At 42.5% G+C, this 288,358-nt stretch overlaps 6 protein-coding genes across 27 annotated transcripts; 2 read left to right on the top strand and 4 right to left on the bottom strand.

Annotated features, from left to right (window-relative positions):
* Window positions 1-7,426: 7,426 nt before the first annotated feature.
* LOC139334502 (RNA-binding protein, mRNA-processing factor 2a) lies at window positions 7,427-19,122 on the top strand. Of its 4 annotated transcripts, none has more exons than XM_070967438.1 (8): window positions 7,427-7,870; window positions 10,435-10,512; window positions 11,924-11,962; window positions 12,278-12,340; window positions 13,409-13,559; window positions 14,633-14,781; window positions 16,608-16,680; window positions 18,039-19,122. In XM_070967438.1, the coding sequence occupies exons 1-7, from the start codon at window positions 7,604-7,606 to the stop codon at window positions 16,671-16,673; spliced, it is 813 nt and encodes a 270-aa protein (XP_070823539.1). In that variant the 5' UTR covers window positions 7,427-7,603; the 3' UTR covers window positions 16,674-16,680; window positions 18,039-19,122. The 4 variants fall into 4 exon arrangements, with proteins under 4 accessions (XP_070823539.1, XP_070823520.1, XP_070823528.1 ...); XM_070967419.1 differs by having other exon boundaries at window positions 7,475-7,870; window positions 14,633-14,796; XM_070967427.1 differs by lacking the exon at window positions 16,608-16,680 and having other exon boundaries at window positions 7,475-7,870; window positions 14,633-14,796; window positions 18,039-18,198.
* Window positions 19,123-25,782: 6,660 nt separating this feature from the next.
* On the top strand, window positions 25,783-35,767 carry cpeb1b (cytoplasmic polyadenylation element binding protein 1b). Of its 2 annotated transcripts, none has more exons than XM_070965442.1 (11): window positions 25,783-26,081; window positions 26,309-26,530; window positions 27,870-28,099; window positions 29,342-29,597; window positions 29,727-29,840; window positions 30,650-30,739; window positions 31,292-31,428; window positions 32,315-32,513; window positions 32,824-32,918; window positions 33,253-33,333; window positions 34,322-35,767. In XM_070965442.1, the coding sequence occupies exons 1-11, from the start codon at window positions 26,051-26,053 to the stop codon at window positions 34,430-34,432; spliced, it is 1,566 nt and encodes a 521-aa protein (XP_070821543.1). In that variant the 5' UTR covers window positions 25,783-26,050; the 3' UTR covers window positions 34,433-35,767. The 2 variants fall into 2 exon arrangements, with proteins under 2 accessions (XP_070821543.1, XP_070821534.1); XM_070965433.1 differs by having other exon boundaries at window positions 25,866-26,103.
* A 1,798-nt stretch (window positions 35,768-37,565) lies between these two features.
* On the bottom strand, window positions 37,566-41,507 carry LOC139332499 (small ribosomal subunit protein eS17-like). The gene is made up of 5 exons (XM_070964490.1): window positions 41,424-41,507; window positions 40,431-40,582; window positions 38,374-38,479; window positions 38,159-38,224; window positions 37,566-37,844 (listed from the first exon to the last, which is right to left on the bottom strand). The coding sequence occupies exons 1-5, from the start codon at window positions 41,424-41,426 to the stop codon at window positions 37,767-37,769; spliced, it is 405 nt and encodes a 134-aa protein (XP_070820591.1). The 5' UTR covers window positions 41,427-41,507; the 3' UTR covers window positions 37,566-37,766.
* Window positions 41,508-42,552: 1,045 nt separating this feature from the next.
* On the bottom strand, window positions 42,553-77,515 carry csnk1g1 (casein kinase 1, gamma 1). Of its 4 annotated transcripts, XM_070967352.1 has the most exons (14): window positions 77,319-77,515; window positions 70,270-70,700; window positions 69,690-69,730; window positions 68,269-68,338; window positions 58,609-58,760; window positions 55,901-56,135; window positions 55,715-55,800; window positions 55,464-55,548; window positions 55,136-55,284; window positions 54,943-55,050; window positions 53,757-53,867; window positions 51,464-51,570; window positions 47,840-47,863; window positions 42,553-46,936 (listed from the first exon to the last, which is right to left on the bottom strand). In XM_070967352.1, exons 2-14 carry the CDS (start codon window positions 70,454-70,456, stop codon window positions 46,882-46,884), a joined length of 1,410 nt encoding a protein of 469 aa, XP_070823453.1. In that variant the 5' UTR covers window positions 70,457-70,700; window positions 77,319-77,515; the 3' UTR covers window positions 42,553-46,881. The 4 variants fall into 4 exon arrangements, with proteins under 4 accessions (XP_070823453.1, XP_070823471.1, XP_070823462.1 ...); XM_070967370.1 differs by lacking the exon at window positions 53,757-53,867; XM_070967361.1 differs by lacking the exon at window positions 47,840-47,863.
* Window positions 77,516-78,661: 1,146 nt separating this feature from the next.
* On the bottom strand, window positions 78,662-87,630 carry LOC139335204 (sorting nexin-1-like). The gene is made up of 15 exons (XM_070968705.1): window positions 87,480-87,630; window positions 86,900-87,047; window positions 85,444-85,583; window positions 85,234-85,300; window positions 85,063-85,106; window positions 84,794-84,935; window positions 84,620-84,698; window positions 84,126-84,201; window positions 83,850-83,963; window positions 82,282-82,375; window positions 81,918-82,123; window positions 81,300-81,443; window positions 80,825-80,905; window positions 80,072-80,143; window positions 78,662-79,905 (listed from the first exon to the last, which is right to left on the bottom strand). Exons 1-15 carry the CDS (start codon window positions 87,597-87,599, stop codon window positions 79,855-79,857), a joined length of 1,578 nt encoding a protein of 525 aa, XP_070824806.1. The 5' UTR covers window positions 87,600-87,630; the 3' UTR covers window positions 78,662-79,854.
* Window positions 87,631-91,087: 3,457 nt separating this feature from the next.
* neo1a (neogenin 1a) lies at window positions 91,088-242,794 on the bottom strand. 15 transcript variants are annotated; one of them, XM_070960196.1, is made up of 29 exons: window positions 242,248-242,787; window positions 190,088-190,411; window positions 162,669-162,944; window positions 161,333-161,483; window positions 150,174-150,310; window positions 138,899-139,053; window positions 138,585-138,705; window positions 122,244-122,478; window positions 120,820-120,974; window positions 118,485-118,633; window positions 116,743-116,881; window positions 116,222-116,271; window positions 113,596-113,740; window positions 110,843-110,953; window positions 110,568-110,762; window positions 109,385-109,480; window positions 105,404-105,579; window positions 101,622-101,760; window positions 100,137-100,244; window positions 99,533-99,727; window positions 98,302-98,334; window positions 97,991-98,059; window positions 97,591-97,729; window positions 97,258-97,502; window positions 96,599-96,691; window positions 96,051-96,221; window positions 94,865-95,152; window positions 93,936-94,072; window positions 91,088-93,292 (listed from the first exon to the last, which is right to left on the bottom strand). In XM_070960196.1, the coding sequence occupies exons 1-29, from the start codon at window positions 242,336-242,338 to the stop codon at window positions 93,206-93,208; spliced, it is 4,410 nt and encodes a 1,469-aa protein (XP_070816297.1). In that variant the 5' UTR covers window positions 242,339-242,787; the 3' UTR covers window positions 91,088-93,205. The 15 variants fall into 15 exon arrangements, with proteins under 15 accessions (XP_070816297.1, XP_070816216.1, XP_070816232.1 ...); XM_070960115.1 differs by having other exon boundaries at window positions 91,091-93,292; window positions 105,404-105,636; XM_070960122.1 differs by having other exon boundaries at window positions 92,076-93,358; window positions 105,404-105,636; window positions 122,244-122,412; window positions 242,248-242,794.
* Between the last annotated feature and the right edge of the window lie 45,564 nt (window positions 242,795-288,358).

Genomic DNA, 288,358 nt, shown 5'->3' on the forward strand with positions numbered 1-288,358 from the left:
CATCTTGAATAAGATCAAAACCAGGAGTGTTAGCCTCCACCGTTCAAACAAATCTACATGCCAGCAGCTCTAAAACTCACTAATTAACATGTTGTGTCTTCTTGTTTAATCTGTGCACAAACAGGAATGTATAAACGAATTTGTGGTTAGAGGGAGTTACGACTTCTGTGCTGTCCGCTGCCCAACAACATAGAGTGATGCTAATGTTAGCATGTAGGTTTTGAATCATGTTTAGCTGTTTCCAGTCTTTATGCTAAGCTAATCGCCTGCTGTCTATACCTTTAGATTTAACTGAACATTATTTATTATTATACATGTCATTTTACCTTAAAATAACAGCTTCAAAGTCATTGTTACAGTGACTTGTAACAGGGACAGTGACGCCTCTTTTATTCCCGCTCTGCTCCCTGAACGCCTGTTCTTGCACTATGAATCTTGTGTGGGCGGATACCATCTCCTATAAGAAGTGCATAATTCACACACCATCATGATTTCAGTGAAACTGGATTATGTTTTTATTGAGAAAGTGTCGTCTGTTTTCCCTGTGATGTTCTCTGGCTGCTCAGCCTCAGCTCTCGATGATTTATGGAGTTTCCTGAGGGACAGATTACTCATTACTAAAGTAACCGCTAACTGCTGCTAACTGTAGCTGCTAGTTAGCTCTGTCAGCCTTGCAGCTAGCTGACTCTGCCTGGAAGCTGTCCACTCACTAGTGTTTAATAATGTAATCAGAACAAATGCACAGTTGTCCATATTAACGACAGCAGTGTTTAAGCAGATTGCAACTAAAACTGTAGATGCACCAAATCACAAAAAAATACCAGTTATTGCATAATGTTGCTTGAATGAACAGACATGAGAATGGTAGACCTGTCGCTCTACTAGCCTAACTCTAGGCAAGGAAGTGAATAAGTGCATTGATATGGAGAAGATGACAACCAGAACCACAAAATATTTGGACACTTCAATGACATTTGACATTTTAAAGGCTCAGAAACAATGATGATGATGATGATTCAGCATGTTAGCATATTGTTTTGGTTTTATGGCATATATACGTAGACGCTGTACACTTCAGTCTCATCGCTCACATGAACCACATTTAGTCTTTTACAGCAAGCAAGCGTTGATAAGGCCACACTGCTCTTCCTGCTTAGCATCAAACAGCACCCAAACGAAAAAATTAGTGACTAGCTAGTGAAAAAACTTCATCATTTGGCAGCTCAGGAGCCACATACCTTTCAGAAGTGGGTGGAGACCAAAACAGAGCTAAAAGGAGACTGAATATTGGACTTTTACTGGCCATAAACACACCTGCAGATGAATGCTAACTTTGCTCTGTGTCTTCAGGATGCATACGTATGAAATAATTGCTATTGCAAATTTACAGTGATACAAAGCCTGTCAGTTTAGTTTGGACTTTTTTGGCCCTCTAGTTGCACAAAATGCAATTTTAAATTTGCTAGCCAATAAGCAGCTAGCTATTGATGTTGTGTTGGTTAATTTAGTGATAGCACACAATTGATAAAACAACATCTCTCTGGTTAGTGTAATGTTATAGCAGCTAATGAAACAACTTGCCTGCTTCATCCATTTTCTTAACAATCTATTGAAATGTGCCTCCTTTGAAAATTCCTTCTACATCTGCAACAAAGATCTGATGGAAAACAGCAGCTGCGACCTGAAAGCAAAGCATTAAACTGTCATTTATGTCGTCTGCAGGAACAACTGTCTTCGTCTGCAGTTCTTATCAACTCTGTCGTGAAAGTGGAAATTCACTTAGTGCTGTGATAGCAAATGATAGCAGCTTTACATTTAAATACACTTAATACCAATAAAACGCACCAAAAACAGGGGGATGTCTGATGCATGTTTCAGTTGTGTAGTATATGAGGGCTGATTGATTTCCAGCAGACATTGGAGCTTCCCCGCCCTCCTTCTGTCCTTGCTGGCTTTCACAGCAGGTGTGACAATGTCTGACAAGTGTTAGGAAAAAAAAGGGCATCAGATAAAAAGTGGCAACCAAATGGATAACCGGTGCTATCGCTCGCTAATAGGGCAATTCAGACATTATTGGTTTAAACTCCAATAAAATCCTTGACTATGAGAAATCCAATTTCATGCCCATCATCCTGTTTGGGCTGAAAAGCACAGCCACACATGTCCTTGATTAGCTTTAATGTATTCGTGAACGGGGCTATTTATTGGACAAACTATTCACGAAACGTCACAAATGCGCCCTGCGCGTCCCTCGCTCAGTGTGTGGGTGAAAAAGCTTCAAAGTTTCCTCGGACCACCAAATGGATGTTTGGCTGTACCACAGAGGACACGGAGAACACAAGCTAAGTGCTTTAGCAGCGGGTGACGCTAACGCGGTAGGACAGGCTCAGTGTGGCGTGAAGCAGAAGAGTGCTGTGCGAGGTGACTTATGGGACAATGGGGCCGCTTTTCGCAAATAAAACATGAGGCTTATCCAGAGCCTCTGAGCTATACAGTCTCGGTTTCTGTCAGGTGTTTGTGGGTAGAAAGAGAGGGGGGAGTGGGGGGGGGGGGGGGGTCTGATTTAATGCTCCTGAACTGTTTGGATTATCTGGTGGATACAATGAGGAGTAATTCAATGAAATTTATTGTTTATTTGGTAACGTGAAGAATCCCTTTAACTCCTTGAAATCCAGTTTTCCACTTTCATTACTTCTTAAGTAGCTTTAACCTTGTCAAAACCATCTTGTTCCAGTCTGTCTGACAGCATCATACACTGCATGTACACTCTGCTCAAGCTTCCACATGATTTTTAGATCATTTTTTTATGATTGTTCTATTTCATCAAATGGAAATATTCTGTATCCCCCAAACTTTGGTCTAACATATTTATATCTTTGCAAACTTAAATTTGAGATGTTGTTTGAACAGTGTTTGGCAGACCCACCCAGGGGTGTGTCCAGGGGGTGGCACTAGCCACTCCTTAAATCTGATTGGCCTAAAGTATGATTGGCTATCTGCTGAGTGAGAGGCGGGATCTTAGTTTGAACAGTTTTTGATTTGAAGTAGCCGACTTCTGGAGGTACAGTTTCTTTTTGAGGAAGAATAAAGTGTAGAAGTTTTATGGTTTGGTGGGACTATCTTTAAAATAAAACATTTAAACTCAGGAATGTAAGAAACAAAGGTACTTTATTGTTAGTAATTAAAGTAGATATGAGGAGCGTGTGTGCACTGGACACGCCCCAGGACCGACCATCGAGACCATAGAGTTTAACAGGTTCAGCTTTCAGGAACCACAAAATAAGACGTCTGGCAAAATGTCAAAGGAAATTGTTTAGATTTTCTTAAAATCTGTAACATGATGCAGGAGGGATAAAAGGAAAAAATCACTAGAGAGGACACTGGTTAAGCAAAGAAATACTGCAGGTATTTGATGGTATTTGGTATTTTAGAGAAGAATCATACATTAAAATATATGTACAACCTGGGGGTTGGGACGCCTCAAGGGGGTCACAAGATGAACCTAAGGGGTCATGAGCAAATTATGAGGGAAGGAAACAAGAAAAAACAACATTCTGCTACACAAAATGATGTTTATCTTTTAAACTTTCATCTCAACTACAGTATTTTACCTCTTCAAGCCTTTGAAATGATTACAACCAAGCAATCTTAGAAGAGGAAATCACTGTTTGGTTCAGATCAGGCACAAATGCAACCTGTGACAAGGGATCACAAGAGATATTTTTTTGCATTATGGGGTCATAAGTCAAAGATGTTGGGGATCAACAACAAAGTTATCTTATACTCATAATCCATCGAATGAGAGCCTGCAAAAGAATATTTCTCATGCAGTTTTGTGGACATGAGCTTCCTGTAGTGACATCATTTAGTCCTAACAATCTACCGTGCATCTCCAGTGTTTCCAAACTGGCAGCAGCGAAGTTTGAGACATGTGGGATTAGTTGTGATGTAAGAGCAGAAGACATCCACCCCGCAGGTCCATGAAAGAAGACAAGTCTCCCATTTCTTCAATTAATAAGAAGCAGCAGCCTAAAAGGCCCCGACGTTCTGAAGCAATCCATTTAGTCTAAAAAAAAAATAAATAAACATCTCTTGATAATTTCAGCTAGAAAAGTCTGAATTATGTAAAGGCTCTATGCCAACACCGAGACGGAAGAGGTCTGTGAATTTAGCTCCAAACAACGTCAAGCGTTCCTTTAAATCCAACCAAAGAGACGTATGAATAAGACATAGTTCAGCAGTGCATCTATACAGCGCTATCTTTAGCAGTGAAGAAGGCAGTGACATCTTTGGGCATAAAAGGTTCAAAGATCCAGTGACTCATTTTTGCTTTTTAACCCTTTCCCAGTGTTACAACACTGACTATTTTTTGGCATTGTTAGACAGTTGCATTAAAGAATTGTGGGAAGGAGTAGAGACGACATGACACGAAACAAAAGCATCCAAAAAGATATTTCAGACTGCCAAGTTTAGAGCGAGAGCTTGAAATGACTGCTTTAATAAATCTCATTCAGCAATAAGAGATTATTCAAAAATGTCAATTTCTTTACAATTTTGTTCTCAAATGATGGAAATAATCTGCCTGTGTTTCAAGCAAACCTTTCTTTAAAGGTTTAGATAAGTCTCATAATACTAAGCTCGACAAAATCATTATCTCGATATATATAACAATATTTACTGATATCAATATATGGCAAATATGCAGCTTTTGAATAATCAAACTAGTATTTAAAGTAAACTGTATTTTAACTATGTTTTTCAGTCTCATTTATTGCTTTGTGTAATAGTACAAAACTCCAATTTTCTCAGGTTTTAATGGCTCCAACTGGGACAACAAAAATGTGGATAACACAATAAGATTATATCATTAAGAAATAATGACGATAATACTGAATTATCACCCATCCCTAAAAAACAGAGAGAGATGCAGCTTTATGATCATATTAGGTGCATAACTGTGAGTCTGTTCAGTAGATTGTAACAAGAGTGGATGAGGTTTTGATGTAATAGTCCTAAATCTGTGGAAGAAGTACATGAAAACCTAATGGCACAGACTGTACCAACTGTATGTGCTGAATAAATTAATGAACACTCAGCAGCATAGTCAATATTTCATAGGCAGAGAGTGTTGCTAAAATGATAAACAGAGCGTAATAGAGCGAACTTCCTTAACATCCTCAAAAGTGTAATACAGCTTGTGACTGAAGGCAGTGCTGCACCAAATCTCTGCTTATGTCCCGGTTTATTAGTGAGTTACTGTTCAGCTTTATCGCCTCAAAGGGGAAATGTGTCAGCCAGGTGAAACACGCCACACACACAGAACATAACACATAACAAAATACATAAATCATCTCAGAAAAATATGTAAAATGTGCTAAAAGCTGCAACACAAGCTCAAAAACTGGATCCAGCCATTATCGTCCAACCCAGTTATCACCATGACCTGCATGACCTTTATTTCAGCCGATGGAACAGATTATAATTAATTCAGATCTGTAAAAAACGATGAGGAGCAGACTTCTTAAACACCAGCGGCTCTTACGAGAGGCCTTCAGCTTCATCACACGGAGCTCAGAGAGTCGTGTATCACTGTAAAACTGGTAAAATCAATCAGGACGAGCCGCAATTTCCCATGATTTCATGCAGGGCTGCAACTAAACATTATTTCTATTATGGATTCATCCATTAATCGATTGGTTGCTTTATAAAACGGTCTTGTGGTAAAAATGTCTTGTTCTGTCCGACCAGCAGTCCAAATCTCAGGTATTCAGTTTACGATATGAAACAGAGAAAAGCAGCAAATCTGTTCATTAGAGAAGCTGGAACCAGTGAATGTTTGAGATTTCCTCTTGAAAAATGACTGCGAAGAATTTTGACAGCATGCACTCAATGCTTTAATGTGCGAGCTATGAAATTACTGCTGCGCTGAAATACAATTACAGGCCACAAACACTGAGGTGTTATTGTTCACTGTCACTGAAGCTTTGCCCTCATATTTGTTAGCGCGTCTCCTCTCATACTGGACTCCTCTGTCTCTCCATAGGCATGCACTGTGTATATATTTACCACTTTTGTTCAGTGTGTACAGAAACAAGCTTCACTATTTTTAGATCAAATCACTGAAGAAATACAGCAGGAATACGTCCCTCTGCCCCCCCTCCTCACCCTGCAGGCCTGATTGTGTTCCTATACAAAGTCAGGAAACTGTCTGGCCTTTGAGAGCTGCCTTGTTGTGAGGAAACGCACTGCATGCTGGGCTCACGTCCAGGGCCGAGCCTCAATACACAACACAGGCCGATTCTCCGCCCACGCCGCTCTTACCTCAGCCTGGGCCCAAATGATCAAAACACACACACAGGATGATTAAACATGATTTATTAGTATTAGTATTAGCAGTAGTATTAGTAGAATTTAATGTGCTGAGTTACAGTTATTGTGATTTTATGATTTTAAAAGATTTTATATCTAAATAAGGTTTATCAGCTTATTCATTTATTAATCCAGTAACTAAATGCAAATCAAATCATAGTCACATCAAAGAAATTATATGTTCTTTGCATTATCTGTGTGTTTGTGTGTGTGTCGCTGCAACACAATGACTAGCTGTCAGTCATCAAGGTGAATTCAAATGGCTGTACATTATATTCAGCTAGTAATCACATGAGCAAAATACAAAGTGTCAGGTTTTTTTATTTGCTTGGATATAATTTAGCCCAAATGTAAATAAGTTAGACATGACTATACCTCTGCATTTAATTCATGTCATCAGTAGTAAAACCTTAAATCTTTGCTGTTGTTTGATGCAAAGCACAAACGCCTCTAATGAAACGTGCCACGTAAATAAAAATCGCCTTAAGCTGTCCTTAAAATGGCCCTTAAAATCTTGGTTATTTAGGATGAAATGAAATGAAAACAAAGATCAATTAAAATAAGTAGAGATGAATTAAACGTGTTGTCAGTATAAAGGCACGCATGACAGCATGAGCTCTAATATTATGGGAAAGTTATTGATTACTTCTTTCTTTTTCCTTCTGGAGTTGTCCTACAGACACGGTCGTACAGACAGATAAAAAAAAAATACAACAGTACCGTAAAATAGCAATAATAATACTAACATTTGTTTTTCTCCTGTCTGATTCTAGTATAAATTGTAGAGTTTTGGGAGAAATTACCATTGGCTGTCCGGGTCCCATAGAAACGGTGATGTAGCGGCGGAGGGGCCGGGTCCCCCTGCAACAGCTGAGCCTGATCTGCAGCTTGATTACGGCTCACAGTGGACTCCAACATAATTGATGACCTAATTGAAAAGCAGGAGGAGGAGGAGGTGGGTGAGAGCGGGTGGGGGGGTGGGGGAGGCGGGGGTGCTCACTCACGGACAGGAGGAGAGAGAGAGACGCGCTCCAATGAGAAAAGTTTACTTGTTCTTCCCCCGCACGATCCCACAGCTGAGGGCATTGATGTGAGCGCAGAGGCTTTCTGTTTTTACGCGCACTTCTTTCCCCCCCATCTTTCACCCTCACACACGGAGCACACATCCACCTTCTCACCTTTAGTTTTGCGCGTGTCTGTGTTTCTTTTTCCTCCCTTTTCCTCCCTTTTATGAATGATTCTCTCTCGCAGTACTCCTCCTGCTGCGAACATATCCTGGGATACCTCGCCGCCCTCGGCCGCACGACCTCACCTTGGCACGTCTTCTGTCCTAAAGTTCAAACGCCACCAGGACTTCCACTGCAGCTTCAGACGCACTTGGGGGAAATATCACTCGACGAAGAAAGGTCTGATACTCCGTGCAGCAGCCGCTCAGGCCACCGCCGACATGAGTCTCAAAGCTGAGGCAGAGCCGAATAACAACGTCTCCATCGAGGAGGAGGTGAGTTTGGCTAAAGTTTGCTCTCTCCGCCGCGCCGCGTTTTCACCCGGCCGTGTCCATGTTCAGCGGCACAGCAATAAAACACTGCTCCGGCCACAAATCCAGACTTTTCCAAGCTGACGTGCGTGTTGTGCGTTGTGTGAAATGCCTTTAGCTCATAGTGGCTTTTTCGCTCTCCAGTGAAGTCCTGAAGCAGTTAAAAGGAAGCGATGAAGGCGCAGTTTAAACCTCCTCCAGCGGACAGTTTAAAGCACAGGAGACATTAACAGTTCAGGAAAATCCTCCAAAATGTTAGTTCAACATGCATTTACTTGCGGTGTCGTCTCACTTTTTATCAAATGTGTGTCAGCAGGTGTGGAATAATTACCGCTAATAACCACTAAAATGAATCAAGCAAGAGGCTTTTTAATATTTTATTCTCAGACCTGAGCGTCTTCACTTCGTGTTTGTGACTGTAGCCTCCTGAAAAAGTCATTACTTCAGGCTTTATGTTACCTTCAAGTGTAGTTTGAAAACCAGCAATCTATTTTAAAACAACACGCTTTAAATGGACTGAAAAGAGAAAAATGTCCTATAAATGAAATATCTTGTGCGTCTCTTAATTGTGTAAGAGTCACTGATTTTTATTTATTTATTTTTTCCTCAGCATCCACAGTTCATTGTCGTGGCTTTAGCTGCGTTTGTTTGCATTCAGGTGCCAAACAAACAAAACGCATCTATTAATCTCAGTGTCCCATTTTGATTTGTGAGCAGTTTGAGCTGAAACCTGAAATAAACGCCTGTCACGTGATATCCTCGTTTGCAATTTGTGGGTCCAAATATTTAGATTTTTTTTTAAATGTAATGCTAATAATCATATTTAAATGAATTGAATTCCCTCCACTGGTCCGTGTGGACTTGTCAGAGCTGCCGCCCTTCGGCTCTGTGTGGCCCGCTATATTTCCTCCTTAATGGCTCCTTATGGAGCCACACTGAGGGGAGCGCTGGGCCTTTTGTTGGTCCTCCTTTGTTCCCATTATCTTTCAACAAAGCCGTACGAGGCCACTTGACTTCTCTCAGCCTAATTTGCTCTTGTATTTTGTTCTCCTTGTAATTAAGGGCAAAGATTAAGCAAACGGGACAGAAACGTGTTTAGAAGCAGAAAAGTCTGTTTAGAGACTTGTTAAATCAAGATGCAGTGTCTTGTTAGTCATTAATATTTTTTTTCTAGAAATCCAGCTAAATATTTCAAGTGTATTTTATTAAACCGATACATCGTGGCTGGACTTCACCACACTGGCAGTCCTGGAGCTGCTCAGCCATCGAGAAGCCGGTGGACAGATTAAAACATCTCCACTGAGTTTGTCTCCAGCTGAGCCGGCGTGGAATATCTATATGTGCTGACTTGTAAAGGGATGAGGATTGCTGCTGTGCAGCACCTGAAAAATGCCGGCGGGCCGGCAGGGTTGGGGCCTCGGGTCAGAGGAAGGAAATGGTGTCACGCTGTGCGCTGTTGTCCACTGCTGTTCGTCTGGCAGCCCCATTGTACTGAGGGCCTCCACACTAGCTGGGAACTAATGGGCCTCGCACTGCACACTTTATTTCCCCGGCCACGCTGATCTGTAAGTCCACTGATCAGGGCAAGTCCAGGGGTCTGCAGCGGGATGAAGACCATCTTATGTTCACATTCAGCTTGTAACATGCTGGAGGAAGGACAGGATGCAGCGACTTTACTGTTTGTAGTCATTCATGGAAGATTATTCAGATCTGATAATGAGACAAATGTTAAATCCTGAGGGATTATTTGAAGTAGATTTCATCAGGTGGTCATCTGCTCAGGTCTTGTCTGGGTCAGGACCCCACCAAGGGGGCACTTGATAAAACATTTCTGCTCTGCAAAATTCAGTTTATTTTACAGACTTTCATCAGATCTTTGCTTCATTAGTTACAGGATAATTTTACCTCTTTTCAGGCTTCTGACTTCAAACAAAACGATCTTGGAGGGAGTAATTGCTCCTTCATTGAACTGCTCATAACCTGTAAACATGCAGACTGATGAGGGGGTGGCGAGAGCTGTGCACCAGCCTGGTTTGAGGAGTAAATGAAGGAAACAAATGGCTTAAAAGGTCGAATCTCCAGCAACACTTGTAGTTTTTAACGACTTTAATGTGTGACCAGTTTTTGAGCTTCATCAGTCGACAAAAAGTTTGGCAACATCCGAGTGAATGAGACTCAACTCAATTCAGACATCTAATTGTCTTTTTGACACTTTTTATTTTAAGCTTTCAGGAATAAAACCTGTTTTTGTTTATTCCCTTTCTCTTATTCCAGGACTCGGTATTGTGAACGTATCCTGCACGAACAGTTTTGTGGAAGCTCCCTTAAATTCATAAGTGTGTTGGTTATTAAGGGGGAATGAGAGATGTTGGGACCATGGCCAAGCATTTATAGATTTTTTTTTTTTTTGTGAAGCTCTCGGTTCTTATTCCACATGCTGCCATTCGTGGAGAATTAAGGCGAGATGCAAAATGAAATGACTCTTTATATTGCTCACCTCCAGCTGACCAAATGCTTTTTGTTTGCAGGTACGAACCCTGTTTGTCAGTGGCCTACCAGTCGACATCAAACCGCGGGAACTTTACCTTCTCTTCAGACCTTTTAAAGTAAGTCACAAGCTATTTCTAAGAGAAGAGGGTTCTGCATGTTGTACAATTGTGAGGCACATTTTGTGATTTGGGGTATGTAAATAAGACATATTTGACCTTTCACCCATCTTAGAAGTGAAGCAAAGGTAGCTGCTGTGTGCCAGGTGCTGGAAAAGAGTCATGGAAGGTGTTTGGAGAATAATTATCTGCACACAGGACGACCTTTAAACATTATATTGAAGTATTGAACTGTAATCCTGTGTGCAGCTGATCTATCAGTAATATTCCTGCTTGAAGCATTTGATGCTTCAGCTCACGCAGGAAGTTTCAGTGCTCATTTTTTGGTAGTTGGATCAAACAATCCTCCTGTTAATGGAAGTCCAGATATTTGCATATATGGAAATGAGGCCACATCATTGTTTGTCCATCGCTCTGTTTTTTGACCGGACTCCAGTTCCATAAACACCCCTCCCACCCGTGTCCTAACTAACCAAATTGGAAGTGGTATCCCTCGCACATGGATGATCTTGTGGAATGTGTAAATGAGTAGCCCTCGCGATTGGCCAACCAACCCTCTCCGTGACCCAGCTCGCCCACCGTGTAGGGAAATTTTTATTTCCTCCCGTAAAGTTACGGAGATTGTGAAACCACTGAAATGCTTTGTTTTCATAAGGCATTGTTACACTTTTTGCCTTGAGCTTGTGCAGTAGGCAAACACTGCACAGTGTGTGGAAATGGGGTCAAATCTGATTTCATTCAAGGTTTACATTCAGGCTTGATCCAAATTAAAACCTTTTTTTTTTTCCTCTATCAGGATTTTTCATGAGAAACCTTTTAATATTAACGTACTCTGTCTCGTTTTTCAGGTCTGAATTACTGAGGATAAATCTGGTTTGGATTGTTGCTATGGATTTATCACAGCCAGTGAAAGTTGTTTAATTTTCCGTGGTTGTAAATCAGGATCAGGAGAGATCCCATTTATCAATAGTCTGGTCAGGCAAAATTCCCCTTTCTTTTCTGAGGAATTTGCTCATGCTTTAACCAACCCTTGTGCTGTTTTTAACTTGGTTTACAACCAGTGGTCTTATTGGAAAGTCATGTTTAATCTGTGCTTAAACCCTCACATACAGATCTGATAACATGTGCTTCCCTTTAAACTAACCATGGCTTCATTGTCTTATTTTCATCTTCGAGGATAACTGTTTTTTATCTTCACTGAAGCTGCATTTGTCGTAAATGTGCATGTTTTGCCTTATTTTTACTCTGACAAATGTAAATACTGTAAGAGCAGGACCTGCGATGGCCTGCTCTCCAGCTCAGAGTGAAGGTGCACACAAGCAGGTTCCTCTTGATATGGCGAGAAGTGTTCATGCCTGACTTCCTGCATGTGACTCCTGGGTGGATAATTGGCTATCTTTCTTCCCTGCAGGGTTATGAAGGGTCACTGATTAAGTTAACATCAAAACAGGTGAGATGGCTTCCATCAGTGGAAGGAACTGCTTTAATGCTACACTGAAATACTAAACAAGTGGCCAGGCAGTGTTGGCTCTCTTTGTAACTCGAACTTTGGCTAAAGACTCTTAAAAAATGATACATTTTCCTCTTTTCTTGGTGATTTGAATGGCACTTTTTTTTTTTTTTTTTTTTAACCACAGCATGACTTTTGTAATATTAAGACAAATAATCAAAGTGATATTTGACAGACATGCAGGCTATTGTTGCTAAGATGGTCTGCCATTGGGGGTCGGTTGTCACAGCATGTTTTTCCCTTTTTACCTTCCAGCCTGTCGGGTTTGTAACCTTTGACAGTCGGTCTGGAGCAGAAGCTGCGAAAAATGCACTAAATGTAAGCATTGCCTTGTTTTTTTTTATTTTTATTACTGATTTTTTTCCCACTCTTTGAGTCTGTTGCTGTTTGATTCCTCCCTTTCTTTTAATCTCTTTTTATTAAATGTGTTTTGTATTTGTTAGATTTGTTCTAACCTTTGCTTAAACCTGGAAAAAAAAGAGTAATTGGGAGTTTAAAAGATTCTTCTTTCCCATTAAATTTCTCAAAGCCAATCCATTTTGTCTTTTATAATTCAATGGCAGGGCCATTTTTGGAAAGAGGCCAGAATCCCGTAGCCTTACGGTAGTTTACTTTGACCTTGATACACATCCCTTCTTAGTCTGGTATAGCTTTCCTTATTTTGCATATCACTGCTTTACTGTAATACTTGTTCTATAGCCACATGTTGTAGTGTTATTTGGACACATCTTCAGTAGTGTAACCTCTTATTTTGTCACCCAGTAGCCCACATTGGCAGTGTCTAACACTTCTCTCTCATAGCTAGCCTTCCTTATGAGCATCACCTCTTAGACACACCAGCAGTCACACACACAGACACACACATACACCAAAATACTACTCACCTGCATGTGGGCACAACGCTTAGGGCACAAGAACACAAGCAGGGTTAAACCACCTGAGAGGATTTAAACTCAAAGTCTCGCCATCGGCCCTTCTCCTCGTCTCCCTCTCCTCCTGGCCTGGCCGACGGGGTGAACTCCTCCTCCAGTCGCCTGTGCTCTTATTTTGTCATGAGGAGAAAGAGACGCAAGCATGTTGAAATATTTCAGGAGTGTATCCTTCAGTCTTACCTTTTTTTTTATTTTTGTCTTTTTTTTTTTTTGAAGATGTCACTTTTTTATGAGCAGTTCAAGTTCAGGTGGAGGCGGGTGCATTTAAACATCCCACAGGAGGACAGAGCAGTTTTTAGCTGAAGGGAAGCTTGAAGGATACATCCTGAGTATTGAAGCATGGCTTTAGGAAAGGAGGCCATGTGAGACTACTGAGCTACAGCCCCCTCAAACTCAGCCCACCTCCCTTACGATACTATGTCCCCCTCCTCCCCTCCTCCGTCTCTCCCCCCAGGGTATCCGTTTTGACCCCGAAAGTCCCCAGACCCTGCGCTTAGAGTTTGCTAAAGCCAACACGAAGATGGCAAAGAGTAAGCTGATGGCCACACCGAACCCCACAAATATCCACCCTGCTCTAGGAGCACACTTCATTGCACGGGACCCATGTAAGTTGTACGGCTGCACCACTCTAGGCTCTCTCATCCACTCTCACCTTGGCAATGCCAGTTCTCGATTGCCCTTGTTACCCTTTTTTTAAAGCTGTCTTTGGATATTGTGGCATTAAAAACAAACGGGCAGGGGTTAAAAACAGTAGCTAACAAATGAAGGACTAACTCACCTCCACATGCATGTGTCATCTCGACTCTTGAGACAGCCGCTTTGCTTCTGTCCAGCTGGGAAATTCCACTCTCGCAAGGTTTAGTCAGCAGTTATGTCTCTGCTCTCTTTGCCTAAACACCTGCTGGATGCATTAGTTTTCGACAGGTGATGGTTGACAACAGGGCTGATCTGCGTTCAGGCCAGATTTCACCCGGTGATGTAGCAAAAGCAGGAGGGGACAGGAAACGAGAAGAGTTGGAAACCTTTATGCTGTTAGTGTTAAGGTAGAGTTACTACGTCCTGACAGCAGGTACCATACGAGCTCCCACAGGTTATAAACTGAAGGCTTAAAAACAGTAGTTTGTTCAGAAAAGTTATAAATTATACAGCGTTTTATTCAACATTTTACTGTCATTAACGTCTGCTCTTATGCCAAACGTCATCATTTCTGCTCTGCTTATATTCAGCCATGCAGTTATAAGACAAAGGGTATAACAAATATATCCTAATTTACAGTCAGTTCATCAGCTCTCCAACTGAGTGGAGATCAGGAAGTCCTACAGTTTGAAGTCCAATCTAATTGAACTCTGTATGAAGGGAAAGAGGCTCTGAATTGACCCGAGCTCGTTCACATAGAAATGAATGCGAAAGGAAATCTGGTCTGACTGCGCCTTCAAGATTGTAAAAGTTATTTATATTTTAGTGAGTTATTACTACAATGAGACTCGTCCATGGTCAGGAGTAAACCTAAGCCACATTCTGACGACACAAAACGGAACCAAAACCTTCTGTTTGCAGCATGTTTTGAGGACACTCTTTCTTATTTAAAATGTTTAGCCTGTATACGGGTACATGATGCTCGCATGTTCAAGGGTGGGTCAGTCAGCCTATTGTTTCCTCCGACCCTGTACTTCCCCAGATGACCTGACAGGGGCAGCATTGATCCCAGCATCTCCGGATGCCTGGACTCCTTACCCCCTGTACACCACGGAGCTGACCCCAGGCCTCCCTCACGCAGCCTTCACTTACCCGGCGGCCGCTGCCGCTGCTGCAGCCCTCCACGCCCAGGTGAGGGACCAACCGGTGTGTTTCTCTTCTCTTCTATTTTTATAGCACACTATCCTTTAGTACATTCTCAGCTCTCACAACACAGGGAAGCTTTATAGACACACAAAATGAATGCCTGCACCCAGGTACGCTGCTGATGTTCATGCACGGCTGCCATTAAATGCATGATCTGTGTAAAAGTGTGCACGTGTTTCATCTCGCTCAGTTTGTCTATCGCATCTACAAAGCAGTTGATTCTTGAGGGGGAGAAAGTGTAATCCTAAAACTTAACCGAAGGAGACGCCTGATGATGCCTCACTGCCACCTGAATAATATGGTGCACTGTTAAAAGCAGAGGTTCAGATTCTTGAATCAAGCCCAGTGGTCCTCTGAGGTATTACAATAACAGCACAAAGATCTGCAGAAGCCAACACAGATATCAAGTCTTCAAGTTGTTGTTGGCAGCACAACCTGTGCCCAGTCTTAATGTTACGGAACAGGGGGTGAGTGGAAGTTAAGCCATGAGTTATATTGCAATAAAAAGATGTGTCATTTTGAAATGGAAAATATCTTGACTCCTGCTCTGACATCAGTGCAAGTCATGTGTACATTCTTTGAAGTAGTGTAACCTTACAGTACACTTACCTTAAATCCCTCATTGTGGTCGTCATCTGGCTGCTTTTGGCTCTCGGCTTCCTTCTCGTGGATGAGTCTCAGACATGGAGGTATAAATCTTTCCTTTTAATGGAGCTCCATGTGTCTTAGTGCGCTGGAGGATAAAAGCTTCTCTCGCTGTTATAATACCCATGTTTTGATCTGCAGCGTAAACTAAAGGAGAAGAAATCATTACAGAAAAATACAAATTTGCACCATAAGATGGAGTTTAATCCAAACTAAGACTTTGAAAACCACAGCTGCACTTTCAGTGATAGCAATCTTTAACATTAAGTCCGTGAAATCAATTTAGAAAACGTATTGGTTTTGGATCTGGTTTGCAGATATTCATCTAAAGCTTTGTAACAGGAGTTCCATCGTGTCCTGAAAATTTGAATACACAAGACGGGGGAGAAATGGGTGTGCAAAGTGTTTACACTGTAAGCTAACAGCAGCCTAAATGCTACAGCTCTAGTGCAGTGGGCAGGGCCTTTGGTAACAATAGCAATGGAAAATATTTCTCTTGTTGGGTCATTTAAAGTTCATTGTGATCCAACTTCTTCCTGCAATGTAAGAGCACAGGGGAGTGCTACACGGCAAAGTAGGCAGCTATTACACAGGCCATTTTGTCGGGCACAGGAGGCAGAGGAATGTGAGGTATTTGCTTGGAGAAATTGTCAGACCTGACGGCCTTCTCTGGAGGTGCCAACTTACTGTCCACGTTCCTGTTGGAACATAAGATGACTGTGTAGCCACACAAAGGGGGGAAAAGCCTTTTTAATGGCAATCTGATGATTGATCCCTAAAATTCCCAGAGTTCTCTTCCCGCTGACTCTCGGCCTTGTCAGTTTGAGTGTATGACACAGCCAGAAACGCCACGGGTTTTAGTCACAGGTGTGGAAAAGGTGGAGGCGCACCAGCCCTCACCCTGTGGAAATGTTTAACTCAGTGAGGTTCAGCTCTCCACATTTCCATGCCTGATAATTACTCGAGGACTATTGTCCTCAATGAGCAGCTACGTGACCCACATTCCCATGGCTTCACTGACCAGGGCTTAAAGGGACAGTCCTCCTAAACCTGTTTGTCGAGTAAATTTCAAAGTGTGTTAGTTGAAGAAATCTGCAGGATTGGGGGTTGAAGGACTGAAGCCTGCTTTTGGTCTGGTGTACATGACTATGTTTGTGTTTCTTTAGATGCGCTGGTACCCTACTCCCTCTGAGACTTCCCAGCCTGGATGGAAGTCCCGGCAGTTTTGTTAGATATTTAGTGAGTAACCTTTGGTCCAACAGTGTTTTTAGATTTGCCAACCCCCACCCACTCTCCTCAAACTGAAACCTGCATAATGACACTAACACAGTGTTTGACTGGAAACTGCAGAATGTGTCAGCATAAATGAAAATACCCCAAAACTGATTTGGTGTTAAAATATACGGCTGGTGAGATTCTATATAATCTTCTTGTGAACAAATCCCGTGAACAGATCCAGACCAACAGTGCGTTAGTCCGTCTCACAGTACTTTCCAACTTCCACAACCTGTCTGTGGCCCTCAAATCCATTTGTTCCTACGACCCTGATTCCAAAAACATGGGACGCTGTAAAACATGAATAAAAACAGAATTCAGCCCTTTGCAAACAAACTGTGTTTTACGAGGTGTCGCTCGCTTGTGACCGACTGAGCCTTTCCAGGATGCCTCTTTCATACCCAATCATGATACATCTTTCTCATCAACTTGTTTGAAACATGTTGCTGCATCCAGTTCAGAAAAAGCAGATATTTACAAAAATAAATGGAGCTGATGAGGTCAAACGTGAAATATATTATCTTTGTACTGTTTTCAATTAAGTATACGTCAAAAAGATAAACACATTTTTTTGTCTTACACAGCGTCCCAACTTTCTTGGAATCTAAAGACATAAATCTTTGAAAATGGGCCATGAATACAGCACATACTCTTTTTTTTTTATATATATTAAATTGATCCTTAAAACAGCTGGTCACTAATTGTGCATTTGTTGGAGATGTGGATGGATATTAATTTGGTGCTCAGGTGTGTATTTACAGCAGCAGGATGGTGTGTGTGGGACTGGTGCAAAATAAACTTAAGTACTCATTTTCAGTGAGGTGAAGGAACCCGTCACCAACAAATGACATCAAATGAATAAACAGTACGATCAGTTCATTGTCTCGTGCAGCGTCTTCGTCACTGTGATGTGGACTTCCACTGTTGTTCGAAAGTTAGTAGAAACACATCTGCGTCACAGTATTGCACTCGGTGATATTTTCCTTCAATATAATGAAGCTGGGACCTGTAGTCACCATCCTGCTGCCATGAAATACGACCAAATATGTATTCATCCGCAGCTGAAAATAGTCCGCAAAAAACGCACTATTTGCTTCTGAAACTATATTTGTAGCCTTTTTCATCTTCAGTAGGAACAAATAGGTTCGGCAGTGGTATTGTGGGACAGACTAACACATTGTTTTTGGGCTTTTCGTGGATTTCTTTGACAGAAGACAATAGAATAAAACCTTTTTTTCCAAGTGTTTTGTTTGTTTGTTTTTTTGAAGTGAAGGCTTTACCAGCATGTTTGGACTAACTCCTGTTCTCCCTGTCTTCTTCAGGCCTCTGGAAACCACACCTTTGTCCAGCTGAAGTGAGGTTTGCCAAGCTCTTCATTATTTTATTCAGGTTTATTTAATGGACAAATGTGCATTACTATAAACAAACAGTATTTATATCTCCTCCCGATTGTCTCTGGGGGGAGTGTGAGTTGAAACCATCTTGCTGTCGACAATCTGAGCTTATCCTTGGCAACTATTGCGGTACCATCGTAGCACTTCAAAAAAAAAAAAAAAAACCCCTCATGCAAAGCCTAGTCTAACTCCGTGGATCGTAATTGCTGAGGAAAATTTACAAATTGAAGTTACCGTTGTTAAGCTAGTCCTTCCATGGGTTACCGCTGCTCCTGGGAGGTTTAGAAGCGTTAAGAGTCATTGCATGTTAGTCTTTTTGGCATGAATTTAGAACGCAGACTTCTGTGTATCCTAATTTTCTTAGTGTTTGTGTTGCCTCTTTACCTTGGCCTAGACAGCGAAATGTTTTGTTTTCCTGTAGAACCTTGGTCTTACCTCTGTGAAAGCTAGGCTGTTATGTAAATGGCTTATCTCGCATGGACCTTGTGAATGCATCCCTACGTTCTATGACAACCCCAGTCCCTAAGATCATATCAATGTCTGTCATTATTTGAGCAAAGGAAAGTACAAATATTTTTGTACTTTTTGCGTAATGTATATTTATGCATTTTTGTGCAACTAAATAATGAACCTGTATAAGTTGGATGTTTAGTCGTCTCTTGTGTTTTTGGTGTTACTTTTTGATCCTATAATCCTGTTGACGTAGTTTTAAAGAGGAAAAAAGTGCAATTTGTTTAAAGGGGAAGTGGGTATCTGTCAAAAAAAATGCGATTCTGGACGTGGCTTGTGCCATTCTGCTCAAATGAGATTGCTGTAAAACGATCTGTCAGAATGTGAAACTGGACTACAAACGTAAAGGGTTGCTTTTTGGGGGGGGGCCGTTTTGAAATGGGGAGCAGGATTAGAGAGATGGAGGAATTTAGTTTGTGGTTTAGAACATGTTTGTCTTTGTATCTGCTGTGCATAAGATGTAAAAAATATTCCCATCTTATGAATAAAGGAAGTGAATGCACCTGTGTTCGGGCATCTGTCACTTATCGCTGCGGCGAGCCGGCAGCCAATCAGAGCTAACAACTGATACAATTCAAAGAATTGAAGTCTGTGGACATCGGACGGTGACATCAATAATTCATGCCAACTTTTCATTTGTAATGCACCATTGCATTAGTGTCTCTTTGCATCATGCGTGGGGCTGACCTCCACTCTCTGCCCTCTTAAGCTGGTAAGATGTGCTGCTCAGCCGACCGTGACGGCTCCTCCAGGGACTCTTAAATGACTCCTCAATATGACCAGCTGCTTAACTGTAGTGGTGACGGTGCCGGTGGTTAACTGTAAACATTCGTCCGTATTGTGCCAATTAAGTTACGGCATACACAGGATCGGTGCTGCATCAAATGTCGTCTTTTACAACACTTGATGTAACAGCCAGTGACAGATTCACTGTGTGGCACATTTATACAGCGTCCACTGAGCGACAGCTCGAAGTTCAAGATTTGATATTATGTTATTATGAGCTGGAATTATTTGTGCTTCTACTGTTTGATATTTAATTAAAAAAAGATTGGAGAACAAAGGAGACAGAAACATTTGACTTATAAGTTAATTATAAAGCAAAATTGTCACATTTGCTGTTTCCAGTTTCTCAAATGTGAGAATTTACTGCTTTACTGCTTGCATATATAAATATGGTATGTGTGGCACTGATTTTCACTGTTTTTGGACATTTTCTAAACCAAACACTTAGAAAAATCATCCGCATTAATTGATAATGAAAGTAATAATTAGTTGCTGCCATAGGAGACTCTGTACTCCATCAATGGATGTTGACCAACAGAGAACGGATCATTTAAATGTTGAGACTTAAAACCTAAACGAACAGCACGGTTCAGGAGAAGGAAATATCTGTCAAGAATGAGCCACTTGCCCTTGATGGAAAAACGGGTCATTTAACTTCACTTTCTCACAGAATATTTGGATTGACATGAAATCAATAGAGAGTGTGAAGATGGGGAAAGCTGCGGATTGGACGGCAGAACGTTTGCTTTTCTGTTTTCCCCTTTTCTTCTCTTGTTAATGGCCCCATTCTGTATAAAACACAATTTCAATATACTTTGTGTATTTATCCCAGTGTCATCTTCCCAGGCTGCAGCAGGTCAGCGAGGTTCACGGATCAACATTTTCCTTTAGGAACCAAAACAGTCACATCAAGTAAATCAACAGTTAATTTAAGGGTTAGAGCAAAATCAGACAACAGCAGAGTCTTTGTTTATGTAATGACTGTTGGCATTTCTGTGTTCCTAAATGAGTCTAAATGGATGAAGCCCTCTGTCTCGTAGAAACAAGATGGCTGAACGACACCTTCCAAGAAGAGGGTCCCAGTGTAACACACAATAAAATCTTAAGCATCTCTATTTTGTAGACTGTTAAAATAAAAAATATGATCATTGTTTATCCATTAGTTTCAGGGAAATATGGGAGGAAAAAAGCATTTTCTTTTGTATTTCTCATATTTTGAACAAATAATTCTGGGGGACACATCTTTGAGCAGTACATGTACATGCACATAACTGCTTCTTAAGTCAACAATACAATCTAAATTCACTACTATTCATGTTATAATAAAAAAAATCGGTATTTACAGTATGAATATGTAGAAAATAAAAAGAAAACACTGTTTCTTTGGTTCAGCAGTCAAACTGAAGAGGCCTGGAGATTTTTTTTAATTGCAGGACTTTGTCGCCCTCTACTGACCAAACGTCCACATGAGCAGCTGGAGAAAGCAAAGTGAGCCGTCCTGGAGATTTCGGGCCTCTACTGCACAGATAAAGGAGTCTTTCTGTTGGCTGTGCTCTCAAAAACATCAAGATTCACCCAGAAAAATACGCCTTTTAACATATCCATCAAACTGGTCCTCACACAGCAATAAAAGCCTAAATGAAATGTCGCAACCATATTCTGTTTCATCTTTTAACAGCACACTATTCTAAATGCTCAATCTGCTGATATGTGTGTATATCTCACAGTGACATGTTTGTAATCTTACAATAACAAAGTGAACGAGGTCAGAAGTTGTCACAGTTGATCTGTGCTCATCAGCATAAAGCACTCACTTTATTCTATACCATCAATAACCATCAATAACTCCTGTTCACTGAGTGTCGAAGGCTGGACGGGAGCTAGCTTCCTACAGTTTAAGAGCAAATTAACAGAGGTTTTAATCTTTGGTCTCGTTTACTGCCAACGTTTAGTCTGTAGCAAAGAACTTTTTGGTAACTTCTGATAGTTGTTTATCCTTTCAGGAGCGTATCAGAAATATCTCGCAAACTTGTATTTATCAGATAAGAAACCAGGATGAGACACGTTACAGAAGTTTAGCATCGTCATTGTTGCCCTTTAAGCTCAGAATACATTTTAAAATGTTATTAATGACCCACAAGGCCATCCAAGGTCTGGCTCCAGATTATGTCAAAGCACCTTTAACCCCCCACAGCTCAGCCAGGCTCCTAAAACCAGCTGATCACGGAGGGCGACCGTCAGCGGACTCCTTTTAGAAGATGGACCGCAATTAACAATGTTCTCCGTCTCCATCATCACCTTCATATTTCCTCCTTATGCTACTATTTTATGGCGTTATATTTTAACTTTGTCATCATTATACATTTAAATTGTGCTTGTTTTATTATCACTGTTTAATTATTCTTACATGCACTTCCACATATTTTACACTTCCACCTGTTTTATATGAATCAGTATTTATCTGCCTTATATTAGATCATCTTTTTTAATATATGTGATTATTTCCCTTTACTTAAGGTTCACCAGCTTATAGCTTATTTTGTCTACCCACATTTTACTTCTCTACACATGGACTTAATTTTTTTATTTGCTCTTGCCCTCCATCTGTTTATGTAGCGGCTCAGTGCTGCTTATGTGTCCTCATGTTTTTAATGTTTGTATGTGATTCTTTTTTTCCCTTTAATCCTTTAATCTGGAAATCAGTTTGAGTTTTAAGCTTGAAAACTGCTGAAGAAATCAAATTATTATCATTATTTCCAGTTTTCCAGCCAATGCTGTGTGCGTTATCAGTTTAAAGTGGAACCAGCGTGGTTTTATCAGACCACATCACTCTCCATAACTGCATTTATGTCTGATTTGATATGTTTTCTTTGTGTGCTCGTGTTGTAATATTCTTTGTCATCACTGGACTGACTCTGCTGCTGCTGCATTGACTTCATTTTCCATGTGGATCAATAACTTTTCGTCTTAAATTCAGGTCATAACACAGTTAGCTGGAAAGTTTAAATCCTCTCACATTTTACCTGCGCTGTTTTCTGCTGTGTGTCTCCGTTATAGAGTGACAGTCAAAGATCATTTTCCACGTTGTATATTAAAATTCTGAAGACATGAAATAACACACCTGGAATTATGAGGTAAAAAGCAAAATATGTTATTGTTATTGTAATTTAGATTCTTCAAAATAGCCACTCTGGAAAATTCAAGACCTTTGAATGTATCATCAAATGCAAAAACCATCAAACACAATGATGAAACTGGCTCTCATGAAGAGCACCACAGGAAAAGAAGACCAACAGTTCCCTCTGCTGCAGAGGATCAGTTCATTACAGCTACCAGCCTCAGAAATCACCAGTTAACAGCACCTCAGATAAGAGCCCACATAAATGCTTCACAGAGTTGGGCTGCAGAGTGAAGAAATATTGGCAATAGTACTTTAATGGGCAGGAGGATTTTTATGGCATTTAGTATTTTTAGAATCTGTACTTAAAGTGCATTTACATAGTAGTTTTTCTATCCTGCATCCTTTTTTTTTTTTTTTTTTTTTACCTTGACCCTTCTGTGCCCCTGTTTTTTGCTTCTTTTAATATGTGCTGCCCATAACAACTTAATTTCCCCAGTGTGGGATCAATAGTCTTATATTTTATATTCAATACAAAATTGCTATATTTTAGCTGTTGCATTACTTTCCAAATGTCATTTACTTATGTGACTTTACATTTTGCAATAGGTGGGTCACAAATGTGGATGGAAATGTCATTTAGTTATTTATTTTGCCAAGATTTGATGTCGGAGGTTTCATTGTCTGTCTGTTGTGGAGTTTTAAATATGTTCTGTGTTGTTCTGGTGCAGATACAAAGGTGCTGTTTGAGAAGTCAGAGGAGTCTGGGTGAAGGAAGTGAAAGAGCAGCACCACCAAGATCCCCTGTGAAGGCCTGGATCCCCAGCTGCTCAGAGGCTGACAGGCCAGACTGGGGTTGTACTGGGCAGCATCCAGTTTGATGTTTACCTTCATGAAACCAGGTCGTTTCAGAGATGTCAAGATCGAAGGGCCTGAGAGAAGAAATATGAAGAGAGAGAAGACACAAACAAATACATACAAACAGCATCAAAAACAATCCAAACATCTCTGAAAAGATATCCCAGAATGCATTGGGCAGGAAATATTTGGATCCCCCCCCCCCCCCCCCATAATAACCTACAGTGACCACAGGTATAGAAATGGAAAGCACAAAATAGAAAGTAGTATTTAACAAGTTCAGAACTTAAAACAATGACTGTCCAGTTTCTAAAAAAAATAGAAACCCTTTCAAATTAAAAGCCACGTTTGCACGTGATTCGTATTCCTGCTCTCTGATGTGGGGCACGTGAACACGCCGCGGCCCTCGAGCCGGTGAGGCCTTCATTCGCGCAGCGCACGTTCACCAAATTGAGACTAATTAGCGGGCTAGCAGACTCCATTAAAATGACCTCTTAACGCAGACAGCGCGTTGTTATTGTGGCATTTATCACAGGCTGTTCGTGCACATCATGGCGTTTTCCCTGGTGAGTGAAAAACCAAATTAAAAGAAGCGACTTAAATGAGTTTGGGTCTCATTAACCGTCAGTTCACCCTGTGTGTCACGAAACTACCGCTGACCTCTCCTCTGGACGTTAATTCCTACCCAAAACAAGCCAACAGAGGTGTTTAATATCGGTCGCTTTTCATGCTACCTAACCCTGAGCTTCACTCTCAGCCTGACTTCTTTTCTCCTCCTGCAGAGAAACGACCCCCGCAGGCCGGAAAGCCCTGACTCCGAGTCTCCGGCCCTGTCCACCTGCAGCAACGCGGACATCTTCCGCAGGATGAACACCATGCTGGGCAACGCTCTGGACTTCACCGGTGTGTGCACCACACCCAACAACATCAAGGAGAGGCCAGACATGCTGAGCGGTAAAGTCTCAGTTCACAGACGACGCAGTGAGGCTTCAGCTAAAAGATTTTAGAAATGCAGACATGAAACCGAGAGAAAACCCTCCACTAAAGCCAGTCCGTCTGCAAAGTTAGTTCATCCCTACACATTAAGGACCGCTGCTGGCCACGCTGCCAGGGACAGTTTTGGTTGGAAAACACTCAAATCTAAGTCCTGCTTTTGCTTGTTGTTGGTCCAAAGGTCCTTTCATTACCGCTAAACTGATGAATATTTTAATCTGTTAATCATTTAGGCCTTTGAGGAGCTGAAAATGGAGAATATGTGCCTTTATTTTCTTGATAAAGGTCTGAATCAAGGACTCATCAGTATTGCTAGCAATTAATTTTCTGGCATTTGACTAGTTGATGAATTGGCTAAACTTTTCAGCTCAATTGACAGCACAAAATGTGAACGTTGAGTCCAAAAAAAATGCACAAATCAGCCTGAGTTTCAGTTGTATGAGAATAAATTCTTGACGTGTCTGCAGTTGGCTGCTGCTCTGTGGTGGACGTTTTTATTGCAGCTACAAATTCAGACCAGAAAACCATGAAATGACCCCGACTGCAAGGTACAACAGCACTAGTTAGTTATTAACCGGTTGGAGTTTTTGCTTTAAGGTGAAAAGCGTCCCTGTCAAAGGAGGAGCCCCCCTCACCTCAGGTGGAGACTCCACCAGCAGCAGTTAAACCTGCTTCACCTTGTCTTTATCATTCTGATGCCAGCAGCTGATTCATGCTGCATCGCTGCTCTGCAGCATTGCAGCACTTCTAAGTGTTTTTTTTTTTTTACCTCGAGGGTGAGATTTGCCAAGATTTAAGCTCAGCACACTGCCCGTGTCCTCTGCTGAATTAATTTGCTGAAGGCCTGTCTGCGCTTGTGACTTGCAGTCTTGATCCGTGTGATTAAATGCTAGAATACAAAGGTTTTACCGGGCTTCACACGAACAGCAGCACGACATTAATGTTCTGAGTTTCTAAGTGATACTGAAGTGAACTGTGTCTTGATGCAAACTGAGCTAAACTTCTGCTGTGGCCTCTGCCCCATCACCCCGGCTTGGTGTTGCTGAATCAGGGCTGTAGCTGGCAGCTGGATGCTTTCCAGGCCTGGAGAGGGAAGGGAGGAGCTGGCAGTGCAAATCGCTCCGTCCTTAACATCTGATCAGTCAGCTGCTTCTGCTACAGCGAGGCTCTGCATGCCTGATTCTTCACTGTGTGCAACAAATCAGGAGAATAGACCAAAGTGTGCGATAGCTATTTAAATCCAGTTTTCTCTTTGCTTATTGAGCATCCTCGAGTCTGATTTCTTTTTTTAAATCAAGTCTGCTGAGTCACTCGCACTCGTCTCCCATGCTGCCTCCCACCATGCCGCTGTAGCTCTGCCCCTCGCCTCCCCCTCCCTCCCTCCCTCCTGCCTCTGTCAGCTCGCTCAGGAAACAAGGCTAGACACAGAGTAAGCAGCAGCAACAGTGGCAGCGGCGGCTGTCTTCCCACCGGCTCGGAGACGTGCTGTGCCTACCAGAGAGGGGAGTACTTCTATCAACAAGCCAATAGCTCTGACAGGAATTTTTCATTACACAGTTGTTAGGCAAGGAAGCAGGGAGGTGGGGGAAAGCTGATGTCATTAGCAGGGGTGTGCGAGTGCATCAGCAGCCATGTCACATGCTGCTAGGTGGGTCAGTGATGCGGACGGAGATGCATGGCAGTTTCACCGAGCACAGAGGCAGCAGGTTAGCTCCCCCGTCAGCCAGGGTAGGGGGAGATGTGGTGCTGAGGGAAGTTTTTTGTCTTTGTGTTTTCTTTAAATGAGATTTCTAAACAGAAACTGTTTCGTGTGACGACTCTCTTCGTGCCCTTTTCTATGTAACGCAGACTGAAACAACAGTTATTTTTAGCTGTCTAACACTTCCTCTCCACTCTTCTTCCACGTCTCTGAACTGGATCTTGGACCGAAAAGAGTCGGAGCTGGCTGCGGTGGGCAGCAGGAGGATGCTCTTCCCCAACTGTGGTGGCATGCCCGGCTCCCAGGAGATGCCGTCATCCAGGGGCCCACCGGGTGTCACAGACCTGGGCCTGGGCCTCCAGTCTCTCCGGCTGTCCGGGTGGGACAGACCCTGGAGTAGCCAGGAGACAGACAAACACACCTCCCCCTCCCAGGTTCAGACCAGCTCACCCTCCAGTAAGTACCAGATTTTATTGCTTACTTCAATTAATTTAGGAATAACAGTAAATCCTGCAGATTAGTCTTGGTTTTATGCCACATAATGTCCTGGAGTGAGCTGGGTGGTGGTATGTTTTCCCAAGAGTGTATTAGCTCTGTCCATGACTCCTTTTCATTTGGACACTGCTGTAGATATTGTAACATCTGTGAGGTTTCGTGCCTTGACTTGTGTAGCCTTCATTTCTGTGGAAATGTGTGGTGCTTGCTCATTAACAGCAGTCTGTGTGGGAACAGGCTGTAGCGTCACCAGGGAGGATGATGTAGCAGTTTTGCTTTGCTGCATCTCTAGCAGCCTAGTAGGCACAAAACAGTCCAGTGAAGCTACTTTTCTTTTACCCAAACCTGTAAGCGTTTTTTGCTAATTGTAACTAAGAAGTCATTTTCTAAACACTTGAGTCTGCGACCTGTTGATCGAACTGATGCCAGGATGTTATTTTTCAGGCAGAGGTTTTCTTACCGTCCCACTTAAGCTGATTAATATGCGTGAACATAGAAGATGTAAATGCTGACATTTGGGCTGTCAGACAGTCCTGTGATGAGCGTCAGTCCTTGGACAGGTACCACTGACTATAACTATGCCCCACTTGTCATGACCCATTTGTAGAGCTGTAGTTTTATTGCCGCATGTCCAAACCGACCAGGCATAACTTCATTGAGAGCTTTCTAAACTGGGCCTGCAACAAAGTGGGACAGAGCTTTGAATGCGGCCCACGGCTGAATAATCCCCTCGGAGCCGCATGTTCACGGTTACAGGCCACGCAGTATGTATCTGTCGGTTGCCAGCTGACTTGCGTTGTTATCAAGAGGAAGGCGTGTAGCTTCTGTGACAAGGTTGTGTTCCAGATTATTAGCGGCCAAGTTGCAAAACATTGAATGTAAAATTGAAAATGCTTCAAGCATCGATTCCTCGGGCATTTTGGCTTGCTGTTGGCAGCCAGCTCGCTCATCAGGTATCTTCCTCTACATGCAAATATTGGAAACTTGAGTTTGCGTTGCGGCCTTTCAGTCAGGTCTGCAGCTTCAGCACACAAAGCCAATTTTCTGTAGTTTGCTCATCCAGATTCCCTAAAATAGCAAAATAATACAAATTTTAGAAAGCAATTCACCACCGAACAAATCGATATCGCTTTGTAGATTCAGCACACGCATCACGTTTTCTTCAGTTTGCTCTTCCTCTTGGAAAACAGACATAAGACCAGCTAAAGTAATGTCACCATGGCTGCTTGTGCAGATTTCTCTGAAAAGCTTGAGTCATCTCACGAACACTGTAAATGGTGTAATTGTCCTGTTTTTCCAGTGCTAGGTTTACTGAACAGTCCCTTCAGTAGCATCCTTGGGAAGCCCCCAGGCTACCTGCCCGCTGAGTCCATGAGCATGACTGCTGACTTCTTGGAGAAGTTCCCCAGCATGGCTCGCATGGCAAGCCGTCTGGACTCGAGCTCCTTTTTGGACTCTCGCTCCAGCAGCCCTGAAGACTCAGAGACCAGCGGCTTCAGCTCTGGCTCAGACCACCTCTGTGACATGCTGGTAAGCCCCTTATACTTATTCTGTAACTCCTGTTTTCTGTGTTTGATTCTTAGGGGCCAGGTGGGGAGAATTTGTTTTGTGTGTGTGTGGGTGTGTGTAGGTGTGCGTGTCATTAAGGATCAGATGGTAGCTTGGACCTTTTATTTGAATCGGGCTTGTATTAGAGACAGGCCCTTGTAACAGAACTAATTCTGTTACTACAGTACACATATGAGATACAGCCATGCCATATTGTTCAAACTGACCACTTCTGTTTGATTCATTTTGTATGTTAAGCTACTGATAATTGCCCTTCTGGGGTTGTGCGATATGTAAAAAAAAAAAAAAAAAATGCGATGCCAATATATTTGCACAGGAGTGTGCACGGGTTTCCGTAGTTTCAGGAAATATTCGTACACTTGTTTTCCTCAACAAACAGGAAAATACAACTGCACACTCTTTGAATACAAGTTTGTACAACTTTCCCCCTGCTGCATCTCTGCTGTCGCTGGGTTATGGTCTCACTTCCTCTTCAGATGCAGACTGTCAAATTAGCAAAATGATGATAATCAGGTGGGTGATGGACTAGGTGGAGGTGGGCCTTTATAAAGTGCAGCAGCATAGGTTTCAGGTGAGCAGTGAGGCAGCAGGAGAGCAAACAGAGCAGCGATGGCTTCAGTACACCTCTGTGATCATAAAGTTGTGTTTAATATTCTGCAGTGAGGAGTGTGAGAGCAAGAGCAGACTCAAACTGGCCTGAGACCACCTCACAGGTTTCGCTTCATTAGTGTATAAAATCTATTTGTGTTGATTAGCAGATTGCAAAGGGGCTGTGGAAATGTAGATTTGCTGAACTTAAGCCATTGAGGAACAGGTTCCTACTCTGTGTTTCACACCTGGTCTTCACGAGCAGCTGATCTTTTCCTGTTCTTGCTGTCTTCATTTGAGAATTTGTAGTAATTATTATCATCATTGGAAATGAATTGTTTTTTTGTTTTTTTTGTCCATCTGTCACTGTGGCTGGTGGCAGACTCGTGATTCAGTCTGCATTGTGGAATATCACAATTCGCCCTGTTATGCTGCTTTTTACCTGCCTCTGTGGTTGTTCAACACTTCACAAATTCACCTGCATTTGTTGGGTGGTGGGTGCTAATTTCCAACTTCCTGATTTTGATTCAAACTGTACACACTGACGTGATTTGGGCATTTGAAATGTGAGCAGTTGGCAGCGAGGTACAACTGTCTGGACGTGTTTCCCTGCAGTCGACTCTGCGGATTTCCCCTCCCCTGCCTTATCTCGCATCCAACATGCAGAAGGATCTGCTGCGACTGGGCTCCCGTCTGGACCCCCAGGACTCCAGCTCTCCTCTGACCCCACCATCCAGTGCCAGCCCCGCCTCCTCAGCCATTTCCCGCCGCTGGCATAGCGGCTCTCCGTGGCCAGGTGCAGACGTGCTCGACCAGTCGGATGATGCGTTCAGTATCGAGAGGGAGGCCCGCCTGCACAGACAGGCTGCAGGTAAAACCAGAACCTTCAAATCTGACTCATCACTGTTCTGCCCTTTTTGATTGTCTCATAGCTCAGATTTAATGGTGTGCATGGTGGCTTTGTGGGTGACTTTTGCTCTCCTTTTTGTGGACTCCTCAGCTGTGAATGAGGCCACGTTCACCTGGAGCGGTCAGCTGCCTCCCAGAAACAACAAAGATGCTCTGTACTCCTGCAAGGTCTTTCTTGGCGGTGTGCCCTGGGACATCACAGAAGGTAACTGCAGCCTTCGTTTGAGTCTTGATTTTATAGATGCTTAGTAGTGTTGATGTACAATGAGTGAGCAGCCTTTAAGGGGCTACTTCCATTATTGTAGTTTAGACTTAGACTAGCGTAAGGACAGAAATGGTACAGATGGAGAACTTAGAAAATAAATGACTAAAAAGTGTTTAAAATAATATAAACTACGCAGTGCAATTAAACCTGCAGTGCAATATCAGTTGACTTACAAATTTGTACTGTACTTATTGTATATACATGTGTAATGTAGTGCAGTGATAGCCAACTTAAACCTGCTGAGGTGGACAAAGTGCAAAATTAAATCAAAGTATACAGTGAAGTTGTAGCTATAGTTTCAGCAACTGCATTTTTATACTCATTTTGTATATAATGTACATAGATATAGTTTATTTTGTATTCCTTTTTATTGTGCTTTTTTCTACATCTCCTTTCTTTATTCTTGCTATCGCTGTTGTCTACAACAACATAATTTCCCTGTCAGGGATCAATAAAGTTATATCTTATGGATCAGATGAGTGTATTAGTCCTGCAGAGGGGAGTGTGAGGCTTTACCTCCTGATGCAGAGGGGACTGGTTGCACAGCTGTAACTGTCCTTGTCACAGCAGAGCTGCACCGTTTGGAGGACGTGAGGCGTTTTCTATAATGCACAACAGTTGGTGCAGCGTCCTCTCCTCCCAGAGCAGAGCCGGCCCAACAGCAGACTGAAACTGATGATGTTGCATTGGTAATGTTCACGCTAAATGTACATTTTATCATCCTCTCTCACCTTCTTCCTTCGTTTCAGTCGGCCTGATCAACACCTTCAGCGGCTACGGCCCTCTGACTGTGGAGTGGCCGGGTAAGGATGGAAAGCACCCTCGCTGTCCTCCCAAAGGTAATGTGGCCAAAGGTAACAACAGGCTGGTAGGCTATTTTTCTTCTTTGTGGTTTTAGGGTGGCACTGTGGTGAGCACATGGCATGCTGGTGAGTTTGACTTGGGGCCTCTGAGGCGTTTGGGTGGTGATACTGGAGCTTAATGTGGTGTAAAACATGGTGGTAGATGAAGGGAGTGGATTAAACAAAAATGCCTCATATGTTAGACTCTAGTGTTTGAGCTTCTGCTTGGGACTGTTTGTGTTTCCTGATGCAGGTTTCAAAGCAAATGTCTTCATAATGTGAGACGTTTCTGAATGGTCTAATTTTCATTAGTCACTTTTGCTTGACTGCACAAACAAACCCATTAACTGATAATCAAGCGTTGATTATATTCTGTTAGATGCCTTTAAAACTTGTGATTGACACGTTGCAAACTGTTGCATGATGTGACTTAATGACTGTTAGTGTCTTCTTTATTAATTGATCTTTACGTTAGTCGCTGCCTCTGTCAAAGTCATTGTGTCAGACTCTGCTTTCACACCGTAACACTGCGTTTTTCTCTGTTTTCAGGGTACGTTTATCTGGTGTTTGAGAGCGACAAGTCTGTGCGGGCGCTGCTTCACGCCTGCTCCCAGGACCCGTTTCACCCCGAGGACAACCGAGAGTACTACTTCAAGATGTCGAGCCGCAGGATGCGATGCAAAGACGTGAGTTCAAGTAGATGCAAGTGTACACCAGTCAGGGCTGGAAGGTAACTCGTATTGAAGTACTTGTACTAAGGAAAAATTCTGGGTACTTGAGTCATTTCATGTGACTTTGTGCTTCTGCTCCACTTCATCATTGAAGTAATTTTTCCATGCAAAAACATTTCATGGTTCATGTTGAGGATTTGCTAATCGATCGTTTTTTGTTTTTTTTTTAACTTTGTACTGTTACTGTGGACAAAACGAGCACTGTGAAGGTGTCCTTTTTGGTAATTGTGGTGATATTTCTCAGTATTTTCAGATTTTTTTATTTTTTTTTTCCAAAACAACCAGCTGAGCAACAGACTAATATTCAGCAGATTAATCTGCACTAAAAATGAGTTTGCAGTCCTAAACAAAACAGTTTAAAAATGCTCCATCAAAACCAGCAACAATAAAATCCTTCTTTTACATTAATGCCTGAATAATAATGATACAACATCAGGCACAGTGGCCATTTTTCTGCACTGAGTCCATTTTCCTGATTACACTTTGGTACCTTTACATTAGTAACATTTTCAATGCAGCGCTTTCATTGCATGGTATTTTTTCATTGTTAAGTGCTGAACAGCATCTACAGTGATGCAGTCCAGTGTGCAGCCTTGCAGTTTACGCACGTTTTGGACTGTTGGTTTGAGCAAACAAGCAGTCTTTTTGATTTTAGTCGAAGAAATTGGCGATTAAATATTCAGGCGAAGTGTAGTGCATCTTTTTGTGTTTAGGCTAAATATCGTTTTTGGACTTTGTCTTTTGTTAAATGAAAAGTTTGTAGATTTATTAAGTTGAGGTGTCACATGTCTGCAGTAACCTGCAGAGGACTCCTGTGACTCGGGTCCCTTTTCTCTTACAGGTGCAGGTGATCCCCTGGGTGATCTCCGACAGTAACTACGTGCGCTGCCCCGCCCAGCGTTTGGACCCCAGTAAGACGGTGTTTGTGGGTGCGCTGCATGGCATGCTGAACGCCGAGGCGCTGGCCAGCATCATGAACGACCTGTTCGGAGGCGTCATGTACGCTGGCATCGACACGGACAAGCACAAGTATCCCATAGGTGAGACGGACTGTCTGCTCTTCATTTAAGAAACATGCTGAAGGCAGAACTGCAGTTTGTAGACGTCTTGTAAAGAAGGAATACTGGAGTTCATCCACCTTCAGTGTATCTGACAGCATGTGCTGGAGGGTTGACTGATAGTCATAGTATCAAACCAGAATCTGTTTCCATCAGCGTATTCTGCTCATGGAGGCAAACTCTGTCGATTACACTTTGACACGAGGATTTGAGCCACAGATGAAAATAATTTCAGGTGCTGATCGTTGAAACCTTTTTGAAAACTGAATGATTGAACTCTTCTTGCGTGCAGGCTCTGGACGTGTCACTTTTAACAATCAGCGCAGTTACCTGAAGGCTGTGTGCGCAGCGTTTGTGGAGATCAAAACCCCCAAGTTTACAAAGAAGGTAAGAGAAAACCGTGAATGAATCTTTGCACTTTCTGTGATCAGTCATTAGTATCTGTGCAGTGCTGAGTGACCGATTAAATGTCTTAAACTGGAAACTATCCATGAGGCTTAAATCCTTTTTAAATAATAAAAAAATCATTCTACAAATCTGCTTGTGAAGCACAAATGCTCTAAAATGAATCATTTGCTGAAAGGCTTTGATGCTTAATCAGCAGGTTCTCACTTCATGCTGTCAGCTTTGTTTTTTTGTTTTTGTTTTTATATAAATAAACTGCTTGTGTCCCTCCTTCACTGCTGTGAACTGAGCAGCATGGCTTTGTCTTTTCCCTCAGGTCCAGATTGACCCGTACCTGGAAGACTCCATGTGTCAAGTTTGCCTTCGCCAACCTGGACCTTTCTTCTGCAGAGACCAGGTCAGTGGAAAGTTGCTTCATTAAATCCTGCTCCCTGTGGGGCTTGATGGTGGATGGTGATGGATCAGGATGAATATCGCTTCCTTAATATTTCCAAAAAATCAGAAAGTGTCAAAACAGACAAAAAAAATGTGGTGAGGGCACGATGATTTGCACAGCATTAAACAATCAAGAATCCAGTAAAATTAAATAAAAGGGCAACTTGTTTACTGTTTATTATGTTAAAAAATGCAGTGATTGGCCTGAAAATGTGGCTGGGCAATATGATCACAATGATTTTTATCGATCAATATTGATATTTATCACAGTGTATAGTCTAACGCTGGCAGAGTAGCAAGAGTAACTCAGTGATGACAGAGGGTTCATTAAACTTGAGACAGTTTCACAAAAAATAGAATAATAAACATTTAACTGTGTAAACACGACTGATTTAGAATATATTTTGTGATAAAAACACATTGAATAACTAATTAAACATGTTTCATCAACCGGAACAAAGCGAACAAAGCGCATAACTTATTAAAGTTTATGTTGTGTTTCCATCTTGGTTACCACCGACCAGCGGTTTATTCTGCAGACCGCCTTTGCCCTTTGATGCTTTTGAGATATCCAAACCGCTTCCGTATAACTTGCATCGTTTTACCTTTCATGCCAACAATTTCCTCGGCTGCGGAGATAACGTCAGGTCACTTGGAGCACTTCAGCATAAAGCTGTTAAAGAAAGTGGGTGAGGATGAAGAGGCAGCAGGTCACTGCATCACTGTCTGTTCTGCTGGTTCAAAAGGTGTTTGATAACTCGATCGATCTGTCTCTTTAGTTGCATGTGTGGATAATGAGCGTTGAAGTAGATGCTGAAGTGTGTTTCATCCCCTCGGCTGTGGGCTCTGCTCTGAAGTTCACGCTGCTGTCCGCTCTGCGAGCAGCTCAGCCTGCAGAGAGGCTGTTAGATCTGTCCCCATCGAGTAAATCGCTGTCTGTTGACACCCAGGCCTGCTTCAAGTACTACTGCCGCTCCTGCTGGCACTGGCAGCACTCCATGGACATCCTGAGCAACCACCGGCCCCTCATGCGCAACCAGAAGAACCGGGACTCCAGCTAGAGCAGATGGATGCCGACGCTCTGAAGGGCCAGAGGAAGAGCCCCTCTCGACGGGTCCAGGCTGCCCGCCAAGGAGAGCACGTGTGCGAGACGTCCCTCGGTACGAGGGCGCCGTGGCACTCCACCAGGCACTGGGGATATCACTGTAGAAAATGTTCACTTTTGCACTTGCTACATTTTTGCTGTCGTTCACAGTGGCACTATGCACAGTGACTTTGTTGGGAGAGACCAGGGGCCCTTCACACTTATGCATTTTCCCAGACTTGCGGCCAGACAGGAAGACGGTCAGCCTAAGGTTAAGACGTGGATGAAAATGCCATTTGTTTTTCTTTTTGTTTACATGTGTTGCATAGTAAAGAGCAATCACGTAAGTTTCATTGCCGTTCATTGGCAAATGCCATACAGTGCCTTTAAATTTTTATTTTTCCCCCTCCTCCCTCCCTCCTCTACCCCCAGTTGGCGTCTGTTTTTCCTGTGCAAGCCAACTGGTGATTCTTACTTTTGGGAGTTTAATGTTGGGCTTCATTTAACCAATTGCATTTCAGACATTTTTACGCAGTTTTTTACTAATTTGTACACAAACGGTTTTAAGTCATGACATGAAAATTTCGAACAGAATTCTACCAGGCGGCTGTTTATCGGAGAACCCCCTTTTATTTTCCTTTCTCATACATTTTTCTGTGGCCATCCCCCCCCCCCTTTTTTTTTTTTTAATTTGCCCTCCCAGATTTCAATTGAATGGGCACAAACCGTCGGACGTACTACTTTAAACTTGCTTTGTTGGTCCAGTTATATTAAATGTATGTGACCGTAGTGCTGCATACACCTCAGCTGGCAGTCCATCATTTCTCACGCATGGTGATGGACCCCGTTGAGACCAGAGTGGAACGTTTGATTGTACATAGTTTGATTTTTGCACTTTTTAATTTGCACGTTTGGAGCGGTGGCAGTGGTTTTTAATCACTTTTGTACATCAGCAGGGGGACACGCCTATGTTAGAACAGCTGCTTGTTTCCTGTTGAATGTAAGAACTTCCACTTAGCTGATGATAAATTCAATCTATCCAGAGCTTGAGTAGACCCCAGTAAATGATGCCACGCTTTCTTATCCCATTTTGCCTTCTTGTTCCGGTTGGACATAAATGCATAATAAGCTGTGTGCCAAAGACAAAGTGTCTTTTCTTTATCCATTAGGTTTGTCGTGCTGAGCTTGTCCCTTTAGCCCAGCTGCTTTTTAGAGTTTTGAAAGTCTACCTCATTGTGGTCTGCCAAGTTTGCTGCTACTTACAGTTGTGGAGTATGTTCAGATTGGGCACAATAAAGGTGTTTAAGCATTACCTGCCACGTCTGGACTCTTCATTCATATGACTGCTGTTTTTTTTTTGGAGAAATGTTGGCCTTATGAACACCTGCAGGTCATCCTTAATCACTAATTGTATGTGAAGGAGTTTGTAACGTTTGCAGTCATTTACTGATCTGCTGAAACACAAATTTTTCCATGTAAAGAGACTCATGAGGAACACTGCATGTGCCAGGTTACTCATCGGTGGGTTGATTTGAAGTCGTTTTCCTGTTTATGGAGACTTTCTAAAGTCTGGAAAAAAGAGCCTGGGTTCATTTTTTAACAGAGGTTGTGTTAAAAGGGACTAAAAGTAAGAAAACTAAACTTCTCACGCGACTCAGTTTGAAAGACTTTTTGGGCTTTTGATTTCATTTGTAGCCTCCAAATTCGTTGATTAGTGGCGTCTCAAATTGGCATTTATGAACAACCCAGTGATGGAGAAACTCGTGCATGTAAAAGATCATTTTAACCTTCAGGTGGTTTTTGGTCGGTTAATGTTTGTTCTGTTTGAATTCATCCTCAAAATGTTTTAATGCTGTTCAGTCTGTTAAAGCAGCGACGTCGATGCAATCTGACCTGAATATTCCTGAAACCAGTCAGCCTCCACCTGCATGGCTGATGCTGGTGGAGGCTTCTTCTTCGACATTTGTCATTCAGTGGTTCACTGAAGATGATGCTTCAACGCTGAACAGAACGCGCTGAGGGTGAGCTCGAACAGTAAGACACCATCAGGGTTCATGGTGGTCAAACGTGGTCCTGAACAGGGTTTTTATTTGAGTGTTTTAAAGGCAGGAAAGGTAAACTCTAAAATGCAGACGTCCACAAGCAAATGAAGAACCGCATGCAGCACTTAAACTCAAAGATTAGTTTTTGTTTTTACGCCAGCTGTGGAGTCTGGAGTGTGCTGCTGGAATAATCAACAGCTGAACTGATTAAAATGCTAATTGAATTTTTTCAATTTATTTATTAACTGAACTCATTACATTTGCTTTGAACTACTTCTTTGTGCTTATTTTTCTTAGAACTAAATTTTAAAATTGAATAAAACTGACGCTAAAAAGGCTTTATCTGTATTTGTAGTTCCATTTACTAACGTGTCTGTTAATGTTTGCAGTTTTTTATCAATTCACAGCACCGATCCCAGAAGATGTTTCATGAAGTAAAGTTTGACTAAAAACCGCACTGACCAGCTGTTCAACAGAACAATTTAACATACGATAATTAAAGGTTTTACTGTATTCATGACCCGTTTTCAAAGATTTGACTTTAGATTCCAAGAAAGTTTGGACGTTCTGCAAAACACCAGATTGTGATAACTTGCTGATGCTTTTTTGACATAATCAATGTTTTACCTGATCAGCGTGATTGATTTTAATAAATATCTGCTTAATGGTGTAATGGTTAGTACTCTGAACTTTGAATCCAGCGATCTGAGTTCATATCTTGGTGACACAGTGGTAACAGTCGCCTCACAGCTAGAAGGTCCTGGGTTCGATTCCCGCCTGGGGTGCTGTGGGCGTTTTCACTTTCAACAAAAAGCGTGGCATGTGCATGTTGTGTGGCGATTAATAAAGTATGTCTTCTTATTCTGAATTTAATGCAGCAACGTTTCGAACAAGTTTGAACAGGAGCAACAAAAGAGATGAAAGGCTTCACGTGTGTTTGTGAACACATGAGCGCAGGGACACTTTGTAAAACTGTTTGTATGCCGTCCAAACTCTTTTGGAATCTGCGTTTAAAATCACGTCGAACCCACAGAGCAGCAATAAACTAAAAACAGAAGGAAACTGGCTAAATTAATCGTTGCCTTTTTATTAAAGCATGATTTGAATTGACTTTCACTGAAACTGATCAATGAAACAGCTCAACAGCTTCCTGTCAGCGATGAAAAGCCGAGCTCAGTGTCGAGTCCTAAACCCACTTTCTGGATAACAAAGGACAGGAGGGACAAGTCTTAATAATTCTGTCTTTATTAAGAGGACTCTGACACGAGCCTACAGTCCTCGTGGTGTCTTGAAGTTCATTCCAATTGTTGGCTGAGTGACTTGAAGGTTGGAAAGGCCACCGAAATCCTACAAGAGGAAGACGTTTGCACAGTTCAGGTAGATGAAGATGGATCTGCAGATGCATTGTGTTTTTAAAAAGAGCTTGGTCTGTACCAGCTCTATATGGAAAGTGTCCTGAGACAATTTCTGTTGTGATTTGGCGCTATACAAATAAAATTGAATTGAATTGAATTAAATGTCCTTGAGAAATTGTCTTGACTTGGTATTACAAGTCAGAAAGAGAAATGTCTACAGGTGTGAATTCAGAAAGGATTTTAATGACTATGTCTCCAAAGTGAGACTCAAAGGCTCACAAAGCAGCTAAATGTGTTCACACTTACCAGCATCTTGAGCATCTCCTTTGTGTCTGGGTCCACCTCGATGAGCTCCTGGTCCAGAGCAGAAATCTAAAGGATGAGATGGAAAAAAAAAAGATGTCTGAACTCCTCCACCTTTCAGAAGTTAAAGTTTGATGGCAACAACCAGCAAGTGAACCGATTTACGGCCCTTTAAACCATTTTCTGTCTCACAGAGGACACAAAGACACTGGACAGACCTCTGGGACGTAGTTGTCCCTCCTCTCTCTCTCCTCCTCCTGCAGCTTGATGGAGATTCCTCTGACTGGACCGCGCTGGATACGCTTCATCAGGTGCGTCACGTACCTGAGAGGCGAAGGGGAACACGTGGTTACGACCAGGACGAGAGACGTTTGATGGATTCCAGTTTTTTGATTTACTGCAGTGAGGACAAAAACAGGCTGGTGACATGTTAGTAATTTAAATGACCATTTTTCTAAGTCATAACTGATTAAACATTTCTTTGGTAACTTGTGCTGAACATTTCTGACAATTCAAAGTCTAAACGAACACAAAAAAACATTCAGCAACATTGAAAACATTTGTTAGATGGAATTTGAGCCTAATTGTGAGCAGTTAAAAAACACAGATCAGTCAAAAAAAACAAACACAGAAAGGAGACCTTCCCTGAGACGATGAACATAACGGGAAAACTTTCAATTAGTAACCACAAGCCGTTATTTTGGGTCGCTGAGCCGCCCAGTTTCTTCTACATTTCACATCAACATACAGCAAAGACAAGCAATCAACTCAGCAGCCACGACGTCTGTGGTGCACAAAAACAACCTCAACAGTTTAATCTGCACTGAAGTGCTCGGCGTTCACACCGCTGACCTGCAGCTGACTGCACGGAGCACAATGTGCTAATAAAGTTTGGTCCACACAAAGGGAGGGAGCTTCAAGAACGCTTCAATTAAAAGACATAAATAACTGCAGCACGTCTGTTTCTTCTGCGCCAATTAGACGCAGTTCCTCAAGAAAAAGCCGAGAATAACTCTGTTAAAGTGGGGTAAAATGTTTAATTTAGATGAACAGCTGCAGGACTCCACCTCAGCCTGGTCTCTGGGGGAAAGTGCTGCCTGCTGACTCACTGTGAAACTTCTCTGCACCGACTTCAAACATACCAGCAGGAGACAGGGAGGCTTCGCTCTGACGTCAAGCCCCGAAGGCTCGCAGCTACAGAGCAGGAAACGCTGCTGAGGCCTGACGGACTACCTTAAACCGAGGTCACTGTCAGACTGAGCGGAGCACAGTGGTCGTGATGTTCACATGGACGCCTTTTCAACGAGCATCAGTGTCAGACTCCATGTTGCAGAACAGATGCCAAGAATAAGAAGCGACTTATAGGGATTACAAATTAAAAGGCTCGCAGAGCCAAAAACGCACAACAGCCAGTGTGCACCAAAATAAAAGACACGTCTGCACCAACCAGCTGATGAGAACCAGGCCAAACATTAACAAAACCAGAGCTCTTCACTCCATGAGACTGTCAAACCAGGAAAAGACTCTGATATTTCTCATCACTGTGAGGGACATAAGTCTTTTCTAAAAGATATTTGCATAATTAACATGTCAGGAGGCCATAAAACCATGCAGAAAAATCAGTGAAGGTACAACAAATATGACCAGAACCAGGAACATGCTGCAGCCATGATTGATTTTTACAGTCTATTTGTTATGAGACAATTTAACTATTGATTTTTCAGGATAATTAAGGAGTCAAGGGATCCATATAAAACTGCTCGGTACAACATGTTCATAGGCATCCTGTCACCAGAGGTTCTCCAAAACAAGGCTGCAACTAACGATTATTCTCAATCAAATGTCATAAAACTGTGAATGCTTATCATGACTGCAAACTCTTCAAATCACCTCTTCAGTCAAACCAACACAAACCCGATCATAAATCAGAAACGACAAAGAAACGCAGTTAATCCTTCCACTGAAGGCTGAGACCAGCAGATGTTTGACAAATGACTGAAGCTATCAATCAACTGTCAAAATAGCTGGCTATCGATTTCCTTTTGATCGACTAATCGATTAATCGTTGCAGCTCTACTCCACAACGACACACTGCCTCCTCTGCTTAGCCTGCTTCATGCTCAACACTTTAATGTCACGTTTGCTGTCATAAACAATAACTTTTGCTGGACAAATTACATGTAGATGATAAAACCGTCTCAAGGAGCGACCGCCAGCCTGCAGGAGTGTGCGTCTCTGCACAAACACGCTCAAAACAGCAGCAAATCCCTCTTACCCCGCAATTTTGTTGCGCAGAGGTTTGCTGGGGATGATGGCGATCTCCTCGCACACCCTCTTGTTGGTGTGGAAGTCACTGCCCAGGCGGGTGTAGTATTTCTCGATGATGACCCTGGCGGCCTTCTTGACCGTCTTGGTCCTGACTCGTCCCTGAAGAGAAAGCGATCAGAGACACGAGTGACAAAGAAAACACTGAGCCAATAAACAGAAGGAGGGACAAGTGTGGAGGTCACTAGTTGATGTTTAACACTGGACTGCATATTAATGGTCAAACTAAATATTTTGAGCTGGGATATTATTCTTACAAATTAGATTTGCCACTATATCTTTGGTAAATATCGACAGCCTGAAATCAAGATGGCAAATTTCCACTTGTTCTTAGTAAATCTATGAATTTCCACAGACGAATTCAATGCAAACACACAGCAGAGGGCTTCTTCCTGCAGCCAAGCTTCCTCAGCTCACATATGAGTTTAAACCCGTTTTAAGCCAAAATAGAAAGCAAATTAAGAGCAATTTAAACTCAGAATATTAGAAAATAAAATATAGTTTTGATGTGATAATCGTAGTTTTAAAATCCTGAAATAAATTGGATCTGTATTGGACTTGTAACGTTAGACCCGTCAACATTTAGCTCTGAAGCTACTTTCTTCTGCTACTACGTTAACAACATCAAAAGAACAACATTTAAAAGCTGATAAAAATACAAAGCGACCACAGCTGCACTGTTACACTTATAAAACATGGTGTTAATACGTGTGTGCCGGTGATGCTCGGACTGTTTGGTGGACGGTTAGCTAATAACACAGGAACAATTAGCCTGTTTTCATATTTTCAACTCCGCTGAAATGCTTCGAAATCCATCGTTTACAAATCTTTATGCTGTTTGAGTGGAGGGTGATGTTTGAAACCGCTTGCTGAGCAAACAGACAACAAGGATTGAAAGTGATTGTGACGACTGCTCAACTGAAGTGTTTTGCTGCGTACCCACCATGTTGACTCGGACCGGTGGAAGAGAGGCACCGGAAGTTCAGACAGGAAGTTTATAGTTTACAAACGCCGCTCACACCCCACGTGGACGACAGCGGCCACTAGCGGTGGAGGTATAAAGTGCAGGAGAGAGAGGCCATAAATAACACGTTGTCTCACCTCTCATTTATTATTGACGTTTAAAAAGAACATATATATAATTTCTTGACCTTCCTGTTGCATCAATAACGAATTTTATAATTATTGAGTTATCAAATGTGGCTGTTCAAAAAAGTGTTTTTTTTTTTTTTAAATCATTAATACGAATTATTAAGGTGTATTTATGAAGGTGCATTTTTTTTTTTTTAAAGGTGGCAATATTTTAATAGGGCAATAACTTTCCAATCTACAAAGAAACTATTTAGAACAACTGTTCATGCTGCAGGAAATGACATAAGTTTATGTAGTGGGTCCATTCTTCTGGACACCAGAAATACAGAAACTAATGGTGATCTTTCATATCAATCTTACCTCTTTTGACCACAGCCGTGTGTGTCCAAGTATCTCCAGCAAAGCCTTTCACTGCAAAATCTATAATGACAGGAGGTTTATTTCTAACAATATAATAGATTTTTACTTGTGAAATGCAAATCAATGAGACAAAGGTTGACTGAGCATTTTAGGAAACAGGGTTCAGCAATTTTAGCTCATTCACCAACATTTAATTTTACTTACTGAGTCAGCAGCTGTTAAACTGGTAGAGTGTGTCAGTAATTTAAAGGCTTGATTTTTGAGAGCTCTTAACATCAAGTTCTTCACAAGATGATCTCTTCTACACTCTGACATGAAACATTTATTGAAGCACTTTGTGTATTATGTTCATATTAACTGTCATGATGGTATGTTAGGTTGTTAAATCCCTGATGAAAGGGAGGAGAGAAAAATCTGAGTATAATCAACATTTAAAAAGAGACAAAAAGTCCCCTCTAAAGCCCCCTCCTCTCCCCAACTCACATACTGCGCCCACACAGTGAGAATCAGTGTTTTCATTCCCTCTGAAAACACACAAGAATCAGTGTAGATCTCATTAAAGTCAGAAAACAGAATCTGAAGCAGCTTGTACAAAAATCACCTCACAGAAGACATTCCCACAAGGTGGAGAGATCTTTTATTTTACATAAAAAAGGGTGCAAACTGGAGTTTCCCTTTAGGTGTGGAGGGAATAAAAAGTGATTTTATAAGGTTCATGTGTGAAACATTGTATTATATGAATCCAAGGAAGAGAAAAAAAAAAACATAGGCATCTCAGATAAAAAGGACCTTTACCTTTCTGTAAATTAAAAATAACCAAAAACCATAAAAAGAAGAAATGTGGGTCCTTCATTCTTGAAGCCCTTGACTAACTCATTCAAATACATTTTTGAAGTGACATTCATATTTCAACACAATAATATTTATTTACAGTTTTAAGATTTCTCTTAATCATAGCTCTGGGAAAAAAAAAAACAAAAAAAAAAAAAAAACAATGCTGAGGGGAGGATAAACTCTTGGAGCTGTACAATTTGATTTTCCACAGTCTGAGAGGGGAAAAAAAATAAAATAAAAAATCAAAGAATACACTTTATATGGAATCCCAACAGAAAGAACAAAGAGTATAATTGTGAACTCTGTACAATTTACAATTTTCAAATAATCATCACAATATTGCAGTAAATGTCACCCTAAACCTCTCCCTCAAAGAAAAATATACAGTAAATCCAAGACAATTCTACAGTACAGCAACAAGGAAAAAGTGCCAGAGAACCCAAAAAGACCTAAGCCATTCATTCACACTTTAACTGTCCTTTGCTTTGATTTACACAGCTTTGACACACAGGAATGTGAGTTACACACAACCAAAGCCGTAAACACAAGTCTGACTGAAGTGAAGTATATCGGAAATAATGGGAACTGAAATGGAATGTGCTGTGAGAAGACGTGAAAAAGTTATTTATTTTACATGAGGACTGGAAGCCATAACGTCTCACTGACCCGACAGTATATGAGCCCTACAGGTGAGAAAATACACTGGAGAGAGGCCGCTCGCCGTCGCCTCCAGATAAGCCATGCAGATACAAAGCATACAGAGTTCTCCTATATGGCTCTGTATGAGGCCCAGAGAGTACAAAGTAAATACATCCGAGTAATATATCTATATCTACCATTTCAGCCGTGAGCTAAAGAGCCTGGTGACCCAAAGTTTAAGGAAGAAGCCGATGTTGCAAAGATGACCAGTCACAAATCCAACTCTGAAACAATAAACCCGGTCGATAAAATGGTTGGTTTCTCTCCATTCACGACATAAAAGAAAGAAACCAACAGAAAGGACTCGTGAAACACTTTTTCCTTTCCAACACTTCCTGGTACTGAACTGAGCCGTGTTGCTCTGCGATTTTTTTCCAAATGATAATGGACACGTCAAGGACACAAGGTGGAACGCAATGGTCGAAAAACATTCAACTTCATATTTTCCTGGCACAGGTAAAAGGCATGGGCTAGTAGTAGTCTCAGGAATGGCACTGGGGGAATTCAGGGGAACACTGAAGGCTATATAGTCTGGATATCCATCTCACTACGCAGAAATACTTTCAACTTTTCTCAGGTAGCTGGAATGAAACAGTCCAGGTGCTGCCGGCGCTTTGCGGGGAGGGTCACAGGCAGCAGATGTCGCAGGTTTGGTGTCTGACACCAGATCAAAATACATAACGGTGAATGTTTCACAGAGACGAAACAAGAAAGTGATTTTTAACCTCCAAACCAGCATCGAACTGCGCCTCTTTCTGGGTAAAAACAATGCAACCCTCACCCGGCCATTTCCACCAGCTAGCACAGGACTCCACAGGTGAGTCTGACGCACTTCACCTGTCCAACACACTCAAGAGGCACTAAGACGTCTCCACAAATGAATACCTGTCATTCAAATAGCCTGCTTTCCCACCATTCCCCTCAAATCCTATGTGTGGAATTACGATGACCAAGAAAACAAAAAACAAACAGAAAAGGTCCCGTAGACTTTCATATTCAAGTACTTTCAATAACACAATAACTTAGACCCCGGAGTAACTGACATGTCAGGGGCAAGAAGAAACCGAAAGCTATACAGTGTAAATACACGCAACAAGCAGGTTTACATACTGATTCATCGAGATAGTTTGCAACATCTACAACATTGTATTTCCAAAGATGATGGAGCAGGTCCACAAAACGCCAAATCTAACACTCCACTGAGAGTTGATTCATCGAGGACTTGCGTGTGTGTGTTTGTGTGTGTGTGTGTGTGTGTGTGTGTGTGCAGAGAGGAAGGGGGTGGGGGGGTGTCATGGCACAAAAAAAAATGAGCGGGTGGGGATCAAAATCAATTTAAAGTGTATTCCCTGCACCCTATAGGGAAGGCCTAGCGTATGAGGCAGCTACAATTAAAGTAATAAGCACGTTTAAAGTACAGTATTAAGAAGGCAGGGTCTTGTCAGGGAAAGCCGGGGTCAACAAATGTAGTGCAGTCATGGTCTCAAGCTTTTTTTGTTACCCTCTCTTTCCCCATAAAACCATGGCTATTTGGAATGGAAAAAAAATGCATTTAAAAAAAATTCACATTAGCAAGATATAAAATAAAAAAATAAAACACCTATGTACGTTAATTCACTCTCTGTTAGGAGGATAGGCAAGGTGACATATCGAGGATATTGTTTCAAGGCAGTCCTCCATGACACTAAATGAAAATAAAAAATGGTGTGGACACGTTCACTTAGCCGCCCTGGCTCACGCCGACGTTAAGGTTGTCTCTCTCGCCGTCGAGGAGAGAGCCGTCCAAACATAAAACATGGCTTTGCAGCACAGGGGTCTTCAGACAAGACACGCAGGGGCAGGGACGCCTTAACACCATCAGAGTATTACACCAAACCCTCCATTTGGCATCGCTCTCTTGGGAATACGTCATCAGCGTTACGAGGGAAGTCATTAACTGCTCTGATACTAGCTGGGAACAGTCTGCAACTTTGGGCTTTATTATACAGGTGACCCCAGAAAATTGCGCTGCAAACCTCGCGACCGTCATGCTGCCAACTTGTTTCTTCAACTGGTGATGGGATGTGGTGTTCGACTGGTCGGCTGGTTGGGGGTTAAGGCATTGGACAGTAGCGTCGAGAGGCTGTGATTCGGTCTCCAAAGCACATCACGCCAGTTCCTCTTGTCACTCCAAAGCAACATCCCCCAGTGTCCACTGGTGTAGAGTCCGTCGTTAACCATCACATTATTGAGATCAAGAACATTTAAGACCCTCCCACCCTCGAATCCACTTAGTTTTGGTCTCACTTTTTCCTTTTTTTTAAACATTGGTCTGAACTCCTTAACTGCAATTTCCTTCCCATGCACATGACAGATTATATAAATGCTCCAAAGTCATTTACTTTTCTGTCCATACATTCAGTGTGTATGTTTAAGATTTAGTAAGAAAAACTGGTGGCAACCAAGAGATAAATAGCATAAATAGCATTTTTTTTCAGCCCCATCTATAAGTGTCAGGTTGCTGCTCATCATCACAAAGCCAACAGGAGCAAAACTGCATGAGAGTCAGAAGAGACTGTAGTGTGTTTGACAGCGGCGTGGTTAAGGGGAGTGCTTTAACCAAGCAGCGTGAGCAGAAATCATCCTCAGAGAACACAGTGCAGGAGGCGTCGCCGGTCTCCTGTTCTCTTAGGCCCGGGTCCCGGTGCCAGGGTTGACCTCTTTGGAGGAAAAAAAGTGCAGGGGCCAAATGGCAGACTGATGCTCTTTGTGCCTGTACGTGAAGATAGGCAGTTACACTCTCGGCTCCTCGTGTGTTCACGTTTACATTCAGTCCCACGTCAGGAAAGACCAAAGGGGCTTTGTGTCTAAATGAGTTAGCAAACTAACCGGGGGCAAGCTGCTCTGAACTGGGACTTGACAGAGGGGGGGGGTGAAAACATGATTCTAGGAGTCAAACGAGGAAATCGTACTATGAAACAGGTCGAAGGTGGCAAGAGTCCACAGGAAGATCCCTCTCTTCCCTTCAACACCACAGAGGAGAAACAGGAGCAAAGAATATGGCAAAAATGAGGAGGGAAAAATACAAATGCTGGATGTCTTGAGGAGGAGTGGGAAATTAAAAAAAGCAAGATTATCCTCTGCATAATTCCAACAAAAAGGCTCCCATTTGGACGACTGGCCTGCAAAACATTCCCACACAGGAGGAGGAAAAAAAGAAAAACTGGAAAAAAAAAGAAAAAAACAGGACTCCCATCAAAAGACACAGCATCTTGCACGTCTCAACAATCCATTTTTAACTGGTCCCTCCAGAGAACAATTCAATCAAGATCTTTCAGTCGTCTCCCTCTTTTATTCTGAACGGGACCTTACTGATTTCTGAAATCACAATCCACTGAGCCGGACACTTGCGAGCGTTTCAGGCCGGCGGTGGATGATCATTTGTGCCTCGGCGTGTTCTTCTTCCGTTTTCGCTTGAAGAAACAGCAGCACCTGCAGACAGAGACGGACATTAAACCCACACGGAGATGAGATGCTTCAGACGCAGCGGAAGAAAGAACAAACACGAGCGGGCTGCTTAAATTAGTGTGGGAAATATCACAGGAGCTTAATTTGAGTCTTGCAAATCTGGGCATGTTTTTGGGATCGTAATAGTGAGAACTGCAGCTGGCAAAAGGTCTGATTCTTATAACGTTAGCATCAAGGACAAGATGGATGCATTCCCATCCACCAAGTGTTTGCATGCTTCTTCACCTCCCACCATTTTTACAAACAGAAAAAATGGCAGAGGGGACTCGACTACAAACGGCTGCAGTGACTCTGGAGGAAGGATTTCTCCGATGCAAAAAAATACAAATAAACAAAAATGGAGCAGTGCACACAAAGAGCACAAGACACGGTGAGCCTGGATGGTCAATAAAAACATACAAAAGACAAGAAAAAAAGCAGTGGATCAAGACATAGGACAGTGACTGGGTACTCTTCGATTAATTCAGTAATAACGAATAATGGTGCACCATGCAACAAGAGTTTAAAGACCTTTAACCTGGAGCCAAATGTGCTGCTAAAAAGGACCGATACGCTTTTGCTTCTAAACATCACAAAGCTGAATTAGCTTTAAGTGCTTCTTGTTTTCTGCCCCGGTTAAAGTTAGTATGGCCGCTCACACGGCAGCAGTTTACTGTATTCTTCACCCGTCTGTCACTTATTGATCAGGCGCTGGTGAAAAAACGGGCAGAGACTTGATCGTACACATAGTTGACAGTTTTAAATGGCACTGCTGCACCAGTGAGAGTCTAGTTCAGGTTGGTACAATAACAACTCCACTGGGCCCAGCCTAGGCCGGTCCACTCCCTGTCCCATGAGTCTGATGTGGACTAGCAGAGAGGGACTCACCACAGGTTGAGCATTTTCACGCAGCTACAGAAGAAGAGAGAGGAAAGAGTGTAAAGAGAAAGGTAAGATAGATTAATACAGCAAGACCAAGATGATGGGACCGGGCACATGCCACACAAACATGCACGCAAACACACCAACAGGACGCAGGTGGACACAGGGAGGGGACGCTCGAGAGGTTACAGGAGAAAATGTGGCTGAAAAGGTCACAGAACATCTACCCTGCAGCTATTTCGTCCGGTGTCACGTCACGTGTCGGCTGGGAGTTCGCTTCATTTTCCCTCCCAGAATTCTTGGCGATGAGGATGTTACAGCGTTAAAATAAGTGGTGCTGCGTTTGAACGAAGAATGCGCACTCAAGACCCAACTGCTCATGATTCAACTGTCTAGTTTTTAGCAGCTTTTTCTGATATTTATTGGTGTGAGACATTGAATGCCTCACCAAACCCATGACTAAATAGTGTGTTATGTCCTTTCTAAGCTCTGAGTAAATACTTTTTAAACTATCTAAGCCAGTAAACCTTAAAATCCGTAGCTAATGAAGCATTTAGTAATGTGAACATCTGTTGCTACGAAACATCTGTAGCGGTGCCCAATCGAGAGCAATCACGTATGCAATCAGGAAGTGACTGTAGCATCATAAGCTGTTTTAGTTTTAGGAGGCAAAGATCTAAGAAACATAAGTGTCAGACTTCTGTAAATTGTTACTCATATAGTAATTGGTACAACGTTTTGTAATTTAATGTATATGGCATTATTTTTGTTCGATGATAATTAAAATTCTCCCAGTTTTGTCAACCGCATTAAATTTTAGCTCTTCGTCTCCTTGATCTAAACAGCTCACGTGTTAGCAGGCTAACATTAGCTCAGGCAGTCACTTCAGTTAGCGACATAACAATTACACTTAGGTGTGAATATTTAGTTACAATTCGTCTTCATGTAAGAGCTGGATCATATGATGCAGACTGTTCTATTATGGCTCTATGAGCCATGCGTTGTGACACCCCTCCCGCTGTCCTGGCGGCTGTCCTGGGCACCTCAGTGGACATCTGGCCGGCATGGGGAGGTGGGGGGGTGGGGTGTCATCAGCTGATTCGGCTCACCTGGGCCCTGAGGCTATAAAGGCCGGGCCATGTGTTCACTGTGCCTCTCTCCCCTTCTTACAGCTGGCATCCACCCGCCACCACCCCCACAGCACATGAACGCCACACATCCGTGTGTTGTACTGTTGGTATCACTGCCTCACATCGCTGTTCATTCATGTTGACTTTGGTTTTATCAACTACTCTTGTTTTATGTGTAATCGCTTGTGTGGACTCCCTCCTTGTCATATTCCCAAATCTCTACTTCATTAGGCTAAATTTAAACTCAGGAACAGGACTTCATTGTTCTATCACTGCAAATGTTTCATTAGTTACAATGATGCATAAGCGTATATTATGATTTTCATAACTGTACATTATAGCACCACTGAGGGAAACCAAAATCAGTAAGTTTAATCTGATCCTGCACAGACTGAAAATAATTTGTCGTTGTTCAACCATCAGAAGCAGATTTCAGCCCACGAATGTGAAGAAAAAGATGAAATGTGGCGATAATTCAACCTGTTCGTGCATTCATTGCTTCACGGTCTTGTATCAAACACCAAGTTGTCTGACGTGGTTTCAAAGAGGCTGGCAGCAAACACACCAATCATCATATCAAACAATTGTGTGAGCGGAGACAACAGGAGGGAGGCCTGTCGTCTGGGCAGGAATAGAAACGAGAGCGGATTAAAGTGAACCAACCTCTGGGAGATTCATGAGCAGGCTGGCAGAGGGGAATCTTTTCTTTTTAGAGTGGATTTGTTGGACTGTAAATATATATCACAACACTTTAAAGAGAGCCAGACTGAAAAGAAATACATTGTGATATATTGTGATATAAAGTGTAATAAACGCAAGCATTTATCACAGCGCTGCAGGATGAAGTCAATGGGTTCATTTCGCTTCACGTCTCATATCCTGCTTTGACTAACTTCTCCTTTTAAATGGTCGGCTGGCTCGATGATGATTTATCTGACATTACCTGCTCAATGGACCACTTACTCAGCACTGACTTTCAGTTTAAAGTCGGCAACATTATTTTCTGGAAACCATTTAATCGAACACAGAATGGAACAAAAACACATTTGTTAGAATTAAAGAAATGATTCACTGTTTTAATCATTTATGTGCTAATCCTGGCATTTAAAACTCAGTATTTACTGAGAGACAAGCTATTTATCTGCTCAAACTTTAGCATTATTCATACTATTCATACCCGTAATCGTTCAGATGTAACACCACCACCAGTGATGCCTACCAGCTACACGCCCACAACTGCAATTCTAACAACACTTACCTAATACTTTACAGCCTAATACTTTCATCAGCAGTGTTGTTCAGCAGGCCTGGCAGAGTCAGTCTGAGCTGTAATCACAAATGTTCCCACCGCTGCCTCACAACAGGGAATGCCGAGGCTGACCTGCACGACTGAGGTTCTGCTGTAACAAAGTCGACTGGGGGCCAAATCAGGACGGTCTCCTCCCTCAATCAAAGCTGAGTCTTGGAATAAAACATGAGTGTGTTTAGGGACATTTTTAAATGTCTCAGAGTCTCAGCATGTGCAGCTCTCAGTACTTCAGTAACTTGCAACTAAATCTCTGTATTATGGAGTCAAGGTTCACTCCCTGTTTCTGTTCATGCTGTTACCAAACAAAAATAACTGACTGTAATATCCAACAACTTCAGCTGCAAAGCACCTTTTTTCTCCATTAACGTTTTTGTTTTAGTCGTGTGTCTCAGAAGAGCTCCACTCAGTTCTTCTCAGTCAGCTGAATCATGTGACATTCAGCTAGCAGCGCAGTTTTTACACAGTGGGCGGCCAGCCATGCAGCATGGCAAGAGTCCAGCTAGTGGTGCTGAAGACGAGCACCAGTAGCTGTTTAGCTACTGCTACCAGCTCTAACATGAACTGAGCAGAAGCAATGCTAATAATCTTGCTAACAACTGCCATGTTTGAGAGAGAGGAGTGACACGTCAGAAGCGAATCGCATGACGATGAGAGCATGTGCATAAACTTTACATGTGACCAAGTTTACCACATGGAAAATCTGGTGTGATCTCAACTGGCTGCTACCACCAGACTCTGACAGGATCTCCACTGTAACCATCATTACTGGTGCTGTTAAAGACACAATCAGCAGGCTGATGAACAGTGGAGTATTTCTTTGAAATGACATCCCCAGTGTAGCTTATGTTAGAGGCTGGCTGCTCAGGCTGCAGGTATGTGACACTGCATCAGCTCCGACTGAGGCGTTAATCTGCGTCGGCTTTTCTTTCTTTTTTAAAAAAAACATGTTATTGAGAGAACAGCATGGAGACAGGCAGCGGTAAGGATCAAAAACCCACACAGTCAGACAGAAGATGAGAGGGACAGGAGCGGGATGACAGCTGGGGGGGGTGGGGGGGGCTGTCACAATTCCACAGCATAGCAAAAAGTGAGAGAGAGAGAGAGACAGAGAGAGGTAGAGAGGAAGAGCGGCGAGGAGAGGAAGCGACAGATGGACACGGAGGAGTGGTGTGGCGGGTGTGTGACACATACTTGGCCTCGTCGACCACTTCCACCTCTGCCTGAGCTGTAATCGGAGCGTTGGAATGAGCCGCCAGCGGATCGTCAGCGTTCAGCTCCCCGTTGGTCGAGCTGACCACCTGCGGCACAGACGGGCGTTACTTCAAAAAACAGCGAGGATGTCGCCCAGAATCAACGTGAAAAACGGGCCGTGCTGTGATGGAGAGCTTCTCCGCTTCAAAACCAAACCACTTCACTTCCTCTGTCTCCTCTGTGGAGCCACGTCTCACAGCAGCAAAGAACAGCAATACATCCACAGCACAAAAGACCTGAGCGTGTTTGTTCTTCACTCTGACTGTTATCACGTGTACTGATGCATGTCTGGGTGTCTTTCTTTGACAATGTTGGACCTGTATCTTCACCCTTTAATTTCTGCTCTTAAACCGTGACCGGGGTGTTTCAGTCACAGTGGATGCAGGTTTGCTGCAGCTCCACCAGCCGAAATCACACAGCACAAAACTTCAAGCTCATTTCTGTTTAAAGGTGTAATCAGTGATGCTTTCATTTACAGTATGTTTAAAATGTTTACATGTGCAGGGAGCTGATAGGGCTGCTGATCTGTATGGATCCAAACAGTTTTCATTGGCAGCGCATATGACAGTGTAGAGGAGACCTTTGTGAGAAATTAAACCTTTTTCAAATCAGAAAGACGCAGATGAACAATCACACACAAACAGAGCAAAAAGACATGGCTGCCGACAGACACAGATTGATTGACTGATTGATTGTCACATTAACCTGCAGAAGAAATTGCGTCATAATTATGAATGTGTTTTCTGTTCATAGGTGCATACAGTGTACACCTTTGTCAATCTCGGCCAACGTAACGCCATTCACTTCCATTCATGTTGAGACGGTGTAGATGAAGATGCAGGAGACACACTGCTGCTGAAATTACTTGCTTACAACCCAAGTGATGTGAATGAAAATGACTTTTGCTTTCAACGGATTTCCACAGCACTGTGGCACTGCGTTTTGGACTGCTTTCTTCATTAACATCTATTTCTCCAGCGAGATATTCTCAGCAGTGTTGGTGTTTGAGTCTTTCTCTGAGTCAACCCACACATTAAAGAATTCAGGGGAAATTATGTGATAGCAGAACAGTCACTGCATAGCTTTCAGAAGTTACATAGGAAGGCTATGTTTGCATGAATATCCAAAGAGGGATCGATAAACATTGAAAACAGAAACTAAGTGTTTGAACCATTTTTATATAAACTCATGAAAAAGAGTCAAAACCAACTAATGCTGTTTTGTAAGCTAACAGCCAACCTTGCTGGCATTGCCAGTGTCCAATCAGAGCTGGAGAGACATGTCTGTGCTGACGGAAAACAACCAGGACAAAGTGAATGATGGTGACAACAGTTTTTACATGGGTGAAATACCTACTGTGTGCCTGGCAGCTTCACGCCGTTTCAACATGAATGGCAGTGAATGGCATTTAGCAGAATAACCAGAGATCTACTGCAGCCAACACTGTACACACCTATGCAAACAGAGCTCGTCACAGCCCGGGACAACCTGAGGTAATGGCAAGTTGTCAAAGTTACACCAGGATGTTCCTTTAAGCATAATGACCCTTTACGACTTAAGAGCATGCACTTAGTTGGCTAAGCCAGGTCACCCTGCCATGCAAGAGGCTTCTTCATCTTGCACGGAACATCCGAACGCCATGAAGAGTTTTAGGAACTGAGATCAAAATGCCACAACCAGGGCTGCTGTTTATAAAGCTAAACCACAGTTTCACCATCTGGGGTGGGTGGCACCAGATGACATGCATATGGTGGTGCAGAAAAATAACATTTCCCAGCCAGGGGTAAAAGGGTGGGGGAGGTATATGGTTGTAGATCTGTCTCACACACAAGGCTAAAGTACAAGACGAATATCACTTCCTGGTAAAATGTCTGTTTTCTACTACTGTACATTAACTTGTGAACCAGATTTTACAGGAATTAGAAATACCATTAATTTCTGATCAATAATGATATTTTCTTAACATGAATGATAAAGTTTGAAGGTTTGTGCATTTTTATCTCTTCTGTGTGACCTGGAAAGTACGTAAGCAAAATCTGCTTTAAAAAAGCAGAATCAGCATTTTTAGACGATAAAATTTCTTTAAGAACTGTTTTGTTCATGATGCATCTGAGTATGGTGAAGTCTTTATCGTGAAATATTATGTATTAGTCTGGATTTGAACATATGAGACAGATCTGACTCCATAGAGATCGGGTGGGGGCTGTTGGTTGATCAGGTGAGGGGTGTATACCTGCACTGAGCCCCCGTGCCTGTCCGCTGCCAGGTGGGAGGTCAGGTAGGAGGAGTTTGCTTGGCGTGTGGGCTGCACCTCCCATGCTCCTCGTCGATCTGAGACCGCTGTCTGCTCAGGAGTCGGGGGCGTCGGTGATGGGAAGGGAAGAGGGTTTGGGGGGTGCGATGGGAGGGGGAGTGATGGAATAATCGTGTTAGGAAAGATGGGTAATTGGGTGTGCGAGGCCAGGTACCATGCAAAGCAGCATGAGAAATGGAGAAGAAAATAAATAAATAAATAAAAAAGTGAATCAAAATCAAAGCAAGGCTTCAGCCAGAGAACTGAACCAGAACCTAATGAGCCTGAAGCCAAACGGAGGTAAGCTGTCACATCTCAAACTTCGGCCTCACTCTCATTACACTTCAAAAACACGAATTAATCCAAATGTACTGAACAGCTTTTTAACCTTTTAAAAGCTTTTTTATGAAACAAGCCCTTTGTTTGATGAGTTGTCTCTGTTACAGCAATTAGTGATCAAATGCACGTTCAGCAGAGTCACTGAAAAACAGTTACTAAAATCCTTAACTGGCAGAAACATTTGACTGTTTGCATTCAGCCAAACCGGATATGGAGAAGAACATTTGCACCAGCGCTCTGAAACCACAAAAACACGCTGGGATGACCTGCAGTCCTACAGAAATGCCCTTAATGAAACAACTTGGGCACATCTTCTGGGCGCATCTGTCTCACTTCAGTGTCATTCTACATCACATGAATGATTAGAGCCTTATTCTTAGTCATCTTTATCTTAGCAGGCTGCTGTCAATCAGCAGAATCCATTTCAATTTCTGCTCTGACATTCTTGTCAACAATCAGCAGTCCACCCACAATAATTAATCTGCTCACTAACTGTCACAAATATAAATATGGGGATAATGGTCTGAAAACCACTGAAACTCTTCATGCACATTAGCTTTGTTTGATGATAACGATCCTGATAACTAAAGAATCCTGAGCTTCTCAACATGGTGTGTTCAGTTTACAGAGACCGACTCTTGGTGGAAGCAGGGGAGTGTTACTCATACATGTGTGTGCCTCATTAGGCTGTAATGCACTATTTCTCTTGCTTTCACTGCGACAAAGGCCTGAGGAAACGCACACACTCACACATTTGCCCACGACGGAAAAACAAAAGCTGGCCTACCTGATTTCTAATTGGTGGATGCTGTGAGGGTCGGTCTCTGTGAGGATGGCTCTCTCTCGTGACTGCAGACGCTCCAGAGTCTATATGGACAGACCCCACTGGTGTGGGCTGAGGGGCATAATGATCAGTTAAATGCTTCAAAATGTTAAAAGTCTGAGAATGCATCTGTTCACAGTTCATGTGCATTACTTACTATCTGCCTGCCAACCCAGTCGTAAGTGTAGTCAAAGGTGTATCCTTTTCGCTCAAACAGTTCAGTGAACAGAGTCCTCAGATATTCATAGTCGGGCTTTTCAAAGAAGTCCAACCGTCTCACATATCGCAGGTAGGTGGCCATCTCCTCTGAACGTCACAGACAGAAAAAGAAAGAATGATATAACCTCTAATGCTGACGCCATCATTCTAATTATGAAATATGATGAGATTTTAAAACATCTATGTGGAAAAACATTGCAGAAAACAGGTTGGCGAACAGCTTTGCAGCCAGACCCATCAGCAAAACACAGCCATCAACAGTGTACCTGGGAAGTTCTCACAGAGGACCTCGATGGGAGTGTTTCGTTTCGTGTCTCCGATCTTCTGGTATCGTTCTTTCAACGTGTCGGCCTTCAGGAGAATCAAAACAGAAAGACGTGGGAACCAATTCTGATGTTGGATGTCAGAAATCACGTCAGCTCTCGTGTTTTAGGTTTTCTTTTGATTAACGCTCCTCTTCATCGGATAAAACTGATTTTGGAACAGATTTTTGAACACTTCGATGTACTCAGCATACCTTTAGTCCTTGCCACGGTAGACTCCCACGGAGGAAATACATGAACATGTGGCCTAAGGCCTCCAGGTCATCTCGCCGGCTTTGTTCTGTATCAACAGATTTGACAATGTTTCACTGAGGAAGTGCTAAACCACCTCTGAACCACGCATCATCAGAACAAAAACAAAGCTCGGGAACGACTCCTACCTTTGCCTAAATGCGTGTTGATGGACATGTATCGAGCAGTGCCAGTCAAGCTCTTATGCTCCCGGTATGGAATGTGTTTTTTGGTCTCGGGGTCGATGTATTCTTTGGCCAAGCCAAAGTCAATGATGTGGATGATGTGTTCCTTTTTATTCCCTTGCCGTCCGATGAGAAAGTTTTCAGGTTTTACATCTCTGTAGATGAGGTTTTTAGAGTGCACGTACTCCATTCGAGAAATCTGGTGAGAAAGAATACAGCCGAGTCAGCAAAAATGAGCATGAACAAAAATCCAATCCGATCACAAAGCAGGCGACAAAGTCAGCAAAATGGGGATCAAATTAGCAAAATTACTGTCACACTGTCAAAAGTGACAGTTCACTGCTGCAGCATGTCAGCCTGTACTGTAATACAGAACGTCCTGCGTAACTGATTGTTATTATTATACATTAAAAGGGCATTCCACAGATTTTACCCAGGAAGATCAGCTTACTCGTCACAGTTAGCCTTCGCAGCCTGTGAAGACAGTTGCTTTGACAGGTCTGAGAAAATGGCTTATGCAACATCACCTGAGTCATTTCAGCTTGAAGACTATACACGTGTAACAGAAACCCTGCAATGCAAACTGGGTACGTCAGGTTTGAAAGATGTGGGTATATACCTTCATGGCAGGTTCAATGAAAGATACAACTGTCTCTATTATCAGTTTCTTGCAAGTCCCCCAACTTTATGAAAGTACAAAACTTAAATGCTGGAGTATGCTTTTAAAGACATAATAGGATTAAAGACGTCAACAAAACAGGGAGCCAATTAGTGCTATGAAATCCATCATTATAATACACTGAGGCTGCAACTAATATAATCAATCAATACTGATGACTACAACATATTAAGTACTCTTAACTGATAAATGATGAATCATTTATCAGTCATCAATTAAAATTACGCTGATTGGCCGATGATGAATTCGCTCTGCTGCACAGTCACCACAGTGGCCCATTAAGATCACGCAACAAAAGCCTCAGTTTGAAAATTGGTTTGAAATTCTGGCTCGACACCAACAGAGACGCAAACTACCCTGCAGGGATTTAGGACGACAAAAGCACCAGCGATTGGGATCAGAATGACAATGTGTTTATCAATGAGTAATTTTAACCAACTGCTCATGTAGCTGCTACCGTCCAAGAGGAGATTTGGAACTGACAAGAAAAACAGCGACACGATGGGAAATGAAGTAATGCTGTGAGTAATACGACCCTTTACTTAGGTTTGATCTCGAGGGATCCTGATCGTTTGAAACACTCTTTCTTTTACCAAACCAAAAAAAGAGAGAGAGCATGAGTAGTAGGAGTATAAGCTCACAGCTCTTATTGCAGGATCGCTCATTTGTGCCAAAAAGTAAGGAGGAGGACCTACGTGATGAATGCAGAGGAGAGACAGGCTGAGACGCAGGCTTTAGCACCTCTGTTCTGCAACACCATGCTTACGTTGTGCTGTTTTGTAGGTTTCCTCACAAATTTGCAGAGGCTATCTGCATTACAAGAGCACTGCACATTTTATGCTGACAAAATGAAATGCTAGAAATTTTGAGATGTCTGAGGTGCCTAAAAGACTGGGTCAAACCACCCTCTGAGCTGTTCAAACTTAATGAGATTCAGTGATGGCTCTGCTCTTTCTGACAGCTTCCAGCCTACCTGCCTAATAGTGTGTATGTACTGACTGATTGCTAATTTGCAGACTGGGTAATGGGAGACTCTGCACTGACACGCTGCTCTATGGGACTACAGCCTGTTGGCAGGACTTGTGGTGCATTTAGCTTATAACATCATGCATTATTTTATTCATACAGACACGATGAAACAGCTATACAGGCAGTTAATTCAATATCATGAGTTTTGTGCTTTCTGAGACAAAAATAGTGTCAAATCTCAAATCATTTTTGGTGCTGAAAGAAGGGCAGAAAAGGCAGAACCAGGCCTTTATTTGAGACATGTGAATTTGTAATTTCCCATTTTATGTCTCATATTTTGCCATTTCTCTTTTGCCTTGTTAATTATCTGCTTGTGCTCTTTGCTGTTAATGGAAACACAACATCTCTCCACACTGGTGGCAAAGGTTTATTCTTAACACTCAAAACAGTTTAACTCTAGGTCCTCTTGTTAGCCTTTCCCAGATCTTGATATGCATCTCACAGTTTGCTCTGTTTGTCAACTGAGCAAAATTGAATTGTCAACTGAGCAAACTCCATCTGCTGATGGAGAAAAAAGACGGAGATGTGCTTGCAAAGATTTTTTGTCAAGGTTCCTCCATCTGTTTCACATTAAACCCTTTCAGTGATTCCGGGGGCAGAGTCCCTTCAAAAACTGCTTTTAATTGTGAAACATCTGCAGGAAGTGTTGAGCTTTAACAGCGCCTTTGCATCATGCCAGCACAGCAATGCAGTTGATCAAAATGAATGAGAGACTGAGATGGCCATTTCTGTTCAAAGCGGAGGCTTATACCAACAGAGTGTGGAGAATAGCATGATTGCGTCCCTGCACTGATCACTTTTTTTAAATAGTGCAGCAGACAGCATCCACAGCTATTTTAAGTGGCCATTACTTTAGAGTGTGCAATAATCTGCTTGGTTGTTTGGTCTGTTACCTGTTTTTTCCACACATATTATAAATAGTAACATTTCATCAGACATAATAACTTAGTCTGTAATAACTCACCAGCTGAATTGCTATCATTAAGACAGTCTTCAGTGAAAAGGTCCTGTCACAAAGGTCAAAGAGGTCCTCTAGACTTGGGCCCAGCAGCTCCAGGACCATGGCGTTGTATTTCCCACAGGGCCCGAAGTAAAACACCTGGGGCACGCCTTCAGCTGAAACACAAGAAAGAAATTAGATTCATCAGAAACAAAAAATCCCAGCCCAGTGGACACAGCTGTGCATCTGTCTAAGTAACTCAAAGTCTTAATTATTTATGTGTCTATGCATTTGCAAGTGCAACAAAGATGATTACTATTAATAGCTTAGATTGTAAATATCAAACAGTAGGAAGAAAAGCAAATTCTAGTTAGTAGATAATAAAAATTAGAATATGCCTTCAATGAGTTGTATAAACTAGTGGGAGTTCTGAGAGGGCTGGGTGGCAAAAGTGTTTATTAGTCCTGTCTCCCTTGACTAATGATATTTCTAAGTTAGGTCCAAGGTGAACATTAAGAGGACTCAAACTGGTCAGATAGGAGGAGGGGCACCACAAGGTTACTGAGGACACAGAGCAGCAAGGTAAACATTAACCCTAAAGTAAAATACAACACAGAGCCTACAAACTGAAGTGTGTCACTCCTCTACTGCAGGCTGAAAACTAATCTTTTCACTGCCTCATATCACATCCTCCCAACTGAATCATATCCTCTCTGCTCTACTCACTCTAATTGCTCTAAAATCCCTTCCATCTGTCACCTTGGCTCTTATTTTACTTCTTGTCACAGTGCAGTTTAGTGTTGTGAGGTCTGTGCATTGCAACAGTAATAACGGTAGGGCTGGTGCGCCGATCCTTGTAGTCCGTCTTATGGTGATGTTTGTAATACTGGCGATTTGGGAGTTAAGCTCCTTCTCCAGTCACATTTCTCACAAAGTGTGAGTGAGAGCTTAATGCCTAAAATTGTGAAGGGATGGCAGAGTGTGTTACACAGAGGGGTGGTTTTAAGTTTGCAACAAAATCCTCATCATCCTGCACACACAGAATGAAATTCAGCATTTCAAGCTTTATGCACATACAACTCCCATCAATTTCTAATCATCTGTAATTGGTGATATCCTCTTCTTTGTTGTCTTCCTGACCACATCCTGAACTTTAGTTTCAAGAAAGAGGAAATCAGGTCAAACTGCTAATTGCCTTTAGTGGAGCATGATTCAGAGTTTGCCCCGCTTACTGCTCGTCAGCGTCCTATTAAAAAAAGCCCCTCCAGAAACTTCAAAGAAACTCTGGCGCTTCAGTCATACAGACCTTGCTTTATCAGACTGCTTAAGCTGCGCTCAGTCCTTGGAAACATTATAATTGCATGGAAACTGAGGGACATCCTGATTGCTTTTCATGTCCCCGATCTGAAAGCCACTTCTTTAATATCGAGTATCTAGACTGAAACATTAAAAAACTCTTCGGGAGATGGTATTACGATATGTACCGTGGCGTTAGTCTTGTGCCTATAGTAGGAGATATGTGTATGTGGGACACATTTATGTATGTATATGTAGCGGCAGCTATGTATGTTGTTATTTGTTCTTTTTCTACTTTGTTCCTCTCCTCTGAACGGATGTTTTCATTGTAAATTCAAAGATTTAAACGTGCATTAATTGATTTTTTTGGCCATTTGGTGACAGCACAACAAACTATAAACACAACACTGACATATTATCACTTTATAAAGTTTGTATGGTGCACAAAGAGGTGCCTGCACACAGCTTTACACATCCGGCAGGCACAGAGCAACATCAGCATCCACTGGAGTCATATTTCACCTGGTAAACGTAAGTCTGAAATATACTTTCTTTGTAGCTTTGTTTTGGTCTCCACCAACTCCTGAGAAAAAAATATCTCTAACTGCTAAATACTCTGCTCCATTGTGTACAGCGGATTGCCTGCCACGCCAGCTAAAGTCAACGAAAGTGGTGAGAGTCAACCAATACAGTTCAGATTCTGGCAGTAAAACCAAAACAGTGAGTTGACATTAAAGACATTAAAATGCTCCATAGAGCTGATGAGGACCGCAGGTTTGAGGGATAACATTCTTTGGTTTCGTCACTGTCAGTAACACCTTCCACATTACCCACAGTCATTTGATCCTTACTTAACATGAAAATATTGATCAGAGCAGCTTTAAAGTCCAGATGAAACTGGCATTTCGAGAGCATCTAGCTTCCGTACAGTATTGATGTATTTCCAGGGGAAGCAGGCTGGACGGCACGTTTGGAGCAATTTGATTTGAACATTGAAAATGTTCAATGGATGGTTAGTTATTCCTCGACATCCTGACAGTGTACCCCTCACATAAAGTTTAAGGTGGTCAACCCCCGAAGACACACAGACGTAGCATGCTGTTGCTAGCTAGCTAACTAATGAATCTTACCTCTGTGCCACTAAAAGTTGAAGATTGATTGATTGATGAGTGGATGTCATGATTTTATTGGGTGAAACTGGTTGGTTTAAGCTTACATTGGCACATACATGTTTGTATACATTGTTAAACAGGTGCACAACATGAACAGAGATGTGATCTAAATGGGTTAAAAGTAGGGATGGGAATTGATAAGATTTTAACGATTCCGAATCCATTATCGATTTTGCTTATCGATCCAATTCCTTATCGATTCTCTTATCAATTCTCATTGGGTGAGGAAATAAAAGAGTACAAATGGGTTTGTTTGCATTACCTGTCTTTTATATTTTCATCTCTGCAGAAAAAATATAACATATACAGAATGCACAAATGATGTGTGACGTAACCTCAGAACAAACCTAAAAAGTAGGTGAGCTACTTCTCAGAGGCACTGGTTAAAATAACTACATGCAACTCAAATTTCTGATTTTCATTTGAACAGATATGCCAGATAAAATGCAACGAATGAACCTACCGAAATTCAGGGGCATCTACAGTGTCAAAAAGGTGCAAACCTTTCACCACAAATCTAGGGACCGCTCTGTGACATTCCTTTATCCTCGTCTCGGTCATTTTACTCTTCCCTGCCTCAGTGAAAGGAGTGGATAGAGGTGTGCGAGACCTGCCGGTGCCCGCTGCAGCCTCTGAACCAGCCTGACTCTGACAGTCATTGTCATCTAAATTTGATGGAAGGACATGGAGATGATTCATATGGCGAAAGCAGTTTACACAGTGAAATGGCGCTAACCTTAACACAACAGACACAGCTTGTAAGAGTTCAACATTACCTTCGGCACTAATAACAGACGACGCCCTGGTGTTTGCTCTGCCGCTAGGTTCGCAAGCGTCGCTAAGTAGCGTATCAAACACGTGACATTCCTGCAAATGAATTGCATGCTGTGTGGACAAATGTTTTAACATGTTGGAGGTATTTCCCCCCTTTGAAGAAATGGAAACTTTGCACATGTTGCAAGTGGCCCTGGTGTCATCTCGAGCGTTTCTGCCTCGATGCCATATCGGCTACGTTCTAAACCAAAACACTGCAGCGTGCGTGACATTATCACGCATGTGCAAGACAGGCAGAATCAATAAGCAGAATCGTTAACCAGGCAGGCAAACGATTCCAAGGAATTGAGCTACTGGGATTCTCGATTCCCATCCCTAGTTAAAAGGTATTTTCGACTTCCTCGAACACGCTTCCAGCCTACAATATAGTGGTTGTGTGCTCATTTTGATGTTTTGTGTGGTTAGTTCGCAGAATAAAGTTTAGTGAAGGCACCAAACTGCCATCACTGACTTATCATTCTGCTCCAGTAACTTAAGCAGAGGCTAATAATCACAAAGCTAAATAACAATACTAATCTTAACGTTGAGCGTCAACATATTCGCATGAAAACGCTGCTGAGGACATTTGACTTGCCAGCTGGGTAATGGGAAAAAACGCTGCCGCATGAAAGGTGGCGTAAATGCTGTCAGCTAGCATATGGGCATGTAGGAGTCATGCTGTGCTCCATCCTGTGTTTCTGGACACCATTATGCAGTTCTGTGGGTTGCTAATTGCACCATAGGAATGAGTGCCTTGAAACCCCGGGTGCCTGTGGGAGGCCTAAAAATGTGTCAGATTGGAGATGTGCTGTAAATAAGTGGATAAACGGTTGTTCAATTCAAAACAAGGTTGGTCAAGCTTTTTACTCGCAAAACCGTCATTACCTATAGCAAAACAGTCCTGATCAGAGGCCGAACGTGTGTGTCCTGTACTGCAAAGTATACTCTAATTGTGCAGGAAGACTCAAACTTTGATGGAAGCTAACAATTTTAGAGGCACCGCTTTGACTTCTCTCATCCAATTTTCTTCACAATAAATAAATAAATAAAAAATAAATCATGGCAGTACTGCCTGGGGTGTAGTACAGACTTGGTCTAGAAGACGATTCCACAGTGTTGCAAGCAAGTGAACGGTGTGTGGCGTCAACAAACAAACAAACAAACAGCAGTTTCAACAAGACATCCACGCTAACAGCATGCATCAGTGAGCAAAAGAGCAGGACGACAGCGGGTGAGGAAAGGTTGCTTTGCTTCTCTTAGAGCAACATTTTGCAGGCAACATGCTTCTAAAAAGGCTTCTGACTGTTAAATAAGCTTTTGAATTTCAGTATTTAGTTCATGCTGGGGATGAAGTCTGCTCAAACCTCACAGACTGACACTCCAGCCCCCACAGGCACAAAAAAATGTGAAAGGAGTTTATTAACTGGCTCAGAACATATACCATGCAGTTGTATTATGTAGTAAAATGAAAATACTGGCTAAAGATATATCATGTACTGTATACTCATATAACTACTCAGAGCAGCTTCTGTAAAACAGATGAAAAGCAAAGTAAACATCAGTAACAAGAAAGGTTTCATGCCACTGAATGGAGCAGCCAGTCCTGTGTCAAGGCACAAAAGAATACATTTTCTGATACATTACTGTACTCTAATAGAGGTGCTGGCTGCAGTCTGCAGCCAACAAAAGGGGAACAAGATGAATGTGAAGAATGAGTGATGAATGAATGCGACCGAAAGGCACTCGGCCAAATCTCCCTGCACACTACTTTGTATGTTTTCAATGTGCCATCCAAGACCTGATCTTTCCCTGGACTGTGATGAGACCAGTCCTGGGCTTGGGTGTTTTGCTTTGACCATCTGGTAGTAGTTTTTCTGTCATTAATAATTCATCCATCGCTGTGAAGAAGCTGGTTGCAGAAATACTCTATTTTTACATGTCATATTTGTACCAATACCTGCAGAGCTGTGATTCTGTATTATTATAACGTGCTAAACACCAGAGCAACACTACGCCACCTCACGAGGGCCGGGCTCAACAAAAACGTTAACGTTACACAAAGATTTCTTCATGCTCGGCAACACTGAGCGAGTTTCTGAAATAACGGCAGAAGACATTGTCTGTTTCAGAAATAATTACGTCAAGATCACTGTGCTCTGCCTTTCTGTGTGGAGTTTGCATGTTCTCCTCGTGCCTGTGTGGGTTTCCTCCTACAGCCCAAAGAAATTTGGTGAATTCGTGACTCTAAATTGACTGTAGGTGTGAGAGCGAACGTGTTTTTCTTGCTATATATATATGTGTGTGTGTGTGTGTGTGTGTGTGTGTGTGTGTGTGTGTGTGTGTGTGTGTGAGCCGGCCCTGTGATAGACCAGTCACCTCTCCGTGGTGTCCCCTACTGTGCCGCATAGTAAATGTATGACAGGTGTGTTTTCCTGCAAATTCAGTGGGATGGAAGTGGAGACGCAGAATAAGGAGAGATGGGCGACTCGTGTTGGTTCTGCGTTGGCTCGACAGAATATTTTATGGCTCTTGTGGAACGCAGCCAGCTCCTGCCTCACAGCGAGTGTTATGCACGGTGTTGATCCACGTCTGACTGCACGACGGCTGCACAATCACTCCAGCCTGTGATTGGCCGCTCAAATTAAATTTCTGACAGACATATTTGTTGACTCGCTTCAGTTCAGCTGCTGCTTTCCTCAAACCTGCGCTGCTGATTGTCAATCTGCTCATTTGTTGGATCATTTATTCGACTCCTGCTGCACCGTTCATTTATATTCTATGCTTTACAGAGCTGCAGGACCAGGAAGCTGTTTTTATGGTTCCAAAATTCATTTGGAATTAGCAATGAATTCTTTTAAATTTCATTAAAGGATGGAACATTTCCAACCACCAACCACTTGATTAACAAATTTAATGCAACACTGCGCTGCAAAACTGTGTTGAAAACGTAGCTGTAAGAGCTGTTCTATTTGAAAACTAAGGTGAAAAGAAATCAACATTTGTAACTATACATTATTATCACACACACACACACATATATATATATATATATATATATATATATACACACACATGCAGGAAAGCAGCTACAGGAAAATTCTCTTTTTTTATTTTCAAGTGTCCAAGCACGTTCAATGTTTTCTGAATATTAAAGATTCACGGGATAAATCCATTTCTTCACGGAACAGGAGAATCATTAAATTTCAAAGTATTCCTGTTTCAGAGTTCAGTCAATTAACAGCACGACCTGCTTTCTGTAATTATTAAACGTAAGCCTTCATGTTGTAAAGTGACTGTGACGCCTGATCATGTTTCACGAGGGCATGTGCATGACAGACTGTTTAGTCATGATGACTGGACTGCAGTCACAATGATCTGCTGTCAATCCTGCGACCACAGTGGAGATTATTTTCCATTTTTTAACTGAAATAGTGGAATTTTCACGCGTGCAGTATTTTTGAAATCTCTCCCTTAAGGACTGAAAAGACAAAAACAAACTGTAAAATTTCCAAAACACTGCTCACCACGCTGTATTTTTTCCACTTGAAGCAACACGGCACACTGAGAGAAGCTCTATTCTTAACAATGATCCATGTTTTCGCATTAGTTGGGGCAGATATCCCGGATAAGACCCCTCAGGCTTTCCTTTACATGCTTGTAAAATCTCGTAAGCTCTATCACTGTGGGAAATGTTTAGTCCTCTGGATTGCAGTGGTCACAGAGCTGGTGTAGTGTTTCATGATGAGGTCTGGCTGCCAATACCTTGGACAGCTCGATAGTGCGCTCCCACCCTTGAACAAACCCTCTTCATCTTCAAAACCATCTTGTCCTCAGCACAATGATGCCTCAGAGTCTGCTGTCTTGTAAAATCAAAGCGGCAGAGAAACTATTATTGACTGCGCTGACAAACATTCTCACATAAGATCTGGAAAGAGATGCTTAACCCCTAATTGAATCATTCTCATTAATATTCAGTGACAGTTGGTTATGCACCAGATACAACACCTGATTGAGCATCTGAGTCAAACCACATTAATTCATAAAGACCCTGTCGCACAGGCACAGTGACAACCACATTGGCTGCGAGGAATGTGGCATAGCACAGAGCCAAGAAGAAATGAGGTCACGTTATCCCATCTGGAGGAGAGGACAGAGGCAGGTTAGTACTAAGAGAGGCAGACCCACTCTCTAAATATTTAATGAGTTTCCGCACAGTTGGCCTTTTCCAGCCCTTGCCTTTGCAAAACAATAGCCATTATATTCCCAGTCTGGTTATCGTATATGCAGAGCTCCAAAAAGCACATCAAGGGCCATACATCACAAAAAAAACGTGGCTTTTATTTTCCATGTCAAACTGTGAGTGAGGCCAGCCCTGAACTGACAGATTTAACCTGAATTAATACATTCGAAAGCAGCATGATCCAGGTGACCTCTAATCAACCATTAGCTCCAGTTTAGGTGTACAGATGTGACTACCGGCGCAACATATACATTACTATTTTAACCATTTGTCCAGAAGAGCGACGAACAACGATTAAAAAAGATTTTTCTATTGTTCCATTGTTCCTAGCGCTCCCACCCATTTCCTCTGGTACCAAGACTAAAAAAGTTTGCCCCTAATTCATTTCTCCGTTGTAGTCATTTAATCCTCACAAGATCCTTGTCACTGGTTGCTGTAACAGGGACGTGTCAGCAGACCTTGACTAATCTTTTATGACAAACTGAGAAATCGTCAAGGGAGCCGAGTGGAGGGAAGAGAAGTTGAGAAGCGACTACTATTCCATTGTCTTTCATTCTGAACACAAAATAATAAAGTTTAAAGGGCGTGATGAAAAAATATGAGGAGCTGGAAAAAGACTAAAACAGACATGTCACCGTTTGTGTCTTTAGTGCTGACATCGCTATTCAACACCGTGAATCAGACCACGGACGGGAGAAACTGTCGCTATTGGACATGTGTGAACAAAGTTAAAATAAAAATTAGAACAAGGCTAAAAATAATCATTTAATGAACTGCAGGATACGCAGCCACAGGTCAGGTACCAGGAGAAACCACATTTCTGACATTTGGGTTGAACTCGTTGGAGCTCGACGGACTGCAGACACTTTGAACTGAACACCAGAAATTCTAAATGAGTACTGAAGACACACTACAAATGCACTAAAATGTTCAGCAGTGACACTGGCTGAAGCGACTGTGAGGTTAATGGATGCCTGACATCCTGTAAAAGTGTTGTAGTATGCATATTAAACATATGAAAAAATTAAAGACCATCTGGTGATGTGGATTAGTGCTAACCTTTGACCACACGATCCAGCCTCATGCAGTGACAGTAGCTTTGATTCAGTATCGTGGATGAAAACTAATCAGATAAATGAATTCCTTCACTCGACACGACACAACACAACAGTGCACAAGCCTGCTTCATACTGGAGATATGTGGGCAAACTAAAACGCATTTCTTGTCAGATAACCCTGCAGACTTAGGTCAAACCTCACAGGTGCATTTCCTTAATGCGACTATATTCAATATTTTTAGAATAAGATGGGTCAAATGGCTGTGTGTGACGTGCATGCAGAGAATCACCACCCAACAAAAAAGTAAAAACAGGACGCAGTCAGTGGCAAATGATCTGTGTTTACCGACAACAGTTTTACAAAGTGTTCCTGAGCTCATGTAGTAATATGCTTTGTGCGATCATGTGTTCACAACATGGTGAACCTCACTCCATCCTTGCTTGTGAACGGCTGAGCCTTTCCACTGCCACCAAGCGACCAAAAAATTATTGCAAGTTAAAAAAAAAAAAGATGGTTTGTCGCAGCAATGAACTGTCATACATTTGAAAAGCCACTTATTCAGTTTGTTCACAGAAAAATGTTCCAGCACATCCAGACTGGACCCGTGGAGACGCACACAGAGTGGGCCAGTGTGACACACTGAATGATGCAGAAGATTTCTAAGTTATTATTGGCTGAATAACAACTGGACCTGTGTGTTAAAGCTGCTGCTCATAGGACAGCACTGAGCCTGGAGACAGACAGCCCTGAACAGAAGTCACATCCTCACACTTCGTCTCCTGCATACTCTGCTTTTCAACTGCTGCATCTGCTTTGTGGGTGCGTACGAAGCTTCCACACTGAACTGCACCCCTGGTTAGTCTACGGTCAGGCAAGGTGACCGTTGAGCACACTCTCTCAAGCCATTCATGCACTCCCGTACACAAAGTCGTGGAGATTAAAAGTTGCTGACGCAGCTTAATATCAATACGTAACCGGAGGGGAGTAATCACTTGTTGTGGAAATGATGCAATCTTCTGGCCTGATCTTCCAAAACAGTCAAATCACTGTCATACAGTCACACAAAAACACCACGAGGACAGACAAACAAATCTGGGACCTCACCTGTAGTCCCCAGTGTCTTGTAGAACCGGTACTCTAAATGCAGCTGTGGCGCCCTCGACTTCACTGGTTCCTGCAGAGTGACAGACACGTCCAAACCAGCGGTCAGTTAATGACAATAACCTCACACACTGGGATAAAACAGTGAAAAGGAAAAACCAAAAAAAACACCTAAAGCTGAATTTGACTGATGTGTGAAATCATTAAAGAGAAACACCGAATGGACTCTCTTTAAGAAATGAAACATCTTTCCTGTGTGTCAACAATTTTTTGATGACTCATCTTGCTCTTAAGGGCATATACAAACATGCCACTGAATGAAATGCGATCGCAGAATGTGGGATGAAGCAGGAAAACCCTCCCATCGTGTAAAACTAGTAGGTCTGCCAAACTAACTGGCACGACGTGTATTTTGGTGTCAGCTTCCACAAACATCACCAGAGGCTCTTTTCTTCTATCAAACGCTCAAACATATGAATGATGCCCTGTCAGCTGGGATTAAAAACGTGTGCCTTTTTGTCCTCCATTATCTGAGTTATCCTGGAAAATTAAAAACTTAGGTCTTTCCTCGAAGTAACACTCAACTCATTTATTGTGGGGAAAAAGAGCCAAATCTCCCCAAAAACAACTCATTTTCTGATCAAATGTTTGGGAAACTAAGCTGAATATTAACTTCAGATACACTCCCAGATTTCTCCAATAATGCCCAAAAAAAGTCTTCCCAGTTCACTCGTGTTTTGAAACCGAACACATACTTCAGGCAAACATGTCTCGACTGTGTAAAAGCACTACATCAGTGTCAGCACAGCGTACAGTAGTGTGAGCGGCTGAAAACCGTTTGCCTTGCTAACCTTAATACTTTGATACTGCTCCACTGTATTTACTACTCTCTGGTGAGCAATAATAAAAGCATGAGTCAGGAGTCATGATTTCCAGTCCAGCAGACACTGGAAAGACACACCTAGCCAAGCATCTACACCTCATTCACATTTCCCTCCAAGACCAGATCAGGCCAGTATAGCACAACCCAGGAGTCAGATTTCTGGAAATCAACAGCAGATGAGTCTTACTGATGCTTATTAACGTTCAAAAATCCTACACTTGATCATTTTGGATTTGCCACACACAGCAGCTTCCCCGCCTGCACTGACTTTAAAGAACTTCAGGAAAATTTCAGATGCGTCTCTAATATCAAGTACACTATATGCTTCATTATGTATTCATTTTCTCTTTTTACATGCTAATGAACTATTTCACTTTCTTTTCAACCCACCCTTTCTTATACAGCGATGCTGTGATGAATGCCAAACGTCTACACCAACATTACTGATCCACTGAATGCACTGGACAGATTTTAACCATCATTTTGTGACTGATTCTGATATGTGCAGAGGTGAGGAATCAAGCAGAACGTGTGCACTTACCAGTTTTATAGCTACATACTCGTTGGTGTACAGGTTTTTACCTGAAATAAGACAGAACAAATGCATACATTAAATGGCTTTTAAGGGAATAAGTGAGATTTTTCTTATTTCAATTTTCTGCACATTTTGCAAGTTTCATATACAAAAGGCAAAAAATGATCCAATAGTGTTGCCTTTCCTCTTTTTTTAAATCATGAGTGTTCCAATGTTCAGTTTTTATTTAACTTTTTGACAGGTTTTGGTTTAATTTATGGTCATTTTGGAGGTTGTAAGTTAAATTGAGATGTTTCCAGAAGTGCGTCTACTCCGAATCACATACATGGGATAGACAAAATTTTGGAAAAGTCTCTCAGTCTCAGGCAACAAAACTGAAAAATACCACAAACTGCAGCCTTCAATCACGAAGATACCATCAGCTGCAGGCCTCTTCTGTCAGACTGCACTACTTTTGGTCAGGTGTACGTAGCAAACTGAAAACTGAGTGTGGTCACACACAGGACCACGAAGAGCTGCTAGAAAAACTTTCACATTCATTTGGTCGACTATTATGTTGTGCCTTGAACCATTTAACTCAACTTACCAAGCTTCAATTCGCCAAAGTTCCCACAGCCGATCTTCTTGCCCACGCGAAAATTTGGCCCCACCATGAGAACCCCAGAGGAGCTGGAGGAGCCAGATGGTCGGGACGAGTGTCCGCTGCGGCTGCCCTGGGAAACTTTGGCGGCCCTCGTGGGCCGCTCTCCATATTTATCTCTCTGTTGATCCATGGTGTGAGCAGCTCAGGTCAGCGGGAGCCAGGAGTGATGTACGAAAAGGCCTCCTGGGCTGGGCCCACCACAGCCACAGCCCTGGTCACTGGCAGTGCCTGGACGGCACAGCCACTCTCATGAGACAAAACCTGGTTCAGCTAACCGACACCCCTCCCCGTCCTCACCCTGTCACCTCTACCAGCTGCTGAACAGGCCGATCTCTGTTCTCAACATTTGTCACAGGAAGGAGAAGGTGGAAGACCTGCAGCCAACACAATAAAACATATGACAAAGAGAAGAGACATTAACTTTCCACAGAGACAGCACATGAACACAGCAGGGTGGTTCTAAAGAGTTGTTCCCATGCTATCCTGATAAAGTCTGGCTTCACTTCAACATTTGGGCTGATCTTTTTCAGTGAGCCTCTTCTTCAACAAAAAGCAGAAAGTGGACAAACATCTGAGTTGCTCTTACAAGCATTTCTACAATTCTACTTAAAGGATGTGATATTAAAACTCTGAAAACACATGACTACAGCCTCATGAAATAACTGCCACTGCGGACCAATTCAAGGTTGTTCCTCATTTTTAGCCACTTTAATTTTTTATAAACATGCCTCTCTGCCTCAAAAAGTGAATAGACGCAACACAATGAAGTAAAATAAGCCAGAAATTGACACTGATTTGAGCTGAAAATATTCAATAATAACCAAGGGCTTTGGCTGGGCACATATTTTGTCATTTAGGTTCCACATCTGTTATATTATGTTTAAAAAGGTGCAGTAAAATCTGTCTTTAAAAAAAAGGAAAACCTGCAGATCTCAGCAGAGTTCAGTTGGGGGGCAGGTCATGTGCTGCACAGACAGTGAGGCGCAGTGGGGCGGCTTCGTTGCCCTTTGGCAAGACATTTCATTCTAAGAAATGTGAAAAGGCTCCATGTGCTTGTCTTTACTCTCACAAAAGGTTTCCGATGTTAAAATGAATAATCAGGACCACATATCAAGCCACCAGTAATTACTAGAACTCCTCAATCACATTTTAGCTGTTGAATATTTTCTAAATTTAACACCATACCGTAGCGAGTTTAACTCCTTTTTGAAGCTCATGAGTCATATAAACGCTTCAAATGACTGTTTACAAGCAGGCGCTGCTAAATGAGTACAGGACTGGTTTACTGTAACAGCGCTGCTGGGCTGAAGAGATAGTCATCGAGTCAGAGCGGTCACAGAAAACACAGCAAACAGTCTGAGCATCAACACAAACCTTAAGTCGTAGTTTGTGATGGTGAAGGCATCTAAGACTCTGTGCCGCCCACAGCTATAGCCTGGCAGACAATGTCAGCGGCGAAGATTATGTAAACAATTACATAAAGCTACGTCTGCTCGCAAGGACACCAAAGCTTAACTAGACTGACACTGGTCGCTTTTAGCTCAATCTAATTCAACCTCTTTGACTACAGGCTGGAATTATGCAAATATCAAATGATGTGATGATAAAACTTAGAGGCAGTTTGGTGTGTGATGCAGCAATCGCTACGACATATGATATTTTTCAACTGCGGGCCTCTTTGGGGACTTCCTATTCCCAGTCTACTGAGGCTGCAAACAAAACACTGACTGTAAATGAGTCAATTACCTGCACCGCTGGTTATTTAGTCAAAAATATCTCAATTAAAAAAGTACCGTTTTCCATTGAAAAACAACTTTTTTTTTTGGCTTTCAACAAAAAAGCATCAGCTCCTAATGTTTTCATGACAATGCTGTAATTCCTGAGCGTGGAAAGGCTGCTGCTGTAAAGTATTTGTGTGTGGGCTTCCGGATGACTCATGCACAGATCTCAGCATCAAAGACAGCTAGTTTGCTCTCAAGGGCAACTGCGCACTGTTGCTATTACATAAAACCAGGAACAGAACAACATGGCGATAAAACACGTTTGCGGCAAAGACCAATGGTGAGCTCGAACAGTTTCCATTGTGCAAATAATCATTTGTAGGCCACTCTAATCCAGCGTGCACCAGTGTTTGGATTATCTCAGATAGGTGTTTCTCCTGACTGAAGACAGTGGACGCAGCATAAACACACACTCTGCCTGTGGTCAGCCCATTCTCACCAGACGATCACTGACTTCCTGCTTGCTGCTGTTCACCTGAGAGCGCAGGCTGCAACTGCAGTTGTATACACACACTCCTAAACTGCAGAATGACACCCGACCTTGTAATACTGCTGAACAGAGCTTTGAACTTCCAGTTTATTCAAGCTGTTACTCCAATATTATGGTTACACTGAAGAGCCAGTAAGATTGTAATGTGTAACTATATTTGAGTAGGGACATTTGTTCAATTAAGAGAGACATTTGGTCGGCACATTGTTGGCCATTTGTTGTTTCTGCTCTGTGCTTTTTCACTGTGACTGCCTGCGAATTATGACACAACTTCATTTGCACAATAATCACAACTAAAATCTACTTTATATTAAAAAGGTGCTTTTGTTTTTGTTTTGTCATCAAAGATGACAATGCTCTGCACAAGGCTGACACCAGGCCAGTTTTAAGTTCTTCCCGTTTAGGTTTGTTTGTGGGCTTTAAAGAGGTTTTCACATTACACTCAGAGAGCTGATGTGCACAAAAACACTTCAGGTAGACGTGCTGCCGTGTTTGAAAGGGAGTGTTGACCGACTTTGTACATGGTGTAAACTGAAAGGACGTTTTTTTAACACTAAAATGAACGTACAGCCGGCCAATCTTCTGCGTTTGTCGTTTGCTTTACTATGAAGATAACATTAGCACAGCCACACTGTATCTTAAACATGTTCAGACAGGCCTGACCTGAGGATTAGGATAGAAAAATAAACATTAAAGTCAGACAAGAACTTAATTCACATAAGGCAGCAAAACTACATGAAGGGTAACGAAACATCTGCAACCTTTAATTACGACGGTGCATCACTATGTGCTGTGATGAGCCCCTGGGGTTTCCTCTGGTGTTGTTATGTGCCCCTTCTTAAATGTACGTTAATCTCCTGAAAAAGCCAAAACTAAACATAAAGAAGGCCTTGCCACTCCATTTCCAGCTTGCATTTTAGGACAAGCGAGTTGCAGCGTAATCTTCTTTCACTGATCTTATCTATCGTCTACAGCTGCAGAAAGCAATCGAATGGAACAGCCCCACAATAACTTTGCATATGTATAATATATATTCAATTTCAGCTGATTGGTGTTCCAGGTGTCGAGCTAACTCTAAAGTCATTTTTCAGGATGTACTGCCAGTGTTTTGGTGGGTTGCATTATTGTGGAAGGTGTCCCTGGGGGTTTGTTCACCTTGAGTGTGTATAAAGGATTTCCAGAATAAACATTGTGGAGGAAGTGCGTAAACTTGCAATTCACTATAAAGCACAGACGTTCAGGTTTGTGTAAATTCACCTCAGTTAACCACCTACTTAATAATGTGAAGAACAAATTCAAGCACTCCACTGGACGGCTGCGGTGGATGAAAAGCGCTCTGCGGTCTGTGCAAACGCTCCTTCAGTTTCGATGGAACGTGGGGAATCCCCGGCCTTTATCCCCGTGGAGCTGCCATGTGTCCTGATAAATGACTTTGAGGATACACACCTTTTGGCATTATATAAAAGCAATTACGCTTCTCAGAAGGAGAAGACATGAAAGGATTTTCTAAAGTCAAATCCCATTAAAGATTTAGTTTATTGGCCCCTCTTACTGACCTGTTCCAACGATTCTTTTTTTTTCTGACAGCAACTGAAAATGTTGTGCATTGCGAACAAACATTCAGGTTTATGCTGGTTTTGCATTAAATATTGCATTTTGTTCTCATGCAGTTTGGTAACGTGTAGGTCTGTATACATTAAAAGAACCTTTTCTTTCTGCTGCGGTTAAGGTCTCATTACAACACTCTGGTGTGAACAATGTACAGGCATTAATAAAAGGAATTGATAGTGTCAGAGCTGCAAGACTACCAGGAATCAGAGCATTCAGAGACAGTCGTAGCCGAGAACTGATCCTTGATTCCCACTCTCACTTCTCCACGTGAGAGAATTTGGGTTGATGAGCATGTTGAAGAAATGCTGAGGCAGAGTCCAGCTCATGTTACTGTGTCCATGCTCTGTGTTTTTAATGTCACAGTAGAGCTTCAAAGCGGATCCTTTAGTTTGTTGAACTACAGTAGATAAGCAGTAAATGTGTAGATTTATGAAGGCACAGTCTGATGGTTGATATAGTGCTAATTTGCATAAGGCCATTTAATTTGACTCTGGCTTGGTCTGCATGAGTGCTTCAGAATATTAACATCCTTAAGTGCATTGATTAGTCAACCTATTTAAGATTAAATGCAAGAAATCCACAAACGGTTTACATTCCTATAATTTTTACATTAGATTCACAGTCGTTTAGCTTCCTAAAAAATTGCAGTCATAATTTAATACATACATAATTTAATTAATACATTTAATACATGATAACCTCACGGCATACATGTGGGCATGAACAAAAATACAATACTATTAGATATTTTGAATATTTGCACTCATGTAATTGAGCTGCCTTTGTCTTCAGCTAGGATAGCCCATTGTTTTACACTTTGAATGAAGCTCATCCTGCATGAGAAGAAGAAATGCATCATATTACCGAAGATGCTCTCAAAATTGCAACTGTAGACAGTAACTTCTGCTGATCTCACATCTGTGTCATCGCCGATATTCTCTCAGCTGAAACTATGCAACAGCCTATTTTATTTCAGGTCTAGTCTGACTGGAAATGATGAAGCAGGAATATGGCGTTTGTAGAAATACAGAATCAAGGTCTTATGACTGTATAATTTTCACAATGCTGTTATATCTGACTAAAGTGTGGAGAAATTATCAAAACACACAGAAAATTTAAACGCAATTGCTTTCTGTCAAATCTCAGGCACAAACCATAGCAGCAAGTCTGACTGACAAGAATGTGGCAAACAGGTTTGTTTGGTGATGCTGGAAATCAAACGCTAAACATTTCAGGAAAGCTGCTGTAATTGGTTAATAGCGAGTTTTAAAATCCGGCACTATTGACTGTTATATCTCCTTCAGAAACACACTGAGTTGGCATAGAAAATGTATTCAAGACTCCAAAAACCTTGATTACAGTCCACAGGCTCGCCTGTCAAAATATCTGGAGAAAGTGAGATGCTTCTAGCTGATTAGCATCTATTAAAAATGACTAATCTGTTGACATTTTTTCATTTTTATAGAAACATAAAGGCTCTGAGTGGAGTGATTAACCTTCAGTGGAAAGATCAGCCTGAGAGGGGGCCTGCCAACAGTGCAGACTCCTACTGTGGCAGTGCCAGCTAGCAGCTGCCTCTCTCCTTAAAGCCGGCTCTTATGAACTGTAACTGGAGGGAATTTAGATTAGCCAGTTTTCCTTCTCCATCAGTACGTAAAGAACAACATGTGGCTGTTTGTGTGCACCCATGTCCATAACAGTGATCAAATTTTTTCCACCTGAGGGGCATTCAAAAAATATTGCAGGAGCAACAGAAATATATTTTCCATTTTTGTAAAGAAAATGTAGAACTGATGTACTCTCCATTCTGTAGTAATTAGTTGCACAAATGGCGAAGGACAAGCCTTTGACAACACCTTTGTAAAGTCAAAAATTACCAAGCAAAATCTGCAATGACTGAAAATTATCTAAATATGCCTGAATGAAATGTAAACGCATTTCCACATCTTTTCACTTCAGTGTGGATTTTCCTAAACTGAGGCCAGTAAGCAGGCTTGCATTTAGTGAACTGTCCACTGTGACCTTTTGAATAAATGCAAAACAGAAACTCCTTTAAACTGGCCTTTCCTGCAGGAGGACTCCTTTAAAAGAGTGTCAGCAATAATCTAACAGATCCAAACAGCCCTCGTTTGGGGAAATGTCCAGCTGGTAACATATAGATCAATAACATGTCAATGTCAGAACTGGTTTTCACAGCTCTCCTACAGCATGCCACTGTGTTATTTAGTGGAAAATAGGGTAATCAATTATTTTACTTGATGGAGGGTAACTGAATACGAGTCATACTCTATTGAATACAGTAAGCCGCCCATGCAGTTGAGCAAGGGAAATCTATAGTGACACATATCGTATTTATGCGTGTTTAACCATGAGAAGAGGAAATCTGTTCATAACATCTGCACCTGGCAAAATCAAACTTGCAACAGTTAGCAAAACGCTCCATTACACCTCTGCCCACAGAGAGCAGGCTCAGGAGGGGCCTTGGTTACATTCGTCATATTCTGGGCCATTCTGTCTTTGCCTCCCTTACCTTGCTCTGAGATAATACTTTATATGTGAGGAAGTGCTGACTAGAGGCAGCTGTGGCTCATGTAAAGATGATCGATCGTTTGTAAGAAGGCCTCCGGATGAATCAAAACAAGGAAGCGAGCTGGCAATCGTACGCCAGCGGTTCATGGACAAAGCCTGCCCTGGCAGTGTTAACATTTGAGATGGTCACAACGATTAGTGGGCGAACTAACCGTTAGCCATGGTAGCTTCCCACCTTACCAACATAAAACCTGATTTACCAGCAGAAAGCTAACATTAGCCAAACATTATTTAGCCCCGGTAACTGCTCTGTCTCAAAATATATTCTGCGAAAAATCGCGATAAAAACACTTCCTTGTCAATCACAACACTGGGTTTGTTACTGGACAGCAAATGAAGCATCCGCACTCATTTCTTGAAATTAACGCCTCGGCTAACACCTACTGATTGCTAGTTGACAGCTGGAGCGAGCGCAACAAGGAAATTAGCTCCGTTAGCAACGAAAATATTAGCTAACATGCAAGCGCCTACTATCAAATGTTGGTTTGCTAGCTCATCGCAAACAAACACAACAGACTCACCTTCGCTGTGGTAAATCCGGCCGATAGGGACGCAGCTTGTGTGTTTGTCACACCAAATGTGCGCCAACGCCTGGAGTTTAATATAAGGTTGACGGCGTTACTTGTTGTCACTGATGTTTCACGCTAGCAGCGGAGCGTCGCTAGCAGCTCTATCCATTCTTCGCTGTTCGTCCGTCTTCGCCGCTCGTGAAAGGCTCGAGCACACCGGATGTAGAAAAACGGCACCGCCCGCTCCACGGCGCACACTTCCGGGTCAGACCAATACGCGATAATTAACGATTAAACCGAAAGACATAAAACCGTGTAGTTAAACAGCTCAAAAAACAAAAATTTAACGTTGTTTTACCACCTTTATGCACCAAGAATTTACCTATTTTTATGAAAATTGCTCAGAAACACAATTCTGAACTTATGTACCCTTATGAATATTACTTTTTTTTTTTTTTTTTTTTTTTTTTTTTACTGGCACACCACTACCCCTCTCAAATCACAAATACATATATTTATTTTTTATTTTTTTCAGTTATTGGAGTTTAGTTTGGTCATAAGAGGTCAAAACAGGAAGTCGAAATTACAAGTAATTAACAATGTAGGATAAAATACTGTACATCTTTTACTCTGTGAATGTTTTTTTGGTAAATAAAATATCTTAATTAGATCAGAAAAGGAGAAAAAAAACTGTTTTTTGTTTGCTCCTCATCCCTTTGAGCACTGAGCTTAAAAGTTAATTCTCCATTTTGGAAACAGCCACTGAGAAAACAATCTAATCTTGAAGCTCATTTAGTAGCTGTTCCGAAGCCTTCAATCATATCACATGAACCTTGTCGGCAGGTGGAGTCATGGAATTGTACATGTCCAAATTAAAACAAGAGAGATGTTTAATGACTTTAATGACTTGTTTAATGATTTAATTTAATGAAAAAGAGGCTCGAAAGTGCATTTACAGACAATTCCCAAATAAATCTCAGTTCATGTTAAACTGAGTTTTCTAATTTTTGACTCTCTTCTACTGCTTGTGCTTAACCAACATCTGAGGATGTTTGACACCAGAATAGCTCAGCTTTAAGAAAATATACCCTGTGTCACAAGGCCTCCATTATTGCACATAGTGTCCAAGAGTTTGGGTCTAACAAAAAACTTAAGTTCAAGTCTAGTTTTCAACCAACAGCAGCAATTTAAAGTTGACTGTCATGTTTCTGAAAAACACAAAACATGATTGCAATCCCATTTCTAAGCCCAGAGGCCTGCTGCTCATAATTCATCCATGAAATGAACTGAAACAGGAAATCCCATCAAACACACAACAAATAAACATGACAAAAACACAACAAAGAAAGATGAAAATATAGCCCAAAGCTTAACCAATCATATTTATTTTGTACATCTACCTGTATAGCATCTCCAGGAAAATGTGTGTACTAATGCAAAGTGGTTACAAAAATAAAGCACATTCTTACGTAAATATGACATGACAGTAAACCTACACTTACAAATGCTGAATAAGAAAATAAGGACCTTATTACTTGAATGTCTGTGCCTTTCTGTCATTGTTAAACCAATTTATCCAAAAAAAGATGGTTACTCATAACATCTGACAGTCGTATAATTCAGTTCAAGTTCTGTACATGTGTACATATATGTCAATATTTGTTTATATGGGCAGTAAATAATCGCTGCAGCACTTCCAAATGAGTTCCTTTGGGCCTCAATCTCTGACACAAGAAATCTAAGTGCTTAAAACTGTCATGGAAGAAATGGATTAATATAATAAAAATGTTTCTAGCAAATATTTCACTGTAGAAAATACCAAGAAAGCAGTGAATGCATTTTCTCAGCTTGCACTCACTGTGACCTTATGTATCTGTTATCATTGTGTAACAGCTCCGACAAGCATGTAACCTTGTCAAATCTGAGTGTTAATATGATTTCTGTGATCTAGTATTCATTGTGTGATACACTGTAACAACGTACTAATACTCCTGGTAAATGACCTCAGTCATCAATAGTGGTATTTCAGTTAAAAAAAAAACAGATTTTCCAACTGCACAATGCATTTTAGTGCATAAAAACATCATCTGACATGCATCCATCAACATAAGCTGTTAGAGACTGGAATGACTGACATACGCCTATCTTCTAATGTAAACTATAGACAATGTTATTGTAGGGCAGTACCTCAGTGTTAACGCTTTCATACACTGGCTTAAGCAAGAAACATAAATATACGTATATCCCGCTGACAGACAGCGGGATTTACAAATACTACGGCCAGGTTAATCTCTGCTAGATCCCTGCTTCATACCATCTTTGAAGTCAAGAACATAAACAAGGACTTATGCCAAAGAAATGTTGTGTAAATGCGGCATCTTATCATATCAAAAAAACTGTACAAGATAAGAGAATACACTATGATTAAAAAGAGAAAAAAAATGGATGGAAGGTTCGTGTGTGTTTCAAAATCGTCCTCTCAGTTCCTGGTCAAGAGGTAAAGTGTTCAGAAAAGGCAGTTGGGGTCTTTAAAAAGTCTCCCTCCTCATTAAGCTATTGCCTTTGCTTCAGGCAGGAACGCCTCCCAAAACTTTATAAGCTGAAAAACAATTAGCATGAGAGGGATAAAAAACACGTTAATATAAGTTACTACAGAGCAAACATTCCAATATATATCTATTATAACCGATACATCATGCTGTTAAAGGGACACTTTGCTCAAGTGCACTGACTTTACAATCATACTGAAAAGGTTGAATGATTACCCGTTGTTGAGACTGCAGCATTGCCTCCAAATATTTGACTATCTGGCTCTTGAAGTCCTTGGCTTTTTCTTTCTGAAAAGACAAAAGTCTTGTCACGTCTTAAGCTCTTTGCCAAAGGAAAAGACGTCTGAGGGATTTCTGGCACATACTTCAAGGTGCACAGAGAAGAGGAACAACCTTATTGAGAGGCCAACCCATTTTGCCTGGTGGCCTTCGACGGGGTCATCGTACAACTTATTTAAGCTTTAACTTTATTCACTCATGTGGTTGAAGGTCGGTCATACTCCTAAAGAGGGGCTTCTAATGACAGATACAGGTGACACTGTATTTGGTCAATAAACAGGAGACTTTTCTTAATATCAATGGAACCAAAACAGACTACAGGTGCTATTTTCGAGGCGGCGCAGCAGCCAGCTTTGGAGACTCTGGTGTTTTCTTGCCTGTCTGTGTGGTGTGTTGGCGCTCGGTGCACAGGGTGGAGGACAGGCACAAACAAGTGGGAGGCTCATTCAAATGAGGCAGCGCAAAGCAAGTTGTTGGTATTTTGGCAGAAAACGGGTCTAGACTGTTCTATTTTCACCCTTATATGTCTAAATACACAGATCTGTAAATTAACCAGACTGATTCTTATTGTTCCTGCTGTACACATGCAGCTGCTGCGTAGGAAAAAAAGTCACCTTAAATCGACTTTGATCCAAAGTTGTAGCCTGAACACTTTTGACTTTTAATTGTCTGTGGAACTCATAAACATACCTCAAACCTGAGAACCTCCTTGCGAACAGTCATTCCAATCCTGTCGAAATCTCTCTCGTACTGAGTAACTTTCGCCTCCCACTGAGGACACACAAGGAGGAAAACGAAAACAATAAACAAAGCATTCATATCTAGATAGAAAATACACATCAGCTGCTTGTTTTGGACACCTGAAACTGCTGTTGGAGACGGTAAATCATACAGATTTAATATTTTGCAGTTTTTAAGAGACGGTTTCCATGTCAGGCTGCGACTAATGACTATTCTTTGATAATCTTTTCATTATTTTGCTGTTTAATCAATTGATTATTTAGTCTATAAAATATTAGAAAAAACTGAAAAGTGACTTCTTCAATGTCAACTGTGTAAAGCATAAGTAAAGGAAAATGTGATAATTTGCTAATCCTTTCTGATATGACCTCATCTCATCAGGCCTCGGTTCGGTGCTGCAGCAGCTGTGCGCTCACTGTGTTACCTCGGTGATCTCCTCTTTGGCCTGCTGCAGCTTGTCCGGCTTGTTGGCCCACAGCAGCTTGGCCTCGGCCTCTCGCTTCTTCTGGAGTGTGCTCTGAGCCTCCTGCCATCGCTGCCACGCCCGCATGCGCTGGTCAAAACAGCCCTGTGGACGTCCATTGAAAGGACCAGTGTGCAGGATTTAGTGGCATCTAGTGCTGAGGTTGCAGACAGCAATCAAGTGAACACCCCTCGCCTCACCCTCCCCTACAGTGGCACCGAAAATGTGGAAAAAGGCTCTGTCTTAAGTCGGTGCTTGGTTTGTCCAGTCTGGGCTACTGTAGAAACACGGTGGTGCAAAATGGACTCTGTGGAAGACAACCTGCTGGCTCAGTTACTTTTGTACAAGCGATCCCGTCCTGTGCTTTACTACTTTGTGCCGTTTTATACATAAAAATCAATTTAAGTGAAGCGGCTTTACAACATAACAGTGGCTGAAAACCCTTCAGAGTTGTTTGTGTCTTTACTTCAGCCCTGGCATCAGGACCTACTCAAGCTTTAGATTCATCTGCCTCCCTGCTTCTCACGAATCTGTACGTCTTCCTCCTGCATGTCTACTGTTCTGCAGCTGTGAGCTCACCCGCATGGCACCCAGCAGGCGGATGTAGTCGGCCAGCAGCTCTTCAAAGATGAAGAAGTCACTGGCTGCCTGCTCCTGATGCAGCTGCTCCATCTTGTCCTCCACCTCTGCCAGCTGGGACAGGGCCCGGGACAGCGCTGTGTTGTCCTCAGAGTTTCCTAACATGGCCATACTTTTGGCAAATACTGCGGTGTTCCCACACAGCTCTGGTTTTGAAGACAGAAAACAAAAAACCTATTCAGTCCACGTGTTTGGACGTAACAGAGTAGGCAGCTGAACTGTACTCGTCTGTTTCCTCAGCTGAAACAATCTGACACAGAAAAAACTGGGCAAAGATGAGTCAAGAAAGTCACATGTAGCTCACCCTTCCTGTGATTGACAAGGGAGTCGACCAATGAGTGAAGCTTCCTCAGCTGCTGCTCCTCGTTCTCCACCTCCTGGAACTTGTCCTCAAACCACTGAGAGCCACAGCAACAGAAGAACATCAAGAAAAACAGTCAAACCTCTTCAAGTCTGGCGCTGAAGGCCTGTTTGTCTCGACAGAATTTCAAACAAGGTGGTAACCACACCACAACAGATACTAAAATATGATCAATCCATCAATAGTTAAAATAATTTCAGCTCTGACTGTAACATGCCTTCTTTATTTGCTTCTGGTTATATTATAAGCTGGATCAGCCTGATAACGTCCCGGCCCTGATGCACTTAATTCTTCCACATCTGAGACTCTGAAAGGCCACAGAGGATCAGAAAACTACAGTTAAAGGCCCCAATTCAACACGAGAAGAAGCACTACTCGATTTGAGGAGCCCAGAGTCAGATGGGTCTGGATCTGAGTTTGATGAGGAGTTTAACGACATTATCTTAAACCCTGTGCTGGCTACGTTTAACCAGATCCTGTCTCAATCAGTCCAGCACGCAGGCCGACATCACCCTCATCCTCCCCAAAAAAAGGACCATGCTTTGATAGTTGTGCCTCCTATAGGCCAAGAATCCTACGTTCCTACTCGAAAACAGTGGCTGTGCGTTTGGAGAAAGTGCTTCTGATTAAAGAGGACCAAACTGTTGTTTCAGAACGGGTCGGGATTCCTCTGATAATAAGAGAAGGCTCTTTAATATCAAGAATCCTTTGTCGGTTGGGTCAGGGTTCCCCTTCTCCGTGGGAACAGACAGGGGACCCTCTCTGGCTGGAGCCCTAATGCTCTAATATCTGGTATTCTGCATGGAGAGAGGGAGCATAAAACTGCCCTTTAAGCAGACATGTTGATATTTTATCAGGACCTCCATCCTCTGCCTGTGTCTGAGGCCATGCTGCTGGGGTCTCTAATGTTTGCCCCTGCCTGTCAGAGTCCTGTCTTCTCTGTTGCTCACGCTCTGGATTTGTTTACTTGGTGGTGTATATAACACGGACATATGGCCAGATGTTTCAAACCCATTTCCCTCCTCTTCTGGACGCCATAAAGGCGGGTTTAGATGGCTGCAGCCCCTCGTCGCTTTCCTAGCTGGGAGTGACTGCGCTCATCAAAATGAACATCCTATCCACTGCAAATGACGCTGTTTTGTGATCAAATAAGGTTATCAAGGTGCTTGAAGGCTGGCTGAGTCCCTTCATCTGGAGCAAAAGGAAGCCTGAAATTGGCAAACATCCAAATGGCTGACTGGGGATTAGACGTCCCAAATGTGAGACTCAATCAGCGGGCAGCACAGAGCGGCTCAGATGTGACACAGCCTCAGTGAGGTCCGACGGTGAATCCTCTAGTTCGTGAATAACCTGGTGTCTATCACGGGCCTTTGTGCTAACCCTTTCACTCTAAGCCTGGAGGTCCATCTGAGCGATGGGCATCCCCCATCAGGGTTGATCCAAAAATGGATTTTTCCAGTTCTATGACAGGATTCTAACACGGATCTCCACGTGCGGCGCAGCCTCCTTACAGTGTCAGACTCATTCATCTTGATGGTCATCTTGTTGACAGCATCCGATGCCTTATTGATCATTTTGAGGAAGCCGGCTCCACTCAGCGCCTGTGTGCTCACTGCTCGGGGTAGCTGAACACACACACACACACACACACACACACACACACACACACACACACACACACACACAAACACACAAACACACAAACACACACACACAGAGCACAAAAGTAAAAAACCAGCTGCTATAATCAGGAATCAGGAATCGGGCTCATATCTTTAAATACTCACGTCTTCTCTCTCCAAGAACTCACGGACGTCGGGATCTTGTAGTAACAAAGGGTGACAGACGACTCTCTGAAGATACCTACAGAAAAACACGGCGGCAGCAAGATGAAGTGAGTGAGAAGGTTAACTTATACATAAAACATGCACACTGGCAGGAGTAGGAACAGAGTTAAAAAGGACCACAAACATCTGCACTGTAATAAAAAAACAGGCCTGGTATTAACAGGGATGCTAGCTTGTAATAATGAGAACTGGCAAACTGACATTTTTGGGTTGAGTGGGATATTTATTCTTTTTTTCCCCTTCAAAATGACCAATTCTATGAAATTCTCTCCAGATGTTCGTTCGTTGCAGCACAGTGGACTGTAATGGGACAGAGCGTGTGGATCTAAGACAGATGTTTAGCTCTTGTGGCCTCTGTGTGTTTGTCTTCAACACAAACATCACTCCTCGTCTTATTGCTGATGTCACTGTCCGAAACATGCATGGATCCTTGCCTCTCCAAAGCTGCTCGTCTTCTCTCTACAAACTCTACCGATGACGGGTCGTCCATTCCCACCTTGACTTTGGTCATTCCTGTTGGTCCAAATGACAGAGAAAAACAAAATCACACTGACTTAAACGCACAGATTTAACTAAAGAAAGACCCGGGCGGGCGGGCGAGCGCGCACCTACGACACTTTTCTCGGGCGGTGGTGGAATGATGAAGCCGTGGAGCGACTGCTTGACCGACAGCTTCTCGTAAAGACCCAGGAAGTCACTATAACGCCTCCTCACAGTGAAAGCTTTACTCCTGAACATGGGCAAGGACGTCTGAAAGCAGAGACAGGGACAACACACTGATGAGACACAGAACTGCAGACACATCACACGTATAAGCAGCATGAGGAGCCGAGTAAAAATACTAAATATAAGTGTTAACACAAGCTTTGCTACAGACCCTGGTGGAGACTTTGTAGGCCACATATGCATTCATGCCGTCTCCTGGGAGGACAGAAACAATGGAGACACATTAAACAACTTAAACTAATGTCTCAGTGCATTTAAATCTCCAGCCACAAGATTGGAAATGTCAAAACTGTGTCACAGTTTTACGAATAAAGACACTGACCAACTTTCTCTGGATTGGTGACTGCGACGTCCACATCGAAGCTGTCCTTGGCCTCGTCCTCCTCCAGCTGCAGTCAACAAGAAAACACCTGTGAATGTTTGACTGTAACACAGAGAACTTGCCAATGACAGAGCAGGCGTTACAGAAGCATGCGTGCAATTGACTGTTCCTCAACGTTCCTGGCGAGCTCGGCTCAGACGTGGCCCGTACCTGCTCCAAGGAAGTGGGCTGCAAGGCCGCAGGGCTCTGAGCAAAGGAGGAGGCAGGACGGAGGCCAGAGGAGGAGGAGGAGGAGAGCTGCTTCCGATCAGAGCTGCCGGGCTTGTCTGTGCTCAGCTCCACATGTGCCTCTGGGGAAAGAGGAGACTTTTGATTAATGCTCGTCTCTCCTGATCCACACACACACACACACACACACACACACACACACACACACACACACACACACACACACACACACACACACACACACACACACACACACACACACACACACACACACACACACACACACACACACACACACACACACACACACACACACACACACACACGTCTTACAACCGCTGCACACCTGATCTGTGCTGACAGGCACTGGTGCTCACTCATTTACATGTACATGACTACTGCATTTTGACATTACAGCTTTATTATTGATAAATGATGCACATGAGACTTTTCAGTTCACCAACTATAAGCAGATTTATGCACAACGCCTATCCACAAAACTTTATTTAACCTTTTTAATCCTCTGGGAATGTCGTTAACCGTGACTGCTTCATCCCCTTTAAACTCCCACTGGCTGTCGACAGATGACCACATGATACTTTTCAGGTCCAGACAGTACTGTATGTCTGCTCTGGAAATTTACACCGATTTCTTTGTCAGACGAATGTTTTGTCGACTAAACATCAACTTTTATTACTGGTTTATTATTACTGGTTTAATCAATGATCACAGCACTCTGTAGTCGCAGCCACACTCAGAATTCAAGCTGAGATGACATCATCTGTTTAGTGTTTTGTTTGCCCAGTGCTGCTGGAAGCAGTCAGATCTTTTACTTTAGAACAAGTAGCAATACCGATGTTACAAATAAAGATCCTGCATTCAAATTCTTACTTAAGAACAAGTGTTGGCATCAATGAATGCTTCACGTAAAGTTGCAGTACTCATCATATGGCTGTAGATTGATGTATATTACACCACTGGATTCATTAGTGATGCATTATTGTGTAAACAACAGCACTAGTGTGGCAGCTGGCAAAGGTGGGGCGAACTACAAGTACTTACACAGCCTGCCAGGTAGTTTCATCCGTAATAATATTTAATAATTTGAGTTGATTTATCTTTTGCATGAATAATCTGAATCTGCAGAATAACTAGTAACTAACTGTGTCAAACAAATGTCATAGAAATTAGCATAAAATGGAAATTTTCAAGTACCTGAACACTGTACTGAAGTGCAGTACTTTGGTAAATATACTTAGTTACATTACTTAGTACTCCTCATGACCCGTAAACTGAACTTGATGCGTTAAATGCGGCGGAATGACCCTTTAAGATCATTAAAACTGAGGAGGATGATGGCGGCTGTCAGCGCTGCACAGTGAACATTTAGCGGGATCATAAAACAGAGAGAAAGTGTGGAAAGAAAACGTCTTCTGACCGGCAAACAGGTCGCCGTCATCGTCGGAGTGAACTCCGTTGGATTTGGCCGGTGTGCCGCCGGCCTCCTCCTCACTGAACAGGTCTGGAGGCTCCTCACGGACCCGGTCCGGCTGAGAAACTCCTCGGCTCACGGCCGCAGGGTGACTCTGCAGAGAGGGGGGGAGGGACACGGGTGGAGTGGTGACTTCTGGAGTCTCATGACAGTTAAAACGTTTTCACAGATAAGAGAGAAGGAGGAGGAGGCGGGGAGGGTCCTGTGAGCTGGACATTCAATATAAAGTACGAGCCGCTCAGCCGGACATCTTTAAATTATCTATTAAGCAGGAGGACAGGCCGACAACTTAAGTACAGTTCAATTTCAACACACTTTACTTGAGTCGAACTAACTTCGGCTGAGGTTATGAATCAATTTCGTCGCTTTTACTCAAAACCTGACAACATTTCTCGCCTGCCACTTCATTTGGATGCCGTGAATGCAGGTCAGAGCACATAGAGGCAGACTTACTGGCTCGTTCACTTCGTGCAGATAAAACCGACACAAACAGCTTAGAATTGGTCAAAATGAGCGGTGGACATACGTTGCTGACGAAGATGTCCTCGCCCTCGTCGCTGTCTCCGTCTGCCATGTCAGACAGCCCCGCTCCGGGCTCCTCTGTCGCTGGGAAAGGAGGAGGATTCCGATCTGAGCTGGCCGCCATATTCCGTGTTGTGAGAGGGACTGACGTAGGCGGAAGTAGAGCGCGAGGAACGTAAGGGCCAACGGCTGCAGCGACACCTGCTGGTTAGCAGGCAACACGACAAACGAGGACGAAGGTACTTAGATTATTTTACAGAGTCCAACGTTTAAAACATACTTAAAAAAAAAAGACAGATTTTTTATTTTTTTTTTATTTTTTATTTTTTTTAAAGGCTTGTTATTAACGCTAGCACATTGTTATCTCCAACATGTCTTATCTGTATTGTTGTTGTTGGAGGATATTTTATTCCATTTTTTGTTTGCATATTTTTGATTGTCATTATTGCAGCACTGGAATTTAACTTCGGTTATATATATACATTTTATTATCATTATCATATAATTAGACTCATGGCCTCAGTGTTTCTATAACCCTATGTCAGGGTTTTGTTAACAACATCTAAGCATATTTACTCAAAGTACAATTCTGAGATACTTGTATTTTATGATTGTTTCAGTTTTATGCTGCTTTTTACTTATTCACCACTACAGTCTATAAGAAAATACTGAACTCTTTTCACAGAATTGAATTAATGACTTTTTAAAGCTCAAGCCCAGGTTCATTTTTTGGCAGTTCTGGTCATTTTTAATCAGCTAATTGAACATTTGTTTAGTAACACGTTAGTTCACATCTCAGACTTGTTCAGTGATACAAATGAATGAGTAAAAGAAATATGGGTAACACTTTATATTAAGGTACACATATGGATCATTAACTAGTTGCTTATTAGTGTGCATATTAGTCGCATATTGGCTCTTTATTAGTCATTATAAAGCACTTATTAATGCTTAATTAACTAGGAGTTTTCCCTCAATAACCTCCTAATTCCAGTTTATCGATTGTAAATAAGGAAGTTGTTGGACATTGTCCACATCTCAGTTTTTCTCAAATAGAATTACTGATGACAATAAAGGGAGACAAAATGGCAATTCAGTCTCATTACCAGGCAAAGCGTGTTACACTATTCAGTTCAATAATCCATCACAAAGGTCCTGTGTTTGGGAGCTTAAGGCCAGTGTTTGTGGTGGTGTTGTGTTGAATCTCATCACACCGAGAAACGCTTCTAATGTTCTGCTCTCTCGTTCGTAAAAAGACAGAACATTTGATGCATCTTAATGCAGTCCAACACAAAACCACCAAAATCTGCAGCCTCACGTGACCACAGATGTGCTACATACAGACAGGAGTGACTGCTGATTGGATTAAATTGCTTTGCAGCAGCTAAAATAGGTAATTTAGTGTCTATTACTCTTCAATATATCTATTTACTCCCTTTTCTCAACTTAGAAACAGTGGTGGAAAGCAAGTAAGTACATTTACTCAATCTAATCTCCAGATTTATCTGGTGGCCCTTTAGAGGGGCCCGACCCACCAGACTTAAAACTGGCTCCAGCTCCACGCACGCATCCATGATGGTGCACATAATTTATCAGTCTTATGGTGCAATATTTCAACAGAAAAGTACATTTAATTACATTTTATTTGTAGTATTTCTCCCACTAGTGTTTATAAATTTCTCTGTAGCTTCACCTTTTTATTCTTGTTATATTTACTGCATACAAAGCACATTTACACAAACTGGCCTGCAAGGAGTGTAGCTTTACTCTCGTTACTATCTCTTATTCTCTTTTTTAGTATTCAATGTTATATTTTTAATTTAAGTGCGTGGATCTACTCATTTATTTCCTTTATATCATTTATTAGGTCTGTTTCTTCTGCTGCTGTAACACCTTTTACCAACCTGAAGATCAGCAAACTGCACCCTCAGAAAAATCTCTAAATTTGAGATAATCAGTTTTCCAGGTGAGCTTATATGCTCTTATCTGTTTATTAGTTGAGTAATGCAGGTACAGCACATTTACAGGTGTTTAATGTAGAAGTTTAGAGGGAAAAGGGAAATAACTTTGCAATGTTTGACTGTTTCTCTGAACTTGCAGCTAATTTAAAACAAGGACTGAGCTGTAAGACCAAACTATTGTTAATCCAAGTCTTTAAAACAGAGAATAAATTATATTCAGTTCTGCAGCAAATGATAAAATGCACGTTATTGAGTTGAAGGACAGACTCAGCTTCTCTGTGGCTTACCTGAAGAGACGGGGACGCTCGGAGGAGACTTCTCTGAATCTACAAAAGCTTTCTCACATCTCATCTGGACGACTTACGGTTTACTCTAGTCCTTGATGATAACTCACTGCTGAACATGGAGTCAGATTCACGTTTTATACGCAGACGTTTGCAGTTGTGGAGCTCAAAACGCAGCACGAGTCTTCAGCGGCAGTGGAGTCAGGGCGGTGGTGAGACTGTTCGAGCTGTGGATGAAAGCCTGATATTTACTTTCATGGATGCTCTCAGTGTGTGGAGTTGAAGCTGAGTCACTATCACATGCTTTTTAACTTGCTGACATGGAGCCGCTGGTTATTTTGCACAGTAACACACTGATGTTCAGGGTGATAATCAATCACACGACACTTTGAGGGTTTTTTTCAGCCATTCTGGATCAACAGTAAAAGCACTAAAGCCCAAAAACATGAAACAACAGGACAGCAAATGAGTCCAAGCTTTTCAAATTGTCTTAATCTGAACTGACACGTTGGGACTGACTCATTCTTAAACCATTTGTCTAAATGTGTACATGTCAAGCATTTCTAAATGTCACAGTTTATTCAAATGTGTTTCCAGATCCACCAACAGAACTTGAAATTAACACCAACCAGCAGCCAAACGCTGAGTGGGTCTGTTCCATCAGCTGCTCAGGCACAAATCCAGCTTTTATCCAGTCTCACATCATGACTGTGATGAGAACATATCAGCTACAAACCTGATCCAACACTGACTGGTTGACATGCTACCGTGCTTATAAACCTATGACGAGTTTATTTAATATGAAGAGATGATTTAAGATGGAGGAACGCTGTAAACTAGCAAAATGAATTGAATAAAGTCTTCATCAGCGTAAAGAAGAGCCTTTAAATGGCAGCTGTCCTCCTGTTTCACATTCAAGGCAGGTGACTGTTGAGATCGCAGGAAGCGATCCTTCACTTCAGGGCTTGACGGACGATTATTTTCCCACAGAATTATGTGGAGCTGCCACAGCAGCGAGGGACAGCACGGCTCCGCGGGACATCCGCGGGGAGCCGAGTCACCTCTGCAAACACGCTGGTAATCTATTTTCTCAATCACTGAATCAATCATTTGATGTATAAAACGTCAGAAAATAATGAAAGTTTGAAAGGTGAAAAGTTTGAATTGCTTGTTCTGTCTTACATTCAGTCCAGTGTCACAGATGGCCGAGAAAACCAGCAAACACTCACGTAAACAGCTGCAAGTGCTGAAATTCTGACTCTGTTATGAACGCTGCTGATTAGTTTTCCATTGGTTGACTACTTCCAGCTCTATTTGACTCCCGACAGCCACCCCGATCACGGTGGATGAAAAGAAGACGAGCAGAAACATTTACTTTGTTAGTATTCATAATAGTTTGTATACACAATGTATAGGAGCACCAATAAAAAAACATGTTTTTTTCCAAACTTTTTTCGACATTTTTTAAAAAGCCACAGATTTTTTTTTTCCTACAGAAAGCAAAGAAAGCTCTGTACATGAACAAGCAACAACAGAATTCCTCATCGTGAGCTGCGAAGTGAGCAACTCGGCTGCTCAAATTCATATCATCTCTGAAGCAAAAAAAACAAACATAAAAAACAAGACCAGCTGCCTGCTGCTTACCTAAGACACTACGTTACACAAACAGCTTTGATATTTAAAACACAAGATATGTAAGAAATGTACTTTTCAAAAATTGTGAAAAAGTGCAATACAGGTTCAACTGTTTACAACTCAATAGATTATTTCCCAAATGGAATTCGGCCCTTTTCTCTCCCCTCCCCCCAACCCCCCACCTTTGTTTTCAGCCCCAAACTTGTTCCTTGTTTGTATCCATAGTTAAAATCTCTTACAGTTATATTGACATTCATGACGATGTACATTTATGAGAAACAAGATATTCACAAAAGTAGAGCAAATTACTATGATTGCAAATGACAAATTTCTTTGGGTAAGAGGGTAATGAAAAACTAGCTTCTTAGATGAACTTTTTTTTCCTTTGAACGTCGGATTTGTGTATAGAACAAGCTTCTTTTTTTCTTCTTCATACAAAAACTACCATGTAAAAAAAAATCTGGGAGTCCCATTCAAAAGGCCAACATCTCTGCGTCTGTAAAAGGACCAGGGCATCTGATGAAGCACAGCAAACACGCTCCGCTGTGGGGAAATGCACACGTGGTTCGGCTGTACGGACGTCTGAAACCAAATATTGGTTTTTGGAAACGACACACACACATTCGACCTTCTCGTATAAAAGATAACTCGTCTGTTGCAGGTGATTGATGGACTGACTGGGTGCCATGTGAGGTTTTTTTTCCTTTTTTTTTTGTTTTTAAGAGGGGTGGGGGTCAGCGCCCTGAGTCCTAGGTACCCCTGACCTGTGAGGAGATATTGTCAAGTCCCACAGAACTATAAAGAAACTGCCATGGCAGTGAGCGCCAGCACGACTCCGAGCGAGAGAGCCGAGTCGTCTCGACCGTCCAACATACAAACACGTTGGTAAGGCTTTTAAAACGGAGCTCCCACAACAAACAGAAGACTGAAAAAAGAAGACGTTTAATGTACAAAGCGGGCAACACAATGCCGGAGAAGAATGTACTGTAAAAACACACCAGGCTTCTCTCCCCTTGATATGAAAACTGAGCTTCAGGACTCATCTGTAATCCCACTTTCATCCCAAATAATAACAATGAAACCTGGGAAACATCAAAAGAATGAGGCAGTTTAAAAAAAACAAAAACAAAAACAACACAACGTATGTACATGTTTATAAGGATATGTGTGTAAAAAAATAATACAATAACATAGAAATAATAAAAAGTCATGGCACAATATATGACACAAGGGGGTAAAAACAAAAAATGACCACGTTTATGAATAATGTAGGCTTGTAAAGGGGGGGCTGATCTCCAATGTTCACTTCACTGAAACGGCCCAATAGATATACAAAATGCACAAAGAAAACACGGATCAAACAAACACTGTGTGTAGACTGCGCCGCATGAGCACCAACATCAAAACCAGCATATTTTTGGACTTTCTCCTTTTGACTTGACATTGAATCAACAGCCGTCTCGCAACGAGGAAAAAACCTACCGCACGTATTTTTGCTGAGGAAAAAATTCACAATCTTCTGGTTGAAAGCGACCAATGTTTTAAAGTTCATTGTCTCTGAGAACGGTTCTTCATAAAAAGATGAAGCGCGTCACTTTTTCTTCCCTCTCATGGCAATCTCCTTCCTGAGACTGAGCAAGGTAAGCCGAAAAAAGTTCCTAAGTTTCAGTCTGGAGTTTTTTTTTTTCTTGCAGGGGGACGTGAGAGTTTCTCTTGGGCACAAGAAGCCGTTTCGTGTCCACCAGCTCCCAAGCTTTGTGATTGGGTGTGTTTGACATTAGAGTGTGTGTGTGTGTGTGTGTTGATGACAGAGAAAGTGTGTCTGCGCGTGTGAAGGTGTGTGTGCGTGCTCATGGCGCTGTGGTGATGGCGTTCAGGTCCTTCATCAGGCCCTCAAGGTGGGCCATCTCCTCGGTCAGCTCGTCGGGCTCGTAGCTCTGAGGGAGAGGAACAGGGTTACTGCGGGGGGCGGGGGAGGGGCAGGGGGGGAGGGAGGCAAGCACCTGGAGGGGGGGAGGGAGGGAGGGAGGGAGGAGAAGAGAGGAGAGGAAAGGAGAGGAGGAGAGGGTCAGTCAGGGATCTTCCACAGAGGACGGGGGAGTCGAATGGGTGGGGTGAGGCGAGCGGGGGGATGGGTCAATGGGACTGAAGCGTCAAAAACGAGGCAGCAGACAAAGAGCAAAACATCCAGAACCAAAGAGAAGCCGACGTCAACACATGGCCAACAGCCAATCAAGGATGAGGACACGGAGAGAAGATTGAATGGTAAAGATGAAATCATTCCAGTGGGGGGGGGGTTTGTTAAGATCAGTTGTTAAATGAATTGATCGAAAGGCAGCCGACAAAAAATGGTGAGATTGAAGTTGGAAAGAATAAAAAGAGAGAAAGAACAAACAGAAAATGTGGTTAAAACCAATCCTGTTATAAGTGGCTGTATAACCCAGTGCCCAAAGAAAACCCGACATGGAACTGGAAGGAACGTGTGGTCGGTCTCAGTAAGTATCACATGTTCATCTCCATCAGGCCTGGCAGAAACAGGCTGCTCTGCTGCAAGCAGCCAGTGTGGGGCGCTATACTCACGCTGTCTACGTCTTCCAGCATCTTACTGGTCTCTGGCACATCAGGGGCGTTGGGCACGGTGACTATCATCGGTGTTCGTGTCCTTCCTAGTGTTCCGATCGAAGCTGTTTTAACAACGTGGGGGTGAGTGGGGGGCCCTGAGTGTGACACGCACACACAAACACGCACACACACACGTACACATACACAACAGTCAGCGCAGGCAACAAATGAGATTGCTTTAATAAAACTTTTCCTAACTGGACTTTCCTAACGGGCCACACTGAGGGACACGTTTCATCATCACCACGAACACACAGCCTGTAGGTTGTTTTAAATGAGTACCACACACACCATCACACACCATCATACACCATCATACACCATCACACACCATCACACACCCTCATACACCATCACACACCATCACACACCATCATACACCATCATACACCATCACACACCATCACACACCATCCTGCTGCTGCAAATACTAACACACCAACTTTGCATTAATCCACAGCAGGTGAGAAAGTGTCAGCAGGAAATTCACTGTTTACTCCCGCCTGAGACCCTCACAGACTCTGTTTCTAAAGGTTTACATCTTCATTATGAACCCGACAGGCTCAAGAGTCTGAACACACTCAGAGACAGAACAAGGCATCGTTGGTTTTGGTCTTTTTTCACAATTTGTGGACAAAAACACAGACTAAATCGTCCTTTCGCTCAAGCGTAAAGAGGACGAGGAGGCATTGTGGGAAAGATTTAGAACTGAGACTTCCAATATCACAATCTTTGCTCATCAGAAACACTGTTTGCAACATTTAAGTTGACTTCTAACTTTACATCAAAGTAATCATCATTAGACGATCAGTGATTAACTGAAGCATAAACATGTGCGTGTGTGTGTGTGTGTGTGTGTGTGTGTGTGTGTGTGTGTTTCCCCTCACCGGTCTGAGCCAGCAGAGGAGTGCTGGGCAGGGCAGGCGACTCGTACGTTGGGTGGGCGGTGGGTGGGATTGCAGGTACGGCAAAGCTCTTGAGCGGGTGGGCGTGGGCGTGCGGGTGGGCCGGGCGGTGGGGGGGCAGGTTGCTGGAATAGCTGGGCTCCTCCTCAGTGGTGGTGGAGCCGTGGTAGCTGCCCTCTGGGTCGGCCAGGATCTCCGAGGGGCAGGAGGCCTGGGAGGAGGCTGTGGCTGGAGGGAGGGGCTCTGAACTGGGGGTGTTCCTCACCGACTCTGGAGAGGGGGCAGAGGGGAGTTCAGCAGACCATGAGTGGATGAGTTTAAAGGGGTTTCCAGCCGGCTTCATACAGTCTTCATACATATTTACTTCTCATGTAATAGACTCTTCTACAGATTATGTTAATCTATCTGACACTGGAAACCTTCCAATATCAACTTTATAATAAGTGAAGCGGCTTCTCTCTTTTTTGCAGGTTAATTACACTCTAAGTAATGACAGTACAACACGCATTAGAGCTGAAACGGTTAGCTGATCAACAGGTTTCAGCTTCTCCAGTGCAAATGTTTGTGTGTTCTCTTAAAAGTTCTGTGATAGTAAACTGGATCTCTGTGACTTTTGGACAAAATGAATCATTTGAATACATCAACTTGGGCATTTTTCACCTATTTTGGACATTATAGAGACACACATACTCTGCCTTTCTGGCCCCTCGAACAAGCTTAGCAGAAATGAACACTATCACTGTCAATCATTCTTATACAATTTAAAAAGCAAGCAAATCTTAACATTTTTGAAACTGCAGTATTTGCTTGTTTACTTTATAAACTACAAGACTATCAGGCAACAATCCAGATTTTTTCTCCATGGAACTACCTGGACTGCAATTCAACGACCAGACTGCTAAAAGTATAAATCATTGGTACGTCTGGCTGCGTTCCTCAAGTTCGGTTAATTTCGGTAAAAGTTGAGGTGAGTAGAAGAGAGCACAAAAAAATGCTTTCAGAAAGCAGGAAGGTCAGAGAGAAGTGATTAGTAACACTTAAAAAATTAAAATATGAATGTAGAAAGATGGCAGCTGCAGGTGAATGAATGAGTAAAAGACAACTCGATGAATGAATATGACTCCATCTCTGTACTTCTCCTGCTGTCCAGCAGGTGGCAGCATCTCACCTGTAGAGTCCACCCTGTCTAGATGGGAGATGGGGGTGGCGCAGGCGTGCGGGCGTGGGTGCCCGCTGCCCTGGTGGTAGAGGTAGCTGCGTGTCGGCGACGCCAGGCTGCCCATGTGATAATGGTGGTGATGGTTATCAAGGGAATGGATGGGGTGAGCACTAATCACAGCTGTGAATGGAAATGGATACACACAGACACACACACACACACACACACACACACACACACACAGGATGAGATGTTAAACCAGCTGTAACGATGAAGGACGTGGAAGTTTTGTTTGTGAGATACACACACATGCAGTTTAAATATTCTCTGTCAGTCACCAAATTCAGGGAAGAAGAAACTCAGAAGACAAACAATAAATATTTTGTGGGAAGAACGAAATGGACTTTAGCAGGAGACATATTTGGAAATTGGTAGTTTGTTAAAAAAGTCTGCGCTCCGATTTTAAAATGTTCAATGTGGCCTGCTCATATCTGTAAACCATCAAGTTCTACTCATCACTCACACACACACACACACACATACACAGACACACTTACGCTGAGGCGGCTGTGCGTCAAAAGGCATCATCATTTTAGGCCTCATCCCTCGTCGGCCTGCTAGTGTAGACATGCTGTCCTCTGATTCGTGGCCTAAAAGGTATGGTGCAAACCAGCCAATCAGAAAGAGCTGCTACTCTGTTGTTCTTTTTTGTGAATGATTCAGGATCCCCCATCAGTTTTCTAATGTTGGGTTTTGATTGCATTCCTAAACATCACACTCTGCTTTCTTTTCTTCATTCTTCAGCTAATTATATCGAGTGGATTTCCTGTGTTTGCAGAAAGCTGCAGTGTTGGCACTGTGTGCCTGCAGCACTGCAATCATGACAAGTAATGGGCATAATGTATGACAAGCATGAAATGTTTTGCATGATAATCAAAGAAAAACCAACAGCAAACACAGGTGCTGACTTGTGAAACAAAAGCGCCAGCGGACTCTCCACGACTCCTCCACAGTCATGCTCCTGGAAGCCAACCTGCGGGTATTAACACATTTCCTGCCAAAAAAACCCGACTGTACTTTCCTGTCTGGCGGCCAAACTGCAGAAGTTTGCTCAGTGTCATTATGCATGTGAGCTCAGGCAGTAACCGTGACATTTCTCTTTGATCTCTGTCCTATAATATCAAGTTTAAAGTCGCTCCCCTTCGGCGAGACTGACCACGGTAGGAGTTGCGCCGCTGCTGCAGATGGGGGTTGCTGTCCAGGCCGCTGTCAGCCGGCGTGATGTCCTGTGAGGTGCGGGGGATGGGCGTTTCGGTCATGACTGGGTTGGGGTCTGGTGACTTGTCCATAGGCTTGAGCTCCAGCCTCTCGTGGTGAATCCAAAGGTCGGGTGGCTTCAGGTCTTTGGAGTTTCCCTTGTACTTGTGGGAGCCGTTCGAGGACTTCGAAGCAGCCCGCTTTCTGTAGGAGAGAACATGGAGGTAATGATGAAACACTGGTCTCATTTATGGAGAGAAGGGACCCAAGAGGGAGTGACTGAGCGTCTTACTTCTTCTGGTGGGACGTGGTGCGCCGTGTGCACAGGAAGGCCCCCACCACCACCACGATGATGGTGAAGGCTCCCACTGAGATGATGATGACAATGACCAGGATGTGATTTTCACTGTTGCCTCCCACCCCTGATTTACCTCGAGAGGAGAAAGATTGGATTAGACGAGATGCATTATAAATACCTCTTTAAAGGCGCCGGTGAGTCACCAACAGAAGAGCATGTCACATCTAACTACAACAAAAATATGGAGCCAAAGTCCCAGATTTCAAACGCAGTCAGAGAAAAGAGGCATTGTTTTCGTCTTTTTTTTTTTAAATTCCAAATATGTGGACACAATCTGATCCTGATTTTAGTTCCTGAGCAGGACTGTTAAAGAAGGTGGGAGGGAAAATCTTACCAACTGCAGTTCCAGGGTCCTGTGGATGCTGGTTTCCTGGAGGCCCCGGCTTCGGTGGAAGATTTGAGGCTGGTTCAAAATGGAAAAAACATGTTCTACTGAAACTCCCCTTAAGTGCTTTTGTGATGTCTTCTACTGTCACATTTGTCAAACGTTTACGAGACACATCATACTCTGAAACTTCCTACAAGCACAAATAGACTCATGCAGCCCAAGTTTTCATCAGAACAGAAGATGGAAATCTTTAGAAAGAGAGATACACGAGGTGCAGAGTCAGCAGTGAAAGATAAAAGTGTGGAGGGGGAGTTTACCTTGGTCATTAGCCATTTTGTCAGAGGACTCAGCTTAACAGGCCAAAGGAGAGCAGGGAGGGAGAGACAATAAAAAGCAAAAAACAGGTTAGCTGAAAAGAGCAGCGAGGGAGATGGAGTGAGGTGAGAGATGGGGATAGTCAGGAGGAGGAGGAGGAGGAGGAGGAGGAGGAGGAGGAAGAGGAGAGGGACAAATCTAGAAGAATGAGGAAAAAGTGAGAAACCAAACAGCAACAGTGTTCTACAGACACAGCCAAGTTGACACTAAAAGCAAAGCATCAAAATACAATGCTTCCTCCAAACAGCACAATAAAGCACATACTGATTTTAAGTAAAATGCTTCACTAAACGTCCCGTGGGTAAAGATTTCCTGAAAAACGATGCAGCCCTGTCAAAACATTCAGACAAAAACAGAATAAAGTGCGTGCAGCGCATTCAAACTGAAGCTAAAATGGATTTTTAACAGTTGGAGCTGGGTGCAAATGTGCTGACCGAACTCTGCAGTAATTCGATCAGCCCCAACCAATCAACAAGGCCTGGGAAACGTCTCTCAAGACACTTCCTCACAGCAGCATTACCAGGAGTTTGTATACCGTGTTAACTGGAAAACTGATTCAAATCAGGACTGGCACATCGCGCTGGACGTTTAGGGGAAAATCCAACCTTGGAGAGCAGCACTTTGGGAGACATCATCAATTTGGGATTTTGATTTGTGGTGGGATTTAATAAAAGGATTTCTATGCGATGAAATATTTAAACTGTGCAAACCATTTAGCAGATCACAATTGTTGCAATATGAGGACCGGTCTGCTTGAAAAAACAGCTGTCATGTTGTGCAGCGTGTGGCGTCTGTTACTCAAACTGGACTTCCTGGATTGCGTCTCAATGTCTCACCTGTACCCTAAACGACTCACTCCCATCACTGCACTGTGTTTTTAAGGTGAGGCTGCTTTGGGTCCGAATGCTTGCTAATGATGCTGTTATGGTAGGTATTTCCACATCCAGCAGACATCAAATTTAGCATTCATTTGAAGTCATGTTTGTGGCGACTTGACTAATGTAAATCCGACATTAATTCTTCTCCACTTAGCTTCTCAAGCTGCTGAGAAAAATATATGGCTTTCACAAATATACGACTCTGGAATCATACTCAAACTGGCAAAAGGGTGGATGTAATTTCATGGTACCACAGGTCCTTATCGTGTTCCCATGCGTCGTTTTTCAGACTTACTCTTTGGAGTGCGGAAATGCACGGCTTCAGACATGGGGCCCATGCCTTTTGAGTTCCGGGCCTGGATCTTGAAGTAGTAGGTGGTGTCCAGCGTCAGCTCCTGGATCTGGTGGGTCAGGCGGTTGCCCACCACTGGCTCAATAACCCAGTCGTGGACCTCAGCGTTTACATCTGTGCTGTAGTAGATGATGTAGCCTACAACAGGGAAGGTTCAGCAGTTTTAATGTTGTGCAAAATAAGATCAACAACAGTGTTTTTGTGCTACTCGGTTTTATTCTTCCAAGTCAAACTGCACAATCAGACTCATCTATCACAGCCTTTATTAGATTTCTAGAATTCACTGCATTGCATCTCCTTTGAATAAAAGGCCTGCAGTGCAGGATGGAGATGGAGGTTCCTCTCTGACCACTACTGCATTAAAAAGTGCAACTAAAACACATTTTACCCGGACATTTTACATACGTAAACATTTTGAGTTGATCAATTCTCCACCGACATGTGATTTCATTAGTCAACGTTTAAAGGAGAGCTGCTACAAACAGCTCTAACACCAGATTATGTTTAATGTCTTTTTTAAACACACAAGAGAGACTCTGAGACTCACCAGTGATCTTTCCATTGGCCTCAGAGGGAGGCTGCCAGTTGACAATTATGGTGCGAGGTTTGTTCTCTTTGCTCACCACGGTCACGTCTTTCGGGGAGGAGCTGGGAACTGTGGTGGGGTTGAAACAGGACATCTGTTGTGCTGCTGAACACTGTTTGGTGCACTCACTCGTAACATTTACTACAACACATGAGCAAACTGTGTGTCTTTGCATATGTGTGCCTGTTAGTGTCCATGCGTTGCGTGAATCCTGTCTGCCCTAAAAACTGCAGACCTGACGGTTATTACTTGTTTATACATGTGTGGTTTTATGACCTTGTAGATAGCTTTCACTTGCACGCACACGCACACACAAACCCCTGGCTGGGCAAAAATGGCTGTTCTCCTTCATGAGAAGCATTGTGCATGTAATTTCTGTACTGTAAAGCACTTTGAGCTCCATGCTCTTGTATGAAAGGTGCTATAGAAAATGATTATTATTAACCAAAAATTCCACTTCTTGTCTAGTAAGTCTCAATTGAATAATGCATATAAAAATGACATTTCAAAGAAAATGAGTGTTCGTTTTTAATGTCTGGTTTATTGTCGGGCAACTTTTAGCTCAGCATAGCAACTTAAAATGAAGAATGGGACCTGCATATTTTTGGTATGTTCACTTTAAGGCAAACAGCACTGCAGGAATCTACAGATACTCAGGAGGTCGTATATTTTCAGTACAGAATCCATCTAAAAGGACCATATGTTGCAACAGCACTATGAGTAACCTTAACAGGGATGCAGTCTTTTTTTTTCTTTGTCCAGCTGACTCAGGATCAGTAATCATTTACTGCCATCCCTCAGATATTGTGCCAAGCGAAAAGCAGCATGAAGTTGTGCCCGACCATGTTTAACAGTGATGGAATAATGAACCAAAACCAAAACAAGATGCATCTCATTTTATAAGCTTGAACCCATAAAAGGTCTTGGTTTGTGGCTCTATTGCTCCTCAAGCCGAGACACCAGGCCAAGGTTCTGCAAATTAAGAGAAAAATGTAAACAAATCATTTGTTTTAATACAAAACTGTATTTTTAATATTATTATTATTATCATTTTTCTTATTATTATTATTTCATGATTAGTCCAATTGCCTATTTCGCATGGAAGCAGGGTTAGTCCAACGTATTCTCACGGAGCAGCAGAGCAGTGCTGAAATTATGTTCCGCAATCACAGGATTTCCTGCAGGTTTCCTCAATTTCACTTGCAGTTAATGCGAGATCTATTGATAAATACCTTTTCTATTATTTCGATTATATTATAGTGTGAAGTGACAGCTTGACTTTCCTCAGGCGTGTCCGCTCCTTCCCTTTGGGCTGCAAAAAGTGAAATGTTACTCCCGGCCAGCCAGGGGCTCCTCACACTGGACATGCTGCTTTTTGTCTTTGTGATCGTCTACATTTTGTGTTTCTGTACAAATATTTGTGTGTGTCTTTGTGTGAGCTCCTACTGGTCTCAAAGGTGGTGCCCTGAGCGGTCATGCTCCATGTGCTGGTGCGGCGGCCTTTGGTCACCATGACGGAGAACTCGTACAGTGTGTTGGGCTTCAGACCCGTCACCATGTGGTTCAGGCTGGTGGTGTTGGCCATCTGAGGAGAGACAGACAAACGCACAAAGACAGACACACACACGCAAATTCAGCATGTTTGATGGCAGATTGCATTCACTGAACACTGATGAGGCCTCCAGGGAGTCGACAGTATTTTTCAGCCATGAGAACAAACTCATTTTATCATCTTTTAACACACTACGGATTATTTGTACCATCCATTAGTTCACTGATTACTTTCTTGATTAATCAAATGACATTTCAGTCTATGAAATGGCAGAAAAATGTGAGAACACCCATTGCAATTTCCTAAAGCTCGAGGTGACATCACTCAAAAAGCCAAACATGTTAAATTCACGATCAGATAAGACAAAAAAGCAGCATATTAGAGAGACGCTGGAACAAGTGAATGATAACACTAGTAAACGATTATTCCATGAACACTCATTTTTTTCTCGATCAATTAATCATTTCAGCTCTGATCAGAATCAAGAGGCTGAATACTGTGAAGAGTTTAGGACGCATTACACACCCTGAACGCTGACTGGAACTAAAACCTTTTACGTTCGGTGACGCTCCGCATGCTGTGAAATTTAGCGCCACACAAAGACAAGTGCGGCCATGATGAAAAAGCTGCAAAACCAAATTCAGGAGGTTACCACATCAAGAAAACCATAACGGTTACACACGTGTGCATTTCACATTTCTACGGCTTCACAAATAAATAGTCGGCAATTTTAAAAAGCTTGAGTTATGTAACCGTTTATCGTTGATCTTTGCTGGCCTGAGCCGGCAGGAGAGAAGGAGGGCGCAGCTCTAGCTTGCTGGGGGTCGTGGCAGCGGTGAGTCAGGCTCGCCGGGTCTCTAACAGCCCTATCTATAATGTTGCGTGCTATGACAAAAGTGCAGTTCTCCTTTGGGGGCTGTCAAACAGAGGGCAGTGGGATAGGAAAAGAAAACACTCTGTCCTTTAGAAACACGCTGCCAGTTTGCGAGCAGCCTTCTCTTCAATAATGTACAAGCTCGTCCGGCTAGACGCCCACTAAGAGAAGTGAGGACATGAAGAAGAGCAGCATTAAGGTGAAGGCATCACTGCTGGTTAGACTGGCCTTTATCAAAGCCAGGCCTGTACTTCATACAGGATGTACAAAATGTAGTTTCAGGTCGGCACTCCGCTGATACATAAACACAAAGACCTCTCTAACAGACTTGTTAATATATTGAATTTGGTTAATAGGACAGAAACATAATGGGCGCGTGGAACTCTTTAATTACCGCCACAGCGTGAGAATCAAACCAATTTAAGCATCCACTCATGGAAGCAAGACTCGAGTGTGTGTGTGTGTGTGTGTGTGTGTGTGTGTGTGTGGGTTGTATGGAGAATGCACTGTCAGATCTACACCCTCTTTTTCTAGTTCTCAGTTTGTCTCGTCCTTATTGAATAATTTATCAGGAAACGCTGGCCTTTATCTGAGCCCTGCTCGGTCACAGGTTTGCACACATGCATACAACCACGAACACACACACACACACACGCAGGCACACACCCACTGTGATCCAGTATTCAGAGGTAAGTAATCATCATAATTGAGCTGCAGGTCAAGAATCAGAAGCTGAATCTCAAAGACCGTGTTTCACGCGCATGACTGGACTCTGTAAGCATTCTGCATCTGTATGACGCCGATCCCCAGCAAATGAATGTAATATTCCAGAGCTGCACTACATCACTTCACCGAGCATGAAGTCTAGAAATGAGCTTGTTTAGGGCTATAATTTCTTTACTGATGAACATGAATTAATCTGCTGCTAATCAAATTTTAGCATTAAGTCTGCCAAGTAAAAACATGCTTGTTTGAGGGAACAATTTTCTGACATTTTATGGGCTAAACTATTAATCAATCAATGAAAAATACAATAGTGATATTTAAGTTATATTCCTTAATGTTCTCTTGAGATCAGACTCCATTCTTGATGCTATTTATAATCCGCCTTTCAGTAATTCTCAGTAATTATCTCCCTGTATAGCAGTGTTCTTTGTTAGTGTCATGGTGCGTTATTACCATTGCTGGATTCAAACTGCCTACTTAAGCATGAGGGATTCACAGGAAACGATGCATGTTTGTAATCCAGTGCTCCTGTTTTTGACACCAGCCTCGATGTTAACTGCTCACTCTCCTGCAGCCGCGTTAACTTACTGCTAATGCAAACTGAACATTTCCTAATGCTGATCGCGTTCAACTGGAAAAGTACGTTGCCTTTTATTGTGAAGCAGCCACAGGAAACGTTGCAGCATGTTTGCCGTGACTGTTAATCAAAAACGTGACAGCAAAACAAGACAACTGAGATTTCTTTGACGGTAGTTTTAAAATATTGCAGGGAGTGATGGAGCTGCACACCTCTGGCTTCTCAGCCAGGTGCGATGTGGCCTGCTGCTGCAGGGAAAACCACCTGCATCGTACGCAGCATGAAATCAGATCATGGTGGCCAATCATTGACTTCGTTAGTGAATCAACATGAGTTTGTTTGGCTGTGCTGTAAACAGATACAGCAGCTGCTCTTCTCTTGTGTTTCTTTTGGTCATTCTTCGCCTTTACTGGACAGTCAGCAGTGAAGAGTCAGACAGGAAACACAGGCTCTCAGCTGGAAGTGGGCTGTGAACATTGCGGTTATGTGGCTGTAAGCGTTTGGCTACCAAGATGCATTTCTGACAAAGTAGCTGCTCAACGAGTGTCTGCTCTGGTATTAAACAGTTATCACTGTTACCATGGACGCTGGCAAACCCAGCAGGATATAAATCTTCAGGATTTCAACCTAAATAGATAATGAAGATAATCCTCAGTTGCAGCTCTGCTACTGTACAGTCATTACAAAAAACTTTAACATAATAAACCATAGTGAGGCCTTCACACTTTAATTAAACCACTATATCTACACATACAGAGAGCCATTAGCTGAGCCAGCCTCTGAGCTCTGCAGTCAACCTTTAACATAAATGGAGAACAAAGAGAGTCTTATTAAACCTACATCATCATGATCACCTCCAGAAAAAGTCTTGTTAATATCCTGCTGTTAAGTGTTTGAACCACAGCTGAAGTATTTGACTGAAGGTCTGTTGACTTGACCCTGTGAACCATTTCTAACTCGATCTAAAACAACACTGAGAGGAAGATTATTGCTATAACACTAAAGTCTGAGGAAGAATTTCTCCGTCTCGAGTAACGATTTCTCTTTATGGTGCTTCAAACGGATTACTGCAAATATCAGCATTATTCTGCCACTGTGCCTGGAAGCTGCTGTGGGAATGCTTTGTTATATATCATCGTATGACATTGCTTTTTATTTTCTGCACATCAATACATCTCTCTGATAAGTGGAAGGGATGCCCAAAGTCCCACTGCACTGTGGTACACAGGAATTGTGCTGCATTAAACGAAGGCGTATCACCAAAGTTTGATCAGACTGGAATGATTTGAGTTGTTCTTCACTGAATTACACCAAGCTGTAAGAGTTACTTGAGCTTGAAAGTGCTGAGCTAAACCAGAAAAAGGAGAGTGCTTCTTTTGTTGGAGGACTCTTACTGTCAATTAAATTAACAGTGAGGATTTCAGAGCAATAGTTTCATGACATCTATTTCCTGATTTGCACAAACACACACATTTAATCAGGAAGTAAGAACCTCTTACCTTCACTTTAGTGTTGGCAGGGATGTTGGTCTTCCAGCGCACCGTGTAGAAGCGGTTATCTGTGATCTTTTGGTTCTTGGGCAGCGAGTTGTCGGCCCAGGTCACCTTGATGGTGTCATGGCTCAGCACGGAGGCCTGAACACCCACGGGTGGCATCATGGGAGAGGGGTCTGGTACTGGGGTGTATGGAGCATGGAAGAGTTCGTAGAAATCAACATCAGGGTCTATGGGGTCTGCACATCAGGCAGAAAACCCGCATGCATGCACATAAATTAAAATGACCAAAATTAAAACACGAAGAGAAGCGTGGCGTGATGGACCAGACAGTGGAGTAAAAACAGCATGCAGGGAGGAACGAACAGGAGAAAATAAGGTTAATGAGTTAAAATGAAGGACGACGACGTGGGAGGAAGAAAAAGATAAGGTAAGTGCAACAAGGATGGGATTGGGAAGGGTGAAGAGAAAGAGAGAGAAGATTCTATTAGAAAAACAGACACTGACCTCTACAATAAGACGGAGCTACAGACTCAGTTGCTATATAGAAGCTACTGCACAGTGTGTGGTGTTTTATCAACACCTACTGTGGCACTACAGAGAGAGAGAGGAGATACTCTATTCATAAGAAAAGATTACAGTAAATGGAAACCAGAGTGCAAGCAGATGCCCACAATCCTACAGGCAACTTTTCAGACCTGCACATTAAGGTATTGACAGTCTTTTTAGAGAGAGACAATACTGAAATGTCTACAAAGCGGATAAACAGACGGACACTGAATGCCATGGAACAGTTCCCTTTTTTCAGAGTAACGCTGATGCATTATGTCCTTGAAAACCGCAGAGAGGATACGGAGGCTTTAAGTATCAGAGCCGGCAGGAGGGTCATGAACAAGTGGTGGCTGCGGTTCGTCGTGTCTCTGCGGAGTGCTGCCTCTGCTCTGAGGCTCAGAGACGATCGGTGAAAGGCTTGTGGTGAAAGGTAGAGCTCTGGTCTCTCCCACCTTTCACACAGGGCTGCAACCCAAATCCTGTCTGCCTGTTTATCACTTTGCATGTGTCTGTGTTACATGTTCTAATTAGCAGGATGGCTTCCTCTATGATATCTGCACTAATATTAAGATTATCTTCCTGTTATTGCAGTGCATGTTTCTGAACAAGTTTTTTCAAAATTTTAATCTTATATTCTACATTCTACGCCACGCATGATGCAAATGAGATGAAGCCTGCTGGCTAACTGTAGCACAACTACAAAAATGTTTATTAATGTGCTTTATCCTCCTTCAATTAAACATGCTGCTCATTTTTACATGGAGACATTTTAAGTATAATTATTGTTCTCATGTCCTGATTCTAGTTGTGTAAATGTAAACGCAGACAAAACCTTCTTCCAGCATGTGTCACTAGTTATTCTGTTATCAATACACCGTCGACTGTGATGCAGTTTCCTGGAGATTTAATTGAGAATTAATTGACCGTAGATAAAATCACCAGATGAAAATACACGATTTAGCTAATGCAGTAAAAAAGATACCTGAAGAAACAACATAATAACAAATTAATAACAAAATGTTTATAACAATCTATTCGGCGAATTAAATTCTGAAATCCAGTGGTCTTCACCTTTAAGAGCCCCATACGAAGCGCAGTCCACCACTTGAAAAAGATAAATGGTATTTAGTATGTTGCTAACGACAACCTGTTGTTTGGTTTTCTGTTTATGTAACAGTGAGAGTGTGTATACGTGCTTGCACGAAGAACACTTGAGTGTGTTTGTGTGTGAGGTGCCTGCCCATTACACTCCATAAAGCCCAATGAGTGAGTGTGTGTGTCTATGAAAGGGAAAGAGGGGCCGAAACGAGCCAGCATGCTGACGGATAAACGCTTCAAGATGGCCTTCTGGCCGCTACTTTCTGTCCTTGGTTTAGTTGAGACGGAGGAAAAAAGCTTTGGTCAGTCACCCGCGGTGACACTCCTCCTCGACCACTTGTTGGTCCTCTCCTCTCCGCCTCGCTCCATTTGACACCTCTTTGTGCAGAGCTAACCTCATTATATTCTCAAGACTGAGTCAGAGTGTGTGAGTGTGTGTATGATGAAGATCCAAGCATTCATGTGGTTGTGGAGAGGCACTGAGGTTTTTGGGGTGGCATGCAAGCTGCATTTCTACTACCCAGCTTGGAGGAATCGTCTCCAGCGTTCGTAGAACACATTGTAGGAGAGAGGCTGACTTGCCCTTGTAGGGGTTTATTACAGATGGGGTGCAATCCCTCATTTCCTGCTTTTCAGTTTAGACGTCATGTTACTATAACACATTCAACCGAGCACTCTCTCAGCCTAAGTTCACCAAGTTTTTCCTCAGTTTTTTTTTTTTTTCCAAAAGTAAAAGTACTATGTAGGTCAGCTCGTCTTTTTAATGCCGACTTGAACAAACTGGCAGGAACGGAACGCGCCCCAGAGGATTCAGCAGCAGAAGATGGTGGTGGGCTTTGGTTCTGCTTTGAGAGGAAACGTTTGGATCTGACGAAGGGTTGCCAAAGCCACCACAGGGGGTCTGAGCGTGTGTAGTGCTGTGTGTGTGTGTGTGTGTGTGTGTGTGTGTGTGTGTGAGTGTGAGGAAGCAGGGGCTTCATGGAGAGAAGTGTACAGTATGACAGTGCGCGGGTGTGTGCGCACTTAGACTGCCACCCCCCCTCGAAGCGTGTTGACGTGACTCGTGTCATCCAGCATCCCGCCTCTCCAGCTCAGCGGTGCAATCGTGCTGCGGCAGAGACAAACTGGAGTGATCAAGGCTGAGAGGGGAGGTGGGAGGCTGGATGGGAGAGGAGGCGGGAGCAGCCCACATTCTGAGACACCCCAGGGAGCAGGGGCTGGTTGTCTTCTGACACTGTCACATAAACTGTGTGAACTCCGCCAACACGCAGTCTAACTGGCAGTGCGTCGCACGTTAAGATCATTTGTCAAGCACTGAGACTGAAGTTCGACTTCTAATTGTTAACGGGGTTGTGATCTAACGCTTGAAGAATTACGGCTCGTCTGCTGGCAGTTAAACTGGGTTGTCTGTATTCTTTATCTGATGTAATCAAGTTGATTTTTTATAATAATGTAAACAGATGCGGAAAGATAACAGGCTACAGAGTATTTTAGGGCCAATATCGATATACAATAAAGCCATATTTCAGCTGATACTTGCAACACATAACATCAACAACCCGTTCAATATGGATCTCTTAAACTTGGTTATGGAAGAACTATGACCGAAATATGTAAGCCAGATATTTGACAATGGAACAATAAACTTGACACTCTCAGGAGGACAAACTGGAAGGACGACTGCGTCTAAATGACAGTATCTTTGACATGTGTGGCAGCTGATCCTATTGCTATGTGTTGTGTCTCTGACAGGCCAAAACTGACTGATAACATCTGCTATGCCACAGCATGTGCTGGGCTCTACTACAAGGACGGAAAATAATGTTCAGGCCCAGTAGGGTTAAACTGGTGCCTGATCAGACCAACGAAGATGGTGAGCGTGTCGAAACTGTTACTGTGTACATGTAAGATTGGATGAGCACAAAAACACTCTTCTCTGCTTGTCTCAGGGGTTAAGATTCTGTGGGAATCTCAATATCGGGACAGCTGGTAATTTAAGGGCAAAATTTGAGGGTTTTGAACACTGATTAAAAAGAGACTCAAGCATACTGGGGGCCATTAAGAAGAGAGTTAATTATAGCAGCGAGACACCCTGATGACCCGTTACCTTCTTGGTAATTTGGAGTCCAGACACATTCTGCCTGATAATGATCTCAGGTTAGAGAGAGCAAAGATAAATGACAGTCGCAGTGACTACAGCCATCCAGTGCGATCACATCCCATAATACCGCATGCGGTTTCTGTCGCGTATGAGATTCTACCGCAGACCAACAGTAAATATATACAGAGAGAGATGGAACCAGGTGAGCAGGGAGCAGCTTTTTGTGAGGACCATACCTGACTGTGGTCTGGTGATGGCGCTCTCATACACAGGAATCCCCTCGCCCACGTTGTTGAAGGCCTTCAGCGTGATCACGTAGTGGGAGCTGGGGTCTGAGAGAGAGAGAGAGAGAGAGAGTGTGTGTGAAAGAGAGAGGTTAAGGCAGAGTGTAGCGAGAGAGACGGGACGAGCGAGATAAACTGATGCAGCCATCTAATCAAGCCAAAACTCTCGAGACTCTCGACTCATAATTGCGATATTAGCCCGAATGAGAATTTGAATACAATCATTCCTCTTACTGTGATTGTAATGAAGGCTTCAATTATGCATATATAGATATTTTGCAACAATTCCTCCCCCAAACCTCTTGATTTTAGAAGACTATTTTTCAACATAATCCACTTTCAGACCCTTTCCTGAGGCTTTGATCACTGTAATATTACTGGTGGTGATTAATTATGCCAATAATAAAAAACATGACCTACATAATGGATGCAGCGGGACAAAAGGGTATTTTCCCGTGAAACAAAATCTGTAATTGTGTGTCTGCTTTTCAAATCACTGCTTCTTCCTGAAATAAGAACATGATCACCTCAAAGGTTGGACTGATCCTTTGCAGAAAAAAAACTGGCACTCATGCAGCATTTTTGTGAGTTCGGCCTTCATGTTGATGTTTCGCTTTAATGACGGCAAGAATTAAAATCACCAAAACAAGTTTTATTTAAACATTTTTGACCTTTAATTATTGTGTCCCCATTAGGCTAATCTGTATAATTAGCAGCTCAGGCGTGTGGTGGAGAAGAGCTCATTAATTCTCTAAATACTCACTATGAGGTACAGATGAATGGCTTCATCTGTGTGTGTGTGTGTGTGTGTGTGTGTGTGTGTGTGTGTGTGTGTGTGTGTGTGTGTGTGTGTGTGTGTGTTGTGTGTCTGTGTTTGCTCATTAAAATACTTTCAGTGTCAGATATATCGCATTTATATCTTGAGTCGGAAAATCACTAATGTTCTAAATGCTGACATTTGGGCTTAGACTAATTTGTCCTCATGCTCCCATCAGTTTTATGATGATTCTTCAGTGCATTTGTGTGGGTCACAAATATCTGAGAGATCAAATCAATATCGGTAAAAACAGAAGAAACAAAACGATAAACATGTACCGATACAGAATGGACGACAGCGCTTTTTTTTTGTTCTTACCGAGGTTCTCGATGGTGTAGTAGCGCTGCTTGTAGTCCACTTTGATGGTCTGAGCGTGAGGACTGCCGATGCCATAGCCGATGGTGTACCCGCGCACCACAATGTCCTGGTTCTCGGGCGGCGTCCAGCTCACCACGATGCTGTTGACCAGTGGCCGGACGTGAAGGGAGCTGGGCTGGTCTGGTACACGTGATTCTGGAGATGGAAATGCAGGAAAAACTTGTCATATCTGTTCAGAAACTCAAAGCTGAATTCAGCAAAGCAGGTGTTTTTACCATCCAGGTCGCTCTCAAATGTCTCTGCTGTGGTCCACTCGGTGGCCGGGCCCGTGCCGTTGACCGTCATGGCCGACACCCGGAAGGAGTACTCTGTCCCTCGCTCGAGACCTGGACAGGCAACACAAACAGGTCAATGCACGGTGTTTAACCTGAGCTGAGGCTGAGCTGAATTTCAAACAGAAAAAAAACCCTCTTTCATTAAAACATAATTTACTGGAGCCCTCCACTCAGCTGGTCAGCTGAGGTTTCGAGTTGCAGTAACAATAAATATTTTGAAAGCACAAAAATCTTTAACGGACGCCTGATACTCCTCTACACAATTTTAGGAGAAAATCTATAAGCCTGCACGGGGAAGGATCAAGTGAAGCTTTCTGTGGTGCGATTCGCTTTCTTTTCCGCTCAGTAACGTGGAAGTGACTGAGATTCATTCTTCACCTTTGATTAATATATATTTGGTGGGTAAAGGTTTGTTTCCCTTTAAGATGTGTTCAAAGAAAAGTGCGTAATTGCAGCCAGCACAAAAAGTACAGCACTAAGGGACTACAAAGAAAAAAAACTTTGGGAGTCTGGATTCGTTCATATTTAAAGCCACGTCTCCTTCAGAAAGAGCCGTTTCACCGCTGGGTGCTGGCTTTGGTATTCAGAAAAGAGGGGAACGCCTGCTGATAAATGATGTGTTGCTGTATTAATTTGCTGTAAAATTTTTCATCATCGTCATATTGTCCCATTTGCACGCTACATGCTAATCCTGTAGTCTTTTCTCTCTGTACCCACTATTCTGGGCCACCCTTGGGGGTAGCTTCTGAAGACTGCCTAACTATCCGTGCCTCCAAGGCTACAACATCTCCTTCTAAACGCTTTTGAACCAACAAACACCCCTCTGTTTCACCCCCCAGAATGTTCTCAAAAATCAACTTTTAAGTGTATATTCTCTTTGATGCAGCACACAGCGTGAGGCCGGGCCACTTGAAAGTTGCTGAGACAACATCTAATATTAATCACCATTGCTGTGTGTCTCTGGTGATACTGTGCATATCTTGGTGGTAGCAGCGGGTGACGTTAGGGTACAGTAAGAAATGTACCTCCAGTGCTAAATATTTAGATAAAATTCACATACTGACTAAATAAATAGATCAACAGCAACACTGACTCTGGCAACTCAAGACACGTCTTCAGTCTCAAGATCAAGATTCTAAATATTGCAGCATGTCAGAAAGAGCTGACAGTATCCAAGATACATCCAACAGAGATAAAATGGAGTGTGATAACATAAAAGTTTTAATATAGGACCAATCTGAAGCATCGAAGAGGAACAGTGGTCTCTAAGAAGGGAAAAAAAAAGTTTTCTTACATGAAGAGTTGGACCGTCTATGGACTTAATGCTGCAGAAGACAAGCTGTGTTTTGAGTGAGGGGCACAAATCACTCACAGAGCTGTCATTATTTCGATGGCCCTGTTCACACACACCCTCCGTGATCAAGAGGACAGCTCAAAAACACAAGTGTTAACACACCCCAGGACATATTGAGGACACAGTGGGACGCACTCAGCCATGTTTGGAAGGGATCCAGGATGCACTTGTTCATAATTGCAGTGTAAATATCCCCAACATAACGAGGTTTGCCTGTTCAACATTTCAGCACACTTACACTACATAAAGAAAGCGCTTCTAAGCATCTGAATCAGATAAGAGTTGACTAACAGCCTCTTTCTCTGCATTTCTCTGCTCTGTCACTTCTTGCATTTATCTGAGGATTTCTGGTTCAAAGTGCTGGAAAAATGGGTGAAATTCCACTCAAATATTATCTGTTTATTGAGCTTAAAACAGCTGGTATGAAGGCTACTTGAAGAATGACATCATGGTTTCAGAAAATACTTGTTATGGTTTGCCGTGCGGCCGTGTCTGATCTCTCTCGCTCGTCGTGTTTGCTGTTACGGTGGTTAGACGACGGCGTTCAATCTGAGCGCAGGCTTTCAGAGAGAGGCAACAAAACAAATGTAACAGTTGTTTTGTTCACCGCATAGGCGAGCCTACAGCCGACACACTCATTCATTCACTCATACACATTCATTTTGTAAATAGAATATGGGGCCATTTAATTTTAGCCCGTTTTAATAACATTCAAATAATGTCTGGAGGGAATCATTTTCACCGGAGAGATTTAAATATGTTGGACTTCGACAGATTTTCCTGCTAAAAAACAAAACAAAACAGTAATTACTGGATCAAGGAAACCCAGTTTTATGCATCCACAACAGTGACAATATTCTTTTCCCGTAGTGAAATGCTGAATATATCATGCATGTTTTGTGCTCTATTTAACAGCAGTGAAGGTTTACCATCCACCCTTCATCCGTCATCTTTACCCACTTATCCAGTGCAGGGTTGTGGAGGCTGCGGCATATCCCAAGCCCATATTAGGTACCATCCACAAATAAAACCAAATATGAGTAGCAAAGTGAACCTTGAAGTGTGTGAACTGCTGTGCATGGATGTAAAAAGTCCTGAACCCCTCTCCACTTATATGTACATGTGCAGCAATATCCTGTATAAACACCTTCATGGGATGATTGAGAAGTCTTTCTGAGGAACTGCTATGGAAGACAACAAAGCCGGCTGGTCGGATACTCAAAATCTGTGTCACAGAATTAGTCAGGGTGTACATCTGAAACTGGTGATGCAGCAGGTTCAGTTTCATTCTGACATCCACCATCGTAGCTGAGCTAACTGCTGAGTCAGTTTCCATTACCATCGATGAGCTTGAAAAGCTGGGTTCCTCCGGTGGTCTCGGCGGCTTCACTCCTCCGGGATCCTTTCCGGTATCGGATCTTGTAGCCGGTGATCTCCCCGTTCTGACCGCTAAGGGGTGGGGGCTGCCACCGAAGCATGATGCTCTGAGGAAGGAAAATGAAGGTAGGTGAAACAAACTTATATTTAACACGTGGGGCTGCTTCTGGGTCTGCAGCTGTAAAGGTGACCTCACGATTTAGCAGGTAGCATCACACCTTCCCACGCACCTTGGCTTAGATGTTGGTGTGAACGTAACTCTGCAGGGTCACTGTTCTGCTCACCAGAAACACGGTCTCACCTGCCCCTCCCTTCCTCCTGATAGCAGGGCGAATGGGAGGGCCCCCGCGAAAACAAACGCACCTCTGAGCGTGAGTGACGCATTTAGGCGGAAAAAACCCCCCACACGAACAACAGAAGGAGATGTCCTGATGAGTGGAGTGTGCACGTGTTTGTGTGTGGACAGGTGAACCCTGCGGAGACGCTGAGGCACACAGATGAATGCAGGACTCTTTTGCTGGCGGGCCCACGCTGCACTGTTGTGGGATTCATGCATCAGAGTTTTTGTGTGTGTGTTTAAAGAGATAGGTGGGTGGGGGAGAGCCCAGCGTGGGAGAAGAGTTAATTAACGCTTCCCCACTGTCACACTGATGCACAAAAGCCAGAATACATGTTGAGGGCACACACGCGCTCCTCCCCAGCCGCGTCAAGGGAGCTGCAGAAATTAAATTTGTGTTAAGTGTGTTCAATTATTCCATTTTTCTTATTACACTATCTGTCCCGACTCGCTGTGTGTGTTGTTCTTCTTACTTCTCCTTCCTAATCATGAAAACCTGTTTGATTGGCTTTGGGAAAATCACAGGGGAAGGTGAGATGGCTGAAGCCAAAAGGAAAAAAAAGGTGCAAAATAAGATCACAAAAACATGATTTCCAGGTTGCCTTGCAGGTAATAGATGTGAGGTTCTGCTTGACAAGGCCCAAAGAGGCGGCTGAACATGAAAAGCATGCTAATTAGGTTTCTTCTTTTTTTTCCCTTGTTCCATTTGGCTGGGCGTATCAAACAGCTAATTGCATAAATGCTTTGTATCTATATACGTGTACTAGAATTATGGACTTAATAACTGTTTACATTCAGAATTAAATACAATGACAGCAAAGGAAAAATAAAGAGACGACTAATTTCAATAATGTTTCGGAATAAAGGAGGCCAGATGTTTGTTTTACAGCTTTAAATTTGTTTTGTCTGGTTCTAATTGGGGAGGGACAGCTGGATGTACGCTATCCATTAAAAAAAAAAAAAAAATTCTGCTACAATTTCTGTCCTTTGCACAGAGCGCCTCCTCCTCATTTCACTCTTAATATTAGCATGAGAGTGTTTTCTCTCCACAAATCTCAGCTGAGTGTCCCTCAGCATGGGTGGCCAGTTCTCACTCAAGCTGGGAGTGTGTGATAGGATTGTCTACCAGTTTTTTTTTTCCCCTAGTTTGCTTTGACAGTGCTCTCTCTCTCCGGCTCTGCATCGACCAGCAAAGGGCTAAAAGCGCTGGCTGCTGCTTTTGTAGTCAATGCACGCACCCTGAGGTTTTCCGTATCTTCTTCTCTTTGCTGCTCTCTGTTTGCACTTGCTGTCTCACGTGTCATGAGTGAGGAACATCTTTTATCAAATTTAATCCATCACTAGGGTGGAAATATACAATAAACAGGCCTACAGCTCTCTGTTTGAAGATAAAATGGCTAAACAGATAGGCAGCCGGGGCCAGTTTCCTGTTTTAATCAGGAGCCTGTTGTGAAGCCTGCAGCCAACTCAGCAGCCTTATCTAATCAAGGATGTCGTGCAACAACCAGACTGAACAACTTTAACTGTAATAAATCTGATTTAACAATGAAAGTTAAAAAGTGGGTGAGACACCGGGAGTTGTTGTCTGAGCTGTAAGAAATCTGACACAGTTATCTCTGATCCAAAGAGAGATTCAGTCAATGAAATCTATTGTGAATTTATTCCATGTGAAGCAGAACTCTACGTTCATGTTGATATATGGCAGTATAAACACTGTCTACACTTCTCTTGACCTGTCCATCATCAAATCAATCCTTCCTTGGATACTTTGACCGCTATCTTACCTTCCTACGTATTATTTTTAGTGTGCCTTCATCTCCCAGGCTAATGTTTTTCCGCATCCTTTTATATCTGAGCTGCAGGCTTCTTCGCCAGATAGTGTACAGAGGGAGAGTGATACAGAGGATAAAACCTTCTGACAGGCGAGTCTCCTGCCGAAGAGAGGATCGATGAGGGTTCGTACACCCTCTTAAGCAGCTGGGGCTACAGGCCTCTGACGCAGCTAATCACACAGAGAAACAACAGTGCTCTGGACTGCAGGCTACGTATTTGTTCAACAGCTTCTGTGTGTAAGTAAGTGAAGGCTTGTGGATTTGCCGAAGCAGACGCTTACTCTACACAACAAACAGTCAAGCTGCAAGCAGTTCAGAAGCATTTGACGTTCGTATGCGCGCCTGAGAAAGTGAGTGTAACAAACACGAAGTCCTAAATAAGAGTGAAACCTCGTTCAGTCAAGGCCAACAAGTCTTACCTTTGAGTTCTGGACCTCCAGAGTGAGGTTTTGAGGAGGAGCACTTGGTACTGTGAAGAAAAGAAAATGGGTCATTTATATATATATAAAAAAACCTGGAAAAAATCTACTGTAGAGCTGAAAAGATTAACTGGTTAATCATTTGGTTGACTGACAGAAACATAATTGGCAACAATTTTTGAAGTGATTAACAAGCAAAAATGCCAACGACTCCCCAGTTCCAGGGTATCTGCTGCTTCTCTTTGTGACAGTAAACTGAATATTTTAGGGTTTGGAGTGTCAGTCTGAGAAAACAAGCTATCTGACATCATCAGCCTTTTCACGTTTCTAGCATTTTATGGACCAATCAAACAACAATCGATTAATGGAGAAAATAACCGGCAGCTTAATGACTAGTTAGTCGCTGATGGAAATGTGTCTTGCTGGCTCTATCTTTACAGCACACTACAGTTTACATTACATACAATTAAGGAATGTAACAGACTAAAACTGGTGGATTTTCTCTTCATGGGTCAACTGACCGTCAGACAAGGTGCGAACTACGACGTCCTCAGTGGAGACACCTGGACCGTGTTTGTTGTTGGCCACCACACGGAAACTGTACTCTGTGTTCTTCTTCAGCCCAGTCATGGTGTACGACTGACTGTCAATGTCGATGTCCTGAAAGGGAGGGAGGGAAGAAGAAAAACAACATTTGCATGTGACAGTGGAAAATAATGTGAACGTGCTCACTGACGATTCAACATGTAGAGACAAGACGGAAATAGAGCAAATAATGCGAAGCTCGTATGAAAGGAAAATGTTCAATTCTCGAAAAGATCACCTGCAAAGGCAGATAAAGAATACATTTGAACATTCACTACTGGCAGCGTGTTGATAAATGCAGAAATGGCCTCAGTTTTAGCATGTAATTTAAGCATTCAAGTTGGATACTGGCTCCAACATGCTGTAAATAAGACAGCTCCAATAGATTTACAAGCCCAGCAGTCTCTCAAATATGGCAAAGCTGCAAAATGTGATGCCTGCTTTCATCATTTCATCACACTAACATTTCTGTTTGTAAATCTGTGTAAAACTGTCATCTTCCACTGAGACACAAATTATGCTTTCTGTGATTACAATGTTTTGCTTTACAAATTGGGCACGCCGGCACATGTCCAATTACTTCAAGGCAATTTGTATTCAGCTCTTTGCTTGTAACATTTTGAGAAAAAAAAAAAAAGACTTCTATCTATTCGTGCTTCCAGAGCGGTCCAATCACAACCTCTGAACTCGGGTCAGATCTTCGCCTGTCACCACATCGCCATTGAAGATGCATCATAGTTAGTCCCTGAATTCCCTCTGTCCGTTAATATTTCATGTCCCTTCAGCACCGTGTCGTTCTAACTTCATCTCCACTCTGTCCCTTACCTTCACCTCTTCTTTCTTTCTTCTCATCCCTCGCCTTTCTCACCTCATCTCTGGCTCTCGTCTCCAGGGAGCTGAGGCATCATTACTCAGTGAGCTGGCTGAAGTTTCATCCATTATCATATTAAAGGCTTTTTAATGCCTCACTGGCTTGCACACTGCTACTGCTGGGGCTGACTCAATATCTAACCAGCTCCATTCCACTCTTGTGACAGAGTTAGACCTGCAGTGCAGAACTGGGTGAATCATATCTGCCTTCTTTTTGCACAATATGTGTTTTTGTGTGAGAGGCCTAATCAAGAGTGTGGCAAAAGGCAGCACAAAGAGGCGTTTAGCAAATGATTAGGAACTCCTTAGCTCATCACAATTTGCACTTGGCTATGCGGACATATTCTTTTCACTGCATCTAATGAAGCCTCTAAAATCAAGCGTCAGCTACATACAAGACTTCTCCTCTTACAAGGCGGAGTGTGAATAGTACTAGCAGTAGAATAATTCATTTGAAGTGAATTAAATAATACATCATCAGTATAAGGAAGGCAAACCGCACAAGGAAGTACTGAAATGCAGGAAAGACTAAACGGTGCTGTTTGATGGCTGAGTCAGCATCATGAATGTGAAAGCATATCCAGATTTTACTCAATTTTTAATTTCTGTGTAATTCAATTTTATCTTTGTCCAGAAAGTCCAAAAATTGTGCTGGATCATAATTGTTAAATTGGAAATAAAAGTGCCCTTTCACTCTGGAGCAACTGACCTGACTACCTGAAATCCTAAATTCAAAGTGCTCGTGTATCGTGTACATTTGGTGAGCTTTTAAACAGAGTGAGCTGAGTGAAGACTATGAACATCCCACCTCTTCATTGCCAACGCTTTTGTCTGTGTAGTACAACTTGTAGGTGAGGATCTCGCCGTTGCCAGTGAGGGGTTTGTCCCAGCTCAGGGAGACAGACGTTGGCGTGTTCGACACCGCCTGCAGGTTAGGAGCAGGGCCCGGCACTTGGACTGCAGAAAAAAATTAAGCAGGAGAGCAGAGGTTAGAAAACCACCTTATTATCTTGAACCCTCACCACTACTGATTCATTCTGTTACACCTGAAAGACAGGAACTTAATTTAGCAATATCCATTGATAGCTGCCAGACACACGTTCTTGGCTACTTCAAAGACACATTTCCGATGTGTTAGCCAGAGCTCAGACCACACGACGGCTTGGTCCCTGCAGCTCTGTGGAGAACAATCTGTTCCCCCTGGACTGGGCTGCCAGCCATGTTGATTTTCTTGTTATTCCCATGACAAACAAACGGAGGGTGTGCCTCAACAACAACATCAATGTACACCTTGCATTCCGCCAACACTTGCCTCTAGCTTATGCTCAGTGTGGCCGACAGTTTATTTCATTGTGTCTGGTCAGTCAAGATAGGGAGCAGGATGCATTACAATGCGTCTGTGTATCAGCCTGATACGATGATTGTCAGGCGCCGCTATTTTTTGTATGAGAAATAGAAAAATGCAGAAATGTTTATCTTGAATGATTCGTGATGTGGTGTAACGGCTTAAATTAAATGCTTACACCAGCATGCAAAGCTGGCACTGTGTTAAGATTAATCCTTTTAAACTTTGAGTAAGATCTGACAGCTTATAAAAAATTAACATATTAGAACGTAAAGATAAAACATAGTGAGTGGAAATCATATACACACATACACAGTTTATATGATCACGTCCGATTACTTTATGTCCACTGGCGCCTATGCATAAATAATAATTCCACACTTTTCATCCGATGCAAATGTAAATGCATTTAAATTAAAGTTGACAGTCAGCACATTAACCTCTAAGTAAACATTTCATAGGTGTTTGCTAGAAGATGGAGCTAGAGCTGCCCTTATAACTGTATACAGGGGGCTCTATGTCCATAAGTATATGGACAGTGACATTTCTTGCCGTCTCTGTGGACACACACACTGGACAAAGTCTGTGAGGTTAAAGTGCTGGCTGTCAGACACAGATATATGTCTGTGCTCTATATATCTTTTAAGCTTTAGCTGCAGGTGTTCCTGACAGGAAAGAGAGGCTCTCATTTGTCAGTGTGCTCTGAAGTTGGATCTATGGGCTTCAGTGTGTGTGTGTGCATGTGCAGGTGTATTAAGTCACTCTCTGAGGAGAGGCGATATGGGGGAAGCTCCGTGTGCACACGCCTGGCGCTCAGACGTAGGTCAACAGTTTAAGCTCCAATTCATAGCATGTTCTTACACTAAAAGTGCACACACACGACAGAGATATACTGCACAGGTACAGCCCGCCCTCACTGCTATCCCCATGGGTGGCTCGGCGCCTGCTGGCAGACATTAAGGTGCAGTGTGTGTATTTATGTGTGCGTGTCATCTGTCCGACCTCCAGCCAAGGACACAGGTAGAGAAACATGGGCTGACCTACAAAGCGACAGTGACTGAGCTGTAGCCGAGGCTGGAGGTGAGGGACGTCCACCCTGACAGTGTGCTGGGAAATCCCCTTCACAGCACTTTCAAATATGGGTGAAACTGAGTGATTTGGAGCAGCAGCCATGGGGAGTCTTACACAGCCAAACACAAAAGGAAAAGAAGAAGAGAACACTTTGTCGCCTCAATAATTCTTATGTAGCTTCTTTATAGCAGCTCTGTACAAACTGGATAAGGGGAAAAATCTGGAATACTAATTTCAGATATTCCTTACTCAGGTAAGCAACACATACAGAGGGCGTATAGTAAATGTCGGCGAGTAAACAAGAGGTGGCTTATAAGAAGAAAACGCTGAATTTCTCTGGTCTGCTGTTGGGTGGTCTGACTGAACGCACAGCCCCAAACAGCCTCCTCTGTGTGTGTGTGTGTGTGTGTGTGTGTGTGTGTGTGTGTGTGTGTGTGTGTGTGTGTGTGTGTGTGTGTGTGTGTGTGTGTAGGGAAGAGGGGCTGTCTCTGTTTGAAGTGAGCGTACGCTGTATGTGAGTGAATATTTGTTTGTGTGAATGTTTATTTGCACATTTGTGTGCTCCTTTTGAGTGCATCCTGTTTGCCTCAGTGTGCCAGTGCGAGCATGTTTCCAACAAACTGGCTGGAGTTCGCCTTTATGTTTATGTGTCCTGTTTACTCAGCACGTATAAATGAACGTTTGTGTGTGTGTGTGTGTGTGTGTGTGTGTGTGTGTGTGTCTTCACCTTCAGCCTGGGTGGCCACTTTGAGCGCTGCAGAGCTCTCTCCCTGGCCGTTGCTGTTGTGGGCCACAACCCTGAAGCGATATTTGGTGTCTGGCATGAGGTTCTGGATGGTGACCTGCATCTCTCCCGGACGGCTGGTGTTCAGCACTCGCTCCCTGATGTGGACGTGGACACAAACACACACGGAGAACATTTTATTAATTCTAAGGTGGTCTAATTACATACCAAAAACATGTTGCGTTTGAAACGTGTCACAAAACAGTGGTCCACAATCACCAGCGAAGCCCAGAAGAGGGTCACTTTAAAGCGTCATCACACGGTTTGTGCAGCCTTTCAGATGGAATATTTTGGTGTTCATGTTGTCCCCCATCTTCACCGTCATTGTCACATGGACCTCTCAAGAGTACATCAGTTTGCCTTTTTGAATTTAGCACAGGGTCTGCGGCGTAGACTCATCCATCCCATGATGGTAACTTTGGATTCTGAACTTCAGTTAAGTAGTTCTGTAATAGCTAAATTCTTATCCGAAGGCAAGTTTTTTCCAAAATGCCGTATGTTTTGGTAATGCCAGAAATCCTAAATGTCATCCTAAACTGAGATAAGATTTCAGACAAGAAGATTCTGAAATGAGGTCCGTGACATTTCGCTTGATTTGTCGAAGCATTGGATCAAAACTCAAAGATATTCAATCAACAATAATACAAAACTGAGAAAAGAAGGAAAACTTCACATTTGAGAAGCTCGAACCAGTTAATTTCTCTTTTTGCTTGATAAATTACTCATTTTCTATCTATCAGCTAATCAGTTAATGCAGTAATTGACTAACAATGAGCATATGAGCACTCATCAGTGAACGGTGGTAAAGTTACAGCTAGTTTCAGACAAAATAAGGCACGTACAACCACACTGGTTTGTGGAAACAGTATTTGTCCAATCCACGCATTTGCACATACAGTAAAATATGCTGTTGCATCTTTAGCTCCAGCACAGAGTATTTTCCGTATTGGGACACAACTGAAAATAACTTGAAGCTATTTTACAGGGAAAACATAAAAAGTAGCCAAAGCGCTTGAGGGGAAATGTGGAATATCCTCTCAGCCTCTGAAGTTTCTTTCTCAATCATACACAGAAGATCCTCCACACAACAAGCTGAGGAAAATTTATGACAGGGCTACTTGAAAAAAATGAAATTACTGTTTGAACTAATGTTAAAAGGCAATCCTTTGAGGAGGGAAGTTTGTTTTTAATTAATGAACACTTACTGCTACAATAAGTGCTTTAACTGCTTTAATTAGATATATTCAGAGTGGTCTGAGACTCTTGCACAGGAATAAATGCATATTAGCACCCTGCTGAATCCAGCGGTAATATGTGTATTAGCACCCTCCTGGCAGTACTACAGTACCGCTTAGCGTGTGTACTACCTGCTAGTGCCCTCCTGGCTGTAGAAAACGGAGTAGGTTAACTCATCTCCGTGGGGTTCGGCCGGCGGGCGCCAGGTCAGCTTGATGAAGCGGGTGGAAACCAGTGAAGCCACGACATCCCTGGGGGCAGAGGGGGTGGGCCCTGCTGGACTGGCTACACCTCCGGAGCCTGGTGTTACATGGTCAGTAGTGTTAGGAGTCAGTGAAGGGGGAGGGAAAGAGGGCAGGGCTACGTCTTTGGGTTGGGAAGGAAGGAGGAGGCAGGGAGGGAGGGATGGCGGGACGGGTGCAGGGACACGGGGGAGGGGGGAGGAGACAGTGGCAGCGTGGGAGGGGTTGAGAGGAGTATCACGCAGAGGCGTCCGAAAGGAACAGGTCGAGGAGAGGAAAGGAGTGGAAATGGAAATGACAGTGAAACGAAGGAAAGGAAGGAAACAAAAAAAAGAAGAAAAAACAAAATAACAACAACGTAACAAAAAAAGACTGTTGGCGTGACAAGGAACCACAGAAATAAAACACTTCTACTACATTCACGAAGCTGACAAATAAAAGCACAATACAGGGGGACTACACATGCAAGTCTACACACAGCTCTCTAACGTCAGGGCAGTGGGAGCAGAACACAGTGTCACACATTTCATTTTCATAGACGGTCTTCCTGCCAATCATCTGGGATTAAAAATGATTGGTTTGCATTTTTGGTGACGTTTTTACTGACTAAAAACTGGCCAGCATTCGATGGAAAACGGAGGCAGACTTTGCTTTGACAGGGACAAAGCCACCTCGTAGCCTCTCAAATGCACACAAGAAAACCGTCTATGTGTTCAGGGAGTCAAAAGCTTTTATTTCAGACACAGTAACACAACTGTAGACGACCCCAACCCCTACCCCCACCCCGTAAACTGATTCTGAAGTCCAGATTCTCTCAACTAACACACCAGATGATGTTTTTTAAACACTTTTGCCGTCACATTCCACAGCCCAGCCACAGAAATGTTGGTGATTTCATTTGGTGGGTTTTTTTTGTTTTTGGAGGAACAATCTGCGGTCAGACTCAGTGAGATCTGCTTTCCATTTGCCTGGCAAGAGGGCAAAACGAAACCATACGGAAAGAATGTCAGCCTGTATGACATTTCCATTTGTTTGCAGGTCAGGGAAATTGACTGGAGGGCAAAACTGAAATACAGAAAAGGAGCATGGCAAAGTGTAGTGTGCTAACAGCGTATTATTACTGGGGATATTGTTTTGAAATGCAAAGCGGCTGCTGGCATATTTGTCTGTCATGGCATGCGGATTGACCGCTAACTCGGCTTTCGGTGTTTGTTTACATTTCGACTTTTGTGATTGGAGTGATATGAAGGTTGCTGTTTTTTCTTGCAAAGAACTAGAAGGTACACACACACTTTTCTGTGTATTGACACTCACTCTTTCACTCACACACACTGTGATCAAAACCTCTGAAGGAGCTTGAGCTGTTGTTGGCTAGAGTACACGCATGACTCCAATTGATCACGTCTTACCTCAAGCTGGCAATTGGCTGGCCGCTACAAAATCGGGTTAGATTCATGTAGTCTGAAGCAGGCTTAGAACATACTCAGGTGAACTGACGTCTGGTGACTGCTGTGGCCAGTCAAGATCGTTTCGCTGGTTGCTCCTGAAAACGGTTCCCTTTTCTGTGTGCTTAGGAGGAAAAAATGTGGGCCTAATGTCTAATAAGTGCTGGGATTACTACACTTTATTATAAATACTGACAAGCTCAAACAACTTAAACATGTAAGTCAGCACTCAAACCTCCAAGCAGCATTTCATTTCAAATCCAGTTTGCTGGAACTGGGCCAGAAACAAAGGAAAACATATCATCGTCCTGACACTTTCTGACTGCAGTGTAAATGACCAGATGCTGAACAATTATCCTCATTCATAAAGCAATGCACGCACGCACGCACGCACGCACGCACGCACGCACGCACGCACGCACGCACGCACGCACGCACGCAAGCACGCACGCACACACGCACACACGCACGCACACACACACACTCGCACAAAGTCTGGTGTCTCACATGGCACTGGTGATGGGGTTATCACAACACAAGCATAAGCAGGCTTACAGGAGAAACAAAAGCTTGACTGCTGATGAGGAAGCACTTCTAACATTACTCAAATGTGAACACACAAGAGAACACAAGCCGAGGAACATAGCGGATTGTACGCTGTAAAAATACACAGCAAATACTGGAAGTCACCTTGGCTGTGGTCCACTCATTTGGTCATATATAAAAACCTTCATTAGATGCAACAGTGTCAAAACAAAGACAAAGCAAACAAAGACAGAAATACTAAATCTAAATACCTAGAAAGGTTTACAGACAGGAGACACAAGGGGAAGATCAAGGAAGGAAACAGAGATATTCATAAGTGCAATCAAAATGTCTGAAGGGCTGCAACTTCTTCAACTTGGATTAGCAGACATGAACCTTCAAGCAGAAAGTGTCTAATCTCAAAAGGCTTGCATGGAGGCTGTACTGTATGTAAATGCGAGAGGAGAGAGAATCCAAGGTGAGAAGCCCTGAAAATGGACAAAAGTGACTTAACGGACAGCTGCTGTAACAGAACTAAACAAACTGACAAGACCTGAATAATGAATCACTTGACAAATTTTCTAAACGATTTATTTCAATAGTGAACGCTGCGACCATCTGCTGCTGCTTTATTGGAGGTTCCATTAATTTTCTATCCCTGCTTTTATGTTCATTCTGGGTGTTTTTTATGTGAAGCACTTGGAGAATGTAATTTATTTGTCGTAAAGCACTTTGAGCTGCACTTCTTGTGTGAAAGGTGCTAGTGTCACCACTACTCTATATAATATAATCTATACTTAGACGGCTTGACAGTAATAAGCAAATAGCCAGATTTCCCTTTAACTTCCGATTCAATGTGCAAACAGCTCTAAAACTAGGAAAGAAGGACGAGATCCCATGTGTCCAAAATATGTTATGTTAGTCAGTCTTGAATCACCTGGAGCTGAGCCACTGCTTGTTGTCTGAGACAGAAGAATAAGTCACGACAGAGGTTGAGCCAAGCTTTTAGACATGTACGCGTAGACATAAACTGATCGTATCTCTGGTTGTTACAGGCGTGTTGTGCTGCAGTGGAGGAATCATTTTAGTGCACCGTTCAGAGAGGAAAAGAAAACAGATAAGGCTTGAGTGCTGCTATAGAATGAATGGTTCCTCGAGGTCAGAGGGGGTTAGTGGAAACGGGTCACGCCGCCTTGCAGACACTTCGGTCACTGCCTTAAGTCTTTGAGTAAATTTCTCCATCAGTACGCTTCCCCAGCGTGACTCTCACAGCAAAGGAACTGCGATAAGAGGCTGGATGTGTCACCTTCTTTGAAGCAAACACAATAAGGAATACACCACTTTAGTGAAGATAATCTTGAAATCAGTGTCAGGTCAGACAAAGAGATATGGCAAAGCCTGGTGAGAAATGCATTCTGGGGAAGGCAAAGGGGAGGAAATAAAACCATTACATGTAATTTCCATCTTCAGACCACTTGTCAGCTGTAGGTAATTGACATGCTGAGCAGTTTTCAGTGTCCTTCTGACAATCTGTCTTGTACATGCATGCCTAGAATTGTTACAGTAAGGAGGTGTCAGCCTCCCACTTCCGCTGCCAAGCTCTATTCATAGCTGATTAATAGTGTCATTAGTCTCTGTGCCAGAGGTAATGAATGGCTGGCATTAAGGCTTAACGAGGAAGGTTACTCTAGATCTGCATAATAAATCTGGGTAACCAATACACAAAACAGTCAGGACAAAGACGTGCATAGCAAAGCATTCATCTTAATATTCAACGGAAGAAAAAGTCGTTTCTGAAATTAAAACAATCGGAGTAGCGTTAAAGGTCTGATTAAAGCCTCGTAACTTAAACTTTATCTTCTGCTGCTAACTCCGTAATCCTTTGCTATGTTTCCCAGTGAGCGTCGCTGTGAAGTTACGCCAAGTAGTTTTTTCATCATCTGGTCTGAGTACACAGATAAGAGAGCCCACCTCACCGGCTCAGACCGTGCACCTCCACCAAGAGAGCATAAATCTACTGAATGCAGAGATCTGCCAGAAGCACCCACAGCACTGTAACTACAGATAGCCTTTTGAGGGGGAATTCAGCAGGCCATGCCAGGCTCTTGCAAAATGGATTTTCTCAGAGCCAGTTTCCGTGTCTAATGTGGTTCAGTAATGATGACTGTGTAAGAGACACATCCAGCACAATGCTAATGGTCCATTACTGAGTCACTACTTTTATCTGCCATAGAATGAACGGAGCAAGAATGAACAATGTACTCAGAAAGCATGGTCCAGAGCCTTCAAAAAAAAAGAAACACGACAAAGCCGACTGTCAATTAAAACCGACAGGCTTTGTCATGTTTCATGCGAACATGCAAAAGTGGCATGATGGGAAAAATGTAGGACTATAAACCGAACAGCACATATCTGGGCTTGTAGCTGAAGTGCATGAAGGTGATTAAAGAGAACTCAGATTCCTTCCGAACAAAGACAAAAATTCATGACAGATCCTTTCATAAAAACGTAAAGATAATGTAAGCAAACTCAGTTCTTAGAGCAGCCGGAGATAACTCTTTCTCTCTGTCAAGATAAGGCTGGAAAGACGAGCAAGTCTGACAGCTCATGACATTTGAGCAGCTCCTTATTGCGCTGACAAAGGAAACTGAGTCAGAAGGAGAAGACAAATGTTTCAGGGGGAGACAAAGTCCGGGGTGAAGAGAGAAATGGCAAGAAAAAGGCTGACCGAGCACTGGTGTTTCGTTGTTCTCTGTGTTTCCTCTTAGGTAGCTTGTCAACAGCAATAACAAACTCCATTTTTAACACAATTTTCAAGACTTACAAAGTGCTTACAAGCAATACAGCAATAAATGAAAAGCAATTATAAACAATAAAAATGCGAGACATTCACCAACAAAGGATAAAAACGCAGCCTGTATTGTGTACCACCTTATCGCTGGCCGAGGGGAAGCTGACAGAGATACAGTATCAGATCACTGGAGCGTATCAGTTACTGCACACATTCCCTCCCGCTGTGATAATCAGAGACAGTCAAGATTAAAGTGCAGCTCAAACCTCACAAAGGCTTAAACTGACGAGGTGTTCCAACTCACTGACATAATCCGAAAAGGAGAAAAAGTCTTTGTGTCTCAAACTGACTCTCCCAAAAAATTTCAGACAGCAGCTCCTCCACATGTCTCCCTGTCGTTTTCTAGGGCATGTTCACGACGAACGCAAAAGGTTTCAAATATGCCACGTTCCCCAGGAGAGAAATAAGCTCTAATTAAATTTAAAAGATACATGTCAATCCCGAAAATGAATCAATTTTCTCCTCATGAAGTCTCGAGTGATTTGAAATACTTCTCTGGAACAATCTTTATGCGTTGGAGACGCTGATGGTGGGACACATCAAAGTCATGCATGAGAAGAGAAATAACTGAGAGGTGAGCACTCAGATACAGAACACTGCAAAATAGGACTTCACTACGAGCGTCACTACTGCATCACAATGCAGACGGAGGTCAATATTCTGACAAACGTTTTGGACAAAGCACATCACAGCGTCTCTGCCTCAATAAGCGCAGACCGTAAATGCAGCTGTAAAAGGCTCTGAGTGGGTCACAGATGTATTTATGTCTCCACACTCCGTAAACACTCCTGTGGCGGCACAGACAAAGTGGGATGCGAGAGGACCCATCTGATGGATCCGTGGGACTCCCGGATGCCATGTGGTGATACAGCTAATACATTACGAGGGAGGTGTTTGTACTTCTAAGGATGGTCTCTTTATCAGACAGCTAAAACCTCCATAAGCCTGTGCATGTTCTTGTTTATCAAACAGAAAAGCTGTCCTTTTGAAACCCTGCAGCCGTTTTCTCTTAAATGGCACAGTTCGTTCAGTTTTACATTTATCTTGCTTTTCACATCCAAAATCAACATTCTCACATTCCCTGGGGGCTTACATAAACAAGTAGAAGGCATTTGTAGGGGGCATGTTTTGGATGGGATGATGGTATGTCTGTGTTTGCATCCACTCTCGGCCCTCCAGCAATTTACTTTCTGATCATTTTTTTTTTTCATGAGAAAGTGACAGTCCCTGCTCTTGGTCTTCAAAATAAACACGCAGCTTCACGTTTAATGTGTGGGAATGAATAAAATGCTATATACATTCTACAGAGACTTAACAAACCCAGAGGATCCACAGATCCCAACACGCAGGGGAAAACAAACTCTCCTATGTGGAGATGACGACGGTAATTGAATGGGTACATCAATAATTAAGCATCCACTGTGTGTACATACCGCGTTCCTTCACCATCAAACACATGTACCCCCTTGATCCGTGAGCCACTGGTGAGTTAATTTGGGTGTGATTGCTTTGTTCCTTTGAATGCCTTGCTTCAACACACACACACACACACACACACACACACACACACACACACACACACACACACACACACACACACACACACACACACACACTCTCGCAGAAACATGCACGATCATGAGGGCAACAGCTGCCTGCCCAGACTCGGTATGCAAATGAAGATGTGCGACTACAGTATACAATGTAAAACCCCCCTCCCCTCCACCTCCGTTCCCACTTTGACAAATCTGCATCATATGCATCACGTGCTCCACATGCTGGCTGGGAGAGGAACGCGAGGCCTCTTGGGCTCGCCTTTCAAGCAGATCAAAACAGCCAGTGATGCTGCACATCTCCAGAGCATTCCACCACCGATGCCCAGGACTGAAAACAAGCTTTTCTTTCTGCACCGCCTGCCTTTGTATCTTATTACATTGGAGGTACAAGAATACAATTCAACCTTTACAGGGGAACAGAGCAAGGCTAGAATAAAGTAATTGATTTCAGGTTACCAGTGTGTATGTGTGTATACACGCACTTGCAACATTTCATGTATAAAGTGAGTGGAGCTGAACAACCAGGAACAGGCTGAAAAGGTCAAACAGTATGCTTGCAGAAGTGAGAGCAGCTGCAACTCCCCCTTGGGAGACTCCCTAACAAACAGTCCAGCTAATCAGACTCCTACCAATAAAGCGGCCTCCCAGGGTCAGACCCACTGAGAAGCGGCTACCGCACTGCGCGAGCAGGCAGCGGGGTGCCCACAACCCACTGTGATGTTACTCACTAGTCTACTTTTAGCTTATGGAAACTGGGAGGCTCAGTGGAGAGAAGGGGGGTGGGTGCTAACAGGAAAAATAAAAGCTCCAGCTTTGTTGGTGCCGCTCACAGGGGTCAGCTGCCTGCAGCTCAGGGAAGGGTGTGAAGGGAAAGTGATGTTTTTGTGCCATGTGGTACTTCCAATTACTGCACCCAGAAGACCGTCCACGTCCAAAAACATCAGATCGACATCCTGGATGAGTGTGTGTTGGAGGTGGATGGCATTATATCCTAACTAAGGGCACGCGTTAGTGAGGTGTGTAAAACAGACTGTCAGGAACGAGCAGATCTCTCACACATACTTGCGCAGTCAGGCCTAAAACTGGCACTGATAACAAGACCGACCTTCAAAAAAACAGCACTGACGCAAGTACTGAAAGCTATTTTAATCCTTTTTGCACTTTTCTGTGCAAAACAAGAGCAAGATGGGTAGGTACCCATAATATTTTGCAGTTAGCACTTAGACGAGAGACCATTTATAAATGAGGCAAAGCCTTTCAGCACGGTTGAGTAAATACAACCCATAGAAAAGTTCAGCCCGCGCTGTGAGAGCCTCCGCTTGTAAACACACAGATACACATTTAACACCATCCCTGAGAGACAGAGCCGCAACACAAACACTCTGCCATCAGCATCCGTACAAACAGCAAATTGGTGGAGGCTGATTTCAGCTCTTCACAATCAATTTAGTCTACAATCCCTCTGATCAGCTCCCTACAGCATCCAGTGAGGGAACACACTCACTAATCACGATCACTAACATGGTGTGTGTGCATGCCAAAGATATTTTGTGCGTGTCTTCTAGTTGAGACGCTGTGTGCACATTTTAGGGCTTCATCCCCAAATTTGAATTTCAATATATTTTGCTATGAGGCAAAATTTAGTGGACATATTCACATTAACATATGATTAATATTCTCCAACAAATGCCCCGGATATGTTTTTATATTGCCTTTTCATGATCACAGGCATTAATAAATATAACAATAATGCTCTAAATAAAACAATATTATCATATTTGTTTAATCAACCACAACCCACCATAGGCAAATGATACTCAACACTCTAAGTTAAGATAAGGCACTTATTATAATAGCACCCGCAGCGCATAATAGCACAAGCAGCTGCATGAGGTGAATAGAAAATTCAGCTGTTGGAGAACAGGTAAATTTGGTGCTCATTGCAAGGGACTCACCATTTTTTTGGAGGCAATTTTATCCCCCAGTTGCACTTAATTAGCTTGTGCTTAGTGCCAACAAGACACTACTCCCTCTGTTCGGGCTTCTTATCTGGGCTTCTACTGCATCACTCGAATGTTCATTATAATTTAATGTTGACTTACGGAAAGTGCAATTGTGAAAATAAACAGCACCACAAACTGCAGCCTCAAAACATTACCATACAGTTAAATCAACGCCTCTCTAACGAACTTCATGAATGTAGTAACTGTTGCACAATGCTTGTCGTGGACTTTTTTTTTCTTTATTTAATCAGGAGAAAGTCTCATTGAGATTCAAAAGCTCCTTTTCAAGAGCGTCCTGGTAGCATAAAACAAACAATTTTAGACGGAAACAAAGAAGAAATGAAAGAAACATAAAAAAAAGCATACAAACATCTACAGTCAGATGTCCTCGCTTCCAAGCCTGGACTGCATTGTGCTGTCACGTATTTCATGTCAGACACTTCATCCGCCCACCACTGTATATATGTGTGCAGTCACTAGTGTACGTTTAGCATATGACAGAGATGAAGCAGGGAACAAAGAGGGTCAAGGCAAGCGAGAGCAGCCTACACAATGATTGCAGGCTCGAACGAACAATGGGAGACTGTTTAGTTGGATCGACCAGCAACCACAATTAGTTTGTGCCTCTCTGACCTCACGAAGGCAGTCACCATACAGTAAAAGACGCGTGACCATACGTGTGCGTGCACGTGTATCCCAGCAGTACACGACGTGCTGTTCAACTGTCATACTTTCACGCTGCTGCCTGGTGCTGAAGGTAAACTCCCGATACAAACCGTGCCAACAGAAGGCATGGAGCGCAGCCCTGCGCTGTGCTGACACATTCACATGCTCACAACGTAACACATTCACTCGTGCTGGCCTGGCCATGACCCCGCTAGTGGATGATGGAGCGCACTGTATTCCCTGAAGTGTGCCCGGGCTTTTATTCAGTACTGGTGGAGTCTGACTGGAGGAAAGGGTCTTTTAGCAGCCTATTCTCACTTCTTGATTTGAACAGGGAATAAGGGTGGTGCTCCGATGTAGTGGATGTGGTGATCCCCCATATGTGGCTTGTCTGCTACAAATGTGTTCGGGGGGTTTTTTTTTTTTTTTTTTTAAGCGATTTTTTACAGCTCCCCCTACAAACTGAAACACGGTCTGTTTCTTGGTTGTTTAATCGTGATCCAGTTACATTTTACATTACATGGATTCATAATAAAGTGAATTTCTCTCCCCAGCATCAGCTAGAGCCGCCACTGCAGTACATCACACTGACAGCTGAGACCTCCTTTGAAGTATCGCTCTTCATCTTTCCCTTTACTTTCAGTTCAATATCAATTCAAGCACTTCTTGATTTGTATTAGAAAAGGACAACAATAAAGTTTTAGCATCAAGATATATTTGTACATAAAACCCTTCCTGCTTGCATGTCATCACACAGCCACAACAGCAGATCCAGGCCCCTCATGTGTATCCGTCGTGGAAATTATTACCGCTTGTCTTGAAACAATTCAGCTTCAATATTTGAGTGTCTGTTTGTGTTACAAATGTGCAGCAACTATCAGTTTTGTTTGGAAAATTCATTTCTCTTCAGGCTCAGTACAATGTTTTGAACATAAGGTGGAAGAGTTTGGAGCTTTCTCTGCTTTTTGTTGTTTACAGTGTGAGCAGAATTACTTCTGGCAACCCGATCGGCCCACGACAGCTTTCTTTGGCCGGGTTATGTTCAGCTTACAATTGGCTACAATAGCTTTGCTCTATTACTCTGTACCTCTTATGTTTTGGTTGTTTTCTTGCCAATAGTGGTCTCAAGGTTTAATATTTCTAAGTCGGATTTTCTGGCTCCAGACAAATGTAACTGCTTTCATTTATTTTCAGCAAGAGGAGGAGTTGGGCAACATTGTCCCGCATGCATTGTTTGGTATCTTTGCTCAAGCTTAATGCCTTTACTAAAAGAGATTAATTTTGTCTCACTGTTATTAAAATAGCACAGAAGTCTTCACTTTGCCTCAAATTGGTTTGTCCTTAGGTGCTTCACAGGCAAGCTTAAACTTCCACTTGATTTGGTTTCATGCGCTGTAAATTAGCAGCATCTAAATAAAACTCGCGTGGGTTTTCTCGACGTCTGGATACCTTCAGAGGTGTAATGTTTATTAGGTGCTAAGTGTCTTGGCCCAGATGAGAATGCATGACATCCAGTGGTTGTTAACAGCGGTGCCAAGTCATCTGCAAATACAGTGGGAGACTCTCAGTTTCTGTGTCATTTCACAGGGACGTCTGGTTCTCAAGTCTGCCATAATTAATCGATTTACTAATGAAGTTATGGTATGTGCAACTCTCGACATATCCCTTCCAGTTTCTCCCTGTGCCTGTCAGTTTGTCAAGCTACAGCTTCTGGGACAGCACACATGTCAGTTTATCATGCCAGCTCTCCTGATGCCTGCACTCATAAATACACAGAGTGATGGAGGGAGAGGAAAACCAGGAGGCACAGTGAGCACTCAGACAGTGATGAGGCATCTCCATCTCTCAGTGGGGGTCTGGTACCTCTGACGGGAGGGGAGGACAGGACTCTTCTGTTAGCTGCCACAGGTCTAAGGGGAGGGAGGGAAAACTAATGGCAGCATGGCTAGATAAAGGGGAAGATGAAGGGAGAGGCAGAGGGATAGAGGTAGAAAGAGAGAAGCGGAGAGAAAGAGGGAGGCATGGAGAAGGACTGCTTTGGCTTCAACAAACGCATTTGCATCAGAAATAGTGCATCACCTTTGTTTTGTCATAAACCGACCTGAATAAAAGCCGGGAACACAAGCCTACAGGATAAAGAAGCAAAAAATTAGGCTGCTACGTTGCACAGCGTCAAGCGACTGATGTTTTAAAATATGTTATCTATTACCCGGAGCTGGCTAAGGCCTCAGTGAAAGGTCTACCTTTCAGTCATCATGAAATTCACTTGCAAAGTCGTGGCTAAAACAGCATCAGAGCTGGGAGCTCGTGGATCCAAACAAGCTTTCAGGCTCTCTAGTGAAGTACTTGGCTTGGGCACTAGGAGGCAAAATGTCAAAACATTACTCTGTGAGTGGTGGGAATGGAGAGGAGAAGAGAAGAGAGGAGAGACAGACAGCTCAGACAGGAGGCATACTGACGCCAGCATATGGAAGGAGTTAAAATAAGTATTCACATGGAAATGGAAATGCATCTATCTTGAATTTATGCAAATACAAAAAAGCATAAAAAAAACATACTGAAGAGCACAAAGCAAAGTGAGTGCATCCACTTCTCTTTTGTTTGCCTATGTTATATGCAGATCTGTCTGCATTTGTCATATTAAGCTTTTAGGTGCTTGAATCTTAAACTTGCCTATTTCAACAAGCGGGCATCCAGTAAGTGAGTGCTTTTGCTTTGCAATTGTTGAAATAGGAATACATAATGGTGAAGAACATGCAGGGGCTTTTCTGCTCTCTTATGAATGTCTCTTTCTAAATGTAAATGTTATATATACCGCTTTCCACCTCTGGAAGGCAACAACGGCAGCTATCTGAAAAACAAACTATTTCTTTCAGCTCTACTCTGCATCTTAAAGAACTACACAAAAAGCACATACACTGCAAGCACCACCCTATCAAACTTCAGTCACTCTCAGTCTTTGTAGTGTGTATGGAAAGATGACAATCACATAAATGGGTGCTTGGTCCAGGCATAGGTTACAGATGTCAACTTCAAAGTCGAAAAACACAAACCGTTTCCTCTCCAAGCCGTAATTGCCGCCTACTACCATATCACGCATAAATACGTCAGATAATCATGCGCCTGGAAAGGACTGCTAACTGTTGCAGCACATTGTCTATAGATGACATGTGACGATAATCCCTGAAATAGCATATCTGCTGCAGCTGACTGACCTCCCTCATGATCACTCTGACAACAAGGTCTACACGTGGGCATCGAAACTGCCAGCAGGGAAACGTTCATGATGGCCTTTAGCGGGCGCATTTGTAGCCTAGAGAGGAAAGAACGGGCCAATCTGCTGGGAATTTAATAAAACCTCATACACAGTACACATAAATTTAAATCAAATTTGTTAGTGAGAACATTTAATACAATGAACTAAATTAAATTTAAAATCGTTTTCTGGGAAAAAAAAATCCACCATATAAGCGGTCATACATCCATCATCTATAAACGCTTATCCTTTGGAGGGTCGTGAGGGATCAAGCCAATCGTAGCTGACGTTGGGTGAGAGGCTGGGCAAACCGCGGACAGGCCGCCAGTTTCCATATAATTATATGTGAGAAATTATTTTACAGTTGTCACAGGGGAAAGTCACATCAAATTAAATTTTTGCTTTGCTTTTGCAAACTTCCAGCACTTCCAAATGACGACAAGTCTGAATGTGGCAGTTTTACATGGCACATTAAGAGGCACTTACTCGGCCTGCATTACACTGCATAATTAGGTCCCCATGAGGTCCACTTGTGGCATTTGTGCTCCTATTTACCCACATCTGTTTGCAACTAGTTGACCCATATTGCACATGGCTGTGGAATGTCCAGGAAAGTTGTTCGAGACTGCAATCTGCGGTCCTATTTTTAACCTCCACTCGCCAGGAAATCTGTTTTTCAGGGTTTTAAGACTGCTGAAGCAAAGTGAAATGATGTGTTTTCTCTTCTGCAGCAGTTTGTCTATGAACTACCCCTTGCTACCTACTGCCGAGTGTATTGATACAAAGCACATATCACTATAAATAACTGTCAAGATATTGTACATATGCTAACAGCTGACCTTTTTCCATTCCAAACACCCACAAGTGGGAATCATCAGTGGAGCCACATTTAACCGCAGCTGGCAGTGTCAAGATGCAAAGATTATGAGCACTAATGAATATTAGCCAACTTGCAGCTGGCTGGGTGTTTAGATGCAGTTCACCCCCATTGATTTCCCTGTTGGGCGAAGACAACTTTATCCCTGTGGCAAGTCCCTGGCTTATCTCCCTCGACTGCAAGGCAGCCGGCAGACAGGGGTGCTGTCCTGGCCCCGTTTCAGGATGATTCAAGCCTGGCAGGTGTGAGCGGGATACCTGACTGAGGCGAAATACACAGGGGCAGCAAAGAGCAGGAGGGGCGTTTGTGTAAAGACTGGGTTAAGAAGTGGACAAAGATGCCCAGCTGTGAGGGGGCAGCCATATAGGGGGAATACTGAAGCCAGCACAATTGACATAAAGCCCAGTGCGCTGGATTATCACAAAGAGCAGGTGGCTGTGAAAGACAAAGAAAGAGAAAGTGAGAGGAAGTAGCAGAGAGGTGGCAGATGGCTGTGGAAATGACTGTGTCCACACTGAGCAGCAGAGGAGGAAAATACAACAGAGGAGAGACTCCAAGGAGAGAGATGCATTTCATCTTTACATCACAGAGCCATACCCACAAAACACTAATAGCTGTAGAAAATGAGCTGATTTCAAAAATGTTCTCATTGATTTGCCAATGCACCTTTGAGAGAGGAAATTACTTTGACACAGTGAAGCAAGCAAGAATAAACAGCATCACTGCGACTTGGGTTATTTTCTAGATCAAGCATCTGAGAGTGGGATGATGACCGGATAATGAGCTGATGAATAAAGAGGAAACTGGAAACTTTCTGGTGGCAAGCGTGTTTGTATTGGCGTTACTGTGACCAAGACAGACACACTCAGAAAAGTCAGAAAGAAAAAGATTCTATGTGATATTTATGGATTAAACAGAGATTAATGTCTTCAAAGCCTCACTCAGGGCAGTGCCTGTATACGAGGCCATCTGCCTCAGTAATTCATCCCATTCATCAACTTAAAAAAAAAAAAAAGACTTGGGGCCATGTAAAGTGGCAAAAGCCTCACCAATGGTGTCAAACACAAACACACAATGAGCTGCAGGTCATCATTATTTCTGACTTCAAGTCCTCCAATCAGAGGGGGTTGACACAGCTGGGGGGCCAGCGGTTGGACACTTCTATGCTAATCCATTAACCACCTGCTTCAAGGGGGGGGGGGGGTTCACGCTTGATTAGATTTTGCTGTCTTCCCCAATAAAATGGGAGCGTCTGAGGCTTCATCCACACTGACACATTTTCCTTTTAAAACTCATAACTTTTGCTCTGTTTACACCAAAACGGAGCGCCGCTGACCCCGTTTTGGTTTGAAAACTCCGGCACTGCATGACTGTCTGGACAGGTGTAAACAGAGGATTTTGGAAATGATGACACTGACACCCACGTTCGCTTCCTGATTGGATCTTATCAGTCACAGCATCCCTTTTCTGACAGAACTCAAACAGCAGCCTGTATATTTCTGTGAGCCTTGACTACCAGCAGTTAATTCAGCAAGGATAATAAATGACAGGTGCTGCTGACCTTGCTGTCTATGCTAGCTTAAATTCTGCATTTTATCATACTACCACTGCCTTCATGCGCAGGAGGCAAACACAAACACAAACACAAACACAAACACGTGCATGTCCAGTGTATGTGAGCGTTCATGTGACGTGTTTTCAGGCACGTCGTCTGGGTGGAGACTATTTCTGATTGGGCACTGACACGGTTGTCTGGATGGAGACTGTTTTTCATTCTAAAATGAAAAACAATGAAAGAAAAATGGGGATGAAGCCTAACTCAATTGTACAATTCTGCCATATTAGGATTGTTTTACCTTCATTGCCCTTGTCGTTTTATTGTTCCTCCATTTCCCACCTCCCTCTTTTATTCAGTGTGTCTTGTTCATCATTTGAATTCCTTGTTGCTCACTTGTTTTGTGCAGAGGGTTTTTACTTGCCCCCTGGGTGGGACTATGATTATTATGACTGTGCAAATGATCTCAAATTTAAGTTGGATTACATTTTCTCTAATGATCAGAGGTAATGAAACAAAATTACCTCAAGAACCGGGATGTTAACTGTATTTTCCACATTTTCTTCTATTTTTGGGCACTTGAGATTTTTTGGCACTCCAAGCCACTGTCCTTGGTGTCTGCTTTTGCTGTACACTGCACTCAGCAGCTCCACTCTGGGAATTAGCATTCAAACCTCTCCCTTGGCTTTACAGGGAAATGTACAACACGAAAGGCTCTGCTGCAGCTATCCAGGCACTCGCACTTTACAAGCACATGTGTTCATGTTTAGGTGAAGCTTCCTGCTAAAAGACGGAATTTACATATCCAAGAGTGCTGCATCAAAGCAAAGGCATTGTGTGAAGCAACTTTCCAAAAGTCCTCACAACATTTCTGTAGCACAAGATGTGGAATGGACTGTGTGCAAACTAAGCACCGTTTGCCCCAGATACAGCTCTGTTCCCTTTGAGTCACCTCTGGTTTAACAAGATCCCAGTGGTTTCATTTCACTGTTCACTACACACTCTCAAGCACTCCTCACACCCTCACAGATGTGCACAGCCTCGAGGATCCATCAGGGTGTTTATAAATAAGGCAAACTGTATAGAGAGCAGAGGACCCACCCTGTTACCAAGCTAACTCGTGTTTTTCAAGCCTTTGTTGAAAGAGCATTTTTGCAGCGTTCGCTTCTTTTATTGCTCTTTCTAAAAAGCCCCACCATTCCACCAGTATTTTCTGAGCTACACGTATCTGCTTCTGTTCTGTGTTTTGTTAGCATTCAACAACCCCGGCTCCCTTAACTGTGATCCATATGAGGCTGTTAAAAGCTACGGAATAATCCCAAGGAGCACTGTGCTGTTGATATGCACAGACGCTTACGCATTTCCAACTGCAGTGCTCGGATGGCTGAGCAAAACTGATCACACGGGGTTAATTTCTGAGTCGCAGAATGAGTTTTATCTAGTTCACTAACTCATCTGATCTGCACACAAGTGGGTGGTCCTGCTGAGTGGCGTACCGTGATCTAGGATGATGAGCTGGGCGCTGGACTGGATGTTGCCTGCATCGTTTTCTGCAAGGCACTGGTAGAAACCCTCATCTGACTTGACCAGACCCAGAACCTGCAGGTTGTGCTCCTTCTACAGATCAGGAAAGAGGGAGAAAAAAAGGAGGACAAACAAAGACAAGCTGTTACAAGTGGCTTTGGAACCAATCTCAAACTCTTGACCATGAAAGTGTGATGATGCAAAACCATGCAAGTGCTGCTGATAGTAAAATGTCCTCAGTGCAGAAAAGCTAGAAAGGCAATACTTCAGTGATAAATCAACGTACAATTATTTTGAAGTAATCACTGGGGATCACAGCATCTCCATTCTTGACCCATTTGACAGTGGGAGCCGGTGATCCTGAAACCTCACACTCAAACACGATGTCCATGGACTCATGGGCGTAAATGTTGGCTGGCTGCTTGACAAACTGGGGAGGAACTGTGGAATGCAGATAGAAAACACGAGTCAAAGAATGTTGAAAAACAAAACATTACATTTAAGATCAACATACAGTGGAAAATGCTAAAAAGGAGCCAATAAGACACAACTGGAAAACATCTGTAGGAGTCATCTTTTCCCTGTGAATTTCAGTAACCAATTTGTGAAAACTAACCAGGCACATCACAGTGATCACTGCCAGGAAATGAACAAGACCAAATGATGCTTTGCTTCCACTTAAACTGCCAAATTGCCAGTTAAGGGAGGGTGGAAACAACAACAATCAGTATCATCTGACAACAACTTATCCAATTATCTTCTTTGCCATTCACACAGACGTGACCTGTTCAACAGATGGTGACACTGAATTATTTGATAAAAAAGTTCAATAACCTCCGTTCTTATTTATTAAGGAATCGGTCCAAAACAACAGCCGCTTTGGTAGCGGTACAGTGTGTAAGCATGCTACACTAGCAGAGCCGAGCACTTGCAGATCTCCCCTAGTCCTGGTAATGAGAGCCAGAAAGGAGTTATTTGATCTGCTGGGGCGATACAGCGCCTCATCAATCTGTCCTGGAACAAGGTCACTGGGAGCGCAGGGCCCAGGCCTCGTCCTCTCTCTATAATTGGACTGTATGTGCATGTGAGGAGAGACAGAGTAAGACAGACGTGTGTGTGTGTGGGTGGAAGTGTGTGTTTCTGTGCATTCCCTGATAAACGGCGACCTCGCTGACCACAGTTTAACTGACTGTATTGTTAGTGTGTCTCAGTGTGTCAGGCTACGCCATCAGCCTCATGGGCTCTCTCACAGCTAGTTATTAGCATCTATTTTGTGGCTATTCACTTGGGCTGATTGGATATTAGGAGCAGTAGATGGATTAGGTTCTTCTCCAGCTTTATTCAGCAGAGTATAGTAGCAGGTTGTGAGGTCAAGTCCCCCTCATCTGCTTGATGTAGCTGTGGCTAATTTACTCTAACATGAAATTGCTAGTTAACACATTAGGCCTCTTTCTGTCAGGACATGCTGTTAGCAACAGCATGTCTCCCAAATTATAGTTATTCGTAATTACAACCGCTAAAGGAAATATCCACTGTATACACATTTCTCCACCAATAACAGACCTAATACACCCAGTAGCTGTGGGCACCACAACATGTTTGTATTTTTCTGACCTTAAAATGCACTTTGCCCATCTGTTTGGTATTTCCGTGCCCTACACAGAGCAAAGGTGGGAGGAGAGGCACAACTCGACAGAAGTTGCACACAAAGGGAGAGCACAAAGCCATTCCCACAAACTGCTTTCTCTCTATCCTCATCTAAAAAGCCAGGGGCAGCACCTGTGTGTGTCCTCGCTGAGGATGTGCTACAGCAGGATTACGCATGTCAAATGTTTTGTTGCATTTCACACATCTCACAAGACATTTCCACATCACCCTCAGGACAGTCTTGTTAACAGGATAATTGCGGGGAATTACCAGTGTACACAATTACATAAACAGCTTAAGATTTGGCAGCAATATTGGTTGTGATCATGTGAATGAAGACAAAAACCTGAATGCTACTTTATAAATAACTTCAGCTAAATACACAGCTTTCAGACTGTGTGTCCCAATTTTTTAAAAAGCCTGGGAGTGTTTTGTCATGAATGCTTTGTGACTATTGTGCAGTCAAAATACAGACTTGTACTTTAAGTTGGAGATTTCATGTCACACACATGGCCCACTGCTCACATCATCGTTTCTTAATGACAGCTACAAATTCATGTCAGTCACACTGTCAAAAGGTATTCTTCAGCAAAATTCAGAATTCTCTAACTTCACAAAAACATTGGTGTTTCAAAGAAAAGCCAGCTATACAATATCTTGTTTTATTCTGTGATTTCCAAATGCCAGTTTTCCAACCAAAACAACCGGATTATCTGGAATCCGGAATATTGAAACCTTCCCTCGTCTTACTGAATGAGTGTCTAGACTTTTCTGTGAGCCACTGTGCAAATATTGACGACTATGACAGGATGGAAATAGGGACGGTGATGCTTTTAGACTGGATCACTGACTGACTGTCAAGACAACCATCACCCTTGCTCTGTCTATGTATATGTATCTGTGTGTGTGCACGCACATGCATGTGTATCATGTGTGTAGCAGTCCCTGTAGGAGGTTGTGTGAGCTGTGAATAATGGGTTTCACAGTGTGGTGTCCCCTGGATATTTGCCTGTAGTAGCTGTGCAGCAGAGGCAGGTGGAATCTTTGGTTTACTTTGGTGTGTCAGGGACACAGTGTTCACACACCATTCTGTGTGTGTGTGTGTGTGTGTGTGTGTGTGTGTGTGTGAGAGAGAGAGAGAATTGTGAGCCATGTGCGAATATGAATAATTTTATGTGTCTGGAAACATGTTTCATCCCATTATTACTGGTGCTATATGCTGAACATAATTGTGTGTGCTTCCTTCCCTGCAGGCAATATGTGTTTGGGCGGATTTTGTTTGCATAATACTCGTCTGTGTGTGTGTGTGTGTGTGTGTGTGTGTGTGTGTGTGTGTGTGTGTGTGTGTGTGTGTGTGTGTGTCTGTGCAAGTGTATGTGAACATATGTTTCTATACATCCATGCTGTCTCAGTCTGTGCACGTTCATTGTATTCGTTTGGGGTTTTGCATCACATTGCATTGCAGTGTCTTTCCATCATTCATACTTTATGTGCATGTGGGCGTGTTCATGGTGTGTATGTGAGTGTGTGTGCGCAGGGCCCCCTGGTGAGGTTTGCTGGTGACAGGATTTGACGGTGACTGGTACCCTGCAGCTCTCTTTATCTCTCTCTCTCTGCATTACACCACTCAGTCTCCTATTTCCCTGCCCAACTCTTAATCTTCCTATAACTCCCTGTCTATCTCTCCATCTTCAGCCTCCACCTCGCTCTCCATCTGAGCAGACATGCACCATTTTCTTTAAATGGAGTTCAGACATTTGGAACCTATTGGACTGGGCAATGAGAAGAAACGCCTAAATATACCAATAACGCTTGGGCGGTGGGAATGGAGGAAGCTTTCAGGACTCAACAGAGCATGACATGCGTGGGGGGCTGTGTGTGTGTGTGTGTGTGTGTGTGTGTGTGTGTGTGTGTGTGTGTGTGTGTGTGTGTGTGTGTGTGTGTGTGTGTGTGTGTGTGTGTGTGTGTGTGTGTGTGTGTGTGTGTGTGTGTGTGGGCAGCTCTAAATGACACAAGTCTGATGAACTTCCTTAATTGGCTGTTCGCAGCCTGACACATGCATATGCAAAGGTGAATTTAGCCACATTTGCAAAAGCACACGAGTGCTACTAGATGTCAGCAGTCGGTCAGCACTGAAGTCACTGTGAGTCTGACTTCTCCCTCAAAAACAAGTGGTTCACAACCAGGAAATTGACACTGGCAGTGTTTCTGACCACTGCTACTGCAGTTAAGTAATGCTTTGATTGGCAGGCTCCTGCATTTTCTTTTAGATTTTGGTGTAAATGCATAACAACGTACATGGACGCCTTGAGTACAGGGGTTGCCAGGATAAGTCTTTGTGCCCACTGCAGAGGGCAATAGCAGTGACAATAATGCAATGTACATGCAATAAAAAACAATATGCAGACCAAAGGAACTCAGGGACCTGAATGCTTGCTTGATTGACAGGTGTCTTAGTCTATCGCACTCTGCAAAGCTCCTGCTGTTTACTCATTTGTGATCAACTAAACTGGAGCCCTCACCCAAATTTAGATTTTCTGGATCCGGTAAGTGACGAAGAGGATGAGTGATCAATCCTAAAGCAGAACTGATCATGCCCTGTCATTAACATATGGATGATCAACTTACAAGAAACCCTGAAAGTCTATGTTTTCCTATAGTTTACAGTTCACAGACAGACAGATGCACAAGTCCACCAGCTGGGACTGACTTGTGTTTGAACATAAATACCACTCTAATGAAAGAGAAATCCAACAGAGACACAAAAACAACTAACGAAATGCAAAAAAAAAAGGGAGGAAAAAGGAGGGAGAACAGCCGAAAGAACTCAGATGCCAGTTCTTTGGTCTGGTATCATCTCTCTAGCCTGTAGCTTAGTAAAAGAAGCTTTAATGCAGATTTACACCGACTCCAGTGAACTACTAAAAGAGGGCCATGAAAAGGTCATGCGTGTGTCTTACTGCGAGCTTGTTAAAACAAAACCTAGGATTCCTAGAGGGAGTCTGGGCAGATTACTTTACTTAAAGCTTCACTGGCAGCCTGGAATAAACTGAATAGAGACATACTGAGAAGAAATAAGTCCAGTCTCCACGTCTTGATACCGATAAAAACGGTGAAACATCAAAGTCAAAAAGCTGAAGAGAGCAGCTGTTACAGTTTTTGTACCTTTGACTTGCAGTGACGAGTCAAAAGACAAAATAAATTACTTTTGGACATACAGCAGTCATTTATTAAGGCCTAAAATAAGACCATTGAAGCTCAGGGATTCAAATATGAAAGACATTTTCTTGCTTTGTTAGCTTGGCCAGAGTCCAGTTAGCTTCATACAGTCAAACAATAGCTCTTGGGCAGTCAGGGTTTACTCTGCGGGCAAGTGGAGCTCGAACTGTACTAATTACCCATCCTGCTGTTCCAAAGATAACAGCTTTACTCTTAATCCTGGCCAAAACAAACAGCTTCAGCAGTGAGGCAAGAGGGATGCTCGGTGCTCGCCTTCCTTGTCATTGAGGAGGACATAATGTCCTGTTAGAGGCAGCGTCATAGAGGGAGAGTTCAATCACTGGATGTTTGCGTGGACTCCCTCTGATGGTTCTGAAATTACTAGAATTGAGTAAAAGCAGAGGCCTGACATTGTCCATGAAATGATGAAACAAACCTTGCTTGATGGTTTTGTTACGGCAGATAGAGGATTTCAAGAGGCTTCCTCGGCACAGTGCTTTTATTTTGGAGAGCAATTGTCAGTGGAGTGGAGCTCTAAAACAGATACTACTCAACATCCTATTGGAATTGTATTGAAAACATAACGCACTGTGTACTGTACTATTTCACTTTAAGAAAAATGATCTGTTAATGTAAGTGAATTCCTGTCAATCTGGTGAATCAATCAGCAGGTGTCATGTTTCATGTAAACTGAATCATTGTCATGGAAATGTTCTTGTTAAATGAAAGCTGCATTTTAAAAAATGCTAACCCAGTGATGATAGTAAGATAACTTAGCTGATAACTGATAGTAAGTCTTAAATGTAAAATGTTTTGCTGGGATTACTTCAGTAATGTTGGAGTAGAAGCAGGTTCATTTGTCTTGAGTCTCAGTAAAACCTTGGATTTCTATACACTTCATAAACAAAAATGAGTGAATGTATTTTTACTGAACGAGCTACATGATGATATAACATTCCCCTTAAGATTATCAACAATCCCAGGAATAATGGGTATATTCAAGACCACTAAGGAGTTTCAGTCAGACAGGAAGTCACAAAACACATAGCCAGAATCAACCTTTCCTGAGGAGTGACACCAAAGTGGTAATGTGGTGATGAATGAGTGTGTGCGTGTGTCGTTACTTTATAGATCAGAGAAGTGGGAATGTGAGTTAAACAGTCGGACAGGATGAGAGATGCCTGTCAGAAGCTGCTGCCCACTCAGACACCTGATGAAGTGGGCCGAGCTGGGCCGGGTTCCCCACAGCAGATGCAGCAAGATGAGACAGGCTAACACAACGGCTCGAGCAAAACAAAGCACTTAGACTCGATGTAACACAGCAGAGACGCACACAGTGCTTATATGTTCCTGACGCAAATGTGTCTATCTGGAATAAATAGCAGACTTTGCCTTCTCTTGTGTCTGCATTCGTCTGTCGGGAATCAGACAGAGACGCCTCCAAACAACTCACCCAACCGGTTGAGATAACACCCCCTATGAAAAAGGGAAAAAGGTGTGTGCCTGAGGGTGTTGTGTTCTTTTAATAGCTAAATGGAAAGTTTCTTTTTATTTCGACCAGAAAATAACTGCTTTGTGCCACTGGAGGGAGGGCAGGAAGATGGCGTGCTGAAGTAAAAACAGACTAAAATATCCACCAGATCTTATCAAATCTGTAATTCTTCCACGAGTCATTTACAACTATTCCTGTCCCCAGCTGGAAAAATACATTGAGCACAGTTCAGAAAAAGATCTCTCTATAGCAGATTCCACTGATATGTTAATGGATGCTGCACATGCTTTGACTTTTGTTAAGTTACAGTCTTTTTTTCTGGTGGAACAACGTGAGCTGCACAATGTCAATGTCTTATTTTTCTTGCTATGAAAGAGCAAAGGTGCAACTGCAAGCTGAAATCCAGCACATAATGAGTTTTTTTTTTTTATGTTATTGTCTATTTTTGCCCATTTCTATAACAGGGTAAAATCACTCCTGCTGTCTGTGGTTATAAATCTCCTCAGCCCATAGGAAAGACATGGAACTTTTACAGGGGGCAGGGATTTCCTGCAGGCAAGTGCAGCACATGGAAAGAACAATTAAGTTGACGACATGATAGCATGAGGGCACGATAGATGGGCCACTGACTCGGAGCCCTATAAAACTGGAGACATACATGTTTGTGGAGAAACTATTTCTGTCCTGCAAACACGCATGCACGCACACACACACGCACGCACGCACACACACAGAGTTCAGGTCTGGGTGGTGCCCCTGTTGCACAAGACCATAATCAAAAGCTGCTGCCTCCTCTGGCCTCATTTATCCTCTTGCCAGCTCTAATAGAGGGTGAGATGTCACAGAAAAGTCACAGTGCACAAAACACACACACTCACACAAACACACACTGTGCCTGTGCTCCTGGATGTGATGTGAGTGGAAGGGTGAGCTAAGCGTTACTGTCCACGCTATTGTTTAGAGTCGGACATCTTCAAAACTACTTGTCACAAGTCCTACTGCAGAGGAACAAGTTTGCCATTAGCCAGACTGTACTTGTGTTGCACAAATAATGGCTCAAATCCTCTTTATCTCACTGGCACTTTGATTACGTTTAATAAAAAGACACAGCACACACACTGCTTACCAATTGCTCGATTTTGACAGTCGCTGACATTATCTCCTCTAAAGCTGTTTGTACATCATTTCACACTGCAAAGACATATTCTTGTTTGTTCAGTTGTTAAGTTTGTTAAGATTTGCGGCCAGCACAACAACCATTTAACTGTTTTGATAGTATGGAGCAGCGTCACTCTCTGTCCAGAGTTTAGTTGTTAATTCTCAGGGATTAAAAAATCTCTGCTGTAAAAAGTGGTATTAGGTTCTGATCAGTAGGGTTCACTGCTAAGTTACCTTGAAAGTGAATGTTCCTCAAGTGTAAATGCCTTTGTAAATTCCAGGAAATGGTTTTCCCTTAAAAACTGCATTTCGGGACTATTATGGCTGAACTCTGGTGAGATTCTTTAAGAGGTGTGACTGGATTGCAGCTTACTGGTTCTTCACAGAATCACATATCATACCATGAAACATGATTTCAACCACAGAGACTTAAGTTAACTGAAGAGTCACCAAGGCAGTCTGAAAAACAGCTGAATCTAAAGGAATGTACGATTATATCGGATCATCATCTGCATCAGCCGACAAAGGCTTTAAAATGAAATATGTAGTATGTGCTGTGGAGGTTTTCGGAAGTGTCCGAAACAGAGAGCAAAGTTGCTATTTGCAGTGAATGCTCAGCGCCAGTCATGCGAGGGGGACCCAAAACGCATTCCTTTAACACTACAAATTTAATCGCCCAACTTAAGAGCTGTCATCCAGATCATTACAACAAATTTGTGAAGAACAACGATAAAAAACAAAAACAAAACGTCAACAGTAGTTTTCTTATTTTGTCCAGCGAACATGTCCATTTAGAAAAGTACTGTATTCGGCGTCTGCCTGTAGGCCATCACAGTAAGAGCATAATAATATGTTAATTTCACTACAGCACAGACTCAGTGCTCTCTGGAATGAAGGGGGAAGAAATATGTGCATATATCGACATCAGCAATCAGCCCAAATGAGTTCGGATATCGGCAAAAATCCAATATTGTGCATCCCTACACATTTGCTAATGAATGCATACAGGCGTATAGAGTAAGTGCATAATTGACCTTGTGTGGCATCATTATGTATGCATGGCTGTGTGTCAGTGTGTGTGCACACACCTGCTGCAGCCCCAATGCATCTTTCCTTCCAGTGTGCTCCAGCTGATCACAAAGCCCCGAGCTATCTCCAGGCGAAACCTAACTATGCTTTACCATATCAAATCCCTGCTGACTCTCTGCATCCTTTCCCAAGCACAAACTGTCCGGTGCTTAATAAAAGCCACTAGCCGTAAACACACATTTTCTCCTTGTTACTGCAGCAAAAGAGGCCCTGAAGTGTTTTAGAAGGAGTCACTCATCAGAAAAATTGTTTTGTTGTTAGTATAGATTCACACCACACTGATTTGTATGAGTGTCTTTCATAAGCATAACGACTTCTTGAGGGAATCAATTGGCCTTTTGAGTGTCACTTCTGTTGTCAAGGGAGTAAATCAATGCCACAATCTGGTTTCTTCATGAATCTGAATGAAGCAAATACAATTAGACCCAGGAGTCTATGGCATGGGATCTAATCAAACAGTTTTATCGTATTACAATGACGGATGTCTTTCAACAATATTTCAAGAGTGCCGATCAATCCTCTACAGTCCTGTCACTCTGGAGGTGGAGGCTGGCAGGGGTCAGGTCAGAGACATAAGGGGTTTCAATGGGACAGACCTGAGGACCGAAAAGGAGCAAAGTCAGATGTCCTCCTGTGACCTGATCAGATTTTCCATTACTGTCTCCTTTAATCACAGTGAGCGATGGGAAATGATGAAAGGGCGGTGAAGAGATGAAGGGATTTGGGAAGAAAGGGATGGAGTCATAGCATGATGTGGCTGCGTGTGAAATGCAACGAAGCCGGGAATGAGCCTCAGGGTGTTTCCCCATTCTCAAGTTATTTCACAGCAAATCCTGTTGACGTGCTTCACCTGGGAAAAGCATACAAGTACACATGACACGTTCGCGTTCATGTGTATTTTTCTCAACAAGACAAAATCTGACAACAGTAATTACAAAGCAATTACTGTGGGTGTGTCTGATAAGTGCAAGAGGGATTTCACTTGAATCCGTGTGGCTTTCTCACAATTTTCCAGTGACAAGATGTTTACATTGATGCGGTTGTTGTCATTATTTCTTGCTTACAACCAGTTTCTCAAAAGCATTTGATCATCTCTGATTGTTAACAGTCAGGAAAACATGGTTTTGCACTTTTGGAGTTGGGAGATGAGATGATGATTTCCATTAATTACAGAACCTTTAACTACTGTACCACCAACATCATGACCATATGGTCTGGGTTTAAAATAAATCTTTCCTTTCCTTTCTGTACTTAAATTTGTTTTTCATAGTTTTGGTAGAGGAAAGCACATCTCTTGAATAAGGACATAAAGAAAGGAATAATTAGTGATGCAATTTTCCTTTCTGCATAACAGAAAATAAACAATGTGGTGCAGCATTTATGGCTGTTGTTCATTTATTGCCATGACATCAGGCAGCAATGGATCCAGTGTCTGAAATAAATCTGTGTGTGAAGTAATGAGAACGTTTTCAAAGGCCAGCTACTCCTGTTTGGGAAGCGAGAAGCAGACAAAAAGAATATAAAATCATATGTGGGGAAAAAATGAACAGCAGACGATGAGTAAAGTTCATCCAAGAGCTCCAAGTTCTGATTATTGACAACTCAGGATGATTCCTGGTGCTGGTCATTTGTATTGACCTTTACAGGACAGAATATTAATAATCTTGGTGTGATTTCTGTGGGACTTCCATCACTGGTCACACCATACATTCTAGTTGGGTTTCTAAACATCTTTTATGCATGAATTTTTGTATCTTCTGTCACGACTCGAGCACTGAGTTTATTTATGTATATATTATAGACCAGTCTGGCACAAATTAGAGTCTTACTTTCAAAGTAGGAGTCTGAAAGTGAAGATTAGTCAGCATTCACTTGAGAAATAGCAGCTGTTGCTTGTGAAACTGTGAAGATTAATACTCATTAAAAAATGTGTCTCAAATCCAGTGTGACTAAAATTCAAATCTGCTCATCAGCGTTGAACTGCTACAGCATCAGCAGTCCAGTTCCTTCACAGAATCGACTCAAATTAGATGAAGACTGATCATCATTTCAATCCAAGGCCCATAAACTGCAGGTAGTTCAAATTTAAGACAAGAAAAACTTTACAGTATATAGACAGGAATGTGTTTAAATGAGTTAAAGAGGAAGCAAAACTATACTAACACTGCTGACTCTTTTGTCCACTATTTACTTCATGTTCAATACTACCCGTGATTAGTCTGAATAAACGTATTTGAACACATGACTGGGAGGACACACTGTGTGCTGCTCGACTGCAGTGGTGGACTACATGTGCGTCTCCTCACTATGTTTTCTGGCACCTAAAAAGCTGTCAGCCACTCAGTTTCAGTCTTTCGTAATTCTTGCACTTGACTTTCTGCTACCAGCGATATGTATAGATCTTTGTATTACTCCTGCGTGGGGTGGAGAATTGTGAAACAGCAGATACAAACAAACGCTCAACATGCTGCCCACTTACGCTGAATACATTGTTCACTGTATATCTACAGCATATCTGCATAAAAACCTTTTTCATTGTGTAACCCAGTGCAGCAGATCTGACTTCTACATAGTGAGCGTGCTAGAAATACACTAGAAATACACCTTGTTCATTTCATTTCAAAGTTAGTCTGTCAGCGGTTTTGTTTCAGGTGTGATATGTGGGTCCTGACTCATTCCAAGACAATATCAGATGAAATGAGACTGTTTTCAGGGACACAAGGATGATGTGAGAGTTCAGTTGAACCTGGAGTGACTCAGCTCTCCACCGTGTACCTAATGCATCCTTACTCATCTCCAAGGTCTCAGTGTTACCCTATACGGTCACTGTGTTCCTAAAATAAAGCCATGAACTATGAAGGCCTGATTTGAATCTGCTTCCATAAACTGCTTACACTACAAACCCCAGTTTGTATCTTTGATCTGACAAAAAAAGTGTGGGTTGAGATGAGGGTACCTTGTAAGGTGAGTTGGGCCTGCGCTTCAATGGTTGCGTTGCCATTGTCTGCCATGCAGGTGTAGATGCCAGCATCCTCCTCTGTGAGATTGGAGATCTGGAGACCGCCTCCTCCCAGCACCTCCATACGTCCCTCACTGGAGACAGAGACAAAGTTGTGGGAAAGGAAGAAGGAACATGAGTTAGATCTGTGAATAAGTCTTTGCTCCTGATTCCTTTTCTATAAGTAGTACTCATGACCTTTGGCGTTTCCTACATGCAACACTGCCAGCATTACATGCAGGAGACCTGAGAGGCTGCTGACCACAGTTGAGGTGGATAAGAGTTGTACTGAGCCTTGACATCTTGTTTTTTTTTTTTTTTTTTTTCTTAAACAGACTTGTAAAATATGTAAAAACTCATCACATTTCATTTCCATTCAGTTCACTGAGTGGTTAAAGGCTGCAGCCTCTGGAGCTCCATGTTCCCCTACTGGCCTGAAGTTGACTCCACATCTCTTCCTGGCCTCCCTCACTCTGTCACCTTTAACAACTCTGAATAAATAAAATATGCTAAAAGCCGAGTCAGCTGCTCTGAACAGAATGCAATTTCCACTTCTTAATTAATATTTTAGATATAAACTTAACGACAGTTGGAGAATTTGGAAATCTGGTCAAACATACTCGAGTACACACTATTTAAGACCTATTTATGATCCCACTCACAGCATAGACTGATCCTTTTAAAGAATATATGAACCATTTCATAGTGAAGACACAGCTGGGGCTTATAGTTTGTACAGTGTCACTGCTGCAGCTGTTACACCACATTAGAAAATGTTTTCGTTTTCTTTCATCAGCTGTTAATTAACTGGGGGCACACGCATCTGCAGAATAACAACACAGCGATCTGATATCACAGAGAAGTGATCACGACTTCAACAACTATTTCTGCTTGTCAATCAGTCTGGACAGAGGTGATACAGATCCAGTATCCAATATTTTGAGTATTTTCCTTTTCTCACACAGACTATTCACTCTGTGCTGTGCTCAAACTTACAATTAAATATTTTAGCCATCAGCTAAAACATTATGAATATGAACCTTTTCATGTAGAAAATATGGATTTACACACTGCTACACACAGTGGCAGGAGATGTGAAAAACTGAAAAACAAGAGTTAAAATGGAATATCTGAGTCACCCTTTTCAGCAGGCCTTTCAGACTGAGCAACCTTAAATATTTATTATTCTAAACTATTTACGCCTGACCCAAAAATATAGCCATCCATCTATTTGTATAGCCCCTCTTTGAACCAGTGACCCTCCTCCATTTTAAACAGTCCCAACTTTGATTTTCCCAATAGGCCCAGGGGGAAGCAGTCTGTGGCCAAGCTCTGGCTTGATTCAACAACCATTGGAGCATGGGAGGAGGAGGCTGAGAGGAAAGAAAACAGAAATCAATAGTTGACAGAGAGAGCTCTGCATTGAGAAGGAGAGAAACAGAGAGGCAGGGAGAAAAGTAAGAGCAGCAGGTCGCCTGAGGAAGATAAAAATCCAAAGAGGGCCACAGCGAGTGTGATGCAACTGAGGATCGCGAGATCGGTGCATAATGGTTTTTGCACAGAGGAGTTAGGATACATGCAGAGGTAAAGAGCGCGCTGAGGAAAACAACCCCTCCGCTGCAGGCTGATGTAGTTTTAAACAAACTGCTGACTAGCTAGAGCTTCCACATGAGCTCCTGTTTCTCTCTCCCTCTCTACTTTTGGGTTTTGGCAGCGTTGGCCTTGGAGACCATCTGCCTGTCTGTCTGTACTGAAGTGGAGCGTTCGAGTGGCACTCGGCCTGCTGTCACCAAAATGACATCACCGTTTCACTCATACTGTAGGGATAAAATAGACGATTAACTCCAGCATTAACCACAATCACATAATGGTACATAATAGTCAGCCAACACTTCAGAGTTCCTGTCTTATGGGAGAGTGAAAATTAAGTGCTTGAAAAAACTCATGTTGAAGATTTCAATGTAATTACAGATAGCTGCTTTGTACTGTTTTGGTACGTTTTCCTCACTGATGGTAGCCGGTAGCTGCACTGTGCCTCATACCACTTTCACAGAAAAGCCTGTATGAACATGCTGTTGACCAGATTTGACCCTTCGGTAACAGACTGTTATTACAGATAATTTTGGTTTGGATGATTGGTTAACTGTTTACCGATCTTTTGATCCTTACCAGCTATTAACCGTGACTTCATCAGTGCAGACTGACACAGTCCGGTTTGCTGCTCAGCTCAAACTTATCTGGTTAGTTACCAGGTTTGCATCAGCATTTCAAAATGACTTTATTTGTTTACCTCATATTTATACAACAACAACATTCAACAATAATGATGATGTAATCTGAATCGAGATTATTTGGTTGCGATAGTTTGAAGTTGTCACCAATTTCTGTAGTAGTTAAGTTAGAGTAGTACTTAAGAAATTCTACAGAGATCACAGCAAAATTGTAATTACTGCAAACCAGTGTTCACCCATTTACAAGAAACCTGAGCAGTGTAAGATTGTGACCCATTCAGACAGGAAACACAAGTAACCACAGAACACCACATCAGTCTAAAAGGAGTATCAAACAGCACACTGGGCCATTCTGACAGCAACAGATTGTAGAGTACATAAAAAACACTATAATGTACCCAGCAGAGAGTCTTCAAAGTGTGAAAAAAGGGGAAACAAAGTAGGTAGCTGCCTTTTCTTTTGGTCCTGAGACTGCATAACATAACACAGCCCCACTGAAAATGCCAAATGTCTTGCTGTACATTGACTATTTCACTGTGCACATTAGAGAACATGTTCTGCTGTGAGGCTCCGCATGTGAAATCCCCGCTGAATGAAAAATTCCTCTGAAAGACATCCTGAGTTCGTTGTGCCAGGCATTCCCGCAGTTAGCCTCACCAGGACAACTATTCAGGCTCTTGGCCTTTAGTGCTGCTTGCACCATAAAGGGCACTGACAGCTTCCACTTGCACATGAAAGAGAAACATGCAGCCCATATCAAACCACAAGGCAATCTCCTATTCTGTTTAGAGCAAGTCAGTCTTAGCTCCAACTGCGGCGGCTAAAGTGCTGTGTGGAACGAGGAATGTGCTACTGTTTATAGTCCATGAGAGAGGGAGACGGAGTAAATTGGCTCGAGCTGAATGGGCTGAAGACACCTCGCGCTATTGTGAGAAGGCTCTCTCCACTTGTGTTCATTTAAATTAAGACGAGGTGTCTGCTGCAAGGATATGGAGGATATCTTGTGTCTTAGCTGCAGGTCCTTGGTGGGAGATGCTGGGAAGTGAGGCTCTAATTAAAACTGCACTATCTGTATTCACCTATAAAGAGCTGTTAAATTAGCATGCTTTCTACTGTCACTTTTCATCTTGTAACAGAACAGCAGACGCACACATGCGTACACACATACAGTTCAAGGACAGTAAAGATTACAGGGAAAATGTGTCAGGCTGAGTAGGTGCAATGATGCTAACAGGCCGTGCTTTCTTTGTCTCGTTTTGTGTCGGTGTTTTCCATAATTCACCACCGACCTTCTGATTGGTGGACAACCCGCTGTACCTCCTGAGCCACAGCCATTGCCATTTCTCTAAATAAATATGATTGCTTGTTGTTCCCCATAAAACCAAGTACATTTCCTTCCTTTTGTCACGGCCTTAAGAGCTAGGTCGTGATAGCTGTTACATCCGACTAAAATCTGAGAAACACTCATATGTAAATCAAGCATAGTTTACCTCTCACATGCCCAGATTTTGACTATCAGTTTCAAAATGCTGGAAAGAACAACAACATCCTCCTCCTTTTGATCCTCTCTGGTGTGTAGCTGGTCCAGAAAAGCTGTTGAAAATGGTCTGTCAACATGTAGAGGTCTCTAACACAGCCTTGTCCCCTGCTCTGCCATTCAGCTTTGAAGACAGTGGCAGCCACAGAGACTTCAGAGAAGGGCTTGAAGGGGGAAGAACACATTTGGTATGTGTGATTGGTGACTCAGCCTTGCGTAACACAGACTAGTGGCAAGGTCAGTACACCTGGGCGAGGGGAAGCTGCAGATCGCTGAAGAGCTGTGGGTGTGTGTGTTGATGGAGGCAGTGCGGTGCGCTGTCACAGAGCAATCAGTGGTGCTGTGACAGTAGTTGGGCATGGGTCACACTACATGCAGCACAAGGGAGAGACAGGTGGAATCACAACTGTCACAACAAAAAAGGGGATTCGTTATTAAGGGATAGAGTGGGAATCTCTAAACTTTTCTCTGGCCTCTCTTTTCCTCTTGCTTCTCTGTTCAGATTACATTTCTTTTCATTCCCTATGTTCCTCCTCTCTCTCTGTGACTACTGACCCCTCCACCGTCTCAATCATCTCTCTCCAGCCGTCACGCACTGTGAAAGTCAACTATTGTGCCGTTCGCGGCGTTGTGATTCAAAGTGAACGCAAATTGAACTTCCCCCTTTTGACCAGAACGTAACAATAACAGCTCCACGAATGTGAAACCTGTTCAAGGTGTGAATAAAGCTGTGGGATTTCATTTTACAGCCAAGGAAGGCAGACAGCAGATTGGAGTGATTTTTCCCACTTCCAAAAAAAACCAGCATGTTGCTCTTTACCTATTCAAGACAAGTCATTGCTTAGCTTGATTTACCTACTTGTGTTCAGATATGAGCGATGGTATATGGAGCAACAAATGTGAGAAAAGTAGAGATGCCAGCTTGGCTAATGAAATAAATGAAAGAACAAACAAATAGAGATTAATGTGAGAAACGACCTGGTGCCATAGCACAGGCTGGGGCTTCTCAAGTGACTCAGCCATGAAAACCTTTTTGTTTTCCTCTAGCTCGTAATGGAAAGCCGTGGGGCCCTCGAGACAAAAACAGCTCTCGCATACCTGACTTTATTTGCTTTTTTTTTAATCCTGCCAGGGTCCCCAAGAATAAACTGATCGTTTGATTAGTGCACATTACAATGAAGTTTGCAGCCCATAACTCGCATAATATACTTCTAGATGGCTCCGGTGGGCCCTCTGGGGTGCTTAAAGGCACGTCAACACTGTGTGCCCCATGCTGTGTCACCTCTACAAAACTACAGGACTCCATCGGATGATAAAGCCCTTAAACAGGACATGTACCTGCGTCATGTTTGGTGAAGAGGCTCAGTAAAGCACTGCAGGTGAGCTGTTTTATGCTGTGAAAGACAACATACGCATCCAGGATAATGGTGAATAAAGACCCATACTGACAGTTCTATTTCAACTAATGATGCTGCAAAGTTATAGCATTTATAGGTAAGTTAGTGTGTGCATAAGGAGATTTCTTGCTACCTATTCTGGTGTTTTTAGGACAATCAAAACATGCAACTAACTGTGGATTAAACCAATGGCCAAAAGCCAATGTATTCCTTATGCTCAATTCCTACTTCACAGCTACAGTAACATTATGACCAAAACGCAAAGAAAAACAGATGCCATGACAGGAGACATGCTTTGTAGAGAGCCAGTGAGATTGTGTTTGTGACGTGCCAGAGGCTGAGAGACATCCTAAAAGGAGCTTTCTGATGCCTCACTGCCAGAAAACCATGTTGCTTGTCTTGTCTTCTCAGCCCCACATGCCAGCAAAACCACTCCATTACTGTACCTTAACCCACTCTGCTGCTGCCATTTATCTTTTTTTTTAATACACAAAACTCTAACCATGTGGGCCTCCTGTGCATCTGGAAGAATGTGGTATGGAGGACACCTACAGTATCAACCTCTGTCGACGAGGGAAACATGTGCAACAGGAGAGTTGAAGTTTCTATTCACACTGACACAGATCTGAATTCTTTCCTTGATTTGGTTTGTTTTCTTCATTTGAAATATTAGAATATTTCAGGATCATGCAGTTCAGACCAGTACAGCACCACCACTAACGACAAACTCAGTAATACTTAACACCAGAATTAACACCTCTTTTTAGCTTTTAAGCTTCGGAAAGGAAGAATATGTGCAGAGCTGTTGTGCTGGATTGCATTAGAGTGTAATGGTGTACCCTAAGAAAGTGGCCAGGGGTGTACTTCCATACCCACAGTCTGACAAATGGTTGATAAGAAACTGCTATTCTCCATTTGTCCTCCTTAACAATGAGAGAGGCAGAAGTGCTCTGAGTATCTGTTGTGTTTGCCAGCTGAATCTATGCTTTCCAGTGACAGGTGAAAGACCGCTAACAACTTTATCATCTGTTGTAGGATGTCTAAGAGCTCAGCACGAAGTGGACATTTGCCATTAACCTCACTAACAGTTACTCTGAAGAATGGAGCAAGTGCAAATCATAGACCATTAACATCGATAGTCCGTATATCTGACGGGCTGAAAGGTTCAGTTGCAATACCCGTGTTTTTATTGCAGTGGCTATTCTCGGAGCTCTTTGAAACGACATGTAAAGAGTTGAATTGTGCTGAATGTCTTGAATTTGGCTTGAAAACCGAAACTGAGAATTTAAAAAATCAATGACAACAGTTGATGGTGTGGGTGTTAACAATGTAACTGCACTTAAAAGGATGTGGAGAACAAAGCAGGTTAAAGTTGTGAGTGCCACTTTGTGGCTTCACTCAAAAATAAATACAATTACAGATGATTGCATCTGAACGATTGTTAGCTTAAATGAACATTTAAATGGCAGTGGCATTTGCTCAGCCATGCTGTCTTTCCAAGAGCAGCAGAACCAATTCTTCTGTCTGTGCATGCACCATTGTCAGACCTATCAATCTTCAAACTATTACATAAACGTACTGGTTGTTTGAATTCCACATCGTTACAAATTCATCTAGAGTTCCTACAGTAAGTTTTCACTTCTGAATTGTCAATTTCATGATATTTCATGATGAATGGTGATATGACAATACAGTTGTAATCCTTTAGATTTTGATAACATCCAACCACATTTTCAGTATGACCTATGCCTGTCATTGCTTGCTGCTGCTGATAGTCGATAAACAGCGTGTCATTTCAAAAGCAGCTCTGAAACCTGTATCAAAGCACCTTTGACGTTCCCACCAGAAACCACAGGTGTTTCCAAATCAACTGGGGCTGGGATTCTAAGGATGACACCCTCAGATTAACAAGGATACAGCAATTTGGGATCACCTCTATTCTTTCACTTAAGTAGTTTCTTTTGAAAAGGAAATTAGGACATGTGACCAAGGCTGACTGTTATGAGTATAAACTAAATGAACACCAGTTCGGATGGGAAAAGTAGTTTGGAATTGATATGAGGGTAGAATAGGGGATTCTCAAAATTCTGTTTTGAAGTGATAGTGATAAAGCAGGAAGTTTGATATATAGCAGGATTTCGATTTAAACCCCCAGCACTAACATTTCTGGGCTCTTACTGTTAAACAGTACTATACTGTATTGTGGCATGGAAAATATAGTTAAACCCCATTTTAAATGTCCTTCATGTGGTTCTGGCTCCCAGTAGCTCACTAAAGACTTTCCATGGCCACATGTGTGCTTATGCATTTATACGTGTGTGTGTGTGTGTGTGTGTGTGTGTGTGTGTGCGTGTGTGTGTGTGTGTGTGTGTGTGTGTGTGTGTGTGTGCGCGCTAGCATGCCTTTTCTTCTCTCAGCCAGAAACCAGCCAAGTGAATAAGGTTGATGTGCATGTGTTTGTACGTGAGACGTGTGTGAGAGGGTTACACTGCAGTCCAAATGCAAACAAATTCCCCACACCATGCTTCTGTCTTCATACACAAGTAAACGCAATATACACAATCCTATTTAAATGAAGGCGAGAAGACAGGGAGGAGAGGAGACGGGGGGCTTGGAGGCTTTGGAAGGGGGTTGATTTACATGCCCTGTCAATTCCCTGTTGCTGGCCGACATGCATAATTCATCCATTTTATTGACTGCTGGGGAATTCTATTAGGTGATAGAGTGATACTTCCAAGAACAAAAGATGACTGTCCTTTGAGTGTCATCAGGACCGGCATGAGTGAGAAATCCACGGCCTGTTTCTCTGTCCACACTGGGACCTGGGGATGCTATCGATGACACACAGGACGTATTTTCAACATGCTGACTGAACAGCTTGAAGTGTTCCATATTCTGTCATGGTGGTGAGCTTGAGGTCCTTGGAAATAGATTTTCTCTGAGCCTAAATGAATCTGAAGCTAGGATGTGGACACTGGTGAACACAGGATGTGGACACTGGTGAACACAGAAACAACATGTTAGAGTTGGATAAGCTCTAGTGTAATTGAGACAGCCTTATCAACCTTCATTTGAGATGCTGTGAGGAGACACCTCAGTTAAATAATTTCACACAAGCAGAACAGATTAGAATCCCCTCTACGAAAAACTATATACAACACATCTGATGACTGAAAATCCGCTTAGTCAAACAAAACATATGTCAATTTCAATCACTTCAAATTGGGTTTCATTGTCAATATATAGATGAAATGCTGAGATCAGATTACACAATATCAACACGATCGATGCTGTCTGACTGAAAAAAAAAAGAGGCAACAGGAATGAAAATGAGTGTCGGCGCAACAACTGCTTGTTTCATCCTGTAAAAAGCGCCAACGCAGCAACTGAGCTTCAAGATGTCCCGACAAAAAGACTAGCACGTCAGATTTTTTGTATTGCCGTCCATGATGTTGACTCACAACCGGCATACTCTTGCACTCTTCCGTGCGCACCTGTAAACATGGCAAAGCCAATTTTGTTTCATTTCATGTCAGTGAACTATCTTTCACTATCACTATCTTTCTCGACTCAGTAGCTCTGTACCAAATTAAGTGTTCCTGAGGGTGAAATGTCTCTCTCTCTGCAAACTGTATGCACGCTGTGCACCCACACAATCAAATGAAAAGACAGTCCTCCCTCTCAGCTGAGTGACGATGAAGGCTCCAGCTTAACCTTCATTCAGAAAATTGTGCTTGTGTACATTACTGTTACTTGTTGGTGGTGTCAGCTGGAAAAGTGACGTCGTCCCTTCAGCTCCTATCCATTTACCTTCATGTGTGCAGCAGACTGTTGATAACCAACATGTGTCTGCCAAGTCACACGGAGACATTATTACTGTGACTGCCTAATCTGGAACAAAAACATCGTGTGGTATGATCCCAGAACACTGGACCTTTAAGAGATGGACGCAGCAACGCGACAGAGAAATCAACTTCTCAACCACTCAGAGTTAGACAACCACCTGTTTCAAATTTCCAGGTCTTCACTCTGTCCCCATCTGTCATCACAGACATGAAAGACTTTTATAACAGCCGTTAAGTCCAACATGGCAGGATGGACAGGTAATACAAAAGAAACAGCAGTGTGAGTCTTCTGACGGCTATGAATAACATACTAATGAGGCTGCTCAAAGAAATCCAACAGACATCCTTTATATGGCACATTTTGAAAAGACTTTTGAAGGATTCCACTGTGTCTTAAAAAGTATCCTTAAGTACTTCAAAGGAGTCCGTCCAGAGCTTGTAGAGCGACAAGCAAGAATTACTGAGAAGAATTATACTTGCAAGAATTAACATTGTCTAAAATTACCATACATGGTTTCATGCTGCACTCGGTTTGAATCACCTACATTATCTGTGGCTCAGGATAAAATTGTCTTTCTGCTATTGTGAACACATACTGAGCAAGAGACAGAGAGAAAACAAGGGACATGACCGCATTGAAGCATCAGCGGCAGAAGCTTAATGTGATAATCCCCGCTGTCAGTGAGTCGCCCTGCCTTCAATTGCTAGCTTTGACACATCTTCATAAACTTTCATCTCATGTCTGCAGTTTCAGCATCGCCACTTTCAAGGCCCCGTTTGTGCTGTGCACCAAAGACCAATTAAACACTCTTGTGCAGATTCCCCTTTCTCCCTGCTTTACACGGCATGCCACACCAACTTTTAATTGACGGCAGCTCTTCTGTCTCTCATGTAATGCCTGAGAGGGACAGGAGACTCTCAAGGAGAAAAAAGAAAGCTCCACTGCTATTCTTTTTAATTGTCAATGTCGTATTAAAATCAAAAGAACGGTCTCGGTAATGTATTCGCCACACAATCCATTTCTGCTCTGAAGGCAGGAGCATGGGGGTCCACTTCAATATCGCAAAGACTTCCCTGGTTGTTCAGTGTGCTTGCTAATTACCAACAGAGACACCCTCGGGGGTGGCCATGCACACTGGATAGTGTTTTGTAATTAATACAAGGTAGATTAATAAGTACCTTTTTAGCCAGCTCCCATTGGAGGTCAGAGGTACTCACTGACAATTCCATAGGTGTTTAAGACACTTAGCTTGAGATGTGGTGCTGCACTTGGAACTAAAGGTTGGCAAGTTTAATGATATTCTAGGCCAAGCCACACTGGAGCCTTGTGGTTAGCAATGTGATAACCTTACATTTAATTTCACAGAAGGTAGAAATCCCATTCTCGGGCTGGCTTGAGACAAATGAGCCCTATTTCAGCTATTTTCTGTTGACCCCACAAGTAGCAAAGTTATTATTCTCCAGGACTTGTACACAGGGGTTAGGCAAACAAAGCGCTTTCTTAATTGGTGAGAATCAAACTTCCCATGTCCAGTGCAATTCTCTCCAAGGGATTTGAGCTGCTCTGGCTGAGCTAATGAGAGCCAGAGGAGTGAGAGCACAGGCGCTGTGACACTCTCTCTTGGCTCTTAATTTGTGAACTTCCCCTCAGCTGGCAACCCTGCAGCCTTGTCTCCCAGCTGAAGTGGCTCCATTGGCACTTCCAGGTCCTCCCCCGGGGCTCTCTGGGTAGCAGTGGCAGAGTAGCATTAACACCTTGGGGGGCAGGCGCCAGCACTAACAGGTTAGCTTTTGGAGGCCAGAGGCATGGGGTACAAAGGAGGAGTACATTATGGTCTGTGTTGCTTTTCAAAGGCTAGGAATGCGTGAGAGCAGAGGGATGCTGTGCACAGCGATGTAATGCATTAGAGTAACTGCTTGTGACACTGATGGGTAAAGGTGATTTTGAAAGGTGAGTTTGAATAAGGTACAGCACAGCAGTTTGTACACGAGTCAGCGCAGAAACAAACCCACAGAAAACAAGCTGCCTTTTAAGGCATCTGAAATTTCTGGGACGGATCAAAAAGGTATTGTAAATCCAACTTACAGCCAGAGTTCATGTTCATACCTTTCTTCCAGCAGCTTGTCTCCAAACATCCAACGGATATGCGAAGCAGGGTAGCCAGTGACCACGCAGGGCAGCAGCACGCTGGCGCCCACCACCTTGGTCACAGACACAGGCTGCACCAGGAATTCCAGCTTCCTCTCTTCTCCAGTTTCTAAGATGGGAGAAAAAAGGTCAGGGTTCAGGCTGAGGTTAAGGCTTGGGGGAGTTAGTGAAGCAGAGCAGTGACCTTCTTCACATCGGGTGTCATCTGTCTTAAAAACTTCAAAAGAACTTATGTCTGATGGGACACCCAAACCAAGAATGGTCCGATGAATAATGTCCATGATGATGTCTGAGACAGCTGAGGTCCCGGCTCTTTAGCAGTAAAGAGTGATCCTATATAATTCCAGCTGCTACTAACTGCCTGAGTATCATCCTGCAATAACCAGAGGGTCATGTGACACCCCGGCACATACGCAGGACTTTAGCAATGTGACTACAAAGCTCCATTTCTTTAATAGCGAGTTTAGCTTAGATAACAATTCTATAAAGCTCACACCAGGATTTTAATTAAAAAAATAGAAATGCATGAACTCATTTACTCAAGTAACTCAAGTTACTTAATTATCAAGCTGACTTGTTGTGACTTCAAAGAAATCAATGTATTTTGGTTGCTTCGACATCTGGTGGCATTGAAACAAAATTTCTTTCGGTTTCCTCATTCAGCTTCATGGGTTTTCCTTCTGTATGCATCCAGCCTTTTGCCACTCCGCCACACATCCTTGGAGGAGACATACAGAGATAAAGACCCCCACTTGGGTCTTGTTGAAGTCTGATTTATGACCTCTAATATCTTCTCTGTGCTGCCAGGAGCCTGGTGCTTAACAACTCAGTAAATAAAACTTCTAGAGGGGCACGGCGAGACGCTGCCACAAAGGAATTCAGCCCCCTTTTGAGCTACAGCTGAGTTACTGTTAGCATCACTGATAAGCCAAGTGGGAGTTACACCACTCCTTTTGTCATTCAACCATCTCACACTACACTACAGATTTCCTCATGCTCAAGGTAATGAGCAACCCTGAGAGGACACCATGTACAACTGTAATCAAATGATGCACTGAACTACATTTTAATTTTAATTTACTGCACAAGAGCTTCTACAATAGAAACATAATTGCATTGCACTCAAGGATGTGAACATGTTTACCACATACAAATATGGACAAGCAGGAAAAATGCTCTGACTGTTGGATAACAAAGGATGTGTAGTGTCCAACACATAAGCATCATATGTTTGTGAACAATAAAATGCAATATCTAGCAATAAAAAACTAACATTTTTATTTCCTCAAATTACCTGGCACTATCTGGAGCTGGGCCTCGTCGCTGGACTTGGATGACCCCACATTTTCCACCAGACAGCGGTAAAGGCCAGCGTCAGCCTCTGAGGTGTTGCTGATCACCAGGGCTCCGCTGGGCAGCTGGACCAGCCTGGTGCTCAGCTCCAGCGGCTGGCGGTCTTTCTCCCACCGGGTGAAGGGCACCAGATCTGAGTTGACCTCACATGCCATCACCTGGCTGCTTCCTACATGCGCAGTGGCCGGCGATGGCTGGCTGGCGAACCTGGGCATCCCTGAAAGACAAGATAAGGATGTAAAACCAGCACTCACTTCCAACATCAACAGAATAACAAACTCTTCAGAGGTCACACACGATGTGAATTATAATGTTCTTACATATGCATACACTTTCAGGTGTTTCAAACCTTAATCTAGACCTTTAACACAGAAGTGAGGGCAGTTATTCAGAAAACCTTTAAAACCTTAGAAAAACAATGACAAGATGTATACTTGGTCTAATCTTTAGAGCTGAAAAACATAGCAGTATATTGGACACGACATCTTGCAATCCATATTCAGGGTAGATTCTCAGGAGTGGAGAGGGCCAAAAAAAATGTAACCGCCCCATCCACCCCCGACCTTCGTGTGTGCAAATCCTCATGCACACATACAACCACCCACACACAGTTGTGTAGCACAATCACTTATCCTCGATGGTGGATGCTAATTTGCCATGCAGAGCAGGAGACACACGGCACTAATTAAAAAAGGCTGGATCCACAGGCTGTTTGCGCTGCTGTACCCCGACTTTCATCTCGACGCAAAATAATTATTTCCTGCGTTTGAAGCCATTGATCTGAAACCAACACTCGCGGGCCGCGTTCGAAACAATCGCACACAATGGCTTCAATTAAAAAGAACTTACAATGTGTAAACTGCAAATGGTATTCTTGGGTTTATTAGTGAAGAAGGAAGAGTTGTTTTTAAAAAGTAAGAAGGCCACTCCATCCACAATAAAAAGAACACCATGCTGTGTTATTACCATGGAGGGCCTCTTGAGTTTTTGGGCTGACTGTGTTTGTCCCCCTGGCAATGTGTGTGTCTGCGTGAGGAAGAAATGACTGGATAAAAATATGTGTGACTAAGGATGAGAAAGAGAGGCTTGTTTCAGTCTCTGTGTTTATCTATTTATGAATGCAAGTTTGCCTGCTGTAACTGCGCTCTTACGCAGGAAGTGCTGCTGAAGACTTGCCGAGTGACAATTTGGTGTCTCTGCCCTCTCTCACCTACAGACAGCCATTCAAATCCCCTGCCAAGAGCAGCTCTAGGGTAAATCACACTTTAAGATAAGGCCCCACCAGCTAGATAGTCTCCTCTGGCCCAGGCCAACGCGCACAGCTTCTCTGAGTACATATCTCAGCACTATAGTTCAGCTAATATGGGCTTAGCCGATTCCAGTACTGATATTTTTGTATCAAAGCTGCCAATCACCTCCTGTATAATCACGCCAGCGTCGAAAAAAAAAGCCTCAGCTGAATCATTTAGATTAGACTCAATGAATCAAATACTTTTTGTAATGATTAGCAGCTGTAGCGCAGGGTGAATAATCAGTCTAACCAACCTTAAGGGGAATTTGGGGATATACATCAGGCTCAGTGAAGATTTAATTTTTGCTAGAAAAACTGAATAAATGCTTAGAAAAAATAGAAATTTCATTGTGGATTATGCAGTTTAGGAGGTTATACTGGTACTTATATGGTGGTGGTGTTGACTGTGAGAGTGAGTGTCAGGTTCTTTTACAGTATGTGCTTGCAGATAGTCTTCTATCTTTCCAGTTATGCTGATCAACATCATTGTCTGGACGATATAAACAAAAATGTGCAATATTGTATCTGGTAGGTATTGTACTGTACTGACAAATGTCCCAAAGCTTTACTAAAAGGAGGCAAAGCTTTGGTGTTATTACAGTGAATAACTGACTTTATTTTTATTTTATTTTTATTATGTGCATGTGTCTCTCAGCTTTTGCTTGGTATTATGAGGGTTTTATACTAAGGAGTGATACAAGAATACACTTCATTCATTTCTCATAGTGAACATTAAGGGGTATATCTGCCTGCTGAATCTACAGACAAGCAGATATGTTTGCCTAATCTTACTTGACCAACGTGGACACAAAAAAATGAAATTAGCACTTGAGATACTGAACAATTCAAACTGCACAAAACAATACTCACAAAGCAGAATAAGCACTTTCACTCGAGCAAAGATCAAACAACGTAGCTGTCTCGGCTCATTGCCTAACCGCACCAATCTGATGAAGGAATGGCCATAACTGAAATGTTAAACTCTAGACAGTGCCCTCGACACAGGGACGGCAATCCTTTGAACCGATGGAGCAATGACATTTCAAAAGATGAGGCTGAAGATGATGCCCTGTGTTAATGTGCCCCTGGCCGAATAGCGAGAGATATACCCACGACTTTGTGTAACAGCTTGAGACTTGACATTTGGCCCAAAGAGGACACAGGAGAGAGGCCTGAAAGTCACGCAGACATGACAAGAAATTATGCTTACACAAAGACTGAACCTTTGCAGAGAGGAGAGAAAACACAATAACCTGACAACGCCAGCTCGGACTTTGTTCGCTTTCTGACTCACTCTGCAGTCACTCTGCTGTGCTTTCAGCTCTCCATCGACTAATCCTTCGTTCCTCCTGCCTCATCACATCTCTCCAGGCTGAGTTCATCAGCCTGCTGTGTCTTAAGGGCGTGCGTTTGTGTGTGAGAGAGAGCGTGTGTAGATTCTAACTCACACAGGCATAACATAACATGATGCCATGCCGTTTTGTAACAGCCGCTGTTAATGAAGTGGATGCTTCACGTAATGATGTCTTGAATATGTATGTGTGTCTACGTATGTACGTGTGCGTGTGTATTTTGTGGTCGAGTGTTCACAAGCGAATTACGTGTGGGTCGAGGCAGGGCATTATAGATGGGGAGTGGTGTGTCCATGCTAATACTATCGATTCCAATTAATCACAATTCTCCATTGAAATCGACTGGGTGGGAGATTCATTGTCTGCACCCTCGCTCAGCACCATATACTGAAGTGCTGTAGTGCCAATCTCAACACTTATTACCAGAGTGTGATGAGACCAAATGATTCCAAGTGAGCAGTAATGTCCCAGCAGTCAAAACACAAGAAAGGATACAGTTTTATGCTCATGGAAAGTAGTTTCTTTGTTTATTTCATAAAACATAAATGAGAGCAAAATGTGACTCGGCTGATTTTACTGCATCTCGAACAACATTTTCCAAGAAAATAAAGCGGTTAACCAAGCGGTGGCACCAAATGCGTCATCCGTGAAGAGTGGTTAGTTAGATTCACCAAACCTACATCATGTGCTTGGCTTTGCCAGCAGAGCTCCTAATCATATGAATGCTAATGAATGAATGTGTCCATCATTGGATGGAGATTAGCAGAAAAGAATTGTGCTGCACAGAGCTGCGAACAGGCGTAACGACTGTCTGCCCCACCTCAGAGCAAAACCGAGTGTGCTCGCATGCACATACGCAGACATACGCTTAAATCACACAGTTGGGTTCCTACTATTTTTAATTAAAATCAGGTATAGAATAACAATGAGCAGCTTAATGAAATATGCAGAAGGCTTTAAGGATCTCCCTCTAGATTCAGCTGAATTTGTAACTGACTGCAGAATGGCTGTCGTTAACCTTGGATCAAATATACAACAGTGCACTATGTTACATATTTTCAAGCGGAGTCAGTTTAAGTAATCAAGGGGGGAAAATGGCTTACATTTTGGAGTCACCCAGGGGGCTTATAGTTCCTTATATGGCTCTGGCCTGACAAATTGCTGTTTTGTTGGACTGGTAACATAAAATAACAAATTTTTCATTGAAATTTGGAACGTAAAATAAATTAATTTAAAAAAAAAAAAACACTGAAAAAAGCGGACACGTCATTGCATTCGAGCATGCTCATATTTTCCAAACCATTTAAACTGGAACTATAAGAAAGGATACCGAACAGATGAGATATAGAACAGTTAGAATGCAATTAATGTAAATATCTACTGTTCCACATACCTCTACCAACTCCGACTCTAAGAGTCAGAGGCATGTACAAAATAACAACCCAAATCTGCTCATATTTATCTCCGAAATAACATCTGTATTCACAAAGAAGGATGGAAAATTACATACTGGCTCTGCTGCTCGAGGAACCGGCTATATGGCATTTCTTCAAATACAAAAATCTTTATTCTGGCAACTGCTGAAAAGGACAATTTCTAAAATTCCTAGTGCTAAACAAGATAATCACTTAAAACTGAGCTGCACAACAACAGTTTTCTTAAAACCACCAATTTGGCAGTCAGCACTTAAGAGAAAACACCAAACTTTATGCTTGGCTAATGCTGTCAAAAGACTGGTGGAAACAAAGCAACACGTCGTGTCTTTACTGGAATAGTCATTGCTGCAGGCATTATGGGATGCTGGCTAAACCATGCATGTACAACACACGCTGCAAGTGACTCGACTCGGAGCCAACTTGTTTCCTTGTACAAGACTGCGCTGACCAGTCACTTGGGCTGTTTTCCAGCTCTGGCTTATGCCCCCTGCTGGCACAGGAAATGAGATGAGATATGAAATGAAATGAAATGAAATGAAATGAAATGAAATGAAATGAAATATGAAGGGAATGCATGACGGGAGATAAACATACAGGATGTAATTTGAATTACAGTTCAACTTAGATGTAATACTTCAAACATAAAGTAATCTATTATCAGGGTTTTATTTTGTATTTCTGGGTCAGATTTGCAATTTTTCTTTTGGTGTACTTATTGGTGATTACTGACACATAAGCCACCTTGCATCATGTAAAGATCCTTCCAGCACATCTACAATGGAGCTTAATAGCAGGAGACTGGGAGATCAGCAGTAGATGTTTGGTTTTGGTGTCAAACAGCAGGGTCCTTTCTCTAGATCTGACACTGTGCAATCGTGAACAATGAAAAGGAAGAAATACATCACAAAAGAGACAGGTATCCTCATTTCTACACAGATAGCAGAGCCAGCAGACCAGAATGTAACACAGCCATGACTGGAACTCTCATTCTTATCACACTATTATTTCCACTACTTCTCTTTCTCCCACTCTGAATTCAACAAGTTCATGTCCATTCTCTCGGGTTTTGTGAAAGTCATTCTGGGAAATGCAGGAAATCAATACATGAAATTGAAGTACACAAGTCAGGCTGAAGGAAAGTGGGTACACTAAAAAAGTAAATTAAGCCCCTTTATGTCAGAATAATTCATACAATGCACTGACTGTTACAAATTGATATCTACTGGCGGAGTGACTATTTTTCCTTTAAATCACAATGATGCATTTGCCAGCTCCACCTTTCCCTGCAGCATTGTCCTCCTTTATCTCTTACAGTTTTGCAATCCATGCACATGAATACAGACCAACCACAATCCTACTGCTGGCACATTTAAGAACTTCACAAAACCAGACACAGCCAAATTGAGGCTGCTGAGCCCAAAAGGACCAAATTCAGGAAGCGATGTGATAGATCTAATCCTGGACGAAGAGTAAATTAGACAGTGTGAAGAGATCCAATCAATGGCAATGAAAATCTGAGACTCAGGGTGAATGGAGGAGTGGCAGGGTAATCAAGTGGTCAAAGGACAAAAAAAAAAAAAAAAAAGGACGATAATGTCTATTAGGTATACTCGCTTTGAGAAGTGCGTGTTAAGGCAAGGTCTATATGTATCTCTGAGCTGTAAAATCTCCCTGTACAATATGCACTTTGCTTTGCTCACCTCCTTCTGTTCAGGCTCTCTTTAAGGCCAGCTGTATTGCAAGTGATAATTAATTCCCTAATTGAAGCTTTCAGAGTTTCAGGGGAGAATATTTCTAAGGGCGTCCTCCATTAAAGCAAATCACGCCATTCAACCTCACAACACTTACATTATACTCTTACAGGAAAGTATTCATGCCTTACTGCTATTTTCTACTTTCAGATGACTTCAAATGCACAATTTAAAGAGAACTCCACTCAGTCAAACACAAAGGGAAACTTATATAGATATCACTGTGAGTTCCCAGTTTATTAGGTACACCTGCACAATCTAAAACAAGCCAACTGCAGCACACCCCACTTTGTAACACTGAAACGTGTGTTGGCTCTGTGTAAGAGACCCCTTCACTTAATTCTCTTTTTTCATTATAATGTAGTCAAATACAACAATATCAAAAAGTAGACCACAGAGCTAGATCAAGGCCTCTCTGAACATTAAAAACTCTACAGCAGCAGAATTCATGGGGATGCTGTATTTTGTTGTGTTAGCTTGTACACTTGTATATTATGAATTTGGAAGTCAGTGTAATTTGAAAAATACAGAAAAATCTCACACAACTTGTTCTGTTTAGGATTTGTTCTGCTCAAGCTGGATTTCACGTGACTCTTTTCTTCAGAATTTCTCTATTGATTGAAGCTTTTAGAAAACTAGGCGTTTCACTTATTTGAGTGTTCCGCATCCAATTTCAGGGATTACATTTTACTTTTAAGTTTGGATTAAAAAGACAGCGGGCCGATTCCTTCTGGGTTCCTGAGAAAACACTGTTGGCCCAAAATGTTCACAGGCTTCAGTCTGAGAAAATCAACCTCCCATTGGTAAAGCATTGGGTATGTGTGATTATTAAAACATTAACACATTTTGTATGTGCATGCAAGTTTGTGTGCATAAGCACAGTCAACACCATGGAGGCTGACGGGCAGTCAAAGTGCTTATATTTCTTCTTTGCTTTATCTGTTTTCAAACTTTATTTGCATTGTACTGCAAAACCCACTCATACACATTCCCTTCAGCAGCACAAAGACAACCCCTTCCCCCCCCGTTATCACTCTCAATAAAGGCACTTCAGGGTTTATGGTACACAGACAAAAAAAAAAAAAAAAAGAAAAAAAAAAAGATTATCTCTCTAATGCACCCAAGATCATTGTAAAATTTAGCTTTGAAGAGTGGCGCTTCAGTGATGTTCTTAAGTGGCTGTGCATGTTACATGAAAACCACAACATGAATTCTTTATATCCTTCGCCAAGAGAGAGTTTGCTTTTGCTTCTTTTGGTTAATACGAATATGGGATGTGGTCAGAAATGGAGTTGATTCAAGTATTAAGTAGAAAACCTCATTGTTTAATTAAGTTACTAAGTTAGTATGGCCTGATAGGGGAACATAAAATCGACATATAAGCACCAATTTATGAGAAAGACTGCGACTAAAAATACATTTAAACTTTCAAGTTTAAATCTGTACAAAATAGAGTTTACTGCTTCCATACTAAACAAACAAAGAGAGGCGAAGGAACATGAACTTTGAAGGTCCTGTCAGCTTTGGAAAACATGTTTGCTGATGTTTTTCACTCGCTCTACCGTAAAAGGTAACCGCAACCTTCATCCTGACAGAGGGTGACAGGTGGGAGGTCTCCCAAGATTGACAAGAATGAAAACAGGATTAATTAATGACTGTGTGCTGGAATCTAATAAAGAAGTCACAGAGGCACTTCATCATGTATGAAGCCTGACAAGCCTGACATACTGTGCAAATGATGAAATGCACAGTCTGTCTGTGTCATCGCAACATATTTGTCTTTTTCACCAACAGGGAGAGGTGACTGGGAGACACCGCCAAAACAGAAATGACGCTGGACCGTAAAAACGGTCTAAATCTTCATTCATCAAATGCGTCCAGTTTTAACCTGATCCAAACAGCTGTCTGTTAACATAAACGGGTAACAATGACACCAGTTTACAACCGAGCTAAACATAGAGCAGCTTACGCCAGAAACCCTTGGCAGACTGAAACACGTAATGAACAATCAGTTAATCAGTGGACAGACTGTGGCTTGAAGATGAACCAGTACTTTTGAACTCTGTGATATGTGCACAGAACAATGGCAACCACAAAGACATACACACTCCCTGACACAGAAATGCTTGTGTTGTGTACACACATCAGAAGGACAGACAGAAGATGGATGGGTGGTGTTCCACAGGAGTCAACCTCAGACGGGGGTTCTTATTTTATCTACTGGGCTGTAAAAATGCCTCTTGGGTGCAGGAGATGACAGAAAGAGCATATCCGGACCTCGTAACCAGTCACTGCCTGCAGAGAGTACGGCAAAACCCTTAACAACATCTGGTGTCCAAGAATGACACATCAGCCTATTGTTAAATTTCCAATATGACAACCTCAAGACAGGGATGGCAGGAGGTCAGTATAAAATACACCATTACAAATACAAAGCTACACACAGACGCCTACTGGAGTAGTAGTAGCGTATTGAAGGCATTGATCCTCAGCCAGCAGACACCTCATGTTAAGCTAACTCTGCAGGGCTTAACATCTCAGATAGCTCTTAGCCAGGGGAGGGATATTTTTAACTGCTAAACCACTCTGGGTGTAGACCAGATGTTGTACAAAGAACGCCCTTCTAAACATTTATGACTATCAGTGGATGGGCCCTGGGGCGCAGCTGCTGTTTAGAGTACAACTGAGGCGAGGAGAAGTCACCTCCTCCGCCTGATGACTACATTTCTCTCTCTTCACAGAAGTGATTTCTTGCTTTGATTTTACAACAGCGATCAGGAAGATAGGCAATATAATGCACTTCACAGCACAGCCACTGTAAAAGGTCTGCTCTAAACAAATGACAGTAACCTGCCTGCTAGTGCAACAAGTTTCTTGTTTGATTTCCGAATTTCCGAATCTCTTTATAAAAAAAGAGATCAGGCTGCAATGAAATCTCGGGCAATTAATTGTGTCTAGATGGGAAATGACACATCAGGATGAGGCACAGTTGGCACCCTGACAGCTTCTGATTGCCTGTTGTGGGAACAGACAGAGGAGAGCTACAAGGCTCATGGATGGTGACGGATGGAGACTGACACATGACAGGCCCAGGTCAGCCGCGATGGGAACAACAGTGGGATGGAAATGAAGATTTTCTTTTCAAAAATGTTCATCCCCAACAAGTCCCAAGTCTTTAGAAAGCAAGTGACTTGGACATCATACAGCAACCTTTTCTGGGTCATCAGTGCTAGTATGAAAATTGTAATAGCAAAATGGACCACATCACACCAAATACTTATTTTTCAATAGAAAGAGGGCAGGAGCAAGTAATGAATCAAGCATCTATACGCGGTTTAATGAGAACAGTCCAGTTCATTGATTTGGATTATCACCACATTATTAATGGGGCCAAAAGGAAAAAGAAAAAACAGCTAACATGTCACGGTACATATCTTCCAAAACTAATTATTATTTACTAAACGGTTTTACTACAACAATAATAATATGTGCCTGCTTTATGAACCAAAACCATGACACCTGAAGTGCACAGTGTCTGTGCAATCCTTCTCCACACAGACGAAAACTGTCAATAGTCGTTATGAGCCATCCGGCCAGCCACCGCACCCACACAGCAGGGGTCATTTGTCAGCCTCTGAGATGTCATTGCACATGGACTTGCAGATCCAAAAAAAAAAAGCAAATGGGGTGTAACTGATCAATTCGTCTATGGAATATAATATCCCAATTCCTAATATGCTGTCTCTGAATTTAAAAACCTAGAAATACTTAACAAACAAATGATGATCAAGATATTTGCTGCTAAATTTCCTGTCTATAAAAAATTAGCCTACTAATTGTTGGCATCGGCTCCAATCAGCTCCAGGACAATATTTATTGTATGTAGTTCTTTTTAACTGTGAGGCAGCTGAGGGGTCTATGTTGGACTTAGTCGTTCTCCATGATTGTCACTTGGTGAGTCAGCATGTGAGCACTTAATCTCTCTTTTTCCAGGGTACCACCTGTCTGCTTCCCGTGTACGTTTCACCTGTTCACAGTCAGACCTCCAGCCAGGGTAACACCCCACGGTGATGAGGGGAAAAGAGCCCTTTTTCATTACAGGTAATTGAGTTGTAGCTGAAACAATTCTGATTGCATTAGGGCCCTTAATCATGTTAAGGTGTCTTGTTTTATCACTGGGAATTTAGCTCATTCTTGGCCCATTTTGAAGCTAACCTTCCACAGAGGTCGTTGCCACAGGAGACCGTGGCTGCTCCCATTACCGGAGCGCAGATAAATGTGTTGGCACTACGACCGTACATCCCTTTGCTCTCTCTGTCTCACCTCCCTCCTTTCCCTCGCTCCCTTATCAGAAAGAAGAGGGGAGGAGGAGGTGAGAGGTAAGAGAGGATGCAGACAGAAGCTCAACAGGGCCGCCTCCAACGTCAGAGGAGAGTATGAAGGGGATGCCAATCAAATCCAACACAGGTGGCACAAAGAGCAGCTATCAGTGGCCCGTCCTCACATCTTTCGTCAAGTGCTTGTTACCTTAAGGCCCACAGCAACACCCCCCTCCACTGGAATGAAGGGCCCCTCCACCCTCTACTAGCTCAATGGGCCATCCAGATAAAGGAGCCAAAAACACCGCTGTCCTGCTGTTGATGGACACATAGATAGGAACTGAAGGGACAACCTCTCCATATTCACCTCTCTCCCCTTCATTCGCCCCACTCCCTCCCTCCCTCCCTACAGCACCATCCACCTCTCCTTCCAATTTTTCAGCCTCTTCTCTGCAACTGCGCTGCCTCCTCCTCACTCCCCGCATTACTCAGTGAGTCGCATTCATTCAGCCTCCACCCATTCCTATCACCCCTCCCCTTTCCTCTCCATCTTCCCACCACACATTTCAGTGGGAGCTCTATTGTTTGCTAGAGAGGGGCATGCTGCTACTGGTTCTTATCTGGGGATGCTGGCGGCACATCTGTAGATGCTATCGCGGCTCTGTTGCTCTGTTTATGCTCCAACCCTGCAAGAGCAGCTAGTGGGGGAAATGAGATGGATGGAGCATGAGGCCAGGAGAAAATGGAGCATCTTCCTTAGCAGAAATAATGGAGTAAGGGGCAGAGAGGGGAGAGCACAGAGACTGTGCTGGAGACAAGTAAAACTAAGGCCTAGTAAAGTCCACAGAAAAACCAGGACCTCAGCAGGACTCCTCAATGCTCCACAGAAAAGCATGTTCTTTTACTAACAGTAAAAATATTAGGGATATCTACTTTTCCGAAAAAAAAAAAAAAAAAAAAAAAAGGCTGACAACTAGTTTAACACCGTAGCACAACGATGAAAAGCAGCACCCCGTTTTTCACAGAACTCTCTTCTTTTGCACTGATCTATGGGAGCTAAATGCAAAAGTGTCAAACACCGCATATAAGCACGGAGCAGACGTATTCTTCAGCATAATTTAGCACTTTGCTTTAAAACTGTGTGTGGGTGAGTGCTTCAAATTATAGCCCAATGACGCTAAGGTAGAGCAAAAACATTTCCTGCATGAGTGAGATTACAGGAGAGCTGTGTTTCAAGAGGATTGTTAACATACACATGTGCACATATAGGAACATTATGGAGACACATGTTGCCGTGAAGTATCTGCATGGGTTTTGGGGTATTGTTGATGAAGAAATGCACTGCAGACAGAGTGAGGCAGCTCAGGTAGTCAACCATTCAAAGCATCAGCTTGACTCCTGAACTTAAAGGTAGTTGTCTTTCAGGGTGTATGTTACAGAGGCAGGCTGAATGGCTGCTGGCAATCTATCATGAGATGGATGGGTTTCTCTAAGAAACACTTCTCGCAAATTAGGACTACACCTGTCTTTGTGTGAGTATGTATACATGTGTATGAGTATGGGGCTGGCGGCCTGGGAGCAGCAGATGTTTCTGAAAACACAGATGTAGTGCAGGGTGATGATGTCACTCAACATGGTCGGGAGCATTCATCATCGTTTACCTCGTCAATAGGTGTGATGATGTGGCAAATTAATGTCAGTTAGCAGTCCTCCATTCCCCGTGACCATCATACAAACACAACATCTCCAGCACTAATATTAGATTCCAGATCAAAAGATTACGCTGTGTTTGTGTGCAAATAATAAGCATTTAAATTTGGGATCAACATAATGGTGACAGTTTCAAGTTTCATGACAAAAACAGGAAATAGACTTGGACGCCTGAGAGACAGAATGATAGAGCTTGATCAAGTCTGAGGAGTTGGAAGTGGAGAGCTGAAATTAAACCGAAAACATCGGTGAAAATGTGGAAAGATTAAAAAGTTGTATTATGTTCTGGCAAACCAGCACACCTGTCAAGAACTGAAAGACATGTATCTTGTAAACACGTTTCTGAGATGCTCCAGTGAGCCCCAATAACAGGCCAAGCAGAGGTGCTCATATTTCAGGATGGGATCAGATATGATGAGACGACCAATCACTCCACACAGACATAAAACACACACGGTTTCAAAGTTCATTAGCCATGTCTGGTAAGATGCAGATGCCATGTATAATACAGATTAAACAAACGACAGCAGACACAGACATCAGATACTGTGAAAACATACTGAGCAGGCTGCAGGAGGGCAAGATTTGTATTTGAATAAGGATCGTAGTTTGCAGCATTTATACCCTCAGTGATGAACTCTTTACACATATGGATAGATAAACCATTCATTGTGGTTAATTAAATCTGCAAATATGAACAGGATATGTTTACTGATGTGCAGTAGTGGCTTTTCTCCTAACAGTAAACAGAGGAAACCAAAGCGGAGGCATTGAAATAATCACATCAGGAACGGTGAGGAGGACAAAGTAACAATGAAGGCAATCTAATCAATCATTCAATCCTAATGGAAAAGGATGCGACAGATCTCCAGAACACCTGGACGGTCTGACAGTGTGGCATTAGCAATTACTCCAGTCCATCTGCAGTGCACTGCCTTCAAATGGAGCAGATGCTACGCTGAATGCCTCTGCACAGAATCAACCTCTGATGAGTCTTAATTGTATATTGTATATCTGAGCGTTTGTGTATGTGCACATTGTGTTGTCCAACATGGAAATAAAGCCTAAACTAAGATAACAGGCGTGTCTGTGCTTGTGTAATCCATGTTTCACTGATACAAACTGGTCGGCATATTTTTGTGCTTGAAGCGCAAAGTTGCGCGATCCCCTCGCCTCAAGAAAGATTTAATACATATATTCCCAACATCAAAGACAAATACTTTGATGCAATACCTGTATCCAGGCTTGCTTTATGTTCCCATGGCTGTAAATGTAACAGGAATTGAGACCTGAGTGTTAAAATGCAGCACTGAGGTGCAAGGAAGCTGACAGGTGAAGTAGAGGAAGGATAAAAGCAAAAGCGTTGCCAGTGTGTAGAATAGAAGAAATGGTGTGGTAGTGTTGTTTTGCCTTGTCTACCTCTGTGCGTGTGTGTGTGTTTGTGTGTGAATAAACAATAGGCAAGATACTCATCACTGACCTTGGAGCACAAGTTATTCTACAGCTTGGAAGAATGCACACGCACATCCTGATAGTGAGGAGACCCTGTGGAGGATGAGCGTGTTCTCTGACTGGTAAACTCTCATCTTCCACAGGATCTCTTCAGGGCTGCGGCTTTTCCCCACTTCTATCTGTCCTGTACACAAACGACAATCAGACTTTTCAGAAAGACAGGTACGTTCTTCTGTTTGCAGATGAGGCTCACCTTGTAGAGAGCGCACCTCATGTATTAATGCTGTGTCCTTGTGGCAGCAGCCCTGGTTTGATTCCAACCCAGAGCCCTTTGCTGCCTGTTATCCACTCTCTCCCTCTCCTGGTGCACTATTAAATGAAGGCAAAAAGCCAAAAAATCTGATGATCAGAGTCATGGCCCTGCAGCAGTTGATTTTGTCGGTCGGTGTGAACAATCTTTCCTTTAGCTGAATGTGTCAAAGACCAAAGAAATGTTCACTGGCTTTCACCATAGACAGACTTCAGGGATCATGTGCCCGCAGTCCACCAGTACTAAAAACACTGATTTCATCCATTAAAAGGCAGAGCACAAGCTCAGAGTTCTTAATGTTGAAAGTGGTCTATACGTTTTTATTGATTCAGTTCGAACATGTGCTATGATACATTGGTTTGGTCAGAGCCACACAGAAAGCTCAGATCATCTCAGGGTCCTGTGATTTCTGCGATACAGAAAACAACTGCAAAAGGAGAAGTACTGTGGAAATTGCCAAAATATGGATGCAATTTTTAAAAATCCACATAGTATTCAGAAAAATAAAAACACAAAACTGGGAATTTGGGGGAAAATAAAACATCTGGAAAAAAATGAAATGAATTTTACGAGGCCCTCGGCACCCTCTGCATGGGGAATTCAATCTGCTTCTATTTTACCTCCCCAGAGATGACACAAACAGGTACATGTGGTCTTTTACTCTGTCAGCTAATAGCTTTTTAAGGAAAATATAGCTTGGCCTGTTTGTAGCTGTGGATGTTGATATCGTTCCCCCTGGTGTTTGGCTTAAATTGATCGATTTCACTGCTTTCTCTTATAGTTTTGGTAACAGTGACAGCTGTGATGTTGGTGTTAACCTGCGTTTGTGTACTGTTTATCTGTGTATATGTTGTATGTATGTATGTATGTATGTATGTATGTATGTATGTATGTATGTATGTATGTATTGTACTGGTTGCTGATTTTATTTATTGCTGCACTGCTTTTGTATTTACTATTATTGATTGCTGTCTGGAAAATTGCCCCTCATGGACATAAAAGCTTTACTTTATGACACAGTATGATGCAGTGCACGATGCAGTCAGTACAAAAAGCAATTCCATAATATCACACGAACAGCAGGGAGCCTCTACTCAAACACTGCAAGCCTTGATTTTTGTTTTAATCATCCATCAAGCCTCATTAGACTCAATTCAGTGAGTCAAATGCCTTCATGCCATCCAAAAACCATGCATGTGCATGCAGGCACTCACACACACACACACAGAATCCTGAATTTGACACCTCCACAGCTTGCAACCACCAATCGAAAAGTGTGACGGCGCTGCATGGTGTGGACATGAGAAGTCTGAACACCCTCCCCAGGGCTCTGACTGTACACACAGAGCTCAGGGCAGCTCAGTCAAAGGAGGATCCCCACATCCACTCTCACCAACACCTTGATAGTTTCTTTGCATTCCCTGCACAGTCGAATAGCTCACTGAAACAACATATCACTTTCGTGCTTTCCATCTTCCTTGTTTATCCCTCACCTTTTTTACACTTTGCACTTGCTCACACAAGTCTTGCCTCCATCACACACGTCATGCCCCTGCACATTTAGACTACGCAGGCAGGCCTGAACAGGCTCCAACAGCTCCCCCAAACACTCTTTATTCCAGATGAAGAACATGCATGATGCCTCATTCATTCCCAGCTTTTATTTTCATCTCTGTCACTCTGCAGAACGCACCGGAATACTTGGCAAGCAACACCCATCCATCCTGCACCCTCAAAACCCATTTTCCCCTCACGTTAGCTCTGAGTGATGCAGAGTGAGGAATGTAGTCCGTCTTTGGTTAAAAGCAACAAAATAAATGCAAATGCAAATTTCCATTAAGGATTGTCAAGCAAAATGTGGATGATAACACCCCTTCGTTTACCATGAAAGACAGAATATCAATTCATTTACCATAATTAAGGGAAATATGGAACTGGGGGGAATTCTTCTTCCCACTTTTGCAGCAGTATGTTGGAAATTGTTGAATCCAGCCAGCTGGAAGAGAGAGCGGGGGATATGAATTGAGTGGAAGCGGAGAGAAATGCTTTTCGAGGTGTCACCTCTCACACCTTGAGCGTGCCCCTTTCAGTTACAGCCCCACCTCTCCACTGCCTTCATAGTACCATCAATGCTTATGGAAACCTGCTCAGATGGTGAAAAAAAAAGTCAATCCATAAATAACGTTGGTCTCTGAACCATAAGAAACCAAGATGCTCGCCGACTGAGCACTTCACACTTTGGTTTCTTCAGTACACTCCATCTGTGCCCAAGGCGAGGCGTTCTCTCAGTGCAGAATATGCGATGAAACGCTCCCAGTTGCACCACATTTCTGCATACTCAGCACAAGCCAAGTAGAGTAAAATATGCATTTCAAACATATTTTATTTACATCTTAAGTAGCAAAATCAAATCCCATGTCTGTCACCCTGGAATCACACATTTTACTCACAAAACAGACCACGTTTCAAAGGATATCCCCTAAAAAGATATGATATGCTTGTCAACATCTCATGACGATGCTTCAGAATTCCACCAAAAACAGGAAGATTTCAAGGCAAAGGGCATCATGAGAACATCAACGTCAGAATGATTTTTGCTTAAGCTACTCTCTGTAAATCTCTTCAAAGAACGAGTGTCAAGAAAAGTGGCCTTGAATGTCACGACGAGCTGGACCATGTCAATCTGGAATAAAAACTTTCAGTCTGACTTTTGCAGCCCACCCTGTGTGTGTCTGATGAATACAGAGGTGCTTTAAAAAAGATTTTCCCGAGGCATGGTGAGCCATCAAAAAACTGTGAGAGTCAACTCTCTTTCAGTGTTCAAAAGCTCTATGAAGCCCAATTTAGCTTTGAAACATGGGACGTTTTAATATGAAAACCCAAAACTGCCTCATGCACGCTCACTCGGACCGGCATTGGGAGATGAAAGAGTGATGTGGATGAGCACACTGGTCCCTAACTGCGAAGGTATCTCTATCTGTAGAAGTGCAAGGAAGGAGACATGGACAGTGAATGTCAATGAGGGAGGGGAGGATAAACAAAATGCTCTCAAGTGCAGCCTGGCCTCTTTTTTATGCAGATTGAGAGAAACTGTAAGAGCGACGGATTGTGTGCTGCACAAACCTTTCAGCGCTTTGAATGAGGCACCCACCAGGTGGTAAAATTCCCTGCACAAAGCAGCTACTTTTTGACTCAAGTGTGAACTTTGCCATGCATATCCACCCTGAGAGGTCTACATAAGGAGTACATACACCTCATATCCTCGGGGTAGGACTGAGTAATACACCTTGGCTTGTGGAATTAAAAAGCGTCCTTTAAGACATTTTCCCATGGAATACTTCCCAGGAATATTTTACTTTTCCCAGCTACCAAAGGATCTCTTAACAGTCATCAGACTTTGACACAGAACTCAAAAAACGATGTACACTCCCTCACTTTTTGGTACTATTTAATATTTATTGAATTATCTAGGGTGCAGTTTTTTAAAAATGACATTATAAAGATAAATTCACAATTCCTCTTTATACTATCTTGAAGGTAAAAAACAAAACAAAACACAATGCCAGCAATGTAGAATATTTATCTGCTGCCATTTGGCATAGCCTCTTCTGTCCAAGTGGTTTTAGGAAGTGTACAGTAATCTGTCTTACTGCTGTGCTGAGGCAGTTGCTGCTTGCAGTGGCATGGAAGGAGAATCCACTAAAAGCAACCATTTTGCAGTATTTTGCCCTCTTGTTTGGTGCAACATTACTGCACTGTGTTCAGTGCTCCATCTGCTGAATTTCCCTCTGCACTCTGACTTTGGGGATGGAGGCTTTTATGTCTGACAATATGAACTGGATCTGGTTTAACTACTGCATGCAAACAATACAAGAGGATAGAAAACTAGACTGATAAACTCTGCTGTAAAAATGTAGCCTCTTTTCCTTTTGAGTGATTATTAGCATTCCACAATGACACACTGCTTACACACAGATCCAAACATCCCACTTCCCACCAACCCAAAATTAAATAAAAAACAGCAGAATCAAGTCAAAATGGTACAGTAGAAGTAACTTGTATGGTAAGATCTGCATGCTGCAGTGGGAACTACTCCCCTTCAGGTCATTGGTTCTAACCTTATGTTCTGTTTAATGCAGAGCTACTCTGTAGTGAGCATTACATTCCAGCTCCCTGCCAAAACAAAAGAACACAAGCATCATTGCCATGCAATTGTGCTCCGGGCCCTATAGATAGGGATTGTGGAAGAACTCAGGTTTGCCTGTGCAGCAGTGAATTGCTGATGGCTTGATTGTGAAGTATTTCAATTGGTGGGTGACGCATGTGTGCATGGCTCCTAATTTTAACTTGTTGGATCCAACACCATGCAGGCTTCATGTTATGTCCCCATTGTTTATCCCCCTTGATTGATGTACTCTTAAAGACCAAAAAACAGCAAATTTACTGCATCACTTTAGTGAAATCTGGAGTCAAGTTCAGTCTCAGGAGGCTTTGACATACATTTGAAGTAAATCCCACATAGCTGTTCAGAATCAGAAAATGCTTTACTGATCTACAGGAGGAAATTGGACAATGTTACAGGGGCACAGCAAACTTATATGAGAGCCCAAAATTATGCTACTCATGTACAAGTAGATATTCAAGAGCAGATGGTAGCAAGGCATCCATAAAAAAAACAGTCAAGCTGATTAACATGGCATGCTTGCAGTCTCATTCTCACCACCATGATTCAATCCTTCGGGTCTGGAGTGAAAATGAGAGCATTTAAGGGAAATCTCTGTGGTTGTGTATGCCATGAGCAGTGAAAAATCATCAATGGTGTGCAGATGCCTCACACATATTTGCAGATGCACTTTGTACGGTTGTGAATAGAAGTTCTGGTAGTGGGGGAGTTGAGGAGCAGGATGGGGTGCAGTGGGCTCGACAACAGACAAGAAGAGCGAGTTGGGGAAGTCATTAAGCACAAAGACTTTATCTTCATCTGCTGACTCCAGCAGTCAATTATCACTCTCATTAGAACACAGTAATTGCACCAGCCAAAGCATAGTGCAGAAACAGGCAGAAAATGGTCTAAGTTCAATTGGACAGTACACTTCAATTTCAAAATCTAAATGCAGCTTCATTGTAGTGAAGAAAATGTCCCCAGGTATTTGGAGGTTTTCCAAATGCTTGCTGAGCAGTAGCACATAATGTGGCACAGGCACAGTTACAAAAAAAAAAAAAAAAACAGCAAGAAGATATGTTTGCACTAAATATAACAGTGTTTAAATGCCCCTCCACTCAAAACCATGTTTTTCTCTTGTTCCTGCAGTTGAATGACTGAGCTTCATGGTGGAGAATGACGTAGGTGCACAGTTTGACACTGGAAAGCCGTTTTCACATTCATTGTTGAAAACTGTACATATTCTCTGTGCTCATTAAAAATCTGATTTTAAGAGGTGGCATGAGCATGATTTGTGACAAACAGTTTGGGAGCCTATCCTGGTCCAATATTCAGTATACATAGGCGTGTTGTGGAAACTTGAAGCCTCCAGTGCACAAACGCTGAGAGTGGACTTTACATTATATTTGGATATTCATATATTCTGGAATTTTTAATGATGGAGAAGGGGTAGGTGCTATTTTACGCAAAAATCACACCAGATACACATTAGACCATGTTAATGTGTTAACTTCCTGTCTGTATCTGCTTAATGGGTATATGAATAAGTCATATGCATATATGATATGGCTTGTCTTTGGTCTTACAGGGCAAACATTGGCTGTTTCTTTCACTCATGGCCATACATTCAGCTAAGTAAAGATAATTGCACATGGGTGTAGGGGACAATTTTTACATTAACCTTTAATATGGTGACCAAATAAGATATTAAATACTATAAAGTTACAACACATCGTCGGAAAATGGTGAATCTCTGGTGCAGAAACAGCACTGCAGAGCCCATCTAAAGGAGAAAACTCACTCGCTGTGTTTCAGTGTTATAGGAGCAATATTACATTGAAACAACGGCAAAAACTGAAAAACTATGTTGAAGCTTGCACTCATTCTCAACTTTTAATTGACAATCAGAATAGAGCTCATGTTGAAAAATGACATGTCACATGCAGCACAGGAATTCTGGAAACATAGAAAGACAATTAGACACGTGGATATACATTCCCACGCGCACACACAAACACACACAAGGCACTGAGGTGTCTGGAGAGTAGAGATAGGGCTGTCTCTATCAGCCTCTACACCTACCCAGAGGACCTAATCAGTCAGTGAATACACGTAAAATGGAGGCTGTCATCTACCTCCAGCCCAACAGACTCCCTGCCGACACTTTTCTCCTGCCTGTCCTCCTGAGAAAAAAAAGAGATGGATCTTCCTCTACAGCTGCATCCACAACCAAGATTTCCTACATCATATTTTCTCTAAGCTGTTGCATTGGCGAGACCTGGTCCTGTCTCCTTTACAGTCTCATCTCTGCAGTGAGCTCAAACAGCTCAAATATACGTTGTTTTTTTTTCTTTTTTAACAGCATTTAGGTTATTTTCTGTTTTCAGTACTTGTGCTCAACGGGTACCTGAATGTTTTCATTTCAACTTATGATTAATGCACCTCAGGAGAAGTGCTAGTCTGCAGCAGTCTGTCCTCTCTGCTTTATCAGAGCAGCCTCTCCCATCTTGTTGCTTCCATCCCTCCTCATGTGGACCAGAGACGGATGGAAATCAGAGTAATGGAACACCACTGTGACCCTGACCCTGCTTACGGGTCAGAGCCATTTGTCATGGCAACGACCCAGCACTCAGCAGCAAAGCAACATGTAATTGGTCATAAGGGAAGCACATGGACCTGGAAATGTGCACACCAACATGGGCTTGGCTACGATAGTGTCTGCACTAAGGTGCAGACTGTACAGCCTGCCCATACGCAGGTTGGGTTTTCCTTTCAAGCGTAGCTTTTTCTATGTGTTTGGGCCTTTTGTTCACGCACAAACACAGTTTTAGGTCACTGAAAACAGACCTTCTGGAAAACTTGTAGACAGGGAAAACTAAGTTTCTGGCTTGTGCATATGCAGCGTCATCTCCTTTGTCAACATGAGGCAATTTGAGTAATTGCTGGACTTGGTCAAACTAGTGCTGGTGCCAACCTTGCCTTGTTCTTGGACGAGACCTGGTCAAACCTGTTGGAGCTGGCAGCCTAATGGTAAGAGCTTTTTTCCAGGCTTCTGATTGGGCAGCATGGCTGTAGGTTTAGGATCATATTACCACCTGCTGGTGTAGCACTTAACATCACTTCAGTTGTGGTTTTGTGCTTCATATGGATGTTTGTTTGTTTTTTAACAGTGCTTGTGTGATTTCTTTTTTGAGATGGAAGGAGGAAAATCTTTTTTTTTAAAATGTCCACAGATGGACTAGGCCTACATCTAAAAACTCTGTTTACATCTGGATGCTATAATGAATCTACGCTGGCATGTTATTGTCGCTCTTCTCTGTCCACACTGAAATGCCAAAAATCATAAACGGAAAGCTTCCTTTCTCCACTTTTTACTGGCAAACAAATCAATCGTTATAGCAAAAGGGCCAGAAAGCTCGGTTACTCAACTCAAGTTTAACCTCCATTCAGTCGTCTCCTGTCTGACTTACACTGTGTATTATCATCACAATTTATCTGCTACTTAGTTGTTTCAGTTGACACACAACTGATCAAGTATAATGCAGTGATTTGTTCCCAGCTGATAAGTGGGACCTGTCATCCATACCCTGTTGGGTAATAATTACTGTGATGTTGCAGTGAGACGGTTGATCAAATCACTGTTCTATCCTCATGAGGATGTCTTGACAACTTCAGTATAAATAAAGATCAGAGACACCTGTATTGTGTGACAGTATGGCGATGTTCTCTCTCATTATTCTCTTATATTCCACAGCATCTAACTGTGTTTGAGTAGCCGTCATTTCCAAACATACTGACTTCCTCCAAACTACAACAATTAAGAGGTTTCATATTAAAGAAGGAGAGTGTTTTAGGAAAGTGTTTGGATGTGTAAAATGTCAACTTACTCTAAATTGTGAGTGAAAAGGGACAGGAAAAGGTTTGCTTTTTCAAATTTAGCCAGCATGTTGTGAGCATAGTCAAAACTCACATGCACACACAAACAAAAGATTTAATTTCTAAGAGGAAAACACAGACGTGGTTGAATTATTTTTTTCTGGGGGTTCCTTGGAGAATGAAGGAGATGTTTTTTTGTTGTTTTTGAGATTTATTGCTGTTTGTTTGCCATTTTGGCACTTTATGACTTGGATGCAACCACTGTGGAACTACAAAATGTGTGTGCGTGTGTGTATGTGTGTGTGCCAGTGGGTATGTTCAAACAGTACAAAGGGTCAGGGCTGAAGGGATAATAAAGAGAAAATGGAGAGCTGAGAAGGGTAGTAAAGAAGTTAAAAAGAAAGGACAGGAGGTTGATTAAGTGAGAGAAAGGACAAAGAGAGCAAGTAAGAGGAGAAAGAGTGACAAATGAAAGTGTAGTAGTAGTAGTAGTAGTAGTAGTAGTAGTAGTAGTAGTAGTAGTAGTGGTAGTACTAGTAGTAGTGTTCTTTGGGTATTTTGAAAAGATACATTGAATAAGTGGGATTAATGCATGCTGGACCATTCAGTGAGTGGTTAGACATCATCTGATGGGGCTATGTCTGCATGCAGTCAGAACTATGAGATGAGACGTTTTTGTTTGCCCTTAACTCTGCATGTGTGTTTGTGTGTTTTAATCAGCTTAGTATACTGGCACGAGGTGACATCAACTAGGCGCACAAAAGTATATTTGTTGTTTTCAGATTTCAGGTTCAGGTAGAAAATCTGCGAACAAAGTATTTATACAATCATGTGTTCACAAAGTGATGAACCTCACTCCATCCTCACTTGTAAACAACTGAGCCTTTCCAGGATGCCCCTTTCATACCCAATTCTGATCCTATCACCTGTTACCAATGAACCTGTTTACCTGTGGAATGTTTTAAACAGGTGTATTGGGAGCATTCCACATCTTTCACAGTCTTATGTTGCTCCTGTTCTGGTCAACTATATGAGCAGGAGACTGGAATATTCTGTCTAATCTGAAAAACCTGCAGATAAAGTATGAAAGTGCATATGACTTTATATAAATATGATCAGGAGGTAGGAAACCAAGAAACAGAGGGACATGAGGTGAGACACAAATGAGACAGAATGAACAAAATGTAATATAATACAATTCAACACCACAATAAACCTCATGACCTCTAGACTCAATCCTAACAAAACGGCTGAAGATGAGCTTGCACAGTCCATGATGCTAGAATCTATCGCACAGATTAAATGAGCAAAACATACGACACAGGCCACTCACAAGGCAAAGAAGAGCAGCCTCAAGCCTCAGTGTCCCTGAGAAGGACTGAAGAGGGATTGCTTGTGCTTAAAGAATATCCTTGTTCTCCAATTGTTTAAAAGTTTCTGCATTCAAATAATATCCAATTATACACTTACACCGTAAATGAGAGCTGCTTAGGGCATGTCAGAATACTTAGGTGTTCATGTTTAGGTTCTCTGGCAGCATTTCTATTTCCTTCATCTCAGTCGCTAAAAGAAGAATCCAATTAGTGAGGCTGAATATGTGGTCATGCCAAAGGAGTCACACATAAAGAAGCATTTACAGAAAATCTTGCTAACCATGGCAACCTCAGTGCATGTGGACCATTCTGATGCTTTGTTTTATATTGTCAAAACATAGCTGACATTTGATTATTCAAAATATGTAAAGATGCCAACTTAATTAATGGACTATATGTCTGCAAAGCGCCTCTGACAATATCACAAAGGGCTATCCATGCAACGGTGACGCAATCGGCCTTTTTCACATTTTCAAGCTGTCATGTCCTCGGGGATACAAACCCCCCGGATCCCAAAAAATAAAAAAAACAGATTAAAATACATCAAAAAAGGGATTAAAGAATCTGCCGACGCCCCTAAATCCTTCAAAGGGAGTCCGACTCTATCAAAGGATGAGCATGCTCAAATATGAGGCGACACACATGACACATGAAGAGTGCTGGTGTTCAGTTTATAATTTCTATTACTGTGTGGAGGAAGAAATTAGATTTCAGTGAAACGTGATATCAAAGCAAAGCGATAAGTGGCTTTGGTTATCTTTATATACCACAGTCGCCTATAGGTGAGAGAGGAAGAGGGAGGAAAACATAAGAAAAGCAGAGAGGAGCTGATAGGGCAGAAAGAGAAAAACTAAAACAAAAAGCTGATCTATTTGAATTGTCTCCTCTACATATGGAGGAGGTCAGAAAGGAAAGAAAACAAAGAGACTGCAAGATAGTGGAGAGAGGGAGAAAGGGGCAAAATGAATTCTCCATTTTCTCATTTGGGGGTTTCCCTGTTAAGTGGTGGAGAGGTGGGGCTCACCTCAAGCAATTCTTTAGGAGTTCAAAGCGTGCCGGTGGGAGGGGGGGCGGCTGTGTGGGAGAACGGCAGACAGTTAAGATGGGATTTCTCATTACTCGCGTCTCGCTCCGTGTCCTGGCTATCACTGCTGTATTCCGCTCTCTCGCTCGCTGCCCTATAATTTTTCTCCCCCTCCTTTTCTCTTACAGAGACTCAAAGTGAATACATAAGATTGGGCCCCACTAGACCACACTCCCCCTCTCTTTTTTCTTAGTCTGCTTGTGTTTCCCCAGTATCTGACTGTGCACACACAGGCTAAAACACACAGAGGCAGGATGTATGACAAAGCAAGAGCAAAGAGGGAACACAAAGCAGAGAGAGACGTTAGCATGTGCACATGAAGGTGACTTCAAAGCTCAGCGCTATGGAACACAATGAATGTCCTAACAACCAGAAGATCTCATTTTAATAATGCTTTACAGGAGTACATTGTGTGTGTGTGAGTGTGTGTGTGTGCGTGCGTGCGATCACAAAGCATGAAAATAAAATATTCTCATCTCATTAGACTGCATAGTAAAGGGAAGTCAATTATTTCAAAAATTATTCTATCCTGAGAAATTTGATGTTGGACTGCACTAATGACTACATTTTCTTTACTGATTGTTCTGCCATTAATATTTGAATAATTACTTTTTCCAATTACTTACATATTTATCTCACGTAGAAATAATCACAAATGTGTACCTCAAGTCACAGCCACAGTGGTGTCTGGGGTTGCATCTAACGATTATTTGAACTATGGGTTAATTTGCCGATTACTATCTTGATTAATCGGTTTGACTTCAGAAAACAGTGAACAGTTAAAAAGGTCCAAACAGTCCAAACACAAAGATATTCTATTTGCTATAATGTACAGTCCAGAAAAGCACCAAAGTCTCACATTTGAAAATATGGAGCCAGCAAATCTTTTCTTCAGTAATCACTAGATTAATGGATGATCAAAATAGTGGCCATGGATCCTGTCCTACTCACTGAATTATCAATTTGTGATTATAGCAATGCTGTGTGCACACATAAACACTCGGAGAGAGAGCCGGAGCCTCGTCGGCAAAGAGGTGAAGCGGAGGAGCAAAGCGCCGTGCCGGTGATGCTGATGATGTGTGGAAGTGGAGGTGTTTCCTTGAGAAGAATGAGCCGCACGTCTCCTTGCAATCAATCCCAGATATTACCCCGGTATATGTCAGATATGCTCACTGCCACGCTAGCCACCCGTGACTCATTCCGTCATTACATCTGAGAGGTCACGCCCACTCCACCCCCGCCTGCACCATCGTTCCTAGGCCTGATGGCCGTCTAAATGGCCTGCTCTCTCTACACTGCAATTAACCTTTTTATTGGCCACCTGCCAGCCAGCTGGAGATACATCAGTGGTTGTGCATGTGTGTATGTGTGTATGTAAGAACCATAAAAGCAATGGTGTAATGAGTTCAACACTTGTGTGTATGCATACGCACAATGGTTGAAGCTTTCACGTCTGTGAATTTCCATGTGAAAAGTGTGTCTGTGTGTGTGTCTGCCTCTGTGTTAGCTGACAGATTTCACCTGCTCCCTTCTTCAAGTAGAAATTGATTGAATCTAACATCCCATCATGGTTGACCCAGGCAGATCCCACTGGCTGTGAGGCTGTCTGATTGCAGACCTCTCTCCTTGGCACAGGAACCAAACAAGTCCCCTTTGCATTATATATCGATGGGACGGGTATTGATAAAGCGCTGGGATGGACTGTCTGCTGTCCAGCTATGCTTGAAAAGACTTGATGATGCACATACATATGCATATGCACCGGCATTTACTCAATTCACACATACACTAATACATAAAAACACACAGAAACTCTTGTTCTGTGGATTTTCTTTAGTGCACACTGCCAATGAATCTGCTTTTGTTCCAGGTGTCAGGAGAACTGCCATACTGACAATGGAGTCTATGATCACTATTATCACATTAATTTGTGTGAAGGATGAAGATGGCAAAAGCATGTGTTAATACAAAGTACATCATCTGTACATTAGATCAAGCACATACCCCCCTTTCTGCTGCTGCGAGATCAGCAATGCATGAGGCAGCTGTAGCGAGGAAACAACTAAATATGTCATCTCCAGGGTCTTCCAAATGTAAAAAAATTTCACTGAAATTCTAAGCGCCTCATTAGATCTTTAAATACGACATTGCAGTCTTATAAAGTGCCATCTCTCACACTTTCATCAAAGCTGGACCACTGGTGTTTAAAACATGGCAGATGAATACGGAGACATTTCATTTGGCCATTCCCTACTGAAGCGCTGTGCACCTACTGTATGCTTTTCAGTTTTGTCAAGATAAGTAGCGCCTGAGAGATCACATTGCACATGCAGTTAGACAACTGAACTCTTTGAAGAAGGAAGGAAAAACCTTCACAATCTCCCCAATGGTAATATACTGCCCCATTACCTTGTAATTCAAAAGCCTATGAAAAGAAACAGAATCACACTCAGACAGTAACTTCAAACAGGCACTCAGTATCTGAGAGGCTTATACTGTACTATCCCATTGTCAACAAGAGGCCTCTCTGGAGCGTCTTAAAATCTGGCAGAGCGCTGCTGAGCAGAAAGCACACAGTGAATGCATTCTGTGGCTCCTCCAGCTGTAAATTGAATTTCGGGGCACGACTTGACACAAAACACCTAATAATCCCACGTCACTTGCTGTTCCCAAACCGAACAAGGTCACACTGTAGGACTAGTAAAGAAAAAAAAAACCACAGACCCTTTTACAAGCATTTATCCAGTAGGGCAATGCATTCAGGCTCCAGCGAGGTGAAGGAATTTACAAGGAAGAAAGTACAAACGTTTCAGCAATTCAAGGACAACAAACAATCAGCAAGGGAAAGCAACTAAAGAACCTTTCACACTTGCAGATGTCATGCGGTTGTGCATTTGAAGGATAGCCGTGAAGTAGCAAACATTTCATGGTTAAAGAAAGACATCCGTAATATTACGTAATATTCTTTGTCTTATGGTATTTGTCTGATCTATGTGTTATTTATGCTTTACAGTGTGCATTTTACATACCAATTTTATTTCTCACTCAATGTTATGACCATCATTTCCACACATCCACGCAAGTATATTCAGTTATTGTGGTTCATTAAAGGTGAGACTAGCTAAACCGGGGAGTTGGTGAGGTGTACCACGTACTGTATTTTTAAGCATGGTGCTCAGGGAGTACAGGATATAGCAAAAAAAATCGATCAATTAATAAGGCTGATAAGTCTGGCAGCCCTTACCTGCAACAGAGAGACGGGCCGTGCGGCTGGAAATGGATCCCAGGTTATCGATAGTGGCAACGCACTGATAGGTTCCCTCATCAGGCTTATTGTGCTTAGAGTGGACCACGTGCGTGAAGAACAGCGAGCCATCGGGAAGAACGTGCCGCCTCTCATCTGAAACCAGGCTCATGAAGGTGCCGTCTTTCTTCCATTCTATGCGTGCTGTCGTAGCTGCGTCGCTGTGGGCCGAGCAGTTGAGCAGTGCAGAGTTGCCCCGGATGGCCAGTGTGTCCTGGGGCTCCACGGTGAACCAGAAGGGGCTGAAGGGCTGCGCTGCTGAACCTGGGGGCAACATGAAAGAGGGCAAAACAGAGATTTTAGCCAGATGCTCTGCACAGACACTAAGTCATGTTGAGAATGGGACCAATTCGGCCTAAGCAGCGACGAGCGATGAAATAAATGGGACTCTTGTTGCTGTCTAACAACTGATGTGTTTCATGGTCACTGCAGCTGATGCCAATGCTGATATTATTGATTTTATTGTACTAGCAGCATGTGTCTACTTCCCATCAGTGGTGGATGTGTACATTTGAGGCTTGCTGCAGATGCTGTCATTTGAAAAGCTTCTTCATGACCAGATGTGATGTATTCATGAGTACATCTGCTGTAACAGACGACTGCAAATTAAAGATTTTTTTGTATTTATACACTTTTAGGATTCTAGAGAGCTGTAAAATACTATCACTCTGGACTACACTACTACTGTGGCTGCTTTTTGAGTCCAACCACATGACAAGTGATGGCAAAATCACATCTCCTAAGACGTCATCCACTTCAATGGGACATTTCAAGAGTCACTCACACAAAATGTGCTGGTGGCTAAAATGAAAGGACACTCCTGGAGTCCAAGTGGCCCCAAACACTCAATGAAACATTTCCAAAGCAAAACATCTTTTTGTTCGTTCTATCTTTTCAGCCACTGTGCCTGAGTCTATCCCAGAGATTCCAAGAAGCTTTTCATTATGAAACCACAAGCCCCACTGGAATTGGACGAGAGGAACTGACAAATTTAACCCAGTCTAGCCTCTCTGGCAAGTTAATATCACGTCTTGCTTTATTATAAGTAGAGAGTGCAGCGAAGGAGTAAACACTTTGGAACGCGGTTGCCATTTCCTTTCCTCGAGCATAAATGGTAACGTCGCACTGACATGGATAGTGCCAAAGTCAGAGTAAGTGCAATTGCTTTGCATTTGTCCTCATCCATTATTCAAGCACTCCCACCCTAAGAGTCACACAGTGGTATTGTTTAGATAAATAACACCAATTATCAGTTCTGCAGGGATGGAGGGAGAGCTAGAAAAATAATTAAGAGGGTATGAAGGTATTTTAATAATGCAGCGAATGGAGTGAAATAAGTGTCTGAATGTTAAATGCAGTTTAAAATATGCCTGCTCTCTTCCAAGGAAATGGCAAGTCTCCAGGGGAGAGCGAGAGCAGAAAGAGACAGAAAGAGGAAGACAGAAAAGGAGAGAGACGGGGGGAGGGAAAGAGAGAGAGATGCTATGTCAATGGTTCAGCTATTTAACTACTAGGAGGTAATTTCTCTACCTTGCGGCACAAAGTCCCTAGTGTGAGATCCAAAGAGAGAAGCGGTGGTCCATTACGGTGGCAATATGGCTGCTTGTCCTCAGTGCACTTTGTTCTCTTGAAAGCACAAACAATTGCAGAAAATGGCTGAATGGAATAGATATTTTCCACTTTCATATTAGGGAATAAATGTAAGACAAAACAGCACTCTATCTACGCTGCGCAATCGTCTCCACACTTATTCACTGATAAAGACCAGAAGAGAGAAAGAGGCGCTTTCCTTATGTCTCAGTGGACACCGTTGGACCTTGGCCACTCCGACTGAAGCATCACGACCAGATTGATTAGTATGGTCCCTTCACCAAAGACAAGATAATTAGAAACATATCTCTGCTGTTGGTTGCCAGCTTACTTATATCCTCTTAGGGCTGCTACAGTGCCATTTTTACAAAAGTGAAACTATTAAATCAGGATGTAATGTGCAGCTACAGATTGGATGCAAGTAAAGCACAATTCCAGGATACCAAAACTTAACTGGAGCTGCTGATGCAAAGGCAGCTGCAAGTGCTCATACATATATTTTATTTTGAAAACCCCTTCAGGCAGAAGTGGCTGTGAGATTTAAGTGAATAAACAGAAGCATTAAAATTCACCTAGACCCAAGCTAGCACAACACATTTTCAACAGCAGTAAGTGAGAGGTTTTAAATTCAACTGAAGTAAGCAGTTGATTTTGGGAAATCGATGGATTCAGAGCGGCCTAGTGTACATACTGGGCAGAATGTGACAACACCAGCAAAGGTATTTTACTGATGGTGCACATGACAGATGGAGAGAGACCAGAGTGGAGTAGCAGTGGGGGGAATTTGTCAGTCCGGCAGACCAGAGCCACCATAGCATGCTTAATCATCTCTGCTGTACGCGGCTGGAACAGTGGGTGTGTGGGTTGGGCAGAGCTTCCAGGCCCGAGTCTGGCTCTTTTCCAGTCAAAAGACCATCTTCAGCCACTCTCTATCAGAGGGGAAAACTGAATGGGCTTGAAGGTCCTGCAGCATCCTATCAGAGCCAAAGCAGTCGCTTTTAGCAGCTTTTTATCCCTATCGAAGGAGCAGTAGGGGAGGGCTTAGCTTCAGCTCTACTGTTGAACAAAATGGCGAACCATCTGCTTTCAGTTGCAGAGACAACATCCACAGTCAGCAGGGCAGGGGGAAGAGAAAAAGAAGGGACTGGAGATGGGGATAAGCTTGGGGGGGATGTGGGGTTGATGCCAAGCTAAGGGGCTGGTTTGTGAACCACACTTACAACACTTTTAACAGCTTCACAATATCTCCACATGGAATCATTTCCCTCAAAATCTCAACACCACCAATAGCAGCAGTCAAACTGCAGACAAACACACTCACCAACAGAGAAGACGACAAAACAATGACGACACTGGTAGTGGCCAAAGTACAAGCTAAACAAATATTTTGATGAAAAACCAAACATCAGATGGCAAAAGGCTTCCAAAGCTTCCAAACTGTTGATCGTTCTTTGTATTCCATCCCTTGTATTTCCATTCTTTCTAGTTTGTAGAAAAACTACAAATCACAAGAAAAGTTTTGGCAGACCAAAGGCAAGCTTTGATTTTTAGGTTAAGAAAAAGTTGAGAGTTGCAGGCTTGGAAACCCCCTCTAATAAACACCTACAGAACAAGCTGCATTCTCTTGATGTATTCTGAAGTGTTCATTGACAGAGAGCTCGACAAAGCATTTCTTTCCCATACATCTTTGAAGTACAGGGAAGAAATCTAACCAAACCTTGCTGAAACAGAGCATAATGAAAAGGAGAGGAGATGATTGTTACACGAATGGGGATTTCTGCCTCTTGTATAGAAGCTTTCTTGCTTTGTGATGTGTTCATCAATAACATGCATGGGTCCAGACGGCTGTCGAATCTTTTACTAAGTAACACCAAGTACACCGGAATAAAATTAATTTTCCCTTAAATGTTTCTTCGAATACACACACACTTTTATACCAGAATTTATTAGTACTGAAACACTGCAGGCTTTTAACAACACAGCAGCAGAGTTTAAGAAGGAAGGTGGTGTCGGAAACCACATTACAGTGTGAGAAGTCTAATCTACTCAGGCCCAGCAGTGTGGGAGCCCCCGTTTGTCTTTGAAAAATAGGAACCGCCACACCAGGCAACCAGAACCAGGGAGAGGAGAGCAAGGGGCTCGAAAATGAGGTTGTCTGCTTGATAAGTATGGGCTGTTACCTCTGTCCCAAATCCACTTTGCTCAGCAGTCATAAAAGGTTTGGGAGCCCAGCTTACGGTGGTGCCCTGATATGCTCCCTCGCTCCCAGATGAGAGACAGAATGGAGACATGGAGCTGGTGCTGTATTTCCCATCTTGAGCCAGTGTTGAAAGCATATTTTTAGATGTTGCAGGGGCTCACTGTCAAGGTGAGGCATGTGTGAACTTAAATAACATCTTCACACAACAGCAACCTGCAAAAACTGGTTTCTCACTTGTGCAACATGTATTCTATGACAGGGATTAATTCTTCTATACAGACCCGTACACAGTTTACAATCCTGCAGCAGAGGACATAGTCAATCAGTGTTGGATGTAATATTCCAGAAAAGGCAGTAAAGAGGAGTGGGTGTGAGTCTGCTCTCCACACAAAGACCCCCTGTTCTCTCCTATTCTACCCTTGGCTCAGCATGAAGCCTCCTCCCTCATTGACCCACCGTCTAAGAGCAGCCATATTGACTACCCTCCTTATTGAGCCGCTCTTGAGGCAGAGCAGACCGCTCACAAAACCAGTCACATTTTCAACAACAGAGGCCCTTGTGTGGCTTGGATTTAGGGACAAGGAAATCCTGGACATCCTGAAAAGTAAACACACTTGACATTTACAACCACTGCAAAATGATAATTACACTTTACTACATTAAAGGGCTAAAGAGTGATATAGATATTCTTTTATCATCACGTAGGAATACGATTTTTCACACTCTTGGCTCTGTATTCCTTTTGTCTAATGTGTCACTGTGAGCTGTAAGACCTTTACAAGAAAACAAGCCTAGAGTACAAAATCATTAAAGCACATCAAGGATGAATGGAAACCTTCCACGGAGGTAAAGACAGAGGCGGAGGGTTGGCAATTTGTAATGAACCTGAGCACTTCATTCGCCGTGCTGCTGCCTCTCTGTTATTTCCATCCCTCCACTGTTTGTCCTTCCACCCTCAGCATCAGGGTCGCTTTAATGACACTAATGGAGATAGTTGTTTCTGCTTCTCTCCCACACTTTCCCCTCTCTGCTTTTTCATCTTCATGCCTCGAATCTGTGTGTCTTTCTCTGCAGAATCCTTCATCTCCCTTCTGAAGCCCATCTGTCAGCATGAAACACCTCAGGGAAATAATAATGATCTTGAAACCAAATGTGGATGGACAAGGTGTCTTTAATAGAAGAGGAGAAGGAGCTGCAGCTAACTTGTTTTATTTGAGGTATGTATCTATTTAGGGACAAAAGGAAAAAGTGTCCTTTTCTAATCAAAAGACAAGTGCAGAGGTCCCCTCAAGGACTCTATTATGGAGTGGTTGTAGTGTAGGTGGCTCACTTCCTTTCATTTTGTTAAAACTGACACTTGGGCACTTGCCTTGAAATGAATCAAAGAAGCAGAGATTTGAGTGGAGACACCTATTTCATTGCCAGGTAATAGAAAAGAAAGGAGAAGAGGCCACATTCATTAAGACAGATTAATGTTTTTGATTCTAGGAATGACATTCATCTTTTAAAATTTGTCTTGAAAACTGTCAGTGTTCACACATCTGAGAAAAGACTAAATATCACAGTGGAAGGATAAAAATTAAAGGCAAACTTAAGGTTAAGAGTCACAATGGCAACTGAGGGGCTGGATGACAGAAAAATACATCTCTTCTTCACTCTTGTCCAGACTTGTAACACATATTTGTTAGAGTTCGTTTGGCCGCTCAAGTATTCTTTTAACAGTTGATGCCAGGAACAATGGCTGGTATGCCTGAGGGAGATAGCTATGATCTGGGATACCACAACCCACTGATTCTGGTATTTTCAGCGTTCCCCACAGCAGTTGATGAAATGAGGGGTTAAGGCCAAGCCATAAAGGGATGGACAAAATGATTGGGGCGCCTCGCGCACACTGGCTGTCCTGCGCTGGCACCCACTCAGCTGGCAGATTAAAAGAGGAAAGGATCCAATTTTTTCAGCTCACAGTTCTCTGTCATCCTGTCTGCTCACTGCCATTGTAAAACTCTGGAGGCTCGGAGAAAACATGACAGGGTCACAGGCGGGGCTGAGTCACTGCAACAACATCAGCTTTGGTTTCATTGAATACTGCCGGAAAACGTTATTCTAATACAAGTGTCAGTCTCTCTTTAAATCAGATGCATATAGATTGTACTCAAATGGTTTACTGGTTAATAGGATTAGCAAACGCATTGAGTGCAAGAGTCCGGCAAAATATTCAACTTAAAACAACCATGTCCAATGGATTCTCTTTGTTATGTGACTGCAGTCTTGCTATTTAGTAATGGTGACACACAATTGTCGCAGGAAGAGTAATTAACATGTACTTAATCCCCCTCCCTCAATAACCACACACACTGACCCCCTTTCCTGTTTTGCAGTGAGAGGCTCAAACCAAGACCACCTTGGAGACATGACTCTTGCTGCAGCCCTACCAGGGATCTACATACCAGAATCAAAACTCAGACTGTTACTGTGAGGAAGTAAACTACAAATATTCAAAACTCTGCTTTTTTGACACTTAAAGTCTCACTTTCAATTCTAAAAGTCTGTGATTAGCATTTGTCTTTGTTTAATGCATTTTATGGACTAAACAAGTTAAAAAAAAAAAAAAAAGATTGTTTAAAGCATCGTACAAATAAATGTAAACGAGAGCAAAGCTCCAAAGACCCTACACTGCTGAGCTGAGCTTCTGAAAACAGTGACATACAAAATCTAGAAAAAATTAACTTTTCTAGGTCAAACGCCATGACGTGAGATTACAATTAGGGGGATTTGGTCTTTGGTGAATTAGACCACTTTTCTTATTTAAGGTTAGTCAGTCAAAATCATATGTGCTTTTTTAAATGTCTCTGCGTGCAGTCTGAACTGCATCCTGAATGCTGAGCAGACAAATGGCTGCTCTGAAAAGCAGGGAAATGGCCCTCCAACGCTGAGACGTTCATGCTTTGCACTCATTAGCATGGCATAAATTTTTCATTAACGTTTACACAATTACATTTGGAACCAAGGTTTCTAAAATATGCACATTTGCATTCCTCTGCCATGGCTGTCCATGTAAAAAGCTCATACATAAATCAAAATGTTTGCTTAATAATGAAATTAGTGACTTCACAAATACAAAAGTCTAAATTAAACTTGACCCGACTGACACAGAGTAATTGGGTTATGGTAGGCTACTGTCACCATTCAATGCTGAATTTAAACTGCAGTAACATAAGGGTATCCATGCATTTGTTCTACTGGGTAAACTGGTACCACACCTCAAAAAGCAAGGTATCATCTATATGCTGCATGCAGTACCATCAAAAACATACAATAAAAAAAGTTAAAGAAAATGTTATGTTATTACCCCACAGCTGAAGAATTATGTAGAATATTCTCTTATTTCCAGCTGAATATAAAGACATGGACGAGGCAAAACAGGGAAGACAGCACTTGAAGAATGGAATGCCAGACAGAGCTTCCAACAGATGAGTGTGTCTGAGAGGGAGGCAGAGGTCCAGGAGGGATTGGGTGAACAGGGAAACCTCTCTCACCTCCCCTGGTTGTGATAATTAACCAGCACTGATTGGGGCTCAAATTCCCCCTCTTATCAGACTCCCCACGGGCTCACGTTGAAGGATTGGCCCACTGAGACGACAGCACCACAGACGAGCATGCAGTGAGAGCTGGATTAGAGATGGTGCGTGGGTACAGTGGGAGAGGACGTCCAAAACACTGCCTCATGGTGAATAATTGGAAAGTAAAATAGCCAGAAACAGCATGTTTCTCGGGCTAAAGGGGTACCCACAGAGCAGTCAGACTAAAGGTTAAAACCATCACTTAATGTCAGTATTTGAGAATTGGGCTAACCTTTTCTGCTTGTGGGAGAAAGCCTGCTAAAAATCTCACTATGGCAGCAGATGTCATTATCTGCTGTTTGTGAGTAAAACGCTCTTTAAATTGAGCTCTCAAGGAAACTATCTAGTGCAGAGACAAAGTATGCACTTAAGACACTGCTGGGAAACAACACAGAACATTGCTCAGTGTTAAAACACAAGGAAATGTATTTCAGAAGCATTTGTTATATTTGCTGAAATTCTCTTTACATCCCGACAGCAATAAATAAATCAAATGCTCTGTGAAAAAAGAAGAAATCCAGTATGTGTGGCTGTTGCAGGCCTGTGACAAACCCATCGATTTCATTTGGGCCCATTTCATTTGGGTCAAATGAAATGCCTGGATGGCCTACCTTTCTGTCTACCTACGTACCTGCCTATTCACATGACCAAAGTCTTTTCACAAAGCTAAGCAGAAATATCTATCTTTACAAAAACTTAACCGACCCACTAACTTGACAGCTGTGAGTACTAACAATAGTGCTGTTATTTACATTCATTATGATAATGTCCTGTGTTTTCTTTAGGGCTGGGGTACCTGTACCAATACTTTTATGGCCATGTAGGGATGGGTTATCCGATATGGTCGTAAAATCAGTGAGCAGTGGGCAAACATGGCCAGGAAGTGGTCGACATGCTGGCCAGATTGAGTCGAGTTCCTTCTTTCTCCATGAACAACAACAGATAAGATAGTCATCTGAGACAGGAAAGCACATTTATCTTGCCACCCACCAGCTCCACCCCGTCCCCACTAACCCTGATACTAAAGAAAACCATGTGGCTGTAATGAGATATCCTATAGATTTTTTAATGAAACACAATATTGCATTTTCTTGCCCCTGGTTTTTTGCTATCACACTCACTCATGCAAACACATACACACACAGAGGAAAGAAAATCAATATAATCCAGTGTGCCTTGCAAAGTCAAACACCCAGCAATTTATCAGCATTGGATTTCAAAGTCTGGGTCTTTGCCTATTTCGTCCTTGACTGCTGTCATTTTGTCATTTTTGTGCTTCTTTTTTTTTTTTGATCACAAGAGAAAGGCTTGTGTACAGCACAATTTCCCACACAGTGTGGTCACAGTTAAGTGCAGCATTTGGTATGAAGAGCCGGGGATTAAAGTGCAGTGCACATGGGAAAAGGCTGCTACAGGTCACATACAGCTACACATTCAGTTGATCACAGGCTCTGGCTCAGCCTCCTTTGAGCGGTCAAGTGTGGCCAGTCTGACTCTGATAAGCTTGCTGCCAATTACCAGCCCCACACAAAAACATTTCAAACCATCTCAATTTCTCCCCTTGTTAAGATAAGCATCTGCATGCAAATTCTGCTAATTGCAACAAGAAAGCTGAGTCACCCCCTTTCAAACTCTCAATGAACATTTAAAGACTATTACACTAGCCGATTATTGCCACAGAAATATAAATACCACAATTATTTAGCCATGAAAAAGAAAAAGAAAAAACCCCACATCTTGACACAGTCTCAAATTGGTATCCGTCACAAATGACTCGACAACAGAGTGTCTGCCTTTAACCTAGAACACACACCGGCAACTCTTAAAAACGGAGTTATATAAGCAGTACATACATAAATGCAGGGCTTCTCATCCTTCGCACTTTTTTGTTCTTTTCAGCGCAAGTTGTTTGTGGCTTCAAAGTGGTTGGCGAGGAGGTGCTGTTAGCGGGCTGCTGATAAAAGAGCAGCCAGTTGCTGCATGTTCACAGCCATTTTAAGGAAACCATTTAACACTGAAGCACAGGAGAGATCAAAGCCTTCAAGCCAACACTGGGAGGGAGACTCAATTACTATTTTACTTGAAACCGGATGTTACCCCTCCAAAAATATCTTCAAATAACTCTGGACAAAACATTCCGCGGTTCAGGAGGGACACGATCTGAAGACAGTAGAGTAATAATGCTGGAGTTAAGCGTGGCTACGGGGGTCAAGTGTTTGCACCAGGGGCACAGTTAGATTACAAAATGAAGAGGCTGTGTGAAGCATAAAGGGAGGTCTCTTAGATATTATTGCTGCAGTGTACAAGACTGTCAAGCTCCCTTTGAAGTCATAAAAGAATGTTTTTTTGTGGAAAGAAGCTCTTTATTTGCAACAAAAGCACACTTGTATCAACTCCTGCTTCCAGCCTGCAGACATAGGCCAACTGCCCAGTCAGTCCACAGATGGTTGAGTTGCCAAGCAAAAATACCTTTAAACCATAACAAATAACAGACAGCGGAGTAGACAAAAAGACATACTCTGGATTTGCCTCTTTGATTTTGTTTCTAATTTAGAGTTTGAATGTCATGTAACCTCTTTTTCTGTTCACGTTTCCTGTCAGTACCCATATTTGAACCTACTTTGAGACAACTTTTTAAAACCAGGCAGTGCTGACAAGTGGTGGTAAGTTAGTATGAAAACCTCTGCAGAGCTAAACTCATCCAAGTTAGAAAGACTTGAGTTATTAGGGTTGATGCCACCTGCTGATCCTCTCCCTCCTTCCTTCTTTCTCCGTCATTCCTTTGGGACTGTCTGCTGTTTCTGTCAGCAGGTCTCGCTTTTCGTACGTTAATTTTCATACAGCTCGTCCGCTTCTGTTCAACCATTACACGGCTTTGTTTGCGCCTTTGTTCCACTGCAACCGCCGTTTCTCTTCTTCATGCTCCACCACCGAGTGTGAGGCCTGTGCCAGTCTCTAAGGGTGTAACTACAACAAAGAGCTTGGAGGATGTTGTGGTGCTGGTGGTGTGAATAGTAGGTGAAGTATGGCATGAATATCAGCCATTAACAAAGCATCGCATCACCACACATACTCACAAAAACTGCATTCTTGGTCACAGAGACTGATTTTGACATAAATACATGCATGTGCCCTGTGTTGATACCCATTTTACACCGCAGCATGAAAGGCCTTTTCGTTCTTTTTCCTGCCCAACAGAGGCTGAACACTCATTATGGAGCGAGCTTATCTCTGCTCTCAGTCCTGTCGGCTCGGGCGGCAGGAGCTGCCCAGGCTGTTGGATGCTAATGCGGATCATATTGCAGGTGAGGAAGAGGCGCAGTGATGTGGCAACAAGACAGAGTAATGGGTTTTTTGTTGTGCAGTCAAGACATCAGGAAAAAAATCCAGCAGGACACAGCAAGGTGAATGTCACTCACTGTGTGTTTGTTTGCGCGTCTCAAGAGAGGAAAAAAATCATCTCATTTGTTTACAAAAAGAATTATGGCTATGTGGCCTCAATCAGTCTGGTTTAGATAAGGCCTGAATGAAAATAGAGCCTAGTGTCCCAGCAGTCACAAAAGGATGCAGTAACTCAATCTCAGGGGGTACCATTTCTCACTGCCCAATCATTTTACCGACAACATCACAGCATACAATATATGGTGCGCTTTCATTCTTAAGTCTGCGCTATCTCTATTTACAGCCAAAGGTTTTTGAGGACACAATATTGAAAAGTAAAACCAGCAATTGAATTCCGTCAAAAATGTCCTTTTATCTACAAGACACTGACTGTATGTCTTAGTGGAGTTCTTGAGATCAAACTCAAAGGCAGAGTAGTAGTAACTACTAGTTGTAGTAAATACTCCTTGATGCATTTATTCAATGTTCACTGGTGATGTTAACACAGGTTTTGCAAAAGAAACCAGCTTCACTAACAAGCTGTAACTGCTTTCGATGTATTTATGCTTTAATATACTGCTTGCGGCCATGAGTTTAAAAGTTTGTGTTTGAAGACCTCTGAGTGAAAGCAACAGAAAGACACGACTGTTTCCTCTATGGTGGCTCATTGGCCTGCAGCAATTATACCATATTATCAGAATCAATTTGGCAATCCTCAACTGACAAAACAGTGCTATCTGTGCAACTGTTGGTGCATCTCTACAAGTTAAATAGACGAATCCCATTTCCTGTACACTGACGGATTGTATCTTAGCTCTATTGTGTGATTCCTGTGTGTGCATGTGTGTGTGTAACACACAAAGCAAGAGTCTAGCCCATCAAGGGGAGTCCCCCTCACCCTCCCACCTTTCTGTCAGTATCTCTGTCCTTCTCACAATAAAAACACAGGAAGCAGAGACCATGAGCACTTGACACAGACTTGTGCTGTGGCAGATCTGATCAGAGTGCAGCTGAAATTCCCTCTTAAGTGTCAGCCAAGGTGTATAAACAGACAACCACTGACCATGACCGGATCGTGTGCAAGTTCTTTTGTTTTTTTTTTAACAGTATATCATAAGCAGATGTAATCTGTTGTAGAACAATCCGCTCTGAGTGCCCCCCCTTCTGAAGCAAACTGTATCACCAGTAAGACTTGGGTGAAGTTTCATCACTATTGGCTCAAATATGGCCGTCAAATCTGCTTACTGGCCTACATATTAAGCTCACTTATCAATCTTATCAGGGAGGCTTGTATCAAAGGAGCATCAATAAAAGATGAGAGGATTATGTATTTAATATGCTACATATAGCTTACGTGATATAGCGGTCATAAATAATTCACTGAGAGGTATTCGATAGGGGCCTGTGTATCGCTGAGGCCACGCTTTTCCGTCATGTTGAGGCTCATTTGACAGTCTTCTCCTAAATGAAAACTGTAGACTGACATCAATTGTGAAAACTTTATGGAGAACAGAATTTGAAGTTAGGTTGCATTGTGTGTATTCAGCTCATGGTATTGACCCACTCAGTGCTCCCAAACAACAGCACATCCCTCCCCAAACAACAGTGTTTCTCAATAATTTCTTCCCTACAATCCTGATGTATAATGAGGTATGTTTCTGTAAGTGTGTGTGTCTGCCTGTGTATCCAAGTCTCAGCCACACCAAGCTGTTGAGTAAATAAGTGGCTGAGTGGCAGCAAGTGATGAGCAGTAATGATTTGTGTGCAGTGCAGTCTTTTCCCCTGAGAGTTTCATGCACCCCCCCCACCCCAAACACACTAAGGCAAGAGCTGCTTCCATGGGGGCACTCTGGCCCTGAACCCATCTAATCCTCGACACAAGAGTAAGGCCCCTGGTGTGTGCAAGTGTGTGTGTGTGTGTGTGTGTGTGTGTGTTCCATGGAGCACCCCATGAATGCATAAATATACAAGTAGCTGCTGTCCCCAATCGGCTGGATGTGTGTGTGTGTGTGTGTGTGTGTGTGTGTGTGTGTGTGTGTGTGTGTTTGTGTATGTGTATGAATGAATATATGCCAGGCAGGTTAAACAGAGAACCCGTCGAGGACCTATTTGTTGCAGTTATGCAGATTAGCCATTAAAAACAACAACCAGCACTGATAAACTGTAAACTGCACTAAAAGATATTAGTGGCAATTAGAATTATGTTAAATTTAGGGTAAAGTTCATCTGCAGCTGATGGAACTATGTAGGCTACACGGCAACAGCAAACAGAGAGTCAATTTACACCCAGACTGCAGTCTAATCTTTCCTCATCAAACAATTTACCTTCTTCTCTGCCTGGGAGAAGCAATGCTACAGTACGTGAGACTTTAAGCTCTAGGAAAACAAAAATACTATTAGTCACCACAAATAGTTTTCATATTTAATGGTCTTTCTCAACCAGAGTGCTTCTCACTGAGTTCCCTTGTCCGCTCCATCCCGCCTGCATGTTTGGTTAAATTATTAATGTTGCCCTTGCAGGCGGCAGGTTAGCCAAAAGGTGGGACGGTTTGTATGTAGTGTGCAGGGGCCACTTCAGTCCTTGTTTACATGCTTGTGGGGATTGTGATTGAGTGTTCACCTGCTAATCGCCCACAGTGATGTCAGTTGTGCTGACATGGTCGCTATGGATTTACTCAAATACCCGAAGCATTTAATATACATACGTGCCCCTGTATATAAACACAATACAGGCATAAATCCACATGCGGCATGCACCCAAATGGATTGGAAATTCATGGCTTGCAAAGGTTCTGTGATTAAACCAAGCACTGCAGGAGAGCTGGAAGTGCGCACGCTGAGACCAGCTGTGGTGCAGCGATACGAGGAGAGGTCTGCCCGTTGGAATTAGCTCAGAACACAGAGCATAATTATCTTCACAGGCAGGTAACAGCTCCACTCCGTGCTGCTGGTTTAGGCTACTCAGACAAAAGTAAACAAAAGCAAAAAAGCAAATGCAGAGGGAAGTGGTTTAGGAAGAAATTAAGTGGCAGAAGGAGCAGTACACTGATGCATCCCAGAACACCTTTATCATCATTTAGATTTCGGAGGGGGTGGAGTCAGACTAGGTCGAACCAGGGAGAATCTTGAAAATGTATCTACAGTTTCCTGAGCATTGTTCCCGTCTTTTAAATCTCCTATGTGCTGATAAGCACTAAGCACAAATGGACAGGATCTGAGTTGTACTGAGACTATAATAAAGTCCACACAATTGTTACAAAGACAAACACGGTACACCGATATTTCTAAACAGTTCATTGAGTTGTGACAAGAGTTATGTGTTGCTTTCTCTGTGCAGGCGAGAGCTCCATGCTGCACACAAAGAGAAAAAAAAAAGTGAATGTCAGGGCAGTGGAAAAAGGGATTTTAATGGCTTCATTTGACTCCTGACAGGACTCTGGGTTGACTCCAACTCTGCCTTTGATGGGTGGTAGGGATCCAAGGGGCACCTTTGTTCAAGCGCTTAGGCTCTGGCACTTTGGAGAAAAGTGAAACTATGAGAGTAATTTGGCCAAACAGTGCGTGCATGTGTGTGTGTGTGTGTGTGTGTGTGTGTGTGTGTGTGTGTGTGTGTGTGTGTGTGTGTGTGTGTGTGTGTGTGTGTGTCTCTAAGTGTTGTAAGATGGGGGGGGTGGGGGCACGGGGACTACTTTCATCCACATCCATTTGGTTTCCTGTCATGAGCACAGACAGCACAAAGGGTGAACAGAAGACCCGCTCTGACGGGGGATTATGGTAATGGGCACCTAAGCAAAACGGAGGAAAGCTAACTGTCGTTATTGTTACCCTAAACACAACTTGATTAACACGATACAGAAAAACTGAAAACCTCCAAAAATAAAAAGACAAATATTCACGAACACCACCTGCAGGCACGAAACACTAGTTTTCAGCTTCCTGCTCTTTTTGACTGCCTCAGAGCACGCCACATTTTCTGTCATATGAACCTGTTTGTACATGCCTCTGGGACTTGGATAATTAGCTCTGACGCTCAATCTATTTTAGGTACTAGCCAAAGTGCTGGCAACTGTGCACCATCACTGCTTAATACTGTACATGAAAGGCCTGAATGAATGACGAATCCGTCCATTTGCATTGGGCTTCTGGAGTGTTACAAGACGTCTGGGTTCTGTTTCCTCTTTTTCTTTCTACGTTTGCGGGGAGGGAGGAGGAGCGGCTGTCATGTTGAAAGGCAGGGGTGATAATTGGTCCTGGCTCTTTTGATGTGCAGACAACGCCATAATCCGTCCTAATCATATTAAAGGGACCCTGCTTGGCCAGCAAGGGCCATCCAGCTATAGTGAAGATATAGGTAATACTCCTTGGCTTCAATCTGAACATGTAGTAAGACGCAACAGGCTGTCCTTCTAATTGGCTGTGATTAAGAAAATTGCCCTCTATTCTGGCTCTTGGTACCTTTAAATACCCACATTACCCACAGGTGTATTATATACATGTCTGACATCATCTTACCATTAACCTTCCAGCATTTATCTTTGTACTCAGGCAAGAGAAGACAATCAAACGAAGGACATCAATCCAAAAGGTGAAAGGATTAATGAGAAGGTTCAGAAGAGTTCTTAGAAGTGTACAGCTTGTCATGTCAGCAGGAGGACAAAGGACTGAAACAGGAGAATGAGGCAGTCTGGGACCATGTGTCCACACCCTGGGGGCCCAGCCAGTGATCTCACTGTCCTGGGAGGCCAATATGGCATTTCCTGCTTGCACCCTGGAGCTAGGCACTGGGCAAAGGATGTGTTGTGGGCATATGGCGGCAGCATTTTCTGTTTAGCATGCTAGGGATTTTCTTATTGATTTTCATAGCAGCAAATCTTTCAAATTAGTTGTTCGTCCCACTTTCTGAGAGCAAATTACCACTTGCAATTATGTTTCATCAGCTCACAAGGGGGAGAAACATCTAAGTGGCTTGATACATGTAGTTAGTAGACATGTCATGTAAATGAATTTGGACACCTGCAAGGGATTTAGACATCAAACACTGCTCTATCAGCTGTTTAAAAACTGAAACTGTACAATACTGCAACTATGAAACGCTTGTCTTTCAAAATATAGTTGTAAATGATCAAATTGGGTACAGAAGCTGTCTGCACATCTGCCTGCGGGTTTACAATGAGTATCAATGTAGAAGGCTCAGTGCACAGTGGTGTTAATCCTTCAGCAGCCCTCGCATGTCCCTTAACAGTGAAGCATGCACACACAGGCTGGTAGACGATGCATTATTATGGTGAGAAACGATTGCTCCAGACCACAAACATTACGTGTGCTGTCATGCAGTCAAGCTGCAAAGTCTACATTTCCTCTATGTTCTTTATTCTGAGATCGGCACAGGCAGATACATACACAGCCTTCCTTAAAAACACACTTACTGTCTTGACATCTTTTTCTACTGGCAGCACCAACAAACATTTATACTGTCAGTGGAATGACTGTTAGAGTCTGGTGTAACAGGCACAAAGAGATACTCTCTCTCTCTCTCTCTCTCTCTCTCTCTCTCTCTCCCTCTCTCCCTCTCTCCCTCTCTCCCTCCCTCCCTCTCCCTCTCCCTCTCCCTCTCCCTCTCCCTCTCCCCCCCCCCCCCCCCCCCATGCAGGCCAACATGTTAACTAGCGGTGTTTTATTACTGTTCGAGGGTTTGGAGTGTGATTGAGCACCTGGCTTCATACTCCAATCAGCATCACAACAGAGCTGCTAAAAATACCCCTTTTGCTAAAAGTGATAGAAAAAATTTGAAAAAAGTGTAATTGTATTATGAGGAGACATTTATTATAGATTTTTCACAAGTAGATCTCTGCAACAATTTAATAGCAAATCTGGTTATTAGCTATTTTTAAAGAGTCGGGTGCCCATAAAAACACTCCACTGTTTATCGTATGGCTCTAATTCAGCCTACGAGTGCCTCGGTAACTGCCTCACTGCTGTACAATAAATCTTCGTCAAGTTGTTGATCTGACAAGTACAAGAGGTTGCAATGCATCAAGAGCAGTCAACGTCTGTCAGATGTCACACATTTTTACATTAAACACTGTAAAAAGATCCTCGTCTTCCAATCACAGTAAATCCCACTTTGTACGAGATAAGACCCAAGAACCCATGGATGGTTTCTGTTCCTTCAACTCACCGGAGAATCTTTGGTGTTTAATTCAAAGATTGATAACAGATTAAATGTATTATGATAATCAGGATTAATAATATAATGATATTAATTATAGGATTTTAATCAATTTACAGACAACATTTTAATTACACCTCGATTCGCTTTCTATTCGCATGGGCATTGTCTGTCTCTTTTGAATCAACTACAACTATGGCCAGTCTGTCGTGATACCCGACGTAATCTTCCAATCGCACAGGCCTCATTTGTAAATGTGTGCATGTGTGCATGTGTGCGTGTGTGTGTGTGTGTGTGTGTGTGTGTAGCTCAGAAATGGAGGAGGATGGTGGGGAGTGGTGCTCTGGCATTGTTGTAGGAATCAAATAGCGTTGCCATGGCAACCCTCTGGCAGTGGCAGCCTGTTTGCAGTAACCAGAGAGTAAAGACCCCTAGGGACCCCCTTACCTCCCTCCCCTCACCCCTCTAGCCTCCGGCACGTTTGTGGGGGGGTCGCAGGGATCCAACTGGGGGTGTCTGGCATTGGTGAAGGGGGTGTCCTTTGAACAGACATGCACAAGCAACCAATGGGCCCACTGTCCGTTCGAAAGCTCTTGTCATCTCAAAAACGAGTTTCAATTTTCATCGGCGAGTTTGCTTTCAAACATCAGCGTCCAACACAATGAGCCAAAACAAGAGCTGGAGCCTGTTGATAGACATTTGGAGAGCTAGAGGACGGAGAGCAGAGGGAGGAGGAGCCACTCTGTTCGAGCGGAGAATACACACACACACACACACACACACACACACACACACACACACACACACACACACACACACACACACACACACACACACACACACACACACACACACACACACACACACACACACACACACACAAACCCCCTCCTCTGCCTAACACAGGTGGGTATTGTCTGCAGCGTGGGGCGCTCCTGGCAGCCAGCCAGCTCGGCTCAGTCACTGGGCTAGTCCTGCTTCAGTCGGCTGGCTGCGCAGGTCCACCATGGCAGACTAAACGTTCGCTCCAAAAGCAGCTTTTAACTGTTTCCTATCCACCAGGGTTTGATTGTGAAGACTTTCACACTTTCAGGTCAAAATAAGAAAGGGAATCCCATGTTGATGCAAAAACAATGCCTATCAAAATGCTTAAAATGTAAAAGCACCAACACGGCCGAGAGCACACTTGTTCCTTAAAAGAAATAATCATACATCTCCATGCAAAATTACATGATGACAATGGCCCCTCAGTGAAATTACTACAACTGCAGATATATAAAGCATTTCCTTCCAGACTCAGACTGGTTACCTGGGCAGAGCCTTGTGCTCCCCAAGGAGTCCTGGTGCTTCTTTTGATTCACCAGACTGTAGAAAGAACTCTATATCTCTGAAAAACATCACCAATGCCCCTTTGTTCTCTTGTGCCGATGTCAGGTCAGTTAGAAAAAGGAGACCAGCAGTCAACAAAGGAGAATATATGCTGGCACAAAAAGAAGCAGATGAAAACAGGTCACTGATTAAACCGTTAACATCTCAGCCATCTACTTGGTGGAAAATAAACAAATGATCAGAAAAAAGCAAATTTAAACAGCAAATTAATAACTAATCTAATTATCTTGCTAAATCATTTTCTCTAGAAGTGTATTTCTGAACCCTTACTTAAAAGAGCAAAACTGCGCATGTAGGAGGATTGTGTGTCTGTGTCAAAAACATCAGTGGGTGTCTAAATAAGTTCATGAAATAAACATGTCAGGTTCAGTAAACAATGGCATATACCTTCATGTGGTGTCTGTGTCAGCGACAAGACATTCATACACATGTGACTATGCATTCTATGCCGACAAGTGCATTAAATATTTAGGGGGTTTTCTCGACATTTTCTCAAGTATACCTCCAGCTCTGCTGATGCTGTGCTTATTGCATACTTCCTTTGTCATTTTAAGGATTTGTGTTGAAAGCTATTCGTGTGACGTTTGTTTGAGTACGAGTGTGCATATAGTATAAGAAATAATGACAACAAATAAATAAATAGTCACTTAAAGTCACTAAAGCGTAATATAGTGTATGGGGTTTTAGAATGTCAAAATGCTCACTCAGATCGTAGCAAATAAAGTCAAACATAACATCATACATAAATTGATGCCAAAGGACTTTTACCGCAGATTTATTACTGAACCCGAAGACCTGCGAGCTGTAGCTCATGAGCCTCGGGGTTTTTGTACAGAGGTTATTGATGGAAGCATTGATTAGCTGTCAAATTTAAACGTAAAAGGCAGTCGGACCATAATTTCAGATCAATCAACAGGGGCTCAATGTCAGTCTATAATGTGCAGTGGTATGTGGCCAGCATGGTGATGATACAAACTGCTACATGAGTGCTGAAGATGCTTCAGGCTACAGTGAGCAATGCAGTAAAATAGTGACAGAAAAAGAAAAAACATCACTCTGGTGACATTTAACAGAGCTTTCCTTTGTCTAAACAACATCCCACTTAAAAGAAAATAACTTTTAGTTCATTATGTTTATTATGCACTGACAATGGTCCCTGGAGGTAAAGTTTGAAGTTGTATGAGTGGGAGGAGTAGTGGGTTAGTAGGAGTGTGACAAGGAGATGGAAAAGCGTTTTCTTCCCTCAACTCTTCCAAAAAATAGAGGAAGGAAAAAAAGAACTCTGGAGGGCATTTGGAGAAGGTTTTTTTTTTTCTCAGCTTTAATTACAGGCCTCTTGTCAGACAGATCTCTCTCCAAGAGCTATAAATTGGAGGGAGGTGGTTGGAATAGAGACTGAGCAACTCTTTCCCAGTCTCTAAGTCTCTTTCACTTTTCACTTCACAAACATGCAACAGGCAAAAGCACACAGAGGGCCATAAACACGCATACATGACAACAATTCTTACACGCAAACAACAGAAGTGACACAACAGAGAAGCTACTGCTTCAGACACAAAGGGTTAATGTCGGTTCAGCAACTAGCTCAGACAACAAAAGCCACCATGGAGCTTTGACTGAGCTCATCCAACGCATTCACCCACACAATTAGTTCTAATAATAAACATTAATTAAAACACATTATAGCAGCTCAAAACACAATGACCAGCTGAGAGTGTGTGTCTATCCACACACACAAACACATACCCATGTAGAGGGAATGAAAAATAGGCAAGATAGTAAATAAGGATAAAACAGTGATATAGATCTCATTTGGATTTTCTCTGTGGAACCAAACAAACACTTGACATTCACTCTGACACAGCTCAGATCAAGACAAATGTCCAGACTCCGGTGCAACACTTGCCCCACGGGACCCTCTGTGCTCTTCTGTTCCCTCCAATAAGGCTGCAAAATGAATAACAAGTAGCCGCGCGTTGCAATTTTGTGTTTCCACGATTTATGGTTGCACAGTAGAGTGGCACTGAAATGTCTGTTCAATTTTCAATTACACTGTGGCTTAACAATTTATTCTATCACTTGTGTCCAGTGACATCTTTTGTGCATGTGTGACTGATATTAAGGTCAATGTGGAAAGGCAGCTGTGATGGGAAAGAAGGACACAAATTTCACATAAGCTACTTTTGAGACAAGCAACGAGTCGAAAAGAATAGATGGAATCAACACTGGGGAGGAAATGCTGCGTGATTTGGTGAAGCATTTGCATTCGGTGCGGCTGTGCCTCAAATTAATTAGTCATTTGTAATTATTTGTGAAATGATTTGTTGTTTGCATTTTGTAAGCAGAACGAGAATAAATGTAAGACAGTGAGGTAATGACAAGACTTTCAAACTGCTGCTGCTGCTATGAGAAATACTGAAATTGACCAACTTCAATAACACAATAGAGGCTTCACAATATTAAGAAACCTGTTCCAAAAATCACAGTTATAAAAAAAAAATACACTATTTTTAATCAAATCTTTTGATTCTGCTGTCAAGATGTCAGGTGAACTGCTCGATATGTAAAATTATGGCACATATCTGCTGAGCTGGTGGGGGGTATTTTTTAGTCCATCACAAGATTACGGTTGACACAGCGTGCCACAGTCCGTCCCCTGAATGCACCGTCTGCCACTACAGTAGGTCCCCAATGCACCAAGCTGCCAGCCTGTTTCTACGCATGCATGATGATGGGTGACACTGAAAAGCCAAAGGCCCTGTCGCACCATTACAGCCATTGTCTGGGAGATTAGACAAAGTTAACTTGTGAACCCACACGACCAACACTTGAATGTCAGTGCGTATAAACTCGGGCAAACAGAGAAAGTTTTCAACATGTCAACACTTAAAGCTTCTTCAGTGTGAAATCTGAAATGTCTGTGCATGCATTTTTGTTTTGTCCGTCACTATAAGGATTAACAATTTACCACATACTGTTTTATCTATATTTTACACAAATTCAATTCAATTCAATTCTTCTGAAGGTGAAAAAAAAAAACATGGCTGGTTTTAACTCATTCATGTGGCTAAAATCAGGCCCGGGCTGGACTATTACCTGGTTTTACCACATAAATGCAAGGTGTCAGCATTCAAATTCCATGTGCGAAAATCAATACTTAAACAACATTTTACATTCACACTTGACATTTTCTGATTCTACGGAGTTTTGCTTTACATCAGGCCCGTTTCCCTCTCTCCTCCATCATCCACTTCTTCATATGAGGAAACCAGCACAGAAAAAGCCAATATCCTGCTTAGAACAACCTGTTAGCCTGCAGCTACAGTGTTACAAGTAAAGGGGGTGACAAGCCTTGTACTTGCTCAGTACATCAACTGCCGAGGCTTTCATAGCTTTTCCTCATTTTTTGCAGCCCCAGCTACATCCTCAATGCCACCAAGGAAGCAGGGGCCCAGCTATCCCAGTCCAATGTTGTAAGGTGTGGAAAGAACCCCATGCCACGATGCCTCCCTTTTTTTCCACCAATAGACGGGTGCGATATCCAATTTTAGCATGACACCTTTGACACGTTGTGGTGTTCCCTGCCGTGAAATCTGTTTGTCTGCTGGGTTTACCGGCTAAGAATGTCCCACCGTGCAAACACATGTGTCACATCCCTTCCCCCTACACCCTCTCCTGTGGCTTGGGGTCCCCAATCCCCCATGCATGATCATTTGCATCTCATTACCTGCTGTAAAACAAACACTGTGCATGGTGGCAGTGTGTGTGGTGTACAAGTCTAATTCCTGTGTCCAAAAGCATTACATCTGAGAGCAAATTGCATATAGTTGTGGGTGTACAGGCAATATTACCTGTGTCAATGAGGGTTAAAGCACCTGCTGCGCCATTGATTACAATGTCCAACCACAGCTCAGCGGGGTGTAATCAGGGCCGTGGAGGATGGGTGTGCTGGTTGTCTTTCCTTGCTTCAGCCAAGACCCCATCTCCATTTCAAAATCTGTCTTTTACCTGGGTGTGTTCTTTGTCTTTCCACAGCTTGAATGCTCTCTTTGAAAACCGTCTGTCCGACGGAGAGGCAGCATTATGCATACAAACACAGACGTGTGGGCAATCAGACATAAAACTATGTGTGCTGAATTTAGAACACGGGCAGACACAGACATGGCCATGTGCAAAAAATGCAATAATGACAGCAGGAAGAAACAGGGACTCAGATATGCAGGAACATATGCTCAAAGTCTTTACATCCTTGACAATACGTCCAACAAGGTCACCTTATGAAACACTGGCAGGGACCCCCCTAGTGTGCCATTTCCCCTCCTTAACCAATCTTGAATCAAGAAAATGGTGTTGGACATTGTCCAGAGGGTCAGTGAGACAAGGATACCAGGGAAGCAGGCGAGCACATAGCTGTCTGTGTAAGAATGCCATGTAATATTCAGATTTACCAAAGTGAGTTGCATGGCAGGCATTGTGCCTTGTTGATGCCACAAGGGAGCTATCTTGGCATCGGCATGCTGCATGCCGGTTACACACCAGACAATGAGAAAAGGCAGAATGGCGTGTGGGGGAGATAATCCACCCTATGCACAAACAGCGCCGCCCCTCTGGCTTCCGGGGCCTTCCTTTTGTTGACAGGGGCCACAATGTCGCTCAATATTCGACCTGACAAGCAGAGCAAATCACCGCGACGGAGCTGAGTGTCAAGAGGAAGTGGATTTGTTTGCTTATTGAGCTGGAGCAAGCAAGGTGGGAGGGAATGTAAGAAAAGGAATGAGAAGAGGAGCTGGACGAGTACAGTAGAACAGAACGAGGTAGGAGATCCTGGAAGTAACGCAAACAGGCAGAATAAATCTAGTAGCAAACAAACAAACAAACAAACAAACACACAAAGAACAAAGAGGATTAGGGAGAGAGCAGGGAGGGCTGTTCTGTAACTCAGTGGGTCGTTCGACATTCAGAGAATTGGGCGAGTAATGAAAATCTCCACAGTGAGGTGATGATGATCTGAAGAGGAGCTGTGAGGAGGCGGCAGCTCCTAGAGAGCCCTGCCAATACCCAGGGAGATGCCTTAGACACCATTTTTTACAAGCTGTCTGTGCACGAGTGGGCGTATGTGTGCTTAAGCACAGGGACCATGGATTTCTTTGTCACAGCGTGGTCGGGAGATCTTCGTTTCATTTCCTGTGATGTGAACACCACAGTCTCTACAAACACTCTTCCACCCTTACCTGAAAGAAGGGGAACAAGGGATGAACTGCAGAGTGGAGGAGCGTCCTAGGCAGAGCAGTCCACACTCTGTTTTTGGGGAAGTTTCTTTGTTTTCACCTGTCACACACACACACACAGCTGTCTGTTCAAGTCCCTGAGGGGGAGAGGGGGTTGCAAAGCCCAACGGGACCCTTCTACACTGTCAACAAAGAGGCTAATCACTTTACAAGAGTGTCAAGACATCCAAATGACCCTGATAGAGCAATAATGGCTGCCATGACCACAGTCATAATCCTTTTCTGCTTACAATAATTTTGATGGTGTCATGGCATCAAGAGAAAACCAAAATCAATAAGAGCAGAGTGACGTAATCACAGATGCGCTGGCTGGATTCTGCAGGCTGCTGCTGCTCTTAACTGTCTGACTGTTATGGCACCCCCTTACACAGTCAATTAACCAGATTCATTAACCAGCCGATATATCTCGTTCAGAATCAATTTGGCCCTCATCTCTCTGTGCCTGTTTCAAGCCAAATAAAAACCGGCATGTAAAAAAAAAAAAACTGACACTAATCACAGATAAATAAATGGCATGCATTAGGTGGACATTTCATGGTCTATGTCAAACCATTCATTTTCTCATTTCCCGGGTCATTATCAGTTGCTTTTTTTAGTCCTCAGTCTGCTAGTCAGCAGGGAAGAAGTAAAAGTGTGCGTTTCTTTCAAAAGATACAGGGTACAAAGTAGGGAAACAAAGGTTCTACACGCAAGGAAGCAATTAAGGCTACAAGAGGGGCCGTATAATGCCTGAATGTCACAGAAAACCAATGTCCATGATTTCCATTATTTTTCCATCATCACGTTTAAGAGAACAAACTGATCACAAACAAAGGCCTTTATATTTCTTTTCCAAACCAGTAACAATACTATTACTCACAAATTGTGACCAAAGTTATTACATTCAGTTTTATATGTAGCCTTGCTTAACCCGGAGGTTGGTGACACATTCATTCACTTCTGGGTTTAGTCAGAAACAACCTCAGTAATACTATAATTTATTATTTCAAGGTAAAGCACATTTTCTCCTACGACTACCACCCTCTAGCCTTCAGTGCTTCCTCTGAACGCATTTTTAAACTTGGCAGCTGAGGCTGTGATGATGAAGCCTCTCCAAGCAGTAATGTGATGGTAGGAGATACTTCCAGATGAGCATTTATCACCTCTGGCTTCCTTAGCTCCTTCTCACGCATTCACTGGATTCACTGAATGGGACATTACATATTGATAAAATCATCTTTAAAAATATTAAAAGCATTTTACAAATAGAATAGTAAATAACCATTTCCTAAGAATTAAAAAAATAACTAAATTCACCCAAACAACACCACAATCACCTGTGAATGTTACAGGATAATGTGCTAATGCAATAACACCCAGATTTGTAGCTTCGCTTTACAGTAATTCTGATTGTGCACCAGTGCAATCTGTTTAGCCTATATTACCTTGTCAAGGCTTAGAACAATCCTTTTTGAGGATTAAGTCAAGGCCTGTGGAATAGCATTAATCTGGCCTACAGGAGCAGAGCTCCACACTGCAGACGGATAGAGTAGGGTCAGAGAGAAACAGCAGCAGATGATAATAAGAGGGGGACAAACTCATGCCATTTCTCTGAACTCCATTCCATGCTGGCCTGCGGGGCTGAGACAGGCTGCTTAGGATATGTTGCCATCAGGATGAGAAAAGCTGCCAGGCCAGCCAACCCTGTGACACTACATATGGCCCGTCTTTGTGCAGGACACACAACTGGCCTACATGCGAGCCAGTCTGAGGCAAGTCAACTGAGCCAACGTGCTTGGGTTCTTGTTTCCCTTTGAATAGTAACAGGGTCACCTCAATAGTCCCCCACCAGCATCCTATATTTAACCTGCTGCTACTTGGTGGCCAATAACATATTAATATAACTCTGTTGAAAGCCGATTTGCTTAGGTGTTAAACTGATCCTCTGAGGGGCCGTTCGGTTTTCGTGTGACATCAAGGTGACTTACTTTCAGCAAAGGTTTGGTTAAGAAGAAAGAGTGCAAATAGTTGAGATAGAGGCATTGCTTTGCCAGAAACTCCAATTTGGTGCATCAGTCTCATGCGGGCCAATCAATCTTTTCACTGTCCACCACTTCTATCCCATAATCAACATTGCCTGATCATGTTTAAAGATCAAAAGTTAAGCTGAAAGGGTTCTTTAAAAGGCATACTTAACTATGTAAGAGGCTCTTCTGCTTGAGATAGACACCAATTTTGGCCCCACTGGTGAGGAAATGTGCTCTTGGATAAGGGATAAGAGCAAACTGATGCAGAGATGCTGAGAACGAACAGATTAAAAGTTTCCAGAACATTTTCAAATGAAAGCCTTTAAAAACTTAGCTTTGAGATCAAAGGGGACTGGCTCAAGTAGTCGAGTAAAGCTGAAGATATGTGGCATCTGTGCGCAATTTGCCTTTAAATCAACCGTTGAGGGTTAGCAGGGATAAGCGCCTTTACAATGCAAATTGAATACGGAAAACACACACACATAACAGTTGTTCATGAAGTAATCAAGAGTGAAACAGTATATCTAATACGGCCCGAAGGGCTTTCACATTCACTGCAGATGCAACAATACCAGAGAACAGTCAGAGCAGTAGCACAAAAGGCAGTATCCCTGTACTATGCCAACATAGCCCTCCCTCTTACACACACACTGAATGCTTAACAACAGTAATGTCCACCATTATTATAGCTGTAAACATCAACCTACATCCTGCTAGCAATGGAAACATCACGCCCATTATCCTCTCCTATGACAGAGACAATAGTGTACGGGAGGGGAGCAAGGATCGAGCATCCTATTTTCTGGCAGCCTATTACAAGGGACTGTTTGGAGCTTGATGATGAATAAATCATTTCAATATGGCTTTGGTGGAAGGGGCAATTAGACGCTGCAGCTTGAGGCTAATCAAATCCAAGACTCTCTCTCCTTCCTTGGCATCCATTAGAAAGGGTGGAAGACGGAGGGTGAAGATGAGATGCTAAACATTAGTGGCCTCTGTCTTCCTGCAGACACAGTGCAAGTCAGTTCTTCCTACTGCCACATTTGTTTACAACAGCTCTGCAGAGCGAGTGGTCCTGCAGTGTGTGTGTGTGTGTGTGTGTGTGTGTGTGTGTGTGTGTGTGTGTGTGTCTCACACTGGTGTAGCACTCATTCATGCTTCAGACAAACAAGAAAACACTACTGTTAGCACAAACAGCTGGGCTAGATAGTGGTGAGGATCTTGAGCAAACAAGGTTTTACGCTACAACAAAATCAAATTCTGAGATTGCAGGCATGGTTGCAGGCTTGGTACTGAAATCACTATAAATCATCTCTGGCCACCGTGGGCACATGGGTAACCAGGCTTTGCATGGCTGGGTTGATGAAGTTGTGCAGCTGTCATCACGTTTCTTCTGGATGTCCACTTGTCAAGTCTTATCAAAACTGAACTCACAAGCTTTAATTTACCTTGAGCAAAAAAGTCATTATGGCAAGAGCAGACATTTATTATGAAGCACTTGAACATGCAAAAAATGATATGTATGGCTGTAAACAAGGAGCTTCACGCACTGGAGAGGAGGTTAATTGATTTTGAAAAAAATCTAAAAACTCCACTTGTGAAATTGAGGCCAGATGAGTAATCAAGTGAACATGTGGATAAGATGCTCCTGACAGGACAGTGTTAGAATAATGCCCAGAACATATACTGCTCCAGCAAAAAAGCTCCCCAGAGGACACAGGCAGGCATGAGGATGCACACACATACAGTACTCGTCTGCCCGCCTGACAGAAAACCGTTTCAGTGACTACATTCTTTCTCAATCTGTCACTCATATTCCCTTACCCTATCTTGCAACCCCCTAAAGTAAAAAATCTAACTACCAAAATGAAAAGTGTCTGTCAGCGTTTGCCAACTCACACCACAATTTGTCTGACGCCGACTGGTGTTGATTTCCCACTCTTGAGTCAAAGCTTCCACAAAAGCCCATTTACTGTCTCCTCCACTGTCTGCCTCTTTCCGTCTCTCGGCCCTCAGACTACTGGGAGGCCTGATGCTCATGCCAGCTCAGTAAGCAGAGGGGAGGCGATTGGCATTAATAATCCCAAGCATCATCAATAAATCAGGGAGTCAGTGCTTTAAGACAGCAGGTGATGGTCCATGCAGAATCCCCCACATCAAGCTAATTCAGCATGCTCTGAACACTGCAGGAAGATGGAAGGAAATAACAAGGGGGGGGGACCTTTGGGGCTGAGGAGGGTTGGAGTGGTGGGATGTTGGGTTATCACTGGCCAGCACAGAAATACTGTATGTACAGGAGAAGGGGACAGTTCAAGGGACGAGTGAGAAAAGACATTTTAGTTTGTGAGGGGAGCTCAATGCTGGACTCTATTACCACTGCTAAACAGTTTCAATTCTCTATACAAAGTGAATTGCGTGTTAGCATGCAGTATATGTTGACTCTGTACGTCTGTGTGTATTATCACCACCTCGCAACCCCCCACCATCATCCACACCACCATCACAAGCCCCTCCACCCCAACATACACACACTCATGCTGAATTCCTAAGCAGGGGAGTCTGCCTGCCCTGCACCAAGGGAGTGAATTATTTATCGTAGGCCCTTTGCAGCGTGTCAGCGGCTCCGCGGGATGAAATGATATTTATGGAGCCCCCTGGGCAAGGGTGGGGAGGACAGAGGGAGAGACAGAATTAGGGGTGGGGATGGGGGAAGGAGGAGCGAAGGTAGTAAAACGCACGTGTGTGTGAATATATATAGTATATGTAGCACTTAGAAGGTGAATGGTAGCTGATTGTGAAGGAGAATGGTTGAGGTGGAAGGATGAGAGAAATAAAAAGGCAGCAGAGACAACAGTGAAGCACAAAGGAAAATGCACGCTAAGAAATGTCACCGGTCGGGGCACATGAGATGGAGATGTATCGATCAGGGGTACAGGCTGGCATGCTCGGATTTTATACATGTTAGACCCATGTGAGTCAGCAAGGATTAGAGAATGCTTTGTAGTGCCCACTAAATCAAATGGAACTGATCGTAGTGCACATTTGCTTGCAGCACCTCTTTAAAAGCATTTTACAATGCTTTAAATGCTGGTAGGGGAATTTTCAGGGCCGTATTTAACAAAATCATTAGTTCTATATTCTTTTGCGTCACATATTGCTTTCATCCAAATACTGTGATGATAATTTCGACTAGATCACACAGTCCTAAAATGTGGTATTTAGTTTAACACATAGACAAGTGGAAGACAGAGGGGAAAGACATGCGACAGACGTCCTGGGTTGGATTCAAACACCAGGGGTCTCAGGGAATGTACAAACCTGAGCCAAATGCACCGGCAGCCAGCATTGTAGTATTTCCAGTGTGATGCGGGGATAATCTAAACAGCATTGTAAGATGTGGACCAGACTCAAACCCGTACGCCAGGAGCACACAGTACCCAACCCACACTGCTCGTTCAAAACCAAAGAATGCACCGCAAGCAAATTTTACTTGCAAGGGGACAGAGAGGAGGAAAGAAAACAGAGGTCTTATGTAAGACATGGAGAACCAACTCACTAAGGCCCACGGAAAGAAAGATAAACAGAATGGCTGAGGAACATCAATTAGTTACTCCAAGACAATAACACAATCAGCACTATTTGGAATTCAAACTCAGGAAGTTTGAATTACTCCAGAAAAAGTTTGTCCCTTTCTGCCTCCAAGCAAAGATCACTTTCACCACAAGTCAGAAAGTCATAACAAGACCACTTGGGTTTCAAAATGGAGTCGGGTTACTCTGCACCGCAGCCTGCTGTGGCAGAGATTATTGTGGCAGAGGGGGAGAGAGCTACAGAGACAGACAGGGATGAGCAGTAGGAGGGAAATCGGTATCAGGCATGAGAGGGGCTGGGCCACAAGCAGTTCCCTCGAAAGGAAATTAGCTGGTGAGTCTAGTAAACAGCTTCACCACTGGTTCCCGTGTAGCTCAGGGGCAACACATCAGACGGTGAGGAGGTCAAACACAACAAAATAATACAAAACATGAAGACACAAAGATTCAGGCTCCAATTCTCTCACCTCATCTCTATGTGGCGTTGTACAATTTCTTAATCCTTAATAACTCCCTTGTTTCGCTTTTCATATTCATATTCCAGACGGGCTCTGCAGACCTGAATGTGCTCACAGTGACTTGGAGGGAGGGGGTGACAGGTCACATGATTGCAAAGGGGTATTTACTTCCATCATCAGGATGTAAATGGATGTCAGTGAGAAAGGACAGAATTGGCATCTGCTTTTTATACTCTGTGTGTGTGTGTGTGTGTGTGTGTGTGTGTGTGTGTGTGTGTGTGTGTGTGTGTGTGTGTGTGTGTGGGTGTGTGTGGGTGTGTGTGTGTGTGTGTGCGCGCGCGCGCATGCTCCAGTGAGAGCATACTACAAGTGTGTTGGCAGGGTCTTTCATCTGTGAGGGTGAGACGTCATGGCATTGCAACAGCAGTGGGGGTAATGGGATTCAGTTAATGACAAAATTAATTGAGGGTCTGACACCACAGGTCGCTGATAAGGCTGCTCTCTCTCTCTCTCTCTGTCTATATATACTGTATCTTCATTTTAGTGTATTTGCGTGTGTATGTGTGGTTGGGGTACATTAGCCTAGCCAAGGAGAGAGGATGGTTGGTTCCCAGGTGATAATACTCTCCACTGCTTTTGGAAGGCAGAGAAGAAAGAGGGAGGGGGGGGGGGCAGGGTAAAGCAAAGGGAGAGGAAGAGAGATAAATAAGAGGTGCAGCCAGGAGAGAAGGAGCGGGGGGGGGCAGAGAGAGAGAGAGAGAGAGAGAGATTAAGAGAGTGGGGCACAGTGTGTACATGCATGCCTGCGAGAGGCTGAGCACTGATAGCGCCTGTGGGATGAGTTGGTGGGTGACAGACATGTTAGAATTCGCCACCATGCCACAGAGGATAATGCATCCCTCAGCAGGAATGTCTAGAATAACAAGAACCACTACCTGTATCACTAACTGGACCTACTGTACATAGGCAATGAATTGCAAGAGTCGGAGAGATAACAATTCCAGAGGAATGAGGCCTAAATCCCATTTAGTTTGGTTAGCGTACAGAATGTATCTAAATTATTAGAGAGATTTGCTGAGTACTCATTTCCTATAAATTAAAATAATAAAATGATATGGAAGCCTAAAAATTTAAGGTATATTTGTATCTTACTATGTACTGGGTTGCAAATACTAGACAACAGGTAAGACTGAGGAAGGGACCTAAAGTGTCATCTGGCAACAACCGGCATACCTGCCACCACAACTGCCATCCATCCTATCAAACTTATGGCCACAGCCAAGCCATAACTCATCACAATGTGCTTTAAATGAGGGTATGAAATACCTAAAATAAATTCAATACGTTCACCAAATACTGCAAAATACTCCTGTGTACTGCAAAAACATCATGCAATTACACAGCGCTGCAATCACATCCCTGCCTTCACCTGCATATCAAACTGGCAAAATTCCTCTTAATCTGTCCAGTGTGTCTGTGTGATAAAGGCGCGGTATCAGTGCTGTGTTGGTGGGTTGCGAGCCCAGACTGAGGGAGCACACACAGCACAGCATGCTTGTCAGGAAGAGCAGCACTGGCCCTTATTGAATGGTGTGGCAACTATCTCTGTCTGTGCGCCACCGATTGTTCTGATGTGTTTGAGTGTGCTATGTGTTATGTGTGTGTGCCATGTTATTGTCTGTGCCCTCTGCCTGCTCAAACATGGGCATCTGTGTGGCATTTGTCTGCATTTTTATTTGCCCACAGAATTGCTTTTGTGTCTGAGTGTATACACATTTTGCATGGAAAGAGCTATCTGCTTGAGGAGAGAGGGGAAGATGGGTAGTTTGGTCTGCCGGCACTTCAAAGCCGCTGTGGTTGGCTGATTGGCTGCCTGGCTCGCCAGTTGACTGAAAATCCCCTAAGGGCAAGCAGACCTCAGATTTGATTACAAACCCAATAACGTGAGCTTCATATTTGCAATGTGAACAGCGCTCATAACTCGATTAGACAAGTGATTATCTCAGCGCAGCCAGATAGACACCAGTCAAAGGTGTCAAATGAGCGAATGGGTGAAAGAGGCGAGCTTTGTAAGTTCTTCTTGTCAATTATTGTGTCCTTGAATGACAAAGACAGACTTATGTGTAGAGGGACGCTTATGCAAATGAAAAACTCTTATTTCCTTGCACACAATCCCTCCCATCAATCCTGACCATAAATCACTTTCACATGCATCGTTTTTCCGCCTTGTGCAACGTTATAGCTTTTCATGGCATCCCGTCACCGTTTTCCAACCACAACAAAAACCACCTCAGCTCCCCTCGACAGTCCTCACACATGTTTCTTGCCACTGTGACATTTGCTCTCAGAGAACGAACTCTGTCTGTTTTTCTCCTGGCCCTGATTTTGAGCCAGTGGGATGATCATTAATTACCACGGAATGGGCTGCTAATGGTTGTCTGCACTGCTCTCCAACCCCCGACCCCCCCTCCAAGCTCTGCTCCCTGTCCTGGGTCTCCATGGCGACCTGTAGCTGAGTGGCTAGGGGCCTTTTACTAGGAAGTGGATGAGGTATAATGATTGGAAGGCGGACCTGACCCCTATGCTTCCTGTGCCACTTGACTAGGCATAGTGCTTATTAATGGACAATTTCTCTGGCACCTCACAATGGCCGTGATTTACTAACAAGTCCAGGAGGGGCTGAATGGGTGAGTCCCTGACAGACCATCCCAGGTTAAAGACAAGCTTGAGAGAGTTTTGGGGGTGTGCCGGGTAAACTTTCCTGTGAATTACTGCATAAGAGCTCCTTGATTGTGCCAGTGATGGCTGTGAAGTGCCTTGGACTATGTCTCCAAGGACATTTCATTATCCACCAAACCTAGTCATTTTCACTTCACATTTAGTGAATACATGCAGAGAGACTGACTGATAAGACTGGATCAGGCCAGAAGGACACTGCAGTAGCTTCAGATGCTCATTTTGCATGGGCCTTCTGCATGCTTACTGTTTCTTCGAAAAAGAAAAGAAAAGAAAAGAAAAGAAAAGAAAAGAAAAGAAAAGAAAAGAAAAGAAAAGAAAAGAAAAACACAATCGCAATTAAACCTCACATGTATTGGCACGACATGACACCAAATGGAGAACCTGTTGGTTGCTTGCATATGTCAAACTGAAATGGAACAGTGGACAACCCACTGCCTAAAGATGCACTTCTCTTCTCCTTATCTCATCGCTTAAAACAAATACAAATGAATGTGCTCAGCTGCCTCCAAAAAGGAAATGATGAGCCTGGCCTGTATCCCATGACAACGTCAGGGAGCATATGGCACACAACAAATTCAATATGAATGTAAATGAAGCTCAAATTAAAAAGCTACACTGGATGGAAAAAACAAAGAAAAAAGAAAAGCACATGTAGTTTTCCGAGTGGATTTGAGATATGTTTAATTTTCAGCTGACTAAACAATTCAAAATGCATCTGAAGCCGGCGCACGCTCCTGTTTGGTAAGCAAACTGCAAACGAAGAGTGTAGTGCAGTTAGAAAGCAAGCTGACATTCCCTGCAAGGCCACTTGATGCTAGGAGATTAAAATCCCTTGCTTCTATGTACTCTCCTCTTGAAAGGGTTTTGTCATCCATGTGTACAAGGTCAAACATCTCCGACGCACCTCCATGGCTGGCTGCGCACAGATGATATTGCGGTTTTATTTACATTCTCATTTTGCAATGGTTGCCTGAGTGTAGGACTTTCATAAAAGCCTGCTCTTCCCTCTGAGAGAGACGTTTTCTAAGTGGAAATGGAAGGAATCCCAGCTCTAAGAACATAATTCTGGGTTAGATGAATCATTCCCCTTATTCCATTTAAACACCTTCTCAATGTCAAACAGCAGCCACCAGCCTCCCAACGCGGGCTGAGTGGCCTTTTCCCCATATCAATGAGCATTGTAGGGGATCAATAGAATGACAGGAAGACAGATCACCTCGGGCGGAGCAAGGAGGGCACTCCCATGAGGAAAAGGCAAACAAATTCCGATGGGCAATGCTCCCAGCTAAAGCCTGAAACCCCCATATGCCACGTCCCATCTTCACAGCATCCTCTGTGTGGTGTTAACACACTTAAGCATTCTTCACAGTCACATACACACATCTGTTAATCTGATAGATACACAGAGGTTTGGTCTCCACTGCATTCCTATGAACCTCAGTTAAGAAAAGGTCACCAATCATTCAGTAGCAGTTGTCTGTTCATAGCTTGCTTGCCCGGTACTGCTCGTTAATCTGTAGATACAGTGAGGTTTGGGCATATGGTTAGCAGAGAGTGACTCGGACTCAACCTAAAACCATTAAGGTCACGGTTACTTTCCTTTCTCTAAGCAAGTCATCGGGAATGCTGGTCTAATGCTCAGCAGCATTATAGCATGTACTGCTTAAACTACATTAAGGATATCACAAATACAGTAGAGGATACTTACACGTATAGCAGATAAGGATAATCCCACAGAAATGGACAGGATATACGATTTTTCCTCTATGGGTGTTGTAAACCTGTCCTTAATCTGTCAACTGGGAGTCATACGACCATCCACCTCCCTTTGTCATTGATTTTTTTTCCTTTTTTTTCTTTGTTCTCTGTTTTGACCGTGACGACCAGGACTGATTGCTGATGCTATGAGCCTTACTTGCTTGGTGGTTGTTTTGAAAGGAAATGTACTGCCAGCCATAGAGACACTCAAAACACAACACCACTGACTTGAAAACGAGTACAATTTCAGAAAGCCATGACTGCTGCCGAGGATGCTGCTGGCAGAGCAATTCTGCCACATTTTTACAGTCTAAAGTGGGAGATGATCAATCAATCGTTGAATGGATGGAGATTGATGGAGCATGCATAAAATAAGGAAACACGAGAGGTCACAAATCTACCGTTTGGGCCACGACAAAATATTATCTGAACATCTGATCCCACCTTTCCACTGTGAATAGTTTTTATATTGTTGAGACAATGAGGCAGTGTCAATCTCCAGAGGATTTTTGGGAGCTAGAAGTGACACCAGAGCTGTTAACAGGACAGCAAAGAACTACTACACATCTAGGTCCCATTTGTTTAGGTATACATTTCATTTATCATGAGAGGATTAGTATGGCAGTACTGTCTTTCAGCGGCTAAAAGTACTGTGTTTATGATATTATCCATGATCATCCCATACACGTGATTAACAGGATCACGTGTATGTGCACTTTTGAACCAGCTATACAACATGTCAACTATTGTGCAATGTAATGCATTAAATCCAATGACAAGTCTTCTACATTAATATTTTCCATTTCATGCTAAAAATGGAAACTTAAACCAGATTACTTGTCAGTGTTATTCTTTGGTTTGTAAATCTCCTTTACTCCATTTTGTTTGTTCTCCTGATTCAGGCTTCTGCTTAAACATCAACATGATTCTGTGTTTCCATCAACATATTTTTATGCGCATAATGAAGAATTGCATTAGATAAGGCTGAAGGAAATGGCAAAATTCAAAACAACCTCCTCAATTTTGCAAAATAGTTTTCTCTGCTCGACGTGGTTCTGCTTTAATGTGCTTAATGGGAGATGGAAACACCTTTTTGAACATTCAACTCTTTTAACTGCGTTCTCTTGTTGCACCCTCTTCTTCTGCAATGGTATGATGGTTTTCTGCCTGGAAAATGCCCCATCCTACTGCTCATCATGATGAACCATCTCATAATAATAGCATAACAGTTGTGGATGGAAACAAGCATTCGTTCACATTTTCTTTTGCCAATTTTCTCGAAATTTGGCTAAATGTTCGATACATCCTGTGGAAGTGGATTCCTGGGCTTATATATTTAGATAAATCTTATGATAAATTATAGATGTTATTGCATCTTTACAATGTAGTCTGAGTAAAGAACATTAACGGGTGATGCTTGAGAAGCTTATGTTTAGGGACCGTTATTTCAGATCAAATGACAGATGCAATGCTGAAGTGACAATCAAACAGGAAATAATATTAATAAAACAAGTCTTTTCCCACTTCACAATCAGAGGAGTGTCAAGAATAGCTTGTATGCACTCCATTCTATTCTTAACATCTCGACTGACTGTATTTGTCATTCATTTGTCACTGTCTGTACGTTTCTGTCAAGAGAAGCAACACAAGAAGACAAGCTAATGTCCACATCTTAACCTGCATAACACCACAACTACTACAAAGCGGGAAGCCAAACACACTCAAATATGTTCTTTCTCAGGTCTGCCTGATGGTGACAGTTTGGGTGCTGCAGGCTGTGTGGCCAGCGCCATAATGATATATGCACACCTGCTATGGCTCCTGGCTCGCAGTCTCGCTGCTGAAACAGTGGGGGGAAGGGGGGAGAGGGAAGGGTAGGACAGGATGATGGTGGTGAAGAGGGGGACAAGGGAGAGAGGGTAGACAGACGCCTTGAGGGGCAATGCTGGGGGGAGGGGATGAGAGAGCAAAAGAGCTAGAAAGCTGTATCTATTATTAATGGTAGTTTGGTGTATGGAGAAAGAGATCTAATGTGGCCGTCAAGGTTGTAGTGCATGTGTAATCGACAACGGCAGATTCTCTCACTGTGCCTCTTAAGTCTTTTCCATTCCCTATTCTCCTCTGCACATCCTATTTCTCTTCTCTCCCAGTACATCCTATTTCTCTTCTCTCCCAGTACATCATCCCACTGTTTCTCAAAAACAAGGAATGCTTTGGACACAGATTATCCTCACACAACAGGTTGCACAGAAGAGCCACACAAAAGGAAATTACCACTCATTAGTTGATGAAGGGATTAGATGAGACAAAGGTGAACACAATAAAATGGGATTGGAGTGTTATTGGTAATGTTGCCAATAAAGCTCTGATTCCAGTGTGCGAATATGTGTCCAGTTTATTTAATTGATCATCACATCTAACACCTAAGTAAAACACACTGCACTTGTAGAGGTCTGAATTTAAACATTTTAAGATGTTCAGATTCACACACACACACAGACACCTAAAAACCGACATTCAGCCACTAATGCCAGTTTTCCTTGCGGGGGCAATAAAAACTGTTATTGTCAAATATATTCAGACTGAGCACATTCTTCCAGAAATAAGCTGCTAATGAGCACAAGTGGTACGAACATCCAATGAATTTTTCAAGAAATATTTCACAGCATGACTATGTTGCGGGGATCTTCACTGTCTGAGCGCATGGTTGTGTGTGATTCGTTTTTTGGTAATTTCCAATCGTCCTCTACAACAGACCTGCTGTGGGGCTTGATTTTTAATGTAAGCTCAATACTTAGACCTCAGTGGATGTTGGTAACAATGAGTATCAGGGAAAAAACACCCTTTAATAAAAGACGCAATGTACCTTAGGGTACTGGGAAACCCACTGAACCACAACTGTGCAATGCCATATGGAAATAAATTAAACACTAAAAGATACTTAGAACTAATGTCTGGGGTTGCAGGCACACAGAAAGAAGCCCTTTGGCCCAAAACCAGCTGGGGCGGGCCAAATAACCGCACCACCATGACGAATCTAATACAATTACGCACATCGAGGTGTTAGGGGGTTGACAGAGAATGATGAAGCCAACATCAAACACAGTGTTGATAAATGGAAAGCAGGGAGCGGCTGACCAGAGGAGGTGTAGGAGGGGGGAGGGTGTTGAAAAGAGAAGGAGGGTAAGGCTGTTATTGATTGTACTGCCTGTGTTCTCGTTGTGAGGAGGATGACGAGGGGAGGGAGGGCCATGTGTGAAGAATGGAGGGCAGGGTTCGCCCCACGGGCAGCAGTTAAAGCCTTGTGCCCCCTGAGAGCGCACCAACTAGCCTCCAATGAGCTGCCCATTGGTCACACTGAATATTTGATTGACACACACACTACCAGTTACTACAACTAACACCTTACTGAACCCATCCCCCTCAAATAAACACAACAATGCATCTAGGGCTGATTGAAATTCAAAGGCAAGTCTTGACGCCACAGGCATAGACAGTGATGGGCAGAAGGGGGGTGACAGTTGTGGCTCACTAGGGTCCTATAAAAAACAGATGCTAAATCACTTAACAACTCCTAAATTAGTTGCTTGGGAATCTGCTGGGACATGGGGAACCTAACAGGCTGTGGACAACACGTAAATGGGTAGCATAGTGCAAAGACTTGAAGCTAAATGGACTACAACACAGGGAAGATGGCCTCACTGGTGCACATTTCTTCACATAACACAATGCTAACAAGCCACTGCAATGCTGCAACAAATATTACAGACAAGAAGACCAGTTTAGGAAATGCATGGCAAAACTGACAGTAGTATTAGTCGAAAAAGCTCTGCTCTGAAGGACTACCCCACCTCTCATCACCTGAGCACCCAAAATCAATTTATCGGAAACGAGGACATGAGCGGCTGGTGACTGACGACGCCATGTGTGCATCTCATTTTCTTGAGGGAGGCTTTGCTGCAGGATTTATCACCACCTCTGATCTCATTTCCTTTTCATATGCTAGTAAATCCCAGGTAAGGCAGACGTTTGGGATGATACAGGGAGAGTGGCCAGCCCAGTCAGATTGGACTCCTGGAATTAATCTGGGAAAATCCTCAATGCTAACCTGCTTAGTTGTCACTTAATCTAGGGTAAACCAAATATCAATTACACTAAGCACAAAATGTGGGCCAGATAACCACTGATCTCTTACCCAACAATGAAACCAGAAAGGCAATTTGGAAACTGTTTCATTTGATTAATTTGATTCTTGGTGTATAATTGGCATACATTACCTTAATGCAGATGCTTATGGAAAAAAAATCATGGCGGCTAAGGGGGAAAAAGTGGGCATTGCCAGAAGAAGAACACACATTGAATTTTGTCTAATGAGTAGGAGGCTTGATAGTGGACATAACCTAAATCCCACCGACATTACCAATCTTCTCTGAAAGCAGGTCAGCTCAAATACGCTTATGGTCTACACTCCAAGACAAAACAACTTTCCCCTGGAGGGCTTCTCAGGTGACAACATAAGTAACACTGTCTGGCTGTGAGTCACGCCTGCATTCCATGGAGGAACATGAGCATGTTGCAGCCAGGTGAGGTTGGCAAATAGTAAACAGGTTGACACTGAGGACTGCCATGGGTTTCACGCAGCAGATTTGGTACCACAACAGGTGACATGTTTGTTCTCTCAGTTTCTTCCATCACATGCCCACACAAGCATGAGACATGCTTCATGTAAGAAATGCAAGCCTGCATTAGACAATCATGGATTCAAACTGTGAGCTCCAATTTCTCAAAAAATTGGGTCAGTTATGACCTGACCAAAACAGCCTAAAAAAATCTACAATTATGCGATGAAATACTCCCTCATTAGCTGTTTTTTGACCACACCTACTGTGTGCAGCTACCTCTGAGCTATTTTTGACTAACCAAAAGAAAAGTCAGCTTTTATCACCCAACCTAGTTTGGTCAATTAGGAACACAATGAGCATCCTGCACACTCCTGTGTGAGTTCAGTTCATTTCCTGCCTTTATTGTTACAAGTGCTGGGCTCATTCAAAAGTGGATAAAATGGGGGGAGGCCCAGACACTATTTACTCAGCAGGGAGAGACATGAGTCCCTGGCTTCCTAATGGCTTCCTGCATTTCACACAATTGTTTCCCCTCAGGAAATCTTATCGATACAGACCGCTGCCGAGTTGACCAGAAAACCCACAACACAAGGATACTGTGCTTTAATTAAGTATCTTTGAATGGGAAGATGACTTTTCTCAAAATATTTTTGAAGATGTTAGATGATCTATATCAATCTAATTTCCAAATGTGCTCTGTGATGTGTTAAAACCACCATAACTGCAAACAAATGAAACCGTTTAGCCAAGCTCCATGAAACATACAAGTCCATGCTGTCATATTTACAGGTTATGCGAGTATATTTAATATATGGAGAGAAAGAAAACAAGAAATTCTATTTAAAGAACAGTTAACTTACACGTTGGAGCTTCTTTTTAACCAACACAGCCTCTAAGACGTTTTGTCATAACTGAAGTTTCCAGCTTCTGCACATTTTTGTACCTCTGAACAAAACCCACCTGACTCTTTGAGGTACTGGTGACCAGATTTCTTGCTAAAATATACAACACACTGGCAAACAAGATGGTTTTACCTTTGCTGGACAGCTAATCCGGCCTCTGTGATAAGATGCGCTAAATGCATCAAAACTCCTGGTGAGACAACATACAAGTGAATTTCCCAAAATGTCATGAGTATTTCTTTAAGAGCATTTGAACAGCCCAGTAAAGTGGAGCACAGGATAATAATGGAAGAAAACTCAACTGTAGTTAAAAGTTCCCAAAGACACAGTGGGGTGGGGAATTAGCACCAGCCAAATGCTGGTAAAAACATGTGGCTTGTAGATTTCAGACACAATGATTTACTATTGAGTGGCCTGTGAATTTGAACATTTATCTGAGTGGCTGGTCCACATTTCAAAAAGTTAATTTCCCACCCTGATTTTCAAAACCACCAGCTGTATTTCTGGTGTTACATATGAGAAGGGGTTAGCACAGTTAAGCTTCTACAGCACGCATTTGAGCCACAGGTATGTGTGGGACTAGCAGAAACACAGCCCATAAAATCCACACTCAACCACTGTCTAGCACGCAAGGAATGTTCTCTGCACACTTCACTATCAGCGTTGAGCCAGGAGGGGCTATCCTCGCCTGTCCTTTGAAGTCTGTGTGGGAGAAAGGCAAAATGGGAAAGGGGCAGTAATAGTCAGCTAGAGCCAAGAGGCTAGCTATTGCGAGGTCAGCCAATTTTTTTCTCATTAGAAATTAATTACCGATGTAGCCAGTGTGGGGGCCGAGCCACGGTGTCGCTAGGCATCCCATGCATCGCCCCACGGGGAGCACTTGAACCCCTGACCCCCCCACCACAGTCGCTTGGGGCCGAAAGGGGTGCGTGACATGGCCCTGGCCCAGAGACACTGCCCCGCCAGGCTGGGAATGCAGTGGCACTGTGGGGGGATTGGGAGAGGGACAAAGAAGGGGAAGAGGGGCTTCACTGATTCAGGGCTCATTGGGTTAGAGAGCTTCATTAAGTCCCCTGTCACTCTGCAACAAAAAAGCACCCCACGGACAAGCAGTGGCTAATAAAACCACCACCCTTTATAACTCAAGACCACTTCTGACATCTTCCTTTGAGGAGAAATGAACGTGTACAACTTGGTCCCCAGCTTAATGAAAGTATTCAAATCTTTCAGCTGAATGAACTGTTGCTTCACGCTGAACATGGGCCGGTGAGTAGTGCCAAAACCGACTTGAATTAAGCTGCTTTCACACCTGCTTAATTAGATAATGTTGGGTGAATTTTCATTTAGACTTGCTACACTTCACTACAATATTACACGGCATATGGCCCAAACAGACTGCAGGACATATTTGAGGATCCTGCTCTGTGTGAGTGTGTGTTTGTGTGTGTATGTGTGCTCTTTGAGTGAATTTGTTCAGCAGGTGTCCTGAAAGCTTGAATGACAAGCTTATGCACTCAGGACTAATTCAGACCACTCCAGGTAAATGAAGTATGACAGCAGAAAAAGCATTTTGCTTTTCTCTCAATCCAGTAATTCCAGCATTTGGATTGTTGGTTGCAGAGAAGTTTTTACAAGACCTCAATGTCCTTTACAAGAGAATCATACATTAACATTTTGAATAATGGTTCCACCTAATGCTTACTGCACAGCTCCAATGCCTGCTATTCATGTTGAAAAAGTGTTTGGCGAGCACAGTTTCACATTTTATTAAGGAAAAAAATATATCTGCTGAATCCGGGATCCTACCAAATAAACACAGCCATTTCTTTGGCTGTTACTTCACTCATCAAGCCAATGTGGGTATTTACTTGTCCATTAAGGCCAAACATTCGAATTGTGTGCATCCACACACTTGATTATAACAATCATGCATCTCCCATGCATCCATTCCACACTGCAACATCTGGCAGCTCTCCAAAGTCTTTGCATTCCCCATTTGGCTGGATCGCTACTGACAAGCACTGAAAGAATCAAACAATTAGTCAACAACAATTTTGATTATCAATTATCTATTTCAGTCATTTATCAAGCAACAAAAACAAGCAAATGCAAAAAAAAAAAAAATTGTTGGTTCCAGCTTCTCATGTGAGAGGCTTTGCTGCATTTCTCTATTTTATATCATAGTAAACTGAATAGATTTTGTTTTTGTACTGTGAAAGAGGTCACCTGGGGAATTCAGACTTCATAGACTAAACAATTAATCAATCAGCGAAAATGACTGTTGTACTAATTGTAGCCTTATTACAGAGAGGCATTCTTAATCTGGCTTGGAAGAAAAAACCAAATGCTGTGTGCCCAAACGTACCACGCACCTCACCCTAACATGATTGAAAAGGGAGGAATAAATGAACAGACAAGTTTTGCTGTAGTCATTAATGTTCATCTCCCTGTGTTCTTGACGGGACACCTCATTAAGGATCTGCTGGTAGCAGCTGGCTTGCTATCCCACCCCATTACTGCCCCACCATGCCAAAACCTCTGCCACTGGCCCTCCCGCCCCTTCCCCCACTCAAACACGTCCCCCGTGTCTCATATGACATCTGTGTCTCGAGGTCCTGTGATGGAATGCTGCTCGCCTGCTATGCCTCCGCAGGTGCTCCCTGCTGGTCGCCATCCATTTTGTAGCCATGCTGGTGTTGTGGCTGAGTGACCTGTCACAGGCTGAGAAGTAGGACGAGTGGAGTCAAGGTTCAAGGGACAATGGTTAAGGAATCAGAGGGAACTGATGCGGCTGCTTTCCATCACTGCCTGTGGTGTACACTTCAAGCTGCAGTGTACATTTACCTGCTTATCCTCCTCACCAGGCTCATCCTCCTCTTCCTCCTCCATATCAGACAGAGGAAGGTCATGTCTGTATTTAGACACAGCTCAAGAGACTGTCTTCCCAGATGCTGCTCTCAGGTTCTGTATGGCTTCACCTGACAACGACTGAAACCCAGCTGTACTCTATGTGGGGTTAGAGGCATTTCGGAACATTGTAGTCATCCCAGGAATGTCATCAAGTATGCACTTCAGAGAAATGCTCCTGAGTCATAATGTCACGATGTGATAATTGTGCAGTTTCCCGCTGTATTGTGCAAGCCTGTCAGTAATGTAACATGCCTCTCAGAATCTTAAGCTCCAAAACCCAGCCAAAACTTATCTTCATCAGAGTCCATAAAACAGATACTATCAGAGATTATTATCTTCCAAAAAGGTCAAGGACTAGAATCCATATTAGAAAAGGGATGTTCATAACTTAGGAAAGGGAGCAGGGCTTCATTTTATCACTATAATTACAGTTGCTGGGGTGCATGGCTCCATATCAAGTACAGTTCTTGAGTCAAAAATTAGGACCACTTCAAAGACAATCCCGGTTACAACAGCTCTGTCATTTTAAATATCTGAATGCATGTCTCGGTGTATATAAATCGAAAGCAATGAAAGCCCATCCAAATGCTCCTGTTTTCTAATGTTGTAATAAAAAAAGAGGCCCCAGTTCCCTCACTTAAGGCTTGACATTTTCAACAATAGTAAAATTTATTCAACACAGTTGTACTGTAAATCAAATTTAAAGGCACAATTAGCATTTTCTATGGCCAAGCTCAAGCTTATTTTGTGTTAGAGCTGTGTAACATTTATATAAAAGGAGAAAGCCATCTTTCACGTAAGTGCTACTGAGGGACACATTTGTTCAACAGTGAAGGGCCAAGAAAGCAGAATCAAAAGAGACGGCCAATTCCATTACATCATGGCACTGTATTAAAAAGGCTTAAAGCAGTAATTTCACCATTTCAGCTGCCTCTCTTGACCTCCGTTAGCTTTAGATGAGCTCAGAGTTGAGGAGGAACTGGCTCCAATAATATGCTAAGAGTCACTGCAGTCAGCGGAGCCCCATGCCAAAAGGGAGCTCCCAACGGCACAAAGGAGCCTCTATCTGATGCTGAACCTTTCAAAGAATCGTTTCAGCTTGGTTTTAGCAGCAGAAACGTCAGTTAATACCAGGAGAATTTTCCAGGGGTCACCATAGCAGCAGGTGAAATCAAAATAAAACCTGGGAGGTTGATTGGAGAGGCTCCAAGAAGAACTGAGACATTGGTTGATATATACATGACTAGCAAAGAGCCTACAGTGGTCTTAACTGTAAACCCTAAATTATTTAAACTTAATGTCTGAGACTCAACAATCCAGAACAATACTGTGCTTTGCATGCTGAGGCACTGCCATGGAAAAGTACTGTGAAGGACAAAAAAATGACACCTTCTTCTATTCTTGCTGAGGCCTAAACACACTACGCCTACTGTGCTTAAAAGTTAAGTGGTTTCTATGGATTTCCACTACAGAAACCGGATAAATCAGTTCTTGGCTTGTAAAACAGACCAAGAAAATTGTGGAGAAAATACAGCAACTTCAAACAGAATTCTTCTGGCAATACTCACCAAAGTTGCAGCAGATCATTATCTATTGAAAAGACACCATAATTAGAAATCTTGGTAGGCATGCTGGTATTGAATTGGGTTATGTGTGGCATCTAAAAAAGCAAAGAGTTGTGAGGAAAATCTCAACAGAGCTTGCCAGTGCATGTCAATATTTTCCAGCTGCAAACATTAGGTTTTAATTTATGTGAACCTTTTAAAATCTTTTCCTAAGCACATTTTTAGAAATCAAAGTTCTTTGGCAAACCCAAACCACACAACTTCCAACCTCTTTGCAATTCACAACCTTGTGCAAAGCTGTAATTTTGTTCTAAACTGAGCAAAGACCTTCACATTAAAAAATTTGGCTATAATCATATAAGTAGTATGGCAATCAACACATGCCTCCCCTATTTTTGTTTCTCAAAATATGTGCGCACTACATAACACTGAATCGATGACACCAAGGTTGCTAGCTGCTGTAGAGAATGAGCTCAAGGCTAAATGGTCTAATTTCTCTCCATCCTCTCAGGAAAAGCAGGTAAACCCTTTTTCAGCTGGAGAGTGAGTTGAAGTCAGGAAACTCTCTGAACCTTGTAGATAAAACAGCTGTTCAACCCCAGATGGGTGGCATACGCCTATACAAACACCCACCCAAACATACACACATATCCCACCATGTCCACTGCTGCCAAGAGACACAGGCCAGGCACAAGATGATGGCAGCCAGCTCGATTGAGCAGTGCTCACAATCCTCCCTCTGTGACTTGACTGCCCCCACACCCTTTCAGCACATGAAAAGTTTCTTTGACTGAATGAAGGCTGAGAGGCTCTATGTGTATAAGGTTGATTGATACTTTATGAGTGAGTATGTAAGATCTCCTTCACACACACATACTGGTAAACCTAGCACCAGTAATATGACAAGTATTGTGAAGGTAACAATTTTTGAGCTTAGAAACAACAATACAAGTTAACTTGGGGAATGAAATAGATCAGGCCCACATGAGCCATTAAAATAATTTTGAGTTGGCAGGAAAATAAATTGTACCATCTATACTGGCCGATTACAATGATAAAAAAAACGTTATATCGGAAAAGCTGCATTGATTCTTGTTTGCCTGCATTCTCTTTGAAGCATGGGCCACTTAACAACTGCACTACACCATGATCTACATCACTGAGAAGACTTTCAGGTTAATTCATCACACCCTGGATGTCCTCCAAAAAGACGGCAGAGAATATATTCATGTCTGAGAGCTGCAGGATGTTGGGACTACAGCAGGTACGGTGCAACCAAATGAAGGTTATTAATCAGTCATTCAAGAAGAATATGAGTCGCTCTTAATTTACAACATGGGCTGCTGAATGATGAAACCTGCGACCTCGTAATTGTTTTAAATGTAAATTATGTTTCAGGTTCTTAAGAGTAACAACTAATTGGGGAAAACGAGTATGGCAATCTACAAAAAAAAAATCACGATAGATAGATAGATAGATAGATAGATAGATAGATAGATAGATAGATAGATAGATAGATAGATAGATAGATAGATAGATAGATAGATAGATAGATAGATAGATAGATAGATAGATTAAAAACAAGAATTCAACCACCAAAAAGGCTCAAGAGATCTTATTTTAATCGGTAGTGTCTGTAATATGCCCCCCAGGGCTGTAAAAACAGGTCTGTGTATAACAGTCTTGCACTCATTAGTCCAGGCTCATCTGACAAGCACAGCTTGCATGTGTCATAATCCTATGCAGCTGCCACTACCGACAGGAGACACCACGACAGGAGTTCGGCAGAACCAAAATAGCAAAAGTTTGAGGAAATTTTTCAGGGAAAAAACGCCTCACTGTCCTGCTGAGGTTAGGTGGTATAAAGATTCCTTTGGAATGGCCACAAAGCCCATTCTTTCAAGGTTTTTATAGAATGCCAGGCAAGGGGAAAATACTTCTTGCTTGCTGTACACTACTTAAATCTAACATCAAAACACACAGTGCCATTTGCTGCTGTCATGTCATGCTGTAGTTATAAAAGACATGCACTGAAGCATGGTAGCTTGGCTGCTGTAGTTTTTCTGTATGCAGGGAAAGACTGGACAATGCCATGCTGTCCAACATGACTAACTGTGACTGCAGTCTAGCAGAACAGAAATATTATAGAACGTGGAGGACTACTTGCTATTCATACAACCTTCACTTACAAGTCTTTTTGGCCATTTTGTGTGCTGCTCTGGTCAAGGCTCCAGTGCTGCTAGTATCTGCATGTCAGGATGATCAGTTATTTGTTTTGATTTAATATAGACCCTTCATGTACAGTGGCCAGCCTACTTACTGTAGTATTCTACATACCAGTAGTCATCGCAGTCGTAAAACAACCCATAGTTTAGTGAAACGTCAGCAGAAATGGTTTAGTCAAAAGGTGTGTGTGTGTGTGTGTGTGTGTGTGTGTGTGTGTGTGTGTGTGTGTGTGTGTGTGTGTGTGTGTGTGTGTGTGTGTGTGTGTGTGTGTGCATATACAGAGAGATAGCAAGAGAGAGAGAGTTAAATATTAAATCAAACCAATGAATTCTCCAATGACATGCCCCACAAACAACTTGCGTTTGTGTATGGGCAACCCACTGCAGTGAGGTTCGAGGAGCAGAGCGTGACCAGTTCAGTCCTCCACAGAACAACAGAAGTCGCTTTATATCTGAAGTGCATGGCAGCATGATGACAGAGATGATAAAATAGACTCTTATTGACATGTAGCCATAGTTTCTGTCTCTCCTTTGTATGCTTTCCTCGCACTGATGCTATGTGCGTTAGCTCCATGGAAACTGAAAAGTCTCTGCTCTCCCAGAGGTCATTAGGCTGAGCATCATTCGATCACAGCAAAACAGGGAAGCCTAGAGAACAGCGCCACAGATATTTTGTTCTATTTTCAAAAGGAAGGCGAAAGGAGAAGTGGAAATCAGTGTGGCAAACATATGTCCAGCTATATCTCCAAAAATATACAAATTTTCTTGATGTAATGTCCCCCGGGTTACTCTAAAGTCTCACAGGAGTCATCACACAGGGCAGTGTGGACAGCTTTATGGCCTTTTGATACTATCCAACTTTTTTTTTTCAAACTCCCAGCAAGTTTTTTACAGCTTTTTTGTTTTGACATGAAAGGGACAGCAGACACAAAGAAGACACAGAGCAGCCGAATTGGAAAGGTGTTGCGTCTGACATTGTTTTAGTCACAGCAGGAACACCTTGATGTGAGTTGCTTTTGTGAACCAACCAATCATAACACAGAATAGGCTGGCTTTCAAAGTACAGAGAAAACTGATAGTTCTGGACAACTTCTATACCCCTTTTGCACCACATTAAATGAAAGGGTTTTCCCATGCCCAGGGAGCTGGGCTTCCCCCAGGAAATTTATTAGTGGAAGTGTTAAAAAAAAGAGCCTTTTTTCTCTAACAGCACATACAAAATGTCCTGGTGGAATTGGTGGACCAGAAACCACTGCTATAAATGTGGGGCCTTTTAACATTAAAATAGCGTAGCTGGTAGCTTATGCGTTTGCATAGCAGAGGAGCTTGCCTCACACGCTTCCTGAATAGAAAAAAAACTTCAATTTCCTGTTTTTATTCCAACATTGTGACGTACGTTGATGAAGTGCCATAATTACCTGTTGTAATTAATTATACAAAGTGAATGTGCAATCTGTAAACCTGATTGATAAATTACTGTCATCTGATGAGCTCTGTCTAACAGATTTGTTCGCCATCATTTCTTCCCATCATTCCCACCTCCTGACAGCTGCTACCTGTAATGTGAGTATCACTTGTGCTGGAGCTTACTGAGTGTCTAGGCTTTTTCAGAAATTAATGAAAAGCACAGCAGGAATGCTAAAAAATGGAATGAAAAAATTACAGCAGTGCAGACTGCTGTAGTCTGTTGCAGCTCCAAAATTGTGGAACGAACTGTTGCTGCACATTAGACAGGCCTCTTCACTGTCTAATTTTAAAACTTCTTAAAACGCACCTTTTTTCTTTGGCTTTTCACACGACTTAGGTTGTTGATTTTATGTGTGCAGATATTTTATTATTTTATCTTCTTATCTTTTTAATCTTTTTATTTATTATGTTTTACTGTGTTTATTTTACTGTACAGCACTTTGGAAAACTTTGTGTTTATTTAAAATTGTGCTTTATAAATAAAATGGATTGGAATGGATTGGATAGACAAATTCACCATACTCCACCTGTGGTGACACCTACAGTGACAACTCAAGAGCACATAAAGACAGCAAAGGTTTGAAAATGTATTTAACATACACAAGACTAGGCAACTTGGTTGAAATTAATGTCAAGATGTAAATATTTTTCAGTACGTATGGAAATATGGTAAATGTGATAGTAAAATCGCATCAAATAAACTGATTGATTCAGTGGTATTTCAAGGCCACTCAATGCGTACCAGAATCAGAGGAGCAGGGGAGACTGCATAGGCTGTAGCCGAGAGACAGAAAAGGCAGACTTAAGTAATGTTTCTCTGCACCACACCACTAGATGCAGCTCTGATAGAGGCAATTTCATCTGAGCAGGGGGTCAGCAGAAGCCACAGACTTGTCCCTGATCCCATCTGGGTCTCAGACCATGACCCTTGGCTTCTCTTGACTCGAAACAGGCCCACCTTCAGTGGCCTGTCTGTGCTTCAAATACACAGGGGGCAGTTTTGAACATGTGCTGAATAGCAATCAGTGAACAGAAGGAAAAATACTGGATTCAAATTTATAGAATTCTTACAGCTTCAATCAGGTGTTTTAAACATCACTGAACATCCAGACTGCTGCTAATTCATGAAATTTTGATAACACGAGAAATAAGCGCAAACCATGTAAGTTTTCAATGATGATCATGCTATAGTTTAACTCCACTATGTCTACATAAATCGTTCAGTTCAGCCTACACTGTAGGCACTGTTTTGAATAAACTGGAGAGCCTTGTTAGATGAAATAACAGCCAATGATCCTGTTGGTTTCCCACAATAGCCTGCTGAAAGCTAAAAGCTAAAAGCAGGTGATTACACTGATTCCCACCCCCAAAAAGATGCAACAGCAGATGTCATGACAGCCATTCAGAAGATATTGATCCACCTTCCCCTTGCCAATTACCCATGACAAAATGCTTTGACAGGTCGGGCAAATAATTTCAATAATTGACGTTTTTACCTCCACAAAGCTTGGACTAGCAGATTTAGCTGTTACAAAAGCAAATAAGAAGAAGGTACAAACAAGTTGCTATTTTCAAATGTGATCCCAATCTAGTGACCTGACCACACCACTTCTTACAGAATAGAAACAAACTGAGCCTCCACATCAGTGGCTATCGCAGATCAGTAGCATTTCCTAATGGGGGTGGTTTCCATTAGTGAAGCAGATGAATCAAACACTTGGCCAAGTGTGCAATTATCCGTCTCTTGGTGGATGGAGGTCATTAGGACTTTATGAGCGATTGGAGCCCATAAATAAATGATCGGTAAACAGCATATTCTACATGACAGAGACAGCAGGTGACTCTGCGTGACATCCCCCATCTCAACTCATCACAAGATGATGTGGACATGTGGAGAAGCTATTTTGAGCAGAAGATGAAGTTGCAAAACTTATTTGTGCAACCTGCAAGAACAGAAATCATTTATTACACCTTGCGCACAGATTACACTGTGAAACAAGGGTGATGACAGAATTATTCCTGAAATTCAGGATGAGTAAGATCCAACTTTAAGCCTTCCTTCTTCTTTTCCCCACAAACTGGGATGTAGGACCACCTAGGCATTCCAAACACAACAACACAAAGGTGGTAAATTATGTTCTTAGCAGCAGAGTCCACAGAGAAGACCTTAAATGTGGCAAAGAAAACGACAGTTGTTTATAAAGTCTGGGCAATGTTGCATCTGAGGTGGTCTCAGAGGACAAAACCCTGGTGAGTGGTCTGAAAGAGCAGAGGGGGTTGCTAAATGTTTACACATTTCAGCAAGTTATTTGCAATGTCCACCGGGACACAATCAGCACACAATTCCCTCCCAGCAGGATTACAGAGATAAGATAGAGCCTAAATGGATTTTACACCCCTCTAAGAGGAACTTGTTTACAAAAGCCAAACTTTTTAGGGCATTTTTTAAAGTTCTAACAACTTATAAGAGCTACAGAGGACAAAGTGGGAAAAATGGCCGCAGTTGGGCTGAACTTTCACAGGTTATTTCAAAGTAAAACAAAATGTGAGGCTATCTATTATGTCTGTCCCCATACCAAATGAAACAGACTGAAACTCTTTCAGTTAGGGCTGCAACTCTGCTAGCTTTGATAAAGATAAGTTCTTGCCACAGTCAGGACCTCAAAGAAATGTGTTTTGAATAAACAGATATTTTCAGAGAAGGGGACCCCACAATTAGTAATTTGAGACTCTCTCTGCGTGTGGGTCTCAGTCCAATTCTCTGGAATCAATCAAAGCTCCCAAAGGAACTCCCTGGTCCCCTTAATCTCCTGGTTTTATTACTTTCCAGACAGTCGGCCTGTTTCACCCTACCCCCATCTCTCTCTTTTGTACTGATCTCCAGCAAAGCCAAGGAGGGGCTTTTTTTTCTCTCTCTCTCTCCCTCTCTATCTCCCCTTCTACCACTGCAGAGCGCTTTTCATGCAGGAGAGGGTCTTTCATCAGGCTCCACACGCAAGAGAGCCAAACAGCTAGCTCCGGCCTGTCACTCCAAGGCCTGTCTTCTTTGCACATTCATTCTTTTTAAAATAAACAACACAATTTCAAAGACAAGCGGACTGTCTTTCTTAAAACACACACACACACACAGACACACACACATTCACACAACTATTTTGCATATCACGAGAATGATGGGGGAAAAAAACTGGGCCATGTTGCACAAGAATCAGTTACATTCACAATTTTCCAGACCACATGCTGCTGTGTTTGATAGCGTCTCACAGCTTAAATGATAAAGATATGACTGTGTCACGATTGGGTGTGTGATAAGAACTCAAACTGTGCACTCCAATGACTGCTGGAAAGACTTTTTTCCTCATGGCTCTCATGCCTTAGAGTACCTATAACAGATTCTGGTGGGTTATGCTGAGAGACACAAACTCTAATCAATACCCCTAATATCAAGATATCACCTCTGATATCAGTGGAATTTCTCACTACGGAGCACCACCAGTTGGAATAAGACAATGTGAACTGCACACTGCAGTGCAGTGCCCTCACTTCAAAACAATTAACAGAAGCAAATGAATTGGGTTCTGTTTATCCATCACCTAAACATGTATTGACGCCAAGGTAATGAGGTGTCTGCTGAACTGATGATGCTAGCTTATTACCTGACAGTGAACACTAATGACTCTCAATAGTGTATTCTTTCAGATTCACGTTCCTGCCATCTTTTGCATTTCCATGACCACAGAGCGAGTCGAGCACAGATAGATGGAGGATATCAATTCAACAAACATGTATTATTTAGCCTTTCAAATCAAAATTCACACAGTCCGAAGGCATGCCTGTGAAACAACTACACCGCATGTCTACCAATCCTTTGAAAGACAAACTGAGAAACCTATCAGCAGTTGTGCCTCAACACCCTGTATGCAGACAAAAGGACGGAGTGAAGAAGCGTGTTGCTTTACTGCTTGAAACGGGGCTGGTCTGGGAGTAAATAGTGTGCCTGTTATGAAAAAGTAGCCCACTTTTAAACTTGTCTAAATGGTGAAGATTATGAGACCTAAACACAGCGGAATTAGCTTCCTAGCTCCATGTCTGATTTTCACAGCTTACATTCCGCTTTTTTTTCCTCCCAACTCGTGATAGAATGAAGGTAAGTTTCTTGAATGGAGGCGTAAGGAAATAGACTTAGTGCCGAACAAATAGCAGTGTATTACAGGCATTTACCTTTGTCGACATGCTTTGCCGCGGTGGTCTCCGTGTAGAGAAAGGTGAGACAGAGGAGAGAGAGGAGCGACAGAGCTCCCCGCTCGGCCATCACTTTTCACAAATAAATCTTTGCAGGCTTCAGGAACCCCGGGGAAGCTTTTATAAAAGAAATCCTTTAAATCCCCGGCCACCTCCTGTAAATGCGCAAGGGGGAAAAAAAGTTCAAAGTCCTAACATGTGCAGAAACATCCGGAGCCAGGTACTTTTAAAACTGGCCGGATGAAACATGTAGCTGCAAAAAGAGCCGCAGGTTAGAGAGACTGTTTTCTCAACTTGGTCGAGGCAGAGGTCGGAGAAAAAACACTGAAATCAATCCATTGCCACGGAGGCGCAGCGCAAGGACAAAAAGATCTACGGGCCACTGAGCACCAACGCGCTGACTTTAACACTCCGATATCTGCCAAGCGCGTAAAAGACTAGAAAGAGCTCAGTTGGAGAAACGATAAGGTCCGACCAGAAGGAGAAATCTCCGCCGCGGCCAGCTCACTGCTCACGGACGGGACGTAAGAGAGCAGCGTGTTGAAGGGCTGGATCTCCACCGGCTCCCCGGAAAACAGGGTGTGGAATCACACGGAAGTTTGGATCCCGGCTGCCTGTGTGCTCAGGCAAAAACTAAAATATGGTGCGGCATTTCAGTCCAAAGACAGCGGCTCATCTTTGCACGACAAATCTAATGATGAGCTAAAATTATGCGCATTGCTACACAATATACCGCATTAATAACAAGTTAATATGAATTTAAAGTCTAAAACACATGCACCGTATTTCAGAGGATTCCTGTCCCATTAAACTCTAAATTAACTACAGCATATATTTGTATGAACATTTAGTTAAATACCTCTGCTTGGGTTAGATATATTCCTTAACGTTGCTGGATAGGTCCAAACCCCTTAACGTTAAGAACATCCACCTCTTGGTCTTCATTTATCTGATTTCGTTTGTTTGTTTTTACTCGTAACTAAAATGTTAAGCCTTTGTAGAAAAATACATATTCTACATGCAGTCTGGGGTTCACAAGTCACCAAGTCTGTCACAAAATCATATTATTTACGTTTGAAACGTCTGCACTGGTGGTTAGCTAACAGGAGCTAGCTAGCGTTCAAGTTACAAAGCTAACGCTAAGTAGCCAAGCTTTCTGAAATATAAATACAAGTCACATTGGGGAAAAAAAACCTCAAAGGTAGCTCGCAAACACGTTTAGAAACATTGCCAACTTCTCAAAATACTTCTCACTTGACTCAAAGAGCAATTATTCAGATTTTTCAACCAAAAAAAAGTTTACCTGTATCACTCCATGGACTCTTCTCTCTTAAACCAAACAAAGATGGCGGCCGGAAGTGACATCCCTCCTATGTATGATGTACCAAAATGTTAACATATATAAAAAGTATAAGACAGTGCTAACACAAATAAACGAACATGGTGATAAAATGTTTAGTCGTAATATCAGATAGAGAATGTTCTTTGTCTGGTTTGAACTAAAGAGTCTTGATCTCACCAAACTTGTAAAACATTACAGTTATTGCAAACCAAAGAGCTGAGTTACAATAAAATGTTTATCTGATAGCTAGCGTATTTTAAAAAAGATGCAAAGGAAGAGATGGAGTCTATGACTCAAATACTGTTAATCACTGATGCAAATCTGAAAAACACTTCTCTAGTGTAAGAGCAATTATTATGTGAAAGGTGACCTGTGAAGAAATATTTTTCTTACCTACAATTAAATTGTAAAGCAAAACGTCTTTGCCAGTGTTTCAGGTTAGTGACAACAGCTTGATAAGCTAATGCTAAGGTTCATTGCCCTTAGTCAAACACTGCCTAATTCAGCTTTAATTTTTTGCATGGTTGCATAGAAACAATGAACTTTTCATTTTACCCACCAACTCACCTTGCTCTAATCTCTTATTTCTACAATAATATTGTCAAGATAAATAAATCGTTGGGTTGGCTGAAATTGTTCTGTCAATAAAAAAAGCTGAATTAAATTTTCAGAAGAATTGAACTCTACCCTGACACTGTTGTATTATCACTTACTTCCTGGAACCTCTTTGACATTATTTAGGACTGTATATTTTATGTTGGCCTATAAAAGCTGATGTCAGAATATGTTTAGCAAATAAAAACATGGATAAACTGAATTAAGGTGGGTTTACCCTCCACTGCACTTGAGCTTTCATTGCCGTCAGGGGGACATAGAGAGGGATAAATCTGAAAAGCAGTAAAACATGATCTTAATTCATGTCACAAGAGTCCTCTACATCCAGTTGTCATGAATTCAATAGCAGTGAATCAAGTGAACCCCACTTGACATTTTTGCCCTTTATAGCCTAATGCTGCCATTAAACAGCTCTCATACAGTAGACCTAAATCAAGCTGCTTTCATACATCCATGCCCACATGCAGCTGTCCCCATAACTAGTTTACAAATAGTCCAAATAATGGGAAAAAATCTTTTCCTGTTTGGAATAATGTTCACAGCAATCCAAACAGATGCAGGGGCCAACATTTGGAACTTAATTCCAACAGATGATGTCACATGGTGGCTGGAAATCAGAGAATAGGATTAAGTCCTTTAAATTTCAGATCAAGTTGATTAAAATAATGCTGGGGGTGGTGTGTATTGTTGTAAAACAGGGGATGGAGGAGGAGATAAAGTAAACATCCTTGTTTTATGACGATATGGAACTGAAAGCATTAAATCAGGGTGAAAATGTGATGACATTTGCATCATTTCCCTTTTTAACAAAGGCTCTGTATTTGTTGGTATAAAAAGTGGCTGCTTGTTTGTCGTTAAATGGAGCAGAATTATGAAAGCAAAGAAAACAAGTGCTGCATTCTCCGTCAGCTTGTGACTGGCTTTAGGGAAAAGGGAAAAGGGAAGGGTGGCCTGTTTGCAAACAAGTGATATCCAAACACTGCTGCATCATCCCATAAAACAAAGTCTTTCACTCAGACCCATGGAACAGCTCCCCCTACTGGTTTGAGTAATCCATGACATATTAATCATGACCATTTCCCCCCATGGGCAGGACAGAGCCTCTTTTTGTTTGGTATCACTGTGGCTGCCCCAGACTTGTTCTCATTTTAACTGTCAAACATAACAGTTATACTTTAAATTAACAACACTTTTTTCTGCTTCACTGATTGTGTGGTATGCCTCAAGGCTCACCTCTTGGGCCAACATTTTTTCTTTATACCTCGTATTATTTCTCTGCTCTTCTCTGTTACAAATATAACTATATGCCTGGGCAAAGAAAATTCCTCCACTGAATTGTGATTATTAGCTGAGGAAATTCCACCCAGTTCATACAAATTTGGTATCTTGTTATTGGCCTTGAACACATGTCAAGAAAACAAGGACACATAGCACTACACAGTTAAACAGGGCTGCAGAGGTGAACGCATGAACGACTCAGTGTGTCATTTGTAAGTACTGCTATACTTCCTGGTGGGCAGAAGGTGGCGGACAGGCTAATTATCGGGGAGTGAATGAATAAATATACTAATAAATCAAAGTACCTCTAAACAAATTAGTATTTACCCTTCTACAATTATACTTCTTGTATTCAGTATAAACACTAAGTAACATTCTACAAAACTGCTTCATACAAGGGTTTTTTGTTTTCAGTAACATTTGCCAATCTTGGAGACACACTTACATAAATCACACACTGTAATTCTCTCTTTCTTGGCAAATATTGGTATTTTGTAGCAAAGCTTCTAGGAAATCTCATAATATTAACACTATCCAACAATGTGTTGTACTTTAGTATCATTTTTTTGTATTTTCAAATGGTGGATTTATCATCATACTGAGACAAAATTACAAACACTCTCAAAAGGAGGGAAACTTTTTTGCTGCAAAAGATTGCAAGTTATTTGATCATCTCATTAATGCATGATGTTCAGGTAAGTTCATGTTTAAAGCATTCAGTAAAGACAACATACTGTACAGTCTAACAAATTATCATGGTCTTGTCTTGTAGATGGGTTTACATGGATGGCCAATATACTGTACCAGCATTTGTTCCTCTACAGACATATCCTCAAACTGGTGATAAGAAACCAAAACATTTATTTCAACACTACATGTAACCCCACCACAGATTTTTACAGTATGCTCCGCTCTTTATAATCAAGCCATATATCCCACGGCAGAACCTGTCTGTTAAAGTGGGTTCACATCCATGGGCCAATTTAATTATGTACATGCACACAGCCGGGCTCAAACTCACTTCTAATTCTTTAACAGTGTGTGGTTTTTTCCCACAGCCTGTTGCTCTGCACTCTGGGAACATATTTCTTCCAGATTAAAGAACAAGGTCATACCAAATCTCAAATCTCCAACATTAAAGAGATATTCACATCATAAATCAAGTAATGGCAACCGCGCAGTCGAGGAAATGGCCATTAGATTACTGCACGGAAAGGATAGTGGATTAACTTGCACTTGAAGCAGCTGCTGAGAATAACATTTCTAAATATTCTGAACTCTGTTAAAAGCAGCAACCATATGTACAGTACAACATATTCAGACATCATTAAGTTGCGTGGATGTGTGTGTGTGTGTGTGTGTGTGTGTGTGTGTGTGTGTGTGTGTGTGTGTGTGTGTGTGTGTGTGTGTGTGTGTTTCAGAGATCTGAAAGGCCAAACAATACCGATTACAAGAAAACCTACATACACAAACACACAATATATCTGTTTTATATCAATTTGTCATTTAATTACTAATTAGATTCTATATAATTTAATTAGAACAACCTTCTCTTTCATATTACCACTCTAATAATATCCAATAGTATCACCAAATCAGCTATTCTGCTCAAATGATTGGTGTGGATTACCAATACTGGCACTGAGTTGAATGTGATCCCAGCATGATCCTGATCTTATTTAGAACCAGATTAAGAGGCACGAGGCTTAGCTCATAGTAGAGCCGGATGAACGGTCTTTTGCATGGCATTTGGTGCATCCTGAGGATTATTTACACTCCGAATTAAATACCACCTCAACCAATGAAAATAAAAGTTCAGCTCCAATGCTGAATTATAATGCAAGTTTAGTTAACTGAGCATTTATTGAATGTGATGGACAGTTATGGTCAAGGCAGCAGTGTTGGTGACTCATTGTGTGTATCTTCACCTATGTGTGTGGTTCACTGTATGTGTCGAAGTCTGAGCATTTAAGTTTAAAACTAAGTTTGAGTCATAATAGCCTCAAGTCAGGGGATGTCATTTCAATCCTGAGCCATTGCTGATATTTCCTCTAATCTGACACATTTGACCGACATGGATGGATGTTTATTTGTGTGTGTGTGTGACGGTTATTTGCCCACGGAGACAAACAGCTGCTGTGTACCTGGCCCAAACCCAGGGCTAAGGATGGCAGCAGCACATGGCATCATTGAGCATTCTCACCTGCCACTGCACAACACATAACTTGCTTCAGCAGGAAGCAGCCGGTGTGTACTCAGAGACCCCATCATACATGTGCTTGCCTGGGCACATTTTCAGAGCCTGGCACAGCTCACCTCACACGTCAGCATTTTCTTTCCCTGTCTTCACTCTTTTCCTGGATGCTGGTAATCATTGTTCTAATTACCTCTCAGTGTGTGGCTGAAATATTGCAGCATGCAGCCCGCTGAAACCAGTGGCCTGCTTGACATTAGAAGTTGTAGAGAGGATGAGGATGGAGAGGACAGAGGAGCAGATTCACACTCACACTGGCCACACAAACAGGGATCTATGACAGTCTCAGTTCTTATTAGTTCAGGTAATGGTGTGGATTTTGTTAGATTAGTTAAAAAATCCACAGTACTAACTACTGTCTGGAGGTTTGTTCTTAAAGGAGCCAAATCTAATGTTAAATTCTGTTGAAAAGTATTTATTCCCAATTGTGAATGACAGCCTGTGAATTGAGTAAAGCAGGAGACAGGGTTAATTTGATCAAATCAGGTCTGCTGTGTTTGTGGGGGTCACAGTAAAAGATGCTTCCAGCAGGTCTCTCACCTGGTTGAAAGCGCGTCCATATCGCAGAGGCCCAGCCCTTAACTGTATGTTGTCACCCCTCTCTCCCCCACCTCCACCCTGCTGCCTCCCCGTCTATCAGGCGGGACCGCTGGGGATGAAAAATGAAGTGTCAATCTCTGCAGTTCCTCGAATGAGACGGGCTCCAAAAGCAAGTCAGTCCCCATAGATCCCTGTATTAAAATGTGGTTGAATTTTTAAATTATATTAGGGCTTAAAGTTATGTGTAATTATGGGCATGACTGCTTTGAGCGACAGCTAGGTGCTAGTAGGCTTCAGGCTTCATTTGGCCCACCTCGACTCCACCCATGCTCCACCTCTTTGGCCACTTTTGGATCTCTTTGGGGTTTGGCAGAGCCAGGCACTGCTAAGATGATTATTTCCAGAGCCACCGATACTAAACTTCACTCTGTGGGTGATGTCAGGGAGACTACATCCATTTTTTAAACAGTCTATGGGCAAAAGCCAAAATAAAAAAATCTTTAAAAAAATTGTAGATTTTTTAAGATTCAGAGATTTATTTGTCACATACACAGTGTGAGCAGTGCTTAGCTGTCATGTCCGTTGACTGTGTATAGTGGTAGTAAAAGAAAATGGAAAACAAAATGCACAAGCATTAACAAAATAATAATTAAAGATAAAACAAGAAAAAAAATAAAACAAAGATGAAAGTAAAAGTATGTACAATGCAGTAGGTAACAGAATCTAAGTAAGTCATAAAAAGTAAATATGGAACGTGGGATATGAAATATTGATCAAAAGGAGACATGAAAATATGGGCCAGAATGTAGATATTGTAAATAATGAAATATGAATGACAAATCTTAAATCACAGCAGATTTAGTTGTATAATTCAAACCTGGGATGTCTACATACATGCACATCCACAAATATTTTGCAGGTGCTGGCCAGCAAGTGTGCAACCTCACTTATTTTCACAGTGTTGTCAATCTAAATAAACGTGAAGAATTTTAAACAAGACAGTAGTGTGGGGGTATTTTTCTTTCCCTGCTAAATGTAACCTTAATGATAGCTGATAGATAATGCCTTGGAACATATGGAAGTATACTACATGAATCAAAAGTTCAGAAATGTGTTCACCAGATGGGATAGAGCCAAATAAGGAAAACGCATATAAACACTTAACTAACACAAGCATAAACAGTGCAACAAAGACGGGTCATGAAGTGCAGCTATGTTTGAGGTCTGGCAGTCATCACTTTGATGTATGAGCTTTCAAAGCGACGTCAGCTCCAAATTCTCTGTGGCCAAACAGCAGGTGCATCTATGTAAAATTGCTAAATTGTTTCATATGTCAAGGGGAACAGTCAGAACAGATTAGGGTCTATTTTACCACTAACATACACCATAAATTCCAAGTATGCTGTGGAGGTAAGGGGAATATCTTGACAGCATATGCCAGAGTCAACCTGCATCAGCGAGGAGGAGCAGAGCCATGAGCTGAAAGCACCACTGCACTACTAAATGTCATCAAACCAAACATGTACGGCCCACCACTGTTTGCAACGTCGATTTAGCTTCATCGAAGTGTGTTCTCATGAGAAATGATTCTATTGTACTTTATCTACCCCCTGTAGGTCTTTTGGGGCCACAGGAGCCACATGTATTATGCAGGATGCAGTATTAAACTCATATATTGTATAGGTCTGATTGATGCTGCTTTGAAGCATCCAACATACCTGTTCACAGACACATCAAACATTTGAGTAAAGCCTTGAAATAAACTTTATATGTCAGACAGAATTGTGCATATGCATTGTTGCAGAACATAAAGTGTTCTCTGCTTTCTTTTCTTAAGTGGTTTTCCTAATTAGTCAGTTTTGTGCTTTAATTGTAAAGCAGGCTAAAGAGTGTGTCATTGTGGATTTTTCTTTTCTGGGCTTTTGTCTCCTCAGGAAAGACACATCACTCTTCTTTTTAAAGGTTAGCCAGTGACAGTAGCGCACAGGTGTGCTTAAAATGTCAACGGTTTCTAATGAAAGGAATAGAAATTCAAATCAAAGCCATTAAGCCCTGCGGCTCTTGGTTGGCTGAATCTGTTCACCCCGCGACAGTTCACAGGCGCAATCCAGCGGCCGTGCTTATTTCATAGGCAGGCTTGAGTGATTCTGTCTCTGGTTCATTTGCTGAATATGGACAGTCCCTGCACTCCAAAGCCATACATGTACATTCAAGCGCAATACATGAAAGAGAAAAGGCATTTACAGGGGGCTATTAAGTTGACGGAAGGTGTAATTTGTCAAAACCGTCATTTGAAACATATTTGACAGGGAAAGATAATGCAGTCTCAAGAGTCCGCTGCCCATCTTCCCTTCCTCCATGTTCGACTCCATCTTGCGAAGGCAGAGGCTTCATCCCAGCAGGAGCCTGCTGCTCGGAGATGCTAGGCTACCATACCGAGCAGCATAAACATCGGCTTCAAAACGAATACTCGATGCTGTGTGGATTTTGCCATGGTGCCCCACTTTGAGTTATAGCCACTGAAATGTTTAAAGAGGCCAACTGTGGATGCGCTTGATTTTTTTTTTTTTCCATTTCATGAGTAAATATTTAGAGATTCAGTGGGAACCCTGTTGATACATTTCAATTCAAAATATACTGCAGTAACCCTGTTGATATATTTCAATTCAAAATGTACCACAGTAATTGTGACTGCAAGTGTATAAATATGACGACAAATAAAAATAATGACATGTACAGCCCTCCACCATCCCCAGCACCGCACAGAACCCAATCAATTTTTCAAGTCCATGTTGACACCCTCTTGTCCTCTCCCCAGATGGGGTTGGTTTGTTTTATGCTGCTGCTCTGAATGGATGGCTTTCTATCGCTCGTAATGAGCACCATTGAGATGAGGTGAAGTCACTTAAGGGGCTGTCTGGGCAACACATGCAGCCTTCCCAAGATGTACGACCGCAAGCTGCCTTCCTCCTGGCTCACCTCCCACCTCTCCCCTCCAGCCCCAGCTCTTGTGGTTAAGGGCCTTCTTCCTGCCAGAGGAGGCTGACTGTTGTTGTTGGAATTGCCGTGGCCACTTACAGGGGTTCTCTCAATCAACAAGGACTGCAACTCTTTAAATAGGGCTCGGGGATCACGGGAAAACACAAAACAAGAAGCAGCACCTAATCTTCTATGCTCCACGCTCTCTTAGTTCAGAAAAATGCATTCAATTTGACCTGACAAATAGGGTAGAGGTTTCCTTAAGTGTTTCATTTTGATAGTAGGTGGCCAATTTTATGAGCATATCTTCTGTGCTTATCCCCCCATTTCCAGCCTAAGCAGGATCTTTTGGCCACATGGGTAATGTAGTGTAATGTTTTATCCATGATGGATGATCATAGGCCTTCACTAGGGGAGGTGGGCAGTAGGCTAGGCACTACGTAACAAGTCTATGCTACAGCCGTGCTGCCCAGACTGACAATGAAATGGAGAGTGCCATATTGTTATAATGGGAAAAGGGGAGAGGGAAAATAAGAGAGAGAGGGAGCGAGGAGGAATACAGCACTCCAACAGGGAGGAAAAATACCACAATCTGTTCTGGCAGAACAGATTGAAACGATTACAGTGAGAGGAATATTCAGTTTTGGGATTTTTTTTCCTTCTGCTCCACCTCATCTGTCATGAAGCGCACGAATGCTCTGACCAGAGAGAGAGAGAGAGAGAGAGAGAGAGAGAGAGAGAGAGAGAGAGAGAGAGAGAGAGAGAGAGAGAGAGAGAGAGAGAGAGAGAGAGAGGACACAACAGTCACTACCAGAATATGCCTTTATGTTTGTAGCATCTTGGATCCTTCTTGGTTTTATGAATAACAGCCCAGATTCCAAACAAGTAGGCATGTAAAACGTATGTAAAACGTACATAAAAACAGAAATCAATCGTTCCTGTTCCTGAGCTCATGTTGTAATCTCCTTCATCCAATCATGTGTTCACAAAATGGTGAACCTCGCTCCATCCTCGCTTGTGAACGACTGAGTCTTTCCAGGATGTCCCTTTCATACCCAATCATGATGCTCTCACCTGTTACCAATGAACCTGTTTACCTGTTGTGTGAACCAAACAGGTGTTTTTTGGGAGCGTTCCACATCTTTCTTAGCCTTTAGTTGCTCCTGTCCCAACGTGTTTGAAACGTGCTGCTGCGTCAAATTCAGAAGAAACATATAGTTACAAACATCAATGGAGCTGATGAGGAGAAACATTAAACATATTGTCTTTGTACTGTTCTCAATTGAGTTTTGACTTAAACTCAATTTAAGTCAGGATTAGCAATTTATCACATTTGTTTCATGTTTTACACAGCAAGGAATGAATTTTCAGTCACGTGACAACAAATCATCTCCATGGCGACTGAGCAGCTCCATCCACTGAGGAGATGTCCTGGAAAGCTATTTAGTTGGACTTTGTGCTGAGAAATGTTTGAACAATCATTTCCAAGGTCTAGAACGAACCTTCAAGCTCAAGAGTGATGGCACTTCAGGATATTTCCAGTGCAACAGAAGCAGAATAGAAGAACTTTTTTTTCTGATGCTATCAGCTGTTATCTGCAGGCCTGTGTTACTCACTGCTTAAAATGTGCATAATAACTTTTTTTTAATTCAATTGTTTTCCCTAATATTTGAAAAAAACACAGAGGCAGATATACATCATTAACCAATAATGTAACTGTGTTCCTACATTCAGTTAATATGTCTCACCTGTGACAATCAGATAAAGGTTGAAAATGCCAAAGATAATAACTGTCACATGACAAGTTGTGTGTTCTGAGCAACAGGCGTGGTTGCACACACACAGTGTATGTACACTTGTTGACCTCTGAGTAACAACAAGTGTAGGTCCCCACACTGGATGCTGAACGGCATTCTGGGAAACATAGTTAAAACAGAAGTAGAAGAAGCGGTTTGAGGTTAGGTGGGTACACTAAAAAAAGAAACTCCCAAACTTCAGTCGACCTGAAAAACCAGTGATGATATGATGTGCCTGAGATGCGCCCATCTCTTATGACATGCTTTCTTCCAGAAATGCATAAAAGTGAAAATATTTTCAACGGTTTCAGCGCTTATCAATCTGACACTTGGACCAGACGGCCCCAGGCGCACCCAGCCGTTTTGCTCCGCCATGGTATTTTAGAAACAGATACGTCTGCAGCGAGGCGTCTATGTGTGATCCACACACACATATTACATTTAAACACCAAGATTAACGTTAAACCTGATCAGCTTCTCTTTTTTCCCTCACAGAGGGAACTTAAAACCATATTTTAATTCACAATACGGAAGCATGTGGTTAGAATGGCTCTCCCAGTTTACTTTGGCACATTTAGGACATCCAGAACCTTCAATAAAAATGTAAAAACAAAATTATAATGGAAGTGGCTGCAAAACAATCTGCCCATGTCACAGCAGCCAAAGCCAAAGCAGCTAAACATCTGTATGATCACTGTGAACTGAACATGCAACACCAACATGTCAGGCAGAAAAATGACGCATTAACTCCCCATGGCCCATTACGATGCATTACACTAGCGTGCCTGTCTCCTCTCCAATAGTTATTTATTCCTGCCCTGTAATTAGGCCTGCCTGCAAGAAAAAAAAAAAGTCGATTTGTTTACCCCGATGTTTCTTTCTCATTATGTCTGGAATACATCCCCCAGAGAATTACTCTGCATGTAGCCTTCGGAGCACAGGGGTAGCCAGGGTTGTTTTCAGCAATGATGGATAGTTCTTCCTTTGTTCTCCTAAGGAAACACAGTTTGGTTTTTTTCCATTTAGGTATCAGTCATGGAACTGAGGCATGGTCATTTGCATGTACTATAAGTGTATTACCTGTATCTGAACAGTAGACAAAGGATAGGTTTGTATAATGGATGAAATGTACTTTTTGCAAATTAGAGTCAAATTCTCACTGAATGTTACACTGGCGCCTTGACTCTGTCTGTAGCACAGTGTGTTCTATAGTCACAAGCTTTCTGTCGTGGCTGTTATTGAGACCTACGTGACTGACAGCACGTCATGTCTGTCAAATCAGAAGTGATATGTTTTTGCACTCTGCACTTGCCTCTGGTGGAACAGACATTGAAAATACATTGTTTCCGAAAGCAGTAGCTCAACAGAAATATATACGACAGTGCAGCGTGTGCTGTTGTTTTACACAGATTTATAGAAGATTTGTAATCGTGTTTATTGATGTCATCATTTAACAAGACTGAGTCCACAGCCACACTGGCAGATCTGTGAGGCTGCATTTAACCACAACAGTACTGTGAGCTAAATTCTCACATCAGGATGCTCACAACTAAAATACTGTCATGCTGACCATCTTAGTTTAGTGCGCCTGTGTGCTAACATTTGCTAATTAGCCTCAAACACAAAGCTGGGACTGGTGGAAATGTCATTAGTTTTAGCAGGCATTTGGTCATAAATGAAAGTATTGCACAACTTCTAATTCTGACCTGATGATGCAGCTCAATGAAAAAGTTTAAATATTACCAGAAGTTACTGGAATTTGTTCTCCTGAGGGGAAAATGAGTGTGTGTACCAGATTTCATGGCAATCCCTCCAACAGTGAGAGACATTTAACTAAAAAACAAAAATGTCAACCTCACGCACCAGAAGAAAATAACTAAAGTCAGTGGGATTCATCCTCTGGGGACCATGAATGCATAAAAAAATCAGGGCAATCTAGCCAAAATGATAATGAGATATTTCAGCCTGGAGGAATGGGTGGACCTCTGCGAACCAAATGAAATTGCTGTCCATAGAGTCACGGCCAACACCTCATATCTGAACTTGACTTGTTTGCTTTAGTCATTAAACAGAACACAAACCTCCTAGAACATCTTATTAGAGTTAAAGAAGTGCTGACAGCCATTCATGGTCCAGGATTGCAGAGGACTTTGTCTTCAAATTCCTTCAATAGCAGAGCATCCTTGTTGTCCTCAGGTCACCATATATCTGGAAACAAAACCGAGGGTGCTCAAATTTGTTGCTAATAAATAACAGAACAGTTAATCTAACTGTACTTCTGTAGATTAGGATTGGGAATGATGTGGATGAAAGGGTCAAATCATACGTAGACAGAGAAATCAATAATAATATATAATATAATCGATGAGTCAGTCTGAGTTAAGCCTTCTTCTGCCGCTGCAAATGTGTGATAGAAGATGGCACATGAATCTCACTGTGATGTATGTCGTCTTAAAAGCTAAAAATTCACCTTTGTTGTCACATCGATGTACATTCAAAAGAAAAATATCTGCAAAAAAAAAGCCCCAAATCTATGCGCAGACTAAGAAACTGAAAAGAAGATCATCCACTTCTCATTTTTCTTGTATCTCCTCAGTTGAAGCTCTCTAGCTTTCCTCCTATTGTCATATTCAATAACAATGAAAAAAGGAAGAAAGTGATATGCAGATCACCAACTGTCTGGCACGAACAGGCCTTGCTTGAAATCACACATCTCCGTGCAGTGCTGCTCGCAGCTTGTCTCAGCAGGCTCCTTGTTAACAGGATAGCACCTCCAAATCTGCTCCTGCAACACCTCCCAGCACAGGTCATTACTGCAGAGCTCGCTGCTGATGCCCAATCAGATTCTAACACGAAAGCATTTCCTCCAATCAACCAGCAATGCACCGAGGGAGAGATACTTATATACAGGCATAATAACAATTCCCTTAAATAACATGCAGAAAGACTGAGAGGGAAATGAGAGGTGGTGGTGTGGTGCTAAGGCAAGCATCATTATCACATGGACTGCAGATGAATAGATTTGGTGTGATACTATGAACACACCCGAATCCATGTGTGACTGTGCAATTACAGCACATTTACTGCACCAGCTGCTGTATAAATCGAGGCGTTTGTGCAGCGTGGTGTGACAAACGCTCCCAGGAGATTGAACGGGTTGCTTTGAAGGTGAAATATAGCAGAAATATATCCACACTTGAAGTTGTGTTAAGAGAATATTAAGTCACTGGTACAATTGAATGACGCAGGAATACTAAATGAAATCACATCAGGCTTGTAAATTCTGTAGGATAAATGAATGAACAGACCGGTAGACGTATGCACACGCATGATGATGATGCAGGATTCAGTCAAATGCTGCTGAGGTGCTGGAGAAAGGTGGATAAGTGGACAACACCACACTAAGCAGCGGGCAGATCCTGGGTATGAATGAGCAGAGGAGAAGAGGATCAGACAAGAAAACCGGCCTGGTTGAAGGATAGGACAGATGAAGATGAAACAACGTGAGAAAAACACGTCTTAATTGGTTGTCGATCATGTTATAAGGAACAGAACCAGGTGGGGAGATTTCTGCAGGTAGACTCTAGTCATGAACGCCACCTGTAACACTGAACAGTGTGTGCTGGCTGTCCTGCTTTGTGAATGTTCAATGCAGGAAATGAAAGCATGTGCTTACAGGACTCTGTTTAATCCATTGCAAAACTACAGTACCTCAGTTAAAACAACCTCTCAAAATCAGCAGTAAATCACTAAGAAATAATAAATGAATGTGCATGTACTGAAGTACAGTTTGGAGGTACTAGTACATGCCTTGAGTATCTCCATTTAATGGAACTTTATACCTCTGCAACTACATTTTCTTCTTTTTTCTTGAGAGTTATACGAACATATTGTCCCATAAAATATAATCCTTTATTTAAGATTTTACTACAGATCAGGATATAAAGTAGCTAAAACTAGCTCCATCCAAGCTACACAGCAAATGTTGAGTGGACATTAAGAAGTTTCCTCTGAGTCTGAACTGGACACTCTTAAACTGCATCTAGGTGTAAACATGAGTGTGAACTGGTGAGCTGTTAAGGGTGTATACTGCTCATCGCCCAGTGTGTTGGAATAAGCTCTACCCCCTGAAACCCTGGGTGGGTATAAATAATGGATAGATGGATGCTTCAATAATAATGATGATCCAGGAACTTTGAGGTTAAAAGTTCATTCTTGAAATTGGATACAGCAGTTCAAGGAATCAAGATCATTTATTTGTCACTTCACACCACAGGATTGCACACTGAAAGCTAAGTTGTAGCCCCCTCGTGCTGCATAAAACCATATATACAGTCAATTAAATACACATGCGCACCAGAAGGTCATAATTCTGTAGTGCACATTGTTCCTGAGCAACGAAATGAACCTTGTGGTGACATTATTTTGTCAGTGAACTCAGTATTTGCATGTTTACTTTTTGCAGTATTTTTTACATGTTTTTCATTGTGTTGTCTCTGCTTTTACTTCAGTAAAAGATCTGAATACTTCTTCCCTCCACGACTCTTTCCTTTCCACAGTGACATGAGTTGGAAGTAATCATGTGCCTGCAATGACGGGAAATCAACCCAGACTGAACTCACAGAGCGCCTTACAGAAACTCTCTGTTGACACTGTCACTGCACTGGGGACTTTGTTCCAGTAGCCTCTCTTTCATTGCTGACATTGTGTGTGACACTTACAGCGCTGCTGCCAATTAAGCCATTCATAACCCAGAGACAACGCACTTGGCTTTTAGAGCTGGATGCTGCAGTCACTTGTTGGAAAACGCATTTCTCTGATGCATTGAGGTCTTTCAGGAACATTACTATTCCTTCTGTTCCGCATTAGTGGGATCAAAACAAAAGATCCTTCTTCTGACAGCAAAATTCACTCTACCAACTTAAGGAGAGCTGTTATCAAAAGTATATGTATTTTTAAGATCAGTTTTGCTAATTCATGACCTGGAAATGTTCAATTATTGAAGTGACTTTCAGTGAGAGCCATAAACACAAGTCAACATGAGAGAGAAGCTGGCAGTTCAGCTCAGACATCTATGTGAGGCACAAAGAGAATATTTCAGCACACCAGTCTGATCTTAAAATGTCGGGGACGACTGTTCCAAAATGTATGATGGAGCTGAATCTGTCAGAGCCTTAAAAGTACTGACAACCACGAGCACACGGTATAATTCAAGCTGGGATGGATGGAGGGAAAGTGACAACTTAGTTCTTGTATCTGATGTTACATTTTTGACGTTAGTTTTTAAACATGCAGTAAGTGCACGATTCAATTAGTTTAAATACACAACATGCAGCCAAGCTTCAAAATCATTCAAACAGCATATTACAGTATGATTCATATTCCTAAATCCTAATCTTGCAGTTAAAGTGGGAGGCTGACCCAGAAATCTGACTGTCATAAATGGGTTAATATATATGTTTGCATTTGTCAGCTACAAAGGGGGTCTGGCAATCAACATTTGGCTACATGAGCTTTCAAAGCAGCATGAGGAGTGCGAACAGAGCTCCAAATACTCTGAATCGTCTGTGCCAAATTCCTGGTGCACCGCTTAAAAACTGCAAAATATTTAATATGCCAAGGGGAAACTGGAAAATCATTACAGTTGTGCCAAATACAAACCGAACTGACAAAAAGGCAAAAGGCTTGCTATTAGTGAGATACTTGGAAGTTAAACTGCTTTTTTGAGAAGAATTTTGGTTTTGTGAGTCAAATTGTACATAATGTGATACTATTTAATACTGTACGTGGTACTGATAGAGGTTGTAAGAAAATATTATTGTCCTTACTGCAGCTTTCATTTCATTAACTGCTATCTTATAATAACAGGCCATTAAAGCTGCGGTATGTAACTTGTATAAAAGTATTTTTTGTCGTATTTGTTAACACTGTCCCTATGCCCAGACAGCAGTACATGAAACATGCAATCTGTGAAAAAAAAAACGGCTCCATTGGTTACACCTACTGCAATTTGCAAGAATCCACCGCGCCCGACACAAAACAACCAATCAGAGCCAGAGGAGTGTCTGAGGGAGTGTCTGACATCTGTCGATCTGTGCTCACACAGGCTGCTAACCGCCCCTCCCTCTGCTCATGCGGCATCAGGAGGCTAGTGAAAGCTATGGTGGAGAAACAGCCAATCACAAAAGAGAAACTGCTCATACCGCCGCTGCCAACAACAGCATATATGGCTAAGACAAGTAACCATGAAGCTAATATGGTGATTGTTACAGTAACACTCAGCACGTACGGTATGTTAGCAACTGTGATGTAGCAGCTGGGCAGAGTTAGCTTGTTTCTGATGCTAAGGCTAGCGTTACTGGTTGTCACGGCAGCCGGGCAGATGCCGCAGGGAGGAGGGGCTTGGAGGCAGGGCATGAGTGGAGCGGAGAGGGAGGGGGAGTGACGTGGAACTTGTGTTGGTTCAAATTGTCAGGCGAAGTCTGCTCTCATCTCCATCTTACCTACTGCAGCTTTAATCATGTTGCAAATGCTGTCATGGGGGACCATTTAAAAAAGAATTTTTCACGTAAACAGGTTTATTGGGTGAGGCGTCATCAGTGTCATGTAAAGCTGAGATGTTTTTTAAGTTACTACAGTCTCCATGTGTATGGGAGATTGTGGTCAAATTAAATATGCTGCATTGATTCTCACCTACCACTGAAAAATCGATTTAATAATGTTTGTCACAGTGAACTTGTCCCGTTTTAATGCCACAGCTGACTAACAAGTAAATAAAGTGTTTGGGTTCATGCTGCTCGGTCAGTTGACTGCACACCAGCAGCAACAATGTTAAACAACACAGACTATGTGTATCATTACCTTTGTTCCTTTTACTGCATGGTGCTGCATTTTACTGCCTGCATTTGAATGTGTCGCATGAAGAAAGGAGGTGTAAATAAAATGAATGATGGCTTAATTCCATTTAGCTGCTTCCATTGCAGGGTTCTGGCATTGTGCATGCTTGCTCACTGTCACACTGTCACGGCTTACTGGGACACTTGAATAGAACATGGCCACCGTTAGTGTTAGGATTAGTATTTTCCTACTAAGTCAAAATGTCTGCTGCAAAGAGGGCCTGGCAGTCATTGCCTTATTAAGGCTATAATTAACTTGATTTGTGTACAAATATAAAGATATGACCTGATATTTTACTTGTGTTTTCTATTTCTGTGCCATGACTTTAGTATGACATCGTCTAAGGTGCTGCTAATGAAGACTCACCTGTCACTGTGCAGGGAGTGGATGGTGTGAAGCTGGGTGACATATGGAGGGCCCTGGAGGTGCACTTCAGGTTCCCATTGAACAGGTGGAAGAGCCTCCCTCTGGACACCCAAAGAGTGGACAACCACAATGATCGGAGGGGCCCCAGTTGGCACAGCCCCATCCCTCAGTCCTGCAACCAGACAATGTGCCAGGGAGATGGTATGTTGCATGCCAAGGCACAGAGCCATGTCTGTGACAGCTATGCCAGGTGGGAAGGGGAGGGGGTCCTCAGAGAGGCAGCGGTGTGTGTCTGGTCTATTACAGGACACAATTGTATAAGGAACAATCACACAACAGACGCACGAGCAACTCGAACACACAAACCAGCAGTGATCACTGGAACAAAACCCTCTGTGAAAATGGTGCTCGATGTACAGACAGCTGGTTGCCATGAAACACACACACACACACACACACACACACACACACACACACACAGGTCTATGTGGAAACAGGCATCTACAGGTTTTACTCAAGGGAAAGAGCCTGCACAGTCACCATCTCCTGCAGAATAGAAAACATTTTTTTCCTCTGGTCGATTTTGTGTTAAATAAGCACTCAGTCCTCATAATTAATGATCTCCAAACTCAAAGACGCTGCATCATCAAGCACTTTGCTGCTCAAAAATATTACATGACACAGACAGGCGTCCCACTATGACTCTCATTCATCAATCAGTCAGCATTACTGTCGGCTCAGCACTCATCAGCATGCTTCAGGACGATGAATCACTGCGAGCATTGAGAGTAAAAAAGAAAGGTCAAGCTCGGAGCAGAATGAAGTCGCAGAAGCCTCGCCCTGCTCTGATATCTCAGTGGCCATCAATCAAGAGCCCGAGCCATTCAGTGATCACAAATCCGTCGCCTGTGTCAACCTCAATCATTTTTTAAGTAAGACTGCAAATTGGTTTATTTAACAGGGATTCAGACCCACTGATGCAATCATATGCTAATTAAGGGCACTGTCAAAAGTCCAGTGCATGATAGTGGGATGGTGCCCCCTGTTGACACATCATCTCTGCACCGATGGCTTTATTGCTATAGTGATTTATTCAATTGAAAATGTTTGACAGTTTCCTACTGTGCTTAGATTATTATGCTCGGTCTCACAGACACAAATTTCCTGCTATCTATAGCCACACTGTTTTGTGCACAATAATAACAACATTTTACAGCAAAACAAGGAACGAAAACCTGACCAAAATTAAGAGGGAGGGATTTAAAAGAGGATATTTATTTTAGGATACTTTTAGCTGAGGGGCCCTGAACAGGACAACCTAGAACTTACATCATTGAATGGGATACCTGTTTACCACATGTGTTAGAAGTGCTTTTAAATAGCCGAGTTGTCAGTGACAAGGTGAGATTTTGGACCTGTTTGCAGGTCCTGCCAGATGATTTCAAGCAGCCTCACAGATGTAATGCAACGCCAGACAATCTGTACAATCTTGTTAAATCCAGTAAAGGGCAGCAAGAATTTGTGTGACGTTGGTGAAAGTATTGATCTCTAGATCTACGAGTGAGAGACAGACCTAATCTTGGTTAAATGTCTCGGTTGGATGGCACAAGACTGCATCAGACATCTGAGACTCAAAAAAAGTCAATAAACACAGTTTGTTTGCAAATTGTTGTTTTCTTTTCAGAATCAGGGATTGAGTGTGACTAATGTGAGTATGAAGATCAGGAGGTGTAAATATAAGGATCTCTGATTTGGAATCGTTAAAACAATGACTTGCACAGTATGTTAAATATCTGTATGTTATAGGGACATAAACTGCAATATAGAAGTCATAGTGAAAGTAGAATACACATTTTTCCACACACAGTGTATTGAAGGATACACACAGAATACCGTTTAACCTTGAAAACTGTTATTATTATTCCTCCACAACAATGGGAGCAGTTTTCATCGGTTTATCAGCCTTTACTCTGCTTCCACTGACTGTTTTCTTCCACTGTGGCCAGATTACATTGTGGAGAAGCAATTAACACATGGATTACTACAAAAGCTTTTGATATGCAGGCTCTTCAGGAACAAAAAAAAAAAAGCCTTGTGGATGTTTGTGTGGCGTCTTCACTGGCATGAAATGTGTGGTGTGGCGATGATACGGGGGAGGGAAGTTGACGTGATTTACATGCACACGTTTCAAAGAATGTTGTTCACTTTGGTGGATTATAAGGGTTACTTTTAAAAATAGAAGCGCGGCGATGCTTCTATAATCTATGCATGAACATCACGTTGGCCATCAGCATTAATCCCACGGCAACAATACATGCACTTCAAGCTAAAACCCAGCAGTTTGAAGTTGTCCAGGCATCGGTGGCGTCCTCCAGCAGCAGAGAGATATCTGAGGGTACAGAGAGAAAATGAGAGCGAGCCGGAGCTGAGTCGGTGGAGCTGTTCATCTTGCAGACAGAAGTGGAAGGGGAAATGTGCTCCTCTCCACTAAAGACAGCCATGATGATGAATGGGACTCTGTGAGACCAGTTAAATATCTTGTCATTGTGTGAATAGAGGGTGTGGAGCTAGTGTGCCAGTTTCATATGATAGTAGTCTGCAGATGAGTTAATGATTATGGGTCTGGGCTCATGAATGATATGGTTTTCAACAACGCAGCACAGTTTGTGCTGTACAGTCAGCGTCTGAACAAATCAACCTGGCCCTCGGTTTCAAAAAATGTCTTTTAGGGACAGGATGAAACTGTAATTCTTCTGAAGCACTTATCCGCTCAGAGTCACACTATGTGGAGACGTTAACATGCTGTGTCCCAATTTCACACTACATCCAGAATGCACTAAAATGCAAACTGTCATAGCGTACAGTTTTTGCAGTTGTTATACGAGGAAATCGTGTTCTTAAATGTTTAGTGCAAACAGGAAATGATGCAATACGGGCACTGACAGAACTGGAGTGCAGCTGTCAGTGTAATCTCTCAAGGAGAATGCAAAATGTTTTCCAACGGTTTGTTTTCCAAGATCATCCTCGAGCTGTTTTACCACCATAAACAATTTGTTTTAACGCTTTGGGGTTTTAATGTCCTTTATCTTTGCGTAGTAGTGTCTATCAACAGCAAGTGTTCATGCTAACCCTTCCAATTTTGAATGTTTAATTTCTGCTGCATTATGTACTTTTCTACTGTGAATGCATGATACTTAAAACCTTCTTAGGCCTACAGTATTACTGAATTACAGCCAGGTGAGCTGCAGCACTGACACTGCACATTCACATGTTTATGACTTACGGGTTTTCACGTCATTTGAGTTGTTTGACTATACGTGAGAGTTAAAAATCAGCTTTTATTTTGAGGTGAGGCATTGATGCTTATTTGCTTTTTTCAGGAACCTCTAACATTTTTGCATCAAGTCATACATTTCTGAAGAATCCTCGTCATAGTCTCCTGGTCATACTTGAACTGGATGTTGACACAAATGGTATTTGCAAGTCAGAGTGTTATAATTTCAGCAGCTCCCACATGACACAAACTAATAAAGCTTATCTTATTACACAGCTGATCTGAACACAGTCGGCAGGAGATCTGTCACACTTGTCTCCTTGTCATTTCTCCTGATCCATCAGCTCCGTCTAGACTGACCCCGTGCTTCCCTTTCACCTCTTTCTCTTTCTTCTCTTTCTCTTGTCTCTTGTTGCCGTTCCCATGAGGTTTTCTTCTCAGATTCTTTGCTGTCTGCTGTCTCCAGCTCCCTCTTGTTCTACTTAAGGTGGTCTTTGAATCCTTCTCTCCCTCTGTATCCTCATTCTGTCTCTCCTCTCTCTCTCTGTGCACAAGACTCTCCTCCTCCGGGTCACACTCCTACTTCCATCCTATCATCTACACCATTATCATCATCAACATCATCATCATCCAGTTCCCCAGACTCATCTCTCACCTGTTGCATCCTGGAGGCTCGTTGTAACCTCTTATCACAGCCCTCCATTGTGGCTGACAGCTCACTCTGTTCTTCTGTGTCGCTCTTTGTCTGCCCTCATTACGGCGGGTTATGGCGGGTACAAACCAATAACAGCCAGGAGGAGAGGAGCCTTCTAATTAGGCACATATTCCGCCTTCTCACCCATTACTAATTCAACCAAGAATAGGAAACAGCAAAAGAATGCAAAGAAAACATGCAAAAAACTAAAAGAAAATACTCTTCCTCAAAAATATAGACTGCATCAAAGCATCATCTCAAAAGTCATCCCGATAACCGTCCTGGTAAATGTCCTGTAAATGCAGCACAGACTCCGGCTGAAGCTACTGACTTGGCTTTATCTCTTACAGCTGCATTGTTCAATTTTCTTGACCACTTCAAAGTAGAAACATTCCTCACCAACCTGAAAAACACCCACATTATCGCCTCCTTAAGTTGCTGAGTGTGTCGTCGCAGCAGGGCCTCAGAGCGTTCCTGGTGGAGCCTGGCTGGAGACCTTTGCTGCATTTCTCTCTCTCACCTCTTGTCATTTCTGACAAGCATTTTGTCAGAATCTGCAGAGAAGGAAAAAGATTCTGCTGTGAGAACCACAGAAAGCAGAGACACCAGACCAAGAGTTATTTTAGCGCTTCGTCCTCATAGATTTTTATCCTTATTTTGCTCTATTTTTACCTCGATTTGCATATTTTTTATTGTGTTGTTTTATGCATTGTCTTTATTTTTACTTCCATCTGATTTTCTTAATCTGTTTCCGTGTTCATTCTGTTTTTTTCTATGTAAAGGACTCACTTGGTGCATGTGATTTCTTTCTTGCAAAGCACTTTCAGCTACAATTTCTGAATGAAAGGTGTTAAACAAATAAATTTTATCGTTATAATTTCTTCATAATGGATATCTATCAAATACACATAAAAACATGTTGGCAAACAATTTACAAAATCCAGCAGACACAGAGCAACATCAGCATTCGTTCATGTTTCTGTCCACCTGATGAATGAAGACCTCCTTCTGAGCCTTCACCCACAACTGAGAAAAGTCTTTAACTGTTACTGTCTCTGTCTGCTGGTTAGTGCTGGGCAGGTAGTGTATGCTGATTTAGCAGTTTGTTTGCTGCCTCTGGGATGAAAAGAAATAAATCAGTGCTTAAAGAAGCTGAAATGATTGTACCCTGCAGGATATACACTACGAGCAACCTCTTTCACATTACTATTCATCCATTATTAATACAAATATATAACTGGAGCTTTAATGTTTCATAACTAATGTTAGTAATGTTATTGTCTGGTTAACGTGTCCATATGGTGTTTTTTTTATATGCTATGAGACATATCATGAGCGAAATGAGCAGTCAACGCCATGGCTGAGCACCTTGGAACTGCAGTGGACCTATGAGAGTCTCACAAACCTGGATTCAGACAGCTGGAGTTACATATATAAAAGTACGGAGGCCCATCAACCTGCAGGGTGGAGCTCGAGTGAAGCGAGGGGTATCAGAGGAGAAGCCAGGTGTAGCTACACATCAGTATCTTGCCTCATGAGTTAAAAAGAAGCCTGATTCTGTTCCACCCCTTCATCCTGGGGACACAGCGAGTACAAGCCAACATGTTGGTCCGTTCATTTGTCTTGTGTTTTATCTGGTTGTGTCCAAACAAACCTGCAGTGTGCTACATGATGTTATCTGACGTTAGTCTGCCAACTTATATGATGAGTCATCTCAAATGCTGACAGGACATTTTATATGCTTCAGGATGCTGATGATGGAAGCGACTGTTGGTTTGATAGCTAAGCTGCTGACTGAGATGACGGCTGTACTCATTAAGATAAATCTGACAGGAAAAACTTCAGGGTTGTTGTTTGAACATGTGTGTCTGATTTACTCTTGCACAGCAAAAGTAGGGACTATTTCGACCCATACATACTAAACGAAGGCAAAGGTGTAGAATTACATCTAAGCCATTTTAAGACATGAAGGGCTTTTTTTTTTTATGGGAAAAAACTCAAAATATGTATTTTTGATGAAGGAAGATGAGTTTTTAGGGGTTTAATCAAAGCCAGGAGAGGAACTTTAAAATATATCTTAATTATTCAGAGCAGGCATTTTAAAAGATTCAAAAGCCGTGCCTTTTTTTATTCCACATAGCTTAACAAAGCTCAGCCTAACACAAAATAATAGTAACTCAGAGTGAATAAAACAAGAAAGCTTGTGAGTGAGCAGTATGGTCCAGGAGCAGGAGACAGTACATATGAATTAAACTGACGAGGAGCTCAAAATGCTTTAAGATGTGAACACTGATATCCCAAAATCCCACTTTCTGAATGAAAACAACATGTTTGGTTAAACTCAACAGATGAGCACATCATTCATGAGCACCCAAACAGAAACACTCCAAACAAAAGGCATATGGAAACATTCAGTGGATGTTTAGTGATATAACACATGACCAGCAACATGTCAGCTTGTTTTCGGTGACTAAGTACCCGTGGACCCAGTTTCTGATTGCCCTGCAGGTGAAAGCACTTCTCATGTGGCGCAGAAGGCCATCTGGCACAAGATACACCACAATTTGGATAAAATAAGCCAGAGCACATTGTGACCTTGTGCAGTGAACTCACAAAAACAGAATGAATGTTTGAGTATCAGCAGCGGGTTTTTTTTTTCCCTTTGACTTGTTCTTCAGGAAAAAGCTCATAGGGTGTCATATGAAATGATTTGCCGTTTCAAAACTGAAGCCGCGGCCGGCCGAACGCTTGACCAAGCAAGAAGCCGTCTCTCAACTTCTCATCGACCATCTGGACGTAACTCAAGACGAGGCACGGAGCCAGATTTATACAATCCCTCCTCTGGGCTGTTGGGCTGACTGATGAGGTGCTACGCAGCAGCCCTGACCCCGCTCAGCTCTCTGCTTCTTCCAATAACAGCACACACTCATAGTGGCATGTCCGTGCTGCCAAAGAGCGTTGCCCCTGATATAACTGTCTCCATTACACAACGCGTCACTACGGCTGTGTGTGAGTGCACGCATGCATGCAGCAGGGAGGGTGTTATGGTGCATTCCACAGTGAGGCCCATTGTATAGAAGCCACAGGGCCCATAATAAAACCCAGCGGTTGTAAAACATGACATTTGACAGTAGCAGAGTAACCTGAGAGATCTGACTCCGGATCTCATGAATGACATAGCTGGAAGTAATGGCCGCGCACTAATGAACACCGGTGTTTACTTTAGCTGTTTAAAGTGGTAAAACAAACACTTGACCACTGTCCCTCATGGTTACTTTATTTCTTGAACAGCTAACAGTGAGCTGTTTTCACTGTGTTGCTCAGAATGGTAAAAGTAACATGCTGAGGGCTGGGAAAGCTGTTATATCTCAAGAGTCACCACAGCCTCAATGGTGAATTTGTCACAATGACTTCCTTTCCCAAGCCTCGCCTGCTGACCCGTACCTCTCCCTGCACTTCTGCTCGCCTTGACCTTGAAGACAGCTCACCTAAATCTGGCTTAAATTACACTCCATGACTGACTGGAAGCCACACAACCCCCTTCTTCCTCTGCTCCCAAACCCCCCAGTTCCTCAAAAAACACCACTATGAGTGTAGAGCGAGCAGCTCGAGCTCAGACAGCCTCTCAATATCTCAGACTCAAACACTGCCAGGCAGCCTTTCTCCCAGCTGCAGCGCTCCATGTCCTTTCTTCAGCCTGAAGGACTGCCTCCTCCCATACGGATTAACACAGCCATTTCATTCAGTGGAATCAGCCCGGAGCAGGTGCTGCACTGATCCAGTAATCTCCACGTCAGATGGATTACCTGGCTCTTAATCAATGATACGATTGACACATCCACATCAGAAATACAGTTCCTATAAGCGGCGTGGCGCCTGCTTTAAACTGATAAAAGAGCTTCACAGTCAAGCACATTTAAGTGTGTCTTTCTTTTGCTTCCTCAGGTAAAAGACTCAAGGATGAAATGAGGATCCACTCTGTTCTGAATGGCAATTGTCTGATTTTTTCCATGCAATTCAAGTCATTTGAGTTTGACAGCTCAAAACTTCAGCTGGCTCATAAAAGCTGGTCATTAGGAGCACATTATAAATCCATTCATCATTCATGTGAATGGCCTCATATCACCTAATTTCTGGCAGGTTATTTTTGGATCCCCCCTCCCTCTATCGCTGCTTTTTCTGCCCTTACGCCTCCCTGCTGCCATAATGACAGCAACCTGTGGAGCCTTGCAAGCTGCAGATACGACATGTTCGCTGGCACAGGCGGAGGCTTCTGTGTGATAGGCAGAAAATGATTAATGAGAAGTCTGAATGCATCGCAGGAAATTCTCCAAAAACGTCCACTTTTTCTGCTTGCAGCATTTCAAGAAGCTGACAGAAATGACGAGGTCTAGGATAAGAGCCCTGAGGGACTCCCCACTACGCTCTCGCTCTTTGAGTTTGACGGTAAACAGGTGGCAGGATAGATGGATGTCTTCCTAGACAACTAAACACTGATGTAAGTTGCATTTGGCGCTCTAGCGTTAACAGCAGTGAGCCCGACGCTGCATCAACACCCCTCTGTGACTCTATTAGTTGTGTCATCGCTCATCAGATAATTACTACACCTATACATCCTCGCTGGTTTTATTCATGCTGGCATTAGTATTTTATTAAACGATCACCTGCTGACGCCGGTGTCAGATCAGAAATAAGAGTCTGTTTGTCTTTATGTCTGCATGATCTGGCCGCACAATAACACATTTCCTATATTATTATTGATTTATTATGTCATGACATGATTCTACTTTGATACTTTATTCTGTTATCTCATGTTTAATTTACTGCTGCTCTAATGTTAAATCTCCCTCCTGTAGATCAATAAAGTTTTATTGGTAACACTTTATTTCAACCCCCCATTTGGCATCTATAAGCAGTATTCAAACAATAAACAATAATTGGTTTAAAACACTCTGTATCACGCTCCAATGTAGTTGTTAGCAGATATAAAAACATATTTTCAGTGTCAACAACCGCTGTCTAAACAGATCATGAATGATTTACAATTTAAAGTTACATCATTTAATATATATACACATATTTTCTGAAATATGAACGTATTGTAGTTATTCATAAAGTGTTTATTCTTCTGAAATCTTGTACGTGAACCTTGAGTGAAAATGTTTTTGTCAAACTGTTATTTCCAAAGGTTACGAATGAAACTTTATCGTTTATTTAGCCTTGAACATATTTCTAAATGTTTTCTAGTTTAAAACCATGTTATCCACCGCTATCATTAAATATAATGCAGCTATACCGTAATATGCATAATTCATCTGTTTATAATCCAGCCGTGGATGCTGAATAGAAGAAGCTACGCTTAATAAACATGTAGAAGTGTTCCTAAATCTGCTTACAGCTACATTAAAGTGTGTTTGTGTGCTGCTTAAATGCCACATTAAAATCTTGTCTATGTTTGCTCTCCAGGTGAGAGTTGCTGCGTGTTTTGAGATTTTTCACATGCCAGGTGTTGCTGTGTGTGAGCTTTTCCTCAGCAGCTCAACACGTGTGAAAATGTCACCCTTCACACCCTGAAGACTAAACTCGAGACATTTTCAATGGGTTTGGTTGCTCTTGGTGTTTGCAGTTGTAGCTTTTGCTTTTCATAAATTGATTTTACACCTTTTATTTTGTTTCTGTTTTACATTTGTACACATATTTTGACATGTGCTTGAGTTTTATCATTGCCATTTATTGTTATGTTGTGCCCTTCACTTTAATTTGTACGCATTATATAAATAAATTGACTACTTGTCTGCTAGCGTTTGAGAAATCCAGGTATGCTTCCAGCTCTTTCCTCCTTCTTTCTTTGTCTTGACCTCCCATTCCTTTTCCTCCACGTTGCTATGCAGCACACACCCTCACACACACACACACACACACACACACACACACACACACACACACACACACACACACACACACACACACACACACACACACACACACACACACACACACACACACACACACACACACACAGCTCCATCAACGTACCTGCTGGGCTCAGATTACAAAGCCTTTGCCATGGGAAGGGAAATGCCCCTCAGGAAAGCTGTATGGGAGGTTATGTTGCTGGCTGCCTCACCAAACCTTTTCACTCCACTCTATGGGCTGTAATGAGCTGCAGAGAGGGCAGCAATAGTTAATAAAAACGTGAAGCACATGGGAATGGGAATTTTGCTCTGTTCCCATTTCATCTTTGTGAGGGTTTGTGTGTTCAAACATGTGGGAAAAGATATGTTTCTCGAGATTTCTGCACTCTTAAATAAAACAAAGCTGGCTTCCAGTCTGTATCGCTTTCTCTGGCAACACTGAAGACAATGTGTTCTCAAATGAATCCCTGTTTTCCTTTCTTTCTTTGATCTTTTAAGTCCTCTTCTTATGAGTCACAGCATTTTCTTCCTAATGTAGACAATGTCTCCGCATCATTGAGACATAATTTTGGCTACTGTTGTATCTACAAGCTGTGTTTACTGTCAATAGATGACTTCATGAAAAGAGACTTCCATTTCTTGCCTTGTTAATGTGTGAATAACTGTCGAAGAGCAGAGCAATAACATGTAAATTAATGTACATATATGTGTGTGAATGTATGCATAGGAGGAGATAAAGAGCCATAGACAGAAGGAGGAAAATGTGACCCTTGTGGCTTTGACCTCCTTTCATCATGATCACTAAACACCATCAATCACTATCTGCTAACCGGCATCCCGATGACTAAACAGTGTTTCTCTGCAGTGATGAAAGGTGCACAGCACAGAGAGAGGAGGGGAAGCAGCAGAGACACAAACAATATAAAGAAGAAATATGTGTTATTGTAATGTTTTCCGTAATTTAAAGTATCCTAATCAAAGCTTCTGCTAAGACGTCAGTATATTTAATCCTTTCAGAATGAAGACATGCGATGAATGTGTTTCATTGTGCTGCAGCACAACGCTGCCATATTCCTAAAACTGCCTCGGGGACATAAAGCTTAGCCATAATGAATCACAGCTTGTGGATATAAACATATGTGCCTATAATTTAGCCACCAGAGTAAATCAGAGATACGTTTCCAGATAAACAGGATGAAAGAGCTATTTGGACATCTGTGACTGGCCACGCAGATTCTGAGCAGTGTTTGATATATGGCAGGATGTTTGCAGGGTTTTGCCATGAACCTTGCAACGTGAGTAACAGATTGTTTCATAATGAAGGCCATTCAGCGTGCAGGGCATACGTTATTCTCTGGTGGATAGATTTAGTCATTCACAATCATGGCATGCCCGGGTCACCTAAATACTTTGCTCTGTTCATGCAAACAAAGCAATGTTTACAAGTGAGAAGGAAGGAGATTTAAAACATGTTCAGCTGATGTATGCTGAACAAACTGAGATGTTGAGAGACGTGCAGCGTTGACAACCTGTTCCCTTAACACTGATACCCAATGCTCTGGCAGTAATTTGCAGGCTGACTAACTGCTCCGCCAGTTTTCTTTGCACGGCCACTGACAACACAGGCTGGCAGGACGGGAAAGCAAAGGCTCATCAGCAGGGAGGTGGAGATGTGTGCAGCCCCCTGTGTGGTGCTTCACTGCTTGGGGTTTAATACCTGTTGAGTGGACAGAGATTTAGTGAGCTTGAGCGCTGCAATCCCAGCTTACTGTTGTACAGGTGCATCTCTCTCCTCAGGTTAAACTCGCCTCAGGGCAGCTGACAACGCTAACTGGAGGAGTGTCAGCCTGCTGGAGTCTGCTGGGCGATCAGTTTGACACTGTGGCAAAGGGTATCTTTTATGGAGGGTGTAAAGAAAAAGCAGCAGAAATATTAGCTGTTAATATATGGAGACACAATTATCTATGGTTTTTGAGCCAATAATGTGTTAGAGACGGACACCTTTCTCATATTTGCAGTAAAGCATTCAGTATAGCAACATATATCTTTAATTTTGCGTCTGTTTTTGGTTAATTGAGTTGATGATTATATATTTTTGCAGATTTAAACTGCATGATAATGCTGGTCACACTCCCAGAGATTTTTATCCTATTCTTTGTTTTCGCAAGACAATATGTTTCATGATGTTGACATAGCAGCTGTCCTGAAATATTTCTATAATAGTGAGGATCTAATCTCGTGCCTGAGGTAGGCAACGATGTGATGACATTGTATAAACGGGCCAAATGTTGTGCTGTTTTTGCTCGTGCTATCACGCAGTAAACAGCTTGGAAATGGGCAAAGAAAAAAAGGGAAGGAAAAAGAAAACATGCGAAAATGTGCATCAAAGTAGATGCTCCTCTGCTTTGGTGTCAAGTAGCCGGCGGGTAGACAGCACTCGCAACACTTTCATGCCTTTTAAACTGCATCTGTGCTCTCTCACAGGTTTAACGGCTGCAGCCTTGAAAACACAACCAGGGACGAGATGAAGTGAGAGAAAAAAGTGGGAAAAAAGGTCAGGTTACTGTCAAAATGACTAATTAATTAGTTGTTTTCTCATTGAGGTATTTTTTTAAATTTTATTTTTTTTCTTATTGTCCACAAATCCATGAAAAGCCTAATACATCTCCACAGCCCCAGCTTCTCTGTGGCCAAATTTTGCGTGCGTGTGTGCATGCGTGTGTGCGTGCGTGTGTGCGTGCGTGTGTGTTCATGGTAAAAAAAATCAAACACAAGAATCAGAAATATCAGGCTTTGGACACACAGAATAGAACTGGTTGTTCAATTCATTGTAGGTTTTGGTCTTTTCATGGGATTTATTAACAATAAGAAAAAGATAGAAGACCAATAATTTAAAATACATTATAAAGTCCACACCTCACTGGGCAACAGTCATTTTGTCATAGAAAAAGCAAAGGTGTCACTGCTAACATTAACATTGAGTCCGCTCTATTTATGCGTCCCAGTAAGGCAGGCCAGTGCGACAGAGAGCCAGCATGCACATTACCAGGACCCTGAAACTGAAGCAGCTAAATGGAATCCAGCCATCATTAGATTTATTATTTACACCGGTGGAAAAAGCCTGTTAGCTCGGCGCTTAAAAAAATATCATTTTCCAGCTCACGTCTGTGCTAACTGTGCCTGAACTGATCATTGTCATTCACCTTATCATTGCACTTCATGCTCTGAGTGTTTTATACATTCTGAATATAACATCTGTTCTTTTATGTATAAATAGAGAAACTGTATTATGTAAAAAACAGATCCACCTCTATTCACAAAGGCTGTAAATATTTCAAGGGTCCAGGACCAAATTCCAAATTATTCGCCATAGGCGTTATGTTTTATGAGAATAACTTCTCGAACTTCTCCATAATTTACAACTCTCTGAGGGCTCTTTTTGGACTTACCTGTGCGCCGGCTTTGCCCTGGACAGCAGTGGAAAAATGGCACTTCCTCACACTGTAAGACGATGGAAACGTGCTCATAGCTACTGACATCATTACACCAAACAAGTCTTCATCTGTTTGGAGTGTGGAGGAGAAATGCTTTGTTAGTGACTACACCTGTTAAAGTGCAAACAGGAGCAGAGCTTTACAAAGTCAGCCAGGTTATCGATCTTGTTTTCTTTTTATCTGTTTGATGATACGCTGAGCTTCTTTAATCTTTGCACCTTTCTTAACCTCAAATGCAGGTAAATGCATCGATAGCTTGTTCTGTGTCTGAGCTGGAACAAAGACTTTGGAGGAAGCCATGACTCCTTTGCTCACGTGACCTCTCTTCTCTCTCTGACCCGACCTCTCGTTGCCCTCTACCTTTTAGTGCAGCTTTCTGACTAATGTTTACACCCGTCTCCTCGACCCTAATGAAAGGCAGCCTTCAAGGACGAACTGCTTTTGCTCCATTAAAACCAGACAAACTGAGAGTCACACTGAGGATGTTTGAGAACTGGGAACTAGGGCTGTCAGTTTAACGCGTTAATTAGATTAATTAATTACGCTGCAAATTAACGCGCTATAAAAATTAACGCAATTAATCATGAGCGGCAAGTCAATGCGCAAGCATTTTAAATTTGGCCCTTTGAGTGACCCGTAGGCTGCAGTGGCAGGTCGCATCCTACCTGCGCCACTGGTCAAAAGCAGGGTGACAACAGACATGGATGCGACACCGGAGAGTGAGGCAAGCCTACGTGGACCTTTGAACGGCAAGTTTATTTATAAAAAGAACAAAGACGGGACTGTTAACAAGAACGCAGTGATTTGTACCTTGTGTAAAAAAGAATTTTCCTATCACCGTAGCAGCTCCAGCCTGAATTATCATTTAAACGCTAAACATGTAGTTGCTGCTAGTGCCACTAGTGCTACCGTGAGCTCACTCCGCCAACCCACACTTGCTGAGTTAGGAAAATGAATGAGCAAAGCCACGACAGAAAAACTGACAAACTCAATCGCAAAGTGGGTTGCTGCTGATTGCAGGCCAATTTCAATCGTGGAAGACGAGGGCCTAAAAGAGGCGTTTCAGATAGCGTCATCTGACTCTAATTTCCAGCTACCGTCGAGAACTACAGTGATGAAAAGAATTCACCAGCTGTAATGTGAATGTCAGTGAATTGTAATGTCCTAGAATTCAAATTCTTTATTTGGGGACCTTTAGCAGATATGAGATTAAAATGCGATTAATTAGATTAATTAATTACAAATCCTGTAATTAATTAGATTAATTTTTTTAATCACCTGACAGCACTACTGGGAACATGACAAAACCCTGGACAGTTTGTCCCTTTGAGAATCCCTCTTCTTCCTCCTTTCATGGAAAAGCGTGCAGTCAAATGTTAACACACGCCTTTATCAGGATGTGAGACTGGTTGTCTTGAGTAACAACATAAATGTATTTGAAGAAAAAATAAAAACTGATGGTTGACATTTTAAAGGAATAGCTCTAAGAAATATGATTATTGCCAATGGTTAGCTGAGAAGATTCATACACCTCTCATGTCTGCACAGTAAAAATGTATCAGGAGCTAGCAGCCAGTTAGCTTAGCTTAGCACAAAGACTGGAAACAAAGGGGAAACAGCTAGCTGGGCTCTGTCCAATCAAACAATATCAAATCAATTTGAATGAATGGACATAAGCTCTCATTCAAGATGGAGAACTAACAGATTTCTTATCAATTCAATTAATTTCTCCATCAAATTTCTCACTCTTGGTTCCTGTTTTTTCTTCTCCCAGGAGAACACAGGACGCGATTCACAGAGCAAACATGTACACTGCTGCAGAAAAATAAACATGCATTTCACATCAGTGTAAGGGAATAATCCACTTAGACTCCTTTCTGTACCACCAACAATGTGGAGGATCTGTAACAAGACCAGACATGTTGGTCATTTCCATTTCTCTTTCATGAATTAATTTTAAGGCACTGGCAGATATGAATATCGGACGGAGCTTTTTTACCGCTGCTAACAGAGAAATAGTAGAACATTTAAAAAAACGGGATAAGTCGATGGTGAGTCCACACAGAGATAAAGGCTTTCCACATGAGGGCTGTAGCTCCGTCACCAGACTGATTTTCTCAATTCAAGGGATTCATAATCATTCTGTGCTTTTAATTAATGTCCTGATAATGTTCCAGTAATCATTATTCACACTCAGTGCCAGAAAAATTACATGCAAGGAGTGGATTTAACGCTACAACAATGCATTTTCTAAGAGTAACAAATGGGAATAATGAAGATTCATTGGATGTCACTTCCGCTTAAGAAGATTATAGTTTATTTTATGAGTGTGTGTGTGTGTGTGTGTGTGTGTGTGTGTGTGTGTGTGTGTGTGTGTGTGTGTGTGTGTGTGAGGTTGTGTTTGTTAATTCTCAGAGCGTGCGGCAGCACGCTGGGGTTCACCCAAGATGCTGTGTGTGTTGTAGCGGACATGATGTGTAACAGGTGTGAGGCGGTGAGGAGGGGAGTCGTCCGCAGCTGTCCCTGTGGACACCGGTCACGTCCTCCCCCATCTGCCTTCCCCCGACGTCCCACCAAGCCTCTAAAAGCCTGGCTTGAGTGTGTGTATGTATATTTATGTGTGTGTGTGCATGTGTGTGCAGCAGCCGTTGAAAGCCTGCTTTCTGCAGCCAAGTGTCATCACCCCTCTATCCAGCATCCCACAGCCCGTCCCCCCTGTTCTACCCCTCAGGTACCCGAGGACCGTGGACACATGTGGTTTTGGCCATGTGTCCATTCAGCGTTGAATTATCATGCTTCACAGTCTCGCTTCGGCCAGCAGCAGTCCAACCTTGACACTGATCATTACGTCTGGGTGAAATTCAAATTCAAATTTTCAAATCGAAGACTCGTTTGAGAGCGTGAATTAAAATCACTCGGGGGGAGAAATGATGAAATTACAGGAGCTCTGTTACATTTGACTCCTTTATATGTTTGATGTGCTTGACTTTCATGACGGCTTATCAATTCTCTTTGCCTGTCGCAAAAATGCGTGATTAGGTTCATTATCTCAGATTCACATGTAATTGGAACATTATTTGACTGGCAATAGGTTTATAAGTAAATGGAGGCATATATTTTTAGTCATTTGATGTTTGATGATGTTGGTCTGTCAGTCAGTCCACTGCTTTGATCCACACCGAAATATCCCAACTGCTACTGGATGGATTGTTATTAAATTTCATACAGGCATTTCTGTATGTCCAGTACTTTAGTTTTTGACCAAACACCTGCAAAACTAATGTTTTTCCCATCAACCTTGGCTGTACTTCATGTATAGTGTTAATCATCAAATGTTAGCATGCTATGCTAGCGTGCCACACCCACTAAACATCAGTATGCTAGCATTGCGAACTTGAAGCTAGCATGGCTGCAGACTCAGTTTTGTTCAGTACCTGGATAGCATGTATTTTTCCCTCTGGGTGAGTTTGCAGGCAACATATCCATGCTGTTCTCTAACACATAATTCTTGTGTTTTGCAGAGCCCCACACATATGGCAAGAAGACACAACAAGCTATAAACAAGAGGACTGTCTTCACCCCTGGTGCCTGCAAGAGCCCGTGAGACAGCTGCAGAATTGAACAAAAGCAGATTCAAAAACAGCATGCTAATAAGGCAAATGCTTCTTGCACCAACCGAGCCTTTGTCAGAATGTACCCACAAAATGCCAATCAGGCCAATCTGTGACACTGGAGAGAGAGCAAAGACGGGGTGATGAGCCAGTGCTTTGTGATACAGATCCATGTGTATTTGAGGCTGAATGTTAGAGCACAGGTTTACCATGGCATGACTAATAAAAGAAACTTTATCAAACAATAGAAAATACACACAACATTACAGTAGTTTAATGATCGGGGATCATTAAAAAAACATGAAGGAAACATACAGAAACAGTGAAACTAGCGTGAAGACAGAAGCTCAGCAGTGTTTGAACAGCTGAAATTATTGTCATTCGCTCACATCCCACACACCAGCGATTCTTTTCCAGCTTGAAGGTAAGCACCAGCTCATGACAGGCTTATTTTTTCTTCTACATCCAGAGTTTTGCATTTAAAACAGAGAATGCCTCTTTTTTTTAGCATATGAAGTGTTTCAACATCTGGCTCCGGTTTAAATGAAAATATATGCAAATGATCGAGCTACAAGTTTTTCCCCTCATTTCAGTTTTCCTCTCTGAAATATCACATCGATATACTTCCTGTGGCTTAATTTCATCTGTGCCTCTTCTCCTGTTTAGCCAGGAAAATACTGTGTTTTCTTTCCTTAAGGGCCTCCTGATGTCTGACGAGATTCTGACTGACAGTTTAACCAGAAAATCATATTCCAAATGGAAATCCATTAAAGCTCAGTGACAGATTAGTAAAAGAGGTTGCTTGTCCATGGCAACACAATACCCCCCCCAGGTAATCCTGAAATGGGATGTCACGAAGAGAAAATGAATCCGCAAAACTTCCTGCTGAACCGTTATTGTCAAAGGGGTGAGTGTGATTTAGAGGTGACCTGAAACACAATGCTCAATCCTAACATGTGTGAACAAACAGAGCTGTGAGCTTTCACATGCAGCTGCAGCTCAGTGGCATTCACATTGTGTTTAAAGAAAGCTGCTTGTCGACTTCTCTTCCCGTCACTTTAAACTAGAGGCATCAAATGAAAGGTCTGACCTCGAAGGAGATACCATCTGCTGATTTATAACATCATGAGAAACACAGATAACAATAAGACTAGAGGGATAAATGCGATGTTGGAAAGCTCATGCATCATCCTCCCCGGTACAAATCAGTATTCATAAAAATCAAACTGGCAAGACAAACATGGCTAACAAGCATCCAAGATGTGCATCATGCGATCGCAACATCCCCAGTTAGAGGCCGACCTTCGCCGCTCGAGTCAAAGGTGAAACCTGCGTTTGCATTTTTCTGACCAGCGAGCCGTCGTGCTCGTGAATCATAACTGTGCTCTCGTTCTTCTTCTTAGGAGCTAACGTGGGAGCAGCATGACTTTCTTTAGCCATGACCACGATCTGTCGCTAACCTTATGCAACGAGTTCGATGTTTCGGCCTTAACCAGACTTTAATCTGATCAGAAGATGTTCGTTTGAGTCATTTTGTTGTTGCCCTGCCAACAGATACAAATGCCAGATTTTGTTATTTAGGTATGAGGACTTGTTGGGTCAATGAAATGATTTTCAGATGAAGATTCGTGACCAAGCTGAAGGTTTCATGGTTGATTTCACGCAGTTGGTGGACCATCATATTTAATGATAACAAAGATGATGACAGTAAGATAAATTAAAGTCCTCAAATGACCGAGCAGAGTATGAATGAAGGTCTGAACTAACAGACTGAACACATATTAGCAACAAAATTGCAGTGTTGTAGCAGCAATTCAAATATCTCAGAACACACAAAATTTACAGTAAGCTCACCAGAGGAGGTAAGAAAAACCCTGTGCTGAAAATATATGCACATGTGCATTAAAACTCCTGTATGAGATAAAAAAAAAGAATAAAAATAGGCTAAGAATTAAGATGCAAATTTAAGTTGTTCGATTTCAAGTGCTTCATGTACCAGATAGGATATCAAAGCAGTCAATAGTAAACAATAACACAGATAATAATCCGACTGTTTTCATTAACATATTAGAAATAACTGACAAGCAGATTTTCCATATAAGACTCTGTAAAAACAATATGTGGTTGTAAATCAAACCTGAGTGACTTTAAGGTTACCAATAAATGGCTGTCCTTTGAGGAAAATATTATAGAGCTTTCTAAAAATTGTGTGTTGAACAAAAGCATCATGGGAAGATTTACAGATAACAGCGGAGATCTTTGCAAACCGCCAACGGGTTTTTAAATTCAGAGTAGCGACGAATTGAGACTAAATGCAATGCATAAAGAGAAAGCGTTACCGGGTCTGAATGGACTTTTTGCTCTACCTGCTCTTAAATATACACACAAGCCCAGCTTCGCCATTCATTTGTCATGACTAATACATGGTTCCAGCCACTGATGTGATGTGCAGCACAGGAGCTGGGAAAGCACTGGTTCATTACAGGCCCACCGGGTTTACTGCATTTTGATGGATTTCCCCTGGACTCTCCACATGGTCTCCACTGCACATCAGGTAATTGCTGTTAGTCTAAGTGCACTACCACCAGTCCCTGGACTAAAACCCTGATGGCACATTGTCCTTCCTCCACTCTGTGTGTGCGTATAAAGACGAGGGAAGGAAGAGAAATGAAGGTGGAGATAAAGTGTATTTCTGTGTGCGTGTAGGTCCGTGCATTTAAAAGGCAGAGTGAGATTGAGATTTGTGATAATGATGTATGAAACATAAACCCGGGGTCATCTGTTCCAATAAAGCCTCCAGTCTCTCGGCCTCTCTCTTGCATGCAGATGAACCAATATAAAGGGCACGCTTGGTTTCACAGGTTATGCTCTCATTTCTCTGCAGCACAGACAACTGAGGGCTTAGTTTACTGTGTCTCTCATATTGAGATGATGGAGAAAAAAGGAGACGGCAGAGCGAGAAGAACAAAGGAAATGTGGAAAAAAAAAGTCATGACAGAAAAAAACACAGAGAAACTCCAGGTTTCCAATTAGACGGAGGAGAAAATGGGATGTGGAATATATTGGAAGGACTGTCCAGTGTCAGTGAGCAGGGTGGGGAGGTGATGGCGGAGGGTGGGTGAGGGGGGGCTGCCGGATTAGAGGGAGATGAGACGAGAAGCGCTGCATTGGCCTCTCTTCCAGACAGCTCATCTCTGCTAGCTGCTGGAGGCTGGCAGAGAGAAAATACGCACCGGGGGGTCTGGCTTTAGAAAGTTGCTGCAGCTCTTCTGCTGAAATATCTGACCTCAAAGCCGAGATCAGTTGGCTGTTCACACTCGTTTGTTCTCCACTGGAATGTCAGCAAAGAAAATATGTGACACGTTTTATCATTGATTTCTAGATTCTGATGATGTTGAGCAAAATGACAATTTAAACCTGCTTTAATTTCATATTTGAGCACTTGGCGACAACAGGCTGTAAATGCATCAATGACATATAATCCATCACCTTTTGAGCGACCTCGTGAAGGGAAGTGTCCGAAGGGAATGACTTATTACGTTCTTGTGCCACAGAGGTTGTACACAGGTGTCTGGGGGTGATAAAGGGAGGATAAAGAGGGCAGGACTTTGACCCTGAAACAGCAGTTCGCATTCAATCCTGAGTCTGGTTAAGTTTAGGCAACAAAAACACTTTGGTTAAATCAGGTGAAAGATTGTGAATTAATTTAAATGTTAATAAAGTTTTGTAAACATTGCAGACACATCATCTTTCTCTAACTGAAACAAATACAACCATAATAAAGTTTAATTGGGCTTTAGTTGCTGCGAAAGGGTGTTTCATGGCAAGAGCAAATATTGGTGAAAACAACAAGAAATATGTTAACACTTGGCAGATAAGTTCAGCGTTGCCATTTTGCATCTTGACAGATACATTAATCAATAACTTTTCCTCATTACGATAAAAATGCAAGCTGCAAGAATATAAATGTAATTTCAAGGAGAGATCCGGCAGATACGTTAGATTCAGTCGTGTTTCTGGTCACCTGATGAATGTACAGCCAACATTCACTCTGTTTTAGCTTTGTTTTGGCCTCCATCAACTCCTGAGGACATGATCTTTAGCTGCTAAAGGCTTCGCTACGTTCACCAGCTAGTCGCTAACTGTGTCCGTCTGCTGTTCGGTGCTGAGCAAAAACTGCCAGCTGTGGCTGAAAACGATGCTACGAGTGCGGTGAGAGTGAACCAAGACAGTAAAGCTGTGGGCTGGAAACCCAAAACAATGAGCTGAAAGATGCTGAAAAGCGTTGTTGAGCTGTCACACATCACACAGTTATTTAATCCATTATTAATGTAAAACAATGTGATTATAGCAGCTTTAAACCTGTATTTTTGACAAAAGTGACACCTGTGCTGCTTTCCTTATTTTCTTATGCATGCACAAACAAACCTGCCCACGCACATAAAACCTCATCCCTACTTTAAAAATTTGTATTATTTTTTACTTTTCAAATGTTATTATTCTGTTGTGTTTAAGTTATATAAAGGCAGCTGGACAGTGGAAAAGGAAAAACTGACTTTTATACTGAAATGTATAAGAAGGTGTGTCAGACGGTGTGATTGAAATAAGTAAAATATCATTGTTTAATTTCAGTGATATATGTTTAACTCACTGGGGGTTTGCCAGCCGAAATTTACTGAGGTCTAATAAGGAGTAAATGAGGTGTGGGGATGAAATAATGGTCAAAAGGTTTTTTTGATTCTTTTGAATTTGCTTGACTAGATAAGCAAATTAAGAAAATTAAGAGTATTCTTTCAAATGGACCCATTCTCTTTCATCCATTGATTCCTATCCCCCAGATAAACCGCACAGGTCAATGAATAAACATTGGACCGTTTTAGTGCTTAGAGACAGTCTCAGAGCAAGAGGCCTAATTCAAGTAACATCTTTTCTGAGGGATCGATTCCGTGAAGAAGCATAATGCTATGCTTGGTTGTTCAGCTTATCTCAAGAAAGCAATTCCAGCACCACCGGCGGCATTTGTTACTGGGTTGTCTTAAAAAAACCTTGCTGCAAGAAGTTATTGTGCTGCCATGCCATAGTGGAGAGGCATTTAAAACAATGAAACGGCTGCTCGGGGGGCAATTAAACCCAGGTCAGGGCTGATTCATGACCCATTTGAATGACACGACAAACTCAGTTCTTGGTGAATATTTGTATGTCTGCATGCACATGCACACACCAGTGCAGAGAGATCATCACTGACATTTTCACACCTACATCATGTTTCCCAAAGCCATGTCTTCCTATAGGAGAGCTGCATGTAAACACTGGCTGGTGGAAGCACTTAAAGCACAGGTTCAGTTTTCCAAGTCTATCTTAATACAACACTCACACGTCTTTATGAAGGTTGAAAGAGTTTTTGCTCACTGTAATTGTTCCTCCTGTCCATACAGGCCACAAAGAGACCCCATCTTAATGTAAGAGAGGGGGACAACATGCACAGTTTGTACAAAAATGAATGAGAAAGTTCATCTGATACTCAGAAAAGGCGCTCAGAATTGATTTAATTAAGTCTATCTTCCACAGTATTTGTGGTTGCCTTGAACAGTGTTTCCTTGTTGAGCTGTGGTGGAACAAAAGTAAGAAAAAGGCCGTGACTCTGAAAGATGCCCACGCCATTTGCCTATAGACTGCTGAACCTTAGTTTCAGGAAGTTTAACACTTGTTTCTAACATGAATTTTAGCTCATTTAAGAGCTTTTCTGGTATTCTGTGAATTAGGCAAATATTTAAGTATATGCATATTCATTTAAGTATTTAAAGGCACAGCATGTAATTTCTGCCACTGGGGGTCTCTCAATCAAAAAGAAAACAAAAGCCAGAGTTTGATGATGTCGTGGAGCAGCGTGGGATCATGGGAGTTGTCACATTTGATGTGACTCAGACAGAAATGTTCATAGACGAGGTAATGCATTAAAGTTTTATTCGCCTTAGTTGAGTCACGTTCAGGGACTTCCTTCATCACTCTCTCAAGGCTCATCCGCTGTTTCCTGTGTGGACAGACAGGTGAACAAATCAAAGGCAACTTATGGATTTCTCTGTGCTTGAACATCATTGGAAACATTTTGGATAATGCCAGTATACAGCTCAACAAAATCGTTAATCGTTTTAGACATTTTAATGCTGAAATGTTACACATTGTGCATTTAAATCAATATGCAAAACAATTATTAACACTAACAGGCACTGAGTGTTCTTCAACTATCAACCACACTCTGCAGGCAGTCAGGCATACTGTCTGTCTGCTGTGTGACTCTGCTACATGAATGAATCTGGCGAGCCCCAAAGCCCCCAAGCTGTCTCTTTGGTATTCTCCGGCGTACGGCAGCCGTTTGGCATGTACAGGAAGTGTCGAGGGCAGCGGGTATGTATGAGAGCTGGTGTCAGCAGCAGCCGAGTCAATTCGAGTCTACAGGTTTGTACTGACTGCAGCGAGTGCATACAGCTACGGTAAGGCCGGAGGGGAAAACATGTCAGTCAGTCACCACCCAAACCGCTAAAAGCTAAACTTTGTCACACAGCACACGGGTGAGTTTTTAAGACAGTTTGAGGTTGTAAAGCTTCAATTTTGATAGCTGGCAGTTAGTTTGATAAAATATAAAAGGCGTGCAGACAAGAGAAGGCTTGAGGTTTTTCAATGTCAGACCCAGAGTGCGAGGCTGTGGCTATTTCCTGAAGTGGCACACACACGAGTCAGTACAAAAGATTGGTTTGTCCATCAATTATGAAAGAGCCGCATGAAGAAAGGGTTTCTCGACGGCCGGTATGGAAAAGATGAATTACAGTAACGATTCAAAACATGCATGGGAGTACTGTAAAAGTGAACTTTTCCTTTAACCTATGCAACTGTCGCACAAAAAATTAAGAAGTCAACACGATATGCATAGCAAGAGGGACCCCCTGTGTCACGTCACCCGAGCACAACATCAGCCAGCGATTGATCCCAGCACAGGAAACAGCCTGACCAGGTTGGCAAGGTTTTTCAATTATTCACCCGCCCTCGCCCTTGGCCCGAGGCTGTTCAGCTCTTTTACCGTTGCTCTCTCTATACCTCACTCGCTGTATTGAATAAGAAAAACATGGAGGAAGGCTCGATGTGATCCACCACTACAGGTATCAGAATTCACTCCACGAACAGTAAAACTTTCCCTTTGCCTCTCTTGTGCAGCAGTCGTCAGGAGCCTTTGGCTCTGAGTCCTGATCAAAGTAGATTAGTTCAGATTAGGCACTAAAGCTTCTGGTCTAACCTCGCACAAACAAGTTTTATGATCATATTTCCAGAAAGATAAGGATTCACTCTAAAAATGTAAACTATAAAAACTGTCCACACCATCTGATTGTCTTTTTCGTGTCTGTTTTCCTTTGAAGTGACATATTTTGTCATTTCATTTGGTTCATTACATTCATCACGTAGTCAAAACAACCACATTGGCTAATAACAGTTTCCAGAGAAACAGCAACTTTCTCTGTTTGTAGACCCAAATATCTGCTTTATTCTTATTAAGAAAAGTAGGTCCAAAGTAGCATTGCTCAGACGGCAGTAACACATCAAAAATCTGTTGAATGATAATATTTATTCAAGATACAACACAATACTCTATCATTTTATATGGTCGGTCTGTACGCCCTCCTTAGGTCCATTTAAGGGAAATCTTAATGCTGCAGCATATGATGATGTTTTAGATATTAGAGGACTTCCCACAGTTTGTGGAGGCCCTAAACCAGAGCCATAAAGTTTAATAATAGTTTTTCAGAGTTTGGTGGAGGAGAAACTTGACTGGTCTTCACAGAGCCATGACCTCAATCTCATCACACGTTTGGGATAAACTGGAAAGCCGACTGCCAACCAGACTTTATCATTCAGCATCAGTACTCGACCTCACTGACGCTCTTAAGGCTGAATGGCAGAAAATTCCTGCAACCAGGCTCCAAAATCTGGTGAAAAGCTTGAAACCAGAAGACTTCAGGCTGTTATGTCAGTGGATTGATGCCACTGGTTTGTAAAGAGACAACACAATCACATATGGGTGGTATGTTTGAGTGTCCACATACTTTTGGCCACGGCATCTCCTTCTGTGTACATTATGAGTGGCGTACTGCATGTGAGAGTTCAACACAATAACTGATGATATCACACTTGTAGTTTCACACATATCATTGCTGCAGACCAGCAGATTGTCTCTCATCACAATTCACTTCGTTAATTGCTTTTCAAGCTGCAATATAGTCATTTTGCCGTGCAGGCATCGCTCTGCTGCACCCATGATATCACCCAGGAAAACATGTGCCCCCCCGATGCTTCACATCTCGCTGTTTCAAAGGTTCCTGTCTATATGACTTAGCATCCTCTTTTTCCATGGAGGTTCCCCTCTCGACTGAAACGGGGCTGTGGAGCCGTGAACACATCCAACTGAGCCTCCTGATTACAAGCTCTATTTATCAGCTTCCCCAAGACTGCTGGCCATGCAGGAGTCTCTGCTCTCGTGTTCAAAAACACATTTTAAATGTAACCCTGCTGCTGTTAAGTGAATTTTCTAGCTTTGATGTGCTCAGGTTGAGGATTATTTATGCAATCTATAAGTTACAGAAAGCTGTTTTGATGTGCTATCTGCCTTCCTCCACGCTAAATGCTGCTTTGCTCTTTGAGACGTTCGCATCTCCCGTTGTGTTAAACTGCAACAAAGCTGTTATTGCAGGTCATTTGAATGTAACTGCTGAGTTTTTGAACATCGCAGTGTCTTCATTTTGAAAATTACGAGGCTGAAATCTCAGCTGAAGCCACTCCAGCCTTTGATTTTATGTTCGCTCGGAGTTCAATTCTCGCTGTCGAGGACATTTTGTCTCTGATTCACAGTTCTGACTCTTTTTAAGATGGCGAGGGGTCAGCCTTTGAAGAGCTGCTGCTTTGAGTCATCGCTCAAACTTCAGTTAACCAACATCATGCATTTTACTACATTTGCAGCATCGCAGTGCTCTGCTCCTCATTTAAAATGAAACAAAACTTTAATTATCTTTTTTCTTTTATCTATTTTACATATTTTCTTTTTTATTTCATAGTGTTTCTGTGAGATCTACCGCGAGCCTAATATCATTGTTATGGGTGATGGATAGATCAATTTATATTTACTTCTATTAATCAGTGTATAAATGGACATAGTTGCTGTCCATTATAGATTGTGGAATGTCCATTTTTTGTGATGGTATGTGGCTTCTCATTGGCTGACAGCTGATGTGCCCTGATTGGCTTCACCTGAGAAAGGTGTTCTTGTTTCTCAGCTTTACCTGATGAAGCACTAACTGAAAAATATCATGTAGCAAATTTGACAAAGATGGTGAACATGCTAAACTACCGGCTAAGCATTGACAAGTTAGCATTGTCATTTTGAGCATGTTAGCATTTAGCTTACAGCTTTACGCTAAATGCTGTGCCTGAGAACGACTTAAGTTCTGTGTGGAAAATGTCAGTCCAACGATGCAGTGGGGGTCCAACACAGGGGGCGACAGTGCAACGATGCAGAGTGGTTCAGCGTCTAGACGTCTAGATGTCATCTAGTGAGGCAGTTGTGCAGTGTTTTTGCATCTGATAGTCCTTTAAATGCATTAATATGTTACACAAACCGGACTCGTGACTCATCTGTACCTTAAAAAAATCGCCCCCACCTAATGCTGTTTTAACGCAGAGCTGATTTCGGTCTTTGCAGCCTCACAGAGCCACTAGCATGGCCTCTATGTGTTGTTCCAGTGCTGTGATGAAATGCTGTTCAATTAACCAAGCCCCAGTATTTGGCACGTTTAACCTCTTGCCTGATTTAGAAGCCACTCAGCCCTTTTGAATCCCCCGAATCAGCCAACGCTGTCATGTGGTTGATGGTGAGAAAACAAGAGCTCAGTTTTTAAAATCTTTACCCCAGTTAGCAAACACACCAGTAAAACATCCCTGACAGGAAGCATGGCGTTTGAATCTATTTTAAATGTGCTCACAGCGGAGGAGTGGGGTTTATTGAATGACAGGATGGCTGACATGTTGGTTTACGCTGCAGTAGTCCTGCCTACCTGCCTGCGTGGACTCTGCGTGGAATACAATCTCACGACAGGAGCTCAGATAGCTGCACAGATCAATACTGCGAGAGGGGAATGAAATACATGCTTACCGGATTACTGCAGTGACAGTATTTTGCTTACATGAGTAAAATTAATTCTCCCAGGCTGCCGCTGAGAGAGATGTGAAAACAATAAAGCGGGAGAGTGTGAGTGGACTCTTCTAGGGCGATATCCCATCTCATAAAAACCTGGGGAAATACAGAGAGAGAAATGGGATTTAGGCCGGAGGAAGGGAGGGGTGAGCTTGTGATTTATGCTCAACTCCTTTTATATGACTTAGCAAACCAGCCTCATTCAGCAGAAGGACAGTTTTTACTCTGCAACCAGCTCATGAGAGGAAGGAGTTTCTTTCTTAGGCACTAAAAAGCACCAAGCTTAAATGTCCACTTCTGCAATGGGAGTCTGGTTCAGCTTGTTTGAGTGGAAAATCACATTAAAGTCTATCATAATGGAAAAACTGACCGGGGACTTTAATTGAATTTCACATATTTAGCAAGGCCCGTGCCATAAAAAATGATGTCCCAGTAACTAAATAACTGAAAAGTGATAACCCCCCCGATTCCTCTCTTCATAAATAATGCTTCATTGCTCCTTTTTGAATAGTCATATTGGTTTATTTTGGATCAGCACTCCAGTAAATAGAAAATCGGCTGTTGAAGCAAAATTTTTTGCCTCCCAAAGTATCAGAAATACTTTGAAATCCCACTTTGAGTCAATGCAGTGGCAGTTTATTTTAAGGCAGGTAATTATTCAGATCTAGAGCTCTGCAACAAAAGTTCTCTCAAAGTAGTCAAACACATGATAAGTTTTAAATTGTAGTTTGTGGTTGCGAGTCAGAAAGGAAGCCTATGTTTTAATGTTGTATTTGTATGAAATGTAAAGGAAAGTGGGCA

Source organism: Chaetodon trifascialis, chromosome 1 (genome assembly GCF_039877785.1).
Source record: "Chaetodon trifascialis isolate fChaTrf1 chromosome 1, fChaTrf1.hap1, whole genome shotgun sequence".
Classification (NCBI taxonomy): Eukaryota; Metazoa; Chordata; class Actinopteri; order Chaetodontiformes; family Chaetodontidae; genus Chaetodon; species Chaetodon trifascialis.

Excerpts from the sequence above, each read along its gene's own strand:
- LOC139334502 (XM_070967419.1), top strand. The coding sequence starts at position 7,604 with ATGATTCTCTCTCGCAGTACTCCTCCTGCTGCGAACATATCCTGGGAT. Across the intron at positions 13,560-14,632 it reads CTTCATTGCACGGGACCCAT|ATGACCTGACAGGGGCAGCA; the intron begins GTAAGTTGTACG and ends GTACTTCCCCAG. Across the intron at positions 14,797-16,607 it reads CCCAGGTGAGGGACCAACCG|ATGCGCTGGTACCCTACTCC; the intron begins GTGTGTTTCTCT and ends GTGTTTCTTTAG.
- cpeb1b (XM_070965433.1), top strand. The coding sequence starts at position 26,007 with ATGTCACATGCTGCTAGGTGGGTCAGTGATGCGGACGGAGATGCATGG. Across the intron at positions 26,531-27,869 it reads TCAGACCAGCTCACCCTCCA|TGCTAGGTTTACTGAACAGT; the intron begins GTAAGTACCAGA and ends CTGTTTTTCCAG. Across the intron at positions 30,740-31,291 it reads CCCTCGCTGTCCTCCCAAAG|GGTACGTTTATCTGGTGTTT; the intron begins GTAATGTGGCCA and ends CTCTGTTTTCAG.
- LOC139332499 (XM_070964490.1), bottom strand. Across the intron at positions 38,480-40,430 it reads CTGCGCAACAAAATTGCGGG|GTACGTGACGCACCTGATGA; the intron begins GTAAGAGGGATT and ends TTCGCCTCTCAG. Across the intron at positions 38,225-38,373 it reads GGGACAACTACGTCCCAGAG|ATTTCTGCTCTGGACCAGGA; the intron begins GTCTGTCCAGTG and ends CTCATCCTTTAG.
- csnk1g1 (XM_070967352.1), bottom strand. The coding sequence starts at position 70,456 with ATGGATCAACAGAGAGATAAATATGGAGAGCGGCCCACGAGGGCCGCC. Across the intron at positions 55,285-55,463 it reads CCTCTGTGAGAACTTCCCAG|AGGAGATGGCCACCTACCTG; the intron begins GTACACTGTTGA and ends TGTGACGTTCAG. Across the intron at positions 55,051-55,135 it reads ACTGGGTTGGCAGGCAGATA|CCCACACCAGTGGGGTCTGT; the intron begins GTAAGTAATGCA and ends TATGCCCCTCAG.
- LOC139335204 (XM_070968705.1), bottom strand. The coding sequence starts at position 87,599 with ATGGCGGCCAGCTCAGATCGGAATCCTCCTCCTTTCCCAGCGACAGAG. Across the intron at positions 80,906-81,299 it reads CCAAAGAGGAGATCACCGAG|TGGGAGGCGAAAGTTACTCA; the intron begins GTAACACAGTGA and ends GTGTGTCCTCAG. Across the intron at positions 80,144-80,824 it reads AGGAGGTTCTCAGGTTTGAG|AAAGAAAAAGCCAAGGACTT; the intron begins GTATGTTTATGA and ends TTGTCTTTTCAG.
- neo1a (XM_070960066.1), bottom strand. The coding sequence starts at position 242,338 with ATGGCCGAGCGGGGAGCTCTGTCGCTCCTCTCTCTCCTCTGTCTCACC. Across the intron at positions 120,975-122,243 it reads AGCCAGGAGGGCACTAGCAG|GGAGCGAGTGCTGAACACCA; the intron begins GTAGTACACACG and ends CGTCCACATCAG. Across the intron at positions 98,335-99,532 it reads GCATTTCCGCACTCCAAAGA|CTGAGTCCTCTGACAAAATG; the intron begins GTAAGTCTGAAA and ends TGGCCTGTTAAG.